Source organism: Balaenoptera ricei, chromosome 13 (genome assembly GCF_028023285.1).
Source record: "Balaenoptera ricei isolate mBalRic1 chromosome 13, mBalRic1.hap2, whole genome shotgun sequence".
Lineage (NCBI taxonomy): Eukaryota > Metazoa > Chordata > Mammalia > Artiodactyla > Balaenopteridae > Balaenoptera > Balaenoptera ricei.
In genome coordinates this window covers 84,387,443-84,625,318 of record NC_082651.1, presented here as the reverse complement: position 1 = coordinate 84,625,318, position 237,876 = coordinate 84,387,443, and the positions used below count along the sequence as shown (strand labels likewise).

General features: G+C 37.2%; 5 protein-coding genes across 7 annotated transcripts; 2 read left to right on the top strand and 3 right to left on the bottom strand.

The window, feature by feature from the left end:
• Positions 1-17,367: 17,367 nt before the first annotated feature.
• Positions 17,368-173,299, bottom strand: ATAD2B (ATPase family AAA domain containing 2B). 2 transcript variants are annotated; one of them, XM_059893536.1, is made up of 28 exons: positions 172,743-173,299; positions 150,701-150,852; positions 144,480-144,529; positions 143,973-144,126; positions 142,616-142,718; positions 140,746-140,854; positions 137,329-137,445; positions 134,063-134,138; positions 125,641-125,739; positions 123,596-123,707; positions 123,078-123,193; positions 121,424-121,598; positions 113,580-113,668; positions 104,775-104,934; positions 99,743-99,833; positions 93,984-94,295; positions 91,527-91,662; positions 83,705-83,891; positions 73,003-73,188; positions 62,908-63,043; positions 60,664-60,860; positions 56,949-57,108; positions 34,697-34,819; positions 31,367-31,504; positions 26,920-27,603; positions 24,207-24,334; positions 23,772-23,900; positions 17,368-20,699 (listed from the first exon to the last, which is right to left on the bottom strand). In XM_059893536.1, exons 1-28 carry the CDS (start codon positions 172,956-172,958, stop codon positions 20,658-20,660), a joined length of 4,377 nt encoding a protein of 1,458 aa, XP_059749519.1. In that variant the 5' UTR covers positions 172,959-173,299; the 3' UTR covers positions 17,368-20,657. The 2 variants fall into 2 exon arrangements, with proteins under 2 accessions (XP_059749519.1, XP_059749520.1); XM_059893537.1 differs by having other exon boundaries at positions 60,679-60,860.
• Positions 107,303-107,984, bottom strand: LOC132377063 (28 kDa heat- and acid-stable phosphoprotein-like). Its single transcript, XM_059943032.1, has one exon. It carries the CDS (start codon positions 107,945-107,947, stop codon positions 107,672-107,674), a length of 276 nt encoding a protein of 91 aa, XP_059799015.1. The 5' UTR covers positions 107,948-107,984; the 3' UTR covers positions 107,303-107,671.
• A 4,760-nt stretch (positions 173,300-178,059) lies between the features above and the next one.
• LOC132377062 (phosphatidylinositol 5-phosphate 4-kinase type-2 gamma-like) lies at positions 178,060-179,767 on the bottom strand. Its single transcript, XM_059943031.1, has 2 exons — positions 178,460-179,767; positions 178,060-178,178 (listed from the first exon to the last, which is right to left on the bottom strand). Exon 1 carries the CDS (start codon positions 179,765-179,767, stop codon positions 178,793-178,795), a length of 975 nt encoding a protein of 324 aa, XP_059799014.1. The 3' UTR covers positions 178,060-178,178; positions 178,460-178,792.
• A 9,631-nt stretch (positions 179,768-189,398) lies between these two features.
• Positions 189,399-190,408, top strand: LOC132347123 (signal recognition particle 14 kDa protein). The gene has a single exon (XM_059893535.1). It carries the CDS (start codon positions 189,456-189,458, stop codon positions 189,786-189,788), a length of 333 nt encoding a protein of 110 aa, XP_059749518.1. The 5' UTR covers positions 189,399-189,455; the 3' UTR covers positions 189,789-190,408.
• Positions 190,409-192,712: 2,304 nt separating this feature from the next.
• Positions 192,713-237,632, top strand: UBXN2A (UBX domain protein 2A). Of its 2 annotated transcripts, none has more exons than XM_059893532.1 (7): positions 192,713-192,938; positions 211,163-211,217; positions 219,103-219,241; positions 224,759-224,865; positions 229,576-229,713; positions 230,888-231,046; positions 236,162-237,632. In XM_059893532.1, exons 2-7 carry the CDS (start codon positions 211,177-211,179, stop codon positions 236,352-236,354), a joined length of 777 nt encoding a protein of 258 aa, XP_059749515.1. In that variant the 5' UTR covers positions 192,713-192,938; positions 211,163-211,176; the 3' UTR covers positions 236,355-237,632. The 2 variants fall into 2 exon arrangements, with proteins under 2 accessions (XP_059749515.1, XP_059749516.1); XM_059893533.1 differs by lacking the exon at positions 192,713-192,938 and adding an exon at positions 193,070-193,138.
• Positions 237,633-237,876: the final 244 nt, after the last annotated feature.

Here is a 237,876-nt window from a genome sequence, read left to right as displayed (position 1 = left end):
CCATCATTTGTCCCATCAATATTTAAAATTCAAAACTTTCACATTAATTCCAATATTCTCATTAAAATATATTAAAACATAAAAATTTTCTATCTAATATCTAATATCTGTTTAGATTAACATTTGTGTTAATAGTGAGACAAAGTTTCATCCAATTCCAGCTATAAAATCTTGAGCATGTCTCAGAAACAAAGAGCTCTTTGATGATCTTTTGCTTTTTTGTTTCTGTGGATATATGTTCAGTTCAAACAATGTGGAAATTAAGTGTAAAAAAAACATTCCAAAGATGTCAAACTGATTTTTTACAGTGTGATAGGCAATTACTCCTTTCTTTGCTACAAACTCCATTTAAAACAATCTTATTAAAGAAATTTCTTTATTAAACCATGGTAAACTACACAACTGACAGCTTACTGATGTTTCCTTTAAATATGTGAAGTAATTTGAGACTTCCCACCACAAATAACTTTTTCAGTAACATTTTAAGTATAATGTTACTTGTGGATTGTCACATTTCTTTTTAAAAGGACATTCTGTTTGCAAAGGCTTGTTAAAATACTTTGCACTTATTAAAATGCTAAAATAGAAATTTGTAATTATTTCCAACACTTTCCCAAGGAAATTTAAGATATAAGCAAAGTAACTCTACACAATGTTTAGAAATAATGCTATCTCATATCAAAATTAATTTTGCTTTTTTGCCATAATGAGACATTAGAAAAGCTCTGTACTCTACATAGACAGCCATAGACATATGACTCAGGCTATTCATGTGTTTTTTTAATTAATAGCACCAAAGTTTCTTAAACCTGTGGTTTTACTGATGGCTCTTCAGCTACTGTGACAACATAGGATTTTGGAATAATGCTTACTGAGTTACCATTTGTTGAGAAACTGGAAATTTGAGAGCATTTAATAACTTACTAGGGATCAAACATATTAAACTGCACCTGACACTAGACCTTTTTTTAAAAAAACCTGTTCTACCTAAGAAATCTTAAACTCTGTGCTCTGACGAAAGTCTCCATCCAATACATTCATGACTCCTCCCACTGTATTTGCTCTTTAGTTTCATTTCAGACATTCAGTCCTTAGATCCTTTCCATTGTCTCCCAATTTAGTAACCTCACTTTGGTTTCATTTCCATTCTTAGCCAGGAACGAAATTCCTTTCCCAAAGTTACCTCATCCCCCTAACGTTCTGGTCCTTCAGTTGGACCAACAAGCCTAATTATAGTCCTAATCCAATCATCAGCCTCCTCTGAGACTTCATTCGGGGTGACACCTACAAGGGGGGAAAACCCACATTCACATAGGCTGGCACCACTGCTAATACATGGCGCCCACACTCACCTGTGCCCTCACCTTATTCTCATCTGTTCCTGGAGAACTCCCTTCCCTCTTTCCATCACTGACTTCTAAACCTTCACTTCTCCCCCTTAAATTTCTTACTTAGAACCCTTCACTCTTATCAGAAGAGCACAACGTTACATCAAAATAACTAATGCGGAGGATGATGGCAAGTGACAATACAGTTTTTAAAATCTTCCTGAATTGACCATTAAAAACAGAGAAACCGGGGCTTCCCTGGTGGCGCAGTGGTTGAGAATCCGCCTGCCAATGGAGGGGACACGGGTTCGATCCCTGATCCGGGAAGATTCCACATGCCGTGGAGCAACTAAGCCCGTGTGCCACAACTACTGAGCCTGTGCTTTAGAGCCCATGCACCACAACTACTGAGCCCATGCACCACAACTACTGAGCCCACGTGCCACAACTACTGAAGCCTGCGCGCCTAGAGCCTGTGCTCCACAACAAGAGAAGCCACCGCAGTGAGAAGCCCGCGCACTGCAACGAAGAGTAGCCCCTGCTCGCAGCAACTAGAGAAAGCCCGCGCGCAGCTGCAAAGACCCAACGCAGCCAAAAATAAATAAATAAACAAACAAACAGAGAAACCAGGGTAAAACATTCAAAGACTCGTGGATAGCATCTAAAACAAAACTAAGTAACAAGGAATCTCCAGAGCTCCAAATCCCAAGTGAGTGGGGTCAAACCGCTGACACCTACGAGACTGTGGTACATGTGTGAGCACAAAAGCAGAGGAGAGGCACTGGCATCTTAGGAAAGTAAGAACCTGCACAGGTACTCAGGCGGGGAGTGAGGGGGGCACTGACGAGAGCACCTGACATTGAGAGTAGTTTGTACCCTCTAGTTCTCAGGTGAGGGTAAGTGTTCTGTGGGAACTACTAGCCTTGTGAAAATTCTCAAAACGAATCAGCCAAAGCCCCGTTTCAGGCCCAAACCCCATACTAAGACAAAACTACTAGGGATAGAATCTAAATTGAACAGCACAGGGACAAGAGAGAAATCCAGATAAAATAGGGGAGGGGAACAAAGCAAGCAGATTTCACAGAAATAACGGAAGAGAGAGCTCTAGAGCCATAAAATTCAGGCTTCCTTGTAAAAGTTCAAGGAAAGTAATTTCATATAAAAAATGAGGAACTTTTGTGTGGATTGAGGGAAAATCCCACATAAATATATTACAAGAAAAAAGTTTAAAAGGAGAAAGCTACCCCTACAGGCAATAAAGGCCCTCCAGAGAAATGTGCCTACAAAATACATGAAAACTATAACCTACTATTTCAAAACAAGCAAAAGAACAAAAAAAAAATAGAAGAATGAAAGAACAATGTAAACCAAAATTAGAAAAACTTACAAAGGATGTGAAATAACTCAGAAGAAAAATCATGTTAGAAATGTACACTAAAGTAGAAAGAACATAAGAGTCAATTTTTTAAAAAAATAGATAATGCCTTAAGACAAACAGAACGGAAGAAAAGGCAGGAAATTTTTTTTTTTAATAAATTTATTTATTTTTGGTGCGTTGGGTCTTCATTGTTGCATGCCGGCTTTTCTCTAGTTGTGGCGAGCAGAGGCTACTCTTCGTTGCGGTGCGCAGGCTTCTCATTGCAGTGGCTTCTCTTGTAGCGGAGCACAGGCTCTAGGCGCGCGGGCTTCAGTATTTGTAGCTCGCGGGCTCTAGTGCGCAAGCTCAGTAGTTGTGGCTCACGGGCTTAGTTGCTCTGCGGCATGTGGGATCTTCCCGGACCAGGGATCGAACCCGTGTCCCCTGAATTGGCAGGCAGATTCTCAACCACTGCGCCACCAGGGAAGCCCAGGAAATTTTTTTAAAGTAACAAAGAAATGAAGACATTCCTGGTTCTGGTTAAGACTGAGTAAGCATACTCCACTGTATCTCTCCCACTGTTTACAACTAAAAGTCCACATAAAACAATATAATTAATTGCTAAGGGCTCTGAAAAATAAAGCATGTGAACTCAGTGGGAAATTCAAAACTCAAACAATGACCCACATAGTAGTGAGTTCCCTGGTTTGCCTTTCATCACCTATATCCCTCAGCTTACACTAGGGAAGCCAGAATCTCAGAAGAAAAATGGTCTCTCTACATCCTCCAGACCCAAACCCAGGTGAGCCTCAGTAATGAATCAGCCTCATGGCAGCAGTGACGGTGATATTTTTTCTCTTTCTATCCAGATAAGCAGAAAAGGGGGCTTTGGGGAACCTGACAGTGAGGGAGAAGATCACAAAGAGTAGGGAATGGAGAATGAGGCCCTTTAAATTACTGTCTGAGATCCTGAGTTGCACATGCATAGAACTGACCAGGATCAGTGGAGCAAAGGCTGTGAGATCCAAACTACAGCAGAGACCACCCCCACGTCCTGCTAGTCTGGCCCCTGCATGGTGCACGTAGGGAGCTGTATTAGTTTCCTATTGCTGCTATAAAAAATTACTACAGGTTAGTGGCTTAGGACAACACAAATCTATTATTTTATGGTTCTGGAGGTCAGAAGTCTAAATGGGTCTTATGAGCCAAAATTAAGGTGTCAACAGATCTGTGTTCCTTCCTGGAGCTCTAGAAAAAAATCTTTTTTCCTTCCCTTTTTCGGCTTCTAGAGGCTGCCTGCATTCCTTGGCTCAGGGCTCCTTCCTCCATCTTCAAAGCATATCACTCCAAATACCAGTGGTTGTCTGGGCAGAGAGCAGGGAATGAAAGGTGGAGCACAAGAGACTTTTAGGGCAGTGAAGTTAGTCTTAATGATACTGCAGTGATGGATACGTGTCGTTATACATCTGTCAAAACTCATAGAAAGTACAATACAAAGAGTGAGCCCTAATGTAAACTAAGGGCTTTAGTTAATAATAATGTATCTGTATTTGCTCATAAATTGTAACAAATGTACCACAGTAATGCAAGATGTTAATAATGGGAAAATGGGGGTGGTAGGTAAGGGGATATAAGGGAACTCTGTACTTTACACTCAATTTTTCTCTAAACCTAAAACTGCACACACACAAAAGTCTATTGTTTCTTTTAAAAAAGCAATGTGCAAAGGAATATCTATAACAACTCCCTTCTGTGTAAGAATAAAGGGGGTAAGAAAATATACATGCAACTTTATTTTAGCAAAAGAAACAGCAGGCAGATAAAGAGAAACTAATGAGGTTGTTTACCTTCCATAGTGGAAGGGATAGGAGCAGTGATACTTCTCTGGATCTAACTATTTTGCACAGTCATGACTTTTGTAAATATGTTAATGTTTTACATACTAAAACACATAAACAACAAGAATAAGAAGGACATTAAAACTGAACACACACAAAAAACCAAAAGAACCTAACTATATTTCAAAGAATAACACAACCAGAGTAGATGGGCATAGAGGAGATTAACCGAAGTAACTTTTGAACCCAGTATTTAGACTATATGCCCTCAGGCTAAAGACAAAAAGCACTATAAACAGAATTTGAACTCTACTTAGTAGTTTGAGGTTTTTTTGGTAGTATGGGCTAACTTATCTAACTACCTTTTATGTAATTAAGAATTTAGAAAATAAATACATATATTCAGGATAAAGGAGCTATCTTTCTTGTTGGAGAAGGAAGTTACATATATGGAAAGATGACAGGCCAGGGCAAAGGAAAGTAAAATGATGGGAAAAGACGTACCATAAAAACACTAATTTAAAAAAAACGGAAGTAGCCATATTAATAACAGACAAAGAAGACTCTGAACAAGGATAATTACAAGGGATAAAGAGGAATATTACATAATGATAAGCAGTTCAATTCACCAAGAAGACATGACAATTTTAAATGTGTATACAACTAACAATAGAGGGTCAAGCTATAAGAAGCAAAAACTGACAGAACTGAAAGGAGAAATAGACAAATCTACAGTTATGGCTGGGGAGTTCAACACTCCTCTCTTAGTAATTAATACAAGTAGACAGAAAATCAACAAGGATACAGAAGATCTAAACAACATGAGCAACCAATGTTATCTAACTAAAATTTATAGAACCCTCCATCCAACGACGACAGAATACACATTTTTTTTCAGGTCGACATAAAACACTAATGAAGGCAGATCAAATTTTAAACAAACCAGAATAAACTTAAAAGAATTAAAATCATACTGACTATGTTGACTGCACCAGAATTAAATGAGAAGTCATTAACACAAAATCTGGGAAATTCCAAATATTTGCAAACTAAACAATACACATTTAAATAATCCAGGAGTCAAGAGGAAATTTCAAGGTAAAATATAAAATATTTTGAAATGAATGAAAAGGAAAATACAACATTTCAGAAATGTGTGGGATGCAGCTAAAGAAGTGCTTATAAATTTTTAACATTAAGTGATTACATTAGAAAAGAAAAGAAGTCTCAAACCAATAATCTAAACTTTCAGTTTAAGAAACTAAACACAAAAGAAGAAGAAGGAAGGAAATAAACTTAAGGGCAGAAATCAGAAAAATGAAAGAGAAAATGGAAAAAATAGGAAAAATCCATGAAACCTAAAACTAGTTTTTTGAAAAGATGAATAAAAACAGACTGACTGAGCAAGGGAAAAAAAAAGAGAGCAAGAGAGAAAAGACATGAATTGCCAATATCAGGAACAAAAGAGGAGATAGTGCTACAGACACAACAGAGATCAAAAGCTAACAAAGACTAATACAATAGGGTTGTGTCCAGAGGACTCAGGAACCAACTTGAAAAGGTTCCCACAGGCCAGAGATTGGACCATTTTAGCAGGAATAAGCATAATAATGGCAGTGCATTGAAATATATTAAATAGGCTTAAATCTATGAATTCATAATGATACCAAGAAAACAAATTCTTCACCTGTGGATGGGGACATCATTCATTTTTTTAAAATTAATTAATTTAATTGTTTTCATTTTTGGCTGTGTTGGGTCTTCGTCGCTCTGCGCGGGCTTTCTCTAGTTGCAGTGAGTGGGGGCTACTCTTCATTGTGGTGCACGGGCTTCTAATTGTCGTGGCTTCTCTTGTTGCAGAGCACAGGCTCTAGGCGTGTGGGCTTCAGTAGTTGTGGCTCATAGGCTCTAGAGTGCAAGCTCAGTAGTTCTGGTACACGGGCTTAGTTGCTCCGCGGCATGTGGGATCTTCCCGGACCAGAGATCGAACCTGTGTCCCCTGCATTGGCAGGCGGATTCTTAACCCCTGCACCATCAGGGAAGCCCCCATCATTCATCCTTAAAACTGGTTAATAAAGGTAAAGAATCAAACTTGGGACTTCCCTGGTGGTGCAGTGGATAAGAATCCGTGCTCCCAATGCAGGGGGCCCGGGTTCAATCCCTGGTCAGGGAACTAGATCCCACATGCACGCCGCAGCTAGATCACATGCCACAACTAAGGAGCCCACCTGCCACAACTAAGGAGCCCACCTGCCACAACTAAGGAGCCAGCGAGCTGCAACTAAGGACCCCACCTGCCGCAACTAAGACCTGGTGAAACCAGATAAATATAAAATGTAAAAAAAGAATCAAACAATAATCCTACCTTTCCTATATGATTTGCACTACTGAATAACCGGATAATAGACAAGGCAATAATAAATTAGTAAGGAGTGATTTCATTAGAACTCACCATTTGCAAACTCTAATGAATTAAGGTATCTAGGCGTTGAGTATCGATTACTGCTAACATCACAAAAAGAACGACAACCAGGTACTATGTGCCTCCAAGCAGAAGAACACACTCATTATCACTTATAAAGTAGTCCCGCACAAAATAATAAAATAAAACCAGAATCTGATTAGGCCTCTAGATTAGTGCTATCCAATAGAAACACAGTGCAAGCCACATGTTTTGTTTGTTTGTTTTGGCTGCGCCATGTGGTATGCAGGATCCTAATTCCCCAGCCGGGGATTGAACCCACACCTCCTGCAGTGGAAGCACGGAGTCCCAACCACTGGACCACCAGGAAAGTCCCACACGTGTGTTTTCAAATAACCACATCACAAGAGAAAAAAGAACTAGATAGAAAGTATGTTTTAATACATTTAATATATCCAAGGTACTATCATTAAAATACACAATCAATATAAAAACAATGATATTTTCATATTATTTTTGAAATTAGTCTTTAAAATAGGTGTGCATTTTACACTTATAGCATATCTCAGTTTGGACTAGCCACATTTCAAGCGCCCAATAGCCACATGTGGCTAGCGGCTACCATATCGGACAGCACAGCTCTAGATCCAAGCACCAATTTATGGGAAATACAGAGGACAAACAAACATGTTAGCTTCACCAAAGGGATTCAATCAGCAAAATCCAAACTCTGGGAAATTCAACAGGTCAAAACTGGTTTCTTCAACAAACTAATGACAAGGAAAAAAGAGAAGGAGGAGGAGTCTGTAGATTAAGATATTTTAAAGACAAAAGGAAAAAAAAGGCAGGAAAAACTTAAATGTAGATTAAGATATTTTAAAGACGAAAGGGAAAAAAAAGGCAGGAAAAACTTAAATGTCTAGAAATACACACAGGTGATAAAACTATAAGAAAGGCAAAAACATATCGTCATAAATGTTAGAATAGTGGTTACATTTGGGGAGAAAAAGAGGGTTTTAATTGGAATGGAGCACATGGAAAGCTTCTGGCTTGGCTGACAAAGTGTTATTTTCTTTACCTGGGTGGTGGTTACATCTTATAACAGTTTATGATAAACTACACATTTGTTTTAAGCAATTTTCCATATCTGTTATGTTTTATAATAAAAAGGTATAAATTCAATACATACATAAATATTTGATAGGAAAAGTTTGACACAATCAGGTATTAATTTCCTAAGCTTCACAATATCCTATCCAGTCCCCAAACTTACCACGTCCATCTGTACCCCCAGTTTCTGGTATTCAAGAATAAAAAATCCTTACTCTTATTCAAGACCAACACTGCCACCTATGTTTCTGATTTTATCCCCCCCCATCTTTTCTGAAATCTCGATCCATTAATTATCACCTCTTCCAAATCTTCGACCTCCACCTTTCTATTGAGGCAATACAGGATAATGGTAAGTAACTGCGCTATTGTGTCAGAATCCCAGGGTTCAAATTCTTTCTGCTCTTTACTAGCTGTCAGTCATGTATCAGTAATAATCTCTGTGATTAACTCTCCTCATCAGTGAAATGAGGAAAACAGTATCTATTTCATAGGGTTGATGTGAAGAGTAAATGAGTTAACAGGTGTAATGCCCTCAGAAGAGGACCCGGAATCCAGCACCTTTTCAATAAATGTTAGCTACCTCCACCACTGCTACCATCATCTCCATTCCTTCAGTGTATAACATGCTCAGTCTTTTTCACTTTTATCAAAATCCTTTCCTCAACCCTGTGTACCTCTCTAGTTATGCTCTCACTCCTTCCCTTTTTCCTGAAAACAACAAAGATTACCAAACTGTCATATCTACTGGCAATGTTTTAGTATATATTTCATTGGTCTCCACTGGAGCATTTGATACTGTTGTCCATTTTAAATATAAAATTTTCTCCTCGAGTTTGGTGACACCACTCTGCTGGTAGTGCTGCTTTTGAGAAGGTATGATCGGTCTCCTTTGTAAGAGACATCCTCTAGTGCTGTTTATACAATTTTGTTCCTCTATGTACCATTTTCATTCTGCTTTGAAGCACCACCTAAGTGGTCTGATTCACACTCACAGTTTGAATAACACTTATGGCAGCTAACCCCAAAAGTCTCCAGCTCTGAACTCTCCCAAGCTTCAGACGTATTTATCTAAATGTCTGCTGGACCTGGATGTCGAAATGTCCAATACTGCGTTCACCCCAGATTTGCTATTCTCTCCTGTTCATTCTCAGCTAACGGCATTACTTATCTATCTGCTTCCCCAGGCCGAAACATAAGAGCAATTCCAGGCTCCTCATTTATCCTCATCCCCAAAATACAATCACTCTACATTTTCTGCAAACTGTCCCTTTCTCAACTTCCCAAGTTCAGGCCTGCAGCATCCCTTACCTGGGATGAAAGGCATATAAAGTCCTTGTTAACCTCTAATACTAATACTATTTTTTTCTTTACTTTGCTTTAGAAAGAGCAAACTAGAAGTGCCCATAGTTGCCTGAACTTAACATGTTTGCCTCTGTCTCTATACCTTTGTTATACTGTTCCCTCTTCCTGGAATGTTCTCCCCCAGTTTTTTACCGCATATATTCCTTCACTTTTTGAGATGCTGTTAAAATATCATATCCACCTGAAGAACCTCCTATGAATTCCTAGGTGAGTTGAGTTCCCTTCCTCTATGCTCCAATGGCACCTAAGCTAAACCATTATCACTGCACTTACCTAATTTAAAACATTTTTTTCTCTTACTATGTCATCTTCTACTGAATATTTATTTCCAAGGGCAGGGACTGTTTTACCTAGCTTTTTAACTCCCGTGTCTAGCATTTACTTGGCATATGACAGGCAGTCAACATATCTTAAAGAAAGAAATTTTCTATTTTGTATGTATCTGGCAAATTAATATTTCTAAAGTTCCATTTTCAACATGCCACGGTGTTGTTCAAAAATTTTCAAGGATTGTCACATGATAAAGTACAAATTTCTTAAGCCTAGTCCTCCATAACAAGACCCCAAACTACACACACAGCTTTATCTTCCACTATACTTCCATATATATATATATATATATATATATATATATATATATATATATATATATATATATATATATATAGCTTTAATTCTAAACAAGTCTACTCACAGTCTTCCAAACTGCCTTTTTGACCCTTACCTCCCAAAACCAGTACAACCCAAAAAAATGTTGGCCTATTAAATTCAAAACTTTGTTAGCAACTCACTAGTGATTAATCCACAATGCTGTGTGATATTAAACACACTGCTGTAATGGATACCTGCATGGGATCGTCACATCCTAACTTCCTTATCTCCAGTAAATGGCTAGTGGGGGAAAGGCCAAGATAAATTTTTGTTTAACTTGTAAAAGACATCACATATGTAAGAAAAACACTAAACGTTTTTCTGCTTTACTCACCTTTTTTTCTCCAGTCCAGTCTTCTTTCATCTTTCTTGGCTTGAAACTCATCAGGGATGAGGAGGAGAGGATTAGCTAACATGGGACTTCTTTCCCTGAAGCTATGCTTCTTCTGTTAATCAAAACACTGACCCGAAAGAGTTCTAGATAGCCAGCATTTCAGAAAGAAATAAAAATTCCAGTAAGAAAATCAGGGTGTCATGACTTTTAGTGTTTGACCTTTCAGACCTGCCACATTAGTCATTCATCAAATGGTAGGACTATTAGCCCAAATGGTCCTACACAGACCAATCATTTCTGATTCTGGAACAAGAGGTGCTGTCAGGTAAACAGTTGGCGTTAATAAAAGTCAAAGAAAAGGAGAAAGCCTGACTCCATCACCTCCAAGCACTCACTTTGAAGATAACTGTTGTTCCTGAAGGAGGGAAAAGCCCCCAGTGCAAAATCTTCCATAGAACACTTTAATTCCCTCTGATTTCTTCTAGCTAATACACTGGCCTAATGAAAGGAAAATGAGGTTAGGAGGGCAAAGATGGGAGCAAACAAAAGGAGTACAAATGATTATTCAAAAATCTCAAAATGATTTGTAAAAATAATCTAAAAATGAAGGCATTCCTTCTAAGAGACTTCTGTTGGGATAACCAACAAAACCACAGTTTCAGGGTCAGTTCTTGAAAGAATAGAGAATATTAAAGTAGCCTACATTTATCCAACTTTGTATTTATTATTTCCAATCCATACAACTCTGGCAGGTGCTCTGGCTAGATGGTTTCATAAAGGATCCCCAAATGTTATTATCTTTAGCTTTTTTCCTGTTGGGCTGATGGTATTTCCCAGAGAAGGCTGTTCCACTCCTATCTGGAGAGACTTTCCCTATGTTCTGAAAGTGGCTTTTTAGTCTCCCACTCTTAAATAGGAGCAGATGACAAAGAATTACCAAACATTTGAAAAAAGACTGTAATACTAAACAGGGGCTAAAACAAAGAAGAAAAGCAACTTGGAGGAAAGAGTCTATGCAGGTAGAAGAAAAACTAAGGAAGAAAAAGTAGTTATTAATATCCTCAGAGAGATGAGCTGATTTTGCATCCATGAAACAATAACAAAACGATACTTTAAAAAAGTCAAGGGAACAAAATAGTTTTAAAAAAAATTAAATATAGAAATAAAAACCTGAAAGGCAATTACAGAATTTAGAGAACAGTCTAGGCAGGCCAATATCTGAGTAACAGTAGTTCTAGAAATGGAGAACAAAGAAAACAAAGCTGAGCAAATTATAAAGAAATAACTCGGGAAAATTTCTCAGAACATGAGGACATGAGTTTGCGGAGTAGAGAAGCCCACAGATTTCTAGCCCACAGACACCTACCCAGACATGTCTGTGAAATTCCAGAACATTAGGGAAAGAGTGAAGATTCTAAAAGCTTTGGCAAAGGAAAACAGTATCAGGAAAATGAGTCAAGGATCAGAATAACATTGGACTTCTCAACAGCAACACAGGATACAAATGACAGTAAGAAGAGAGAGGCAAAGGATGGTAGTGAATAAGGTCCCAAGAAAATGGCTATGCAAGACCTTGGTACATGCCAATGCAAATTTGGAAAAGGTTAGAATGCTCCAGGAGACATTTTCTCAAGAAGATGAAACACTAGCATACCTTATTTGTTTGAAGATACCAAAAAGAGAGTTGGACTACTGGGGATGAATTTGCGGACCAGTTGTGGTTAATACATAGAAAACTAGGCAAATAATAACAAAGACTTATTAACCAAAAAGTGTACAGGAAAGGAAAATAATATACTAAATAGCTCAGCTGTCAATAGTTTTTACATAGTTACAATAATGTAAATACTGAATAATGATCTAATGAAAATGATAACCAGTTGGGAGGATAGGAAAACAAGAAGTGTGGATGTATGCCGGTGGCAGGTGTGACTGTCCCCTTCCAGGGTGGGAAATCAAAAGATAACAGCAAAAACTGGAAAATAAAAAAGCAGCCATATAAGAATATTATGTAGAAATACAGAGACGCATACCAAATAATTAGTTTCAGGTGCTGAAAACAATTGGCTCTGGGGAGACTTTCTCTTTGTGGGAAGGAGGGGAAATCAGGGGATTGCTGGTTTGTATAACAAGGCTTCTAGACCTACTTTATCCTTTAAACTACATATCTGCATTTCCAATTTAAAAATAAATTTTAAAGCAAGATGTAAAATAATTCCATTTACATACATTTTTTAAAAACCAAAACCATTTTTATGGGTACATACAAATATAATATTTGTATAATCAGAGCAGTAATGACTAAGAATTATTGAACATTTACTATGTGCCTGGTACTGTTCCAAGTGCTTTACATATGTTGACTCAAATACATAATCCTCACAATAACCATCGTGGGCTTAGTGCTATCATTATCCTCCATGTTACAAATAGACTGACGTGCAGACAGGTGAAATAACTTGCAGAATGTCACAGAGCCAAAGATGGACATACCTAGGATTCAAACTCAGTCTGGCTTCAGCACCCATACTATTACCTTCTCAAATAATAAATTAAAAACACAGACAAGAAAGATGTTCATCAAAGGCATCAAAGTGGCTCCCTCTGGGCAAAAAAGAAAAGGAATGGGACTGGGGAGGAGTAGAAAGGGAATTTCAACCTTATCCAGAATTTTTTTTTTCTTTAAAAAAAGAACAAAATCAATTATGACAAACTGTTAGCATTTAATTCTGGATGGTGGGAATATGCAGACTATATTATTCTCTGTAGTATTTTGTAGTTTAAAAAATGTTTATTAATAAGGGAGAAAAACTTGAATAAGGGCAAGTGAATTTCTCTTTCACCTTAATGATAGATAAGAATCCAAGCTCTGAAGCGACACAAGACAGAACCCCAGCTAACACTCATTAGCTGTGTAACCTCGGGCAAGTTGCTTAACCAACTCCTTATTTCAGTTTCCCCTTCTGTTAAGCGGAACCAATGACAGTTCTTACCTCATATAATTGCTGTGATAATTAAATGGTTAATTCTTAAAATAGTACCTAACACGCAGATGTTTGCTATTACTACTACAGGGTGATGCCAGTAGACATACTGTCACCCAGGCATTGGCCACTACTAGATAACATCTTGTTTACTCTTTGCCCACTGAACTGTAAGCTCCAAGAGAAGCAGGACCTTGTTGTCCTGTCCTCAGCTGTAACTCTAATGCCAAGAACTGTGCTTGGCAAGTGGCAGTTGCTCAAATTAATTTGTTAAATAAATTTTGACCTGTAGTGACACGGAACTGCTTGTACTTTCCCTTGCAGCTGTCATGCTATTTCACTTCTCAATCTGTGCTTCTGTTGTTCCTTCTGCCTGGAAGGCCTTTGCTATCCTGATGCCTCAGCTCAGGCATCAGGTTTCTCAGGAAGGCTTCTTGGAGGTTGGGCTACATGCTCTTCCTCTGTACACCTACAGTGCCTTATGCAGAACTCAACTGTCACACATGCCATGTTACACTGAAATGACGTTTGTGTGTCCGTCTACCCATACAAGAAGTCAAGCATAGTGATTAAGAGCATCAACTCTGGAGCCAGACTGCCTGCCTTTGAATTCTGGCTGTGTGACCTTGGGCAAATTACTTTATGTCTCAGTTTCCTGGCCTGTAAAATGAGGATAATAATAACTTATCTCATAAGGTTCTCATAGGATTAAAGTGTCTATCTGTATTTGTAAAATACTCAGAACAGTCCCTGGCACCTAGTAAATGTGATATAAGTATGTTATAACAATCTCATTGAAGATAGACATGTCTTGACCATGTTTACTTTCCCTCAAATTGATGACTTTTACGCTAGTCCAAACTAAAGGATTAGTGCCCAAACTAAGTCAGCTGCAATGAAGATGGAGAAGGGGTGATGGATATTTGACAAGCTTAGAGGGAGAAAAAAATCAACAGAACATGCTGCATGATTAGAATGAGATGCACCATAAAGAGGATAAAATTTAGGATGACAGGATTTGGATACTTGATGGACATGGTTTTATTCATAAGATGGAAAATGTAAGAAACGCAAAAAGGAAAAAGAGTTCTTGGCAAATTTTTAACAAAAGTGCTTCATGAAATGCTTAAAGAAAGAACACTTTAAAAAAATAGTTTGAACCCTGATCAACCATGACAGAAATCTGGCACATTACATCTAAAAGAACTTAAGCTCCATGAAGACAGGGACTTTTTCTGGGGTTTTTTTGGCTGCTTTATTTCCAACTCCTGCAACGGTGCCTGGCATACAGTAGGCACTTACTGTGTATTTGTTGAATCTATGAAAGGATGATTTAGATGTTTCAGCTTTCTATGTCAATTAAACCAAAAAGAATTAGGCATTTTCTATGCGTCCAGCATTGTTTTAAATTCCTGCAAGGAATATAAAATATAATACTTCTTTTGTATCCCCTTTCCCACGTGAATAAATTACTAAGATTTACATAACACTAGTAATTTACTATGTTACACAGTACAAAATACAGCTAAGTTCTGAGGATGAATGATACCGTACGGGAGATTTATTGGTGTAGAATCTAGGCCCACTCCTGAAATATGAGCAAGATTTCAACACATAAAGATACTCCAGGTGGTGAAAGTGATACGATATAATATGAAGGGTCACAAGCAACTAAGAAAAAGTTTTGGTAAAGTGGGACTAGACTGTAGAAAAGCCAGGTAGAGGCAAAGGGCAAATAAAATGCCAGCTCCCTCAGAAGGCTTCCCTCATTGCCTCCATTCCTAAACAGAATTAATTGGTTCCCTTCTTAGAACTCTGAACAACACTGTGTTCCTTCTATTACAGCCCTTAACCCACTGAATCATTACTACTAGTATTTGTACCAACCGCCCCTAGCAGACTATAAGCTCCTTAAGGATAGAGAATATGTCACCTGTGTATCACATATGTCTAGCATAGTGCCTAGGACATAACAGACATATGACTGTGTGGGTAAGAGAGGGAATTTGTATTTTAGAAAATAGCCAAGAGGTAAATTTTCAGGTGTTTGGGCATAGGGATAAAATGAAGTAGGTACTTAAAGATTAGTCTCTCGGGCTTCCCTGGTGGCACAGTGGTTGAGAGTCCGCCTGCCAATGTAGGGGACACGGGTTCGAGCCCTGGTCTGGGAGGATCCCGCATGCCGCGGAGCAACTAGGCCCGTGAGCAACTACTGAACCTGCGCGTCTGGAGCCTGTGCTCCACAACAAGAGAGGCCACGGTGGTGGGAGGCCGGCGCACCGCGATGAAGAGTGGCCCCCGCTTGCCGCAACTGGAGAAAGCCCTCGCACAGAAACGAAGACCCAACACAGCCAAAAATAAATTAATTAATTAATTAAAAAAAAAAATTAGTCTCTCACTTTACTGTAGCTTTGAGTCCAATGGAAACTAAAACTGGATACATAAACCCAGCTTCATCCTTGGAGCCCTCAAAACTTGACTGAGACTCAAATGCAATTATAAACTCTCTAAGCATTCAGATAAAGCTTTATTTTTTTAAAATAAATTTATTTATTTATGTATGTATTTTTGGCTGCGTTGGGTCTTTGTTGCTGCACACAGGCTTTTTCTAGTTGCAGCGAGCAGGGGCCACTCTTTGCTGTGCTGCGTGGGCTTCTCATTGCAGTGGCTTCTCTTGTTGTGGAGCATGGGCTCTAGGTGCGCAGGCTTCAGTAGTTGTGGCATGCGGGCTCAGTAGTTGTGGCTCACGGGCTCTAGAGCACAGGCTCAGTAGTTGTGGCGCACGGGCCTAGTTGCTCCGCAGCATGTGGGATCTTCCCGGACCAGGGCTCGAACCTGTGTCCCCTGCATTGGCAGGCGGATTCTTAACCACTGCGCCACCAGGAGCCCAGATAAAGGTTTAAAAAAATCTGTTTCCCAGGTTAATCATTACCAGTCTTTTGATATAGACAATCAAAAGTAAAAATTAGGGACTTCCCTGGTGGTCCAGTGGTTGAGAGTCCACCTTCCAATGCAGGGGATGTGGGTTTCATCCCTGGTCGGGGAACTGGGATCCCACATGCTGCGGGGCAAGCCAGGCCTGTGTGCCACAACTACTGAGCCCACATGCCACAATTACAGAGCCCACGTGCTCTGGAGCCCATGTACCACAACCAGAGAGAAGTCCGTGTGCTGCAACAAGGGTTCCTGTGTGCCGCTGCTGGGACCCAATGCAGCCAAAAATAGATAGGTAAATGAATGAATATTAAAAAATAAAAAAGTAAAAATTATACAATCTGTAAAACCAAGAAAAACAAAGTCTTACTCAAATTCAAACAGTTCCTTTTTACTGTGAAAAAGAAAAAAAGGAAAAAGAGAAAATTAAAGATTTATATACAGGAAGATTAGTATACTAATCTTGGGACATGAAAAGGTGTCTCATGGCAGACAGCAGAAACATGGGCAATCTAAAGCCAAGAACGTTCTATTTGCTTAAAGCAACAAGCCCCTCAAAATTCTGGTATGAAATCTCTCTCCACATTTAAATTCTATGTATTGTTCAAAATACACTGATAACTACCTGATCAAAGAGAAAACAGTATAGAATAAGTGAACCATACTACCTGATCATATATTGTAGCATAGTCTTCCAATTAGAAAAACAAATTTCAGAAGTAATCCATTTGCTTCTATACAACGACTTTTAGACAATCTTCAACTGAAGTTAAAACCACACCTTCTCAACAGAAAAACTTTTAGATAAAAAATACTGAGGGCTACTAAAATCTAAAAGAATCATATAACAAGATTTTTGGCGTGCTTAATAAACATCAATACGCCCTAGCTACAAAATGAGTTCAGCTAGAAAAGTAGCATTGCATTTGCAGCCAACAGTAATCATAATTAAGCTAAAGAAAGACATGTTTTTCTTGTCATCTTTATTCAAGTATTTCACAGCAGTTATATTACAAATTACAGTAAATGTTCAAAATTCCAGAATTCAAAAATTAAATAATTTATTTCAAACTAATGTAAAATGAAGTCAGATGCAAAATATCAACTTAACACAATTCTAAATTAAACTACAAACCCAAAACAGACCATAGTTGATGAAGTCTACTTAATCTGCAAAGTAGACATACATGACTGAAACCAAAGAGGACTCCCAAAGTCTAAATAACCAAATGTACAAAATACAAAAGATGTAGGTACAAGTCCAAATTCAAGCTTACAATGTGATTACAAATAATAATTATAATAACAATGGCATTCAGCTACGGGACCTGACACTGAAGATACCTACCGAATAGCACCATAGCTGAACCAACTTAATCAAAAAATGGGAAGATTTTACCACCCCACTCCCTAAAAATAAAATCCAGTAAACCTACAAATACATTGGCATATGAGAAAAATCAAGTCACGAAAGGACATAAAACAAACAAAAAAAATTAATCACAGGTGAGATTCAAGCTCAAAAACACAATTCCACAGCCATCAGTTTCAACCCTAGTGCGGTTCCATCATCTTCGAAAGGCTCCTATGGTCCCCACAGCTGAGCATTAACTATTGTTGGGCTGTGCCGTGATACATATTTTAGTGATCTGAGAGCAAGGTTTTACACAGGAGCTTATCATTTATAATGCTCACAATAGGAAATAAGAACAGAGGTCAATTTGTACATATTTTTGCCAATGCTATAAGGCAAAAATTAAGAACTTACAGAAAGGTAAACAAAATTGAGTCCACTTGGATAATTTCACAAGCTGCTTTAAACTATAGAACCACCAGATATCTGTAAAATAAGAAAAACTGGTATAGTATGTGGGGGGAAAGGGGCCAGAGGAGTTGGTACAATTTCACCTCATTTTTCTCCCCTTGGCATTAGATTGGCTTTCTCTTTAAGACCTAAACTGTTCAAAGTGGCAGTTCCTATCATACTGAGGTTGCCTCCTATTTCTCCATCTATATCAAGGTTAAAATTAAAAAACTTGATCTTTTGGAAGCATTTTAATGCTAAACAGAAATAAATTTCCCTTGTCAAACTCACTGATGGCTAAGATCTTAATTAACTTGTACAAATTTAGTAAACTACTAAGAACATATGCATTTTTTTTCCATTCACAAGTGCTGCTGTTACTTGAACAGAATGCTTCTGAATTAGAGTAACTGGAATAAATATTTAAAGAAAAATAGTGCAGCAAGAACCTGAGACTTGCAAAAAACCCTTTTACCAGAAACTTGCTACAAAAAATCTGCTACATCTTATTTCATCAAATCTTTAAATTCTGTAACAATTTCCATCAAAATACAAAATGCTAATGTATTAGACTGTAAAATAGCTTGAACTGGTATGATGGTAATAAATACTAAAGTAAGCATGAAAATCCTCCCAATAATCAAATTAGAGGTTTCAAATAACCTCCCCTTTAAAATTGGTTCATCGTTAATCGCACTTGCCCACCTTAAAATACAGTGTGTCTACATGGGTAGTATCTTGAATTATATATGACTAACTGAATATTATGAAAACTTCCTAGGTATAAAGAAAACAAGTGGCATTATTTAAAAATTAAACTAGAATTAGAAGGCATAAAATGTTAATGTAAATGCAAAGAAGCACTTCAGATTACTGCAGTAGCCTTGGCCAAAGTGTGCTTTCTGCGCTGGCGTCCAGCACCCTACAAAGCCAGAGACGAGGAGACAAGTACCTTAGCTTCAGCATGTAAACGGTGGCAAAGTGAATACAGAACTCTGTAGACACTGTTGGTAACTAAAATACAAAAAGCTGAGGTAGCTCAGTATCTCTGCAGTAGTCCAAGACCGTTTGCTCTAATTAAAACCCAAACTACATGTGTTGCATATATTGTAAAGACACACCTGCAGCTAACAGCTATAATGAATGAAGATACCAAGAAAACTTGTCAAAATTTTCTACTTTTTTGTTTAAAAATCATCTGATAAAAAATGTCACTGCACTCCCTTTGTCTCTTTGCAACTGCCTAGACTGTGTCTCTGAATTTGTAGAAAGTTTGTGTAAAACTAGTAACCCATAATTAATTTTAGATAAGTACAAGTCACAGAAATCGCTTAACAAGATGCAAAACGGGTTCCAATCAAAATGAATTAGTTGTGAAGGTAAGCTTATGATAAGGGATTTAAACATTAATACTGTTATTCAAGGACCATACCAGAGCTCACTTGCAACTATGCATATAGAAAATGAATTTTATGGAGCTTCTGACAAATTCCTCTCTTTTCTGTCCATTTGGCAAGTCCTGGCTTTAAACCAAAACTGTAACAATTTAGTATACATGAAAATCATTCTTCTCGGGGAACTCAAACATGAATAACTATTAAACTGCCATTGACAGAAGAAAACAGAATGTCACTCTATTTTCTGACCATCATTGTCATCCATACCAAAAAGGGTGTGTGTTTTTTGATGGCCTGTGAATTTGTTGTTGTTGTTGTTTTATTATATGTTTCTTAAACAGAAACGGACCATACAGGAAAACTTACCATTTTAGTATATTATGTGGCTTAACCACTGTCTTGATCGAGTTTTGAAAACAAGATAGGCATTTTATACCAAAACACTGGTTGCCTCTTAATGATACAGAGTATCAAAACTTATTTTCAGGGTTGTGACCAAAGAAAACATTCTAATTCATTTGCTACAAGTAAGCCCATCCTTGTGTTTAGCCTTATCTTTCTCGAATAAAAAGGCACATTAAAGGCAGTTCTAAAGAGCCTAATCTAATTTTATCCAGTTTCTTCAGTTTCCCACCAGAATATACCATAGCCAACTTTAAAACAGGCTTCAGTCCGTTACCCAGAAGAAAAAATAAAAACAAATATGATAAAAGGGGGGCGGGGGGGGGTACAGGTTGCCCACTGTTTAAACAATTCAACACACTTAGAACTGCCCCATCCAGTTTCCTCGTGTTTGCTGGTCTGCTCCCTAAGAGAGGTCTCCAAAAGAGAGTGCACAAAAAGAGGAGCAGAAGTGAGAGCAGTTTCTGTAGCACCAAAATCTCCAATCTGTGGGGTTGTATTTTTTATTTGTGGAAAATACAACATGTTTCTGAAGTTCTGTTTGGTTCTTGTAGGCTGGTTGGTTTCAGGTACCTGAGACAATAGCACCAAATTCAACAGAGAAAGAATGAGTGAGAGAGCACTTTACACCAAGGCTCTGCACATAATTGGTGCGATTTGAAATTGAATGGCTCAGAAGACTGCTCTGGCAGGAGCAGATTGGAGAGGATAAACCACTCTTCTTGAAAGGTTCATAGGAATGTCTCAAACATATGAACTGTTCTTTCCATCTCCTATAAGGGGGGAAAAAAGTACACGTTATCTATTAAAGGAAAGACAAAAGCATTACAGAAAAATTCACTTCAAATTAACTTTCTAGATAAAGAATTTTAGATACAAAGTTAAGCTTTAAATATATTCCTGATTACAATACCATAGCTACTGTGTAAGGCTATCTGCCCTAGACACTTCCAAATGCCTCCTATTTTACATTTAGGCTAATGAGGATGATGCCAGCAACGGTGAGTACTTACTGTGCCGGATGCGGTACTAAGAAATTGACATGCATAAGCACTCTGCCAGCTAAAAATAGCAGCCAGGATTTGAATACAGGTAGCCTCACTCCAGAGCCTGCACCCTTCCTGACTCATTATATTCAACTGACTCCCAAAGCAAAATGAATGTATTCAGTATAATAAAACTTGTACCCAAAGTAGAACGCACCCTGCTCCCAGTGCTACTGACTTCAATCAGAGCTGAAATTAAAAAAGAAAAAAAAAAAAAAAAAAAAAGCCAGAAAGAGTCGATGCCATCAACACCAGGAATGCCACTCACTGGTGATTCTGCTATAGATTCCTTCTCTCCTAAATGAGACCCCTAGATTACAGGGTTCCAAGACCCATACTGCAAGATGTTTCAACTGCTGAAGAGTATTCAATCCATTCACGCACATCAAATGTCAAGCATGTGAACAAAGAAGTTCTAGAATTTTTAAAAAGTAAAGAACTCTACCCCACACATTACATTCAGATGGGCAAATGTCAAATACATCTAAGGGCTTCCCTGGTGGTGCAGTGGTTGAGAATCCACCTGCCAATGCAGGGGACACGGGTTTGAGCCCTGGTCTGGGAAGATCCCACATGCCGCAGAGCAACTGGGCCCGTGAGCCACAACTACTGAGCCTGCGCGTCTGGAGCCTGTGCTCCGCAACAAGAGAGGTCACGACAGTGAGAGGCCCGTGCACCGCGATGAAGAGTGGCCCCCACTTGCCGCAACTAGAGAAAGCCCTCGCACAGAAACGAAGACCCAACGCAGCCAAAAATAAATAAATTAATTTTAAAAAAAAAACTAAGACATTTGGTTTTCCCTTCCATCTTTAAACACCTCCAAAGAAATTATATCCTACCTCTCTACAGAACAGGCCATACTAACAGATTATCATTTGATCAAAAAGTTCTTATAAATGACCAAAATTACTTCTGCTAAATGTTTCATCATGTTACTGAGTAGGAGAAAAGTTCTGTTATAAAATACAATATCCAATACTATCCCAATTTTTAAATATATATTCACACTTTTATACACATTATGTACATCTAGACATTTTTAAAGGATGGAAGATATTCTAAAAGATTAACGCTGATTAGTTTCCTCTAACTGGTGGGATATGGGTGACGTTTTTATTTCTGTTATTTCTATATATTGTATAAGGTCAGTATAGATTCGTAAAAATGTGACTCATAAAAATGTGATTACAAAGTAACTTTTAAATGCTCTCTTGCTTTGATTCAAGTCCAATACAGGCATACCCCTGAGATGTTACGTTCCAGACGAAAGCAAATAAAGTAAATCATACAAATTATTTAGTTTCCCGGTGCATATAAAAGTTATGTTTACACTATACTGTGTAATGGCATTATGTCTAAAGAACAATGTATATACACCTTAATTTTAAAAATGCTTTAAAAAATTTCTTAAAAAAATGCTAACCATCATCTGGGCCTTCAGCAAGTCGTAATCTTTTTGCAATAACATCAAAGATCACTAATCACAGGGACTTCCCTGGTGGCACAGTGGTTAAGAATCCACCTGCCAATGCAGGGGACATGGGTTCGAGCCCTGGTCCAGGAAGATCCCACATGCCACAGAGCAACTAAGCCCATGCGACACAACTACTGAGCCTACACTCTAGAGCCCGTGAGCCACAACTACTGGAGCCCACGGGCCACAACTACTGAAGCCCGCGCACCTAGAGCCCGTGCTCTGTGACAAGAGAAGCCACTGCAATGAGAAGCCCGCGCACTGCAACGAAGAGTAGCCCCCGCTCGCCGCAGCTAGAGAAAGCCCGCGGGCAGCAACAAAAAACCAACACAGCCATAAATAAGTAAATAAATAAATAAATAAATAAATTTATTTTTAAAAAATCACTAATCACAGATCACCATAACAAATACAATAATGAAAATGTCTGAAATATTGCAAGAATTACCAAAATGTTAACACAGAAGCACGAAGCGAGCAAATGCTGCTGGAAAATGGCGGTGTTGACACAAACCTTCAATTTGCAAAGAACGCAATATCTGCACAGTGCAATAAAGCAAGGTATGCTTATATTCTTTATTACACATGCAAAATAATCACATCCTCTACACACAAATCTTTTACTAGAAATACTTCTTGAGAGCAGAGACTTTTGTCTTATTTTATTTGCTCAGATGACCTCAAAAAGAAGTGTGACTTAATCATGTCAATTATATGAATAGAGATATAAGCTCGTATTTATAAAAAACTTTCTTATGGCCCAGAGTTGTCCAGAAAGCGAATGGTTCACCTCTAAAGTGTCTAAGCGCAAGGACAACCACTCCTTCATGTGGTTATTTCACAGGACTGGATCTGATTAAATGAGATGACTTCTAAGTTCTCTTCCAATCATTAATAGGGTGGCCAGTAAGTCTCATGGCCCATGCCAACTCCTTTTAACCAGCAGTGGCTGCCTAGGGAGCAGTGGTAACACGGACCGTGAGGCCATGCTCACATTCAATAGGCCCAAGTGATATGCTTAATCGGTCACGTCAGTGATAAGTAAGGGAGGGGAGAGCTGTGACATGCTCACCTGTGTATCTGCCAACCATGAATCTCTGTTTTGATAAACAAAGAATCCCAGATTACTTCTGTCCTGAGACAAAATGGTACCGGGAGTATATTTTTGTAACTCTTAATGATTCTTCTAATCTTAAAATCTTCAAACCACTCTTCAGTTACTTGGTGAAAGATTTAGACTAAAATAACTTTTTTTTTCCTCTTTTCTTTGGGACAAGTAAAAGCACATATTTGTTTATTCCACAGATGAACTAATAAGCACTCACCTCTGTAAGTCGTGATTTGTCATAATCTTTACGGTGACGGTAGATGCACTGACTAAGAAGAGAATATAATCTCTCAAGTTGATCAACTGCCAGATTGTTGCTTTTATCTACCAACAAATCAAGCAATTTCTAAGAAAAATTAAAAGAAAAAAGAATAAAATGAAATTTGATTTCATTGTTCAAACTGAAACGGTTCCACTCAAATGCTAGGCAACAGACACCACATGCTATGGTGTAATAGTGACACCTGAGTTTAGAAGATTCCAGGGCTTAGTTTATTACCAAGAACATTCTCATATTTCTAAACCCCTCAAAACACACACAACTCTTTTTCATTAGAAGCCCTAAAGTACTTATATTCCGTTAAAGCAAAAGATTATCAAAACTAGCTTTATTTCCATTCATTTAAAACTGCCTGGGAAGAGCTAAGCTTACCTTCAATCTCTCATGATCAACTATAAGAGGTGGCACAGGCTCAGATGGCTCTTCTGGAACCAGTTCCAGGCTTGTTGTTTTTGCCTGCTCTAAAATTAACTTACGATATTTCTTTACTTTAGAAGCACCTACAATTGAAAAAAAAAAAAAAAAAAAAAAAAGCACTGCAGCAAATAAAAGTTAAGAAAAATCAGACAAACAATTATACATTCTTTTACCCACCACAAATCCTTTTGGAATAAGGGTGTAATTCTTTAAATAATAAATGATTTTTTTGAGGGGGGTAAGACTAAGCATCCCAGATTAAAGAGAACTAGACCACAACTACGAAAGCCGTCATACCAGAATATCATCTTAACAAACATATCCCCTAAAAGGAAGATAAGAGTAATCTTCAGCTCTAAACAGTAACTTATAAACTGTCTTCATTCTCTGTATGATAATCATTTTAAAATTTGGAGCTCTCAGAACTAGAAGAAAGGAAGCAACCTAGAAAAGCAGATACTAACACAAAGTGAGGCCAACCTGCCTCATATTTGCCTCCCAATGCAAAACATTTTCTTCAACATTGCCTGAAATGTCTTACTTTTCTCTGTTATACTGCCTGTGTTACACAAAATTTTCTCTTAAAAATATAAACCCATTAAAAATGCAAAAGGTCTAGTGTCCTTCCCTACTACCTTAGAGTGAATTAGTATAATCTAATTACTTTCCTCTCAACATCTTGCTGAGACCAGCCACACTGAAAAAAACAGAAACTGTGAGGTCGCTGTGTATAACCTGACAGCGCCCGGCACTGTGATGGGTAGGGAGGGCAGGTAAACCATCAAGCCTTGCGCTCCCTAAGCAGTAGCACTCTTAGAGGAGGCCGAGGGGGGAGGAACACAAGGACAAACTTGGACTGTTTCAGAACTTGATACAGGACCTGGTCCATGCTCAGAGCCACTAAGGAGACCCTTCCTCCTCCCTCCTCCCTCCTGCATTAGTCCTCTTAGTCCCAAGTCTTTAAACAATTCCTTTTCCTCAATGCCTGCTATATAGATAAATAATAAAAGAACCAAAATGTTGCCTTCAAAAACATATACCCTGATATACCAGAGAAATTTTATATTTCAGAAAGCCTTTAGAGTGAAAGCCTTTATTTATAGTTCAATTAATATATGCTAGGAGTTTTGTTAAGACCATACGGATCCTCATTATTATATCCATGGACTTCTAGAGGCCCAAGAACCTGAATTAGGAACCACTACACTAGGTTACATTGCCCTGACAGTTACAAATGAAAGCTTCCAGTAAAGCTTTTACACAACAAATATCTTTAAAGCTTTTAGATCACCAGTTGAACATAATATTCATTTAAACCTTTTCTGCAAGCTTACTAAAATCTCATAGTGAACTAGCATTAAAAAGAACTTCTCCTCCCCACCCACTCTGCCTCATAACAGGAATCTCTCCATTTTTCCCACTCTGTCCCATTCATTACTTAACTCTAGCTTCAACACATTTTTTTAAGTTCTGTCTATATGATAGCCCAGGATAAATAATGCTCTTAAAATTGCTTGCTATTATTAAATATTGGAGAAAAAGAAAAATTCTCAACAGGCAGCATTTAAGAACCGTACCTCTCTCTTTATCCATTAAAAGAATTCTAAGACTTTGAATAATACCATCCTACTCTCTAATTCTACTGGAGGGCTCAAAAAACCGGCATTAGAAAACTTTTCTCACATAGCCCAAATCCCAGGCTAACACTATACACTCCACACAATTTAAGAGAGCATGATACAATTTCAAGATAACCTGGTATAAGAAGAGTGCTTATTTGGGAAGGAAATTCAGTACACTGAGCAGAGTAGATCTCTAAATCACCCCATCTCACTATGGGCTAAAGAATAATGATAAACAACAAAGCGGGGCCAGAAACCCTCAACTCCCCCTTTCCGCTGCTTCTTAAAAGAATCATATACCCAAAGCAAGTCAGGAGTGGGCAGAGTGCTCTGACTCTGCGAGAATAAAGTAACCTTGACAGTGAGGATTCTGCTGCTTTCTTCCACCACTGGTCGTATAGATAAGAGTCTCCTAGACGAAACATCCCTCAGATTCAACTAACAGTGACTGCCTGGCATGAAGATACCTTAGTATGTGCCAGGTACCAGGAGAGGCGATTAATATACATGACTTATATAATCCCTGCAGTGACACCATTCTGAAGTTTAATTTAGAAGATAAAGGACACAGGGTTGGAGAATATAAGCAACTAGCTCAGAGTCACATGATTATAATGAACAGGAGTGGTAATTTAATGTGGGTTTATATGACTTTACTATACCATACTGCTACAGTATCCAAGTCTTCTCACCCACCCCCACCCCACCCCAACAATCCTTCTGTTAGAAATCCATCTTCTTAACACTTGTGGATCTACTCAGCTTTTAGTCGTACATCCATTAGGACAGGGGTGATAATCAGGTGGGAGGCAGAAGAGGAAGCAGCCAGGTAAGCAATGCATTCTGGACCACAAACCCTCTGAGACACTCACCAAAATTTATTATGCATGTGTACACTTTTCTAGGGAAAGGGGTGAAAACTGCAACAGAGTCTCAAAGGGGTATAATTATTTATCAACTATTGCTACTGGGGGCCAGATAAAATATGCACTTAATTAACTCTGGAGTTAAAACCTTCAGGAAAAATTTTAAAACATCAGCTCTACCTTCTTTATCCAGTTCTGCATCTTTAACCTCCACATCAGGGCCAGGTTCGAACTTCTCATTATTGCTACATTCCACTGCCTCTAGTTTCTCAGGATCATCTCCATGATTTTCATTTGAAGTTTCTGGTTTTTCTTTTGACTGGTCCTCCAGAAGATTCTTTTGTTCAGAACTACATTTGTCTCCACTACTACAGAAAGAAACTACTTCAGCTTTGCCATTCTGACACTCCAGAAGTGGTATTCCTTCAAAACTGTCAGTGGAGACCTCACCGTTTAGACAGCTTCCTTTAAGGAAAGACTCTTTCCTAGATGTCTGTTCTGGATTTAGAGAACTGCTGCTGTTGACGAGTAGAGACTCATTTGAACTTTCCTCTTCAGTAGATGCAAAGTTCTCTTTTGTGCCCGCTCCGTTGTTAAGCCTCTGCCCCTGGTCCATGTCCATGATGTCACACGATGATTCATCATTGGTCATAGATAAGTCTCCAGTCTCCTCTCCATTTTCTTCATGGCAGTCAGTGCTTACCTCAAACTCTCCATTTTCTAGCAATTTCCTGTCCTCCATATGATTCTCATAGTCAGCAAATTTGGTGTCCTCGTCATCTTTTTTTAAATTATTGACTTTCCTTTTCTTAATAATTCCTTTACCCCACTGTGATCGCCGCCTTGATTTTCTCCGAACTCGAACTATTTTACAAAGAAGGGAAAAAGATATGTAGAACTTGGAATGCAATGCTTGTTTTACAAATGTTTATTAAATAAGACCCAAACAAAAGTAAACCCATACTAGCGTTAACACAGACAAAAACTACTTAGCTCTTAACATCCATGCTGACTAATCCTCACAAACTACAAGTAAAATGGATATGAAGTCAGGGATGAACTCTGAAGAATGAAAGAAATTTAAATTTATTTCCTATATGAGTTTACTCAGCACTCACTTTTTACCACTGCCCTGGATTCTACTTTATAGCTGTTCCTAATTCCTAACATCCAGGGGCCAAGCGTACTATACACACATTTAGGGAATGACCACATTACCAAGCTGCCTGGAAGGTTTGGGGCTATAGCCCTGGACTTCCACCAGGAAGATGAGTGCTTTGCCAGCAAGATCACCCAAAAGCTCCTAAACCATGAAAGAAAATTAAAGTATGATCCACTATATGAAGAGAGAATAGTTACAGGTATCCCTACAAAGCAATCTCTACTGCCTCTCCTTCCAGAAGAAATAGAAGCCCTATGAAGGTTATATAGACAATGTGGTTAGCCAGCTGTTAGCCATCTACCACAAATGGTTCACCTATCAGGATCAATTCCTTGCAAAGTTGTTATTTGAAAATATGTAGAAAAATTAAGCCCTCTGCTATCAAGGCAGCAACAACATTAAGAAACAATGAAAATAAATATTTGGTCAGTTATGTGAAACGGGAGACCTACAAAATTTCTAGGGACTACACTCTTAGATGTTAGAAACTATCATGAGCTTTTATGAGTAGATAGCTGGTACTTCCAGGTAATGATGGACCCAGGAATCATTAATTTCCCATGTATGTATCAAAGGTAGCTGGTTATACAAGTCGATCCCATTGTCCCTTAAATAAAAAGTTAACTTTTATTTTGCAATGTGGGACATTTACACAAAGAAATTTAAATACAAAGTTATTAAAGCAAACTAGTTAAGCTAGAGACCTATCACTTCTGGTGTCGAACACCGAATTCTAAACACTAGTTTGTTGAAAGCCATCAGAGTAAAAATAATTCATTTTTTTCCAAGGCTATAAATGTAATGTCAAATCTGGCTTAATTTTAAAAGAGATAATGTATATTTTTAATATGTCAATGTTGAAAGCTTCCTGGGCAAAGACATTTTAAAAAGAAAATACAAATATGAGACCACTGAGTGTAGATTGTTTAATCCACAGTTTAAAAACTGCTTTTGAGGGCTTCCCTGGTGGCACAGTGGTTGAGAATCTGCCTGACAATGCGGGGGACACGGGTTTGGGCCTGGTCTGGGAAGATCCCACATGCCGCGGAGCAACTAGGCCCGTGAGCCACAATTACTGAGCCTGCGCGTCTGGAGCCTGTGCTCCGCAACAAGAGAGGCCGTGATAGTGAGAGGCCCGCGCACCGCGATGAAGAGTGGCCCCCACTTGCCGCAGCTGGAGAAAGCCCTCGCACAGAAACGAAGACCCAACACAGCCATAAATAAATAAATAAATAAATAAATAAAAATTAAAAAAAAAACAAACAACTGCTTTTGAAAGACAAATAGAGGGGAATCTGGTCTTAAGACAACCCTCACTTCTTTACTCTAGCACTTAATATGAACTTGTGATCTATCAACAGTATATAGTGTGTTTACGTACTTTTCCCATCCTTTCATCTTTAATCCTTACTGAGTCTCTGTAAAGACACCAAGGTATTCACAAGTGTTGACAAATTTTGTCATAACCATCACTCTTCTTTCTCATCTAAGAATAAATCTACTAAAGGTTTCTAAAATCATTTCCAAAATTCAAGTTATTTAGTCACTTGGCTCAAAATTTATTTTGCCTTCAAAACTGTACTATCATTATCATCATCTCTCCATTCCTTTATTCCCTATTAATTTCTATTTTTACAATTTCCAGTTATAGGGTAATTGGAGATGAAATTTCTATATTAGTCTACTTTTAAAAGCACAGGCTATAGTGATAGGCATTCATAAGCATTCTATTACTTACATGAAAAACTAATCCAGCCCACATTAAAAGTATAAGAAAAGTATTCAGCTTGCTCTTTCTCTAAAATGTAGAACTGTTAGGTTTTACTGCCTGACAAGTCACTCCTGACAGTGTGTCCTTGCTTATTCTCCAATAACCAAAGGTACAAGAGGTTCCCTTTTTCTTTCCTCACTACGCCATGGAGCCCTACAGCAAGAGGCTGGACCCTGCTTGATCAGGAGCCGGCTCAATTACTTAAAATGTACTCATACCCTAAGCAAAGGTTAGGAGCCCTTCTGAAGTCAGTTTACTTCTAATGCTTTCATCCCAGCTAAGAAAAAGAAAATGTTCTTATTTGGGGAGAGGTCAAACTAGAGATATTTTCCCCGTCCTTTTATAATCACTTCTAATGCTTAGCATGATTTTGGTAAAGTAAGAGGAACTGGTTATATACATGCCACAAGAATAGGGATTTTTGTTTTAGTCACTGCTCTAGCCCCACAGCACCTGGCATGTGGCAGTATATATTTACAGAACTAATCTTTAATATACCCACTTCCTTTTTCAAGGGTGCTTTGTGTGAAAAGCCCATTTAGAGGCACAATCTTTAAAATCAAGTTTTATAACATCTCTGAGTTTGTTTCCAAAACTAAGACCTTAGAAAAGCAACTCTTCCAAAGGGAGATTTAGACATATGATTTAAGTAACTTAATGTAAAACAGACAAATGATGAGTCACATATGCCATCTACTGGTAAGAGAAGACAGGACTCACATTTGTAGATTACAATAATATTTTAATACTTAAAGGAAATTAAAACTGCTTGAGGCCAATATTCAATGTGTTTTAGTTAGTAAATATTTTTATCAGTTGCAGAGAATGTAGGGATTTCAAGGTTTAAATTAGAGTGCTGTGTTACAGAATCCAGGTCATGATCCAAGGTACAACTAGGATAAATAGATTAATCAGTTTCATGGAACTAAATGCACCATTAAGTCCTTCAAATGTTCTCACACATGAATGCCACTTATCACAAAGAGAACAAGATTAAAAAAAACTGAGTCTGGTTCATTCATTCAAATTCAATGCCACTGGTGAAAGAACTTATTATGGCCATCTTTACTGACAGTTGGAGCAGAATTACCACCTTTATATCAGAAGAACAGCGTATATCTTCCAAAGATGGCTATCTTTAGTGAAACATAAAAAGATTATATTAGGAAGATGCTGTGTTTATTAACATTTGTCTTTTAGAAATTTTACAGATCACCATGAATGAGGAAGAGTGAGGAGAACCCAGAACACTGAATTTTCCCCCTCTAAATACATCTGACTTAAACAAAACCAGTTAAAGAAGGCTACACAGATTTTTCTCAGAAAAATCAACTTCCTGCTGTCAATTCAGTCACTCTCCTAAGCCAGAGTTTCCATTTCCCACCATAACAAGAACATTCACATAACATACAGCAAGGGGTTGGAGGTGGGGTGGATAAAAAAATCTACTGGCTCCACATCTCTATCTAAAAACCAAAGTTTAAAACTGAAGATATTCAAATCTAGTTCAATTACAACAGCAAGCACTGAATGGAAATAGGAGAAAAGCAAATAAGGTTAAAGAAATGTATTCTGATTCAGCATTTTACCCCACAAGCTCTTAGCAGCCCTTTGGTATATGTGCCCAATTCCTAACACATCTGCCTCATTCGCAGTTGTTCCCACTACTGGATAACATGATCTCAAATACTCACATGCACATTTATTTGCAGAGCTGTGCCAGATATCCACTGGATTTCTTTGTTTGTGCCGAAATGCCTCTTCAACTCTAGTTTCCGCCTTTCGAGCTCCAGTACCATGAGGATTTATTTGTTCTGCTGTTACCGATAAGCCTGCAAGCAGAAGATAAGCGATACCTATTTAAATATTCCCAGCTACATAAACCAACAAGGTTAAAAAAAGTCTGAAATACAAAACTGAATTTTAAAGTCATTAATTATACTTGGACAGTTTGTAATTCGGATGAAATAGTATCTTTTGATTTAAGATGGGAAAGAAACTAGATATAAAATCATAAAAATAAAATGGCAGGCCATGCTTATTTACACTTAATCCCCAAAGGGCCCTGTGTTTACTCATTTTACTTTGCAGAGGGATACATTTCACATTTTTATGACTGTGAGACAGTAAGATTATATATAGTCTAAAAGTCATGATTTCTGCCATCTTAGAAAGTATAAGCATATATTGGGCCACTGAATCCCATTCATATGAACTGTTTCCATCTGACATTAGCTGGCTGTCACACCACACTGCATAAGTTTGGTTTTCGTGCACTGATCTTCATAAAAATAACCATTCCATCTCAATTCTCTTTACTAGATTTCTTTCTTCTATGCCATCCTTAAATGTTGCCTTCCTTAAATGTTTCTAAGGGCGGTCTCTGGAATCCCTTTTCTTCTCACTTTAATCTGCACCTTCCACCACAAATATTCATACCTTCAGCTCCTACTGGCATTATATAATTATTCCCAAATTACATCTTTAGTCCAAAACTCTCTTGAGCTTCTGATTCATATCAGTTGCCTACTTGATATCACCAACTGGATATCCTAGAGATAGGTCAAATTAAAGATAACTGGTTTCTCTTTTCCCACCAAAAAAAACCTGTCCTTATATATTCCCTCTCTCTACTGGTGGTATTAGCATCTACTTAAGTCATTAAACCAGTAACATGGCAGCCAATTTTGCCTCTTCCTTTCCTTCACAATGCCCTCCACCCCTGCAGCTGCATCTCTCTCACGTTAATCCTACCTTCATTCCCACTTCACTAAATAAAACTCTGGACTACTCCAACAGCCCTCCCCCCACCAAAAGCTTTACTGAGGTACAATTTACACAACATAAAAATCACTCATTTTAAGCATACGATTCAGTGATTTTTAGTGAATTCACAGAGCTGTGCAATCACCCCAGCAATCCAATCTAGGTAACTGTTCCAGGCAACCACTGGTCCACTTTTTGTCTCTATAGACTTGCCTTTTGTGAGCATTTCATATAAATGGAATCATGCAATATGTGCTCTTTTGTGACTGCCTTCTTTCACTTAGCATAACATTTCTAAAGTTCATCCATGCTGTACCATGTATCAGTACCTTATTCCTTTTTATAGCTGAGCAGTACGTCACTGTACAATATACCCTGTTTTGCTTCCCCATTCATCAGTTGACAGACATTTGGGTTGTTTCTGGTTTTTAATTGTTGTGAATAATACTGCTATGAACATTCACGTACAAGTCTTTATATGGACATATGTTTTCATCTTTCTTGGGTAGACCCCTAGGAGTAGAATCACTGGGTCGTATGGTAAATATTACGCTTAACTTTTTAGAAACTGCCAAAATGTTTTCAAAACTGGCTCCAACAGCTTTTTAACTGGTCTCTCATCCTCCCACCGAGCCACATTGAGACCTTGCTATTTCCTGCTGCCAAAGCAATTTACCAATCCATTCCACTGTTTCAAATACTTCTATGAATCCTACTGACTATGGCAATTGTTCTCAAACTTTAGTGTACATAAAAACCACTTGAGTTTGCTGAAGCGCAGATTTCTCGGCCTTACTACTCTCAGAGAATCTAATTTGCTAGTTCTAAGCTGATGTGGGTAATAAACACAAACACATTTTAAAAAACATAGACCTGGGCTTCCCTGGTGGCGCAGTGGTTGAGAATCTGCCTGCCAATGCAGGGGACACGGGTTCAAGCCCTGGTCTGGGAGGATCCCACATGCCGCGGAGCAACTAGGCCCGTGAGCCACAATTACTGAGCCTGCGCGTCTGGAGCCTGTGCTCCGCAACAAGAGAGGCCCGCGCACCACGATGAAGAGTGGCCCCCACTTGCCGCAACTAGAGAAAGTCCTCGCACAGAAACGAAGACCCAACGTAGCCATAAATAAATAAATAAATAAATAAATAAACCCAAAGTTTAAAAAAAAAAAAAAAAAACATTGACCTACAGGATAAAGTCCAAGCTCCTTAGCATGACATTGATTCATTCAAATATTTATAAATAGCCTGTTGTATACCAGAGATAGTTCTAGGGACTGCAGTAGAGCTATGAATAAGACATTCACAGCACTTATATTCTAAATAAGGAGGAGAGAGACAACAACAGTAACAAAATACCAACTGCTATGGTGACCAGAGCCTAATAAGATTATGTGGCCAGGGAAGGCCTCTCTAAGGCAGTGGAAGAAAAGCGTCTTCACAACTTCAATGTCCTGGACCCAGCTCACCTTCTGAGCTCTGTTTCCCACCATTCTGTACATCTTTAGCAATACCAAACAATTTGCAGTTCTTCCGATACACCACGTTATTTCACGTCTCTGCGCCTGTATACGTAGTGTGCTGTGCTTACAATACCTCCTCCTTCTCCGTCACTGCCTCCCTTCCTCTACTTCACTAGAGACAACACTTCTATATTCATTCCCCAAACTCTGATCAAAATGCTGGGTTTCCTACCAGGAGGCCTCTCCTCTGTGCTATGAACATGCTTCAATCAGTGCATATGCCACACTATACTCGATTTGTTTTACACTTACTCTCTCCTACTAAAGTGTGAGTTCCTCAAGGACAGGATTATATATAGAACGAACAAAACACATCTGCTAATTCTGTGTTTATACTAACAAAATTGCACATAAATTCCAATAGGTTTAAAAAAAAAAGTATTCCTAAAAAAAATTTTTAAGTATCGGTATTAGATATAAACTGATGAAAATAAACCCTCTTCAAATATGAAAGCCTATCTAAATCCTTTAAGAACAGAAATCCATAATTAAAGATATATGCCTGCAAAAGAAATTTCACTAAGAAGTACTTTATTTCTGTAATTTGCACTAAAACTGTTATAGAAAGTAAAATTTTAAAACATCTTTGAGAATTTACATGACACATTTTCATATCAGAAATTAAGGATGGGCCTCAAAATACATTTTCATAATACCAGCAACCGTAAAGAAACACCACTCAATGACATTCAGTGATCTCTTATTCTTCAGTAGCAAGTTCATTTCTATAACTTACCTCTTTTTATTCTTGCTTCCTTAATTTCTTCACAGAGTTTATTAAATTCTGGATCCAATTCAGCTGCAATGATGGCATGCGCAGTGTCCTTCAGGGTACAAGCCCTGTGCCTAATTATTTTATCTGTTAAAAAGTTGGTATACATTTATTATACATACAAGTGAAATAACATGAACAAAGGGCACCTTAAAAAGAAAAGGAACACAAACATTTAAATAAAACTGTGACTGCAACGAGAAGCCTGGGCACCTCAACGAAGAGCAGCCCCCCCGCTTGCCACAACTAGAAAAAGCCCACACACAGCAACACACTCAACACAGCCAACAAAAATTTTTTTAAAAAGACTTTATCAAAATAATTAATTAATTAATTTTAAAAACTGAAAAGCATTTCTAGGCAGGAAGCAAGCTCATTTAAATGATGAGCAAAAAATAAATATAATAAGTTAATCAAGTTGACAATCCTCTGAGAACTATACTTTTAGAACTTCAAAGTACTAAGCCTACTTAACAAATCATTACCTCAAAGATACGGCTTTATTTTATATTTTTCAAAAATGTATGACATTCAATAAAAAATTTTAAAAGATTTACAGGATATTCACCACATGTCCAGCACCAGAGCTACCATACTGAGATTTCAGAAAACCTTACATAATTTTCTCCATGAGACAAAACTGGTCAAAACTATGCTAAAGTAAGGGTTACTGATTAAAAAGTTGTGACAGAAACAGACAAATACAATAAGGCACTCTAAGATAAGAATGCAAGATGACATAAATTGCAGGTAGATCTAGAAGTTCATACTCTGTTCTAGGTAAACTATACCTAAAATTGGTACTAAAAGAAGAGTCTCTGCTTTACATTAACAGGGAAGTCCTCATTAACTAAAAACACGCATAAACAGTGCTCCCTAGAGCTGTGCAACTCCAAGATATTAAAAGTCAAGTTAATATATCAAGGTCACTTAATTTGTAACAATTTAGCACTAGCATCTAAGTCACAAAATAACATCTGCTTTTTCAACTCTAGTAAAGACAAAAAGTATAAAAATGTATTTTATTTATAACTTTTCTTATTAGAAAGTCTAATAGTTCACTGTAGAAATCTTATAAAAACAAACATGCAGCACTCAAAAAGCAACCCACTGGTATATTTCCTTCCAATGTATTTTCTCTAAACTTTCACTCAATAAATATTGTCAACTGTACCAGGAAGTAAGTCAGGTGATGGCTACACAGTAGTGAACAAAACAGACAGGTCTCCACTTTCAAGGAGCTTTTCAGAATAGTATAGCAAAGAGGTATTTTACCAAATAATCTCATATACACATATAAACACCTCCTACCCCTCCCTCACCCCCCAAAAAACCTGTAACAGCTATGATGAAAATCTACAGGATACTGGTGTGGATACCAATTTTGAATGGGCAAGTCAGGAAAGACTCCTCTGAATTAGTGGCATTTAAGCTGAGACTTAAAGCATGCACTGGGGTAGCCACTGACAAAGGGAAAAACCACTGCAGGTTCAGAAAATACCATGTGAGAAAGTTCTGGAGTAAAAAGATCGTGGAGATTTTCAGAAACTGAAAGGTAGCCTATGTGATTAGAACACAATAAGCAAGAGGCAAACGGGAATCTGACCATATTGAAAGGATTTTACATCTTATCCCAAGAGCAATGAAAAGTCATTGAAAAGATCCAAGCAGAGAAATTACATGATTTAAATGCCCATCTTTGAAAGATCTCTCTGGCTGTTCCCTAGAGACTGGATTGAGAGGGTCAGGCATAAAACCAGGGAGTATAATTGGAAGGCTCTTTTTAATGAAAAGAGAAGAGAGAACTGAACCAGGTAATGGTGGTGGTAGTGAAGGAAAGGAAGACTACAGCTTTGAAATGTGTTCTCAATGACACAACTTGGTGGTAAAACAGGGGATGAGATAAGCACCAAGGAAGATTCCCTAGCTTCCTGCATGAAAAATGGGAGGATGGAAGTACCACATACAAAAATAAAAATTAAAAAAAAAAAGGAAAAAAAAATCCTAGAGAATAAAAAGAAAGGAAGTAGGAAAAGAAGTTAGAGATATGTGCTAGTTTAAAGACTTTAGTTTTGACATGACTAAAAAATATCCAAGAGAATCTGAGCCAAGATGGCAGAGTAGAAGGACGTGCTCTCACTCCCTCTTGTGAGAACACCAGAATCACAACTAGCTGCTGGACAATCATCCACAGGAAGACACTGGAACTCGGCAAAAAAGATACCCCACATCCAAAGACAAGGGAGAAGCCACAATGAGACGGTAGGAGCGGTGCAATCACAGTAAACTCAAATCCCATAACTGCTGGGTGGGTGACTCACAGACTGGAGAACACTTATACCACAGAAGTCCACCCACTGGAGTGAAGGTTCTGAGTCCCACGTCAGGTTCCCAAACTGGGGGTCCGGCAACGGGAGGAGGAATTCCTAGAGAATCAGACTTTGAAGGCTAGTGGGATTTGATTGCAGGACTTCGACAGGACTGGGGAAAACAGAGACTCTACCCTTGGAGGGCACACACAAAGTAGTGTGTGCATCAGGACCCACGGGATGGAGCAGTGACCCCATAGGAGACTGAACCAGACCTACCTGCTAGTGTTGGAGGGTCTCCTGCAGAGGCAGGGGGTGGCTGTGTCTCACCGTGGGGACAAGGACACTGGCAGCAGAAGTTCTGGGAACTACTCCTTGGCGTGAGCCCTCCCAGAGTCCGCCATTAGCCCCACCAAAGAGCCCGGGTAGGCTCCAGTGTTGGGTTGCCTCAGGCCAAACAACCAAAAGGGAGGGAACCCAGCCCCACCCATCAGCAGTCAAGGGGTTAAAGTTTTACTGAGCTCTGCGCACCAGAGCAACATTCAGCTCTACCCACCACCAGTCCCTCCCATCAGGAAATTGCACAAGCCTCTTAAATAGCCTCATCCACCAGAGGGCAGACAGCAGAAGCAAGAAGAACTACAATCCTGTAGCCTGTGGAACAAAAAACCACATTCACAGAAAGACAGACAAGATGAAAAGGCAGAGGGCTATGTACCAGATGAAGGAACAAGATAAAACCCCAGAAAAACAACTAAATGAAGTGGAGATAGGCAACCTTCCAGAAAAAGAATTCAGAATAATGATAGTGAAGATGATCCAGGACCTCGGAAAAAGAATGGAGGCAAAGATCGAGAAGATACAAGAAATGTTTAACAAAGACCTAGAAGAATTAAAGAACAAACAGAGATGAACAATACAATAACTGAAATGAAAACTACACTAGAAGGAATCAATAGCATAATAACTGAGGCAGAAGAACAGATAAGTGACCTGGAAGACAGAATGATGGAATTCACTGCTGAGGAACAGAATAAAGAAAAAAGAATGAAAAGAACTGAAGACAGCCTAAGAGAACTCTGGGACAACATTAAACGCAACAACATTCGCATTATAGGGGTCCCAGAAGGAGAAGAGAGAGAGAAAGTTCCCGAGAAAATATCTGAAGAGATTATAGTCGAAAACTTCCCTAACATGGGAAAGGAGATAGCCACCCAACTCCAGGAAGCACAGAGAGTCCCATACAGGATAAACCGAAGGAGAAACATGCCGAGACACATAGTAATCAAACTGACAAAAATTAAAGACAAAGAAAAATTATTGAAAGCAGCAAGGGAAAAACGACAAATAACATACAAGGGAACTCCCGTAAGGTTAACAGCTGATTTCTCAGCAGAAACTCTACAAGCCAGAAGGGAGTGGCATGATATACGTAAAATGATGAAAGGGAAGAACCTACAACCAAGATTACTCTACCCAGCAAGGATCTCATTCAGATTCGATGGAGAAATCAAAAGCTTTACAGACAAGCAAAAGCTAAGAGAATTCAGCACCACCAAACCAGCTCTACAACAAATGCTAAAGGAACTTCTCTAAGGGGGAAACACAAGAGAAGAAAAGGACCTACAAAAACAAACCCAAAACAATTAAGAAAATGGTCATAGGAACATACACATCGATAATTACCTTAAACATGAATGGATTAAATGCTCCAACCAAAAGACACAGGCTTGCTGAATGGATACAAAAACAAGACCCATATATATGCTGTCTACAAGACACCCACTTCAGACCTAGGGACACATACAGACTGAAAGTGAGGGGATGGAAAAAGATATTCCATGCAAATGGAAATCAAAAGAAAGCTGGAGTAGCAATACTCATATCAGATAAATAGACTTTAAAATAAAGAATGTTACAAGAGACAAGGAAGGACACTACATAATGATCAACGGATCAATCCAAGAAGAAGATAACAATTATAAATATATATGCACCCAACATAGGAGCACCTCAATACATAAGGCAACTGCTAACAGCTATAAAGGAGGAAATCGACAGTAACACAATAATAGTGTGGGACTTTAACACCTCACTTACACCAATGGACAGATCACCCAAAATGAAAATAAATAAGGAAACAGAAGCTTTAAATGACACAATAGACCAGATGGATTTAATTGATATTTATAGGACATTCCATCCAAAAACAGCAGATTACACTTTCTTCTCAAGTGTGCACGGAACATTCTCTAGGATAGATCACATTTTGGGTCACAAATCAAGCCTCAGTAAATTTAAGAAAATTGAAATCATATCAAGCGTCTTTTCTGACCACAACGCTATGAGATTAGAAACTAATTACAGGGGAAAAAAAAGTAAAAAACACAAACACATGGAGGCTAAACAATACATTACTAAATAACCAAGAGATCACTGAAGAAATCAAAGAGGAAATCAAAAAATACCTAGAGACAAATTACAATGAAAGCACGACGATCCAAAACCTATGGGATGCAGCAAAAGCAATTCTAAGAGGGAAGGTTATAGGTATACAAGCCTACCTCAAGAAACAAGAAAAATCTCAAACAATCTAACCTTACACCTAAAGGAACTAGAGAAAGAAGAACAAACAAAACCCAAAGTTAGCAGAAGGAAAGAAATCATCAAGATCAGAGCAGAAATAAATGAAATAGAAACAAAGAAAAAAAAAAGCAAAGATCAAGAAAACTAAAAGCTGGTTCTTTGAGAAGATAAACAAAATTGATAAACCATTAGCCAGACTCATCAGGAAAAAGAGGGAGAGGACTCAAATCAATAAACTTAGAAATGAAAAAGGAGAAGTTACAACAGACACAGCAGAAATACAAAGCATCCTAAGAGACTACTACAAGCAACTCTATGCCAATAAAATGGACAACCTGGAAGAAATGGACAAACTTTTAGAAAGGTATAACCTTCCAAGACTGAACCAGGAAGAAACAGAAAATATGAACAGACCAATCACAAGTAATGAAATTGAAACTGTGATTAAAAATCTTCCAACAAACAAAAGTCCAGGACCTGATGGCTTCACAGGTGAATTCTATCAAACATTTACAGAAGAGCTAACACCCATCCTTCTCAAACTCTTCCAAAAAACTGCGGAGGAAGGAACACTCCAAAACTCATTCTGTGAGGCCACCATCACCCTGATACCAAAACCAGACAACGATACTACAAAAAAAGAAAATTACAGACCAATATCACTCATGAATATAGATGCAAAAATCCTCAACAAAGTACTAGTAAACAGAATCCAACAACACATTAAAAGGATCATACACCATGATCAAGTGGGATTTATCCCAGGGATGCAAGGATTCTTCAATATACACAAATCAATCAATGTGATACACCATATTAACAAATTGAAGAATAAAAACCATATGATCATCTCAATAGATGCAGAAAAAGCTTTTGACAAAATTCAACACCCATTTATGATAAAAACTCTCTAGAAAGTGGGCATAAAGGGAACCTACCTCAACATAATAAAGGCCACATACGACAAACCCACAGCAAACATCACTCTCAGTGGTGAAAAACTGAAAGCATTTCCTCTAAGATCAGGAACAAGACAAGGATGTCCACCCTCACCACTATTATTCAACGTAGTTTTGGAAGTCCTAGCCACAGCAATCAGAGAAGAAAAAGAAATAAAAGGAATACAGATTGGAAAAGAAGAAGTAAAACTGTCACTGTTTGCAGATGACATGATACTATACATAGAGAATCCTAAAGATGCCACCAGAAAACTACTAGAGCTAATCAATGAATCTGGTAAAGTTGCAAGATACAAAATTAATGCACAGAAATCTCTTGCATTCTTATATACTAATGATGAAAAATCTGAAAGAGAAATTAAGGAAACACTCCCATTTACCGTTGCAACAAAAAGAGTAAAAATACCTAGGAGTAAACCTACCTGGGGAGACAAAAGACCTGTATGCAGAAAACTGTTAGACACTGATGAAAGAAATTAAAGATGATATCAACAGATGGAGAGATATGCCATGTTCTTGGATTGGAAGAATCAATATTGTGAAAATGACTATACTACCCAAAGCAATCTACAGATTCAATGCAATCCCTATCAAATTACCAATGGCATTTTTTACAGAACTAGAACAAAAAATCTTAAAATTTGTATGGAGACGCAAAAGACCCCGAATAGCCAAAGCAGTCTTGAGGGAAAAAAACGGAGCTGGAGCAATCAGACTCCCTGACTTCAGACTATACTACAAAGCTACAGTAATCAAGACAATATGGTACTGGCACAAAAACAGAAACACAGATCATAGGAACAAGATAGAAAGCCCAGAGATAAACCCACGCACCTATGGTCAACTAATCTATGACAAAGGAGGCAAGGATATACAATGGAGAAAAGACAGTCTCTTCAGTAAATGGTGCTGGGAAAACTGGAAAGCTACATGTAAAAGAATGACATTAGAACACTCCCTAACACCATACACAAAAATAAACTCAAAATGAATTACAGACCTAAATGTAAGACTGGACACTATAAAACTCTTAGAGGAAAACATAGGAAGAACACTCTTTGACATAAATCACAGCAAGATCTTTTTTGATCCACCTCCTAGAGTAATGGAAATAAAAACAAAAATAAACAAATGGGACCTAATGAAACTTCAAAGCTTTTGCACAGCAAAGGAAACCATAAACAAGACAAAAAGACAACCCTCAGAATGGGAGAAAATATTTGCAAACAAATCAATGGACAAAGGATTAATCTCCAAAATATATAAACAGCTCATGCAGCTCAATATTAAGAAAACAAACAACCCAATGCAAAAATGGGCAGAAGACCTAAATAGACATTTCTCCAAAGAAGACATACAGATGGCCAACAAGCACATGAAAAGCTGCTCTACATCACTAATTATTAGAGAAATGCAAATCAAAACTACAATGAGGTATCACCTCACACTAGTTAGAATGGGCATCATCAGAAAATCTACAAACAACAAATGCTGGAGAGGGTGTGGAGAAATGGGAACCCTTCTGCACTGCTGGTGGGAATGTAAATTGATACAGCCACTATGGAGAACAGTATGGAGGTTCCTTAAAAAACTAAAAAATAGAATTACCACATGATCCAGCAATCCCACTACTGGACATATACCCACAGAAAACCATAATTCAAAAAGACACATGCACCCCAATGTTCACTGCAACACTATTTACAACAGCCAGGTCATGGAAGCAACCTAAATGCCCACTGACAGATGAATGGATAAAGATGATGTGGTACATATATATAATTGAATATTACTCAGCCATAAAAAGGAACGAAATTGGGTCATTTGTTGAGGCGTGGATGGATCTAGAGACTGTCATACAGAGTGAAGTAAGTCAGAAAGAGAAAAACAAATATCGTATATTAACGCATATATGTGGAAACTAGAAAAATGGTACGGATGAACCGGTTTGCAGGACAGAAATTGAGACACAGATGTAGAGAACAAACGTATGGACACTAAGGGAGGAAAGCGGCAGGGGGTGGTGGTGGTGGTGTGATGAATTGGGAGATTGGGATTGCCATGTATACACTGATGTGTATGAAACTGATGACTAATAAGAACCTGCTGTATAAAAAAATAAAGTTAAAAGATTAAAAAAAAAAATCCAAGTGTAGATATCATGTAGGCAAATGAATATAGATCTCGACAATTTATGACCAAAAGCCACAATGTGTAATCTGTATTTACTGTTTAAAATTTTGTACTTCCCTAAGCCTTAAAAAAAAGAAAAAGGATTATGGCATAAGAGACATATAATAAACTGCACATATTTAAAGTATACATTGTGATATGCTTTGACATAAGTACAAATCCATAACATCATCATTATATCAAGATAATGAATATATCCACCATCACCAAAAGTCTCCTTGTGCCCCTCTGTCATCCTTCCTTTCACTCTTTCCACAACCCTCCATTCCCAGGGAACCACAGGTCTGTCTACTGGTACCATAGATTACTTCATATTTTCTAGAATTATGTACACTATAATATATATTGAATCGCATATATATTCTCTATATATTAATGTGTATATAATTCTAACATATTTATAAATACATATATAAATGGGGTTATAAAGAATATATTCTTTTGTCTGTATTCTTTTACTTGACATAATTATTTTGACATTAATACCTATTGTTTTATATAATATTGTATAGCAAGTACACTTCAATTAAAAATTTTTAAAAAAATAATAAAAATACCTATTGTATTGTATGCATCAACACTCCATTCCTTTTTATTGCTGAGTAATATTCCACTATTGGATATAACACAATTTATTTATCCATTCACATGTTGATGGACATTAGGGATGGTTCTGGGTTTTGGCAATTATCAACAATGTTACATAAATATTCATGAACAAGTCTTTATATGGACATATGTTTTCATTTCCCTTGAGTTAATATTTAAGAGTGGAATGGCTAGCTCAACAATGGGTGTATGTATGTTTAACAATCTTAAAACTGCCAAGCTTTTTCAAAGTTGTACCATTATATATTCCTACCAGCAGTGCATCACAGTTCCAGTTCCTCCACATCCTTGTCAACACTTGGTATGATCAGTCTTTTTAATTTTAGACATTCTTATAGGTGTTTAGTGGTATCTCATTATGCTTTTGATTTGCATTTTGTTTAAGATTAATGAAGTTGAGTATACCTTCATGTTCTTATTTTCCCTCTGTATATCATCTTTGGTGAAGTGTCTTCAAATCTTATACCTATTATTTTAATTGGGTTGTTTTCTTATTATTAAATTTTTTTAATAAACTTATTTATTTATTTATTTATTTTTGGCTGCGTTGGGTCTTCTTTGCTTCACGTCAGCTTTCTCTAGTTGCGGCAAGCAGGGGCTACTCTTCACTGCGGTGCGTGGGCTTCGCATTGTGGTGGCTTCTCTTGTTGCAGAGCATGGGCTCTAGGCATGCTGGCTTCGGTATTTGTGGCATGCGGGGTCAGTAGTTGTGGCTCCCAGGCTCTGGAGTGCAGGCTCAGTAGTTGTGGTGCTTGGGCTTAGTTGCTCCACAGCATGTGGGATGTTCCCAGACCAGGGCTCGAACCCGTGTACCCTGCATTGGCAGGAAGATTCTTAACTACTGTGCCACCAGGGAAGTCCCTTATTAAATTCTGAGAATTCTTTTAATAGTCTGGATACAAGACAGCTTTTATATTTAAGGTATATTATCCATTGAGATTCTTTATATATATAAGAAGTCTTTTTTTTTGCATACTTATATCCAATTGTTCTAGCACTGTTTGTTGAAAAGACTACTTTCTCCACTGCACTGACTTTGCACCTTTGTCAAAATGCCACTGACTCTATATGTGTGGGTCTCTTTCAGGACTCCATATTATTCCATTGCTCTATTTGTCATTCTTTATGCCAATATTACACTGTCTAGATTACCCTAACTTTATGTCTTGAAATAAGGTGGTATTAAGTCCTCCAACTCTGTTTTTACTTTACAAAGCTGTTTTGACTATTTTAGATCCTTTCCATTTTCATATGAATTTTAGAATCACCTTGTCCATTTCTATAAAATGCCTTCTGGAATTCCGACTGAGGTGGTTCAATTTGAGAACTGACATCTTCACAATGTTGAGTCTCCCAATCCATGAACACAATATATCTCTCAGTCTATTTAGGTTCTCTTTAATTTTTCTCAGCAATGTTTTATAGTTTTCAATGTATAGGTCTTGCCTATCTTTTGTCAGATTTATCAACATCTCATGTTTTTTCATGTTAATGTAAACAGTAATTTAAAATTTCAATTTGCTATTGTTTGGGGCTAGTATTGTAGTTCCATAAATACAACTGAGTGTTTGTATATTGATCTTGTATCCTGCAACCTCACTAAACACACCTGCTAGTTCTAACAGTGTCTTTGCAAATTCCATAGGATTTTCTCTGTAGATATCATGTTGTCTACAAATGAAGATAGTTTTACTTCTTCATTCCCAAACTAGATGCCTCTTATTTCTTTTTCTTACCTTACTGCACTTTCTGGAACCTTCAGTATAATGTTGGGTAGAAGTGGCAAAAGTGGACATCTTTGCCATGTTCTTGATCTTAAGGGGAAGCATTTAGTCTTCAGTCATTAAGTATGATGTGAACTGTAGGCTTTTTGTTCATGTCCTTAATCAGACTGAGGATGGTCCTTTCTACTCCTCGTTTGCTTACACTTTGTACTCAGGAATACCTATTGGATTTGTCAAATGCTTTTGTGCACTAACTGAGATAATCACTTCTTAGTCTGTTAATACAGTGACTTACATCGATTGGTTTTCAAATTTTAAACCAATCTTGCATTCCTTGCATATTCAAGCAGGAATAAACCCTACTTAATCACAAGGTATTATCTTTTTAACATATTGGATATAACTTGCCAAAATTTTATGTTCATGAGGGATACAGGTCTATAGTTTATTTGGTCTTTTTTTTTTCCCCCTTGTAATATCTTTTACAGAGTAATGCTAACTTTATAGACTAGGTTGGAAAGAATTCTCTCCACTTCAATTTTCTGGAAAAGTTTGTGTAGAACTGGTATTATTTTTTTCCCTAAATGTTCAGTAAAATTAACCAGTGAAGGCATCCAGGCCTGAAGTTTTCTTAATGGGAATGTTCTTAACTGTTAGTTCAATTTCTTTAATAGAAAAAGAATTACCTATTCACATTATACATTTCTTCTTTCATGAGCTTTTTTTTTTGTCTTTCAACAAATTTATCCAATTTACTGAAGTTGTCAAATGTATTGGCATAAAGCTGTTCATAAAGTTCCCTTACTGTTCTCTTAATATCTGTAGAATATGTAGTAATGTTACCTCCTTCATTCTTGTTAATGGTAACTTGTGACTTCTCGTTATCCTGACCAGCTCCACTGGAGATTTATCAATTACCGATCTTCTAAAAGAACCAGCTTTGCATTTCCTTGGTTTTCTCAATTTTTTTTCCTGTTTACTATTTTATTGATCTGCTCAGATCTTTATTATTTCCTTCCTTTTGCTTACTTTGGGTTCCATTTGCTCTCTGTTTCCTAGTTTCTCAAGTTGGGAGTTCAGATCAGTTATTTGAGACTTTTCTTCTTTTCTAATGTAAGTATTTAGTGCTATAAATTTCCACCTAAGTAATGCATTAGCTGCACCTCATAAGTTTTTATATTTTCATTTTATCCACTTTAATAATTTTTAAACTTCTCTTTTGATTTCTTCCTTGATCCATGGAGTTATTTAGAAGTGTGGCATTTAGTTTCCAAATATCTTTTCCAAATAACCTTTTGTTATTGATTTCTAATTTAATTCCATTGTGGTCAAAGAACATACTTTGTATGATCTGAATCCTTTTATATTTAATAAGACTCATTCTGTGGCCCAGAATATGTTCTATCTTGGTGAACATTCCAGTACACTTGAAAATAATGTGTATATATGTTGCCATTGGGAAAAGTGTTCTATAAATATCACTTAGATAAAGTTGATGGATAGGGTTGTTCAAGTCTTCTATATCTTTACTGACTTTCTGTGTACTAGCCTTATCTAGTTTTAAGAGAGGGATAATAAAGTCTCCAAGAAATTACAAATTTCTCTATTTTTCCTTGCAGTTCTATCAATTTTTGCTTCATGAATTTTAAAGCTCTGTTATCAGAAGCAATAAATATTTAGAATTATTATGTGTACTTGATAACTGTGAAATAATCTTCTTTAACCCAGGTATCTTTGGCCTGAAATCAACTTTGATATTTATATAATCACTCCAACTTGGTATGATTATGGTATTTCATGCTTTTAATCTATTTGTAGCTTTATATTTAAAGTGGGTTTCTTGTATAAAAAAACAAAATACTAATTCAAAAAGATATGCACCCCAATGTTAATAGCAGCATTATTTACAATAGCCAAGACACAGAAGCAACATAAGTGTCCATCAACAGATGAATGGATAAGGAAGATGATATATATATATACATACATATATATATATACACACACACAGAATATATATATATATATATATATATATATATATATATATATGGACTACTCAGCCATTAAAAAAATATAATTTTGCAATTTATGACAATATGGATAGACCTGTAGGGTATTATGTTTAGTGAAATGAGTCAGAGAAAGACAAATACTGTATGTTATCAGTTATACGTCAAATCTAAAAAATAAAACAAACAAATGAATATAACAAACCAGAAACAGACTCACAGATATAGAGAACTAGTGGTTACCAGTGAAGAGAGGGAAGGGGGAGAGACAAGATAAGGGTAGGGGATTAAGAGGTACAAACTACTATGTACAAAATAAGTATGCTACAGGATATAATGTACAGCAAAGGGAATATAGCCAATATTTTATATAACTTTAAATGGAGTATAATCTCTAAGAATTTTGAATCATTATGTTGTATAATACTATAAATCAGCTATGCCTCAATTTTTAAAAAAGTATATGGGAGGAAAATGAATGAATGAATAAGTTTTTTAAAAAAATAACCTTAAATAAACAAACAAGAAAGTGGGTTTCTTGGAAAGGAACCTCATTAGTGCAGTAGGTAGAGTGTCAGTCTCATCAAGTGGGTTTCTTGTAGGGAGCATATGGTTGGGTCTTGCTTTTTTATCCAAAAGACATTCTCTGCCTTTATTTGTGATGTTCAAAGCCAGGTATCAGCAAGTTTTCCTGTATAAGGCCAGAGAGTAAATATCTTAGGTTTCTCAAGCCATAAGGTCTCTGGCAAGTATTCAAAGCCGCCCCTGTAGCATAAAAGCAGCCCTAGACAACATGTAAACAAAGGGGCATGCCTGTGTTCCAACTATGAAAACTTCATTTACAAAACCAGGCAGTCAGTTTGACTGTAGTTTGTTGATCCCTGGTTTAGCGGATCATTTGGTTTTTATATAATTTATGTGATTATTAATATGCTTGCTATTTACTTTCTACTTGTCCCACATGCTCTTTGTTCCCTTTTTCCTCTTTTTTCTCACTTCTTTTGGATTGTGTACATTTTTATGATTCAGTTTTTCTCCTTGTTGGTTTATCACCTCTAACTATTTGCTACACTACTGCTAGCCCTATATAAACATCAAGGAATATTCCCTCTCTTTCTCCGGCCTCAGGTAGTTTCCTCACACATATGTGCTGATCATTATTCAGCTAGCTAAAGACTGGAGGAGGCTCTTCTGCAGATCTCCAGAGTGCTCTCTCTGTGCAGCTTTCTCCTTCCTGGTACTCTGCCCTGAGAACTTGATCCACTTTGGCCTCCTTACATTCCCAGCAATTCAGGGAGACTTCGAGGCTCCGCCTGGCTTCTTCCTTCCCGTACCACAGTCTGGAAGCTATCCAGGCAACTGTAGTGCTCAACTTGTTAGTTTCCCATCCTTCACAGATCATTTCCATCGTTTCCTGATATCCAATGTCTTCAAAATTGTTTTTTCAAATATTTTGTTCAGTTTTTTTTTTCCATTGTTTCAGACAGAAGGGGAAATTCAGTCCCTTTTAATCCATCTTAGCCAGAATCAGAAGTCTCCTGATATTTTAAAACATTCTTTGAAAACCAAATTTTAATGGTTATGTGACAATCCAAAGAAAGATGAACCTTAATTTTTCAAGATTATTGCTCTACTGTTGGAAGTTTAAAGTTCCTTCAAATTCTAACCACTACAAACAAAAAACTACAATGAACATCCTGAGAAGGAGCTATGCTTTCAAGCTGATATTTGTAGCCCAAGCAACTTTCTGCCACTGGCTTTCCATTTCAGCTTGAAAAAAGCTAAAAAAAAAGGTAAAATTAAATATAAAGGTCATGTATCTAGCACATTATACTCTAAAATAACTCAGTGATCTTTCTTTTCGTTTTTTTTTAAACACATGCTTCCCACCCACATTCCATCCCCAATTAAAGGGGGGAGAAGAATGAATGAATTAATTAATTAAGAAAAGAATTCCATAAAAATTTCCCACTGGTCTGAAGGACAAGGAATTTATTCTAAAGAGCATCTGTGGGGACTTCCCTGGTGGCAAAGTGGTTAAGAATCCGCCTGCCAACGCAGGGGACACAGGGTCGGATCCTGGTCTGGGAAGATCCCACATGTCACGGAGCAACTAAGCCCACGTGCCACAACTTCTGAAGCCCACGCACCTAGAGCCCGTGCTCCACAACAAGAGAGAAGCCACCACAATGAGAAGCCCGCGCACCGCAACGAAGAGTAGCCCCCGCTCGCTGCAACTAGAGAAAACCAGTGCTCAGCAACAAACACCTGACACAGCCAAAAAAAAAACAAAAAACAAAAAATTAATAACAAGAAGTTTTTTTTAAAATAAATAAATAAAAAATAAAGAGCATCTGTAGGAATTCCCTGGCAGTCCAGTGGTTAGGACTCCATGCTTTCACTGCTTAGGGCCCAGGTTCAACCCCTGGTCAGGGAACTGAGGTTCCACAAGCCACACAGAGCAGCCTAAATAAATAAATAAATAAATAAATAAATAGCATCTGCATCTGACAAGGTAATGCTTTTTACATATGCCTATCATTAAAATTCTTTTTAATCATTCTTAGCTTAGAACAGTGTCTAAGTTTATACATAGCATAGAACTGTAAGCTCACAGATTAAAATTAGAAGACATGTCCATATCTTGGATCTTCATCTTTTTTGATGGGTAGGGGAGTCATCCTGGATCTTATAAGCTTGTGATAAAGGTGGAAAAGTATACATGTACACCATTTTGTATGTAGTTGTTCAGAGACCCTCTCATGGCCACCAGACTTAAATTCCTTGCTTTAAAATTATACATGAATAATAGCTACATATTTACCACCAGTTCTTTTATTTTGTCTCATACGTTAACATCTTAAGATTCTCCAAATCCATGAAATTTAAAAGTAATATAAGCATAGCAGAAAAACCCCATACATACTGGCTTTGAAGTTAAGACAGATCACAATCCATTCAGTTGTGCCATATAATATTTGTGGGTTTGTTCACAAATTACATAACCTCTCTGAGACCCAATCTCCTTATATCTATAAAATAAAGATATTACCACCTAGCTTTGCCTTCAGTAAAAAGTAATGGCTATTAGAATAAACTGATAAGTATTAATAAAATTAATACAATCACTACTTTTATGAAGGTAACAATTATTTCAATGTGTCTATGTTTCTTTTGTATTTTGGTGAACAGAAGTATATTAGCTGGGTTTTTTCAACAAAATTATTAAGAAAGATTAATGATATTTTTTTAAAAACTGATTTTTATGGGATGATTTTTCATCTTAAATCATTTCATAAATAAGAAATTTTACTGTATTTACTGGTTCATATCTGCATTATGTTATTATGTCTCCATTTTATAATTTCTATGTACTCTGAGACTCCTTCAGTTAGTATCTAAGAAGAGGACAATTCATAAAATTTACTCACTGGTCACATTTATTAAGAATATGCTCCATACAAGATGTCTATACAGACCCTGTTCTCAATCAGCTTAGAGTCTAAAATACAGGAAAATACAGGATAAGGATATGTAAATAAGTAATCACTCCAGGAAAAAAAAGAAAGGAATAAGTGTCTCAGAAAAGTTACATAGTGTTATGATTCCAAGACGAAGGGATTACTTGTAACTGGACGGAAATCGGAAAAAACTTTCATGAGCATAGCATTTAATATTCCTTGAAGGATAAGTGGGATTTTAAAAGATAAGCATGGTTTTAAAATGATGCACTAGGTTTTCTTGTATATAACTTACATCTCAACAAAATTGATTTAAAAAAAGAATGAAAAAAAGAAAGAAGAAAGAAAGAACGAATGTACACACTCTCAGCAGAGGCAACACATTTAACAAAGGTACTGGAAGCACCAACAGTAAGACTGCGACTTAAATTGAGAATTGCGACCCATATTCCCTTGAGGAGGGGTCCTTCTAGGCTGCCCTCTCTTTTCATTCTGTATACTGCCTATGTGATCTCATTCACCCCTATACACTTATGACTCCAACCAGGTCTCTTACTCAAACTTCTATCTCTGAACCCCCATATACAACTACTACACAATGTCTGCATTTTATCTGGGTGTACCAGAGGTAACTTACATTAACACATCCAAAATTAAACTTAGCATACTGCCCATAAACCTGTTCCTCCATTGGTTTACTTGTCAGATTCCTAACACCCAGACCACAAAAACTCAGATGTCATTCTAGATTTCTGTCGGTCATACATAATTGGTTGGTCACTAAGCCCCCTATGTTCAATCTATGTTGCCATAGCAAGTGAATCTTTTTTTTTTTTGGCCGTGCCACGCAGCTTGTGGGATCTTAGTTCCCTGACCAGGGACTGAACCTGGGCCCCAGCAGTGAACGCGCTGAGTCCTAACCACTGAACTGCCAGGGAATTCCCCGCAAGTGAATCTTAACTGGTCTTCCAACCTCCATCTCATCATTCCCTTGACCTTTAATACTGCCTATAATACTATACTCTTAAATGCAAATCAAATCAAATCACTTTCTGTCTCAAAACCACCCAGTGGCCCCTTATCATCTAGAGAATTAACTCTGAAATCCTTACACAGGATCAAATGAAGATAGGGAACTTACTATGACATTTATTTATCTGCAGGACTCCCCGCTAAGAAGCCTTTAGGCATCTCTCAGGCCAGAGCTGCATATCTCCAGCACTGAACACAATTTACACACAGAAAATATTTCATAAATGGATGCTCAGTAAATGGAGATTCAGTGAGTAGAGAAGTGAATGAACTTCTCACTACTCCTCCACAGACACTCTACTTTCCAGCCATATTCTCTTTTTTTAATACCTTTGTACACTAGTTTTCTCAGCCTAAAATGAATGCCCTTTTTAATCCTGTTCATCTCCAGTGTCTTCTCCTCTGTGCTCTACTCACACTGTACATATATCTAATACACACCTTATGAAACTGCATTACAATCGTCTGCTGCTGCCTCAAGACAAAATTCAAAATCGCCACCTCTATGCTATCTCTACACCTTAATAATCTATTACAATTACCTATAGTTAGATATTTGTCATTCCTATAAAACAGTGAGTTTCTAGATAGGAGGGATTGTGGCTTATTTATTAACTGTTATGGGCTGAACTGTGTTCTTCCCCAAAATTCATATGTTGAGACTATAACCCCCAATATCTCAGAATGTGACTGTATTTGGAGTAGAGACTTTAAAGAAGTAATCAAGGTAAAAGAAAGTCATAAGAGTAGGCTCTAATCTAATCTAATCTGACTTGTGTACTTATAAGGAGAGGAAATTTGGACACACACAAGAGACACCAGGGGTGCATGGACACAAAGAAAAGACCATGTGAGGACACGGCAAGATGGTAGCCTCCGAAAACAAAGGAAAGAGGCTTCAGAGGAAACCAAATCTGCCGACACCTTGATTTTGGACTTTTAGCCTCCAGAACTATGGGTAAATCAATTTCTGTTGTTTAAGCCACGCAGTCTGTGGTATTTTGTTAAGGAAGGCCTAGCAAATTAATACTATAACATAAAGCATAATGTCTGTCACATAGTAATTATTCAATATGTATTACTGATATGAATATCTCCATCTCAAGAGGCAAGGGCTGTCACAGTACTCTAAGCACTCAGCTCAGTAACAGCACATGATACTTACAAATACTAATAGAAAATATGAATGAGTTGGACTGAAGCATAGCCCTAGAGGGCTCCAAAAGCTGGGGTGAATCTGTGAGCTTTATTCCTAAACAACTGGTACAAAACAGAAGATTTTGAGAATACTACAAGACTAGGGCTGAAATTTCATCAAAATTAGCTAAATGAGGGTATGTATGTGAATGCACTTGAGGGCTAGAGGGGGCATGTGGTACAAGACAAAGAATGGGGAACAATTAAACATAAAATATATCACATATTTATAAGATAATAATTAGGATCAAACATCTGATACTAGTCACATTTAGAACCTACAAACTAAAACTCTTCTGGCTAACATATTTAATTTTTGTCCACTTTATCCTCAAGGGAGAATCTGGGTAAACACTTAGGCAACATGTACAGCTTCCAGAATGTTGGCTTTTGTCTTCTATGTACATGCTAGTTTTTTTCCCCAAATGGCCAAGTGTTCTGCAAAACAGAACACTGTAAGCTTTCAAATACTCATGGGAACTTGTAAAAGTAATACAACATTCATGTAATTTCCACTTGCTACACAACAGACCCTGAGGTTATTTTCCTAATACATAACAAGCTGTTCTGTTGCTAAGAAGAAAAAAAGGGCTCTTGACTGAAGATATGAAAAAATCTGAACAGAGCCGAAATCATGCTTTTGAATTATATGACACTTTTTGCATCTAAAACAGTGAAGAAATAAAGTTACAAGTGTATCATGTCAACTCTAACTGTGAGATAGAGCCATATTCTTTGATTATACAACTGCATTCTGTAGTAAAAGGTTATTATACACCAGAAATCATTGCTTCTTTCATAAAAGCAATATTATTTCAATGTGGTTATAATTAAGTTACACGGGGCGGGGTGGGGGGAGAATCTGGATTGACCCTTTCTACTGGCTTTTTCTAACCGCTCAAATTCATTTTTCACTATCAGTCCCTAGATTTGTTCCAAAATAGGATTAAATTTTAAATGTGGTCCAGGGAATATACTAATAAGCACAAAGTACAAAGGGTCATTCTAAAGCAAATATGTAGGTACCCACTAAGGAAACAATTTATAACAAATTAAAGCATAATTTAAATAATAATGATAACAAGAATAAATATATGAATGACTAAACTTTATGGAATACTTCTCACGTCTCAGGCACTATGCTAAGGGCCTAACATATTCAAGTTGAACCACATGAAAATGGCAATTTCATAAGGTTTAACCTAATACATTTTCTCATCTAATCCTTACAACTACCCAGTGACAAGAGTACTATAATTATCCCTATTTGCAGATAAGGGAACTAAAATTTAGAGGACTTAACTTGATCAAGTTAAAGAACTAGGAAATAAAACTGGGACTGAAGCCTAGGTATACGTCCAAAGCCCAGGCTCTCCTTACCTACTGCACAGTTTCAGTAACCTCTATGTCTTGAAAAACTAACAGGATGAGAGTGTAGGCACTCAAGTACTCTCACACACTGCTCAAGGTCACTATATAGACACTTGTGCAACTGTACCTTCACCAAGAACGCAGCAAGGGAATCAAAGGAGACTGACATCCAGCCCATTCTTTACTAGCCAAACTGTGGCCCTGTTGCAGATGCCATCTACACTGAAAAGGAGATTCTCTCAGTCACACAAAACTGCTATATTGGTTAACAAGTGACCCTGATGCTGCTAGAAGAAGATTTTTTAAATTGTGAGAAAATTTTAACAACACAGTTTAAAAGCCTTAAAAGAGATTATTATACAATCTTTGATCCAGAAATTTCACTTTAAGGAATTTATCTTCAGGAAATAATTAAGGATATACATAAAATTTATGCCATATTCATCAGTGTTATAATAGAGAAAAACGCTAAAAAATCTAATATGGCCAACAATAGGGTAGTAGCTACTATAATACATCCATATGATAAAAATTGTTTGGTAAAAATACACTAACTCATAACCTTTTCACAAAATATTACATGAATGAAAATGTTTACAAAAGTTATATTTTCATTTTAGTAAAAATATTATTTATACATGTATTTCATATATAATATCTGTGCATGTGTATGTGTGACAGAGAGAGACAGAGAGAGAGGGAGGGAGGGAGGGAGGGAGGGAAGGAGAAAGAGAGAAAACACTAGATAACAGGATTATAGGTTACTTTAATTTTCTTCATTTTTATCCTCATAAATTTTTCTATATGATATACAATGAAAAGTAAAAAAAAAAAAAAAAACCTAAACAAACAACAACAAGATATAAATGTCCTGATACAAAGCTTAAAAACTGTTAGATACCAAGAGTAGCTATATAAAAGTTTATTCTGCCTCTTAACTTGGAATTAAAGTATGTAATTTACTGTGGTCTAAACTGAGACAAGAAATACTTAACTTCATGTAGAAATGAGAAATCCAGGTCATTCTAACAGGTGGCCTGAGTTAAGAACCACTGCCCATAAATACAGACACAAAGCAGAAACTGTATTCTGAATATCTTTAGATAACTGAAAGTTTGCGTTAATTTTTTAAAAATAAAAAGCATCTTACTTGTATATCATCTGTGAAAGAAACAATTCTCAACAGAGTAAGAAAAAGAGTAATGACCCCTGCCAGCTGGGAAAGGGCCTAGCACTATCGGCCAGGCCTTGGTGTATTCATATGAAACATAAAAACAATTTTAGGGACTTCCCTGGTGGTCCAGGGGCTAAGAATCTGCCTTCCAATGCAGGGGACGCAGGTTCCGTCCCTGGTCGGGGTACTAAGATCCCACATGCCTTAGGGCAACTAATCCCATGCGCCGCAACCGCACGCTCTGGAGCCCACGTGCCACAACTAGCGAGAAGCCCGCAAAACGCAACGAAGATCCTGTGTGCTGCAATTAAGACGCAACACAGCAAAATAAATAAAATAATTTTAAAAAATGAAAAATAAAAAAAAACTTAAACAATTTTACAGAACACCAGTCTGTGACCATGGTGGATCAAGATAAAAACAAGACCACTCCATAATCATGTCTGAACACAGACAAAGTATGAACGCTGTCCTAACCACAAAAATAACCAAATATAATCCTATCTTGGGTAAGATGAATGACTGCTGCTTCTTTACCAATCACAACTTTAGCCTGCTCCATTCTTCTTGCCTTCCAGGTTCTTAAAATACCTAGTCCCCGAATTATTCCCACTTCCTAAGAGCATCTAATCCACTGCAAAGCCCTACTTCCTTAAACCCTCCCCAGAATCACTTAATGCTAGCTCAAATCCTATATGGCTCCCCATGATATACATTCTCCTTTATTACAATGTATCAATAAATTCATCTTGTTTAACTACAGATTATTCCTGGAGGTCTCCCCTGGAGGGCATTAGCAGAGTTGGGACTACAGATTAGAGTACAGGGTGGGATTAGGAGTAAACTAATAAAATTATATAAAAATACATGCAGTCTATAAAACAGATAACATCTATCTACCTAAAGGAGGTCTTTTGATAAGTAAACTTATCCACAATAAGTTTCCACAAATTCGAAATTACCAGTGTTTATCAGCACTGGTGATGTTGACTAAATAAATAAATCTTAAATTCACAACTATTCAGTTTTCCATCTTACCTGAAAAAAACAAGAATCTAAGTATAAAAAGTGAAAGGTAAATCAAGAAACTAAACCCTGAACATAATACTTAGAATAATAAAATCCTCTAATCTAAATATATTATCTAATAATTTAATAAATGAATTAGCAAATATTATATATAGGATGGATAAACAACAAGGTCCTACTGTATAGCACAGGGAACTACACTCAACATCTTGTGATAAACCATAATGGAAAAGAATATGAAAAAGAATATATGTATAACTGAGTCATTTTGCTGTACAGCAGAAATTAAACACAGCATTGTAAATCAACTATACATCAATAAAATTTTTTTAAAAGAATAATAAAATCCTCTAATTTAAATATATCATTTAGTAATTTAACAAATGAATTTAATAATTAAATATTTAAGTATATTATTAGTTCCTCATCAAGAAGTTTCTAAATACAATAATATGTCATTAAGATTAATTTATCTATCTGAAATATAGGCAAGCTTTATTTAAATTTTAAACTATCTTCTCATTGATCACCAAAGTCAACCTTGCCCAGTGCATCCTTACCTCCTGGGTCCTTATCTGGATTGTACTCTAAAGCATTGCTACAGATGAGGTCAATATCTTTCAGGAAATCCTTAGCAGTCAGGTAATTATGCTTATCAATCTTAGTGATTACTGTTGATAAATCCATTGGTTCCTTGATTACTTCAAGATAATCTGAAACCTAAAACAGGATATTTTAATGAAAATTACTTCTGATATTCCATATAATCTACTCATAAAAACATAAAACCATACAGTTATTTTTAAATTAAATCTAGATATCTAGGAAATAATTATAGATAAGGATAAAATTATAGAGCAATTTATGCCACTAAAGATACTATGTCATACTTTCCATGAAAAGCTTCAGTTTCAAGTCACATCTAAATCAACTCTGAAAAGTTTCTCATCTTGAAATATGAAACAAACTGTGTCAGCTGTCTTTTTTTTTTTTTTTTTTTAATCCTTTGGCTACACCTGAGAAGAAAATGTATCGGTAAAAATACCCAATAAGCATCAATAAATGTTACCTCAAGAAAAAAATTTTTTAAGGAAAATAAAAAGAAACACAGATTTTCTTTTCTTATTATTAGAGATGTTCTCAGGTAAATCTCTTTAAAATCTCTAAACAAAAAAATTATCTGTCTTTTTCAGTTTTCCAGGATGAATCGTTTCATGGAAAGAGTTTTCTGCTCCTTTGGATTCATTACAAACATTCTGAGTCAACTATACAACAAAAGTAAGTATTGTTTTCATAACTAGAAAAAATTTACTGGCCTTGTCCCTAAATATAAACAAATCTACAAGCAAAAAATACATTTTGCTCAGTGTGATTTTCTGGGAGATAACCCAAAATAGAGATATTGGTCATGACTGCCCAATAAGTTGTATGTTTTATATCATTTGACTAATAAGAAAGCTCTTCCAACCTATATATCTATAGGTATACATTGTTTTATTGCACTTGCCTTTACTGTGCTTTGCAGATATTGCATTTTTTAAGAAATGGAAGGTTTGTGGCAACCCTGTGTTGTCTGATGATGGTTAGCATTTTTTAGCAATAAAGTATTTTTTAATTAAGGTAGGTACATTTTTTGTAGATGTAATGCCATTGCATACTTAAAGAAGACTACAGTATAGTGTAAACATAACTTTTATATACACTGGGAAACCAAAGAATTCGTGTGACTCACTTTATTGCAATATTCACTTTACTGCAGTGGTCTAGAACTGAACCCACAATATCTCCAAGGTGTGTATGACTGTATTGTCTTCCTTAATACAAATCTCAAATCAAGTAATTAGGTCTGACATAAACACAGTCTTAGAAATGTCTAATTAGTCCGGGACCAAATTCTGGGAATAGGGTAATGTCTGTTCTATGAAACTAAAGGCTAGTTTTCTCCATTGCAGATGGCACTGATGCTTTTTGGGGATTTTTTTTTTTTTTTTGGCCTCGGCATGTGGGATCTTCCCCAGCCAGGGATCAAACTCATGCCCCCTGCATTGGGAGCATGGAGTCTTAACCACTGGACTACCAGTGCAGTTCACTGATGCCTTTTTTAAAATTTACATATTGAATATATATTCATATGAATAAATACACATATATGCATATACAAAAACATATGCATATATATACACATACATATTATTTATATGTTTTTAAATTTTTAGGTAGGTGTGTGTGCATGTTTTAATTTATTTTTCATTCTCTAGGAGCTAAAAAGCCAGCCAATCTCCTTATAGGGGAGATAGTGGAGCTATACTCAACAAGGAACAGTTCAGAAGATATTAGTTGGATCCTTGGCTCTGACAATTGACATGTATTGTGTACACATGGAAAACATTTTATAAACTTTTGCACTATAAAAATTTATATTACTAAAGACCATAAAATTTTAGCACCTATGCTTAATTTTAAATTCAACGCTTATTTTCTAAACTTTTGTTTCCTCTGCCATTTGCTTTGGAATTTGATAAAGTTTTTAGACATTTCAAATTCATTATTTTAATACAAGTTTTTGTGTTTTAGGTTATCAAAATGTTATCTTAGTCTCCCCTCTCTATCTGTCCCAGAGACCCCTAAGTTTTCAGCCTTAAAAGTAAACAAAGAAGCAGTAGCAAAATGAACCTGAGAAAGAAAAAAAAAAAAGGAAAAAGAGAAAACATAACCCTAAAATTAAAGTTTTAACTGACCAACATCTTCTATCCCCTTCCACTGCCTTACCATCATTTATAAAACTTTCACTCTATCACAGATGGCATTTGAAATCTGACAATCTCTTCTGGTTAGACAGAAAAAGTTTTCTTGGACAAAGGCAAAACTGGTACACTCCCAGCACAGGAGGCTGACTTGGGGGCAAGTTCTTATCAATTAAGTGTCAGAGTTCCCATACCCAATTTGAAATAAAAATAAACATTTATAACAATCTTTAAAGTGGGCTGATAGTTTTAAGACTTTCTGAAAATACCATGAGGGAAAAAATATGCTTCACAAATATAAAATATGTATTAATTGCAAGAGCAAATAGGCAAGTCCTGTCATTCCAGTAGAAAAAGATGACAGCCATGATATAAAGAATGTGGACTTCGAATTTTAAGAAACATTGAGTGTTGGCTGCGTCACTTGCCAATAAGCCTCAGTTTCTTCAACTGCAACATAATAATGACCTTGTGGGGTTGTTGAAAGGATCAAATGGCTAAAACTATGTATTGTGGATAAACATACAAATAAAATTAAACATAGTCCCTTTATTCCCAAAAGGGGGAGGTGGGGGAATAGATATTTTCAGGTTTTCCAAGGGGAAAAAACATAATGCTAGCTCACAGGCATAGATGAGGTAATGGTTCCAAAGGAATCTGCTCAGATCCAAGAGTACAGATTTCACAATGAGGACACAACATTAAACTCTGCATCACTTCATAATTCAAATTTAAAAAAAGATGAAGAAAAAAATTAAAACTAAAAACACCAAAGCTGTTCAAACATGGAGTCTGAACTATAAGAAGAATGCCAGTAAAGACTGCATTATGTGCATCCACATACTATATTATCCCAGGATAAAACAAAACAAAATAAAATTTATTCTACAGTATTATAGTAGATTCCAAATGGAAAATTTCTTTTCTCATCATCACAAACCATGCTCCCACAAGGACACAAAACAATACACATAAAAAGTGAGAAATTTTCCACTCGGAGCGGAGAAAATTCTTGGAGAGAAAACATTTCTTGGAGAGAAAAATAATAGGCTGTGCTTATAACCTCATACAGCATCTTAGTCACAGACATTTCCAAAATATGAAAGACAAATTTCAGGTTTCTCAGCTACCTCTTTCAGTAAGGTATACACAATTTGGGAAATGCCAATTTTAATTGGTATTGATTGGTTAATACCAATATTCTTTTGGAAAGCAGGATTTATCCTGGAATAAAAATAGTCTAGTATGGACATTTCACTAAAGTAACTTTTAATCCTCTTCTTAAATTGAAGAGTAGGAGATCACAAAGATCAATACTAATCAAGAGGACATATACAAATTGTCATTAATTTCATCCAAAAGTCACCAGATGTTTGCTGATGACATTGGTAGTTATCACATGGATTAAAATTTTACAGGCTAGGGGTAATATTCATCCATGCCTTTGTTTTTTTCCTTCCAAAAAAAGATGTCAACATTTTTTTCTTTTAGCCAGTTCAACTTCACTGTTTGCACACTACTGAAACAAGACCTCTTCAATATCCACCGGTTTGCTGAAGATGTTAAAGCGTTTATCTGTGGCCAGCCTCTTGGTTACATCCCTGAGAAACAACCGCAACTCTCTTAAAGTATTTTCCTCCTGGTCCTCCATCCGAATTTTTTCTGATTCTGATAATTGACGAGGTGGAGAAGGTAGTGCAAGTGGAAGAACTTCCATAGCACAAAGACCTAAAGAAAGTAGAAGAAAATGTTAAGATTCCAACATGGCAGGGTCAGGACCTCAATTACTTTTCTGGCACTCTCTCAAAATGTTTTTTTAAGAAAAGGAGAATTCCAAATACATGTGAACCATGTGAATTCAGCAGGTAAAAATTTGAATGGAAACCAAAAGTACATTAGGGAATAGCTTTACTTTTACAAAATAACTTACAACAGGACGTCTTTAAAGCACAAATGATACAATTTTAAATAATTTGATTCTGAGATATTATTTACATACAACTTTAAGAAAAAGATTTCAAATCAATGTAAGTATCTTCAGGTGAAGTACTTGTATACTGATTTGCTGAAGTCAACCTTATTTAAAGATGTTTCTCAAAATGAGGTTGCCTTATATGCATGAAGTTTAAACGGGCAAGGAATAATTCTTTGATCCTTCCCATTCCCAAAGACTTCTAACTTTAGACAAGTCTCCTACCCTCATATTCTTACTACAACACAGTTGGGATAGTAAATGGCACCTGCAGGGAGTGGAAAAAAAAAATAGTAACTAAAAAAAGAATCCCAAAGACATGAAGAAGATGGAAAACCCAGGCTTAAGTGTTATATATAAAATCTATGGTATTCACTATCTACTGTAAAACAAACAAAACATCTTCTTAGAAGGTAAAGTATTAACTTGCCTAACCATAATGCTCTCTAATTCCTTAAAAGATTTTCCTGATATCACACTGAAGCTCAGGATTAAAATCCTAAGTATTCTCGCCGATTTCTAAATAGCCCCTAAGATGAAAAATGAAAGTCAACAGGAGCAACTCAAAAAGAAAAAGAATTATGTTCAGCCTTAACATAGACAATTCAGATATACGGGACTGAAATATGTCTAGGAACATGCAAGATACTTTATTAAAATGAATCATTTTAATAATGAAATATTTTAAATGCTGTTATTTAGATTAACAGAAGGCAACAACCAATAATCAGAAGGTATAACTTCCATGTTGAATATTCCAAGGTTTCTATGGGGAAAACCCCACAGCTACAGTCATTTGATAGATGTTCATCTCAAAAGCACTGAGAAAATGTGAAAAGGAGCCACTAAAGGACAATAAAATTATTGAAGTATTGGATAATATAGCCACTGAAAAACAAAGTATTGGATAATATAACCACTGGAAAACAAAGAAGTATGAAAAAGCAAGGAGTTGGCAGGGATGGGAAATGTATTTAATATCCTATAAGAACAGCTACGAGAAACATAAAAAGCAGAACGAAAAGAAAGAGGCTTAAAATTTTTTTTAACAAACAGGACTGCTATTTTCTAGAAGAGGATGAAAGATTAGGCAAGGGGATCTTATCTTTTTGCACCTTTAGTTTTAGGAAAAGAAACTCTCGTTTGAATGACTTAGCATGCAGTCCTTACTTAAGTCAGGGGACTGAAAATCTAATTTTGAGGCCCCTCTTAATGCTATTAGGCCCAAATCCAAGAAAACTCTAATGCTTAAAGAAAGCCATGATAGATTTCCAAGTGCCTAGCATAATGTATCTAACATAATAGGTGCTCAATAAATATTTGAAAAATCAATTAATAAATAAAATAAACCAGAAAAGGCAAATGTTCTAACCAGTTCTTGGCCCAACAAAACCACCCTGGCCCAGAAAGCAATCAGCACAACACCTGTTGTTCACAACCTGACAGTTCGAGTCCTTAGTACTTAAAGTGACTAAAACACAGCAGAACCAAAGACCTTTTCTATGACTTTTTGAGCCTCAGAATGTGAAATCTACCCAGAGCATCTGGATTGAAGTGATAAGGAGACTACTTCATAAACAGTCACTCATTAGTAAAGCTTTAACAATGAGGCTGTACTTCCCAATCTCCTCAAGTCAGGTAAACACAATGGCCACTTCCACGTGTGTTCATCTAAAGTTAAACAGAACCTGAAAAACTGTCTTCATTTCCACAAAGAAATGGGTTTTTTAAAAAGATGACTCCAAGATAGGGTATCTCTTAACTCCAACCCACCCATTTTCCTAAAGGCTTTAGGAACTTTACCAGTGTGTTTCCTTCGTGGTGGAGCCATTGAGGCCTGATTGAGAATCAGTTCTTGGAAAAACTTTCTTCTGTCCTCTTCAATAGGCCTTTGAATATACAAGACCTCTTCGTACTGTATTCTAAAGATACATTTAACCTACACACATACACACACACACAAAGACATTAAATATTTAGAGAATTAAAAGCTTACATATTATACCAAATTATAATTTCTTCAACTTCGGTACCATTTTCAATGTTCATTGAACATTCATGCGCGGTTAAGGTTAACCTAGTCTTAGGCTATGCTGTTGAGAGGTTCAACCTCATGGAATAAACAAGAATGAAAGAATGATCCAGTTGCTCAAGTCATTAATAAATTATACTATAATATAAAAAAGGATAGTTGATTGTAATAGTCAGATGGCAACAATCTCAAAGAGCTGTTGCATAAGAGCTGAAAAGTAATTATCTACAACTTATTTACAATAGAGAGCTGAGAGGATGCTAACAGCATTGCCTGATCTTAAGCTGTTTCTGTGTACTTCCTATCCACCAACTTCCCTTCCTGGGCTCTTTCCCTACTAAGTCTATTCTACTGTATCCTCTGGAATCCTGAGTTCACTGCAGAAAAACTATACCTTCGATCTCACCAAAGAATACTCCACAATGACACCACCTTCCATGCAAAACTCCCAAGCAAAATTAAGCCAGTCATGCTCATATCCCTCAACTCCTTCCAGTTAGTGATTGCCACCTCTCCTTTGTTCACCTGCTCTATAAAGACGTTGACCCCAGATGTCCCCCTTGCAAGATATGCTGTTTAAATCCTCTTTACATCATCCACATTTGTCGATACACTTTATTTAATTCATGTTTTCCTAGGTCTGTTTCCTTCTTCAAGATAGTAAACTCCCTGAGAACAGAACTCATCTGTTTTCCTATACCCACCACCATGCCTGGCACCTAGCAATGCTTAATAAGCATATACTGAATGAATAAAGCTTGTGATTTTGTTACCCAGCCCACATCAAATTGAAAACTGCACATAAAAAAGGGGAAAGGTCACTAATATGGAAAGAAGTACCAACCATGACAGTGTGGAAATACTGGATTAAAATTTAAAACATCAGATCCTAGCCCAAATATAGGTACATATTTCTAGTAAACTTTGGATAGTCCATTCAATTTGTTATGTCTAGCCACTTATTGAACTGCAGACTGTGAAATGAAGAATTACTTAAATATTATTTTAATCTATCTTTGTAACAATGAGGTAGATAGGGAGTCCCTCATTTTACAGATGAAAAAACCTAGGCTTGGAAAGGTTTAAGTAACTGGCTTGAGGTCACAAAGTGAATAAATAGAGAAGACTAGATTATATAAGCTCTGAAGGTCTTTTCTAACTCTAAAATCCTAAGACAGAGAAAAGACAATGAAAAGTAGCCACCAGAATTCAATATTTAGATGGGAAATTATTTACGTCAACCCAAAACCAAATCCTTAAAGAGTTTACATAAAATTTCACCTTGTGACCTTCCGATATTTTCTTTGAAGACTACCTTCATGTAAAAACCCCTCCAATTCCTCGATCTATATTTTGCTGGCCTTCCCTTCAAAGTTCTGGCAAGCAAATTTACCACTGAACATCCATCATGTGTCAAATATCATGCCAAACACTGCAGTCAAAAACTTGAAGAAAATAGGCTTACTTCCTGCTGTCAAGTCTCTTCAGTCTCATAAGAAAGCATTATGATACCATGCCAGAAGTGTTATAACAGAGGTAGTGAAACAGAGAAGACCCTGCAAGGGGCATGGGTGAAGAGGCATTAGATAAGATATAGCAGAAAATGCTAACATTAACTGGGTCTTGAAAAATAAACAGAACACAATACCCTAGAAGTACCAGGATTTTGTTCAAGGGTAGTAAAATATTTAGTTTGTTTTAAATATTCTTCCTTCTGATCATTTTTCAACATTGTGTTGAACCTGGTAAATGTAAAAGCATACCAAGAGCAAATCTACAATAATCCCCCTGATATCAGCTTCTCTGATTATTACCAACAGCTTGTTTTTCTGTAAATTCACTCCTATCTTCTGACATTCCCAGCCTCAAACTTCATACTGCAACAAGACAAACCTTATATAATTCCCTCAATGAATCATGTTCTCTTTCACACTGGTTCACAACAGTCTTTATAGATGCTACTCACTCTTTCCTAAACTGTTTTTTTGGTTTTTTTTTTTAACTCTCTACTCAAGCCAGTGCTTTCTGGGTGATGCTTTCTCTGACTTTCCCAGATAAACTTAGACATACCTTCTACTATCTCTCATTAAACTTTTTTTAAGTTCAATAATTTTTAGTAAATTAATTCAGCTGTGCAACCATCACAGGTCAGTTTTAGAATATTTCCATTACCTCCAAAAAGTTCCCTTGTGCCCATTTGCAGTCCATCCACACTTACACTCCCAGCTGACAACCAATGATTTGGTTTCTGTGTCTAGAAATTTGTCTCTTCTAGAAATTGCATATCATAGAATTGGTAGTCTTTTGTGTCTAGTTTCTCTCACTTTTAGCATAATATATTGAGGCTCACCCGCACTGGAAAATGTATCAGTAGTTCACTCCACTTATTGCTGAATAACATTTCACTCTACGTATATATACGACATTTTGTTTTGCCAATCACCAATTAATCAATACTTGGGTTATTTCCACCGTGATGAATAATACTAGTAGGAACACTGGCGTACAAGTTTTTGTGTGAACGTATGTTTATATTTCTCTGGAGTAGTTACCTAGGAGTGGAAATGCTGAGTCATGTTATGAGTTTACGTCTAACACTTTAAGAACTGCCAACTTTTCCAAAGTGGCTATACCATTTTACAATTCCACCAGCAATACACAAGGATTCAAGTTTCCTACATTCTTGTCAACACTTGGTGTTGTCTGTCTTTGTGATTATAGCTATCCTAGTTGCGTGTGCAGTGGTATCTCAATCCTGAATGACTAATGATATTGAGAATCTTTTCTTGTGCTTATTACCCTAAGAATATATATACTCTTTGGTAAAATGCCTATTCAACCCTTTAGCCCATTTTTAAATTGTAGTTTTCTTTTTAAATTTGTGGTAAAATGGTCATAACAAAATTTGCCATTTTAACATTTTTAAGTTGTACAGCCTGTTGCATTAAGTGTATTCACATGGTTGTGCAGTCATCACTACCTATCTACCTTCAAAACTTTTTCATCCTCCCCAACTGAAACTCTACCCATTAAACATTAACTCCCTACACTCTCCCTTTCCCCAGGTCCTGTCAACCACCATTCTACTTTCTATCTCTACGAATCTGACTACTCTAGGAACCCTGTAAAGAGGAATCATACAATATTTGTCCTTTTGCGACTGGCTTATTTCACTTAGTATAATGTCCTAAGATTTACCCATGCTGTAGTTACTCTTGTTGTAGAATGTGTCAAAATTTCCTTCTTTTTTAAAGCTAAATAATGTTACACTGTATGTATATGCCACATTATGTTTATCCATTCATCTGTTGATTTCTACCTTTTGGCTACTGTGAATAATGCTGCTAAGAACATGGGTATACAAACATCTGTTTGAATCCCTGCTTTCACTTCTTTTGGGTATATATCCAGAAGTACAATTGCTGGATCATATGGTAATTTTGTTTAATCCTTTAAGAAATCACCACACCAAACCATTTATTTTCAACGGAGGCTGCACAATTTTATGTTTCCATCAGCAATGCAGAAGGGATCCAATTCCCTCACATCCTAACCAACACTTGTTATTTTCTGTTTTTCTGACAGTAGCCATCCTATTGGGTATAAAGTGGTATCTCATTGTGGCTTTGATTTGTATTTCCATAATGATTAGTGATGTTCAGCATCTTTTCATGTGCTTTATTGCCATTTGAGTATCATCTTTGGAGAAAATCTATTTAAGTACTTTGCCCACTTTTGAACTAGCTGTTTGGGGTTTTCTCTGTTGCTGAGTTGTAGGAGTTCTTTATATACTCTGGGTATCAACCCCTTATCAGATATATGATTTGCAAATATTTTCTCCCATTCAGTGTATTGTCTTTTCAATCTATTAATAGTTTTATTTTTGATTAAGTCCAATTTATCTATTTTTTCTGTTACCTGTACTTTTGGTATCTTATCCAAGAAATCACTGACGAATCCAATGTCATGGAGCTTTTCCCCTATGTTTTTTCCTAAGGGTTTTATAGTTTTAGGTCTTTTTTTTTTTTTTAATTTGTTTATTTATTTATTTATTTTTAATATAAACATTAGTATTTAACATACCTTAAAATAGTAATAATTCATGTTCATTTACTATACCATTTTTAATTTAAAAAAAAATTTGGGAGGATCACCTTCCTCTTAAATTTTAAGAAATAATAAAATTGTTTTACAACCAAAAATTTAATACTAAGATATTTCTCTTGTATACATGATCATTTATCTGAGTTTTCAATGTCCCTACTTGATGTTTCTACTTAAGTTACTGATTTTTACCTCCCAGATCCCACCATAAACTGAGAGACATAAAATGACATGAAATACTGAGAAGACAAAATACTGTATGTAATCTTTACTTTCATCAGTGTAGCTGAGGAGATATTTCTTTAAAATTCACTTCTAATATACTGAATTATACCATTCTGAGCCTGCCCATAATTTAATGCCAAAGTACATACTGTGAATCTCTTCAGAAATTTAAGTGCAATTCCAAAGTCTGCTTTCCTTCCTGCAAATATTTCTACTTTTATCTGCTTCCTTGTTTAAAAGTCTCTTTACTATGCTCAACCTTTGATTCTTTTTTCTAATTCTCCTGAAGAGAAATAACTTGCAATTCTCATATATAGCAATTAAAATTCTCCAAATTCTCAGAAAAGGTCTTCAGGGTCCACAGAAGTAAATTTACTTACACTAGAATTTTGCAAAAAAAAAACAAGACGCATGAGGCTAGGCAGGAGTTACTTAAAGCCTTTGTGATGATTAAACAGTTTCTTTTTTCATGCAACAAACATTTACTAACCAATTCCACTGTGTCAGGAAGCGAAGGGCAGTAAGACAGTCCCCTCCTCTCAAAGAACTTGTGGTCTAGGTCAGAGAGTCTCAAATGTTTTGGTCTCCACACTTTATTAAACTCTTAAAAATTACTCAAGAACCCAAAAGAGCTTTTGCTTATCTGGATTATATCTGTCAATATTTATGTACTAGAAATTAAAACTAAGAACCTTCCAAATTATGTATTCATTTAAAACCTATTACATGTTAACATTAAAAAATATATTCTTCTAATGAACTTATCTACGAAACAGAAACAGAATCATAGACATAGAGAACAGACTTGTGATTACCGAGGGAGAGGGTTGGATTGGGAGTTTGGGATTAGTAGATGCAAACTATTACATATAGAATGTATAGGGCTTCCCTGGTGGCACAGTGATTGAGAGTCCACCTGCCAATGCAGGGGACACGGGTTCGAGCCCTGGTCCAGGAAGACTCCACAGGCTGCAGAGCAACTAAGCCCATGCACCACAACTGCTGAGCCTGCGCTCTAGAGCCCGCGCGCCACAACTACTGAAGCCCACACTCCTGGAGCCCGTGCTCTGCAACAGGAGAGGCCACTGCAATGAGAAGCCTGCGCACTGCAGCGAAGCGTGGCCCCTGCTCGCTGCAACTAGAGAGGGCCCGTGTGCAGCAACGAAGACCCAATGCAGCCAAAAATTAATTAATTAATTAATTAATTAATTTTTTTTAAAAAGAATGTATAAACAACAAGGCCCTACTGTATAGAACAGGGAACTATATTCGATATCCTGTGAAAAGAATATGAAAAAGAACGTATATATGTATAACTGAATCACTTTGCTGTACAGCAGAAATTAACACAACACTAAATCAACTATACTTCAATAAAATAAATGTAAAATATATATATATATTCTTTTGAAAGACATATTTTTCCAAAATATAAAACATTATATATATATTTTAAAAATTTAGTGAGAAAGTGGCACTGTTTTACATTTCTTCAAATCTCTCTTATGTCTGGCTTAATAAAAGACAACTGGATTCTCATTTTCTGCCTCTGCATTCAATCTCTTATAGTAATGTTGCTCTGATTAGTATACATGAAGAAAACCCATATTCAAGAAGATACATAGTTGCAAAAAAGAGGAATGTGACAAACCTCTGAAAGTCTCGTGGGGCCCACAAGGGTCCTTGGGCCACACTTTGATAACAGCTGGTCTAGAACAATGATTTCCAATGGTTTGTTTGTTTTTTTTTGATGAAACACCTAATCAGTAAAAAAATTTGAAAATACTACCTCCAGACTTGACACTTGTGCATATCAAACTCAATAAATGATACTTTAAAAAAAAAAAAAAAAAGGGCTTCCCTGGTGGCGCAGTGGTTGAGAATCTGCCTGCCAATGCAGGGGATGCGGGTTCGAGCCCTGGTCTGGGAGGATCCCACATGCCGCGGAGCAACTTGGCCCGTGAGCCACAATTGCTGAGCCTGCGCGTCTGGAGCCTGTGCTCCGCAACAAGAGAGGCCGCGATAGTGAGAGGCCCGCGCACCGCGATGAGGAGTGGCCCCCGCTTGCCACAACTAGAGAAAAGCCCTCGCACAGAAACGAAGACCCAACACAGCCATACATACATACATACATACATACATACATACATACATTAAAAAAAAAAAAAAAAAAAGAATGTAAGCAGACAAGAATAGCATTAAAAAAAAAAAAAAAGGACTTCCCTGGTAGCACAGTGGTTAAGAATCCGCCTGCCAATGCAGGGGACACGGGTTTGAGCCCTGCTCCAGGAAGATTCCACATGCTGCGGAGCAACTAAGCCTGTGCACCACAACTACTGAAGCCCGCGCGCCTACAGGCCGTGCTCCGCAACAAGAGAAGCCACCGCAATGAGAAGCCCGTGCACCGCAACGAAGAGTAGCCTCCGTTCTCTGCAACTAGAGAAAAGCCGGCGCGCAGCAATGAAGACCCAACGCAGCCAAAAATAAATTAATTAATTAATTAAAAAAAAAATACTCCCTCCAGTATATACATACTTACTTAAATGTACTATTCTACTAATATTACTATTTCTATTATGAAACATACACACACATTTTTAAGATAATATGAAAAATAAAAGTGAATAGAAGTTCTAATGTTTTTCTCAATATCCCAATGCATTGTCTTACTTTGGGATTAGAAAAGGGAGAGCTATACAAAGACACATTTACAAGAGAATTTTAAAAGGGCTCCAAAAGATGAGATTGGCACTCTGTCCCACAAAAAGAAAACATTTTTGTATCCCTAATATTAGTCCCATGATGACTAATTTTTTTTGTTTGGTGTCATTTTTAAAAATTGAGTGGAGAACCTTTTCTTTTCATCTCTGAAAGAGTTTATTTTCTGATGAGAACAGCAGCACTTATTACAGAAGATTTAGAAAACAGATAACAAAAATAACTATAATCTTAAGACCCAGAGATAATTACTATTAACATTTCTATTAATAGTTACATATACATAGTTTTTTATATATGACTATATAACATATAATTATTTCTATATAAACCCAGATAATGCCATATATATTGATTTAATATCTGCAATTATTAGCAATACATTCAAACATCTTTTCATGACATTAAATGTCTTCTACATCAATATTTTTAATGGTCTCATTGTATTTCATGGAAGGAATCCACTAAAATCAATCCCCTACTCTAGGACATTTAGTTTCCAATCGATGAAGAAAGGCTATGATAAATACTCTTGTACTTTTTGTGTTGCCTGTGCTGTATCTTTATGTTTGTCCATGAAGAAAGGCCATGATACTTTGTGTTGTCTGTGTTGTATCTTTTTTATCTATGAAAATCTACTTACCTATAAATGGTATTGCTGAGCTAAAACAAATAGACATATTTAAATCTATTACTATGAACTGTCCTGGAGAGAGTTTATCCAACTCTTTTTTTTTTTTGGCCTATTTGATAGGTTAAAATCTGTATCTTACTGTTATTTTAACTTACCATTGTATTTTCTTAAATACACTATAGTAACTGGCTATTTCTTTCTTTCTTTTAGAATCACTTAGTTTTTGCTACCCACTGTCTACTTCATGTCTTCTTCCATAGATCTGGCACCTTGCTAACCTACAGTTACTCAGTCTGCAACTCTCCATGCTTTTCATTCATTTACCAAATATTTATCAGTACGTGCTAAGTATTATTCACTACTATTTCAGTCTGTGACCTAACCAAAGCAATATACTAATGGCAAAGCTGAAATTAAAATGAAAGCCTCGGGGGCAGAGGAGGCTTTCCTAGGGACAATTAGTATAAAATGTTATGTAATCAGTAGTCTAAGAAAAACCCCATAATCTTCACCCACAATGTGAATATCCATGATAGCTTTAGTAGCTATTTGCTATAATAAGGGCAAAGAATACAGAAGACAAAGGGGGGGGGGGGGCTGAAATTTCAGGATTCAATGTTAGTAAATTTTTAATATTTTAGCTATTAATTAAGGTTATTGGTAAACAAATAATGAAAAAAGCCTACTCACCAGTAGGCTTTTTGAATCCACTAAAAATTATAACAATATTGCAACATTGAAAATATATAGATGCAATGTTAGTTTTTTAAAAAACTAAACCAACAATAAAATCACATATGCAAATAGACAACAAGAATAGGCAAAATTAAAATTGCTGTGTATCAAGAAGATAGGTTCAGTAAGACTTTTATTTACAAATTTTTCAAACAATATAAGGAAACTTCAGGTAAGTATATATTCCTAACTAGAGCCCTTAATTATCCCAATTTTCTTTATTTTTTATAAAGTTATAATAAAACTAGTTGACAGTGAGGATCTAATTTGTAAAAGTGGCTCCTAGTTTATGTCCAGGTTCAGTCCACTCTCCTAAATCAATTTCGAGTGCATTCTTACTTTATAATACTAATATAATACCAAACATATTATAGCTCTGTAGCTTCCAAAATAAACTCACATATATTGTCTCACACCAACAAGCCTGTCTGTTATTATCCACGTTTTATAGGTGAGGAAACTGAAGCTACTCTAGGTTCAAATATTTATCCAAAATCAAAAGACAAGTAAGTCCATACCAAGGTTTTTCTGACTCTTACTACATACACCTTTCCACTAAACTTCATTGCTCCCTGTGATAAAAAATATTTTGATTAATGGTCTCGAAATAATATCAGATTCTGAATAACAAAAAATGAACTAGTCTACATTTAATATAATTCTTACAAGAGTAGTAAGTTGTACAAATCCAGTTTAGCAACAAGACAGATAAGAGCTAAAACAGAACAAAAGAACTTGGTAAAAAAAAAAATCTGAATCATAAAATTCTACATAATCAAGATTTATATTATAGCATTTGAAACATGTAAATTTTTTATAAGAACTGTGTTGCCTGGGCAAAATATTTCTAAGCATTTCGAAAGGAGATTATTTCAAAACCTAGTAAGCTCAGAATGTTAAAATAATTTCTTAAAAATCAATTTCATTCACATGAGTTGATCTACTAATTTTTTTCTGAAACAACTGTGATTTTTATCTTATACTCTACTATTGAGTTGGATTTGAATTCAAACGCTAAATATCAGATTTGAAAAATATGCACAGTCATAATAATCTTCAGCTTAACGTGATGCTACCAATGAAAGAGCTGAAAGGTCAAATCTCACCAAATAATCTAACAGGTGATAAGAACGAGAAGGATAATTATAATGGCATTGATGATGATACAGCTAATATCTTCTTAGTAGGTACTATATATGTCGAGGTCCGGTCTAAGCATGAATTATCTCAAAATTCACATCACCGAGAAATATATCAAAATACATACCAAAAAAAAGAAACTGAAACTTAAAATGTTAACTAACTTAAGTCACATGGCTAATAAGTGGTACAACCAAGGCATGAACCTTGACAGTACTGATTTTATAATAACTAAAATGTGCCAAATTTACAAGGTCATCTATTTTAAAACCATATAATAAGAAAAGATAAATATTTAATGAGTTCTTACCTCTTCAGGCAGTTCACTGTACATGGTTTCAGAGGTAGACAATAAAAATATGGGTGAAAATGACGGTATATCTTGTAGCAAAGTCAGAAAAGTTGCTCTCACAGTTTCACTGACAGCTTCCCACCAATCACCAATGTGAGGCATGTAAACAATACTAGGTACTGTTCTTCGAGCTTCACGAAAAATCTAATTAAGGAAAGAACTGGCATTAAAAATTCAAATAGTTATTATTCTAAAGCCTACACAGTAACCCCCTAATACATTAAATCTGTCAGGCCTGTTACTATAATTACTTTCAGCCCCAGTATTTAAGCTGTTCAAGATATGATGCACAAGCCATACATACAGCTTCTATCTACCCTTACCCCACCTAAGAAAAGGAGTATTTTTTTGTTATTTTATTATTCCTATTCAGTATATATTAATAGTATAAAGGCATCAAATTGTTCCACTTATCTATCATATAAATAAAGCAAAACATCACTATAAAATATGCTGCAAATAAAGAGATAAGCATGTACCTATATGTCACCCACTTAAGAGTGATTATCAGGAAGCACAAAGAAGAAAAAGAGACATAGTTTACATGTTCGTGCACATTGGCTAAAATCACTCAACATATGAATTAAATAAATATTTTAACCAAGATGTACCACCCTAGAGCTTAAAATTAATGAACTACCTGCTGAACCACTTGTTTACCTCCCATTACCTTAATTCAATCTTCTAAAAAATAGTCACAAAATACCCTTAATCTCTAAAGAACAATAAATAAATTAGCTAAAAGCTATGAGATACTCCCACTTCAGAAAATAGAAAATAAAGTTCCCTCAGGTGTTAAAAAGAGTCTTAACCATAGCTTCAGTCACAACCTGCCAACGCATGCCAATAAAGACCAGGTTGGCTATTAATAAGTTGCCAAACAGAACTACTGTCCTTTACATAAAAGTCAACAACAGCTCAACAGCCCATCAACAAATTCTCACAGATTATTATGACATCTCTTAAATGCTTTTAACGAGCGTAAGAATGTTAAAAATGTCTATCTTTCTTCAATTTAATTTGAGAACTCTACTTCTAAAGTTCTCTACTATTTTCTCTTAAACACATTTCAATTAACCTATATAATGTACAAGATACAGAAATAAGAATCAAATAATTTAAATGATTAGGATTATCAGAAACATTCCTAAAATTCAAAAGGATTATTTTTCTTTAATGAGTAAGTCTACCACTTGCATGAATTTTTTTAAATACTATATTTTATATAGCTTTAAATCTCCTGTGTAAAATAAAATGTACTGCCAATTTAATAATAAGCCAGATGAAAGATACTCAAATAAAATTTTCCCCCAAATCGGAAATGTAGATGTTATGATCACTCACATCAAAAGTAACATTTGCTCCTTCCCTTCCTTTAATATTTGCATATCCACCAATCCAGAACAGTTGTACAGTACAACTCCTTCAGGACTCTCAAATTTTGACCTTTTCTGCAAACACGCACCCTCTTATCCTGGATCTTGAAAATCCAAGGATTACTGTTTTCCAAAGTTCATGTAGAAGATTCATAAGAGAAAAACAAGCATAAATATTGGCAAAAGGAAGGAACCACACAGGAGCACAAAGGCAAGAGAGGCATTTGATTCCAAAAAAAAAAAAAAAAAATTTTTTTTTTATTACATGCCACCCAAATCAGGCATGGTATGTGGAAGACAGTGACCAACACCTGTTGCTGATAAAACTAGGGAAAGTCAGCAGGGAGAGAAAGGTGATTATATGAAAAAGACTAACAAACTACACAGCTTACTGAGAAACCTCACAAAACTACCTACCCTAATTCAGCCATGCAAGTTACCACATGCCCAGGGAGAGACGAGACAACATGCCTTTTTTAAAAAATGAAATACTGCCTTGCAGTCTAGTATTTGTAGGTTAGGTTTTCTATATGTGTTGAGAACATCTAGCTGCTAGCAAATATCAAAGAGTATGGGCAAAGCAACAGAAGGTTAAGTGATAATAAATAAAAAACTTTACAAAGCCAGAAGTTAAACAATGCAATACTGTAGGTGTTTTAAACTTATGTGCAAGGCTGAACTAGATACATAAGGTTTTTTTTTTCTTTTTCTTTCCTTTTCTCATCCAAACCTCGCAAAATTAGCAAACTGAACATAATAATGATACTCTAGTAACCTTTTTATTTCCAAAGATTTTAGGAAAGTATCTTTATAAGTAAACTTTTTAAAATTATATTTGAAAACCTAGAGGGGGAAAAAAAAATCAGGAAAAAAGTCTAAGACAAATATAGAAAAATAAAAAGGCTCTGCCTTTCTGGTCCATGAATATATAATTACATGGACTGAGAATTAATCTAACTATATGCAATACCAATAGCCAGGGAATATTTTCGAAATTTTCTCTGAAGCCTTTAAAGGAAAAACATCCTTAATTTCCAGAAAAATTTAAAAATACTACTAAAACAAGTTTCCTTTTTTAATTCCTTACCCCATGTTATCTCAGAATATTAAAATAAACTTTCATATTTTATTTAAATAGCCAAGCTGTCCTAATTCTCCGGTTTTTGAAATGAAATTTCAGAAAGAATAGAGTGTGAGAATAGTATTTAAAAATTCAGAAAAAAGTTTAAACCTATTGTGATTTTTCTATAATGTAAAATCGGCTCCTCAGCAGTTTGCTGGTAATTTTTGAAGTTATGGAATAAGATACACTCTGTGAAATCAATTAACCAGATATCTCATAGTAGAAAAATAAAGCCTAGTTTTAGTGAAGCGGCAACTGTCTTGGGAACAAGTGATGCCATTTGATAACTAGAAAAATACTCACCTACAGGGTGTCTTGGATTGGTGGATGTGCAAGGTGTAGTAGAAAACAGAAAAACTGTTATAGAGAAAAAAAGACAGTAGGCCAAATTACTGAACCAACCGTTTCAAAATACCTCTGACATGACCAGCACTCTTGCACAAATAAAATGAACGTACACCAGTGTATGTGAATGTTCATTTTGATTCTTTAAACAATATATTTCTGGCCTCTTCTTGTCCCAGACATCATACATAGTCCCTTACATAATTTTTTTTAAGTTTCTTTATTTAAAAAATATCAAAAACTACTTTCTCTGAATATTAATGATATGAAAGGCAAAAATCAGGCCACTGAAATTAGAAGTATCCATGCAAGGAAGCACTAACAATATAAACTGCACCTATATTTATAAGCATCCTTATCTCAAAAGCTAAATTTCAAATCAGTACGTTAGATGCCAAATTAAAATGTTCAGTGCGTGAAAATTCACTGTATCTTTAAAAAATGAAGAATATACAGCCCATAACAAGCCATTTTCATTAAAAACTGAAAACTGGAATAATTTTAAATACAGAGGTGCATGAAGCAGAAACCTCCAAGCCAGTACAGCTTTCACTTTCCTAAAAGGGGCTATATGAGAAAAACAACTTTTTGTCATCAATAAATTTCCAGAATTTGTCTTGGTCACGTTACAGTATTAAAATTATAAAACACAGGTAAAAGAAAAATCTTGGGGGCTAAATTTGTTCTCAATTTTTATAAAAATTAAAAAGCACTATTTAAATAAGTTTAATTCCTTAAACCATGCTATCAAAACTGTTAAAATAAATAATGTCTCCATTACTGATAACTTTATTATATTTGTCACTTACTCCATTTATGTTCTATTGACCTAAGATTTACTGAGCATCTCTGTGAAAAGAAGGCACTGTCTGGGATCTGAAGATTCAGGATTCAAGAAATAAAAAGCTCAATTTCTTTACAAGCATATAAAATCAGCCAGTTTTAAAACACAACTATACTAGAGTTTCTGAACAATGAATTTAATACAAATCAACATTTCTTGAAAATTAAAAACACCCAAATTCCTTTTCTGACATTTTCATTGCTAAAAATGTCAATAATTTCAGTAAATGTGATACAATTTGGGCCAGGATAATTTAATTTGCTTACAATTCAAAAAAAAAAAAATGTGCTATGGTAAAACACAGATGTGTACCCACGTGCACAAACACAACAGTATCCAAAGTACACACAGACTGTTATGGAGAAACCCAGAAATCCTTTTTCACAAACCAAGAGCATCCGAAGTATACACATAGGTAAGTATATTAATTCCTTAATGCCACATAACCAAAACACATTTCCCCTGAGAATTTCCAGATACAATTTCTTTCTAGGGAACAAGAAATACTAAAGTTTTCACCCCCCAAAATACCTTACTAACCATGTGAAATTACTCATAACACCATATAGTACCCAAACTCCAAAGCTTTGAACAGACCATATTTAAATTTATCAATTCAATCATATCTCTGTATTAATGAAAAAGATTAAATATAACACACTCATCAATCCCTTTTTTCCTAAACCAGCAGTAGAAATAATACAAGAGGGAAAAAAATACATATGAAAATGTCAGTAAGGGGACTCACAGTTGTTGCTTTTTTTTTTTTTAAGAGTATTAATACAGTAAGTCTTTCACTACAGATACTAACATCTCTGACCTTGTTGTAGGGTTCAATAATTACTTGTGAACTTAAAATTTATGGGACAACCATAAATCTTCCAGGCTACATCAGTTTCCATTCTCCTTCCAGAGCCTTTGGAAGACTATGAAATGCTCAGTAACATACATACACACATGCTCACACACATACACACACAGAGCTACTTTATGAACTCTGGCAACTGTTTCAGTTATAAATGTCGAACTACTGTCCAGTGATCAGCTAAAGTACTATATTTCAAAGTGTGATTTACTGAAAACCTAGAATAGTAACAACTGGGATGCATGTTTGAAGTGCAGATTTCTGGGCTTATCCCAAATTTCATGAATCAGAATCTCTGGGTGTGGAGCCAGGGAATCAGAAATTTTAATAAGCACCCCCAGGAGATTCTCATGCTCATTAAATTTTAAGAAACAATGAGGGACTTCCCTGGTGGTCCAGTGGCTAAGACTCCGTGCTCCCAGTGCAGGGGGCGCGGGTTCAACCCCTGGTCAGGGAACTAGATCCCACATGCCGCAACTTAGAGTTCACATGCCACAACTAAAAGATCCTGCACGCAGCAACAAAGATCCCGCGTGCCACAACTAAAGACCCGGCGCAGTCAAATAAATAAATAAAGATTAAAAAAAAAAAAGAAAGTAAGAAAGAAACAACAAGAAAACCCTACAGCAGTCACTAACTCCTCTACCATTTTTCATGCAACTGATAATATTAATCAATAGCTGGGGCATTCAGAAGAAGAAACAGAAGTTTTGTCATATATCTGCTTGTGTGTGGATGCTTTAAAGAATGGCATAGAATTAAACATGGTCTCCATGGTATAAAGAATATGAAGTAGGGCCCTTCCCCCCTTTCCATCTTATCACACACATAAATACAGATCTTTAAAGGTGATTTAAGACTTCTTTCCTTTAAAACTACCTTTCGTGTTCATGTTACACTATTAAATAACACAACTTAATTCATATTACATATCTTAGAGGCAGGGGAAAAGAAAATCACAGAAGAATAACTTGCCACAGACCAAACCCTTATATTCCACATCTATTTAGAGATGATTCTACCTATAGAAGGACTAGCTACAAAGAGAAGTAAAGCAAAAGGGAAGAAAAGAAAGGGAATATAGAACTGAAGGGTAGAGAGAAGGGGTTTTTTATCTTTCCAGCATTTCAGCACCTGACTTAGGCGCTCTCTTCCCTGGGACTTTTATACCTACTTATACCCAGGCTTGCCAATCTCTACAAATTAAGAAAAAATTCCTCAGTTTCATTATATAATAGCCTCTTTTTGAAGAATTTTCCAGAAAAGACAATATTATGTTATATTATATTATAATAAATAATTTTAAGTATGCACTTAAAATACAAACAATCAGGGATTAACCGTGACAGTTTACATGGTCTCTGGTCAGTGTTCAGGGAAAGTCTGAGCTTCAGCTACCATGACTACAAAATTCTGACTCAGTGCCTCGTTAGATTAGACATCCAGGTGGTGGTCACTCAAGAATAAGCCCTACTTCCAACCTAGAAGCTCATAGGTGAAAGCAGAGAAGATGAGATGTCTTGACATACTAGATGCAATGTAACACAACCAAAACAATAAATGGAGGGTTTTTGTTGCTTCCCACCACCAAGTGACACTTCTCTCCATCCTCCTCACCAACATGACAGAAAAGTAGTAAAAGCCAAGATATGTGAAAGAGACCAAAGAACATGCAGTCAGAATTCAAATTTAGCCCAATGATGCCAAGTAGGATTCAGAGAAAAAAAAAATCCCAGGATTCCAAAAAGATCAACATATAGTTTACTACAGTGCTTCATATTTCCTTACCTAACATTAAGCCAGTATTGTGTTTGTGAATATACACACACATTAGCCATAAGGAACAACTATAGACAGAATGTTCCTCTTTCAAAGTGATTTTATCTTTCAGTTTGTTTGATACTGTCAAGTATACATGTAAAAAGAAACAAAAAATTCTAAACCATAGAGCAGAGTGTAAACTAAAATGACAAAGTTTATCCATTCCCCAAATCCTCCAAATTCCTTCCCCCAAGCCAAAACAACGATTATTAACAGTTTTTTGGGGGTATTCTTGGATAAAATTTCTACTTATATATAAACATTAACATATATTTCTAAGGTTTTTTTTTTACATGAAGAAGATCATACTTAGATTGACTTACAACTTGCTTTTTCACTAATATCTCCTTCACCTTTCCATATCAGCCTATGTAAATCTACCTCATTCTTGTTAACGACTTCCTAGTATTCCTTTGTTACTATACTTTATTTTAGCCAGTCCACCATAAAAAGGACATTTAGTTTGTTTCTTTTTGTCTTATTTTGTTTGGTAATTCTACACACAATGCTTTGATGAATAACCTTGTACATTCAGCAGTGAATACTTATAGCTAATATATCTTCAGGAAATGTTTTTTAATGTAAAATTCCTGGGTCAAAAGATACTTGAGGGGCTTCCCTGGTGGCGCAGTGGTTGAGAGTCTGCCTGCCAACGCGGGGGACACGGGTTCGGGCCCTGGTCTGGGAGGATCCCACATGCCGTGAAGCAACTGGGCCCGTGAGCCACAACTGCTGAGCCTGCGCGTCTGGAGCCTGTGCTCCGCAACGGGAGAGGCCGCGACGGTGAGAGGCCCGCGCACCGCGATGAAGAGTGGCCCCCGCTTGCCGCAACTGGAGAAAGCCCTCGCACAGAATTGAAGGCCCAACACAGCCATTAATTAATTAATTAATTAATTAATTAAAAAAAAAAAGATACTTGAAAGTTTAAAAGATAGTTCCAAACTACACTCCAAAATCAATAAATAAATTTACATTTCCACTAACCAAGTATGAGCACCCATATCTCCAATATTAGGTTTATCAACCTTTTCATTTTTACAAGCCTGATAGTTGTTTTAAAATAGCATCTTTCTGCTTTAATATGCTTTTTTTTTTTTTTTCACTTATAAGTAAGGCAAAGAATCTTCAAATTTTTATTGGTTGCTTTTGCTACTTTTTTCTCCCTATAAATGTCATGCTCCTATTTTGCCAATTCTTTTATTAGGTTGTTATTCTTTCTTCTTCCTGATTTTAATATATCTTTGTATAGTAAGGAAACCTGTCCTTGACATGTGTTGCAAATACAAATTTTTACCAGGTTATGTCTATTAATCTTATTTAAAGAAAGTTTCTTGTCATGTGTAATTTAAAATTTTATAAAGTCCAATTTGTTCTTATCTTTATGTTTCCTGGCTTCCATTCATTGCTTTGAAATTAAATACTTTCTCATGTCCAAGATAATATACTGACCCTGTGAATTATCCTAACACTTTTACAGTTCCACTGACAAGAGAATTTATTTTGGGGCTAAAGAAAAAGGTAGGAAATCCAGTTTTGTTTTTTCTTATTCCCTTCATAGAGCCAGCCAGTTTTCTAAGACTATTTATTAAATAATCCATCTATTCTATGATATCAAATGTCATCATCATCATCATATACTCAACATCATCTGATACTAAATTCTATTTCTACACAGGCCTAAGCACGATTTCTCACATTTGTTCTATTGTTTTGTCTATCCCTGCACAGGTACAAATACTTTATTACCACAGTTCTATTACATGTGTAAACATCTGGTAGGGATTCCTCATTACACTTTTTTCTCTAGAATTCTCCTTGCTATGCTCATATTTATTTTCTAGAGGAAACAAAGAGCCTTTTTTTAATGTCTCCTCTTAAATTTGGAGGGATTATAATTATAATTGCACTTAATTTATAGAGTAATTTAGAAAAGAACTCATAGCTATCCAATGTTGAGTCTTCCCAGCCATTAGCTGTGAAAGGAGCTGCAGCAGTAGTGACAAACATGATGATAGCTGTCGTTGTTGAGTACTGTATGCCAAGACTATTGGATGAGCTTGTTTTAATAATCACAGTAATCTTATGTGGTATCATTATCTTCATTTCATAGACGAGAAAATTAAGGCTCAAATAGGTTAAGCAACTTGTCCAAGGCCACAACCAATACACAAGTAGCTGAGATTTTAATCTGTGCAATATGACTTGAGACTACACTCTGAGTTACAGTAATTAAAAACAAGGTGTGTCTTTCACTTATTCAACTGTCCTCAAGTGACTTTTTAGCATTCTCCTTTTAGAACATGCAAATTAATTGTTTAAGTTAATTCCTAGGTAAACTTAGTTGCTATTTTAAATGGGACCTCTTCTTCCATTACACAGTTGACCCTTGAACAAGGCAGGGGTTAATCTATGTATAATGTATAGTCAGGCCCTCTAGATTTACAGGTTCTCTGCATCCACAGGTTCAACCAACCATGGACCTTGTTGTACTGTATTTACTGCTGAAGAATATCCATGTATAAGTGGACCTGTGCAGTTCAAACCCGCATTGTTCAAGGATCAACCATATTTCTAACTTGTTATTGTTTGTATAAAAGAAAACTATTGATTTTATAACATTAACTTTGAAATTGTCTGCCTTAAAGAATTCTCTTATTGGCCCTAACAGTTTTTCAGTTAATACTACAATCATATCATAGGCAAATATTTATAACTTCAGTGTGTTCATTCCAATATTTATATTTCTCCACATGTAACTGAATCAATTTTGCATGCCTTAGTGATGGTATATTACTCTTTCAATGTGCTACTAGATTCCATTTGTAATATTTACTTTATGACCACTGTCTAAGTGAGATTAGACTACAATTTTCTTTGTATTTCTTTCAAAGGTTTAGCATCACTCTTTTTTTTTGACTTCACATCTTTCCTTCTTTTTCTACGCTTTGGAAAAGTTTAACTGGCATCAAAATAATCTTATCCTTTAAGATTAAAAGAATTCACCTGTGAAACTGTTTGGCTTTAGTGCTTTTTGACATTCAGTTTCTTCTTCCACAACTATTGTCTATTTAGATCCTCTCTCCTCTGAAGTCAACCGTGTTAATTTATATTTTCCTAGTAAACCACTTGGATTTATTTTAAATGGTACCAAGTAATTCTCTTACTTGCATAAAAACTGCAATAATTTTGTCTCACTAAAAAGGAAAAATACGAGCAAACATATAAATCAACATTATTGGAAAACACAGCCAGGATAAATTAAATGTACAAAACTTGGAGAAAATTACTGGTATATAGTTTTTTAGGCAAGCCATGGGTTTTGGGAAAAAACCTTTAAATAGGGCTTTAGAAGTAAGTGAAGTACCGCTAGGATGTTCATACCCAAAGAATTGTAAATAAAAGAGAAATAAAACTGACACTATGAACTGTTTAAAAAAATCTATTGCATGCTACAAGGTACAGAATGGTTTATGGTTTTCAATTAGAAAGTTTATGTATTAAATATTTATGAACTATAACTGAAAAAACAACAAAACTGTGTGCAGTGCTCTTAAGTGTTACTACTCCAGCCATCTAATGTCTAAAAGTAGGTTAAATATCAAAGTAGAAAGTGACATTCAAACACTTAATGAGTACTTACTATGAGCTGTGCACTGTGTCAGAGACACAGAAATGGTGAAGACATGGTCTCTTGGTTCAAAAAACTTATTCCCTTAGCCCCTAGTTCCAACATGACACACTTATAGTAAATTCACAGGTATATATTAAAACGTCAAGAAATATAAACAGCCCCACTAGAATTTTGCTTCACAAGCTAGCAAATATAAAGTAGTTAAAAATCAAATATCAAACACACTTGATTATTGATACAAATATATATAATTTTAAAATTGCTATCACTTTTCTATACTAATTTTAAATCCTGGCATTCTCAAACTGGATATCATTTCCCTTACTATGATAAGGCTGTAAGTACAGGAAGAAGTCTAAAGAGGCCCTGAAAAAAGGGTCAGAAAAAGGCAAAAAGAAGCTCCCTTTCTACACTGTTTAATGAAATGAACCTTTAATACAAGAAATAGGATTATTAAAATTTCAGAAAAGAATGAAGTATCACGGGAAAAACAATGAGCTCACTTTAAAAAATCAAAAGGATCCTCTGCCTTAATATTAGAATGTTAATGAATAACCAACAAAAAGTTAATATTCATATTACTGTTTATCTGTAATCACTACCAAGATATAAACAATAAGAAAGTAGGAAGTACTTTGATACAGTACAAACCTACCTGTGCACATGATTCTTCAGGTGTTTTGGCACTAACTGAATAAAGTGCTGGGAGATCTAGTCTGTGCACAGAGAACTTTTCTAGAGTGTGCAAAAGTGCTGGAGCAAGGTGAGAAGTTTGACCTGAGCCTCGTTCTCCAGACAGCAATAGTCTTGGCCTGTAAGAGGTTGGCTGATGATATGGTGACCTGCAATACACATAAGACATAATAATTATTTCAAAACCATACACTCTGAAGACCAAAATAAAATATTAGGAAAATATTTACATAAAAGAATGTAATACCAAATTAATAGAACTTTTTTTTACCTCTCTCATTTTTTTAAGTACAGCAAATCATTTTTTCAATAATTACAGTTTTAAAATATTGATCTCTCTGGCCATATTAATACCAAGACATGAAAGTATAGAAATCCATCCTAAAAGAAAGTTCATCCTATCATACCACACATATTAACTTGGAAAATGCTTCAGACACTAAGTACGACTTAGTTATTAATTATCCCAGGTCAAATGTTAAGAATTCCACTTCTCCAACAAAGAGGTACATCTAAAGATTACTCAAAATGTAGGACTTTTTTTTTTTAATGGTTAAAATGGTAAATTTTATACATATTTTATCACAGTTTTTCTTTCTTTCTTTTTTTTTAACATCTTTATTGGAGTATAATTGCTTACAATGGTGTGTTAGTTTCTGCTTTATAACAAAGTGAATCAGTTATACATATACATATATTCCCATATCTCTTCCCTCTTGTGTCTCCCTCCCTCCCACCCTCCCTATCCCACCCCTCTAGGTGGTCACAAAGCACCGAGCTGATCTTCCCCTGTGCTATGCGGCTGATTCCCACTAGCTATCTATTTTACATTTTACCACAGTTTTTAAAATAGGAAAAAAAAAAAGTAGGACTCTTTCAGTGGCAGCAATTTTGTTTCTAGGCCAAAAAAAAACTAACTGTTCTTATCCTAATATATGATATCTAAAGCCCTACACCAGAGAAGGCAAATTTAGGATAACATATTAAAACAAACTCAATTAGTATTTTCAAGATTCTACAGCACCATTAAAAAGATAAATGAGAAAAGTTTATCTAATATCACTATAGATAATGCAGGAAATTCTAAGCAATGTAATAAGAATAAAGCAAATTTTAAAATGCAACTAACGGAAAGAAATTGAACAAACACTGTTACTTGTAAAGAATATGATTATACACTAGAAAATCCAAGAGAATCAACTAATGACTGCCATAGTCTACCAGCAGAATAACAAGACTGAAGATGGAAATAGAAAAACCAAAAGATTTTCCTAAACACTGTCAATAACCAATATAAAAAAGGAAAGAAGATTCTATTCACAACTGCAAAAATACAAATGATAAACAATATTAAATAATCTTAACGAGAGAGGTATGAAACTAAATAGAATACATCATGAGCCTGAATATAGATGTCAATTCTTCCCATGCATTTATACCTAGCTATAGTTAACTATATACATATGGTTGGTTTATAGAATTTTATTTTATAGATTTTAAAAATGTAAATCAAAATCCCAAAAAAGATTTGAGCGGGGGGGGAGATTTAAAACTTATTTGCAACATTATCTGAAAAAATAATCAAATAAGAATATCAAGGGGACTTCCCTGGTGGTCCAGCGGCTAAGACTCTGCACTCCCAATGCAGGAAGGCTGGGTTCCATCCCTGGTCAGGAACTAGATCCCACATGCTGCAACTAAGAGTTTGCACACCACAACTAAAAGATCTCGCATGCCGCAACTAAAGATCCTGCGTGCCGCAACTAAGACCCAACGCAGCCAAATAAATAAATAAATATTTTTTAAAAAATTAAAGAAAAAGAACATCAAGAAAATTTTGGATAAGTGTGCTAGCTCCAATTTCAGAACATTTAAACCTGTTTTAGTAACTAGCACTTCATACACACTTCTTGTTTAATTTTCTTAACAATTCTATGAAATACGTAAGTTTCCTCTTACTAAATAGATAAAGAACCCAAGGCTAAGAGAGGTTAGGTATAAGATTATACAACTGGGTGTCCATATAACTGCAAAGCCCAGGTTCTAAAACACAAAGTTAAGATGCGCCCTACTTTATACGGATACATATTACAGAACAGAATAATAGAATGAAGAATACACCAAAGAAAAGAAACACAGATCAGTGGAACATAGCAGCCCAGGAAACAAATCATAGTAATTGAAAGAATTTTATATATGATAATAAGCATAAAAATAAATGGAATAGAGATGAATTATAACACAAATATTGTTTTAAAATAGGGAGGGGGCTTCCCTGGTGGCGCAGTGGTTAAGAATCCGCCTGCCAGTGCAGGGGACACGGGTTCGATCCCTGGTCCGGGAAGATCCCACATGCCGTGGAGCAACTAAGCCCGCGCACCACAACTACTGAGCCTGCGCTCTAGAGCCCACGAGCCACAACTACTGAAGCCCGCATGCCAGAACTCCTGAAGCCTGCGTGCCTAGAGCCTGTGCTCCACAACAAGAGAAGCTATCACAATGAGAAGCCCTCGCACCGAAACGAAGAGCAGCCCCCGCTTGCCACAACTAGAGAAAGCCCGCGCACAGCAACGAAGACCCAATGCAGCCAAAAAATAAATTACTTAATTAAATAAATAAATCTATTAAAAAAAATAGGGAGGATTCAGATCCTCATTTCACAAAACAAAATGAATTCTAACACAGAAACAAAGAAAAAACAAAAGATTCATGTATTTTTAATTCATAAAAATCTAAAAACTTTTGTTACTCAAAAATTACAATCTGAACCAAACGGCAAACACTCAAATGAGACAAATAATTTGCCATTAACAGGATTGGTTCTTAATGCATAAAGAGCTTATATGACAGTATTTTAACAAAAAATACCTTCTTATACAAAGAATGTAGACAATTCAAAAAGAAAATAGAAATAAATAACTTCTTAAAAAATGTTCATTCATTTAACAATTTTAGAATGCTTCCTACGTTGAATGCCTTGGCCCGTGGTATCCAACAATACCACTGTTACCATAGAGCTCATAACTCAGTGCATTTATTGGAAAAAGGAAGTAAATTACTATAATTCAGTGTGATTAATAAGCAGCACTTTTTAAGTACAGGGTGCTATCAGAGACTCATAAATGGTTTTCCTGAAAAAGTGTTATGAAAGCACAAACCCAACAGATCGAAGGCAGAAAGGATGAATTTCAAGAAACAAAAACAGGATGTACAAAGGAACAGAGGCTAAAAAAACCTCTTGGCCCTTTGGGGTAGAGGATATAGTTCATTACAGCCAGCTTCTTTTAAGGTTTTAGGGTAATGTAAGGGTAAAGATACTGGGGTAAGGGAGGGGAAGGGGGAAGGAGAATCAGACTGTGAAGGGCTATGAAGGGTTCTGTAAACCACGTTAAAAGTTGGAATGGACACTGAAGACAATGAGGAAGCATTAAGATGCTTAAGCAGGGGAAGTGACGTAAGCATACACATGTCTTTGGATGACAACTCTAACTCAGCATGTCAGTATAGGAAAGGGTTTTGAAAGAAGGTGAAACAATAGGAAAGATGACCAGTTAGGAGTCTGCTATAATAACCCAGGCATGAGATGTTAATAATAGTATAGACAAGAACAGTGTCGGGCTTCCCTGGTGGCGCAGTGGTTGAGAATCTGCCTGCCAATGCAGGGGACACGGGTTCGAGCCCTGGTCTGGGAAGATCCCACATGCCACGGAGCAACTGGGCCCGTGAGCCACAATTACTGAGCCTGCGCATCTGGAGCCTGTGCTCCGCAACAAGGGAGGCCGCGATGGTGAGAGGCCCGCGCACCGCGATGAAGAGTGGTCCCCACTTGCCGCAACTAGAGAAAGCCCTCGCACAGAAACGAAGACTCAACACAGTCATAAATAAATAAATAAATAAATAAAAGAACGTGAATTTCTTTAAAAAAAAAAAAAAAAAAGAACAGTGTCAGAGGAGGTAGAAGGAAGAGCTTGGAATTAGACTTACTTAGTAAGAAAAATCCATAGGACTTGGTCATTTACTAGATATAGAAGGGAAGAAAGAGGAAAGAGTTGAGAATGATGTCCAATTCTAGTTGGGACAACTGAATGGATGGTAGCTCATAGTACTCATGGGAAGAGAAGGAAAGACACAAGCTAGCATATACCGAAAGATCTGTGACACAACAAAGGGTGATAGGCAACTGGACAAAGTTTAAAGCTCAAGAGTGATCTAGGCTTGAGAAAGATTTGGTAGTTACTAACAAAGATGAAAAATAATGAAAACAAATGAAAATATTGAGAAACATCATTTATCTGTTAGATTGATAAATATTAGAATACCGTTATTAGCAAATAGATGATGGGAAAATTGGTATTCTCATGAATAGTGAGAATGGAAAAAAGTATAATTTTCTGAAATTAAATTTGGCAAGTATGCCAAATATATGCCAAAATGTATATCCAAGGATATTCTGCAATTCATCCCACTCCCAAAGATTCCCTTACTTCTTAGTGTTCTCTACATTTCTTCCCATAGTACTTATCTTCTAACATTTCATCTATCACACTGATTGTTTTATAGTCTGCCTCCATCTAAAATGTAAGCTGAATAAGGGCAGGGATCCTAGTATATTTGGTTCACTGACATATTCCAATTACCTAGGACAACATCTGGCACATGATGGGCACTTTGACAAAATATCTGTATGAGTGAATGAATATATGAAAGTGCAAACGATTCAAATAAATAAGAAGATATTATTTTCATCTATCTAGTTGGCAAAGATTTTAAAAGACAAACAGTGCTCAGAAATGACAAGGGAATAGAAAAAATAACCCTCTCATACATTAGTGATGAAATGTAAATTGGTACAACCTTTCTGTAAGGCAATTTAACAATCTCTATCAGGTTTTGAAGTGTATATACACTTCGACACAGCAATCAGTTTTTAAAATCTATCTTAAGGTCTGAATCAGAAAATGTTATAAAGATGTATACTTAGAAAGATGTCTATCACAGCACTGTTTATAAACAGTGTTTATAAACTGTTTATAAACATTTATAAACATTTATAAATGTTTCCAGGAAAACTGGAAATTTCAATTTTTATCAATAAGGTTATATAAATTATGAAACATCCAAAAAAAATACTATGCTGCTATTTTAAAAGAATGACATTAAATATATACTGACATGAAATAACATTCCCAACATAGTGGGGGTGAAAGCAAGTTACATTAACAACCTTACAGGAGAATATAATTTATGTAAGATAATATATGGGTCTGTCTACATGGATAGAGAGAATATGGAAGTGTGGTCACCAAAATGTTAACACATACTACCTTCAGGTGCTTGGGCTTTAATTTTTACTTTCTTCTTTATGCTCTTCTTTTTTACTTGAATTTTCTAAAGAGTGTATCATCTTTCTAATCAGAAAAAAACAAAGCTATTTTCATTTGGAAAACCTTAAAAAGTTCTGTTTCTAATCCCCTTATGGTAATATACAATAAGAAAGAAAACTTATTTCCATCATAAGGGTTCTCTACCAGATTGATAGGCCTTAAATAGCTTGACTTCAATTTCATCTTAAATCTAAAGAAAAGGTTGCAACACTGTTTTAGGAAACTATTCCCAGAAAAAGAAACCCATCATCAATGCCGGAGCTAGTGTTACTGACACCAGCATTAAAGTCATGCTTTCTACTTGTCTAGAATCTTTTTTGTATTAATCTGGCATGCTAACACATGTTGCTCGAACAAAAAAGCCAAACCAAACCAAATCAACAACAACAAAATACACGTGTAGTCTTTATTAAAGGCTTATGGTCTAAAGTAAATGCTTCTTGGAAAGCGTGAAAAATCATATCATCCAACCTACCCTAAAAAACCCTATCTACATATTAAGCTCAGAAATCAATTTGGAAACCACATAGTACAAGAGAAAGAATATGATCCCAAGAAACAAACAGTACCAAGTCTGCCCCCTACTAGCAGCACGATCATGGGCAATTTACTTAACTTCTTTGTATCTCAGTTTCCTCATCTATAAAATGATGATACCACAAATGCTAATGACTGTTGAGAGGCCTATATGTATTACTACATACGAAGCCCCAGCTTTATATACCTACCACATGTCTACTTTGTAATGAGCAACAAATGCTAACTCCTATACCTTCATACTCAAAAGGACAGCAAATGCCACCATTTTTTCTGTGAAGCATTCCTGGACTTCCCTGTGGAAGCTTCTTAGTTCTGCTTTCATAACACTTTAGCCATATCACAATGTTTGTCACCCCAAAGAACAAGAACTCTTCCAGAGTAAGAACTATGTTATATCTTATTCATGCTTCAAGCACCTAGTACAATGCCTGGCACAGGGTAAAAAAAAAAAAAGGCAGAATGAGTGAATAAATAAATAAAGTAATTTATCAAAACATCTTTAAAAAACAGCTCATTCTAGGATATAGCTGTCTCACTATTAAATCAAAGTCAAAGCAATGAACTAGAAAAGCATATGTAAAAGAGGTTAAAATTAAACCAATTCCTTGAGAAAGGCTAAGCCAACCAAAATAAGCCATACCACTGATATACATTAAATCAGTAACAGAATGTTCTTAATGTAAAATTGAAAAATTGATAGTTTCTTAGCTCCTACTATGTATTTCAATTCAAATAACTAAAATTGTCAAAACAAACAGCACACACATGGCACACAGGCTAGCCAGGTGAAAGTCAGAAAAAAATGATTATTTGGTTTTCCCTTAGCCATCAATAAACAGATCTGTAAAATTACTGAAACAGTTTAAGAAAACTTCCCGGAGGGCATAAAAGAAAGGCTCTGGAGTGAAGAAAAAAGTTTCTAATAGAAGAGCTTGCTGTTAAAGAGTAAATTAAAGTAATTTAGTCTCATTTTAAAAACTAAAAAACAAGGAAGGGTTATCAATGCAAATAATCAAATTAACATTTCACCAAAATCTACATGGGAAAAACTTCGATTAAAGTTAAAGACTTAAATTTGTTCAAAATATCTCTAAAGAAAAATTACTTAAAAGTATACACAATCCAGTGTGTTCTAATAAAAGTCCTATTAGACCTACTTGACTGGAGCATTATGGTTCTTTAACTATCATGATAATTATGTAAATGCAAGTGATGATGCTGTTAGTATTTGAAAACTATTTAGTCTCAATTTAAAATTACATTAGCACTAAAATTGTTTACCCATTGAAGTGCACAGCAAAAGCTGCTTTAGCATAGACAAAGGTAAATGTAAATAGAAAAAACATAAAATCTAAATTAGGAAAGTGTAAACTAATGAGGTTTTGGAGAATCAGAAAGTTATTTGTTTAGTTACTGAGCAATTTCTAATTCAAAACCTCTTTAGTACCCTTAGAGTCCTAAATTATCATATGAAACTTATTACAATCAAAATATTCTAGATTATGGTAAATATTTCATTTCTGTCCACTTTAGTTCAAATAAAAAGCAATAAAATTGGGGACATGGGTTTACTTTCTGAAGGCAACCCTTCCTTCTACCCTACTTTAAAAAAAAAATAAAATCCCACAATCATTTTAGGAAAAAATATCTTGAGTTGACCAATAAACTAATTTATTACCACACAAAAACACAGACACAGTAAAGTTTTCCAGAATTGTGTCCAAACAACAGAAAAACAAAGTCCTCCAGGTTACAACCAAAAGTAAAAATATACTGTAGTTCTAACTATAAAGTAGTAAAAATCACTCTAAATTGAAAGAAATTTCAATTTAATTGAAATCAGTGATATAAATTGCTTACATTGTAAAATGAAGGTAAGGTTTATGTACAGCAGCAGCTGATGACTGTTTCTTTGGTGATCCTGAGTGACAATTGGTCTCGAAAATTGATAAAGCATTCTCATCTTCACTATCATCTAAAATCAGAGTTTCTATATCTGTTTTAAAAAAAAAAAATCACAAAGATTATGAAGCTTAAAAAGTCATTTAATATTAGTGCCCTACCAAAGCTAAGAAAAATTGGTTTAAAAATCAAGTGGCAAAAACTAATAAGTTATCCATCAAATAACACAGATTGTCCAGGGAAACTGACAAACTACAGTATTCTGAATAATTTATAAATGGAACCAATGTAATTTTTTCACCTTTACGGACTACTTAAGTGTTATGAGATGCATTTTGGGAGACTACAAGCACAGTGGAAAAGAAATGGCACTCTCATAAAATACTCACCTACTTACTAAAAATTTCTAAGTTAATTTTGACCAAAACCAGTACATTTAATATAAATAAGATGGTTTAATTAATAGAGTAATTGAGGTAGCCCAGTTCTTACAAAAGCAACAAGGAACAAACTGACCTTTATTTTTTCACATGGCACACACACACATATTTCAAGGAAAATCTAGTCTTAGTTAAGAAGGGACTCGGGAATTCAGTGGGGAAAAAACCAATCTTAAAAAATGTACTCATTCAAGTAACATTGGGTCTTAAGTTATTGTTCGATGGACTAACGGGAACTAAAATTCCTATTGAAAGTGCCATACTTAAAAATTTATCTGGACTACAACCTAAAGTATTAATAGCTGTAATTCATACATACCTAACAAAAGCATCAATTCATTCAATAAAAAGCAATGCTACATGTGTAGGAGAAATGGGAGGAAATTAAGATTGACAGAAATCATACCCTTCCCCAAAAAAACAAAGAAAAAAAAGAGGCATGCTTTCTAAAATGAGATACTGAATTGTGCTGGCAGACACAGATTTCAATGGCTTTTAAAAGCCAAGTATTTAATACAACTAATATTGTAAAAGTTAATCAGAAAATAATTGAGTACCATGTGATTGATAATTTCATATATAAGGAAAGGATACTTGTCTAAGAAAAATATTAAAGACCAAAACAATCCAGAATAATATATCTAAATAACTAAAAAACAATTATTAATAATCAAAGAAAATTTGGTTTCTTTCCTCCACTGGTATGTGAACAAAAAAAATGAAACTAAAGCATACTTTATACTTATGGGGAAAAAATGGTAAGAAAACACAGATAATAATGCCATAAAAAAATTCTCAAATGCAAGTAAAGAAGTTACAGTCTCTCAGAAGAGAAGGTAAGATTTTTATGACCTTCTAAAGGTGACATAGTCTTTTAAAAATTAAAAAAAACTTGGGAAAAGATACATATCCTCAGTTTTGAAAATCAGATAAGAAATGTACAATGCATGGCAGAGTAGCTGGCTCATACATAATATTTGTTCTCCTCCTCATGTGACAAATTTAAGAAATCAAGTAATCGATGTGATATTTCATGAGACTCTACCCTAAAAAAAAGTTTCTGAAAAATATATATATGACAAGCAAAATTCATTGAATATCGATGACTTTTACTATACATAACAGTTTTACCATTATAATTCATTGGACAATTTTTTATACAGTGCAGACTACATGTTAAACAAAGAAAATGAGGATAATTTTTTTAAATTACTGTCTCTTCTAAGTTCACGGGCTTTTACTTTGATTAGCACAGGAACCTAGAGTTTTCCTGTATATGAGTAACATTTTTAAAAGTAGCTTTCTGTTTTTATCTCAAATCCAAACTACAATCTTGAGGCCAGAACTCAAGACCTTCTATAATCAGGTTCTAATTTACTGCCCTACTAGTAATTTACACTCCATTAGCGCAGCACACTGCAGAGTGCTGTGCCAATAACAACAGTATGATGAGTTGAATCCAGAAGGACATTAGAGCAACATGGTTAAGAGCATGGGCTCTGGAGTCAGGCTCCCTGGGTTTGAGCAAGACCTAGAACTTACTGAGTGACCCTTTATATAAGTGAACATCTTCATTTTTGATAGAGTAAGAGTACCTGCTCCCAGGATTGTTATGAGGATTAATAAATGACAATTTATGTAAGGGCTTTATAATAATAAAAGAAATGTAAGCCAATACTATCATAGCCAACTTTTCTAAAGATGGTAACACTCCCACATTAAGATAGTCAGAATGTCCCAAGAGTGAACAAACATCCATTCATTCTTTTTACGGACACTGATTAGGCAACTACTGTGTGCTAGACAACAGGCTAGGCCTAGAATATACAGTGGCCAAGGAAATGGATACATTTCCTATATTCGTGGCAAATACAAAAGAGGAACACATAAATAACCTTAGAAGAAAACTCAGAATTTATTTACTTATCCCTGCACTTGTTTCATTTTAACAATATGAAAAGGTAATTTACACTACCTTCTTTCTTGTCACTCTGGCTAATTTCAGCATGAGGAAACACTTTTTGCAAGACTGCTAGGATGTTGCTGAAGCTTCTTTCCAGCAGCGGTCTTATGATGGGGGATAGTGCATGTCCCGAAGACATGACAGCACGCTGGGAAGCAGGCACAATATTCTGCATTGCATGGTAAAAATCCTGGGCGTGGAGCACTATTGAGGAAACATCTAGCTGCAGTTTATGACTGCTAGCATAGATCTGGGGGTAACGCCTCCGCAGGGCAATCAGGGCAGCTTCAGTGCACAGGGCCTTGATATCAGCTCCGCAATAGCCTAATGCACAAAAGGAAAAGGATAACAAAGGTAAGTCCATTTTTCCAAGTATCAACTCTATTCTGCAAATATGCACATCTTCATCTAAAATAAAATACTAAATCAATCATGTGCAATTTCACTAGCAAAATGAAAAATGACCATTTAAAGTCACCTAATAAAACTGTTTACTCATTAAGACTAAAAATGTTTTGAATATTTTAATTAACAAACACATGAACTAATGATATTAAAAGAAAACAAGTCATATATTTTGTGCCAAAACCACTGATTATAATGTACATCTTTCTTCAGGAAAGGTTTTAAAAAATATAGTTTTATATCAATCCTTCATCAATATTTCCAATCATTAGTTTAGTCCTCATGACATTACAGTTTTCTATAAATTTTCCTAATATTACTAATTTCCAAACACATATAATGGAGCAGTACAAAGTAGTATACATAAGCGGAAACTTCAAAATCAGAGCTATTCTACTACTAACTCTGAGTGCAACCCACAAGCAGGTTAATATCTTATTACCCCCAAAACTATACTTTAAAGTTATGATCATCTCTGATAGTTCCAAAGGTATTACAGGGAATGAGAATCCATTACATTTCTATATTATCTTCCTTTTTATATATATATTTAGTTTAAAATGATTGATAATCTAGTTCACAGGGCTACAGAGATATGAGGTATCATCCATTACCCATATTTAACTGATCATGTAGTTAAACAACAGATCAAGCCACCAGTGCTCTGAAATCATTTCATTCATTTGAGCGACAAATACATAGAAAAACATATGAACTGTTAGGTCTTTACCACAAATGGGAAGAAAACCTCAAACTAGTCATGGTGTTTTTTTATATCACCAATTAAACCTGCATTTGGCCACCTTTATCAGTTATGCCAGCAGGGGGAACCACTCGAACTAGTTACAGAACATTAGTCCCTCAGCTCTTCAAAGAGTGGTATCAGGTTTATTTATCTTTTTATATATCACAATGACCTTGTAGAACACTTAAATACTGAAATTAAAATGGTGATTAGATAGGAAAACTATGAGCAGAGAAGAAATAGTACCAGACTAACTGGTAGAAAAAGAACATTAAGGAACAAAACCATATAAATCAAACTGACTCACACATTATAATAAATTCTATCCCTATATCCCTCAGTAGGGCAAATGATCACGTTAATCAAGTCCTACACATAACAGAAAACTCCTCACCCTGCTCTCCTTTTTCCCCAGCACTTACCACCTTATCATTTACCTATTATGTTTACTGTCTGCCTTCCCCAACTAGAATGTGGCCTCTGTAAGAATAGGGGTATTTGTTTGTTTTGTTCGCTAAATGTATCTCAACTACCAAGAACAATGCCTGGCCTGGCATTCAGTAGATATCCAAAAAATATTTCTTGAGTGAAAGAATGAATGAAAAAAGAAAAGAGTAACTCCAAGGTTATAGTTTGGAAACGTAAAACTATTAGGTTACCATGTATTACAAAAAAGAGGGGGATGAATCATATCTATTAGGCTTTTCTTTTTCTAAGAAATCTAAATTCTTTTATTATTAAACCAACTTACTCACTGTAACTAAAAATTTCAATGAAAATTATGAAGTACTATATTCATAAACATTTATTCAGAGGTAGGGGAAAACTTAATATGACCTATGAGAATTTAATTCAGAAAACTATAAGCAGATTAAGCATTAACACTGCCCCATGACAGCAATCAATCTCCCAAATGATTCTTCAGAATAACCAAGTTTACCATGTCTCTCATTTTATTTTCTATTTCTCAATGAATGAACCTGACAAAAAGTATCTTTTCCTGTTCCATACATATCTGTTACATTAGTTCAACAAAATAACTGTAGAACACCAGCTCAGTTATAAACAGTTAACTAAATAATCCATTTCAGAGGAAGTAAAGAATAAACTACTGTCTTCAAAAAAATATAAACCACATTTCTTTTTCTTCTTTAAAAGTATATATACTTAGTGAACATACTATATGACCCTATTTTTAAGTGCAAAAACTTAAATTAAAAAGGAAAAAACGTTCAAAAACAATGCAGAACAGAAAAAAGCCACTAAAAGGTATTTTATGTAGTAAATGTTGCCCATAATATTTATGTTTGACATAATAATATAAATAGCAATGTATTGTTCACTCTTTCTTAATTTATTAAAGATAATTTTAAAGCTTATCAACACTAATAGATTCCATTTAAAGAAGTAAATTTTCTTCACTGAGTTAAATAGATGTTTTGTATATTGACACATTTTATTAACCATATCAAAAAATCACATTTGTTAATATCATCACCAATCTCATCGCTAAAATCTTTTAAGTGCTGGCAAGCTGTCAGCTCACAATGACAAATATAAGTCATAGAACGCCCTTTGAGAACTGCTGTGTAGCTTATAATCCCTTTTTTGGTTTTAAAAAAATCCTAATTTTTGCTTGCAAGTTTGAATTTCATCATTAGTTATAAACTAATCCTTGAAAAAAATAAAGAAGTAAATTTTCTCATGGATTATCATAACCAACAGACTATAAATGATAGGAATTACCTTCTTTACATTTGTTTGTGAATGAGAATTACTAGTTTATATCTGTGGTTGTCAACCTTGACTAGTCATCCGAATAAACAATGAAAATGAGTCAAAAGTAGATTCCCAACAAACTTAGTGAATCAGAATCACTAAGTGGTGGTTTAATATCATAAATATGTATTTTGAGAACACTTTACAAGTGATTCTGATATACAAAAAATTTGAGAACTACTGAATTAATAATAATACACTTTCCTTACTAGACTCTAAAACAGAATTAAAGGTACATCATAACCATGGCTAAATAGGTTATATTAAGGGTGACCATATGTCCTGGTTTAGGCCATTTGCCTTGTCATAATTAACAGCGTATTTTTTCACTCTCAAAAGGGTCCTGCTTTAGAAAAATAGACGATATGACTATTCCAGAAATACTGAAATACAGCCTTTAGAGAGTCAAAAGCTGATGTTAAATATCAATATCCCTTCCATAAGAATTCCATAACTATACTAGTTCTACCATTACAACTCTAATAGTCTGATGAACACACATAGCTAGATACCAAAGAAAACGCATTCCTGAATACTGCTATTAAGATGGAAATTTGTCTGAAAGAATGAAAATACAAGCTACTCAAAGAGGTTATAAACTAGAGAAAGGTAATAAAATTTTATGAAGTTACTTTTTAAATAAAATACCAAACAATGAAGGTCCACAAGCTAAGATGCCACATTGACAGATACCCTTTCATTGTTTTGGCCCTCTTAGTGAAAATGAATAGAGAAATATGATTAGATTGAAGTTCTTCATTAAGCTTAAGCTCCTACTATTTGTGCACATGTTCTGGATACCAAATTATTTGAAGACTACTAAAAATCACACCTATTATGCATGCAAACCTCCAAGTACTTGGGAATTCATTTCAAGGTAAAAGTTACCAAATCCATAACCTCTAACAAGAGGTCAACTATCTTTGCAGTCGTTCATTAAGACTGCATACTCTTTTGTTAGGCATAAATTTCATTCAACTGAACCCATACATGTTAAAACATCTTTGGGATACGTAAGTGCTAAGCTCATAATGAATTAAAAATTTATTGCTATTTCGTTCCTGTTTGAAGACCTGCATTTTCTTTTTTCTTTTTTTTTTAATGTGAACTGGTTTCTTAAATGAAATAAATGTCACAATCAAAATCAGAAGTCAGTTAATTATAATGGATTTTTATGTCACTCTCCAGGAAGAAAACAGAGTATATATAAGCAGATTCTAAACCAGCAACGCCACCCCCAAAAAAGGCAAGAGAAGTTTTTCAGTCCTATAAAAAAGTATGTCTTAAAATTTTTTTAACTTAAGAAACTGACTAAAAGCTAAAATAAATAACTTGGTAAAATGAGAAGGAGTGGCCTTTCGAAATGAAAAAGGAAACTGAGAGTCTAATATTTAGGATGAAGAATTAGAGTATATAATATTTCAGATGGTAGATAGGGTAAAAAAGTAATTTTAAAATTACTCTTAGGGAATTTCCAAAATTATTTGAAGACTTCTGCATATTTCAGTTAAGGATCATTCTGTGACAAATTCACAGACGAATCTACAAATATTTCCCATTCTGATCTGTACTCTAACACAATAATATCATAAAAGTAACAGGAAATAAAAGGGGTCAGATTTCAAAAAGGGCAAAGACTGGATTTTGTACCAAATACCACCCTCTCCCATAAAGCAGCACAGGCTTTGCAAAGGTCAAGCCAAATTTACATGAAATGGGTTTGGCGCATGCTCTCTTATACCAGGCAAAGCTTAAACTGGAGTAGTGCTGGAGAGATTTACGTTTTCTCCTCACCAGAAGATGTCGAGGTCTTTGTGGTTCAAAAGCTGAGGTATGCTGCTTCGGAGATGGAGGTCCCTGTGGATGAAGAGGATAATTCGGATGTAGCTAACTGAATGGACTAATGTTCTATTTAAGTTTTAATTATTTGATGGTGGACCACAATGATTTTTTAACTAAGTTGTTCTTTTTGGTTTTGGTAACTTTAAAGTTTTCCCAAGTAGACTGCTGATTGTTAGTGGACTTATTAGGGAGATTTCTTCATAATGCTTAAAAAAATGTCATGGAGAGATTTTTTAATTTATATTTTTGAGAGAATGAGAGGAAAATAGACAAAAGACAGAAAAAGAATGAAGGAAAAATACCTGTGTGTATATTCAGTTGCTTAATACCACATTCATTTTTATTTCAGACCTAATAGAGCCAAAACCCTGAATTCTAAAACCTCTGAATTCCGTCTCCTATGTATGATCATGTATGTACATAAAACACTCTCACCGTATCCTTTTAGGACAGTAGTGTTCGTTCACTCTGTAGGAGATCTACTTTGTGCATAACTTAACATTAACTTGGAGAATTTTACATTTGGGGAAATACTAGCAGATGTCATTAAGTATTTTCTTTGAAGACTCCTCTCACTCAACTTCTTTCTAAACCACCGGCATGAGGATGAGTCCATGATGTAATCTGTGAAGTAAAAGACTACAGTCCTGCGCTATACATGGACCTTCACCTCTTGTTTAAGCTTATTTTTCTTAGTAAAACTTCTGAAAGGGAACAATTCCTAAAAGGAGACACTGTAGTAATACTGGAAATCCAGCACTCAATGAAAGGCATATGACCACTGAGCTTTGATAATCAAAACACCTAATGGCAGCTAAAATTCTAATTTAGAAGTGTTCAAACTTCAAGTGAAATGTTTAAAATAATATTTACATTTAAAGGCAAAGCCATCTATTGCACAAAAACACAACTATACTCATTCACATTCCAAACATAAGGGGAAAGGGAGGCTGATCAGAACAAACAATGACAATCAAAAGATTCAAACAGTAGCACTCACCAACACATTTTTCAGCCAATTCACCTAAAAAAGCATCTGACAATTTTGGATTCCAGTCCCTGGTATGGATCTGTAAAATGTGTTTTCTTGCCTAAGAAGAAAAGTACAGATAAATAAAATCTTGCCTAAGGAAAAAAGTACAAATAAATAAAATATCATCAACCCCAAAATGTATTAGATGGAACAAATTTATCAAACTAACCATATCCCAGAAAAGCAACTGTTTATTTTAAAAGAAACATAAACAGCTTGGCATCCACATCAACTCTGATTCCCATAATAACCCTGTGAGCTATGTAGCAGAGATCTTTGTTTCACAAACTAAGATAATTAACATCCTGAGAGGTAAAGGAACTTGACTAGCGGCACATATGACTACGTGACTGATATAGGACTAGAACTCAAAACTAAATTTCACTTTCCTCCACGTCATTTTAAGCATTTGAAAACATGTAAACAAAAAAACTTTAATGTGTTATAATAATCATAACTTTTAAACAAACCTTATATTTAGATTTCACAGGCCTTTTGGTTCTCATATGCATAAAGTGTCATTAAAGTTTTAAGTTGAAGAAGTTTTCAATTAAGTAAAGAAATATAATAAACATTATCATCTTGTAAGTTAGTTAATGTTTTCACATTTAATATATAACAAGGTAATCTCCATAAATATTAATTGAATTCACTGTAAAACAAAGGTCTAAACAATTTTACCTTGATTTTTTTCTTTCAAAATAGCATTCTTTACCTTAAATCTAACTGTATAGCACAATCAAAATTTTAACATCTTGGTTCCAAATTAAATGAAATTTCTTTTTCTCCCACAGTAAAAAAGAAACACTGAAGTATGAGTCCATAATCACCTGAAAAGTCACATCAGAATTTTTTTTTCACATTTGCCTTCTTTCAGGGGAAAAACAATGCTTTCTAAAATTGAGTATACTTGTTTCCTCAACACTGCTACTTGAGTTTCTTGAGACTATGAAAAAGCAAATTATAACCAAGATGATAATATTATTGCCTTGGTGAGGAATTTGGGGTCTAGCACCAAAACAAAAAGAACTTGAAAGTTGTCAAGATAAACCTTGCTCAAAAAGTTGACAAAATCTAGAATCAATAGCTATTGCTTCAATTCCAAGTTCTAAGTTAGGCGTTCAGCTACCAAAAATAAATCAATGATGTAACAAATATTTTCTTTCGACTTGAAATATCTGCCTGAACAGATACTAAAAAAATATAAAATCAAGGCCCCCAAAAGATATCATTCTGAGATCTTATATAGTCTAGAAGATGACATTAAGAATCTATATAGACTTCATTAGCAGAAGGGGCGCCACTCATTCAAGACCCTTAGAGAATCAGAAACACGGCAAAAAAAAAAAAAAAAAAACCTAAGCTGGAAGATATCTCAAAAAAGATCTATCTGTATCCCTTCATTTTACAAAATAAGTAAAGATTTAGAGGAAATGAAATTAATTACCTAAAGTCAAGTTATTGTCAGGTCTCTGAGACATGTAAGTGTCTTTCTCTTTTTCTATATAAAGAGTCTCCTTTCTTTGTCATAAAAACAAGAAATAGAAGAAATTATTTAAATCAAGAAATGTTTCATTATGCTTTACTCTATATGGCATATAGAAGAGTAAATCATATGGTTTCTCCTAATAGAAAGTAGCTTCCTCTATTATTAAGAGTCAAAGGCAAACTCAGGTCACTCATTCTTTAGGATTCATGAATATACACATAACATTTATAACAATAATCATACTGCTGCTGATGATAAACAAAAGAAATTAAGCATTACTGCATAAAGAAGGTACGTGCTATTTTATGGTAATAAAGAGTTAACAAAATTATTAAAATCTGGCACCAAGACTTACTTTTACTTTTTTTGTTGTTTGTTTTTTACTTTCACTTGCTCAAATAGCAAGAGTCATGATATTCCACTTCTCAAACTGCATGCTAATATTAGACACTGACTGGTATCAATTTAAATGAACGACCCAAATGGAGCCTTATGACTGCCCTTAACCCTTCTCTATTCTATTCATGAGGCTATCTTCCAGCAGACTAGTTCATAGCTTCTCTGTCTTCATGCTCAGCCTCTCGTTCAGAACTTGCTTCCTAATCCACTGAGAAAACTGAAGCAATCAGAAGAAAACTTCCAAAGATACTCCATACCAACTGTGTCCACCTGTCAGCATGTGTACCCGCAATATTCTGTCTTCTCCCTATTATAACAGATGAACTATCAAATTCCTATCTATAGTCATTCTCGGGACTTCCCTGGTGGTCCAGTGTCTAAGACTCCACGCCCCCAGGGCAGGGGGCCCTGGTTTGATCCCTGGTCAGGGAACTAGATCCCACATGCCACAACTAAGACCCAGCACAGAAAAATAAATAAATAAATTTTTTTTAAATTAAAAATAGTCATTCTCATCACTCATATATTAAATCCAATCCCCCTTCTCGCCTATCAAGGCAAGAAGATAATTCTCCTTTCTCAATTTCACCACCAAAATTTCCTTCCCTACTGGATATTTCTCCCATCTTAAAAATAACAAAACACCTTCTCTTGTCCCCAATTTGCTCAACATCTCACCTCAATCCTTTGCTTCTTATTACAGCAAAACACTTTGAAAAATTTATCTCCATTCACTGTCTCCAATTCCTCCCCTCCCATTCTCTTAAACTAACCATATTCGAGTCAAGTTTTTTGCACCCACCACTAATTGAAATTGTTCCCATCAGGTTTCAGCAATGACCTACATAACGCTAAATACGATCGCCAATCTTCTGTCATGTGATTTAATTTAGCAACATCTGACACAGTTAATTATACCTTCCCCATTGATATAGTTTCTTCACTTGGCTTCCAGAATCCCACTCTCCTAGTTTTCCTCTTACCTTACTGACTGCTTCTTAAGACAGAGGAATTATATCATCTAGTCTCATGACCTTAAATATTACCTAAGGAAAAAAAGGTGAACAGCCAGTCTAGGCTTTTTCCACAGACCCAGGCCAAGAAAAATGATCTTAGGTTTAGGTCTCAAGCACCGTTTTCTTGAAACTTAGAAAGTTAAAATTAACATGGAAAACTATGCTCAAGATCCATACTTATACAATATAGTAAGCCACAGAACATTTCCATCGTCACAGAAAATTCAACTGGACAGTACTGTTCTAGACCTCGTTTACTGTTAAATCTCTGATTTGTGTGGACTATACCTGAATTGTGAGGACTATGGTTGGCATATGGACTTTGAGGCCTACATGACTAGGACAATATAGAAGAGAATTGGAAAATCAAGGTAATGGCTTTCCTGTGCCAAAATGAACACTGGCTGTGCCCCTTAGAGCTAATAAGCACAGTCCCCATCTATTGGTAGAGCCTAAAAGATGTGCTTGAACTGTTGTAAGATGTCCCTAATGAGATAGCTGATGCTTCCCCATGCTGCAGTAGACTACTTCAGTCCTGTCTCCTATAACTAAGCGTACCTCTATGCACTGGTACAGCCCTAGAAGCTCACTTGGGTAACAAAAATGATGCTGTATACACTATGTTTCCTATCCTGACAAAGCTAAATAAACTTGGTGCCCAAAAAAAGCCTGTAAGTTGGATCGTCAATCCAAAACTGAGACAGATATAGTGGCTGTTCAGACTGTCGAACTGAGGTAGAGACTGCTCTACACAGACTGCTCTACACAGCAGAGCCATTGCCTTCATTTCCCTATAGTCTACTGTACTGTACTAATCACTAAGCTTCTCACATCTATGTACATAAATGAGGCATTTTACAGAGATCCAAAATCAAAGCCACATAACAGCAAGTGCTCGTGTGTGTGTGTGTGTGTGTGTGTGTGTGTATAAATATATATATTCATATGTAGTATCTTCTCTCCTCTCTTTTGGTTATATTTATATAGGTATGTGTTATAAAGGTTCTAATTAGGCTTGATATGTTTAATACATGCAAAGCATTGTCAAATACAGAATCTTCTCTGAATATGTCCCTCCCTCTCAAATATAAATGTGCAGTGAAGATGACAGTCAATGATTAAACTGGTCAAAGACTAACCAAAAAATTGCCAAGTAAAAATAAGAAAAAAGAACTTTGTATAACATATTAAATAACATTTTACATAGTCAATGACTACACATTGCCCTGTTTTAATTATGTTTTTTTTTTATTATGTTCTTTTTAAAACTACACTATAGGGCTTCCCTGGTGGCGCAGTGGTTAAGAATCCGCCTGCCAGTTCAGGGGACACGGGTTCAAGCCCTGGTCCGGGAAGATCCCACATGCCGTGGAGCAACTAAGCCCATGCGCCGCAACTACTGAGCCTGCGCTCTAGAGCCCACAAGGCACAGCTACTGAGCCTGCGTGCCACACCTACTGAAGCCCGCGTGCCTAGAGCCCGTGCTCCGCAACAAGAGAAGCCACCGCAATGAGAAGCCCGCGCACTGCAACACAGAGTAGCCCCCACTTGCGACAACTAGAGAAAGCCCGTGCTCGGCAACGAAGACCCAAGGCAGCCAAAAATAAATTAATTAATTTAAAAAAAAAAAACTACACTATAATGAATAGCGTTTGCTGCTTTTAATTAAATAAGATGTTACAGCCACTTCTATGAGAATTTGCATATTGGGCTCTTATTCATAAAGCCACCGTTACTCTAAAAACGTTATTTTTATGGGAACAAAGCTACTTTGGCAAACAAGAGACATATAACCTGTCATACAAGATAATTAATACAATGTGGAGAACTAAAGAAAAGAGTAAGTAAGCATCTACAGTAACCTAAAAATCATACCCTTACTTCCTAAAAATCATAAACTTTCTGATAATTGTTAACAAAAAAGATTAAATTATTCAATAATTACAAGAATTTTTTAAGTAGTAACTAAGATATCCAACAAGCACAAAATTTTGAAAATGACCACTCATAAAATACCACTTTCAAAGTATGTATACATATATATATATTTCATAATTAAGTCACAAATAAATCTTAATATATCAAAAACTCTTACCTTTTGATCAGGAAGGTTGAAAAGAAATTCTCTGTCAAAACGACCAGGTCTCCTGAGAGCAGGATCTATAGAATCAAGTCTATTTGTAGCACCAATAACAACAATTTCGCCCCTATTGTCTAATCCATCCATAAGAGCAAGGAGGGTTGACACTATAGAGCTGTAACAAAATTTTCAGACAAAATTTTAAATTTTAAAAAGAGAAGAAAGAAAAAGTTGCAAAAATTGCTGCTTATACTAACTTTTATCAGTCTTAAAGACTAAAAAAATGTATTTTTATATCCATGTTCACAAGTAAAACTAAGTTCCATTTAACTTTCTCATATTACTCTAAACAGGTTTAAGTCTTCTGCAGATATAACTGACATACAATACACTGAATATATTTAAAGTATACAAATTGCTAAGTTTTGAAGTATGTGAAACTATCACCATAATGAAAAAAAGTAATATCCATCATGCTCTTCTTCATGCCCTTCAAAATCCATTCCCCACTGCTCTTCTTTGACCCAATCCCCTGGCAACCACTGATCTGAGTTCTGTCACTATAGATTAGCTTGCATTACCTAAAATTTTATATACATGGGATCACACAGTAAGTACTTTTTTTTTTCTGGATTCTTTCCCTCAGCATGATTATTTTGAAATTCACCACATTGTTGGTTTAACACTAGTTTATTCCTTTTCATTGCTAAGCAATATTCCATTTTATGGATGGATCCCCATTTGTTGATTCACATGTTGATGGACATTTAGACTGTTTCCAGTTTTTGGCTATTACCAAAAAAGCTGTGAACATTTATACAGGTCATGAAGATGTTCCCATAGGTTTTTTCCTAAAAGTTTTATACTTTTACCTCTTAAGCTTAGGCTTTCATCCTCTTAACCTTTAATGTTTACAGAATCTAAAATAACATCACATTTTGTATTCCTAAATATTGCTTTATCAGTGTCTTTTTTTATCATGGCCAATTATGCAACAGGTTTGTCAATTTTATTTTTTTCAAAGAAGCGACTTTCTAATTTCCTGATTTCTGCATATCTCTGTTTACAGTTCATATATAATTAGCTATAATTTTTTATTTTACTAATACCATAGATTAGAGTTAGAACAATAGTTCTTGATAAAAAACAAAATTCTCTGCTTATCTTTTTGTCATTTCTTTTTCTTTTTATAAATTTATTTATTTATTTATTTTTATTTTTTATTTTTTGGCTGTGTTGGGTCTTCGTTTCTGTGCGAGGGCTTTCTCTAGTTGTGGCAAGTGGGGGCCACTCTTCATTGCGGTGCGCGGGCCTCTCATTATCACGGCCTCTCTTGTTGTGGAACACAGGCTCCAGACACGCAGGCTCAGCAGTTGTGGCTCACGGGACCAGCTGCTCCGCGGCATGTGGGATCTTCCCAGACCAGGGCTCAAACCTGCGTCCCCTGCACTGGCAGGCAGACTCTCAACCACTGCGCCACCAGGGAAGCCCTGTCATTTGTTTCTTATATTTTGCATATTACTAAACTTTGGAAATTAGTTGTGATTTGAGGCACAATGTATGGCCAATTTTTATAAATGCGGTGTTTGTTTGAAAACAGTGTTCATTCTATATTTGCCTTAGATAAGTATACCCATAAGATCAGATTCATATAATATAGTTGTTCAAATAATCTGTAGAGAATTTATTTTATGCTCATTTGGTCTATTAATTACTGAGAGGTACATGATATCTCTCACAATGATTATCAATTTGACTCTGCAGTTCTGTCAATTTTTGTTTTATACAGTTTGAAATGTAGTAATTAGGGAATTATAAATTTTAAACTATTACATCTTTCAATAAATTGAAGATTTTATTATTGTAAATTGATCCTCTTTTTATGTATAATAATGCTTTCTGTCTTAGTCTCTTTTGTCTAATATAGCAATAGTAGCTTTGTGATTTTTTTTTTTTTTTTTTTTTTTTTTACAATAATGTCAAGTTTAATTTGCCAAATATACAAGTTGGACTTGTGGAGCATGTTTTGCCTGGGTGCTACACAGTAAACAGGTTTCTTGAAATGATCCATGGGCAGGGTTAAGAATGGGCCCGGGGCCTGGCCAGAGTTGGAGGTAGGGAGTAGGGTGAGAAGGTCAGGGGGGAAGCCTCAGTCAGAGGGGACTGGCCGGGGATGAGCCATGACCCTCAGAGACCCAGGGCCCTGGCTCCCAGGCGACAGCCCCCCTGATCGGGCACCCGGGCAACACAGACAGGGGGCCGTCCATCCCAAACTTGTCAGCAGCTACTGTGGCTCAACTGCCCCCTGCCCCGCAATCTACCAGACAAATGGAAGCTCTTCTTACCCCACCTCCCAGGCACCCCCCAACAAGGGTTCTGAATTCTAAAAACAGCCAAAACATTCAAACGGTTACATATGAAATGCTGTCCTGCATCTTTCTGTCTCAAAGATAGCAGCTGCCCCCTCCCCCCACCCACCATCCCCCCAAACGATTTCTGTGCCAAGATGAAGAGGAGCCGTGGGGGTCTCCTCGCCGCGAGGGGCTGCTGCAGTGGCGCCGGGGCACAGAGCCGGTGAGACACGGCAGAGGTCCTGGCAGCACAGCCCAGTTCCCTGCTATCTCCTCCCACAGGCCGTGCTACTTATTCAGGGAGAGCGACTGCATTCGTTATCCCGACAAAGCTGCATCATCTTTTGCTTTCCTCTCTTCTTCTTTCTTCCTGGCAGCCTCCTCCCGCTGTTTCCGGATGATCGCCAGCCGGGCAAGGTCGGCCTTGGCTTGCTCCGTCTTCTCCGCTAAATGCATTTTCATGTAACGCTCTTTTGCCTTCTGCTTCTCGATTTCTTCTCTTTCTCTCCTTGAAAGTTCCTTGGGCCCGTCCAGGTCCAGCTGTGTGACCTTTTTGGTTGTCTATGCCACCCGGTTGGGGTTCTCAATGTCGATGAGCCCTTCTACACCTTTGCGCTTTTGCTGGTAATCATCTTCTTCATCCTCGCTCTCATCTGAGTCTAGGGACTTTTTCTCCTTTTTGGGGTCACCTGCAGCCCCATCTCCACCTTCTTCTCCTTGTTCCTCTTCTTCCCTGGCCTTCTGCTTTTCAGCCTGGAGCTGTGCGCCGATCTCCTCAGGGGTCGTGTACTGCCTAGCCCGGCCTTTGTGGCCTCCCTTTCTCCCTCCTTTAGGCATCGCGGCTCTGGCGGCTGCGGCGGCGGCGCCTCAAACTGACACCGGAACCGGAAATACCTCCGCTTTCTGTTAGTATTTACTTGACACACTTTTATACCATTTTATGAATTTCACTATTTTGGGCATTTTACATAAATGAAACAGTACAATATGTTATCTTTTGTGTCTGGCTTTGTTTCAACTAGCGTAAAGTATGTGAGGTTCACCAATGTTACATGTGTAAGATAAACACATGTAGCATGTGTCAGAATTTTATTCCTTTTGGAGGCTGAATGATATTCTACCATGTGGATATACCACATTTTATTTAACCATTCATCAGCTAATGGACATTTGGGTTATTTCCATGTTATGGCTATTATGAATAACACTGCTGTGAATATCTGTGACTAAGCTTTTGCATCCCTTTTTCCCACCATTTGGAACCTTTCTTATATGTATCCTTATATGTATTGATAGTTACAGTTTCACAAGTAAATACATATGTTAAAATTACCAAGTGTACTCTTTAAGTATATCAATGAGTATATATAGTATTCTGTATCAATTATACCTCAATAAAAGAGCTTTAAAAAAATCAGTAGTAGGGCTTCCCTGGTGGTGCAGTGGGTTAAGAATCTGCCGGCCAATGCAGGGGACACAGGTCCGATCCCTGGTCTGGGAAGATCCCACATGCCATGGAGCAGCTAAGCCCATGCACCACAACTACTGAGCCTGTGCTCTAGACCCCGCAAGCCACAACTACTGAAGCCCGCACGCCTAGCCGTGCTCCACAACGAGAGAAGCCACCGCAACAAGAAGCCCGTGCACCGCAACGAAGAGTATCCCCCACTCGCCACAACTAGAGAAAGCCTGCATGCAGCAACGAAGACCCAACGCAGCCAAAAATAAAAATAAATTAATTTAAAAATTTTTTTAAAAATCAGTAGTAAAATAAAAAGGAGATTCTAAAATATCTCCAAATATTCTCTTTAGAAAAGCAAGAAATGAAAAGCATAAACAGAAAACAAACATGAAATGGTATTCCCCAAATCATTTGTGTCAATGATTACATAAACATTAATGGATTAAACTTTCAAATTAAAATGAAGAGATTGTCCAGTTAGGAAAGCAAGACCCAACTATATATTATCCACAAAAGTAATACTCTAAATATTAAGACACTGAAAGGTAGGTAGTAAGTTAATGGAAAAAAAAATGTACCAAGCAAAAAACATCAGAAGTATAGATTAGCTTAATCATTATCTAATCATTAGATAATCATTTCATTAGATTCTAATGAAAATAGATTTCAAAATAAAAAGTATTAACAAAGATAAAGAGGGGCATTTCATAAGAAGGCAACTTCAAAATAAAGACATCCAGAATAATAAATGTGTTTGCACCCAAAACAAAACTTCAAAATAAATGAAACAAAAACTGGCAGAATTAAAGAGACAATTCTACAATCATAGTTGGACATTTTACCACATCTCTCTAATGTTCATAAAATAACTAGACAAAAAAAATCAGTAGGGGTTTCCCTGGTGGCGCAGTGGTTGAGAATCTGCCTGCCAATGCAGGGGACACGGGTTCGAGCCCTGGTCTGGGAGGATCCCACATGCCGCGGAGCGACTGGGCCCGTGAGCCGCGGCTGCTGAGCCTGCGCGTCTGGAGCCTGTGCCTTGAAACAGGGGAGGCCGTGACGGTGAGGGGCCCGCGCACCGCGATGAAGAGTGGCCCCCGCTCGCCGCAGCTGGAGGGAGCCCTCGCACAGAAACGAAGACCCAACACAGCCAAAAATAAATAAATAAATAAAATAAAATAAAAAATAAAATTCATAAAAAAGAAAAATGTTTAAAAAAAAAAAATCAGTAAAAACACAAAAGATCCTGCATAACATTATTATAACCCTGCCTTACTTGATATATATAGAGAATATTATACCACAAATAGCAGAATACAAATTCACAAGACAGACAATACCTGGGACATAAAGAAAACTGCAGTGAATTTAAAATGACTTTAAGAGTTATTGTTTCTGACCACAATAAAATTAAATTAGAGAAACTAATATAGTGTTTTATGTTAATTATACTTCAATTAAAAAATTAAATTAGAAACAGTAAGATAAAAAACACAACTTGTAAACTAAACAACACACTTCTAAATATTCATTGTGTCAAAGAAGAAATGACAAGAGGAATTGGAAATTATTTTGAACTATAGGACACTGATTATATAAGAGGTCAAAAACTGGGATGCAGCTAAAGCAGTGCTTAAAAAGAAATTTATAGCTTTCAATGCTTATATTAGAAAAGAAAGTTTCAAAGTCTAAAATTCCATCTGAATAATCTAGAAAAAGAGAAAACTAAACCTAAAGCAAACAAAAAACAAACAAACAAAAAGCTAAGAAAAGTCATAATGCATATTGCTAAATGAAAGAAGCTAACCTGAAAGATTACATGCTGGGTGATTACAACTACATAGCATTATGGAAAGGGCAAGGGTAGATAGTAAAAAAAAATCATTAGTGCCAGGGACTGAGGGGGTGGGGTGGGGAGGGAAAGGAGGGATGAGTTGGTAGAGCACAGAGGATTTTTAGGACAATGAAAATACTCTGTATGATACTATAATGACATATGCATGTTATTATACATTTGTCCAAACTCATAAAATGCAAAACACCCAGAGTGACTACAGACTTTGTGTGCTTATGATGTGTCAATGTAGGTTCCTCAATTGTAACAAATGTACCCTCTCTGATGAAAGATGTTGATAATGAGGGAGGCTGTGCATCAGTGCGGGCACAGAGTAAATGGAATAATCTCTGTACCTTCCTCTCAATTATGCGCCGTAAACCTAAAACTGCCCTTTAAAAAAGATTTTTTTTTAAATTACAAAGAACAAGGTTGGGGACTTATACTAATAAGACTCTATAAATCTCTCAAGTAATTAAGTCAATGATATAATGATAAACCTAAAGATCAACGGAACCAACAACATTGTAAAGCAATTATACTCCAATAAAGATGTTAAAAAAAAAAAAAGGAGTTTGGGATTAGCAGATACAAACTACTATATATAAAATAGATAAACAACAAGGTCCTACTGCATAGCACAGGGAACTAGAGTCAATATCTTATAATAAACTATAATGGAAAAGAATATGAAAAAGAATATATATATGTATAACTGAATCACTTTGCTATATACCAGAAACTAACACAACATTGTAAATTAACTATACTTCAATAAAAAATATAAAAATTATTTTAAAAATTTGTCAGAAAAAAAACAAAAAAAAATCATGAATACGAGCAGGGATGTAGACATAAGGCTATTCATTGCAGCAAAGCCTAAAGACTGAAAAATAGAAACAATCTACATATCTAACATTAGAATATTATTTAAAGGTTTATTCTTCCATAAAATGGCATAGAATATAGTCAATCAATTTATTGTAGATTAATGCTTAATAACATGACAATTGTTTACAATAATTATTACAAATACAGTATGTTACAAAGCAGAATTCACAGTTTGATCTAATTTTGATTAAAGAGTAATGTAACACAATGTTAAGAGTGATTATTTCTGTGTGCTAATTTTACTTAATTTTCCATATTGTCTTACTTTGCTTATTTTTTAAAATGTTCAACTTATGAGGTGATTTAACTTAATAATGAGAAAATATTTCTAAAACCAACATAGCAAGTTAATTTTTTATCTGCTTGCTAACAATTGCTTACAATTATACCTGAAATTTAATGAACACATAAATAAATTCTGATGACTCACTGAAAAAAAAATTACAAAGAACAAGGTTGGGGGCTTATACTAATAAAACTCAATAGAAATCTACCAAGTAATCAAGTCAGTGATACAAGGATAAACCTAAAGATCAATGGAACCAAGTATCAAGTCTAGGAATAGACAACTTGATGGTCAATTTCTGACAAAGATGCCAAGTAATTCAATGGAGACAATGTAACCTTTTCAATAAATGGTCCTGGAACAACTGGAAAAAAAATATGGAAAAAGTAAACTTCAGTCCATACCTTGCACTAGCTATAAAAATTAACTCAGGGGCTTTCCTGGTGGCGCAGTGGTTGAGAATCTGCCTGCCAATGCAGGGGACACGGGTTCGAGCCCTGGTCTGGGAAGATCCCACATGCCGCGGAGCGACTAGGCCCGTGAGCCACAATTACTGAGCCTGCGCGTCTGGAGCCTGTGCTCCGCAACAGGAGAAGCCGCGATAGTGAGAGGCCCGCGCACCGCGATGAAGAGTGGCCCCCGCTTGCCGCAACTGGAGAAAGCCCTCGCACAGAAACGAAGACCCAACACAACCATAAATAAATAAATAAATATTAAAAAAAAAAAAAAAATTAACTCAAACCCTTACCTTATACTGACATGAATGTTAACTTTAAAACGAATCATTGACCAAAATTTAAGGGCTAAAACTACTAATATTTTAGAAGAAAATATAGAATTGTTGACAAATTGGTTTAGGCAATTATTCTCAAGACACAAAAATATATACCAAAAAAATTTACATAATGGGCTTCATCAAGACTAAAACCTTTTGATTTTCAAAAAGTCATATTTAAGAAAAAGGCAAGCCAGACTAGTAGAAAACTTTTCAAAACATAGATCTGACAAAGGGCTTGTTTTAAGAGCACATAAAAAAAATCTTACACTACAATGAGACATTCAATATGATTTCTCTTTTTTTTAAAGGGTAAAATATTATAACAGACATTTCACAAAAGAAAATATGTAAATGAGCAATATGTGCGTGCAAAGATGCTCAATATTATTAGTCATCAGAAAAATGAAAATTAATCCACTACTACACACTCATTAGAATAGCAACAGTTAAAGAGAGTAAAAATATGAAATGCTGGCAAGAATGAGAAGCAACCCAAATCCTCATACATTACAGTTAAAAACATAAAATGGTAAACCACTTTGGAAAGTAGTATCAATTTAAACAAACATTTACCATAGAATTCAGCCATTTCTCTCTAAGCTATTTACCCAACAGAAATGAAAACATATGGTCCCATGAAAATGTGTATGCAAATGTTCACAGCAGCATTATCATAATAGCCAAAAATAGAAGCAAACCAAATCTCTATCAGATGAATTAAACAAATTGTGGTACACATACAGACATACACATACACACAGAGACACACATGTTGCCCAAGGACTACTACTCAGAAATTAAAAGGAACAAAATATTAGTGTATGTGACATGGATACATTTCAAAAACATTATGCTAAATCAGGATTAAGCATCTTTTTCTGTAAAGGGTCAGAAAGCAAATGTGTTAAGGCTTTGCAAGTCATATGATCTTTCTCTCACAACCCCTCGCTCAGCTCTGCTCTTGTAGTGCAAAAGGAGATATATATAATGCAAAAAGCAATGAATATGGCTGTGTTCCAATAAAACTTCATTTACAAAAACAGGGAGAAGATTTGGCTCATGGGTCGTGGTCTGTTGACCCCTGTGCTAATGAAAGAAGTCTTCCCCAAGGACAGAGGTCACACCTTATAAGCCTCATAGCACTTATCCAAGGGCTAAATCTAAATACGATGTCAACAAATGAAAAGAATTCAACATAATCAGATTAGGAAAAATTACCTGTGGATCTGATCTTGCCTGCTAGAGCGAACTGGAGCTAATCCATCTATTTCGTCAAAAAATATTATAGAAGGTCTCATCAAATATGCCTAGTATAAAAAGAAAACAAACATTATTTATTGTATTAGTTTTCATTTTTAATTTAATTACTGTATTTTCTTAATAGGTAATATAAGGAAATGGTACAACATGCAGCAGGTAAGAAAGATTATACAGGAAAAAGGAAAGCTCCTTATCACCCCAGACTCTAACCACAAGGTCTCCACCCAGTAGACAACTACTGTTTTCAGTTTGTTTATCCTTCCATACATGTCATTTATACACATAACACAAACATGTATTTTTAAACACACAATTTTTAAACACATTTAAACACACTATACATATTGCTTTTATTGTATAACACAGCCTATTTTATGTTATTGATATATTTTAATTAGCTTACATGTAAGTACATAAAGATCTGCTGCATCCTTTTTTAACAGCTACAAAATGCCCCACTGTATGGATGTACCGTAATTAAACGAGTTCCCTACTCATGGACATTTAAGCTGTTTTCAATCTTTTCCTATTATCAATAATGCTTGAACAAATATCTGTGTACATTTAACATTTCACATGAATATAAACATATCAATATAAAAAATTATAAAAGTGGAACTAATGGTTCAAAAGGCATGTGTCATTCCTAATTTAGATACTTGCAAATTACCTTCCATTGATGTATCAATTTACCCTTCTCACCAGAAATATTTAAGACTGCTCACCAACAATTTATTATCAAACTTCTTGTTCTTGACTAACTTTTTAAGATAAAAGATGTTACCTCATTTTCATTCTAATTTTTATTTCTATTATCAAGGAAGATGAGCATTTTTCATGTCTTAAAAGAGCCATTAATATTACTTTTTCTACACAAGTTCTGTTCATATCCTTTGCCAATTTTTCTATTGGATCATTGGTCTTCTGCTTACTGATTTCTAGGAGCTGTATTTACTTAAAAATTAGACTCTCTCTATGAAGGGAAATGAAAATATTTTTCTACAAAGGGTATCATCTTTTGGTTTTGCTTCCCATATTCTGTTGCCACGCAGAATGTAAAAAAAAGATTTTATATAGTGGATTCTTTTCTTCCATAGTTAGACTTTCCCTACTCTGAGATTAGAAACAAAATTCTCCTGAGTTTTCTTCTGGTACTTTCACAGTGTCATTTTTCTCACTAAATCTCAGATCTATGTAGGAACTTGATTTAAGGTAAATAAATATTAGATTACAAATGAAAACTGTTATATAATTTACTCAAATTAATATAGTTTATTTTCATTTCAAAATTACTTAAAGCAAATTCTTAGTTCACAGGAAGGTCAGCTTATTAAAGAATGGATACAAATTTTTCATCTCTCCCTTACTGATAACAATATTCATTAAACTTCCAGTGTTCTCTAATAATTTTATTTTTTTTTAATTTATTTATTTATTTATTTATTTTTGGCTGCATTGGGTCTTTGTTGCTGCGCGTGGGCTTTCTCTAGTTGTGGCGAGCAGGGGCTATTCTTCATTGTGGTGCACGGGCTTCTCACTGCAGTGGCTTCTTTTGTTGTGGACAGAGCATGGGCTCTAGGCAAGCAGGCTTCAGCAGTTGTGGCACATGGGCTCAGTAGTTGTGGCTCACGGGCTCTAGAGCACAGGCTCAGTAGGTGTGGTGCACAGGCTCAGTTGCTCCGCGGCATGTGGGATCTTCCCGGACCATGGCTCAAACCCATGTCCCCTGCATTGGCAGATGGATTCTTAGCCACTGTGCCACCAGGGAAGTCCCTCTAATAACTTTAAATGAAAGACAGTTCAACCACAAAACTTCGGTTTTTTTGAAAAAAAAACTTTATGAGGCTAGAATTACGTAATAAGAGAAGAAGAGTAAAGATTTAATCATTACTTTTACATATATGAAACACAGCTCTTTTTTAGAACTATGGCCTCACACAATTGCAAAAAGGAAGTACAGTGTATTTAACACCAGTTATTGTGATAAGCACTTTACAGTTGACCTTTGTATACATGGATTTTTTTCAATAAATATATTGAAAATATTTTGGGGGAGATTTATGACAATTTGAAAAAACTCACAGATGAACTGGGTAGCCTAGAAATAGTGAAGAAATTAAGAACAAAGTATGTCATGGGTGTATAAAATATACGTAGATACTAGTCTATTTTATCATTTACTACCATAAAATATACACAAATCTATTATAAAAAGTTAAAATTTATCAAAACTTACATGAATAAACACTGTACCTGCTCCATTTACAGTCGAAATGTAAACAAAGATGCAGTATTAAATCATAACTGCATAAAATTAACTGTGGTACATACTGTACTACTGTAATAATTTCATAGCCACCTCCTGTTGCTATTGCGCTGAACTCAAGTGTTGCGAGTATCCGCTTAAAATGCCGTGTGATGCTAATCTTCTCCTCGTGAGCAGTTCCTCTCTCCAGTAAATTACATATCACAGTAAAAAGTGATCTCTCTTTACTTAAAGTGATGTTGCAAATTTTTCTTTGTGTTTACTGCAATATGGTAAACTTTAAATAACACCATGGGACCTATACAAAGTGCCACTACTGATGCTGGAAGTGCCCCCAAGAAGCAAAGAAAAGGCATGACATTACAAGAAAAAGTTGAATTGCTTGATATGTACTGTAGATTTAGGTCTGCAGCTGCAGTTGCGGCCATTTCAAGATAAATGAATCCAGCGTAAGGGGTATTTAAAAAAAAAGAAGAAGAAAAGGAAATCCCTGAAGCTCTTGTTGCAGCTACACCAACAGGTGTGAAACCTTGAACTTCTTGCAAAATACCTTTTTATCTCATATTGAAAATGCAGCTTTTATGTGGATGCAGGATATAAGAAAAGCATTCTTGTAGACTCTAATATAACTCAAGAAAAAGCAAGGTCATTCTATGAAAACTTAAAGCAAAAGGAAGATGAAAAATCTAAACCTGTAGAAATTAATGCCAGCAAATAATTTTAGATAGAGGTATGTGCATAGGATAGGGAGGATGAATTACAAGGATTTATGGAGCTGGATCATATTACCAGGAACACAGGAGCGAATTCCTGCCCCAACCAAAAGGCATTCATGCGGATTTTTTTGTATTCAAGTTAACTGGCTATTCCAAAGTTGTTTTTTTTTTTCCTATTTTTGACGATTGGAGCCCTTCAGATGCATGATGGAACTGTGTTTTGCATTTTTTGGTAAAAGGAGCAAAGCGAGGACCTGGAGATATACGCTGGAGCAATCTCCTTGGAAGGATTCAGCATAAGTAGATGGTAAACATTTACAGGGAAAAGGGAGGGTTTGTTTGTTTTTAAACATTTATTTATTATTTATTTATTTTATTTTTGGCTGCATCGGGTCTTAGTTGCGGCACACGGGATCTTCGTTGAGGCATGAGGGACCTTTTGTTGCGGCACGGGGGCTCTTCATTGCAGGGCACGGACTTCTCTCTAGTTGCAGCATGCAGGTTTTTCTCTCTCTAGCTGTGGCGCATAGGCTCCAGGGCTCATGGGCTCTGTAGTTGTGGTGCACAGGTTCCAGAGCGCATGGGTTCTGTAGTTTGCGGCATGCAGGCTCTCTAGCTGAGGCACAGGAGCTCTGGCAGGGGCTTAGTGGCCCATGACATGTGGGATCTTAATTCCCTGACCAGGGATCAAACCTGTGTCCCCTGAACTGTAAGGCGGATTCTTTACCACTGGACCACCAGGGAAGTGCTGGGGTTTGTTTAAAATAGTAAATCAGTAAGTCACTTCTAAATTTAAAGAAAACAAAATTGAAGTTGAAGAATAAGTAGGTTTCCAATTGGCTATTGCTATTTTTCTTTGAAAAAAATAAACATTTTTTTAAAAATTAAAAAAAAAAAAAAGTCAAGGTAACAGAAGCACCGTCTGCTGACCAAGAGGCAGCAAACAAGTTTCCAGACACAATTAAGAAAACCATTGATGAGAAAGGGTATCTATCTGCCTGAACAGGTTTTTAATGCAGACAATAGTGCCCTATTCACATTTATTCGTAAAGAAGAGAAATGAGCACCAGGATCTAAGGCTGGAAGGGATAAGTTAACTCTACTGTTTTGGGCAAATGCAGTCGGGTTTACGATCAGGACTGCCTTTATCTATAAAGCTGCTAACCCCCGAGTCTTGAAGGGAAAAGATAAACACCAGCTGCCAATCTTTTGGTTGTACAACCAAGCCTGGACAATGAGAACTCTTTTTCTGGATTGGTTCCATCTATGCTTCATCCCTGAAGTGAGGAAGCATCCTTCCAGTAAGAGACCCACTTTTAAAGTTCTTTTGATATTGGACAATGCCCCTGGCCACCCAGAACTCGATGAGTTCAATACCAAAGATGTCGAAGTGGTCTACTTGTCCCCAAACATAACAACTCTAATTCAGCCTCTAGATCAGGGGTTCATAAGGACTTTTAAGCCTCATTACAGACAGGACACTATGGAAAGGATTGTCAACACTATGGAAGAGAGCCCCAATAGAGAGAACATCATGAATGTCTGGAAGGGTTACACCATTTCTCTCCATTATTGTTAGAAAAAGTCATGAAAGCCACCAAGCCCAAAACAATAAATTCCTGCTGGAGAAAACTGTGTCCAGATACTGCGGATGACTTCACAAGATTTATGACAGAGCCAATTAAGTAAATCACAAAAGAGATTGTAGATATGGCAAAAAAAAGGTGGGGCATGAAGGGCCTCAAGATATGAATCTTGGAGAAACTCAAGAGCTAACAGACATAACACCGGAGGCACTCACAGAAGACGAAATATCCAGAAGATGGATATGAGTGCTTCTGAACTAGTGCCAGGCAATGAGAAAGAAGATGTAGAAGAAGCAGTGCCAGAAAACAAATTGACCTTAGACAATCTGGCAGAAAGGTTCCAATTACTCAAAACTGCTTTTGACTGCTTTTACCACATGGACCCGTCTATGATATGGGCACTGAGACTAGAGCAAACAGTGGAAGAAGGATTGGTACCATACAGAAACATTTTTAGAGAAATGAAAAAGCAAAAAAGTCAAGCAGAAATTATGATGTATTTTCATAAAGTTACACCAAGTGTGCCTGTCTCTCCTGCCGCCCCTTGCATCTCCTCCACCTCTTGCACCTCTGCCACCCCTGAGACAGCAAGTCCAACCCCTCCTCTTCCTCCTCCGCCTCAGCCTGCTCAACATGAAAGTGACAAAGATGAAGATCTTTATGATAATCCACTTCCATTTAATGAATAGTAAACAATCATCATTCTGTACAGTTAATAAACTTTCTATTATGTATGTGTGCCAGTGTCTTCATGTGAAAATCTAGTAACTGTACAGCAAGAACTGTATGAGACATTTTTGTCATAATTACCACTTAAAGTATTCATTGTGTAGACTATCGTGTGCAAGACTTGTACTGAAATGGCCAGCATATCCTTACATAGGTATAAGGTGAGTGATATTTAATAAAAAATTAATAATGTGTTCATTTTCTTATAGCTTTATACCTTTGCTTTCAGAGAACTATATTACTATACAGCATGCCCTTCTCTCGTAATTGGAGAAGCTGCATATCAGCCAATCATCACAGGTAAGAGTTTTTTTCCTAATATAACATTTCCATTACTGTATTATGAATATGACTGTAATTTGTGTATGCCATAAAAATTCTATAACAATTCATTCACTAGTGTATAGGCTAGGCTACCATGAAACAATCATACTGCTGCTTCTTTGTTATCAATGCATGAATCATTATACCTGTAATAAATATGAATTTCTTTTTCATATTATCTTTTCATTCTTGATGTCTAGTGTTAGTAATATGTATAACATCTACAGTGTTTTGTATCATATAAGACAATATTGATGTAGGTTGAGAGAGAGAATTCATCTTGTATTCAGGCAACGTAAAATTTTGGTTGTGATAAATATAGTACAGTACTGTAAATCTTTTATGATTTTCTTAATAACATTTTCTTCTCTCTAGCTTACTTTATTGTAAGAATACAGTATATAGTACATAATACAAAACATACTTGCTGTGCATATTATTGGTAAGGCTTCCTATCAACAGTAGGCTATTAGTAGTTAAGTTTGCGGGGAGTCAAAAGTTATACACAGATTTTCAAATGCACAGAGATTAGTGCCCCTAACCCCTGTATTGTTCAAGGGTCAACTGTATACACTTCCTTTCGGTGAAAACTCACAGTAGTCCAGTTAGATAGGTATTATTTCCCCCATTTTATAGAGGAGGCAAATAAGGATCAGATGCTTTCATTTACTTAAAGTTACATACTTAATAGTAAAGCTAGATATAAACTAACACTTTTCTGACACCAAAGGCCTAACTCTTAGCCAATATACTGTACAGTCATCCCTCAGTATCCATGGGAGACTGGTTCCACGACTCCCCGCAGATACCAAAATACGAGAATGCTCAAGTCCCCTATATAAAATAGCATAGCACAGTCAGCCCTACATACCCATGGATTCCACACTTGTGGATTCAACCAACCGGAGACGAAATTGTTGCCTGAATCCGTGGATGTGGAACCAGCAGATATGGAAGGCCGACTGTACCTCCTTCATTTCATTTAGTGAATAGATCATATACTTAATTTAGGAATGTAGACTCTTTACATTTAAAAAGACAAAAATGACTATGAGCAGTTTTTTTAAAAAGAAAGCAAACATTTCAAATACTCTTACCCACAAAGAAAACTATGAAACAAATAAAGTAAATATAGATTTAAAAAACAGATTTATGCTATGGTTTTGAATGAAACCAAGAGACATTCCTATCCCAGTAGGAAGTGGCAAAAGGAATAACTCTGTCAAAAATTTAAAATTAAGTCATGGACAATTTGCCAGCATTCCCAAGCTAACTCTTCCCTAATCCACCGATGTTATTTTATATTATTTTCCAATTATTATTAAATTCTCTTGAAACATGAAGACTGCATATGTTTGACTTCCCAATAGACATTGAGCACCTTGAGGCTAAGAATTTTACTTTATTCCTCTTTCTAGAGCCCCCATTACCTAGAACACAGCAGTTTTTAATACTAATATAACTAAAAATAATATTTGAAGTGCTTTACCAATTACAAAGGACTTTGATACACATCAACTCAGTAATGGGTCTTCAACAAACGCTTGCTGAAAGCATTTTTTTAAATGTCATGTGAATTTCCTTAGACATAACAAAATATAAGTTGCATTACCAAGTATGACTGACTTCCTTCAGTAGCTCAAACAATTAAAAGTAAATTTATAACAGGACTAATTTTTATAAGTATTAGGAAATGATATTTTTAAAGTTACAGCCTACATGATATTATTCACTTACCTCACTCTGCCTTTTAAAAGCATTCACTTAATACTGAGTTCTTCCAGTACCATATTTACAACTCATGAAAATAAATAATATACGGCTTGCTGAGATTTCTTGCACAGATATTTAACTTTCTATGCTTGTTCTACTTCCTCAGTTAGATTATAATCTAGTGATATACATGTTATATCCAGGGTTCTCAAAAGCACTTAACATGGTATTATATGCCTAGTAGCCACCTCAGTAAATATTTTGTGAATCATCTTAAATTAGTACTAGTGAAACTGCTATTAAGTACCTCTAAGGCATACAAATTCATATTACTGATCCTAAATTTAACATTGGAAATTGACTGGAATTGATTGGAAAATATGACCCGTCATGAACAGTTTGTATTTATAGACCAAACGTGTGAAGTATTCTAAAGAAGATATTCTCATATTACCTGACTTCACTTACCTGATCAAAAAGAAGCCTAAGTTGCCGCTCAGATTCGCCAACCCACTTACTTAGACAGTCTGCTCCTTTTCGCATAAAAAAAGCCACCTTTTTGTCTCCTTGACTGCACTCATTAGCTAACGCTCTGGCAACCAAGGTTTTACCTGTGCCAGGAGGGCCATAAAACAAACAGCCCCTAGAGGAATAAAGAATCAATAAAAGTAGATAAATGTTACCACCAGCACTAATAACCAATACAAAAGCATGCACCTCCCACATAATTTTGTACTAATGTATATTTTTTTATTATTAGACACTGATATAGCTTTTTGTAGTATACAGACAAAAGTTTCACTTTGTTGAGAGTCCTCAAGGATGTTCTCAAAGAACCAAGCTTTGGTACACAAGAAATAGTTCAATCAGAGTAGAGAGTAATTTGGCAAGCTACATCAAAATTTTAAAGGTACTTTCCCTATGACCCAGAAATTTCACATTTTAGATTATATCATGTAGAAATAATCAAAAGAAAGTGATAAAGATAGATTTTTTTAAAAACCTAAATGCTATCTACTAACAAGGGACAGATAAATACACCACTACATCTGTAATTTAAACACTAGTATGATGTCAAAAAGAATAATACATTATTTATTGATATGGAAAGGTGTCTATAATACATTGTAAAGTGAAAAATAAAGTTACATAAGGGTATTATTGAATAATCTCATTTATATTAAATGTTTAAATGTGCATAATACAGGCAAAATATAAACTTAATATATGCATACATATATAAAAGAAAGCTGTTCATCCCTAAGGAGTAGGATTACTTTCTGCTTATAATACTTTTCGTTTATCACTCCATTTTTTAAAGTTTCTCCCAAGGCTATACTACTTTAATGGCTTTGAAAAAAATAACAATTATTTTTAAAATTCAAGTTATATCATATAAGAAGTAAATAAATTGCTACTATGATTTCTAAAAGCCACTGCAGAATTACAGGCCAACTCTTAACCCACTCAAATAGAAGATGACTCTTTAACAAGATTTTCTACATCCTTAAACACATGAATAATAAATTAGAAACACATGAATAAGAAATTAGATATAAAAAGGGATATTTCGCAGTTTAAGTCTATATGCACATCTTCAAAGTATTTTATTCTGCCCAATTTCCTTTGACATAATTTCTCAGCCTCTCCTAATAGTTAACTAGCTAACCACCTCATGATCAAACACAATTAATCTGATCATAAAAATAAACTATCAAGCTTACCATTTCAAAAATACCACATCAATGAGTCAAAGAAACACTTAGCTGAAACTGTGCTTTCAAAGACTAACCACTATACCGTATCAAACTGAACGCTATTAGGAGACCAAATTAAGGAAAATCCACTTAGGCAATCCACTTGTAAATTCAAGGCCTGCGTAAAGAATCTCATTCTGTGTCTGACTCTTAAATGCTGAAATATAAACTTCAAGAACACACTTAGTACCACAGCTTTTGAGCCCTAAATAATAAAATTTCATTCCTAATTCTCATTGCTATAACACATCAAATAAATACATATGAAATATTTATAAATAATATTTAGATTTATAATCACCTACTAATTGAAATTTGATAAATTAACAGTAATAAAAATAATATACATCTAGGACATTACTCACCTTGGAGGCTGAATTTTAAATTTTTCAAAAATTTCTGGATATAAAAGTGGAAATACTACCATTTCCTTTAGTGCATGAATATGATGGCTCAATCCACCTATGCTATCAAACCGCACCTTGGAAAGAAGTGGAAAAGTTTATTACAAAATAATTTTAATCGTATATAGATTTATTTTTAATTTATGAGATAATCTTATGATTCCAAAATACATGCCTGCAGCAGGAACTGAAGCTTAAACATAAAGTTCATATATAAAGTTAAACAGAGTTCAAAAAACTATACTTTGGGGAATTCCCTGGAGGTCCAGTGGTTAGGACTCTGCACTTCCACTGCAGGGGGCACGGGTTCAATCCCTGGTTGGGGAACTAAGATCTCGCTTGCGGCGCGACTAAAGAACAAAAAAAAAAACCCCACTAACAATGGTGATCTTCTACTTCTATTGTGTGTTGCGTTAGAAACAAGTAATGACCTTTAAAAAAAAAAAAACTATTTATAGAAAAACATTTACAAAACTTACTGATTTATCAATGTTCATTGGATCAACATCAGCCAAGCTTGCACCCACTTTGACACGTTCTCGGAGAATACCACTAGCTAAATCTTCTGCTCTTAAGTTCATAGGCAAACATCTGAAATTCATAAACATTCAAGTAGACAGCATTAAAAGTTTCATATTCTTAATGTCATAAGCAAGTTTAAATCTTTGTTGACACATTTTCATCTTCCTCCCTTTTCTCATAACCCAGAAAATGCCAAGAGATTTCATATTTTAAAACAATTTTTCCTAAATTCTTTTCAACAGGACAGAAATAAATTTATTCACTAGAGAAAGCAAATAAGATCATGAATCTCTTTGTCCAAAAAGCCCAATCTAGTCTAAATTAGAAAACTTAACAAACCTGATATTCCACATTATATAAGCATAAAATAAAAAGACCTACTATAAATACTAAAATACATGGCATTAAATGAACTCAAGCTTTATTATAACATTTAAATTTATCCTCAGATATTATGTGGGTATGTCTACTCAGTTTACATGATTGAAGAAATAAATTTCCCTCCCTTTTATTCAAGGGAAACCAATTTGAGACTCTATTTTGAAAACTAAGCATTATCTTTTGTGTGACTACCTTAAAATACATTTTTAGCTACTTAAAATCCTATACGATATTAATGTAATTACCCCTAAGAAAATATAATCTACTTCCTGTTTTAACACTGCGTAAACACCAAAAGATGACATAAATAGCCTAAAAAAAGTATAGCTTCTACAATGAATGTACTTTCACTGACATTTCTGAATCCTAACTTACTTTCAAAATCTATTTCCAAAGCAGGTAACAGAATAGTTCAGATTAAAGAGGCATTAAATTCTTTTATATAAACTTAGATTTTTCTCTTACATTTTCTTTCCATCATCCACATGTGGAACTCTTTTTAGCATACAATCTACACCAACCCAAACCCCAAACTTGTTTCCAAGACCAGCTAACTGAAAACTTGGTATTTCTACAATAGATATATAATGCCAAATTATAGAAATGCTTTCCTAAACGTAAAATTTCTAAATAAAATGTACCGCTAGTATTATAAATATAAGCTAGAAAATTAACTTAAATTTTAAAGAATAAATTATAATTTGATGCTTTAATAACTTACTAGACAAAATACTGATTTTCTCCCCCACTGAAAACTCTCAAGATTTTAGTGAGCCATGTAGCAATGAGTCATTGACTCTAGTTAAGCAAAGACCACCAGAAGCACTCATTAAACCAAAGCTAAAACAAGTTTTCCAACAAAACCCAAGGGCTCCTGAAGTAATTCCATTAAAAACAAAATCTTACTCTTGAGTGCTATAATCATTATAAGCATCTAAAATCAACCTCATTAAATGGATTTGGATTAGAGGAGATGTACTGAAGAAGAGACTGTCCAAGAGGCTGGCCTCTTCCCCTGGCTCTTTCTTTACCTTCCCACACACTATTGTATTGAGTACTTACAAAGTAAGTATTTATGGGAAGTTTCCCAAGGTTAGATTTCTACTCTAAAAATTACTAAGTAAATACCAAGTCAGTGTATTACTCTAGACTAAAATATGTGTTAAGTATCACTGTTAGCAAAATGGTAGTACAGGTAAGAATCACATTCAAAAAGTTTAGGGCTTCCCTGGTGGCGCAGTGGTTAAGAATTCGCCTGCCAATGCAGGGGACACAGGTTCAAGTCCTGGTCCGGGAAGATCCCACATGCCGTGGAACAACTAAGTCAGTGCTCCACAACTACTGAGCCTGCGCTCTAGAGCCCATGAGCCACAACTACTGAAGCCCGCATGCCTAGAGCCCGTGCTCCGCAACAAGAGAAGCCACTGCAATGAGAAGCCCGCGCACCACAACGAAGAGTAGCCCCCGCTCGCCACAACTAGAGAAAGCCCGCGCACAGCAACAAAGACCCAATGCAGCCAAAAATAAATAAATAAAATAAATAAATTAAAAAAAAAAAAAAAAAGTTTAAACTGCTATTCCTTTTTTCTATCATGGAAATAATAATTAAAACTTTACTAACCTATTTCTTGCTCTTGCCATGCTCTTTGATTTCCTTCTTTCAAAGCGTTCTTCATCAGAAGAAGTTGTGTCACTACTATGAATGGCATGCTTCTTTCTCCTATTTAAAGAGTAAAATCCTTTAAATCATTACAGCAGCAAAGGGCTTTTAAAAACACATTCTGAGCATCATATCTACTATTAGCTCAGTAAAAAATATACACAGTCACTCATTCATTTGGCAAATATTTATTAAGATCCCTATACTCATGCAATTTACATCTGATGAAGTAAAAATATGTTAAGTTCTACAGAGAAAAAAGAAAAACAGGAGGAGGAGGAGAGGGAGGCTATAATTTTTTAAATAGGGTAGTTCATAAAGGCATCAAGCAACAAATTGAATTTGCATCCAAATTTAGGGAATGTCTATCACTGATTGATAAATACCATCAAACTCTTATTAGAAAAGAAAGTTTATCTTTTTCTCTTCTTATTTTCCCTTTCCCAAATAATCAGAAAACAGTCCAGACACTAAAGAAAATAATATATTGGTTTACAGAGAGACAAGGGTTTCCTCTTTCCACTTAAGACTTACATCCTGTTTGAATTTCTTACAAAATGTATAAAGTATTTTTGATGAAATAAACAAAGAAATAGTTTACAAACAATCAGAACTACTATGGAATGAGTAGATAATGTATCAAGCTAAAATCATCCTCGAGGAAAAATAATACTTAATAAATGCTTCATTATTAATATACTTGATGACATCTCTATGATACCTATGGTAATCATACAAAATGGAATCATTGTAAATTAATTTACTTCAAATTCAAATTGTCTTTCAAGGATGGTCCACAGCCTGTGTATCCCTATTTTACTGCAATTCCCACCAACCACAATAGCAAACCCAGATTTTCCCCAACTCTCATTAAGATCTTTAACCTGTCTAATATTCCTTCTCCTGATTAATAGAAGTCCCTTCATTTCATCCTGCATCAGTTTTTAATGTCTCCCAAAACTTCAGGCAGACTGTTGCAATAACTACCTACTCAACCCTCTCTCCTGCTTCTTTCTCTCCATCAGGAAAATGCCTGTTTCCAAGTTTCTTATTTACCCTGTGTGTGTGTGTGTGTGTGTGTGTGTGTGTGTGTGGTGAGCCTAATATATAAAAATGTAATATATCTGAAAATAGCACAAATGAGGTAGGCAGTAGCAACAGTGTAAGTATTGGGCTAAAGAAATGATTCCAGATGATAACTCAAATGCACAAGAACAAATAAAGAGAACCAGAATAATAAAATAAAAGTTACTATCCAAAAGCTATAAGCATGCACTTGATTGACTTTCTTCTCTCAACTTTTTTAAATAACAGAGAATTATATAAATAACTTTAATAATGTATTGCTAGGTTTGTAAAATGTATAAACGTAACATGTATAACAATACCACAAAAAGCTGAGTGGACCTTAAAAGGGAAGGGTCCACACCATATACAAAAGTAAGTCAAAATGGATCAAAGACCTAAACACAGAGCTAAAACTATAAACTCTTAGAAGAAAACACAGTAGTAAATCTTCATGACGGCAGATATGGCAATGGATTCTTAGATATGACATGAAAAACACGAACAACAACAAAAAAGATAAACTGAACCTCATCAAAATTAAAGTCTTTTGTGCTTCAAAGAACACCATCAAGAAAGTAACACAGTGTGTGTGTGTGTGAAAAAAAAAAAAAAAAAAAAAAAGAAAGTAACAACTCACAAAATACGATACAATATTTGCAAATCATATATCTGATAAGGAATTTGAATCTAGAATATATAAAGAGCTCTTAAAAGTCAATGATAAAAAGACAACCCAATTTTTACATAGGCACTGGACACAAAAAGACAGTTCTCAAAGGAAAATTTTAAAATGGCTAATAAGCACATGAAAAGATGCCTCATATCATTAGTAATCAGGGAAATGCTATTCAAAAACCACAATGAGATACATTTCATACTCGTCAGGATAGCCAGAATCAAAAAGTCAGACAATATTAAGCGCTGGGGAGGATGTGAAAAACTGGAAGTCCCATACATTGCTGGAGAGAATGTAAAATGGTGTAGTCACTTTGGAAAACATTCAAGCAGTTCTTAAATGATTAAGCATAAAGTAATCACATGACCCAATAATTCTACCCTGAGGTATATAGTCAAGAGAAATACAAAAATATATCCGGGAATTCCCTGGCAGTAGAGTGGTTAAGACTCCATGCTTTCACTACCAAGGATGCAGGTTCGATCCCTGGTTGGGGAACTAAGATCCCACAAGCCACGCAGCGCGGCCAAAAAAAAAAACAAAACACATATATCCACATAAAAACTTGTAGATGAATTTTTATAGCACCATTATTCATAAAAGCCAAAAGCTGGAAACAACTCAAATGTCCATCAACCAATGAGTAGATGGACAAAATGTGACATATTCCTACCTTGGAACATTATTTGACAATAAAAAGGAAGGAAGTACTGATAAATGCTTCAACATGTATGAACCTAGAAAACATGTAAACTGAAAGAAGCCAGTCACAAAGACCACATATTATATTCTCATTTTTACAAAATGCCAGAATAGGCAAACCTATGAAGAAAGAAAGTAGATCAGTTGTTGCTTAGGACTTAGAGGATAGGGGTAGTGGTAGGAAGGTTAGAGTTAAAGAGAACAGGTTTCTTGCTAAGCAGATGAAACAGTATTTAAAATTGTCTGTGGCAACAGTTCCATAGTTTTCTGTGAATATACCAAAAAAAAAAAAAAAAGCTGAATTATATGATGTGGATCTTCATAAAGCTTTTTTTTAAAAAAAAACCTAGGTGAGACATCAGTGATGCTATTCCAGTCCTTCGTGGCTAGAGCATAGTTTTTACTAGATAAGAAACTGTCTTTTGGATATGTAACTATTTGCGAGCTAATTATGTTTTTTATTTTATTATGTGTTTTCACAACAAATGTTTACCAAAAATATCATGGAAGAGACTCAAGATAATACGAAATAAAAACAGAATGCTATGAAAAACCAGAGAACAAGAAAGCTATTCAAAAATTTTTTTTAATGTTTGCCTAAATAAAATTGCAAGGATGGAAGATAAAAAGAATAAAATCTCTCAGGAAAAAAAAAGGGGGGGGCTTCCCTGGTGGCGCAGTGGTTGACAATCTGCCTGCCAATGCAGGGGACACGGGTTCAAGCCCTGGTCTGGGAAGATCCCACATGCCACGGAGCGACTAGGCCCGTGAGCCACAATTACTGAGCCTGCGCGTCTGGAGCCTGTGCTCCACAACAAGAGAGGCCGCGATAGTGAGAGGCCCGTGCACCGCGATGAAGAGTGGCCCCCGCTTGCTGCAACTAGAGAAAGCCCTCACACAGAAACGAAGACCCAATACAGCCATAAATAAATAAATAAATAAATAAATTAATTAATTAATTAATTTAAAGAAGGGGGGGGGAGCGCAAAAAAGACAAAGAAAAATGAGAGAAAAGGCAAGTGCCACAGAGGACCAATGTCCAATGTTGGACTAACATAAGAGTAGTTATTAAGCAGATGAGGAAAAAAATGAAGAGAAGAAACCTAACAAAAAATAATACAAGAAAATATCCCAGAGTTGAAAAAAGAAAATCTCCAAACCAATAGGGCCTAGAGCAAAAGGCTCAAAAAAAATGAACAAACGAACAAAAGAAATATATATACACACATATATATATATTTATGTGCATCTACAAAGAAACAAGATATTAAACCAGACTGAATTCTCAACAGCAACAATATGTCATGGAGTACGGTGAAGCAAGAACTTTAAAGGTTTAGAGGAAACCTATTTGGATCTAGAATTCTCTTAACTCACGAAACTACTGGGAACTATGAAAATAAAAGACATTTTCAAAGATGCAAAGATGCAAAATTGACTTCCACACATTCTTTCCGAGTAAATTACTTGAGATTATATTCCTGCAAAATGAAACAGTAAAGCAAAAAGCAGAAAGACATCAGATCCAGTAAGTGGTGGATCCAAACAATGAAAGCAATCTTAAGTCCTACAGCAGTCACTTTGCAGCAGGTCTAAAAAAATATCCCCCCAAAGTGGAACAGAAAGATGACATTAGGAGAGATGTCATCTGACAAAAAAAATATGAATGTTTTGGTATGTTCAGAAGCTTGGAAAACTTGAGACTATTGAATGTTAAAAAAAGGAGAATTCTTGGGACTTCCCTGGTGGTCCACTGGTTAAGACTCCGAATTCCCAATGCAGAGGGCCGGAATTCTGGTCAGGGAACTAGATCCTACATGCCGCAACTACGATCCCGCATGCTGCAACTAAAGATCCCACATGCCTCAATTAAGACCCAGCGCAGCTAAATAAATAAATAAATTTAAAAAAAAAAAAAAAAAAAAGAAGAAGAACTCTTGAAATTATCACCTTTACTGAGACTATCAGGAGATCTCATTGGGTCCTTTTTCTCCATTTACGTGAATCACTTCAAGAAGCCCCACACATTCCTGTCCCTGCAGGAATATGTAGGCTGTGCAGAAGGTGATACAATCGCCCCCATTCCTATATCCCTTTGAACTCTATGTTCCCCTTCAACCCACTATCTTTTTCCAAGCATTTGTCACCATCTGACACACTATGTTTATGTATCCATTAGTTTATCTCCCTCTAGCAGAATGTAAGCTCCGAGAGGACAGGGATTTTTACCTTTTTAACTTCTGAATATCCAATGCCTTGAATGATATTTGGTGCGTACAGAAGATATACAACATACATTTGTTGAATGAAAGAATAAACTTAATTCCAGGAGCATTTCCCATTGAGTGGCCAGAGGTAGTAACAAAATCCACAGAGGATATTTAACTCTAGCACTCTACATAGCTCTATGATGAAAAACACTGTCATTACTCATAGAAATGTAAAAACTATTCATTGGTTTTCAACTCTTAGAATTAACCTAGAAATCAATCAAGTAAGGCTTAATAACTGTCCCAGAACAAACTATAAGTGTTATCAGTCTTGGCAATATAAAAATGTAGAAGGAGTGAAGTGGAGAGAGTGGATATTAAGGTCCTAATCTTAAAAGTGAGGAGTCAAAAGATACTGTCTACAGTTAATGAAACAAAAATGGAGATTCAAGTATAATGATTCAAATTTCCTGTGACCAAAGAAGAACTGAGGTTAGTGTTACAACTGTATAAGGCTGAGGAAGAAATCAAAAGACAAGAAATAGAATGTCATTTATATAGTATATGGAAATAGCTATCAAAATAACCAAAAGCAGAAATGTTTAAATTGATTGCTAAATGACAAGATTGAAGGTGAGGAAAAGTGGGTTGGGGAATATTACTTTTATTAAACCTAGTCTACTAGCTATTTGAACCAAGTCTATGTATTACTTTGATAGGAAAAATTAAGTACAGAAAAAAGATCATCAGAAGCTAAGATTCAACACTGAAGTAAAAATGGCCCATGGGCTTCCCTGGTGGCGCAGTGGCTGAGAGTCTGCCTGCCAATGCAGGGGACACGGGTTCGAGCCCTGGTCTGGGAAGATCCCACATGCCGCGGAGCAACTGGGCCCGTGAGCCACAATTACTGAGCCTGCGCATCTGGAGCCTGTGCTCTGCAACAAGAGAGACCACGACAGTGAGGGGCCCGCGCACCGCGATGAAGAGTGGCCCCCGCTTGCCACAACTGGAGAAAGCCCTCGCACAGAAACGAAGACCCAACACAGCCAAAAATAAAATAAATAAATAAATAATTTAAAAATATTTAAAAAAAAAAAAAAAAATGGCCCAAAAGCTGGTTGAGGTACAAAATCCTTAATCGGAACAGAAACCCTAGGAATTCCCTGGCGGTCCAGTGGCTAGGACTCTGCACTTTCACTGAGGAGGGCCCGGGTTCAAACATGGTCGGGAACTATAATAAAATCCCACAAGCAGCACGGTGTGGCCAAAAAAAAAACAACCAAAAAATCCTATTAGCCCCAATGGCAAGATTATTAACAACCACGAACCCTCAAAGATATAATACCATTACCACAAAATATATTTCTTAATCATCAATCTTAATGGGGACATGCTAGAGGCATTCCCAGTAAAGAAGTGGGGTACAAAATTAATATACAGAAATTAACTGTTCTCACATATAGAAATAACCACCTGAGAAAAAATATAAGAATGAAGAATGGAATAACGGGGGAAAAAAAAGGACAGGGGCATCTTTTATGTAATATAATATTTATACATTATATATAATTTGATAATAAATGTGGCAACTGGTATCAATGGAGAAGTTATAGACTCATTCAATAAATGAGGTTGGGACAACTCATTTTCCACCTGGGAAAAAAGTTGGATCCATACTACAAATCTCACACAAGGATGAAATTCAAATGGATCAAAATTAAAGAGTAAAAAATGAAACATTAAAAATAAACAAAGGTTGGGCTTCCCTGGTGACACAGTGGTTAAGAATCCGCCTGCCAATGCAGGAGACACGGGTTCGAGCCCTGGTCTGGGAAGATCCCACATGCCGTGGAGCAACTAAGCCCGTGAGCCACAATCACTGAAGCCCATCCACCCTAGAGCCCATGCTCCGCAACAAGAGAAGCCACCACAATGAGAAGCCTGCGCACCACAATGAAGAGTAGCCCCCGCTTGCCGCAACTAGAGAAAGCCCACACACAGCAACGAAGACCCAACGCAGCCAAAAATAAATAAACAAAATAAAATAAATAAATAAATAAATTTTAAAAAAATAAAAAATAAAAATAAACAAAGGTTGTATATGCATAACTGATTCACTTTGCTGTATACCTGAAACTAACACAACATTGTAAATCAACTATACTCCAATAAAAATTAAATTAAAAAACAATCAGTATACTAAATGGGAAAAAAATAAAATAAAAATAAACAAAGGTGAACTTCCTTACAACTCTGGATTTGGGAAGGCTTTTCTAACTATGATTCAAAATCTAAAAGCCTTAGTAAGGCTGATAAATTTTACGATATAAAAATAAAAATTTTCTGGTAAAGACAACCAAAGGCAAAGTTAAAAGACAAACTCAGACCTGAGGAAAAAGACTGGCAATTTGTGACAAACGACTGATCTCTCTACTATATAAAGAAAGAACTACTAAAAATAGATTAAAAAGCAAGAACCTTCACATGGTCATATATTTTTGTAAAATTAGCAATAGTTATTAAACAAAAAAAAGAGAGCAAGAACCTATTAAAAAATAGGCAAACTTTACAAACAGACATTTCAGAAAAAAAGTAAATGTCTTTTAAACATATGAAAAATTACTCTCATGAGAGATATAAAAATAAACCTAGATTTCATTTTCAATTCTCAGACTGGCAAAAATCCAAAAGTTTGAAAATATGTTTTGCCGGCAGAAATATGGAAAAATTGGCACTTTGATACATTGCTGGGTGGACTGCAAACTGATTCAATACCATTGAAGGTCATCAAAATTACAATTTCATATTCCCTTTAACTCAGAGATTCCACTTCTATGAAATTATCCTACAAATATACTTGCACACATGTAAGATGATGATTATGCAAGGGTATTCATTATATTGTATTTTATAATAGCAAAAGACTGAAAAGCAACCTGACTCTCAATAAAAAACTAATTTAAAAATTACAGTATATCTATATTATACATAGTAATGTTACACAACTATAAACATAAATGTGAAATTTCACTAAAATGAAAAGACAGTTTAAAAAAATCAAGTGAAAAATACAAGGTGTGGACAATGTGCACAGTATATTTTGTGTAAAAAGAAGGGATAACAATCAATATATGTATTAGCACATATATACATACATATACATGAACATATTCTTTAAGGATATACAAACCAATAAAAATGTTTCTGTGGGATAGTGAGAGGCTACTGAGGAGGCTAGAAAAAAGCTTTTCATGTTTATTTTTTTAATTTTATTTTTGAGCCATGGGGAATATATTACCTTTTCAGAAAACATAATAGACAAAATAATATTTCAAACTCAAAAAGCCTCCTTTGTATACCTAAAAGAAAGGGCAAAAGGAAACTAAAAGTAGCAAAGACTAATTGAATCAATGCACCCAATGAAAGCAATGTGAGTCTCTTAGATTCAACTCTACTAAGAGACCAGACAGCTGTATAGCTTTAGGGAACATAACTGTTAAAACAAAAACCACTTTGGGCAAACTGAAACAGGAAGATAATAGTCACATATAGGGTAAAAACTATTAGTCACTAAAGAAAGATGCTATTTACTTCTTCATTGGCGTTGCCATTAACACCATCAATACCTATATTCTAACTGTAAGGCATTATACTATGTATTACTTAAAGGAGGTATCTAAATGATAGATGGAAATATTTCCTCCTTTCAAAAACTAACAAAACATACCTGATATGACTTCTTCTTGCTGGAGATCTGTGAATATCAAACAGCGTATTTTCCCTCTTTTTTTGATGAGCTGGTACTGAAAGAAAAAAAGAAAAAAAAAGACAACATAGAAATAACTGATAATAAATTGATAAACTGATGTATTAAAGAAGAAGAAATTAGTTCTGTTAACTTTCTGAACAGAAGCCAGTCATATGTCTTCAAGTCCTAAATGCTACCTAGAAGAAGCACAACAAAAATTAAAACTTTGTGATAAATACTGTAAGTTTCAAATAAACATTCTAAGAAAGAATGTGAAGCTAAATCTTTGTGACTTTGGGTTAAACAAAGATTTCTTTGACACATCACCAAAGCACAACCCATTAAAAAATTTTTGAGAGCGACTTCCCTGGTGGCACAGTGGTTAAGAACCCACCTGCCAATGCAGGGAACACGGGTTCAATCCCTGGTCTGGGAAGATCCCACATGGCTTGGAGCAACTAAGCCTCTGCGCCACAACTACTGAGCCTTCACTCTAGAGCCCGCGAGCCACAACTACTGAGCCCATGTGCCACAACTACTGAAGCCCAGGTGCCTAGAGCCTGTGCTCTGCAACAAGAGAAGCCACCGCAATGAGAAGCCCACGCACCGCAATGAAGAGTAGCCCCCACTCTCCGCAGCTAACTAGAGAAAGCCTGTGCGCAGCAACGAAGACCCAAAGCAGCCAAAAATAAATAAATAAATAAATTTATAAAAAATAAATTTTTTCATAAACTGAAATTCATCAAAATTACAAATTCTTCTCTCTGAAAGACACTATTAAGAGAATTTTTTTTAATAGTAATCTTTTATTTATTTATTTATTATATTTATTTTTGGCTGTGTTGGGTCTTCGTTTCTGTGCGAGGGCTTCCTCTAGTTGCGGCAAGCGGGGGCCACTCTTCATCGCGGTGCGCGGGCCTCTTCACTATCGTGGCCTCGCTTGTTGCGGAGCACAGGCTCCAGATGCGCAGGATCAGAAGTTGTGGCTCACGGGCCTAGTTGCTCCGTGGCATGTGGGATCCTCCCAGACCAGGGCTCAAACCCGTGTCCCCTGCATTAGCAGGCAGATTCTAAACCACTGCACCATCAGGGAAGCCCAAGAGAACTGTTTTTAAAAGCTACAGACTGAGAAACTATTTACAAATCACAAGGACTGATATCTGAAGTACATAAGGAACTCTCAAAACTTCAACAATAAACAAACAAAGAGCTGAATTGAAAAAATGGGCAAGAGATTTGAATATTTCACCAGAGATAATGTTGGCAAATCAGCACGTAAAAATATGCTCAACATCATTAGTAATTAGAGAAATGAAAATTAAAACTACAATAAATATGTACTAAAATTAATTTGAAAAAATGACCACACCAAATGTTGGCAAGAATATGGAGCAACTGAAACTCTCATACACTCTTAGTGAGAATGTAAGCAGTATAATCACCTTGGAAAAGAGTTTGGTAATTTCTTAGAAACTTAAACATACACATAATCATAAAACGCAGCCATTCCACTCCTAGGTGTTTATAAGAAAAATGAAAATATATGTCCAAAGTCTTGCAAACATATGTTCATAACAACTTTATTTATAATAGCCAGACACCAGAAATGTCAACAATCCAAATGTCCATCAACAAATGAATGGATAAACAAATTGTGATATACCCATACAATGGAATGCTACTCAGCAATAAAAAGAAAAACACTACTGTTATAGTCGACAACATGTTATTATTATTATATTGAGTGAAAGAAGTCAGACAAAAAAAAGAGTATATACTGTATATAATATTAAAGAAAATGTAAACTTATCTATGGTGACAGAAAGCAGATGAGATCTGTCACTGCCTGAGGGTTAGGAGTGGGGAGGCAAAAAGAAAAGTTAGGAGTAGATTATAAACAGGCAGAACGAAATTTGGGGGAGTTGATGAACATGTTCATTACCTTGAGTGCGGTGACAGTTTCATAGGTATATCCCTCAGTTCAAACTTGCCAAATTGTACACATGAAATATTATATATGCAATGGCAGTGAACTACATATAAATTATACCTCTTTAATAACGCTTTAAAAAGAAAAAACCTAGAAAAATGGCTCACAATCTTTTTTCTGTCCCAACATACCTCCCCCATTATTAACAGGGCTATCTTTGACAGTGATTCCTAACTGGAGTAGAGAAATGTCTACATACTTGGGCAAGCTTCTCGTGAAGTAACTCTAATAATTCCAGAGAATCAATCACTGCTTCAGAGCGTTAAGAATTTGAATAAAATGATCCAGGTTCTTCCTTGAAAACATTATGCTAAGTGAAAGAAGCTAGACACAAAAGGTCACATATAGGCAAATCTATCGAGACAGAAAGTATCAATACATTAGTGATTGCTAAGGGCTGTGGGGATGGAAATGTCCTGGAATGAGATAGTGGTGATGACTGCTCACCCTTGTGAATATACTAAAAAGCAATAAATTGTACAGATTAAAAATCAGCAAAACGTAGCAAAAATGGTGAATTTCATGATATGTGAATTTTATTTCAATTTTTTAAGAATTGGAGGATGGGCTTCCCTGGTGGCGCAGTGGCTAAGAATCCACCTGCCAATGCAGGGGACACGGGTTCGATCCCTGGTCCGGGAAAATCCCACATGCCGCAGAGCAACTAAGCCCGTGCACCACAACTACTGAGCCTGCGCTCTAGAGCCCGCAAGCTACAGCTACTGAGCCCATGTGCCACAACTACTGAAGCCTGAGCGCCTAGAGCCCGTGCTCTGCAAAGAGAAGCCACCACAATTAGAAGCCCGTGCACTGCAATGGAGAGAAGTCCACGCACAGCAACGAAGACCCAACACAGCCAAAAATAAATTAAAAAAAAAAAAAAAAAAAAAAAAAAAAGAATTGGAGGAAATCAATAGTGATGGAATTTCCCAACAGCTGGGAAGAAAGTCAATAAAACAGTACCTGTGGAACTGATTACCTGTCATTAGATTTAAGAGCATTAAGATAAACTTTTTCCTTCTCAAAAAAAAAAAAACAAAAACAAAACACAAACAGGTTACTGGCCAAGTTGCCCTTTTCTGACTTTAGCTAAATTATCAATACTTAACCACTTGGAACACAGAGAAACTTGCCCTAAAGAACTGCTATAAGAGATTTCATTCTTTTAAATTCAGCAACAGTGATTTTTTTAAGGGGTGGAGTAGAATAAGCTACTCCACTACAAAAAGGAAAGAAGTTACTTAGAGTCTCTTACCTATTGGAGGTGCTTGGTATCGATCCACTGTTTTTCTTTGTCTCAAATTATATGGCCTGTCGTTTTCTTCTCCTTCTGCCTCTTCAACCTCAATATCTCCATCTTCCTCTTGAGATTCTAGTTTCACACACACACACACACACACACAAAAATACTGTTTTAATCCACAAGGATTGGTCCACTCTAGAACTGAATATTTATATTTTAATTTTATTCTTTCTGCACAAGTGAGCTTTAAAAGTGTCAACATTGTATGATACAGCATAAATCAATACAATTAAAAATGAACCCTGATGGGGACTTCCCTGGTGGCGCAGTGGTTAAGAATCCACCTGCCAATGGAGGGGACACGGGTTCAATCCCTGGTCCGGGAAGAGACCCCACATGCCGCAGAGCAACTAAGCCCTTGTGCCACAACTACTGAGCCTGCACTCTAGAGCCCGCGAGCCACAACTACTGAGCCCTCGAACCACAACTACTGAAGCCCACACGCCTAGAGCCCAGAGTCCATGCTCCGCAACAAGAGAAGCCACCTCAATGAGAAGCCCGTGCACCACAACGAAGAGTAGCCCCCGCTCACCGCAACTAGAGAAAGCCCGCGTGCAGCAACAAAGACCCAGCGCAGCCCAAATTAAATACATTAATTAAAAAAAAAAAACGACAGATGTAAAAGAAAATGCCTTTCTTACAAATATTAGTTCTCTGCTAAATATATCAATATGATCATATTTGAGCTCTTGATTTACCTATGACCTTTCAATCTTTCTGTATTACCTTTTTGGTCATACAAAGCAATAATAGAATATGATTCAAAACTTTATTACAGCACACTTCATTCAATGCCCAATTAACCACTGAATAAGGTCAGTATTCACATACTACTTGATAGTTCAAAAAAAAAATTCTTAAAAGATAATTACTAATCTTACAGCAAGAGCAATTTTTGTTGGGCTTCCCTGGTGGCGCAGTGGTTGAGAATATGCCTGCTAATGCAGGGGACACGGGTTCCAGCCCTGGTCTGGGAAGATCCCACATGCCACAGAGCAACTAGGCCCGTGAGCCACAACTACTGAGCCTGCGCGACTGGAGCCTGTGCTCCGCAACAAGAGAGGCCACGATAATGAGAGGCCCGCGCACCGCGATGAAGAGTGGACCCCACTTGCCGCAACTAGAGAAAGCCCTCCCACAGAAACGAAGACCCAACACAGCCATAAATAAATAAATAAATAAATAAATAGAATACCATGGCCAAAAATTAGTAAAAATAAAAAAAAATAAAGCAATTTTTGTTGGCAGTATAATGGTTTGTTAGGCCTGTTGACAACAGGTAAACACAGATTAGTCATTTTGGTAGAAAAATTCAGGCAGGGATTGGGAGAGAGCATAAAGCAGATTTCTGGGGTATTGGTAATAGTTTATGCCTTGACATGAGTGATCGCTTTATGATAATTCACCTAGCTATACATTTAAAAAATAAATTACGGGACTTCCCTGGTGGTGCAGTGGTAAAGAATACACCTGCCAGGGCAGGGACGCAGGTTCGATCTCTGGTCCGGGAAGATCCCACATGCCGTGGAGCAACTGAGCCCGTGCGCCACAACTACTGAGCCTGCGCTCTAGAGCCCGCGAGCCACAACTACTGAAGCCAGCGTGCCTAGAGCCCGTGCTCCACAACAGGAGAAGCCACCACAATGAGAAGCCTATGCACCACAACAAAGAGTAGCCCCCCGCTCACCACAACTAGAGAAAGCCCGCACGCAGCAAAGAAGACCCAATGCAGCCAAAAATAAATTTTAAAATAAATAAATAAATAAATAAAAAGTAAATTATAATGTACATAAATTCTAAAAGTTTATTTTTAAAACGTGGTTTGGGGGACTTCCCTGGCAGTCTAGTGGTTAAGACGCTGTGCTTCCAATGCAGGGGGCACGGCTTCAATCCCTGGTGGGGGAACTAAGATTCCACATGCTGCCCGGCGTGGCCAAAAAAAATAAATTAAAAAAAAAAAAAAAAAAGCACTTTGGCTATAGCTATAATGTGACATCTATTTATAGTTTAAAATAAAAGTCTCGTGAAACTTTATAAGCTTATGGTCCTCAAATGCAATGAACTTTATGATTAACTTTTTAACCACAGGAATTGTCACTATAACACAATCACATTAAGACATTGGAAAAATTTTAAAACTGTCAGCCATGCTCAGTGAAATAAGAAACTAAAAATGCAAAGGACTTTACAATTTACTCATGACATCTGAAAGCTTCCTGTAAGTTTTTTCAAATGTTTATTATTAAGTTATAGAGAAAATCAGCAAATACAGTATTACTTAACTAAGTAACACTAAAAATCACTTGCACCCAAATAAGTTTCCTTAAACCTTCAAAAAAAATTACTTTTTGAAAAAAAACCTTGCATTATTTATTATGGGAAGAAATTCTATACATGGCAAATCTACTCTGGGAAATCTACAAAGATGTTCAGTTAAAGATAAGGCAAAAATCACATTATAAATCTGTCTCACCTATACTGATTTTCTCCAAAGGAAGCAATACAGAGGTTCTAGCTGTAACAACAATAATATCTGCTCAATAAAATACCTTTATAAGAAATATCACCTCTTCAAAACTTGCTAATAATATGTTAATTACAGAATTTGAGAAATAAACCCATTCTTCTCCATCTAAGCTACACAAATAGCAGAACTAATAAGATTCCCTGGTGAAATACAACTACCTTGCATTTACAGTACACCAAATCTTCTGAAAATCCATTTTAATAAAGAAGGTTAACACCTACAGAATTAAATCCTATGGATGCACTGGTCATCAATTTATAATCCTTGGGGCAAACGTGCTTTCATCTGTTCCCAGCTCCAGCCCGACAAATCCAGTCAGGATTCGTCAATTCAAAACCCAGACAGGCCTCAGAAAAGAGCAATACAACTCCCTCCACTAGTACTGGCTGTCTCTCTTTCTCTTAACTGTACCATTTACTACTCCTCTGTCCATAACTAAATTTGAGACCCAAATAATCCGAGATTTAGAGGCTATGGAAAGAAGGTGGCTATGGACACAGACTTCTAGTTAGAACATAGCTAAATACAAGAGGCCTCACCTAACAAGCAAATCAGCCCATGGCAAATGCTACACCAGATTAGGTCACTTAAGGACTACCAATAGCTACTAATAAGATATATTACATAACAATGCATAGTGTACAGCAAAGGCATTTTTCCAAATGAAGAAAATGAATACTCAGAAATGCCAATGGAATAAAAATTATTCCAAATTATGTAACATAGACCTCTAAAGCCAAAAATCACCCATCCTGCAATATTACACATATATTACTTGTACATATTTTCTTCCCTCCCACCTGAACTTTGTAGAATTTATTTCATAAGGTGCTTTTACAAACCTTCTTCTTCACCCTCAGTAGAGACTTCATGATGATTTTGTATCCCGTAACTATTTCTTCTCAGTGACTTTCTTCGCCTTTTCACTCTTGAATACATATCCATGTTTTCCTTTTAAAGAGAGAAATCTGTCAAATATTAACATGAATTTTATTCCCAGCTATAAATATCATTAACCCAATGGGACGTGCCCATTCAATAAAATTTATTGAGGACCTATTTGCAAGGCAAAGATTCATGAAAATGGACCTTACTGAATTCATTACATGTAAGAAACAAGAGGAGAAACAAATAAAACTTATACAATATTTGAAAATGTAAAACTACAATGCCATGGACATACTTTCTCCCTTAAGCAAATTACAGCCTAATAGGATAAAACAAGTCAAGTAACAGGTAACTATAAAAGAAAGTAGAGGGCTTCCCTGGGGGCGCAGTGGTTAAGAATCCGCCTGCCAGTGCAGGAGACACGGGGTCGAGCCCTGGTCTGGGAAGATCACACATGCCACGGAGCAACCAAGCCTGCGCACCACAACTACTGAGCCTGTGCTCTAGACCCCGCGAGCCACGACTGCTGAGCCCACGTGCCACAACTACTGAAGCCCGCGTGCCTAAAGCCCATGCTCCGCAACAAGAGAAGCCACCACAATGAGAAGCCCGCGCGCTGCAACAAAGACTCAACACAGCCGAAAATAAATAAATAAATAAATAAAATTTATAAAAAGTAATAATAATAAAATAAAATAAAGTAGAACAAGTTTAATGCCATAAAGAAAGATACATGGGCGTTCACTGGTGGCCTAGTGGTTAGGATTCTGGGCTTTCACTGCTGTGCCCTGGGTTCAATCCCTGGTCAGGGAACTGAGATCCCACAAGCAAAAGGTACAGAGTAGTCTAGAATTCAAAAAGATTAATCCACCCCCGCCGGCCGTGTTTGGGGGAGGAGGGGAGGAAGCATCTGAAATGAGCCTTGAAACAAAGGTAGAATTGCACCAGTCCTTAACCAGAAGTATTAACAGGAGTAAAAGATAGGAGAATAAGAATGATTCGTTTACATTTGGGCAATGGTATGTGAGAAGATAAAGTTGAAACCAGATTATGAAGGTCAAGGTGTTTTTAATTAATTCAGTACACATTAAAAAACCATTAAAGGGGGCTTCCCTGGTGGCGCAGTGGTTGAGAATCTGCCTGCTAATTCAGGGGACACGGGTTCGAGCCCTGGTCTGGGAAGATCCCACATGCCGCAGAGCAACTAGGCCCGTGAGCCACAACTGCTGAGCCTGCGCGTCTGGAGCCTGTGCTTCGCAACAAGAGAAGCCATGATAGTGAGAGGCCCGCGCACCGTGATGAAGAGGGGCCCCCGCTTGCCGCAACTAAAGGAAGCCCTCGCACAGAAACGAAGACCCAACACAGCCAAATAAATAAATAAATAATAAAATCATTTAAACATAGGTTTAAAAAAAAAAAAACCATTAAAGGGACTTCCCTGTTGGTCCAGTGGTTAGGACTCTGCCCTCCCAATGCAGAGGGCACAGGTTCAATCCCTGGTCAGGGAACTAAGATCCTACGTGCCGCACAGTGCCGAAAAAAAAAAAAAAAAGACCATTAAAGGTTCCGATGAGAAAAGTGACAGAATCAGAGGTGGACTTTAAGATGACCCTCTGCAGAAGTGCAGAGGGTCTTTTGGGGAAGCTTGTGGCAAGCGGAGTAAGGATAAAAGAAGAAAGAAAACAATAAAATCCCAGATTAAACTGGAAACGAAGAAGGAACAATTCTGTTAATTCAAGAAAATCCAAATGCTGCTCTCTCTCTCTCAATTCCTCAGTCCAAATAAAAAATACGTGCAAAGATTGTTAAAGTTAATATACTCACAAATTCTGTATCTGTCCACATTCGAAGCCGTTCTACTTCTCCTGATCGACGATTCCTTCTAATGTTTATGTTGTCCATTTCCTGTAGTACAGCTTCAGCAGTACTACAATTATATAATAAAACTAGGGTTTAGACAACCGTGGAATCAAACACTGTGTCATACATGGAAAAGAGCTCTTCGTCAACGCATAATTAAATCATCTCTGATATGTAACTGTACCTAACATCCCAATTAATATCTGTTTCTGAACTGGCATCCACCAGAAGATAATGCCTCAAAAACAGATGGAAACAGGGAATTCTCAGGTGGTCCAGTGGGTATGACTCAGCACTTTCACTGCTGGGGCCCAGGTTCGATCCCTGGATGGGGAACTAAGATCCCAAAAGCCATGCAGCACAGCCAAAAAAAAAAAAAAAGATGGAATCAGAACATCTTCTACCTTAATATAATAAAACTTACAAATATTAAGACCTTTGTTTATAAGTCTCCAAATATTTAAATTCATAATGCTACTACAAATAACTGACTACCAGACCAAAGGCACTGAAAAAAAAAAATAATTCAAATCTTTTTATTTGAAGATGGTATTAAAAATTGTATAGAAGAAGGATTTGTAAAAAGTTTAAAGCTAATATAAGGTTAACTGAATAGATACTTTTAGAAATTAGAGGACACGGACATCCACAAAATATATGGTAACGTTGGCATATTTTATGTTTTAAACACACACATAGCCCAGATACTGATCTAAGTACTTAACGAATAATAACTAATACTCAAATTTGACACTACCACTATAGAATATAATTTCTTCTCCTTTCAAATAGCAATTACACTGACCTCACTTCTCCAGGATATGGCAGTGATTAAGGAGGATGATTTATTACCTGAGAAGAATAAAGTTTCATTGCATGTAGACACTGAGCAGTCAGCTAGGCTACATCCAACATGTGCAGCCTCAAAAGACTTTCAATTCAGAATCTTGACTAAGTAAAACTATGCCTACTATATATCAATAATGAAACTTAATGCTGCTTGAAAATTGTCAAAAACACAAATGTTAAATGAGCAAATATTAAAGGACTATAGTAGTGAAGTCAAAATAAAATTATTTTTATATTATCTATGCACAAGAGCTTTATAAAGTATGAGAAAAAATGAGCTATCACATAAATTGTATTAAATCTAATAAAGTAACTAGAAACTGACAATCATTGCTAACCATGGTTAATTCAAATTAAGTTTTTAAATAATTGTATTGATTGCTAAGTCAGTGCTTAAGTTACTTTTTAAAACATAACTGGCTTAAAAAAACCAACAGTTACATGAAACTGCTGACTGCAAAAGCATTCATACCTATTTACTAGTTGATCAAATAACAAACTCTGGTTCACGCTTTCAAATCTGTTTTTCCTGGAACGACAACTTTTTCTGACTTCCATGTCACCATTTATACAAGAAAGGTCCCCATCTCCCTTCTTTTCGCCTCGAAGGGGATGGCTTCGAAGGGCTACAAGAAGAGAGAAATTTCCATTTCAAAGTAGAGAGTATAAAAAGAAAGAAAAAAAATCAAAAATTACTTTTAAAAGACTATAAAAATCTTACTATAACCTCTTAAATGGCTTTAATATCCAAAATCTAAAATTTCTATAACTGTTTACAATCTGCCATAATAATTTAAATTATTTCAGTTGTACTGATTTCTCAGTGTTTAACAATTACATATTTACCATGACTGAAATCCAGTCACTTCCAACAGTATACTTAGCATACTAGTTAATTACGCTATTTTACCCCACTTTAATACTCTTAACAACATTATAAGAATTTCAATACTAACCAGTTTCATAACAGAATACTCACATAAGCTACTATGTCCGTTTGGTAATGTAGCACCAGGCTGAGAAGTTAACCTAGAACACAATTATATTTAATATGCAAACACATCAACATTCATTTAAAGAAGCAAGAAATGCAAATACTGGTGGAATCATTTTAATCTTTAAAATGTCAGTAATGTAATATTACTTTTTTAAGAGTAAAGACATTTTTTTACCCTACGACTGATAATATACCAATTAATAAAACATACGAGCTAAGAGTCGTTTCATTACTTCAAGAAAAGTTTTAATAACAGATTATAAACTGAACTTACTGTCTTCAACTCTATAAATTAAAATCCAATGAAAAGGCTTAAGCTTGATATGTATCATAAAGTTAACTGATGCCATAAGTAACAATGGTCACAGACATTTACTATTGGTTTTTGTTGACAACATAAAATTCAAACAATGACAAAGTTATTCAAATGATAAACTGTAAGATGAAAAAAGTATTTGAACACCAACACCATTTAATAATTTCCCCAAAGTATTATATCACACATTCTAAACTAATAAATGAAAACTTAGCTAATTTCTCAAAATCCATTGTACAACTCTCCCTTTTGGTGGAGGAACAGAAATGTTAAGTCACTAGAAAGATACTTAAAGGGTCATTAAAACATGAAGACTTATGAAAAAAGTCACAGTACACCTTACTATAATTAGAAATTCAAAACCAAAAACTAAATTGTTACATAGTAAAAGAGCTATCAATTTAAACTTACTAGGGTATTTTTTGAAATATCCAACAATTATCATTTTCAAAGATTAAAAAAGGGGGGAGAGAGGACATTCAAAAAACAGTACACATGACTGTCATCTGCTTATCTATGTGGTTTGCACAACATTTTTTAACTAAAATATTCTAACATTTTTGGTTATTCCAGCATGCTTCATGTAAAATTATAAATGTTAAATGTTATAAATATTAATTATAAATGCCCCTGTCTAATAAAGCTCACAGATAGGATGACTAAAGGTATGAACAAAAACTATTCTGTGCCTTCAGACTATCAAAAACACAAAATAAAAAACTCCATCCCTCCTTTCCCCATAAAAACAACACAACCATCTTGTTCTAATATACTACCTCTTAGAAAGTATTTCATCTTTAAGCACCTTTATATACAAATACACAATCCTCCTGGTATATGAGTTTGACTATAAAGTAATAGAACTGATGTGTTAACAGGTCATTCCTTAGAAGATTATACATGTGGAATTCCCTAGAAACACTCTTAAAATCCACTTAAAACCACATAGAAAAATAATAAATATAGTCTGGCTTTGGACCCAATACAACATTAACTCAGTTTAATCACTTAATTCACAAGTCTGGGCTCCATATGAATTTTAGCTGTATGTAAGACCAAATGGTTGGAATTTTACACACCTAAATTATTCAAAAGAATAAGATGCTAACCCTAAAATCATTCTACAAAAGAAGTCTAAAACCTTTCTGAACAATAGTAACATCACTGGGATAAAAGCAATAATAATAAAATAAAATAATAATTTTTGTCCCTCTAAAGAAGACAGTGCTTACTTGGCTTTTATTTCATTGCTAATAAAAGATCTATTTTAAGGTGGGGGGAGAAAAAAAAACTTGTTCTTCAATCAATCCAATTACCAATTATAGTTTATTGTCATCATTTTACAATTATCATTTCTCTTTATAAAAAGGAGATAGAATATGAAATACTTAGGTATAAAAATAGAGACTATTGGGGTTTTAAGGGTTGGTCTGACTATACAATAATAAAGGTGCCTAAAAAGTCTCTTAAATCAATGTTGCCAAAAATTAATCACTTAAAATGTAACCAGGTGGGTTCAATGCTTAAATTAATCCTCTAATAAATCCTTTATGATTATGAAGTCTCCTTTATTTTTAAAAGGGGCTGTGACAAAAATAAACTCAAAATGGATTAAAGGCCTAAATGTAAGGCCAGACACTATAAAACTCTTAGAGGAAAACATAGGCAGAACACTCTGTGACATAAACCACAGCAAGATCCTTTTTGACCCACCTCCTAGAGGAATGGAAATAAAAACAAAAATAAACAAATGGGACCTAACGAAACTTAAAAGCTTTTGCACAGCAAAGGAAACCATAAACAAGATGAAAAGACAACCCTCAGAATGGGAGAAAATATTTGCAAACGAATCAACAGACAAAGGATTAATCTCCAAAATATACAAGCAGCTCATGCAACTCCATATCAAAAAAAACAAACAACCCAATCCAAAAATGGGCAGAAGACCTAAATAGACATTTCTCCAAAGAAGGTATACAGTTTGCCAACAAACACATGAAAGAATGCTCAACATCACTAATCATTAGAGAAATGCAAATCAAAACTACAATGAGGTATCACCTCACACCGGTCAGAATGGCCATCAACAAAAAATCTACAAACAATAAATGCCGGAGAGGGTGTGGAGAAAACGGAACCCTCTTGCACTGTTGGTGGGAATGTAAATTGATACAGCCACTACGGAGAACAGTATGGAAGTTCCTTAAAAAACTAAAAATAGAACTACCATACGACCCAGCAATCCCACTACTGGGCATATACCCTGAGAAAACCATAATTCATAAAGAGTCATGTACCACAATGTTCACTGCATCTCCGTTTACAATAGCCAGGACATGGAAGCAACCTGTGTCCATCGACAGATGAATGGATAAAGAAGATGTGGCACATATATACAATGGAATATTACTCAGCCATAAGAAGAAATGAAACTGAGTTATTTGTAGTGAGGTGGATGGACCTAGAGACTGTCATACAGAGTGAAGTAAGTCAGAAAGAGAAAAACAAATACCGTATCCTAACACATATATATGGAATCTAAAAAAAAAAAAAAAAAGTCATGAAGAACCCAGGGGCAGGATGGAAATAAAGACGCAGACCTACTAGAGAATGGACCTGAGGACAGGGGGAAGGGGAAGGGGAAGCTGGGACAAAGTGAGAGAGTGGCACGGACATACATACACGACCAAATGTAAAATTGATAGCTAGTGGGAAGCAGCCGCATAGCACAGAGAGATCAGCTTGGTGCTTTGTGACCACCTAGAGGGGTGAGATAGGGAGGGTGGGAGGGAGGGAGATGCAAGAGGGAGGAGACATGGGGATATATGTATATGTATAGCTGATTCACTTTGTTATAAAGCAGAAACGAACACACCATTGTAAAGCAATTATACTCCAATAAAGACGTTAAAAAAAAAAGGGGGTGTGAGTGGGGGATATTTCCCTATATCTCTGTATCCTAAATTTTTTAAATGGAGACAGTATCACTCTGCATTAGATAATTATTACATTAAAAGTTTCTACACCTTTAATTATGTGAAGCACACTACAAATGCAATATCAGACTCAAAAATCATTATTCTCCCTTTCCCACATAAACCCAAGGCATTCAATGATTTATGAGAATTTTAAACCTCAATTCAGCAAAAGCAATCATTTGGAAAGACTTTAACCACTACCAGCCTTCATTCTCATGAGCCCCAGCAGTGGTGATTACATTTCTGCCTCACCTCACTACTCCCTCATCATCTGACTACAAAACAAAATTTTCGGGACTTCCCTGGTAGCACAGTGGTTAAGAATCCGCCTGCCGATGCAGGGGACACGGTTCGAGCCCTGGTCCAGGAAGAACCCACATGCCGTGAAGCAACTAAGCCCGTGCACCACAACTACTGAGACTGCGCTCCAGAGCCCGCAAGCCACAACTACTGAGCCTGCGTGCCACAACTACTGAGCCCGCGCACCTAGAGCCCATGCTCCGCAACAAGAGAAGCCACCGCAATGAGAAGCCCACACACTGCAACGAAGAGTGGCCCCCGGTTGCCACAACTAGACAAAGCCCACGCACAGCAACAAAGACCAAATGCAGCCAAAAATAAATTAATAAAAAATTTTTTTAAAAAAAATAAGTAAGTTATTTCACCAATCAACAGTAGTTTCTTTAAAGAATTTAGTGGTTGTTGGGCTTCCGTGGTGGCGCAGTGATTAAGAATCCAATGCAGGGGACACAGGTTTGAGCCCAGGTCCAGGAAGATCCCACATGCCACGGAGCAACTAAGCCCGTGCGCCACAACTACTGAGCCTGCACTCTAGAGCCCGCGAGCCACAACTACTGAGTCTGTGTGCCACAACTAGTGAAGCCCATGTGCCACTACTAGTGAAGCCCGTGCACCTAGAGCCCGTGCTCCACAACAAGAGAAGCCACCACAATGAGAAACCTGCGCACCGCAATGAAGAGTAGCCCCCGCTCGCTGCAACTAGAGAAAGCCCACACGCAGTAACAAAGACCCAACGCAGCCGTAAATAAATCAACAAAATAAACAAATAAATAACTTGTTTAAAAAAAAAATATAGTGGTTGTTAACAAAGTTCTTTAGGATTCATTATTTTCCATAGCTAATACTAATTCTTATCTATATTCAATTTTCCTCCAATGAATTGTATTTTAACAAATTATTTTTGTGAAAGTCATTTTACCTTAGATGCTCCTAAGACTTTAGAGTACCAAAATAAAGGAATTAGGATTCTTAGGTTCATAACATAAAAATTAATACAAGCCTTCAAATAAATCCTGATTTTTGTATTTATACTATCTCAAAATCTAAAATATCTTTAACTACAAGTTTCCCTAAAATTCAATTCTGTTGAATCTGATAGGTCAAATGGCATTTTCTTTTCAGGTCATCTGAAACACTAAAAGAGTCTAATTCTAACAGTGTAGCACTTAATCACATCCCTTGATGAAAGTTTAACTCAAAAAACTTTTAAAATTGTGTGAACTGCTAAACATTATTCTCCTGACAAAAAAAAAAAAAACAGTAAATTTTATTAGTATTCATTATTTCTTAAGTTTTTTTTATTCAAAATGTACTTAATATTTTTTTAAAGGAATATCAAACTCTAAGGTATCTAAAATGGAAGCAAAGCTCTCTCCCCTCAAAAAAATTTTAAGCCTTTTTACATGAAAGACATGATCAAGATTAATTTACATAAAAGATTTGAGTGGATAAGATGTGGGAAATCTATGGTATCAGAGACTTACACCTGAATTAAACTGTTAAAATTATCTTACAATTAAAGGTCAAACTTTTAACACTACAAGAACACTTTTTAGAACATTTACTAGAAAAAGAAGCTTGATTCACTCATTTAATAAATACAGGATACAGATTATAACAGGTAGATCAAGTGTAGAAGTGTAATTAAAGGGCTGTACTTATTTTAAGTAACATCATTATAGTTATCTGGATCTGTTTCATCTCACAGATGAAGGAGTATGGTAAAGTTAAAAAAAAAAAAATCAATAGACTATGATTCACATAATCTTCTACTTAACTCCCAGAAAATGCAAAATTAAAAATTTTAAATACATATTAAAATAGGTAAAGACTCTTTAGAGACTAGTAAATGTACAATGCCTGTTAAAATCTATATAACTGCAAAGATTATTTTCATTAAAGCCTAAGAGTATCCCGAATTTACCTACACACATAAAATCAAAATACTGTCAAAAAGGAATTCCCTTTTACTTCTGGTTTGCAGTTGGCACATCATTAGCACTTCTACATCAAACACTGGAAAAAAGAGAAGCTAAAGACTCTAAGCTCAAAATTTCAATCTTTTCTGAGTGTGTGTACACCTATCCTATCTACATTAAATTAGTACCACTTACTTTGGTTAAGTGAGTAAAATTGTTTTCTAATACATATCGAAACAGACACAAAGCAAATTTAAGTTGAAAACAACCAGATAGATGAAAAGATTTCTTTAAAAATTAATTTAGATTTTATTACATTTTAGTATACCAATTCAAGTGGAATACTTAATAATTTTAGGAAGGGGAGATTTTATCTTATTTTCAAGTAAAAAATATAATTTTAACCATATGTTTTTATTTAAATTTTCAGGACTATAAACATGTATGCACATTCAAGACCTATCAAAATTCTTATTGTTTTAGTAATATTAGTTTCTATTACATACTACATATATTTTTGGCATATTTATAGAAAATAAAATTACATACAGAAATTATAAAATAAGCTTAATACAATTTATAAGTATCTCTAGCCAGGTGGCTTTACAATTTAAGAAAATTAGCAATTATCAGCCCTGAATCACATCAAATAATTCATGAAAAAACAATGGAGGAGTTCTCCATTCTCACCTGGCCTGTCCAGTTGATATGTTCCATTCCTCTCGCTGACCAGTACTTCGTGATTTTGATTTGTCTTTGCAAACAGAATCAGGTTGTTTCAAAGTGCGTTTAGCTGGAGGAGACACATGGCTATCACTTAAACTACCATCAACTTCAGCTTTCTGAAAGACAAAGTTTAAAATGTATTTATTATCCTATTAAAATTCACAGAATTCTTAAATTCTTGGATAAAGTACAGTGCTTATTCAACCAATAAACATTTACTGAAGGAATCTCTCTACAAGTGTAGCAAAATGTAATAATCTGTAAACACAGAAACAAAAAAGTTAGAAGGATAAATTTATCCTCAGAAAAGTATGTTTAGTTTGTTTTTATTTTAAAATAGTTTCAAGCCTACAGAATATGTGTAGATACAACTTTTTATGACATGATTCATCATTCCTCTCCTAAATACTCCAGTGTGTAACTCCCAAAATAAGAACACTCTGCTATACTAGCATTATTCAACCCTCCCAATTAGGAAATCATCATTGATATAACACAGAGCCAGTCCATGGACACATTCAAATTTTATCAAATGTCCCAGCAAGGTCTCTCTTTCCTTTCTGGTTCAGGATCCTACCCAGGAACATATATTGTATGTACTTATCAGATCTCCTTTGTCTCCTTCTATCTGGAACAATCCTTTAATCTTTCCCCATTTTCATGCCCTTGACTGTAAAGAACATAGGCTTTTTATTTTCCAGGATGACTATCAGTCTGGGTCTATCTGATGTTCCTCGTAACCCAATTCAGGCCATAACATTCATAGAAAGAATATACAGACATGATATTATGCATACTATACCTACCCATCATTAGGTATAACCTTGATCACCTAGTCAAGTTGGTGTCTGCCAGGTTTCTCCACCATAAAGTCACTATTTTTCCCTTTGTATTTGATTAGTTTATGTGAAATCATTCTCATAATTCACAAATATCCTGTTCCTCATCAAACCTCCACCCACTAGCCACAGCATTCATTGACTACTCTTGCCTTTATCCAATACCATCATGGTGGTAATTATCTAATCGTATCACTCCTATATGTTTTAGTTGGCATCCTACTTTAAAGAATTTTCCTGGGATTTCCCTGGTGGTCCAGTGGTTAAGAATCTGTCTTGCAATGCAGGGGACACCGGTTCAATCCCTGGTCAGGGAACTAGGATCCCACAGGCCACGGGGCAACTAAGCCCTCGCACTCTGAAGCCCACACACCGCAACTAATGAGCCCGCGCGCCACAACTAGAGAGAAGCCTGTACACCGCAACAAAAGATCCTGAGTGCCACAACTAAAACCCGACGCAACCAAAAACTAAATAAAAAGAATTTTCCCTCCCCAACCCTCCTTACTCAATTCATTCACTCATTTATTTATATCAGTATGGATTCATGGATTCTTACTTTATTCTGTGGGTTTTAATCCATTACTCTATTTCTTTGCTCAAATTATACAAGATTTGGTCATCAGGAGCCCTTTCAAAGTGGTTCCAATATTCTTTTGACATGTCCCCATCATTGTGAGTACGTCCTTACTTTCTGGCAGAAAAGAAATCTGTAGGCTCATCTTGTACTCTCCCTTCCTGACCCTAGAAATTAAGCTCAGGTTCCTTTTAGTCAAGGATAGTATTCAGAAATCAAGATCTGGGCACTTAGGTGTGCTCAATGTTACTGGGGTTTCACTACTACTGAGTCCTCTCAGCAGAGAAAGCTAGGAAATATATTAATTTATATAGATACATAGAAATACAGACATCTATACCTATTTCTTTATCTGTGCATAAACAATAATTTAAAAAATGTGTGTACACCAATGCTTTCAACTAATTCCATACCTTAAGTTTCTTTCTAGACTCTCCCTTTTTATGTTTGTAAGTCCTTTCCAATGAGAAACACAGCTTCCATTATCTTCAAATACATTTATTCATTTGTTCTTTCAATTAATTAATTTGTTTAATGTAACCAATCTCTCAACCCGAGACCTCCATCCATCACACTTCCGCTAATCCCTCCCTAGCTTCATGTCTTCAAACTAGGGGAGTCACTGTCTCTGAGGAGCAGCTTTCCTCTTCGCCACCCAATTCCTTGGATGCTGGACAGGTGGGGAAGAGAGTGGAGGAAAGGGTTACCTTTTCTTTAGAGAAGATTTAATTCATATGCTAATACTTTATCACTTAAGATTATAGATCAGTATTTCAAAAGCATGTATGATCATTTTCAGTATACTACCATTTAAACATTTTTGAGTTATTTCCCTTTATGCTACAAGTTTCTTTTAAGAAAAATATATAGGGACTTCCCTGGTGGCGTAGTGGTTAAGAATCCACCTGCCAATGCAGGGGACACAGGTTCAAGCCCTGGTCCGGGAAGATCCCACATGCTGCGGAGCAACTAAGCCCGTGCGCCACAACTACTGAGACTGCGCTCTAGAGCCCACGAGCCACAACTGAGCCCACGCGCCACAACTACTGAAGCCCGCTTGCCTAGAGCCCGGGCTGCACAACAAGAGAAGCCGTCGCAACAAGAAGCCTGCGCACCGCAACAAAGAGCAGCCCCCTCTCGCCGCAACTAGAGAAAGCCCGCATGCAGCAACAAATACCCAATGCAGCCAAAAATAAATAAATTTATTAAAAAAAAGAAAAAAATATAAAAACTATCCATTTCATAAATGTCATTTCTGTATCATATGTTCCCAAAGCAACACAACTACATTACACAAATAGTCAAAATGTAGCCACTGGCAAACATGAGAACTACTTGCAATATATGTTTAAAGGATCCAAGTATAACCTATAGAATTAATATCCACTTACTAAAATGTTTTTCACAAAAAGACCAATTTTTTATTTTGTGCTGTAATACAATTTACCATGAACTAGTTTTAAAGCCACAAGACCACATTCGTACTAAAAGGCACAAAGGAAAAAACAATCAGAAATTCAAACATCAAACTGTCCATAAGTAAGGATAATAAACATGTTAGTTGTGTAACATACACCTCCGCTTATTAGTTTAAGTTCCCCAGAAAAACTAGCTACTTCCAAACCATCCCACATAGAGGTGGGAAAAACCATTTAAGATGCAATTTAATCATGTAATAGTATTTAACAGTAAACATGCTTAATGTGCTTAAGAAATGGATGTTTCTTTTTCTTTTTTACTTTATTTATTTATTTATTTATTTTTGGCTACGTTGGGTCTCAGTTGCGGTGCACGGGATCCTTCACTGCAGCGCACGGGCTCTTCGTTGAGGCATGCGGGCTTCTCTCTAGTTGTGGCGGTGCGGGCTCCAGAGCACGTGGGCTCGGTAGTTGCAGCTCGCGGGCTTAGCTGCCCCATGGCATGTGGGATCTTAGTTCCCCGACCAGGGATCGAACCTGCGTCCCCTGCATTGGAAGGCAGATTCTTAACCACTGGACCACCAGGGAGGTCACAGAAATGGGTTTTTAAAAATTGTATTATTTCACTTCCTCAGGCCCTTGCCTTCTCCAACCCCACCCTTTAACAGAGTAAACAGAGAAGCTCAGACATAAGTTAACTAACTCTAGCCCAAGGTCATATGGCTAACAAATGACTGACAGAACTTGAGAAAAAAAAAAAAACCTAGAATTTAGGTCCTTCCATTCCTAATATTGTTCTCTGTCTACTACCTCAGACACTCCACCCTAGAATATTTATAAAATACCAAGGTTAAAGTGTGCCTCAAAGGTCATCTTACTCAACTACTGATCCAAGACTTGATCAGCCTCTACATTTGTCACTTCAAATGTGCTGCACCCCTGACCCATCCAATCAGAAACCATTTTTGACAAGATTCCCCAGATAATTCTTCTACACATTCGTTTGAAAAGCATTACTATATAACATATTCAACAAATAAGTCACTGAGGAAGCACTGTCATATGTTCTAAGCTAAGACATATTTGTGAATAAAGAAACTGATACCTGTAAACTACTTTACCAATTTAGATAGTCCAAGCCAGCATTACTCCTAATCAAATCCCACCACACATCCTTCAAGACCCATCTGTCCCTCAAAATCTTACCTGAAGAATCTAACCTAAATTGACCTTTTTCCCTCTGTAGCTGCAACTCTACATTTTGGCACTTAATTATATTCAATTTAGCATTATGTATTTACCATCTTTAAAGTGTCACATCCAAGTCTTAACATTCGAGCAACATTTTAAGTTCTTTAATTATAAAAAATACTCTACTTCTTTTTAATTCCACACAATACCAAGAAAAAAAAGGCAAGACTTTCCCAAGTTTGTTCTGTAAATTAATAGAAATCATTAGGAGAAACAAAGGAAGGCTCATGGACAAATAAATTTGAGAAACAATGAGGTCCAAGGTTTTTTGCTTCAGGACTTGTAATAGTCTTTAATATGTTAATATGCAGGGATTTCCCTGGCAGTCCAGTGGTTAAGACTCCAGGCTTCCAATGCAAGGGGCTTGGGTTCAATCCCTGGTCAGGGAACTAAGATCCCACATGCTGCGAGGTGCCGCCAAAAAAAAAAAAAGTTAATATGCAGTATAGCTCTAAGTATGGAAGACAGTATGTAACATTTCACAAGCTTATTTGATCAAGCTCCTTTTTCATGGAGCATCTGTAGGTATTGAAGTTTCACAAACACACTCTGAGAATAAGTACTATGTACCTACTGAATTAAAGACAAAATAGTAAAATATTTGAAGTCTAGCCATTTTTTAAATAATGTGAGTTATTATATAACTCTTTGACTATCCATTTAAATGAGTTTGTGTTTATTTATTACTCATTCTCTCATGTTCTACTGGCTTTTTACAGTTGCATTCAGGAGTGTCTCTCAAAGTGTTGTCCACATACTAACTGAATCATAAAGCACCTGACTTCTCATTAAACAAACATAACCTGCTAAACTAGAGCTCTGGAGGTGGGATATTTTAAATGAGGGCCTCTGAATGATTCTTAGTACACGAAAGTCTGAGGACCTCTGGCATATAAAACAGTTCAAGTATAATACGACGCACATCATCCTAACTGCTGCACTGCACTACTGTACCACTCTTACAATGAAAGGGTTTCAATCGTGACTTGGCTCAGTGCCAGAGACCTCAGAATAAATAGCATTACAAAAGACTCCTTCCCTCCAAAGAAATATAGGGATTTAAATAAAGCAAATAACCAAAATGTAAATTCTACAAAATAATTACTTCAACTCCATTTAATTAACTTCAAGCTTCGGGAAAGTTTTTACCTACAAACCTGATACTAACAGTTCACCTTTAATAGGATGATCATAATGCTCAACTTTAACTTCTTCAAAGCATTTTACTAGTTAATTATAACCTAACCCTTTGAGGGAAGGCGTTGCCAGTTTCAGGACAAAAATATTTAAGAGAGATTATGCAACCTACCCACAGTCATTTAGCAATATGTGTCAGAGTGATTACAATCCACAAGCAGGAAAGGCATCTCAAACTCAGGGAATAATTTCATTTAACAAACATTTGTTGAGGACCTACTGGGTACATAAGACATGGGGGTTGGGGGGGGGGGATGGTAAAAAAAGATTAAGACCTACTTACAACCCAATACACAATCTGTTGAGTTCACAAACAGTCACAGTAATGATATACGGCATATTATAGTAAGTACTATAATAGAAATACACAATTCTCTGAAAGCAAAAAATGATAATTGCTAACAGAGATGAAGGAAGACATCATAAATCACATGGACTTTATTTTGTAACAGTAATGTAACACATAGAATGGTCAGAGGAACATGATTCAAGGATGAGATAACTTCCAAGAGAAGTATAAGAGTAATAGTGTCAAATCCTACAGAAAGTAAAAGTACAATGAAAAGTTAAGTCATCCCCACCTAACTGACTTTTTCTCTTAAACTCTAACCTTCTAAAATCAGGCAGAAAATTTTTCCAATTTACAGAAATGATTTTCTCCTTGAGTCTTAAGAGTTTCTTAAACCATACTCATCAGCTACCACAAATACTGAACACTACTGTACCATAAATCTTGTAAAAATAGGTAAAAGAAGTTGAAAATAATAAAACAGAGAAGAATTTACGCTGCCCTGGTTTTCAGGGAAGGCTTCCTGACCAGATCACAATTTGTCAGAAATCCAGAACCTGTACTTTAATGTAAAGACAAAAAGAATGTACCCAAGTACAGCATTAAAAAATGAAAAGTTCAAGGAAATAAGTGAATTAGCAGACCAATAGATTAATTCAAGTCTTGATGATGGCCTCATATAGAATTGTAAAAGTAGAAAATAAGAAATTGATTACAGAAAGCTGAAAAACTAAAGTATTAGTAATACCAGTATTCAAAATAAAGACTGGGCAGGTGTAAAAAGTGGTTTTTGTGTTTTAGGAGCTATGGAGGAAGGTGAGGGGACGGGAGGCATATGTTGATGGGAGAAATGTAACAGTGAATTCCAATTTTGAAAATAAGGTTTAGAATTCTAGCCAGAAATCTAGGGAGATGTCTATCAGACTGTCGGAAATGCAGTTCTGCGATAGAGTGATGTGAGGACTAGAGATAGATATGAAATTGTAATAAAAGCGTCACAAGTAATAATATATAGAATAAAAAACAAGAGGGCAAAAGTTAAAACCTTTAAAAAATGCCTACATTAAAGGGATAAGCAGGCTTCCCTGGTGGCGCAGTGGTTGAGAATCTGCCTGCCAATGCAGGGGACACGGGTTCGAGCCCTGGTCTGGGAAGATTCCACGTGCCACGGAGCAACTAAGCCCGTGAGCCACAACTACTGAGCCTGCGCGTCTGGAGCCTGTGCTCCGCAACAAGAGAGGCCGCGATAGTGAGAGGCCCGCGCACTGCGATGAAGAGTGGTCCCCACTTGCCCCAACTAGAGAAAGCCCTTGCACAGAAACGAAGACCCAACACAGCCAAAACTAAATTAATTAATTAATTATCTTTTTTAAAAAAAAAGGGATAAGCAGAAAGGATCTCATATAAACTAAAGAAAAATACAGTGTCTCACTCAAACAGGGGGAGTGGAAGTTGGTTCCAAAAAGACTAAACAATGGGGCTTCCCTGGTGGTGCAGTGGTTAAGAATCCGCCTGCCAATGCAAGGGACACAGGTTCGAGCCCTGGTCCGGGAAGACCCCACATTCCACGGAGCAGCTAGGCCTGTGTGCCACAACTACTGAGCCCACGTGCTGCAACTACTGAAGCCCATGAGCCCTAGAGCCTGTGCTGTGCAACAAGAGAAGCCACCGCAATGAGAAACCCGCACACCGCAAGGAAGAGTAGACCCCGCTCACAGCAACTACAGAAAGCCCGGAAGATCCAACACAGCCAAAAGTGAATAAATTAAATTAATTAATTAAATTAAAAAAACAAAAAGACTAAACAGGATGAAAGCTGATAAACATGTGGATTGGTAATTAGGAGGTCACTGTAACTTCTTTTTTTTTTTAATTAATAGACTTTAACTTTTTTTTTTTAAGTGTTTATTTATTTATTTACGGCTGTGTTGGGTCTTCGTTTCTGTGCGAGGGCTTTCTCTAGTTGCGGCAAGCGGGGACCACTCTTAATCGCGGTGCGCGGGCCTCTCACTATCGCGGCCTCTCTTGTTGTGGAGCACAGGCTTCAGACGCGCAGGCTCAGTAATTGTGGCTCACGGGCCCAGCTGCTCCGCGGCACGTGGGATCTTCCCAGACCAGGGCTCGAACCCGTGTCCCTTACATTGGCAGGCAGACTCTCAACCACTGCGCCACCAGTGAAGCCCAACACTGTAACTTCTGATAGGGCAATTTCTGCAAAATGCTGAGGTGGAAATCACTAAGTGAAGAACCCAGTGAGCGGTAAGAATGTACAGCTGATAAACTACAGAGCTACTCTTATGTGTCAGAATTAAGAAGAATAAGATAATAGGCTTAAAGAGGTTACAAAGTCAAAGAGGGCAGTGAAGGATTTTCTTTTTTAAAAAGAAGACCTGTATTCTTGTAAACAGAAGAAAAGGAACCACAGAAGAGAATAAAATACAATAAAATTTTAAAGAGGGTAATTCCCTGGCGGTCCATGGGTTAGAACTTGGCGCTCTCAATGCCGGGTTCGATCCCTGGTTGGGGAACTAAGATCCTACAAGCTACACAGCAAGGCCGGAAAAAAAAAAAGAGCAAGATAACTGATGAGAAAAAGATCCTCAAGAGACAAGAAAAAACAGAATAGGAACTGCCAACAGGTTAGATCACAAAGTATATGGGTGCAATCAATATTTTCCAATTTCCTTTATAAGACAGACTTTTTTCTACCTTTCTTAAAAATAGGTACTCCTGTTTTCATGAGAGAGCTTAGAAGTTCAATTTCTTTTTCTTTCATTTGTAAAAAGAATTCACAGAGGCAGCAGTTACCATGACTTCAGGAAACAAAACTCACACTGCTGTTTATTTTCTTAGAGCCAGTACTATTCTACAAAGTCCTAAAACTTCAGGCACACAAAATGTCCTAAAATTTCCTCAAATATCCCAAGAGCAATGGCTTACTAGTTTAATATTTCTAAACAATCATCATGAAAGAATACAGAAAGGGAAAAAAATATATAGAAGTGAGCTGAGGAGTTGTAAAAAGATAAAAATAGCCTATTGTAGTTTAAACTGCATTTTTCTTCCTGGAAGATAGTTCTTTCACCTGAAAATATTATATTACTTAAAATGACAAAGAGGGACTTCCCCGTGGCGCAGTGGTTAAGAATCCTCCTGGCAATGCAAGGGACATGGGTTCGAGCCCTGGTCAGGGAAGATCCCACATGCCACGGAGCAGCTAGGCCCGTGCACCACAACTACTGAGCTCACGTGCCGCAACTAATGAAGCCCGTGCGCCCTAGAGCCCGTGCTCCACAACAAGAGAAGTCACAGCAATGAGAAGCCCGTGCACCACAACAAAGAGTAGCCCCCACTCGCCGCAACTAGAGAAAGCCCGCGTGCAGCAACGAAGACCCAAAGCAGCCAAAAATAAATAATAAAAAAAAATTTTTTTTAATGCCAAAGAGACAATGGGCATACTGAAAAATGCCACAGACTTAAAAGTTAGACAGAACCAGTCTTATATTGCAGCACTACCATTGTAATTCAAAAACTACTATTTACCTCATAAGATTGTTAGAACCAGGTGAAGAAGTATAAGTAACAAATATTACACCTGAAGCCTGACAGTGGATAAAGTCTCAAGTAAGGATACTTGTTTGGCTTTGTAGTATTAACATAATTTCATAAGCTTATTAATTATCTTCAGGGATCCATTCCTTCCACAAACAAAATTTATTAACACCTGTTACTGTGTTAGATACTAAACATACTTGATGATTAAACACTCTGCCCTTCAAGAAACTTAAATCTTAACTCCTTAAATCGGCCAGTAAAAGGTATATAAAAACTTAACAGTGCTAAAAAAAAAAAAAAAAACTTAACAGTGCTGAGAGTATTGGGGAGTGGGGTGCATATTGATTTAGCCTATTTATAGAACAATTTGGCAAAACCTATAAAAATTTAAAGTACAGTATACCTTTGACTCAGTATTTATTTCCACTTTGCCTAAAAGAGAAAGGTCATTTTATGTGACGCTATAATATTAAAAACATGGAGACAACGTAACTGTGTACCAATAGGGAAAAGTTAAAGTGATGGTGTAATGATACAACAAAATGTTAAAAAGCCAGCAAGAAGGACAGATATGAAAGAATGTACATGATACATAGTTAAGTAGAAAAATTAACTATCATAAATAGTATATAAGGTATGATTCTATTTCTGTTAAAAGTATAAACATATAGGGAATTCCCTGGCAGTCCAGTGGTTAGGGCTCCATGCTTCCACTGCAGGGGCCAAGGGTTCGATCCCTGGTCGGGGAACTAAGATCCTGAAAGTTGAGTGGTGCAGTCAAAAAAGATAATAGGGGCTTCCCTGGTGGCGCAGTGGTTGAGAATCTGCCTGCCAATGCAGGGGACACGGGTTTGAGCCCTGGTCTGGGAAGATCCCACGTGCCGCGGAGCAACTAGGCCCGTGAGGCACAACTAGTGAGTCTGCATGTCTGAAGCCTGTGCTCCACAACAAGAGAGGCCGCGATAGTGAGAGGCCCGCGCATCGCGATTAAGAGTGGCCCCCATTTGCCGCAACTAGACAGAAAGCCCTCGCACAGAAACAAAGACCCAACACAGCCAAAAATAAATAAATTAATTAATTAATTTAAAAAATTATTATTATTATATATATATGCATACACACACATACACATATAAATAACCCATACATACATGTGCAATGGTCTGGAAAGACGTACACCAGCTTTAACAGTGATTATCCCTAGGAAGAATGAGCTAGAGGAATTAGGGGAGATGGGGAAAGTCCTTTTTTTTTCTGTGCACTTCCATATTATTTGAAATACTGATTTCATAATTTTTAAATAAAAATATTTTGCCAAAGAGCTGAGGTTAAGAGTCTTGTGTACTCCTTTATCTTCAGTGTCTGGAACATCGAGTCACTCAACAGATATTAAAGAATTAAAGAAAGACACTTCCATTTCCAGTTGAACTGTTGCCTTTAAAATCATATGGTCTTGGGCAACTAGCATTTCTCCTCAATTTTCCCATCTAATAAACTTGGAGACTTAAATAGTAGAGTAATAACGAAAAAATGAAAACTAAATTAAAATTTTAAATTAATTTAAAATACTTTCAAAATTTTAACATAGAAACCACCCCGCACTAGTTTCTCTCCTGTTTGCACACATCTCTCAAAGAAGTTTCTCCTACTGTCTCTATATACACATTTTAAATTATTATAATGTGTCATTGATTAAGGAGGTATAGCTCCGCACCAGGGCTTAGTTTTGTTTTTTAAAAGTAGATTCCCTTAACTTGCACAATCAAGTACACAACTGGAACACTCACCTTAAGTGTGAGCACTGAAGTATGTTTTAGATAAAGGATGCAAGTTGTAAAGCAAATGAACTTTCATCAAGCAACCTCAAGGCTTTATCCCCTGACAAGTGGGCCACTTGACACACGGGTACCAAATAGTCAACAGAGGTCTGCAACAAGAAGCACCAAGTCTTGTTTACTCAAATAACTGTCAGTAAAGTTCTCCAGCATGCCATCAAAAGTGCTTTAAAAGGTTTGCTTTATTATCGGTTTAGAGACAAAATTTTTCTAGGTGCCAACATCTGAATAAAATGAGTTCCAGAAGGAATGAAAAAGAGAGAGAATAGTTGAAGAAGTAATAATAATTTTAGATTACCATTAAGAAATAAATTTACCACAATCAAATAGATGAAAAACCGCCGACTAAAAGATCTAAGATTGCCAAACAAGAGAGTGATGGAAAAACCCACGCCTAAAATACAGTAAAATTTATGGAAAAAAAGACCAAAAAATTCTACGAAGTTTCAAAAGAGAAAGAATACCTACAAAAGAATCCGACAAACATCAAACTTCAAGAGTAACACTGGATACAAGATGACAATAAAGTAATATTCTTATAAAGTACTGGACCTAGAATTTTGTATCAAGCCAAGTTTTCATTTAAATTAAATGAATTAAATTAAATTCATTTAAATTAAATTAAAGAACATAATGAAAATATTCTCAGGCATGTAATGCCTCAGAAAGTTTGTCACAGAAAGTCCCAGACTGAAAATATTCTTGGAGGGAGCATTCACAAAGAAGAGAAATAAATACAGAATAATAATGCAAGACATAAAAAGTAAGATAAACTGGTACCTTAGTGAAATTTATTGTTGTTGGAAAAAACTCCAACAAAAAGAAAAAGACAAAGTACTTATACCCATAAAAAAGTCAGAACAAAAATTCTAAACAATATAGGACAAGAAGGGAGGTGGAACATTACAAGAGTATGTTAAAAAGTATGTGGTTAGAGGAAATATAATTTTTTTAAGAAAAGAAAAGAGTTAATAAACAGACATTTAGGTCTTAAGAGCAATCACACACACACACAAAAAGGCAAATACTTAACTTTAAAACCAGAAGATGCACAAACATGGTCTAGTGGACATATCTATAACACTGTACCGCCGATGGCAGAATTCACATTCTTTTCAAGTGTATGTAGAACAATTACCAAAACTAACCATAAACAGGGTGACAAAAATAAGTCAGAACAATTTCAAAAGATCAAAATCATATGGAAAACACAACACTGTAAATTAATTATACTCCAATACAAATTTTTAAAAAATAAAATAAATCATATGGAATATGTTCTCTGAGCACAGGAGTATTAAACTGGAAGTAAATACCAAAAAGGTAATTAGAAAATAAACCCCCAACAATTTGGAAAAATAAACAATATACTTTTAGATAAACAATAGATCAAAAAATAAAGCAAGAAGAAAATTAGAGGGACTTCCCTGGTGGTCCAGTGGTAAAGAATCCACCTTGCAATGTAGAGGACACGGGTTCAATCCTTGGTCAGGGAACTAAGATCCCACATGCCATGGGGCAACTAAGCCTGCGCGCCACAACCACTGAGCTCGCGCGCCTCAACTACAGAGCCTGCGTGCCGCAAACTACAGAGCCCACCCGCCCAGTCTGCATGCCACGACTAGAGAAGAGAAAACCCGCAAGCCCCAACTAGAGAGAAGCCTGCGAGCCAAAACAAAAGATCCTGCATGCCTCAACGAAGATCCCACGTGCCACAACTAAGACCTGACACAGCCAAAAATAAATAAATAATAAATCTTTTTTAAAAAGGAAGAAAATTACAAACTATTCTAAAATTAAAAGTTTATGTAAAAAAAAATATATGTATATGTATACCAGAAGAATCTGAACAATAAAAAAAATTAGGTAGAATCTTTTTTTTTTTTTCCAGCCACACCCCACAGCTTGCAGGATTTCAGTTCCCCGACTAGGGAATGAACCCAGGCCATGGCAGTGAAAGCCCAGAGTCCTAACCACTAGGACACCAGGGGAACTCCCTAGATAGAATCTTAATAAGGGACAAAATTGGATATTTGAGTATCTGAACAATCAATAAATTCACACTGTAATATTTTTCCATCTCAATGTTTTCCATCATATATGTATACTTATATATACATATTTACATTTTTCTACATCTAATAGAATATATACATTTTTGCCAAGCACACAAAGAATGTTTACTGAAACTGACAATATATTAGGTCACCAAAAAAAGCATCAAATTCCACAAGAAAAATATGCAAACTATGCTATGTGAGAGCTGTTCCTTGCTCATGGACAACTTAATATGAAAGTGTCGATTCTCTGTAAATTAATCTAGGAATTCAAAAACATTCCCAATCAAAATTCTAGTTGGGGGAATTCCCTGGTGCTTCAGGGGTTAGGACTCCATATTTTCACTGCCGAGGGCCCGGGTTCAATCCCTAGTGGGAGAACAAAGATCCCACAAGCCACACAGAGCGGCCAAAATAAATAAACAAAATAAAAAATTAAATTAAATTTTTAAAATTTCTAAATCAAAATTCTATGGGACTTCCCCAATGGTCCAGTGGTAAAGAATCCGCCTTCCAATGCAGGGGACGCAGGTTCGATCCCTGGTCAGGGAACTAAGATCCCACATGCTGCAGGGCAGCTAAGCCCACGCACCACAACTACTGAGCTCCCGCGCCTCACTGAGAGAGCCTGCGTGCCGCAAACTACAGAGCCCATGCACCCTGGAGCCCACGCACCACAACTAGAGGGAAGCTCACACACAACAACTAGGGAGAAGCCCGCACGCTATAACAAAGAGCCCGCGTGCCGCGACTAAGACCGGAGGAAGGAAGGAAGGAAGGAAGGAAGGAAGGAGGGAGGGAGTGAGCGAGAGAAGAAACAAAGAAAGAAAGAAAGGAAGGACGAAGGAAGGGAGGGAGGGAGGGAGGAAAATAAATAAAATAAGTAAATATTTTTTTTAAAAAGTCAAAATTCTAGTTGGATCTTTAAAGGAAGTCCATAATCTTAACTGGAAATATATACCAAAATCTTTGACTATCTAAGTCAACTTTGAAAAATAACAAAGAGGAAGAACTTGCCTTTTAGGATATTAAGACATACCTCAAAACCACAGTCACAGAAACAGTATGATACTGCCGTAAGAATAAATAAACCAACAAAAAAGAATAGAGAGATCAAAGCAGAATATATATGGGAACTAGGTACATTATAAAGTGGCGCTACAAAGGATAGGTTGTCTAGTAGAATGAATAAAATAAATCAAAGACCTAAACAGGAAAAGTAAAACTGCATGTGTGTACAGCATCACAACGTAAAAAGTATCCCTTACTATGGGACAAAAAAGGTTAAAAGCCACTGATCTATAATACTCTTGGAAAACATGACAAAGATAGCAACTCCAGCAGAAAACAAAAATATTAACAAGCATTTTAAAGATGAAGAAGTTTTTTTAAAAATTACTATAGACAGGGATTTCCCTGGTGGCACAATGGTTAAGAATCCGCCTTCCAATGCATGGGACTCGGGTTCGATCCCTGGTCAGGGAACTAGATCCCACATGCATGCTGCAACTAAGAGTTCGCATGCCACAACTAAGGAGCCCGCCGGCCGCAACTAAGGAGCCCACATGCTGCAACTAAGGAGCCTGCCGGCCGCAACTAAGACCCAACACAGCCAAAATAAAATAAATTAAAAAAAAAAACTACTAGGACATAAAGAGTTGCCCATTCTCATTGATAATCAAAGAAAAGCAATTAAAAAGCTAGATATTGACAAATACTGGCAGGGGTGTAGGGATATAGGAACTCCTATGCACTACTCCAAAAATGGAGACCAGAACAACAAATCTAGAGATAATATTTAAGTACACGTATACTCTATTCCACTTCTGGGTACTGAATTGCAGTATGTAACATACAAGGAGTGCACTGCACAATTCCAGGGGGAGCCAGTAACACAGACTATAGTGTGAATGGTGCCTCCTTGACTTTTGCAACATGGCAGCTCTATAACAATGAACCAAAGAGACAAAATGTTTGTCCACATGGCACTTAACACTTTAACGTAGTAGCTGGTTGATAAATATTTATTGATTGAATGAAAGAACAAAGGAATAAGCAAGTCTCACTACCAAAAGTTAAACTTAACGACTTCCAAGTTCCTACCTGGCAAGATTAGAGAACATTTCATTCTAAGGGTATCTGAAGCACCACTGTTTCAGAGATCCCAATTTGGGTCCTAGAATACAGATAGAAACTAATAACGCTAAACATGTTTAATCAATAGTATGTATCATCATATATAAATATACCGTATAATGTCTTTTCAACAGGTTTAAAGTATGAAACATTTTTTACAAATGGAAAACACTTATCTACCCCAGAGATAAACAGATTCCTAGACCATAAAATAAATGTACACACTGATAAATCAGTATCACCAAGTAGAGGGAAAGATGGCAGCACAAGTACACTGGAGATCACAAGGCCTCAGACTTAGTTTTTTTATAGGGATTTTTTTCCCAAGCCATCTTTAAAATACTGGGAAGCAAAAATATTGCCAAAGAGTGGTCTCTACGTGATATGCCTGCTCCTCTCCCTACACGCACCCCCTGAAATCAGGCAGCAAGCAATTACTGAAAAATCACTGTCCTATATTTCATATCCCTATAGGCTACTACTGTTCATACTTCCAGTCTCAAGACTAGACACCACAACTCCAGATATTCTAGTAAAAATCTGTCTATACACAGTGCGTACAGTATTTTCTGACTGTACAATGGCATCCTTCTTCACTTTTTCAGATATTTTTGAAAAACTGAATGAACAGTGTCAAAGAGTAGTGATAAATACAGATGAGACAATAAGATAAACACATGGAAAAGACAGAACTAGATTTAAATATTACCCTACTACTTATGCCTATTTGGCCTTCTACAGGCCACTTAACCTCTTCAGCAATTCAATTTCCTCAGCTGTAAAATGGGGATACCATCACCTGCCTCATGGGGTTGTTGCAGGGATTAAATGAGACAGCATTAAACACCTGGTACGAGATGCTAAATAAACCTTAGTTTACGCCTCTCCTCCTTATTAGGCTACCACCAAATGGGCCAAATTGTTGGGCAAGTTGCAACATGTAAATATAGCAAAAGTGAAGACTGCCAATATGAAAATAATTTCAAATGAGGCTACTTTCCATTCATTCACTCAAAAACTATTTATTGGGAATCCCTGGTGGTCCAGTGGTTAGGACTTGGCGCTTTCACTACAGTGGGCCAGCTTCAATCCCTGGTCGGGCAACTAAGATCCCACAAGCCGAGTGGCACAGGCGTTGGGGGGGACTATTTATTGGGCACTATGTCTGGAAGGCACTGTTGCAGAAACTTAGGATATAGCTGTAAACATGACAATCCCTATCCTTAAAGTACATCAAAGAATTCCACTCAAAACAGTGAGTAGGGCTTCCCTGGTGGTGCAGTGGTTGAGAATCTGCCTGCCAATGCAGGGGACATGGGTTCGAGCCCTGGTCTGGGAAGATCCCACGTGCCGCGGAGCAACTAGGCCCGTGAGCCACAACTACTGAGCCTGCGCGTCTGGAGCTTGTGCTCCGCAACAAGAGAGGCCACGATAGTGAGAGGCCCGCGCACCGCAATGAAGAGTGGCCCCCACTCGCCGCAACTAGAGAAAGCCCTCACACAGAAACGAAGACCCAACACAGCCAAAAATAAATTAATTAGTTAATTAATTTAAAAAAAAAAAAAGTGAGTAAAGGATTAGAACTCTTATCGCACTGAGTATCCATGTCATCTGGCCCCTATCTTGAACTGATTTATCCTGTTAATAATTTCTCATGTGTATAACGTGTGCATACTTAGAGCTCTGAAGGTAGGGGCTATGGTTTATTTACCCTCTATTCTCAGAGTCCAATCAACACAATTTTCACATACTACATCGGCTCCTTAATATGCTATTCATTCATTTAACAAGTATCAATATTTATTAAGCATCTTCTATATGCCAGATGATGCACTAGGCCCTGGGAATGCAGCAGTCGGGAAGAAAATAAGATATAGTGCCTCGTCCCAGGGAGCTTACAGCCTACTCTAATAGAAGAGTCTAGGAGAGAAAGACTTTAACCTAAGGTATATATTCTACCTCCAGATAAAACTACAGTAACAATCTAAAAATGAAAAAAAAAATCTTATACCAAAATACAGTTCAAAAGCATCTGAAGTTCAGAATCTTACAGCATATACTCAAAGTATCTAAAAGCTAATACAAATCACAGCGTATTAATTTTAACAGATAACTTTTCTATCGTTTGATATAAGCCACACACAATACTTACCTCTCTAAAAACTGTCTAGCTCATACTTAAATAAAGTTAACACATTTTACATATGGTTTTTTCCCCCTAACTCTGTACTTCCATAGAACTTTTTATCCAAAATTCCATCTGCTTTTTACTCATTTTTCACAAAATCCTCCCCCAGCACAGAGACATAACAGAAATATAAAATATTCCTAGTACAAGATCAAAAATCCAAATATCAAGAAATTAAACTTCATTATGTATGTCCAAGAAGAAATACCAAATACATAATTCAAAGTAATGCAGCACTTTTCTGAAGTGGAACCTTAAAGAGACAGGATCACTCCCCATTCAGGTGCAGACACTGGTTGGGCTCCTTAGTTCTCATACCAAGTGTTAATCCTACCACCTGTCCACCTAGCTTTCAGAGGTTACAGGTTTATCTATAATTAGGTAGTTAGAAGACATGCAATCAAGGATGTATCCAAGGAGGGTTAAAAAGATTATTTGCCAGGGAAAATGATTTAAGGAATTAATATGCATTCACTTCTACAAGTGTAAATTTCATCCTTGACCTAAAAAACTGCAAGTTTGTATATCTGGACTACAGAAATGGCCAAAAACTGAATTTTTTTTTTCACATTTCCTTTTTTTTTTTGACATTTTAATTTTTTTTTATTTTATCTTTTTTTAACATTTTTATTGGAGTATAATTACTTTACAGTGTTGTGTTAGTTTCTGCTGTATAACAAAGTGAATCAGCTATGAATTTTTTAAAGTTGCATTTTCAGTTGGATACCGGAGATAATCCTATGAACTCTATAGCTGCTTTGGTTCAAAATTGTGACAGGGAAATTGTTTTACCACATTACTCAATATCACCTATACGGTGCTCCATATGAATTTTTTTTTTTTGAAGGTAAGATTTTTTTTTTTTATAAATTTATTTTATTTTTGGCCGCGTTGGGTCTTCGTTGCTGCACGCAAGCTTTCTCTAGTGGGGCGAGCGGAGGCTACTCTTCGCTGCGGTGCGCGGGCTTCTCACTGCGATGGCTTGTCTTGTGGAGCACGGGCTCTAGGCGCGCGGGCTTCAGTTGTTGTGGCTCACGGGCTTAGATGCTTCGCGGCATGTGGGATCTTCCTGGACCAGGGCTCGAAACCGTGTCCCCTGCATTGGCAGGCAGATTCTTAACCACTGTGCCACCAGGGAAGCCCCATATATGAATTTGATATAAGGAAAAACTTGCTCTACTCTGAGGAACTTGTATTTTTCCCTACTCATCTGAGAGTTATATACATGGTTACATTTCCCTCTCAGACTTCTTTTCCATGTTTAACCCTCAATTTCCACCACTCTGCTTCTGTTACATTGGCAAACGAATGAATGCTGGAAAAGAATAAGTACAGAATGATAAAAGAGCATATTAAAGAAAGATTGAGAGGTTATTTTCTAAAAATAAAATCAAACAAATTGGGCTTCCCTGGTGGCGCAGTGGTTGAGAGTCTGCCTGCCGATGCAGGGGACACGGGTTCGAGCCCTGGTCTGGGAAGATCCCACATGCCGCAGAGCCACAAACTACTGAGCCTGCGCGTCTGGAGCCGTGCTTCGCAACGAGAGGCCGCGACAGTGAGAGGCCCGCGCACCGCGATGAAGAGTGGTCCCCGCTCGCCGCCACTAGAGAAAGCCCTCGCACAGAAACGAAGACCCAACACAGCCAAAAATAAATAAATAAATAAAATTAAAAAAAAAAAAATCCAACAAATTTACCTATAAAGTTACTTAAAATATGTATTTTGATTCTCTCAACTAAGATGTGGATTCAAAAATCTCAAAAAACACAAAAAGCTAGTGACAAGCCAAAAGTACCAACAAACAGGCCTAAAAGAGGTAGGAAAAGAGTTGAAATATTTTCAGACTGCTTTCCAATTCTGTGGCTACAGTATTAGTTTGCTGAGAGTGACTCTTAGGTGTGGCAAATAAATGCTAATTACTGACGTTTAGATTAACCTAAAAGAGGTTAAGTTTTATACATGTTAAACAAAAACGCCAAGTATCAATATATAGCAGTAATTATTATACAACTAACTACAGAGCACAAGTCAACTTGACATTAAAGAAGTACAGGCGCAAAAAAATCATTCCAATAACCTACAGAATGTATCATGTGTGTATTTCCCCACCCTATTTTCCCTTTTGGGGGAAAAGCAAAGCTATGACAGATCGTGCTCCTAAGGCTTTTTAGAGCAAATAAAATGTCTCTAGACACAGTGGGTGAAATAGCCTAAAAAGAGTCAGGGCCGAGGGGGGCTGTGGAAATCAGCATCAACTGTAAAGTGAAGAATATCACACAAAAATTGAAAAAGGGGAACCTCTTCAATTTATATCGTATCAAGAGGAATACATTTCTTCCTACAAAAATAAGTCTCCTAAAGCAACGGCATGAGCAACCCCATTTTCCACCAAGTAAGTCTTTGCAGATGACAGCAAATTTCTAAGACACCACAGACCCAGAGGGTGCCTTTAAGTACACCAGAAAGGGTGAACCAGGAGGGCTAAATTCTTGTAACATAAAACAAACTTGAAAGGAAGAGCTTACCAAACTCAAATCAACCCATTTCAGAAATATACAACAAGGAAATACACAGCCGGCTTCATAAATATACATCAACTTAAATTCAGAATTGTAACTTATCTTCTTCTAAAGGACCAATCACAACATAGGGATTAGTAAATTTCTCGGAGAAAGCAATTAGATCATTCCATCATCTACTAGGGTCAGAACACAAACCTTCTTAAAACTGAAAAACACATGTTTCAAAGTAAATTTCCACTGGCCTGTTGTTCATGGTCTTTCAATACATTTTAAAAAGATCTTTGAAACAAAGTTTCATTAGTATCCTTCCAGAAAGAGCTCTAATATCTTTCATTCTTCTAGCAATTGAAAAGCTACCGCATGTTCATTTCTACATTAGATTATTGATTCCTTGCCTTTTAACATCTCCATAACAGCTGCTTGACAAATTACCTCACCTTATTCCTCAGGGGGTAAGGACAGCATAATATCCATGAATTCAAAAATGGGACCACAAAATGATCAGTGACGGATGAGCTAATTGATTCACATAAACGAGACACTGCTGTAAGCCTGCTACGCATTCATAGCATTATACAACTAAATGCTTACACTCTAAATATTTTATTTGTCCTTAAGGATACAGGACAAACCTTTCTTAAATTACTTTTATTTTAAAATATATGTTAGCTTCAGGAAGTCAGTAAGCTTGTACATGTTTGCAATAATTTCTACAGAAAGTCTAGTTTTCAGAATAATTATTCTGAATAGTTTGCACAACTTTCAGATTTAGCTTTCTTATTTCAACCTAAGAGAGCTATAAGCTCCAAGGTAAGTCTACTCATAAAGCAATTTTTAAAATATTTTCCAGATTTTTAGCAAAATAAAGGCCAATTATATTTTCAAAGATACAACATATTTCAGAGAAGTACAGTAAAATGTCTCTTGTATTTGCCTTGGTTCATTCTGATTAGTGTCAGAACAGTATGAGATACAGAGAAAAAAATACACGCAAACATAATCTTGTAGACCCCTACAGAAAATGAAATATTGCTTTCCTCCCCTAAGAATAACAAAATGGTGTGGATTTAAAGGAGTATGTTAAATGAAAAATTTCCAGTCAAATTATTCTTAGAAAATTAGCCTCTCTCTAGACAGAAGCAACACTCTCTTTTCTGAATTCATAACCAATCTCGTAACACAACCTTATCAATTCCTTTAAAGTGATAAAACATACGTGCTAGCTTAGAGCCTTACCCTGTAATAAATTTCAAGATCTACCACTTTAAAAAAAAAAAATACTAAATCATCACCGGTCTTCTTCAAATGTCACTTTCGCAGTAGTGGGACGATGGTGTTAAGTCACCTTTTATAAACTATTCCCAAAGCAAAAATGGAGACATCCAAGACACCAAACAATTTGGAGATGATAGTGCCTACTATCAATAATATTCGACACGTTTCTTTCGACGTGCCGCTTTTGTGACCTGAAAGCTCTACTAGAAAGCTCTACCGAGTCCCTACTAGAATCCTGGTTATCTGACTGGCTGATTCTCCAGCTAAACATCACTTTTGATCGCTCCTGCCTGGAGAGGCGATAGTGTTGATTTTGTTTTTAAAGTTGGTGTCAGAGCAGCTCCAAACTTTTTTCACCATCCCTGCCTGGCTGCCAACTGGAGCTCTCCGTTCACTTCCTCACAAACTTGAACCACCCCCAAACAGTTTGAGAGTAAGCTGGAGTTAGACACCGGCAGGAGCTCACACACTTACAGGAAGGGTTTGACACCGCATAAAACTTTCACTTCTCCTCTCCAACCCTTCCACCCGGGAACTCTGGCCCTTCGCTCTTGCTCCCCTAGAATTCCCCTCTCAGGCACGACAAGGACACGGAAAGCAGGCTGTTCTAATGTCCCCGAAAAGACACCCCCCCCCCCATAGCCCTCTCCCCTGGACTCAAGTCCTGTTCTTTACACAAAAGAGCGGGGCCAGCAAAGCTGTCGTGGCCCTACCTAGCCGGCTGCCATCCTCCAACGCACCCGCAGACCCGGTCTCCGGCCGCCCGAGCGGTCTCCACTGGAGGCTTGTTGCCCCAACCCGGCCAGACAAAGCCCCAGCGGCCGGGCCGACTCGCAAGCCTCCGGACTCGGGCTGCCGCGCTCTTACCCGGGCCTCATCCAGAGCGACGCCGGCGCCGCCGCTTCCCCCGGCCTTGGCGGCGGGGCAGCTGGCAGCGCGGGTCTTGGAGGAGCGGGTCCGAGAGGAGATGAAATGGCTGCTGCCTCCGGTCGCCCCAGGCTCTACTCCGGCCCCAGGCCCAGGCCCGGGCCCAGGCGACTTAGATCCGAGAAGGCGCAGAGAGCTCTTCCGGGTGTTCACCATGGTCCAGCCAGGAGGACGGGGTCCACGCCGCGCTCGCGGCGCCTGCCGCGCCGGGGAGAGCCGAGGAAGGCCGGCCCGCCGGCCGGGCAGTCAGGGCTAGTGGAGCCGGGCCGGGAAAGACAAGACGACCCGGACTCTGCGCAGCGCAGACGAGGACAGGCGAGGGTAGGGCAGAGGAAGGGAAGTCGGCGTGCGAAGGCAGGTAGCGGGAGACGGGAGCGATGCTCCAGGCCGAAAGCTCAGACCCTCCGCCGGCTTCAACCTACTCAGCGGGAGCCGAGCGGAGCCGCCATTTCTGCCCCTTTCTCTCCCGTTCTCGCTCTCGAGCTCCGTGCGTCAGGGCTCCAGCGCCGCAGGGCCGACGAGACCTCTTCCGACTTGGCCGCTGCGGGGCGCTGCAAGGCCGGCCAGCCCTTCCCTTGCCGGCTCTCCCTCCTCTTCCCCCGCCCCTCAGTAGGCCCCGCCCAACGGCGCGCCGTCAGCGCTCGGCGGCCACGGAAGGGACGCTCTGGGCTGTTTCAGCTCTATGGTTTCCAGGTCTGGTGCCTCCTAGAAGTGGGGGGACGGGAAAAAGCAGAATGCGCGCGGTACTAGCTAGCGAGCTGGAGTCGGTGGTGGAGTATTCGTAGCCTGCCAGGCCTGACTACCCCCGCACCCCCAGCATCATCCCAGGTGGCCTCGATGGAGCGAGGAACGACCCGAAAAGGCAGGGGATGGAGGGGGACCGGTGAAGACGAGGGCGCGGTGACCTGAGTTGGAATCCCAGGGATACCCAAGGCAAAACACTGAACTTGAGTTGTACTTTTAACGGCTGTAAAAATGTGAATAACTGAGATAAAATATATCTGTGCCGTATCTGGCACACGATAAGCTTAAGAAAGAGCAAACGCTAGAACCCTGCCTCTTTAAACAAAGCAAGGCACTGCCGATTTCTATAACCTTAGCCAGACCTAAGGCGTAGTCACGAAGAGTGAATTCTTCGTACTAAAGCCTCCTTTTAGTACTGCTGCCCCGCCCGCGCAAGCATTAAGAATACAAAAAGCTGAATACAAAGATATAAAATGTGTGATTTAACTTTCAAAGAAAAAGATTAAGGGACGCAATTAATATGAAAAGCTATGATGTAAGTAGAATTATGTTCATTTCCAAAAATTGCCTAAGAACAGTTGAAGACTCAAGAAAAGTCCTGTAAAAATAAACAAGCTGCATCAAAATTAGAAATTCCAGCCATCCAAGCTCCCAGTTGGTCAACAAAACTGCATAATGCAATGGGAATGGAAATAGTTTTTCTCTTGGGGAATCAGAATAGATTCCAGGAAAGCGGACAAGTCCCTCTTACACTAATTTGCATACCACACCCTCCCCAGAACACTTCACCCACAATTTAAAACCGGCCTCTTTGGGTGTGGAGAACTCATAATGGAAGACCTGAGTTTTCCTGTGTCAATTACCTATGAGATCATTGAACAGGATAAACAATTTCATTTCCTGCAGAAAGAGGCTGGCTTTAAGTAATATTTGAAGTGTCCTGAAGAGGTGTATGCTATGCAAATTAGCACACAAAGGACTTGTGTGCTTTCTTCCTTTGTTTCTGTGTTTGTATTTGTAGTCCTAAATTGAGAAAGCCAGATTGTTATTCAGGTTATGATAACCTATACCATTTACTAACACCAAATGTTTATTCTAACCCCAATTGCTGTTAGATACTCTGTCAGGCCAGGAAATGGAGATTTTTTGAAAACAACATAGTTCTGGCCCTCAAAGAGGTCACAGACAAGGAGGGAATGGAGACAGGCAAAGAACCAGTAAGCTGCAGAACAATGTGATTAGAAAGAATAAGCCAGAGGGACTTCCCTGGCCGTCCAGTGGCTAAGACTCCCAGCCCCCAATGCAGGGGGCACAGGTTCAATCCCTGGTTGGGGAACTAATATTCCCACATGCTGTGCCAGCCAAACAAAAGAAAGAAAGAGAGGGAAGGAGGAAGGAAGGAAGGAAAGAAAGAATGAGGCAGAGACCTCTAATTCAAGCAGGGAGCTTCTGAGAGGTGATGACTCCTGAGATGCATCTTGAACCACGAAATGGAGAAAGGAAACATGGACAAAAGAAAGGAAAGCTTGAAAAAGATACAAAAGAGTTGCTTGTTTTACACAGTATGACCTGAAGAAAATAACTGAAAAAATCAATTAAAATCGTTTTTAAACTTTACTTAAACTATATGAGGGGGCTTCCCTGGTGGCGCAGTGGTTGAGAGTCTGCCTGCCGGTGCAGTGGACGCGGGTTCGAGCCCTGGTCTGGGAGGATCCCACATGCCGCGGAGCAACTGGGCCCGTGAGCCACAACTACTGAGCCTGCGCGTCTGGAGCCTGTGCTCCGCAACAAAGAGAGGCCTCGATAGTGAGAGGCCCGCGCACCGCGATGAAGAGTGGCCCCCGCTCGCCAGAACTAGAGAAAGTCCTCGCACAGAAACGAAGACCCAACACAGCTAAAAATAAATAAATAAATAAATAAATAAATAAAAAGTTTAAAAAAAAAAAAAAAACACTATATGAGAGCTTCCCTGGTGGCGCAGTGGTTAAGAATCCGCCTACAATGCAGGGGACATGGGTTCGAACCCTGGTCCGAGAAGAACCCACATGCCGCAGAGCAGCTAAGCCCATGAGCCACAGCTACTGAGTCCGTGTGCCACAACTACTGAAGCCCGTGCACCTAGAGCTCTTGCTCCACAACAAGAGAAGCAACCCCAGTGAGAAGCCCGCGCACTGCAACGAAGAGTAGCCCCTGCTCACCGCGACTAGAGAAAGCCCACGCACAGCCACGAAGGCCCAACGCAGCCAAAAGTAAATAAAATAAATAAATTTTTTTTAAAAACTGTATGAGCTGGCAAGATACTAAGAAATACTTAGACCAAAAACTAAGTCACGGCAGGAACCCAGAAAAGCAAGCAAAGCTCTAAAGACAGCTTTCACTTTCAGTACATTTGCTCAACTCCAGTGAATTTGATCTTCTATTTCCTCTGCCTACAGGAGATAGGAAAGACAGAAGACAAAGTCCAGAACCTGCTCAAGTTACAGAGTCTAATGTAATAACCCTGCAAAATCCTGGTACAAAAAGGATACACCTAAATATAAGGGTGAATTAGAAATCAACCAACTGGGACTTCCCTGGTGGCACAGTGGTAAAGAATCCGCCTGCCATTGCAGGGGACATGGGTTCGAGCCCTAGTCCGGGAAGACCCCACGTGCCGCAGAGCAACTAAGCCCATGCACCACAACTACTAAGCCTGAGCTCTAGAGCCCATGCACCACAACTATTGAGCCCACGTGCCACAACTACTGAAGCCCATGCGCCTAGAGCCCGTGCTCCGTGACAAGAGAAGCCACCACAGTAAGAAGCCCGCGCACTGCAACAAAGAGTAGCCCCTGCTCGCTGCAACTAGAGAAAGTCCACGTGCAGCAACAAAGACCCAATGCAGCCAAAAATAAATATAAAGTTATAAAAAAAAAAAAAAAAAAGAAATCAACCAACCAACCTTCCCATCACTAATCTCCAGGAAGCTGCAAGGAGAACTGCCTTTCCCAACATTTACACTAAGAATGAGAGGAGAAAAAACATATCCCATAAGAATTCAAAACAACAAACGGATCCTCAGATTTACAGCCTAAAGTCACCAAATCTGATATGTATGAAAAACCTCAGGACGATAATTTATTTATTTATTTATTTATTTATTTATTTATTTATTTTTGATTCAATAATTTATTTTCTATACAGTGACAGCAATGGGAGTAAATACACAAGATCTTTTTTATTAATTAATAAAACAAAAAAGATGAAAAAAAACAGAAGCAACAAATGAAGAAGACCATAATGCTTATGATACATCAGCCACATGGTCAGAAAACCCATTTCTAAAGAACAACAGTTGCTGGTGTCATGGAGTTTTATTGCGTTCAACAGGGGAAAGGTAGATGGTTGGAGTGAAAAAGATCCATCAGCCTCCTGACAGGAACATATTATAAGGACTCTAATCCCTAACTAGGGACTCCTCTTGTCACTTCCTTTGGAGCAGAAGATGCAGGGGCAGGAGGAATTCTCCTTTATGACCTCATGACTTCTTGTGAGACAGATCAGTCCAGGCAGATACAGAGCAAGAGTCTTTGTACCCCACAGGCCACTTGCTGGTGCCCATCTTTATGTTTTAGAGAAGTGCAGAAGCCTCAGGGGGGATGTAGGATCACAAGAAGAACGGCTGCCTGAGCCCCAAGGGCCTTGCGGGGAAGGGAGTACACTATCTCAGCTCATCAGGGTCTGCTACATTCTGAGAATATCACATATTAACTCACCTATCTTTGGAGGGGGCCGGGTTATGGCTCTGACTCCTCTCTGGGGGTGGAGAGTGAAGATGACAAAGGCAGCCATCTGTCCCCTGAGAGACACAGTAGCAGTATAAGACGAACAGAATAACAAATCCAACTGGAAAAAGGGTTTGAGAAGGACAGGGGAAGGAAGTATGCTAGGGGCACACTTCCAGGAAGCAGAGGAGGTTCCCACACGTGAGACTTCCATTCTCTTGAAATAACCAGGGTTAACCCAGGTAGAGATATTCCCTTCTGCTGGGTCTAAAACCTTAGGGGTGGCTAGACATGAAGAAAGGAAATTTAACATGGGGAGTGAACCTTATACCCCTGGCTCATCCTCCCAGCCTCCAGAACTGGCCATACCCCCACTGAAGGGTTCCAGCTCCAGGAGGGATGTGAGGTCCTGGTGAAGAACAGCAACAGTGAAACACCTTCACCCAGGATTCAACACTGTGGCCATCTCTGGTGGGGGTGAACGTGGAGCGAGGGAAGAGACTGGAGAGTAGTCAACCCTCACCAGAGACCTCCAATTCCCTGCATAATCACAAGAGTCCTCATAGGTCCCACCTCCATGAGCTGCCAGCCGGCCCACCATTCTCCACCCCACCCGCATAAGATTGGCCATATCCCATCGTATGTGTGCATGCCTGCACCCACATCTGTAGTATTTTGAAAATCTTCCATCCCAGGGCCTACCGGGAAGGAAGTGTGCCACAGTGAGCTCTATAAAGTTATCAGCAAAATTCAGACACTCTTGGTTCATCCCACACAGCAAGGTGCATCCAGAGCAGCAGCTTGAGCCAGGTCCATCTGTCCAGTCAGGTCCTGAAGATGGCAAACAACACCCTTCCCCCAGCTCCTCCTATGTTATGGGAACAACAGGACATTTTACAAAGATCAAGGCACTTGGGAGAGAGTCAACAGTAACACTCTAATGAAGCAAGCAGACTTGTTGGAGGGGAAGGGAGAAGGAAAGGAAGAGGAGAGAGGACAATGTATTTCTGAGGGCCAGGAAGAGCCTACTCAACAAGACTGACTTATTTGGATGGAAGGAGCCTGCAGCCTGAAGTTAGCAAAAGAGAAAGAGCAGAAGTAGTGGCCAGAATATCCACAATTCCCCCAAGCCTCTCAGAACCCCACCACCTGCAACACAGAGCAGCAGTCACCATGGAGTCGGGCAGTCTCTCAGGCAAAGACGTTGGTAATAAAATCCAGGAATCGCTTAGCACACTGCTCAGGATGGACAGTAGAAATCTCTGCCCCCGCCCCATGCTTGACAGTTTTGGCTGCGTGAGCTGCTTTCTTCTTGGCATCATACTGTGTCAGGATGTCAATGAGGCCCATGAAATACACCTCCTTCTGAGGGGCCCCCTCAGCACTCCGGATGGCATAGACATCAATGAAGGATTCAAACTCTCCAGGGCCCAGGGGCCGGGGGGAATGGATGTAGCTGCCGATACCCTCAGGGGAAGTGCCCTAGGAGCCCACCAGAGCAGGAGGTCCGGTCAGGGCACAGTCCCCACCCCCCTCTGACTCCTCCTCCCGCACAGGCCCCTCCTCCTCCGGTTCAGAGCCGCGAATGACGTCGTGGATGGCCAGCAGAAGGCTGTAGTCCATGATCTTCAGCTGCACTAGGAACTCCACATCTCTCTTTAGCTTCTCTAGAAAGACTTTCTTCTCCTCTGCAGCAATATAAACTTTCTGGTTCTGGTGGAGAAAGTCCATATCCTTAAGGGTGGGCAATTCTTTAACCTTCTCCTTATCGCTGGCTTCCCTGGACACCAGGGAGCCCTTGAGGTCATACTTCCTGTGCACAGGGAGACGGTGGCTAAACATGTTGCGCATCACAAGCATGTAGCTGTCTTCGTTGTCCACGCTAACCCGGTACATCCCCAGGAACTGGGGCAGCAGTGTGTTGCCATGGCACTTCGCAATGTACTGATGGTAGTTGGAGAGGTTGCTATGCATGTCAGCAGTGTCCTCACTGGATACTTCTTTGATGACCAGAGTCCGATCATAGGAGATAAGGAAGCGACCATCACTGCCTTCACTTTCACTCGGGGGACTTCGGGTAAGGGACACCAAGTAATCCTGGTCATCAATACCAAATCGATCACGCAGGTTCCTGAAGACCTGGGGACAATACTCCTTGAACTTGAAATGACTGGGCAGATTTTCCCTGCGGAAAAGGTGATTGTTGACCTTGATCTTGGAGCTGGCCTTAAAGTCATCTGGCAGCAGCATCACCGGGGGAGGCACCTGGCTGAGCTCATTGATCGAGTGGGCTACGCCCCACAGGAAAACGCTCCTCAGCGGGTCGGCCGCCCGGAACACCTTCACCTTCTGCTGCACGAAATGCTCCTTCTTGGTTTTGGAAGCGAAGCCGAAACCTGTGCCTGAAGCCGCTGTCGGCGCCGGTACAGTGGCCGGCAGGACCGAGGAGGACGCCATAGTCTCCCGCGCACCCAACCGAGTGCAGGACGATAATTTAAAGGCTTAAGTCAAAAGTGATCCTAAGCACAAAGCAAAGGCAAATGTAAATTATCTCCAAAAGAATGCAGCTTCAACAAGGTATGCAAAAACTCATGAATATGACTCAGTTAAAAAAAAATCATCAAAAATAGCCAACACATACACACACAAAAAGCCAGCCAGCACAAAAGAATAGACAACAGAATGAGACCCACAATTTTATATTCAGATATGTAATATACGTCAAAGATTAGAAAATATTAATAATAAGCAAAAAATGACAGTAAATTTTAAAGGAATGAGATAGAACTTATAAAAATTAAAAGATTAGAGTTAGAGGTGAAGCATGACCTAAACAAGAAAAAAACCAATAACTTGGACCTCATCAAATTTAAGACTTTTGCTCTGTGAATGACCCTGTAAAGATTATAAAAACCACACAACAGACAGGAAGAAAATGTTTACAAACCACATATCTCACAAAGGACTCATTTAAATATAAAAAGAACTCTCAAAATTCAGCATTAAAAAAAAATCCATTAGAAAATGAGGAAAAGATCAGAAGTTATTTCACGTAAGAGGATATATAGATGGAAAATAAGCATATTGAAAGTTTTCAGGGGACTTCACTGGTGGCACAGTGGTTAAGACCCCATGCTCCCAATGCAGGGGGCCTGGGTTCAACCCCTGGTCAGGGAACTAGATCCCACGTGCATGCCACAACTAAGAGTTCGCATGCCACAACTAAGGAGCCCGCGTGCCGCAACTAAGACCCAGCACAACCAACTTAAATAAATAAATAAATAAAATATTTGAAAAAAAGAAAGATTTCAACATCATTACCAATAGTGAAATGCAAATTGAGACCATGATGAGTTATTATTACACACCTGTTAGAAAAACTAAAAAAAATAGTAACAATACCAAATGCTGGTGAAGAGGCAAAGAAACTGGATCATTCATTCATTGCTGGTGAGAATGCAAAATGGTACAGCAAATCCCAATCTGAAAAGCAGTTTGATGGTTTCTTAAAAATCTAAATATACACTTAACAATACCATCCAGCTATTGCAACCCTGTGTATTTATTCCAAAGAAAGGAAAATTACATCCACATAAAAACCTGTAGACCATAGTTCATTGCAGCTTTATTTGTAATAGCCAAAAAAAAGCCACTCATAGGTCAAAGGTTAAACAAACTTTGGTACATCCAACACGGAATACTACTCAACAATAAAAAGGAATTAACTAGTGATATATACAAAAACGTATGAATCTCAAAGGCATTATGCTTAAGCAGAAGGAAGGAAATCATATATATGACAGCATAAAACAAAATAGAAAGCAAATAATAGAGAAATTAAAAATCAAAAGTTGATTCCTGGGAGTTCCCTGGTGGTCTATTGGTTCAGATTTGTCACTTTTACTGCGGAGGCCCGGGTTCAATCCCTGGTTGGGGGACTGAGATCCCGCAAGCTGCGTGCCATGCCCAAAATAAAATCAAAAATCAAAAAAGTTCATTCCTGTAAAAAGGAAAAAAAAGAGAGAGAAAGAGAGAAAGGAAAGATAATCCACTAGCCAGACCAGTCAAAGGGGGAAAAAAAGCAAGCAGACCCAAATTACAAATTTCAAGAATGAAGTATAAACATCACTCAAGATTTTAGACTTCAAGTAGCAAACTATTTTCTTGTTATAAATGGCCGGTTTGTAAATATCTCAGGCTTTGCAGGCCACCCATGGTGTATTTCACATACTCTTTGTTTTGATTTGGTTTTTGGTTTTTTGTTTGTTTTTTAACAATCCTTTAAAACTGTAAAAACCATTCTTAGTTCACAAATGTACATAAATAGGCCACAGACTAGATTTGGCCCACAAGCTGCTAATTGCCAACCTCTACTATAAATTTTAAAGGGACAACTAATAAATAATAAGGAACAACTTAACTTTATGCCAGTAAGTTCCAAAACATGGGTAAAGCAGACAAATTACCTGAAATAAAACTAATTACTAAAGTTCACTTATAAAGAAATAGATAACCTGAATACTCATATTATTAATTAAAGGAATTAAATATGTAATTAAATACTATCCCACAAATGTTACACCAGTCCCAGATGACTTCACTGGTGAATTCTATCCAATATGTAAGGAAAAACAATACCAGTTTTACCCTAACCCTAACCCTGATTCTTTTGGAATATACAAGAAGAAATATTTCTCAATTCACTTATAAAGTCAGCATAACCCTTATATTAAAACCAATAGCATAAAAAAAAACACAAACTAATTATTATACATATATAGAGAGAGACAAAAAAATTCCTTAACAAAATATTACCAAATCAAATCCATGAATATATAAAAAGAATGATAAATCATGGCCAAGTGGGATTTACCCCAGGAACACAAGATTGGTTAAACATTTGAAACTGAAATAATCAGTGTAATTCATCATATCAACATAATAAAGAAGAAAAATCATAAGGTCATCTGAGCAGATCTAAAAAAACATTTAACAAATTCAACATCCATTTGTGACTTTAGCAAACTCAATAAAGTAGGAATAGAAGGTAACTTCCTCAGCCTTATAAAGAGCACCACAGGGACTTCCCTGGTGGTCCAGTGGTAAAGAATCCTCCTTACAATGCAGGGGACGTGGGTTTGGTCCCTGGTCAGGGAACTAAGACCCCACATGCTGCAGGGCAATCAAGGCCGCGCGCCACAACTACTGAGCTCGCACACCTCAACTAGAGAGCCTGCGTGCCACAAACTACAGAGCCCACGCACCCTGGAGCCTGTGTGCCACAACTAGAGAAGGGAAAAAACCCACATGCCACAACTAGAGAGAAACCCGCATGCCGCAATGAAAAATCCCGCATGCCTCAACGAAGGTCCTGCGTGCTACAACTAAGACCCAACACGGCCAAAAATAAATAATAATTAAAAAAAAAATCCTATATCCAGCATCATAATAAATGGTGAAAAGTGATTTCTTTCCCCCTAATTTCAGGAACAAGGCAAGGATGTCTGCTCTAATCATTTCTATTCAACACTGGACTGAAAGTCCTAGGCAATGCAATGTAAAGAAAAGTAAATAAAAGGTATATAATTTGGAAATGAAGAAGGAACTATTATGTCCTATGATAATCTCATGAGAAATCTTAAAAACAATAATAATCATAAATAAATAAATAAACTAGTAGGTCTAATATGTGATAAAATTTAGCAAAGTCACAAGACAGATCAATTTATAAAAAATTTATTTCTGTACAGTTGTAATAAACAATATATAATCTATATATTGAAAACTAAAAAACACTGCTAAGGAAAAAAAGGAAGATCTAAATAAGTGGAGAGATTTACCAGATGACTTAATATTGTTAGGATGAAAATTATTATCCCCAAATTGATCAACAGATCCAAGCCAATCCCAGTCAAAATCCCAGCAGACATTTTGTAGAAATTGAGAAACTGAATCATCACCTAAACAATCAAGAAAAGACAAAAATAGAGAACTTAACACTACTTCATTTTAAGTCTTACTACAAAGGTATAATAATATAGTGTAGATATATAATCAAATAGCTCAATGGAAAAGAATAGAGTCCAGAAAGAAACTCACATATATGGTTAACTGATTTTTGCAACGAGGACAAGGTAATTAATAGAGAAAAGATAGCCTTTTCAATTAATGATTCTACAACAGAACAACTGTATATCCCTGTGGCAGGGGAAGGGGGGAAGCCTTGACCATTACCTCATTCTATGTAGAAAGAATAACTTCAAATTGATCACATACTTAAACACAAGGCCAAAACTATAAATTTTTTACAATAAAACCTACCGTGGGGTAGGCAAAGTCTTATTACAAAGGACACAAAAATGGGACTTCCCTGGCGGTCCAGTGGTTAAGACTCCATGCTTCCGTTGCAGGGGGCACTTGTTTGATACCTGGTCAGGGAACTGAAATCCTGCATGCCACAGGGCGTGGCCAAAAAAGAAAAAAAAGGACACCAAAACATAAACTATTAAGGAAAAAGTTGATAGATTGGGACTTCACTTTGAAAAACACTTTTAAGAAAATTAAAAGGCAAGCCATGGGGAATTCCCTGGCAGTCCAGTGGTTAAAACTTGGCACTTTCACTGCTGTGGTAAGCCACAGACTGGGAGAAAGTATTGATAAAAATAAGAACAGAAAATAATGATAATAGAATATAAAGACTTAACTGAAAGGATAAGCAAGGACAAAATTAGTTGGTTTTTTTGTTTTTTTGCTTTACTTCTGATGATGTTAAGGTAGACACTGTAACTCTATAAGGAGGTCCTTAGAGAAGAGTTGGTACTGATTCCATAAGTATAAGATGAGTTCCAAGAGACGGTATTTCTAAGAAGCATGACACATTTTATGAACACTGAATCATGAGACAAAATCAGAATTGGTGACATTAGTATTTTATACTCTCCAATATGATAACTACCACATATGGCTATTTAAATCTAAATTTAAGGGGCTTCCCTGGTGGCACAGTGGTTAAGACTCCACCTGCCAATGCAGGGAACACAGGTTTGAGCCCTGATCTGGGAAGATCCCACATGCCACAGAGCAACTAAGCCCGTGCACCACAACTACTGAGCCTGCACTCTAGAGCCTGTGAGCCACAACTACTGAGCCCGCGTGCCACAACTACTGAAGCCCGCACACCTAGAGCCCGTGCTCCACAACAAGAGAAGCCACCGCAATGAGAAGCCCACACACCACAGCGAAGAGTAGCCCCCGCTTGCTGCTACTAGAGAAAGCCTGTGCACAGCAACAAAGACCCAACGCAGCCAAAAATAAATAAATAAATAAACAAACAAATAAATAAAAAATGGATCGAACACCTAATGTAAGAGCAAAAACTATAGAATGCTTAGAAAAGAACATAGAGGAAAATCTTCATGACATTTGATTTGGCAATAGTTTCTGCCAAAAGCACAAGGGGAAAAAAAGAAAAAACAGATAAACTGAACTTTATCAAAATTAAAAACCTGTGTATCAGGGACTTCCCTGCAGTCCAGTGATTAAGATGTCACCTTCCGGGCTTCCCTGGTGGCACAGTGGTTAAGAATCCGCCTGCCAATACAGGGGATACAGGTTCGAGCCCTGGTCTGGGAAGATCCCACATGCCACGGAGCAACTAAGCCCATGTGCTACAACTACTGAGCCTGCGCTCTAGAGCCCACAATCCACAACTACTGAGCCCGAGTGCCACAACTACTGAAGCCCGCTTGCCTAGAGCCTGCGCTCTGCAATAAGAGAAGCCACCACAATGAGAAGCCCGCGCACCACAACGAAGAGTAGCCCCCACTCACCGCAAGTAGAGAAAGCCCGCACACAGCAATGAAGAGCCAATGCAGCCAAAAATAAAATAAATAAAATAAATAAATTTATTTAAAAAAAAAAAAGATGTCACCTTCCAATACAGGGGGTGTGTGTTTGATTCCCAGTGGGGGAGCTAAGATCTCACATGCCTTGTGGCCAAAAAAACAAAACATAAAACAGAAGCAATATTATAACAAATTCAATAAAAGACTTTAAAAATGGTCCACATCAAAAAAAAATCTTAAAAAAAACCCCAAAACCTTGTGTATCAAAGTTCACTATCAAGAGAGTGAAAAGACAACCCACAGAATAGGAGAAATATTTGCAAATCACATACCTGATAAGGTATTAAAGTCTAGAATACATAAAAATCTCCTACAACTCAACAATAAAAAACAACCCTACTTAAAAATGGGTAAAGGGGCTTCCCTGGTGGCGCAGTGGTTGAGAATCTGCCTGCTAATGCAGGGTACACGGGTTCGAGCCCTGGTCTGGGAAGATCCCACATGCCACGGAGCAGCTGGGCCCGTGAGCCACAACTACTGAGCCTGCGCGTCTGGAGCCTGTTCCCCGCAACGGGAGGGGCCGCGATAGTGAAAGGCCCGCGCACCGCGATGAAGAGCGGTCCCCGCACCGCGATGAAGAGTGGCCCCCGCTTGCCGCAACTAGAGAAAGCCCTCGCACGAACCGAAGACCCAACACAGCCAAAAATAAATAATAAAATAAATAAATAAAGTAGCTATAAAAAAAAATTAAAAAAAAAAAAATGGGTAAAGGACTTGATTAGACATTTCTCCAAAGAAGATATACAAAAGTTAATAGCCGCATGAAATGATGTTCAACATCGTTAGTCACTAGGGAAATACAAATCAAAACTGTAATGAGATACAACTTCACACCCATTAAGATGGCTATTTTATAAAAAAACAAACAAAAACAGAAAATAACAAGTGTGTTGAGGATATGGAGAAATTGAAACCCTTGTGCATTGTTGACTGGAACGTAAAATGCTGCACTTATTTTACACCTTGGCAGTTCCTCAAAAAATTAAACATAGAAATACCATATGGGGACTTCCCTGGTGGTCCAGTGAGTAAGACTCTGTGCTCCTAACGCAGGGAGCCCAGGTTTGATCCCTGGTTGCGGAACTGGATCCCGCATGCATGCCACAACTACGAGTTTGCATGCCGCAGCTAAGAAGTCCTCATGCTGCAACTAAAGATCACGCATGCTGCAACTAAAGATCATGCATGCTACAACTAGGACCTGGCGCAGCCTAAATAAATAAATAAATAATTTTAAAAAAGAAAAGAAATACCATATGATGCATTAATCCCACATCTAGGTATACCCAAAAGAACTGAAAGTAGAGACTTAATTGGATACTTGTACACCAATGTTCACAGCAGCATTATTCACAATAGTCAAGAGGTAGAAACAATCCAAATGTCCATCCACAGATGACTGAATAAACAGAATGTGATATATATTGAATACATACAATGGAATATTATTTAACATAAAAAGGAATGAAATTCTGATATCATACAACATGATGAACTTGTAAAACATTATACTAAGTGAAATAAACCAGACACAAAAGGACAAATATTATATGATTCCACTTATAAGAGGTACCTAGAATAGGGCAACTTCATAGAGATAGAAAGAGATTATCAGAGGCTGGAGGAATGGGGGAGTGGATTGAGGAGTTATTGTTTAAATGGATACAGAGTTTCTGTTTGGGTGATGAAAAAGTCTTGGAAGTGGATAGTGGTGAATTGCACAAGATTGTGAAAGTACTTAATGCTACTTAAAAATGGTAAAGAAAAAAAAAAAAGGACTTCCCTGGTGGCACAGTGGTTAAGAATCCACCTGCCAATTCAGGGGACATGGGTTCGAGCCCTGGTCCGGGAAGATCCCACATGCTGCAGAGCAACTAAGCCCATGGGCCACAACTACTGAGCCTGTGCTCTAGAACCTGTGAGCCACAACTACTGAAGCCCACACACCTAGAGGCCATGCTCCGCAACAAGAGAAGCCACCGCAATGAGAAGCCTGTGTACCACAATGAAGAGTAGCCCCTGCTTGCCACAACTAGAGAAAGCCCACGCACAGCAATGAAGACCCAACATGGCCAAAAATAAAATAAACAATAAAATTAAAAAAAAGCAACTGAGCTTATTAAAAAAAAGATCATATTAAAAAAAATGGTAAAAAAACCAAACCAAACCAAAACAATAACAAACACCCTACAGTATTTTGATTATTGTTCTATTGTTACAGAAGTCAAAAAATAGATCAGCAGAACAGAACACAGACCCAGAATACAGGGCCCAGAAACAGTCCTCAGCATTGATAGGGATTTGGTATATAAGGTAGCATTACAAATTTGTAAGAAAAAAGGGACTGTTTGATAAATGGTCTTGGGACCATGAGCTCTATCTATTAGATACTACACCAGATAAGTATACCTAGATCTAAGTCCAAGATGTCAACCTGTTCTTTAATAAGCAAGATGGAAGGGCATTAAAATAGATCATTCACTGAACATAGTTAAGCAGATTAAAATAGAAAGTTAACTACAGATGTACTAATACCCCCTTCCCAGATGCCCAACTAAAAGATTAATAGGAAACCAATAAACAGATTTGCACTGAAAAAAATCAATCAGTGTAATACACTAAATTAATAGAATGAAGGAAAAAAAAAACACACGATCATCTCAATTGACACAGAAAAGTATTTGACAAAATCCAAGAAACTTTCATGATAAAAACACTCAACAAACTATGACTAGAAGGGAGTTTCTTCAACATGAAAAAGGGCAATCATACTCAATGGTGAAAGGTTAAAAGCTTTCCCCTTAAGATTACGAATAAGACAAGGAAGCCTACTTTTGCCATTTCTATTCAAAATTATATGGGAAGTTCTAGCCAGAATAATTAGGCAAAAATTTTAAATAAATAAATAAATGCCATCCAAATTAGAAAGGAAGAAGTAAAACTATCTCTATTCACAGATGATGTGATCTTGTATGTATAAAATACTACAGAATCTATTTTAAATTTTTTTATTTTTATTTGTTTTATTTTTTGGCCATGCTGCACAGCTTGCAGGATCTTATTAGTTCACTGACCAGGGATTGAACCCGGGCCCCAGGCAGTGAAAACGTGGAGTCCTAATCACTGGACTGCCAGGGAATTCCCAAGAATCTATTTTTTAAAACCCACACAACTATCAGAGCTAATAAATGAATTCAGCAAAGATACTGTATACAAGATCAACACACAAAAATCAGTGGTATACACTAATGATGAAAAATCCCAAAGGAAATTAAGAAAGCAATTCCTTTCACAACAGCATCAATAAAAATAAAATACTTGGGAATAAATTTAACCAAGGAGGTACAAGACTTGTACACTGAAAACTACAAAACAAAGAAGACATAAGTAAATGGAAAGATGTCCATATTCATGGTTTGAAAAAACTTAACACTGTTAAGATATCAATACTCGAATTGATCTACCAATTCAAAGCAATTCCTATCAAATTTTTTTTTTTTTTTTTTTTTTTAACAGAAAAGGAAGAGCTGGTCTTAAATTGCAAGGGACCTGGAAAAACCAAAACAATTTTTAAAAAGAACAAAGTTGGAGGACTCACACTTCCTGATTTAAAAACCTACTACAAAGCTGCAGTAATTAAAACATTATGGTACTGTAAGCAGCTCTTTGCAGGAGATCAACCTCAGCAGAAAACCGCCTTTCTTGTCATTTTAGCAAAGCTATACTATAACTAATTTTTAACCCCCATGCTCTACTCATCTCTGGCCCACACACACCTTTCAAATCTTTTAATCACACAATACTTTGCCTAACTTGTCGGTTCTTTCCATAGATCAAAGAAGTCAAAATGAAGAATAAGTAATTAACAGATGACCAAATCTCTTCCCTACCTTCCCCTTCAGTAATCTCCTGAACAAACTGTGTGACCAAACTGTGTGAACCAAACTGTATGATAACATCTAGAGGAAGATCACAAGAAGTCAATGAGCCTGCAGGCAGGTGGGGGATGGTAACGACTCTGACCCCATATCTCAATGATTAACTGAGATTACTTCCCTCCTTCCCTTTAAAACTTTCATGGCTGAGCAGAATTTTCGGGGGTGGTTTTTGGAGGACCTTGAGTCCACCATCACCCCAGATTGCCAGCATTCTGATTTTTGTTTTAATAAATTCATTTAGTGAAACTTCCGGCTCTAACGGCTTGGGGCTTATGCTGACGGAGCGGAGGCAGCAGGGTCAGGATGGTGCTGCTGGAGAGTGAGCAGTTCCTGACGGAGCTGACCAGGCTCTTCCAGAAGTGCCGGTTGTCGGGCAGCGTGTTCATCACCCTGAAGAAGTATGATGGTCGAACTAAACCCATTCCAAGGAAGGGTTCTGTGGAGGGCTTTGAGCCCTCAGACAACAAGTGTCTGTTAAGAGCTACTGACGGGAAAAAGAAGATCAGCACTGTGGTGAGCTCCAAAGAAGTGAATAAGTTTCAGATGGCTTATTCAAACCTACTGAGAGCTAACATGGATGGGCTGAAGAAGAGGGACAAAAAGAGCAAGAGTAAGAAGAGCAAAGCAGCGCAGTGAAGGGCACCAGATTCCCGCCTTCACCAGCTAACCACTGAATTGCTATTTTTCCTTTGGTTTTTACTTTTGGCCACAAAGCTGGGTTTCTCATTCCCCTACAATAACTGTTTTCATGTGAGATTAGGGTCAGTTTTGGATGGAAGAAGGGCTGCAGTGTTTACAGGGTAGTTACAAGAAGCCAGTTTATTTTATATCTGGCTAAGTGGTCTGTGTTGTGTGGTTGTATGTTTCTGGATAATAGTTTACAGTCTCTGTAGCCGTCTGTGAAGAGCACTGTATCATTAAACCTGTATTTATCAGTACTGACCATCTTTTATTCCTTTTCCCATCCCATAGAAAGTTTCTGGCAATAGCTCCTCATTCTGGAATGACTGATTATGAATAGGCTTTAGGCCCTGTCTTATGAGTTACTGGAATTGAAACCTGACAATTTTATAAAAAGTTGTGTTATTTCATGGGTATTTTTCCCAACTTGGCTGTGTAATTTTATCATCATAGTTCCTTTAGCAAATTTGAATGAGTTCTCATAGCGAAATGAGAGTCTGCTTAACCAACTAAGGATAAGCCTATTACAAAATCATCAAGAATAAAGATTCCAAGTTAATGATGAAAAAAAAAAATTCATTTATTATTTATTTATTTTATTGTTGGTTGCATTGGGTCTTCATTGTTGCACGCAGGCTTTCTCTAGTTGCAGTGAGTGGGGGCTACTCTTTGTTGTGGTGCGTGGGCTTCTCATTGCAGTGGCTTCTCTTGTTGAGGAGCACGGGCTCTAGGCACACAGGCTTCAGTAGTTGTGGCATGTGTGCTCAGTAGTTGTGGCTCACGGGCTCTAGAGCACAGGCTCAGTAGTTGTGGCGCTCGGGCTTAGTTGCTCCATAGCATGTGGAATCTGCCCGGACCAGGGCTCAAACCCGTGTCCCCTGAATTGGCAGGTGGATTCTTAACCACTGCGCCACCAGGGAAGTCCCCGGCATTCTGATTAGAGGCACCTTTGCTACCAACATTTGTGAGTATGTAACTGACTTTGTAAGCGGCAAGCAACAGAACCCCCATTGGATAACAGCACTGGTGTAAGGACAGATATATAGATAAATGGAACAGAATTTTGAGTCCAGAAATAAACCAACATATCTAGGGTCAGTTGATTTTTGACCAGGGAAGAGTCCTCTCTTTATCAAATGGTGCTGGGACAAAAAAGAAGAACAGGAAAAAGAAGAGGCCTCACATAAAGGCCATCCATAGAAAAGTCTCTTTGCCCTAAGGAATCAAAGTAACTCCTTACCAGTGGCTTCAACAGACAAGATTTCTGGAGAACTGGTTTGAAAGTTGAACTCACCACGGGATCCCAGAATTGCTCTCCTGAAGAAGAGTTCAAACGACTCACAGGGTGCCTTTACCTGTGTGGGGATAGCAGGGGTCTGTAGGTGAGGCCCAGTATCAATCTGAATCCCAGCACTAAAAACTATCAAGTAAAAGGGAGATGGCCTCTGTGCGATGACCTAGAGGGGTGGGATAGGGAGGCTGGAAGGGAAGCGATATGGGGACACGTGCATGCATATGGATGATTTCCTTTGTTGTGCAACAGAAACTAACACAGTATTGTGAAGCAATTATACTCCAAGATCTATTTAAAAAAAAAAAAAGGAAAAAAGGAAGAAAAAGATAGAGAGGGAGAGAGATAGAAAGGGAGAGAGAGAGACAGAGACAGAAAGAAATAGGAAGGAAGGGAGGGAGGGAGGAACAAAGGAACAAAGGATGCACCTTTCACTGAACTGCCTGACCCAGTAGAATATTCCTGCTGTAACAAATGTCCCTTAGTTTAAAATAATAAATGTTTTGTCCAAGTATTTATGTAAAAAAAAAAAAAAAAAAACTGTCACGTAAAAACAAATAGGGAAATAGAGATTATATTTGAAAGGATTATTGGGGGGAGGGGGAAGACTACTGAAATAAGGCTGGAGGACAATTACAATGCGGAGAATGTTCAATTGTGAAAAACAAAATCCTGGATTTAGATAAAGAGAGACTTTATTGGAAAGGCTTATTCCAAGAAGAGGAAAAGGAACTACTGCAATGGGGTTTGGGGGATGAGGCAACAACCATCGCTACAGGGGAACGCTATGACCGTGAAGTCTGCAACTGTCTCCAAGGTCAGACAGAAAATGGCCCTTCTTGTATAGGGAGGAGCGAACAAAGGTTACAAAGAACTGGGTGTGGGGCACAGTGGAATGGGTGGGTGGAGGTGGCAGTGATCGCGTGGCAGATCAGAGTGGTTTACATGGAGGTCAGCCTATTTTTCAGGAGTGATGGTGAAGGAGGGCTTGTACGCTGGATCAGGATGAGGGTGGGTCAAAGTTTAGGAGCCCGGAGGAAGGAGAGAAGCTTAAGTTTGGTCAAAACAAGGTAGCTGGTATTTTGTCCAGATTGGTCAGTGAGAACAATCAGTAAAGCTAATCATTTATGAGGCAAAAAAAAAAGGGAATTTGGAGGGTCTATGTCTGACCTTGTCATAGGTAAACAAGGGGGCATCCCTGAGTCTTATCTAAACCACGTGGGGAAGGGTGGTTTCTTCCTTGCTGTCAGCCCTTTCAGGGGCACGAAAGGATGGGAGGATTTTTTTTAACCGTCGCTTTCCAGAATCACAGGTCTCAGGTGAAGTTCAACATGGTCAGAATGCAGGTAAATCTCTCCACGGATTCAATCAGCGGCTGACGACCTACGGAGGTAAGTTGATGCTGGGTTCTCAGGTGGGTAGCTCTCTGCATTTTCCGCGTCGGGTGAAGAGGCAAGGAGTAGCAGTGCCCACGGGAAGAAAGAGGCGGCCGCCATTAGCGCGGGTAACGCTGCGGCCCGAGGCGGCCGGCGCCGCCAGCCCCGCCCCCGCGCGCCCTCGCGCGCCCCCCGCGGCCCCGCGCGCGCTCTCGGGTCTGCGCAGAGCCGTCCTCGGCGCGTCCTCGGCGCCGGGCGGCAGTGACCGAGGGGGTGCGCAGGGTCGCAGCCGCGCGGCAGTCGAGCTTGAGAGGGTCTGGGGACAGCAGTGCTCCCAGTCTGAGGGGCGGCGGCGGCGCCCGCGGCCCCTGAGCGAATTGAGGACGAGGCCGCTAGGCGACGGCGTGGCGGGGCCCCCTCCAGCGGCCGCGTCCGGAGGTGAGTTTCCTGGGGCCGCGCCGCGCTCGGCTGGGCCGGCCGCCGGGGGTGGGCAGGCGTTTCCCGGGCGGGGCGGTGGCGGTCGTTGGGTCGGGCCGAGTCGCCGCACCCTGTCTTTGTCTCGGTTTCGGTGCTCGCGTCTGCGACCTCGAAAGGGCACAGTCGCGCGACGGCCGGGGCGGGACTCCTGGTCAGCGCAGGTGAGGCGCGGCTCTGGGCCCGCTGACTGCGCTGCTTTCCCGAGCGGCGGACTCCGGGAAAGCGCCGCGGTGGTTTTCTCTTTCTGCGAGCGCTCGGAAACTTCGAGTTCTCTATTCTCCAAATGCAGAAGTGCAGTACAGAAATCCAGAGCATGTCTTGTTTGGGGTGGACATTTCTTCGGTAACTTCATTAGCTGGCTCCCGCAACTCACTTTTATTTTGTAGGCTTGATGGTCTCTGTTTTCATATTTAATTTCTTTTTTTCTCTGTGTCCGTTTTTATTTGCAGTTTGTTATTTGTTAGCAATGACGAACGTTAGTGTGGCATCCAGCGTTGCTTCCTTCGTACTTATTCGAGATCATTGAAAGACAGGTGGGACTTCCCTGGCGGTCCAGTGGTTAAGATTCCGCGCTTCCCTTGCAGGGGGCGCGGGTTCCACCCCTGGTCGGGGGAACTAACATCCCGCATGCCGAGCGGCGACCAAAAAAATAAATTTAAAAGAAGTAATAGTAAAGATAGGAAATTGACAGTCTGTGTTTATGTCAATGTGGAATTGTAAAGTGTGACAGATTGTATAAGCGACGTGAAAACCAGCTTCTTTACTTCATAGTCGTAGCTCAAGTGTGCTTTTGAACTGTTTATAACGTTTTTAATTATATTGATACTTTAGTTTTAATGGGAAACTCTTTAGAAGTTGATGTTGTGTCTTCTATGTAAATATGCTGCAAGTCATATTGATTTAAAAAGCAGTTAAATCCAGTCAATGTTGAGCACGTATGTGTAACACTGAAGTTAGAGCGAGGCACTGATCTAATCCAAAAATGAATAAGAATTGTGTGCAGGATGGAGGGAGTGATTAAGCACACAAACAATGATGCAAGGCAAAAACTACAACGCGTTGAGCACTGACTCTTAGCCCTGTGTGTCGTAAATACTTTACATGCATACTTTAATTACTTAATATTTAATGCTAATTGCCTAGTTTATCAGCCGAGTGTTTTTAGTACCTGTTGTGTGCTGAGTACTAACGATATGATTGATGGTGACCATTATAGGTTTTTGGCTTTAAAGACTTTACATTGTCATTGGAGGACACAAGTAACCACACAAGTGAATGCCAGTCTACCTAGAGAGAAGCTAAAAAGGAAGAATGTAGGGTGTTGTGAGAGCGTGTAACCGGGATACATATCCCAGCTGAAGAAATCAGTTAAGGTTTCCCTAGGAAAGTAATCTTTGCACTCAAGTTATTACGGGTAAATAGGAATTAGGTGAAGGTGACTCCCAAAGGAGGGAAGAAAGGTCCAGGTAAAGGAAATCAGTTGCACAGAGTCTTCGGAAGGTTTTGGGAACTGAAGGTCAGAGCAGTTGGAAAGTGTGTGGAAAGCGAAAGGGGGCTGTGGTTAGGGCCCCAGAGATGATGTGGGGCCTTTTAAACAATGTTAAGGATTTAGGACCAGCTTTTTCTTTTCTTTTTTTAAACTTTTATAGGAGAGTTTTCAAACCACTCAAATGTAGTGAGAGAACATTGCAGTGAACTCCCCTGTCATGTTATCCAAAGGATTTAGACCTTATTTGAACAGTAGTGGGAGGTCCCTGAAGGATTTTAAGCAAGGAAGTCCCACAATCAAATTTGTATCTTAATCAAAAAGGTCACCCTGACTCCTGCGTAGACACTGAATTGAATGCGGACAAGAATGGATGTGGGGAAACCACCCAGAGATGGTCGTTGGGACTAGGTTTGTGGCTGTGATGGTAGGGCAAATTCTAATGTAACAGGGAAGAGCCAAATTGGACTCCATGTTGGATCTGTTTCTTTAACCTTTGCTTTCTGCTGCTTTTGTTCACTAAAAGAATAGTGTGTATACATAATGCCCTGCCTGGGGGAACCCTGCCCCTCTGCCTGAAGGTTAAACCAAAGTGCCTTTGTTCAGGGAAACATCTGGACCCTGTCCCACCTGTGGATGGCCACAAGAAAGAAGAAATTAACACATCCCCTCCTCGAGGCTGGCCATCCCAGGGGATATTTGCAAAACTTATGGCCTTTTTACTTTACTTCCTCATCTCCTCCCCCTCTCTGTGCTATAAAAGAAACTGACATCCACACCCCTGGAAGATGGTTTTTCAGAGACACTTGTCTGCGATCTTCTCGGTCTTCTGGCTTTCCGAATAAAGTCGTGTTCCTTGCCTCAGCACCTTGTCTCCGATTGATTGGCCAGTTGTGTGGCAAGCAGAGCGAGCTTGGACTCGGTAACACCGAGTACATAATTGATCTCTCCTTGCTGTGTTAGTAATTCTATATTCATGCCTTTTGGAAGAATTATGGAAGGTTTTCTTAAGATTGTATTTGAGATGGGTTTTGCAAGGTAAATAACATTTCAGTATGGAGTCCATTCTGAAATGAGAACATCTTGGTGTCAAGAGGATGGCTGACTCAGCAACCTTAACAGTTTCTGCAGAAGTTTCACCTTTCTCCTAGGATTTTCTCATTTAAATTACTTTTGTCACTATCACTTTGGCCTTTGGGAGCATATAACTTCCCTTATTAACAATTTTTTCTAGAAGACAACAAAAATGTATTTTCTTCATTACTGCAATTACAGCTAAGATAAGCTGAAACTTCCCAAAAGATTTCATTTTATTGTTGAATACGTAATAGTTAATAAACTAGAATTCACAAATATACAAATAAACTGTCTTTTAAAGTGTTTAATCTGATGCTCCCATAGTTTGCTCTTGGAAGCCTAATCCTATTCCATAGAAGATGTAACTGAAAGGTGATCCAATGGTTTCTTTAAAGAGAAACTTCAGCTTCTACATAGCAGGCCTAGTGGCATAAATCTTGATGTAAATCCATAATCTTAAAGACAATAGCCCGTAGTATATGTTTATAAAAATAAGTAAAATTTGTACTATGCAAATTTTTCTTTCAAATTCTAATGTATACATTTAAAAGACTACATTTCTTAGTAGTCTAAATCTATTTTGACTGAATTTTCCTTTTAGTCGATATGTTCCAAGAAGCTCAGTCTACTCTGGCTCCTGACTGATTTTATTACTGCAGTTGTTGGGAGTAAGTGAGATAATATTTGAGAAGGTGTTGAGTAAACTGTGATATACAATACAAATGTAAGATGGTAGTGGTACTAATTAGGAGTAAACTGAAACAAAATGAAGGAAATTCTGTTCATCTGTCCATTCTGATGCCCAGCCTCATACTGGTAACTAAGATATTGGTCAGATGGCTTTTTTATTCTCTACATACTGTACACAACGACTTAGGTTCATTCGTGTCACATGACTGATGATTGTAGATGCTCAATAGATATAAATTTTACATGGTCCATTTCCGTATTACTAATTTATGGTAGGAAATACCTAAAATAATGGTGACTTTATGTCCATTATAGAATGAGTTTTTACTTCATAATTCTATGCCAAGGAAAAACATTCAGTATGTTTTTCCTTGTTAGTCTGTAAACTCCCTGGTGATAGATACTGTGTCTGTCCTATTGACTCTCCTATCATTAGTTCTAAACCAGTGCTTTACACAAAGTGGTGGGAGGTTCAATAAATATACAGATGTTGTTTAATTAGTGAAATCAAAAGTAAAATTTCATAGCCATGCCAAAATTAGAACTTTTTAAAAATCATTATTAAAAAAATTTTTTTTAGTTTTTTTTTTTGAGTTTTTATTTATTTTATTTATTTTCCTTAATTTTTTTTTGGCTGCATCAGGTCTTAGTTGTGGCACATGGGATCTTTGTTGAGGCATGCAGGATCCTTTTCGTTACAGCGCAGGTCTGCTCAGGTTTCTCTCTAGTTGCAGCGCACAGGCTTCTCTCCAGTTGTGGCGTGCAGGTTTTCTCTCTCTAGTTGTGGTGCACAGGCTCCAGGGCATGTGGACTCTGTAGTTTGTGGCACGTGGGCTCTGTAGTTTGTGGCACGCGGGCTCTCTCATTGAGACACACGAACACAATAGTTGTGGCACGTGGGCTTAGTTGCCTCGCAGCATGTGGGATCTTAGTTCCCTGACAAGGGATTGAACCCACGTCCCCTGCATTGGAAGGCGGACTCTTTACCACTGGACCACCAGGGAAGTCCCCAAATTAAAACTTTTGAGACTTAAGTCTGAAGGTGTTTTCTTACCATAAGTCCTTGTAACAGAGGTTATGATTGTGGGCTGGGAAAAGAGAAGGGAGCATAACATTATTGTATTCTCATTATTGTATTTCTTTTGTTCTCAAAACAACCTTCTTAGGAGGATAATTATTTCCAAGTTACAAGTTAGGCAACTAGGACTTAGAGAAGTTAAATAACAACACTTAAGCTCAAAAATGATGTAGCCAGTATTCCAGTACAGGATACTTTGAATCCAGAGTCTGTTCTTCATTCTCTTTTGCTGTCATACAACAAGTAAAAACAATTATCAGTAGCTTATAACTACGAAATGATGAAAAATATTAGTAATTTGCTAGAGAACAGTAACCTATTAACAGGAAACATAGTGAGATACTTTAAGGATGGCTACTCCTTGCTTTGCGCTTGCTAAGCACTACAGAAGAAACAGGAAATGTGTAAGTTGTGATACCTGTCTTCAAGGATCTTGGATCTAGGAGAGCTAAAAGAAACAATAGTAAGTAATATCAGACAATATGATTTAAATGACAAAGATCTAAATGCTTTAGGAGAGGATTATTAATAAGGGTTTACTATTTCACCTTTACAGTAGGAGTAGATCTTGAGCTGGGACTTGAAGGATAATTTAGATTTGAATGCCTAGAAGTGAGGCAGGAGATAGATGGGCTCCAGGCTAGGCATTTACAACTGGCCTCCTGTTCACACCTCCTGGGGTGAGAAGAAGATGGGCTCCAAGCTGGACATTCATTACCAGCCCCCTGTTTACACTTCCTGAAGCAAGAGACAAACGGGCTCCGGGACTACATATTATGACCGGACTTCTGTCTGTATTTCGAGATCTGCACCTCGTTATAAAAACCAGCAACAGGAATAGGGTAAATAACCAGACATTGGGCATTTTTATGGCAGGGACAGAGTGGGACTAAACCCTATTAAAGGATCAAGAGGTCATACACTTCCCATCATTGGGACAAGGGAGACATTACGCATGCGCAAAAGCCTTCATGGGCTCAAAAAGGCAGGGAATGCCAGACCATAGTTAAGTGTTGCTATCTCCTCCCAGAGGCCTTCGCGGTGGGATCCACCTTAACTTAGGGGTGCGTGCGCACCCAGGGGAGGGTCCAGAAGCAAATTAGCCATGGGGTCAAAACACTACTATTGGCCAAAAGAAGACAAAGACCTGGAAGACTGCCCTCTTATAAAGGATTTAAACTTCCCAAGGGCACTACTCTCTCTGAGTTCCTCCGTGCGTGTCCTTCAGCATGTACTTTGTTTTCCCAGTAAACTTTTTTTTTTTTTTTTTAAAGCCTTATTCTTTTAAATTTTATTTATTTATTTATTTATGGCTGTGTTGGGTCTTCGTTTCTGTGCAAGGGCTTTCTCCAGTTGTGGCAAGTGGGGGCCACTCTTCATCGCAGTGCGCGGGCCTCTCACTATCGCGGCCTCTCTTGCCGCGGAGCACAGACTCCAGACGCGCAGGCTCAGTAATTGTGGCTCACGGGCCCAGCTGCTCTGCGGCATGTGGGATCTTCCCAGACCAGGGCTCGAACCCGTGTCCCCTGCATTGGCAGGCAGACTCCCAACCACTGCGCCACCAGGGAAGCCCTCCAGTAAACTTTTTGCTTTTCTCTTTACCTTCTGCCTCCTTGCCTGAATTCTCTCCTGACAAGGCAGGTAAGAAACAGGGACCCAGGCCCTAGCTGCTGGCCCCTGTGGTCCAGTGGTTAGGACTCCCTGTCCCGGAACTAAGATCTTGCTTCCTGCTACTGCTTGCTGCTGCTTGCTGCAAGCTGCCGCTTACTGCTGCCTGTGTCCAAAATCAGAAGGATGGTTACAATGTGAACAAAGAAGTGGAATGAACATGTTATGTTTATGACACAGTCAGGATCATATCTAAACTAAAGGATTATTTTAGAGTAGTTGAAAATAATGTTGGAAAACTGTCAACTGAAAAGCAAACAGCACCACCAGAATGTAATGTCCACAGGGGCTGGGATCTGTCTGTTTTGTTCATTATGTATCCCAAGCACCTAGAATCATGCCTGGTATATAGTAGGAGCTGAATAAATATACATTTTTAATATTTTAAACAACTTTATTTAGGTATAATTAATACGCAGTAAGATGCACATATTTAACATACCATGTAATATTTAAAAATGAAGTAGTATTTATCTATTACTGGTTCTTAAATAAAAAAGAAGCAAATAAGTCAAAATATAAACTTCTGAAATCTGGGACTTCCCTGGAGATCCAGTGGTTAAGACTCTGAGTTCCCAATGCAGGGGGCACAGGCTCCATGCCTGGTCTGGGAAATAAGATCCCACATGCAGCGAGGTGCAACCTTTAAAAAAAAAAAAAAAAAAAAGCTTTTGAAATCTGAATAGTTGGGATGGGTGTTTATATTTTTCTATTCTTTTGTGTATGTTTGAAAGGGAAGTAATTTATTTTTTATTTTTATTTTTTTGGCCGCACCGTGCGGCTTGTGGGATCTGAGTTCCCCCACCAGGGATTGAACCTGGGCCCACGTCAGTGAAAGTGCTGAGTCCTAACCACTGGACTGCCAGGGAATTCCCAAAAAGGAAGTAATTCTTAAAGTGAAGCAATTAAATAGTTTTAGAAATATGAGATTTGAAGGACAAGGTCTTAGGAGAAAACCATGAAATTCTGGCTTTCTGAATATATTTTCAGTTGGTTTTTAAATTTTTTTTAAATCAAAACAATATATAGTTTAAAAGGCAAATATGTAGAGTCAGAAGACTTAAAAGTGCTCCCACTCCATTTCCCTAAAGACAACTGCTTTGAACTCATAGCTGTTTCTTATGTAGTTTACAGCCGTATTTCTGAACAGTATGTGTTTTGCGTTATTAATTTTGAACATTGCGTTTTGTATTGCTGTTAGGATAGATAACTGTTTTAGCTCGATTATGCTGTCAACTACAAATTGGCATTTTCCATTGGCACTTGCCATCTACCTCTACAAGGATTAAATCATGTGCTGCTACAGCTGCTGATTTTCAACACCCCCTGAAAGGAGTTCAGGGTGCAGAGCAGAAATGAGGCACTCTGTGCTCTGGGAAAAACTGGCAGAACAGGTCTGCAGATAGGTATTTTCAGGAGCTGATTTTATGAGCCCAATTCTTGTATCTCCTAATATCTAGAAAAACACTAAAATCCTTCATGGTGACATCTACTCCTCGTGACTAGCAGAAACCTTCTGCAAAAAAGTCTGTGCTGGATTGCATGTACTCCCCCTTCACCAAAATCACATATATACTGACCTTCCCCCCTACCTCTTTGGAGCAGTTTCTCAGAGCTACCTGGGATGCTGTCTCCTGGGCTGCAGTCCTTATTTTGCCCCAAATAAAACTTAACTCAAAACTCTCACATTGTGCATTTTTTTAAGTCGACAATGCTTATCCCCTTTTCCTTTTCACATTCTTTTAATGGCTTTAGCTAAGTTTTTTCCATACCATAAACAAATATATACACTACTTTTTTTCCCTTTGGACCTCAGATTTATCCTTGGCCCAGAGATGACATAATTATATTTATCTAATAAATGTAATAAGCACTTGCAAACTCAAGAGGACATTGACAGTGCTGTATCTTATATTTAACAATCATCTTTAATGGTTGCATTTTTAAAGCATACAGTTTATTTAATTGTGTAATCCATTTAAGATGTTATACATTTTTGATATTTAAAAAAATATCTCCCCCCTTCTCTGATTTATTATTGATACTTTGTAAATCTAAAGCTTAATCCAGTGCCTTACATTTAATAAATATTGAGTAAAATTCTTTGGATGAAATAATAGTCTGTTTTCATTTTTTAAGTCTAGGGAATAATTTTGAAGAGCAGTACAGGAGGGATTAAGAAGTCTTTAGAAATACGAAATACCCACTTGAGACAATAAAGACATCCAATTTGCCTTGATTGTTGGATGCCATCTTCTCTGATGTGGCTCTAGTAACTCCTACCCAAAAGCTAGCTGAAAGGCTAAAAGGCAGCCTGTGAAGTTCTTGTTGAGGGTGCTGCTGAAGGTGCCCTCCCCCACCTTATGTTGGGTACTGACTCCTCTGCCTCATTGCATTTCCTCATTTTTCCTTCCTTTCAGTTTCTCCCTGTCTTTCAGAATTGCTCACAATTTTGTTACAAAAAGGCTAAGAAATAAATTGACTAACAGTTTGTGTTCAATTCGTAATGAAAACAATAGAAGCATTTAAAACAGTTTTCAATGATATTTTCCAGAGCAGACTCTACTATCCTACTTTCATTCCTAGCAAAACAGATGCTAAGTGGGAATTAGTGCTCCAGCCAAATTGGCTGTGGTTATGAGCCCAGTTCCACTAGCAGCAGGAAACTGGAATGGAAGTCAGGACCTAAGATCATTCAGACTGATGTTATCTGGTGAAAGGCTGCTGCTGGATCCTCAGTTACCCAGATTAAATCCACCTGCAGATACTTCGGAGACTTAAGTGGGAGCAGTATGCTACTACTTCTAGTGGCCATTTTCTGTTTCTCATTGCTTTGAAATGGGTCTGGTGGATCTTCAGTGGCTATTACTGAGCAGGTCTGCCCTTTGTTTAAATATGCTTAATACTTACATTTTTTAATACTTATATTTTTAAATAGAGGTATTTGCTTTTTTTTTTTTTTTCTTTCTGTTTATTTTTGGCTGTGTTGGGTCTTCGTTTCTGTGCGAGGGCTTTCTTTAGTTGCGGCGAGCGGGGGCCACTCACTGTCGCGGCCTCTCTTGTTGCGGAGCACAGGCTCCAGACGCGCAGGCTCAGCAGTTGTGGCTCACAGGCCCAGTTGCTCCGCGGCATGTGGGATCCTCCCAGACGAGGGCTCGAACCCGTGTCCCCTGCATTAGCAGGCAGATTCTCAACCACTGCGCCACCAGGGAAGCCCCTGCTTTTTTATATACATATTCTCCAGAGAGAATTTAAGAAACATATTTGATATATTCTGTTTGAGAGTTGAAATATTTTTAATGCTTTCTGGAGCTGTCTAGCTTGATTATATCTTCTTTTTGGTAAAGTGTTTTTCTTTATTTCTCTTTTCTTTTCTTTTGGCCGCACCGCGCGGCATGTGGGATTTTAGTTCCCTGACCAGGGATCGGACCTGCTCCCCCTGCATTGGAAGCGTGGAGTCATAACCACTGGACTGCCAGGGAGGTCCAAAAGTGTTTTTCTTTAGTTTTTTTTTTTTTGTTGTTGTTGTTGTTGTTTTTGTTTTGTTTTGTTTTTCTTTAGTTTTAAATCTGTAGAGTAACATTCTCTTAAGGGTTTGTTTTAAGCACATATAAAAAGTAACTGTAATCTTGTTTGGGTGACTTTTAATTAAAAGTCTAGTTACAAATTATAACTATATAGGTTTACTAAAGCATTGTACTTTTCTCTCCATAATCAGTTTGGTTGTGTTTTCCTTTAATAACCAAACATTCCAGGTTACATAGAACAGATCTGATTTTTTCCTACCTTGAATGTTGGCAAGTGATAACTTTAATTGTGCAATAGGCAGTTTATAACTATTGTCTGTGTTTGACTTCACATTGCACATCCGTGTGCTGCTAAAATTTCTCTCTGTGCCCACATTGCCTTCAAGCCGTGAGTCAACCAAATGTCTTATGAAGCTCTTTGGTTGTCTTATAACAGATGTATCTTTATCCTAAACATGATCAATCTATTTCTCATGTTCATCACTTTAAATATGAGTTCATAGTACTTTTCCCCACTTCACATTTCTAATTTGGGGAGTTAGATTCACATACATTATTTCTCACTGAGGATGCAGATCTTTGGAACTACTGCCATTCTTGGATTATTGAGTCATTTACTGATAGAGCAAAAGTACTGCCTTTTAAGAAGCTAATGAAATGACATTGTACAACTCTACATGCATATATTTTTAAGATAGTTCTTTTATCCCAATTTTTATTAAGAAAATTTCAAACATATATAAAAATGTGGAGAATAGTAAACTCCCACGTATACTCATTACCCAGCTTCACTAATTATCAAGTCATAGCCATTTTGGTTTCAGTTATACTCTCTCCACTCCTCACTCCACTTGATTATTTTGAAGGAAATTCTAGTTATTGGATTTCATCTAGATATTTCAGTATGTAGCTAAAACAAGTACTTTATTTATTTATTTTTGGCCTCACCACACAGCATTCAGGATCTTAGTTCCCTGACCAGGGATCGAACCCATGCCTCCTGCAGTGGAAGCACGGAGTCTTAACCACTTGACCGCCAGGGAAGTCCCTAAAACAAGTACTTTAAAAAGCTACAATCCCATTGTCACACCTTTAAAATTAACAATTGCTCCACATATCATCAAATATCCATACAGTGTTCAGAAGTTCCTGATTCATAGCTTTTTTCCATTTAGTTTCTTTAAATAATAACATAAATATGGTCCATATGTTGTAATTAGTTGATATATCTCTTAAATATTTAAAAAGATTATTTCTACTTCTTTTTTCTCTCTGGTAATATATATATTGAAGAAAATGGATCATTTCTCCTGAAGAATTTCCCGAGTTCTGGATTTTGTTGATTGCGTCCCTGTGATGTCATCTGATCATGTTCCTCTGTGCCCTATATTTCCTGTAATTTGATGTTTAGACCTAGAGGCTTGAATGAATTCAGTTTCATTTTTAGAAAGAAGTCTTCACACGTGGTGGTTTGAGCTTTCACACTGAGGCATATATTTATGTTTGTTTTCTTTGTGTGATGTTAGCAGCCATTGATATCATTGCCTAGGTCTGTTTGCATTAGGGGTTGCAAATTGGAGATACTCTAATTCTATAAACCTTCATTTAGCTGAATTCATTTATAAAGGAAACTTCTTTTATTAACTCTTTGATTACTCTGAGTTAGTTCATACAGGAAAGGCAGGATGAATACTTGATTCTTTCCCTTATGTGCCAGTTTTCAAAATAAATTGGTACCCTACTGTTCTGGAAAGATGACCAGTGAATAGTTTCTGTGTTTTAATGAGTATCAGTATGAACTTGCATTTGATGTGTTTCAATTCATGTAGCTGTTTTTCAGTCCCATCTTTCACTAATGGTAGCCTTTTCAAACTGACTTCTGAATCCTTTTTTTCATTTTGTTTTGTTTTTTTTGGCTGTGCCTTGCGGCCTGGGAGATCCTAGTTCCCTGACCAGGGATCGAACCCAGGCCCCCGCAGTGAAAGCATCGAGTCCTAACCTCTGGACCGCCAGGGAATTCCCAACTTCTGATTCCTTTTGACATTAATCCAAGATGTCAATACAAGGCATAAAGTGCATATTTCTTGCCCCAGACCTGGAGACAGCCATTTCTCTAAGAAACTGATTCCTTTTGGTGGGAAATAGTATTTGGAGACCACAAATCTGGGCGGTAGGTGTGCTGTGCTCATTGTTGTCTGATTGCTTATTGCTTTTTGGCCTTTTCAGTGGACAGAGCTACTATGTATTTTCTCAAGAGAAAATACAGCCTAAGTTCATAATGATGTTTCTGATTTAAAATATAGGATTACAGGATTTTTGCTTGGCTTCTTTGATTTTTATATTTCTATCTCTTTACTCTTACTCTGAAAAAAAATCTTGGTTTTTAGGGACAGATCATAATTACTTCTTTGCTTTATCTCAGTGTCTCTCAACTTCAACACTATTAACATTTTGGGCAGTACTTTCTTGTGGGGGCTGTCTTGTGCATTGTAGGATTTTCAGCAGCATCCCTAACCTCATCTACTAGATGCCAATAGCGCCCTCCACCCCAGTTGTTGTGACAGCCCAAAAATGCCTCCGGCCAATGCCAGATATCTTCTTAGGGGCACTATTGCCTCCTGGTTGAGACCCACTGCTTTATCTTTATACCATACTTTTCATATAAACAATACTAATATATTATTGCTAATAATATGACTACTAGAAACTTCATTTTTCCTCTTTGGGTTCATCCCACTAGGATATATGGTAAAATTACCATGTTTTAAATTTACTTGAAATAATTCCTCTCTGTCAGTTCAGTTAATTCGTTTCATTTTTACTTTCAGTTTATAGGGATTGCTTTTTTAAAATTTAACTTTGTTTTATAAGTGCATAAAATATTTGCATGGGTCCAAAGTTGATCTAAAAAACAAGATACATTCAGAGAAATCCAGCTTCTGCCCTTACTCCCTTCACCCAGTGCACTCTCTCCCACTTTATAAGTAACCTTATTATTTATTTTTTGGTTTACTTTTTCATTTTTTCCTAATGTAAACAAATATACGTTTATTCATGTCCACCTCTTTGTTAGATAAACAGTACCATATCATACATATTTTTCTCCATTTTGCTTTTTTCACTTAACAGTACATCCCACTGTGTGGATTTACCATAGTTTATTCAAGAAGTCCCTATTAATGGACAAGCTGAGGTTTTTTACAGGCTTTGCTGTTACAATCAATGCTGTAAATAATTCTACAGTGAATAGTCTAGTGTATTCACCTTTTTATATTTTTGCTAAAGTATCATTGGGATGGATTTTTAGATAATGGGATTTCTAGATATACGTGTCAAAGAAAAAACAGAGCTGGACAGTAGTTAAAGCAGTAAAACCAGATTCTGTTCAGGAACTATTGTGATAGGGGAAAAGAGACCTCAGTGTGGAACTGGACTCGATTCTGAATATAACATGGACAGGGGCTTCCCTGGTGGCACAGTGGTTAAGAATCCACCTGCCAATGCAGGGGACACGGGTTCGAGCCCGGATCCGGGAAGATCCCACATGCCACGGAGCAGCTAAGCCCGTGTGCCACAACTACTGAGCCTGCGTTCTAGAGTCTGTGAGCCACAACTGTTGAAGCCCGCGTGCCACAACTACTGAAGCCTGTGCGCCTAGAGCCTGTGCTCCGCAACAAGAGAAGCCACCACAATGAGAAGCCTGCGCACCGCAACGAAGAGTAGCCCCCGCTCGCTGCAACTAGAGAAAGCCCATGTGCAGCAATGAAGACCCAACGCAGCCAAAAAATAAATAAATAAAGAAAATAATTTTTAAAAAAGATGGACAAGTGGGGATTTATAGTCAAAGAGCAAGGTAGGGGTCAGTGGATGGAAAATTACTAAGAGAAACCTCAAAGGTAAGGGGGGATTCTTGCTAAACTGAACTACAATATTCTTGCTGAAGGCAGGCCAGGGTGATCAGTATCATGGCGGGGTTGGCGGGGGAGTGCGGAGTGAGGAGTTTGATCAGGTATCAAGGGTGGAAGGATTCTGGGTAAAGCTGCTTAATAGGATTCTTGCTAAAATTGGGCTCTACGGGAACAGAAATGGAAGCCCAAGGTCAGACCTCCTTGAGAAGATGCCTCAGAGGAGCCTAACTACAGTTTGGTCAAGGAGAGATTCTTTGTCATATGCATAGGTGACTAGGTAATGCCACATTCCCTTCCCCGGATATGTGCCGTTTTGCATTCCCACCGAAAATGTTTGAGGCTGTTTCCCCACACTCTCAGCAACAAAATGTGTTGCAAGACTTGTAAGTTTTTGCCAGTCTGATTGGTGAGAAATGGTATCATAATATAGTTTCAATTGCATTTATTTCATTATAAGTGAAACTGACATCTTTTCACATATTTTAGGGCCATTTGCTTCTCTCTTTCTGAGACGTCTCTGTTCATATTTGTTGCCTTTTGATTGTTGGCCTTTTTCTTCTCTGTATCAGTTCTTTATATATTAACCTTTTAGTTGTAATGCCAGTTCCCTTTGTTTATTTGTTTGTTTTTGTTTGTCATCTGTGTTTTTACTTTGTAGAAATTTTAAAAAATTTTTTTATTCTTACATAGTTAAATGTATCAGTCTTTTCCCTTATTGCTTCTGGATTTGAGTTATAGGAAAGTTGTCTTCTCTTCCAGGTTATAGGGAACTTTACCATGTTTTCTTTAATAATTAAAAAGTGCCTTTTTTAAAGTTTTTTTTTATTGTGGTAAAATACATACACATATAACATAAAATTTGCCATCTTAACCAATTTTAAGTGTACAATTCAGCAGCATTAATAATATTCACAGTGGTGTGTAACCATTACCACTGTCCATTTCCAAGACTTCTTCATGGTCCCAAACGGAAACTCTGTGCCTGTTATGTAGTAATTCCACATTCCTCTCTTCTCCCAGTCCCTAAAAACCTCTATTTTACTCTCTATCTCTATGAATTTGCCTTGTATGAAATATCAATGTAACTAGAATCATGCAATATTTGTCCTTTCGTATTTGGCTTAATTCACTTAATATTTTCAAGGTTTATCCGTGTTGTAGTATGTATCAAAACTTCATTCCTTTTTATGGCTAATTAATATTCCATTGTATGTATATACCACATTTTGTTCAGACATTCATCTGTTGATGGACATCTGGATTATTTCCACCTCTTGGCTATTGTGAATAATGCCTCAACCACCAAATGCTTTTCTACAGCAGCTGTACCGTTTTACATTTCCACCAGCAATATTCCGGTGTTCTAATTTCTCCACATCCCTGTCAACACTTATTATTTTTGTTTTATTAAATAATAGCTATTCTTTTTTTTTTTTTTTTTTTTTATGTTTGGCTGCATTGGGTCTTCGTTGCTGCGTGCAGGCTTTCTCTAGTTGCGGCGAGCAGGGGCTACTCTTCGTTGCGGTGCACGGGCTTCTCATTGCAGTGGCTTCTCTTGTTGCGGAGCATGGGCTCTAGGCGCACAGGCTTCAGTAGTTGCAGCGTGCAGGCTCAGTAGTTGTGACTTGCGGGCTCTAGAGCCCTGGCTCAGTAGTTGTGCTGCCCGGGCATAGTTGCTCTGCGGCATGTGGGATCTTCCTGGACCAGGGCTCAAACCCGTGTCCTCTGCATTGGCAGGTGGATTTTTAACCACTGCGCCACCAGAGAGGTCCCAATAATAGCTATTCTGATGTGTATAAAGTGGTATCTCATTGTGACTAGTGATGTTGAGCATCTTTTTCATGTGCTTATTGTCTACTCAATATTTCTTCTTTGGAGAAATGTCTGTTCACATCCTTTGCCCAGTTTTGAATTGGTTTGTTTTCCCTGTTTTTAAGTTGTATTTTTCTTGATTCATCATTTGCTTGATAGCTGTAAACCTTTGACTGCTTTCCAGAGTTCTAAGTTGGTCCTAATAGTTTCTGCTTGTTTTTCAATGTTTCTGTGGGGACAGGAGCTTGGAGCTGCCTATTCTTTCATTTTGCTGACATCACCCTCAGGTTCAATTTTTAAATTTTAGATCTTGGATATATCTGGAATTTATCTTGCTAATGGTGATTCCATATGACTGTTGAATTTATTTAAAAGTCCATCTTTTCCTGATTTTTTAAGACCTAATAGTATGGACTCCTCATGGGTTTTTGTTTTATTCAGTGAGTTATAATCCATTAGTATCATTATTTACTTTGATGTTCCATTTCCCAGACTTGTCCAGTGGGAAGCCCTTCAGGTGGCTTCAGTGTCCTTTTGATATGTCCTCATCATTCACTGAGCACCATCTTACTTTCTGGTGCAAGATATTTCGGGCTCATTTGTTCTTTCTCTGTCCCAGCCCTGGAATCAGCCTTTTCTCCAAGGAGCCATGATTCCTTTTCTTGGAAAACTGTATTTAGAAGCCAAGATGTAGGCTTTTGGTATGCTTATTGCTTCTAGTCTGTCATTGCTTCCAGGACCTCTCAAAGGGCAGATGGCTTGGACTCTTTTAAACATTGATTTGTTTCCTTATTTCTTATATTATTTTTGTTGTAAGGGCAAAAGAGTATTGCAGAAAGTTTGGGAAAGAGAGAAAATAATCCACAATTTTTTACCCCCCCAACAATAACTAACTAATAACACTCTTGCTTCTCTCCATTTTTAAAAAAATTGATTAATTTATTTTTGGCTGCATTGGGTCTTTGTTGCTGTGCGTGGGCTTTTTCTAGTTGCGGGGAGTGAGGACTACTCTTAGTTGTGGTGCGTGGGCTTCTCATTGAGGTGGCTCCTCTTGTTGCAGAGCACGGGCTCTGGGTGCGCAGGCTTCAGTAGTTGTGGCACATAGGCTCAGTAGTTGTGGCTCACGGGCTCTAGAGCGCAGGCTCAGTAGTTGTGGTGCATGGGCTTAGTTGCTCCGCAGCAGGTGGGATATTCCTGGACCAGGGCTCGAACCCGTGTCCCTTGCATTGGCAGGCGGATTCTTAACCACTGCACCACCAGGGAAGTCCCTCTCCGTTTTTTCATACACATTCAATTTCATTCCTAGTGAATGAATAATTTTTGTTTCTTGTATTTTCACTTATGTGACATCTTTTTCTATTTGGCTACATAAATTGCTTCATAATTATTTTTAAGGGATACGTATTATCCCATCAAGCAGCTATATCATGACCATTTACTTTATTTTCAGTTTTTCCTAACGGATAACAGCTGTGGCAGACATATTTTATGTAGATAGCTTACATTGTTGTTCTTTTAAGTTCCCAGAAATGTGGAAGATCATGGTCAAAATATTTATACAGCATGTAAATACATCTGGTCAGTTTGCTTTCCCCCAGAATTGTAAGAATGAGTTAATATTCCCTATTTTTATTCCCGTCTTGTCCCTAGATTCTTCTGACCAATTTTTTTTCTTTTTTTTTTTTTTAGATTCCATATATATGTGTTAGCATACGACGGTATTTGTTTTTCTCTTTCTGACTTACTTCACTCTGTATGACAGACTCTGCAGACCTACTAGAGAATGGACTTGAGGATACGGGGAGGGGGAAGGGTAAGCTGGGACAAAGTGAGAGAGTGTCATGGACATATATACACTACCAAATGTAAAATAGCTAGCTAGTGGGAAGCAGCTGCAAAGCAGAGCGAGATCAGCTCTGTGCTTTGTGACCACCTAGAGGGGTGGGATAGGGAGGGTGAGAGGGAGGGAGATGCAAGAGGGAAGAGATATGGGTACATATGTATATGTATAACTGAGTCACTTAGTTATAAAGCAGAAACTAACACAACATTGTAAAGCAATTATACTCTAATAAAGATGTTAAAAAAAAGAATATTGACAATAAATATCATCTACATTGGGAAAAAAAGAAAAGAATGAGTTTATATTGATTTGATATTTTGTTAATATTGGAGATTGAGTGAAATGTTTACATTCACTTTTGTTATTAAACCAAAGCATACATTATTATTTTTTTTTTAAAATAATTTTTGGAGAACTGTGTTTTATTTATTTATTTATTCTTGGCTGTGTTGGGTCTTCGTTTCTGTGCGAGGTCTTTCTCTAGTTGCGGCAAGCGGGGGCCACTCTTCATCGCGGTGCGCGGACCTCTCACTGTCGCGGCTTCTCATGTTGCGGAGCACAGGCTCCAGACGCGCAGGCTCAGTAGTTGTGGCTCACGGGCCTAGTTGCTCCGCGGCATGTGGGATCTTCCCAGACCAGAGCCCGAACTCGTGTCCCCCGCATTGGCAGGCAGACTCTCAACCACTGCGCCACCAGGGAAGCCCCCATACATTATTTTTCATTATAAATTTTTTTTTTTTTTTTGGCTGCGAGCACTTGCAGGATCTTAGTTTCCCAACCAGTGATTGAACGTGGGCCCTTGGTAGTAAAAGCACAGAGTCCTAACCACTAGACCTCCACGGAATTCCCCTCATCATAACTTTTATGAAATCTTTCTTTTGTCAGATTATCCGAATCCAAAATTTACTTTTTATTGCTTTACTTTAAGTGAAAGTGACAGCTTTGAGTTAGGTCACTTGTTCTTAAGACCCCTTTAGTGCTACTTTAGGAGTACATAATAACTTAATGGTAAAGAATCTTAATGCATACGTTGGAATGAATTTATTTAAAATACTGTATTAAGAACTTTACCTTATTTTTCTTTTTACTTTTACAGTTAGGCAAAAGAGAATGAAAGAAGTAGATAATCTTGAAAGTATAAAGGAAGAATGGTGAGTTAATTTATGCATTGTTTTTGTTATTAATGCCTTTGTTACTGTCTTTCTCTATTTTTACATTTCACTGACTTAGTAAGTTTTCATTATGATTATCTGTTAAATACCTAATAGTAATGTACTTCAAAGTTTTTTTTTCCATAGCTGCATTAAATGGATTTTAGTGAAGTTATAAATCTTTCTGTAATTAATATTTTTGTGTTAAATTTCTCTCTGCCCACATATTATTTCTTTTATTTAAGAGGGAAATTAAAGTAACTATTTATTACTTCATTAGCCTCTTGTGTTATACTATCTTGAAGTCATAGTGTAAATATAGTGGCTTTGGAATCAGATAAACCTAGGTTTGAATCCCATCTCTGTCTTATACTACTTCTCTGGCATTTGAGCAACTTAGGTAGATTCTTTGAGTTTCAGTATCTCATCTAAAAAGGAGGAGGTGTACATAGGTACCTGAAAGGTTTTTGTAAGAATTAGATAGCCAATTTAAAGCACTGAGCATCGTATTAGCATATAGCAGGCACCCAATAAATGGTAGGTGCAAAGTCTCTCGTTCTTATTAATACAAAATTCTTTATTCTCACTTCTCTGAAGTGGAATATTTATTTTTGTATTATGTTCTTTGTTTTAAATATTTGAAAAGGTAAATATCTTTCATTCATAGTCCATTTAAGGAGACAGGTAAGTATTTACAAATACTTTGTGAACACTTTCTATACCGAACAAATATTATTTATTATTTTTTCACTAGAGTACTTACTGTTTTATATAGATATCTGATACTAACTATATAATTGTGAGGTTATGTCAGGAGCCCCTAAGACTGCCTCCATATGTGATGATTTGATTAGAGGATTCACAGGATTCAGCTTATAGTCATACTAATGACTAAGCTTTATTGCAATGAAAAGATACTTTGCAAGGGGGTGAAGTCCAGGGGAAACCAGGCATAAGCTTCCAAGAGTCCTTGCCCAGTGGAGCCACCAGGACACACACTTAATTCCTCCAGTAATAAGTTATACAGCACGTGTGAGATGTTGTCTACCAGGGAAGTTCATTGGAAATGAGCCTTAGGGTTTATACTGGGGACTAGGCACATATTAAAATTCCATACTCTCATGAGAAAAGTAAAAAGGATAGCAACAGTTAGACCTGCTATGTTAACTCTTTTCTACACAGAAATAAGTTGAGTGGCTGATTGATTGATTGATGGATTGATTTTTGCCACACCTTGTGGCTTGTGGAACTTCCCCAACCAGTGATCCAACCCGTGCCCCCTGCAGTGGAAGCGCGGAGTCTTAACCACTGGACCACCACGGAAGCCCCAGTTGAATGACTAATTTTTTTTTTTTAATTTTTATTTATTAATTTTTGGCTGTGTTGGGTCTTCATTGCTGCACGTGGGCTTTCTCTAGTTGCGGTGAGCAGGGGCTACTCGTTGTTGCGGTGTGCAGGCGTCTCATTGCGGTGGCTTCTCTTATTGCGGAGCACGGGCTCTACGTTTGCGGGCTTCAGTAGTTGTGGCTCACAGGCTCTAGAGCGCAGGCTCAGTAGTTGGGGCGCACGGGCTTAGTTGCTCCACAGCATATGGGATCTTCCCAGACCAGGGCTCGAACCTGTGTCTTCTGCATTGGCAGGCAGATTCTTAACCACTGTGCCACCAGGGAAGCCCTGAATGACTGATTTTAAAGAGTAAAATTAACTTAGGACTGCTAACAGTTTTGTGGAGACGTAATTCACATACCATATAACTCATCCATTTAAAGTGTACAATTCAGGGACTTCCCTGGTGGCACAGTGGTTAAGAATCCACCTGCCAATGCAAGGGGACACGGGTTTGATCCCTGGTCCGGGAAGATCCCACGTGCCGCAGAACAACTAAGCCCGTGTGCCACAACTACTGAGCCTGCACTCTAGTGCCTGTGCCCGTGCTCTGCAGCAAGAGAAGCCCGTGCACTGCAACGCAGAGTAACCCCCACTTGCAGCAACGAAGACCCAGTGCAGCCAAAAAAAAAAAAAAAGTATACAATTAAGTGGTTGTTAGTACATTCATAGAGTTGTGAAACCATTACCACAGTCAGTTTTATAACATTTACATCACCCAAAGAGAAACCCCATACCTGTTAGCAGTCACACCCCATTCTCCTGTGCCCTATGCCTGACAACCACTGATATGCTCTCTGTCTCTATAGATTTGCTTATTCTGGGCACTTCATATATATGGAATCATAGAATATGGGGTCTTTTGTGACTGGCTTCTTTCATTTAGCATAATGTTTTCAAGCTTTATAATGTTATAACATGTATCAATACTTTGAATTTAAATAATTAGTAAGGGGCTTCCCTGGTGGTACAGGGGTTAAGAATTCGCCTGCCAGTGCAGGGGACACGGGTTCAAGCCCTGGTCCGGGAAGATCCCACATGCCACAGAGCAGCTAAGCCTGTGCACCACAACTACTGAGCCTGCGCTCTAGAGCCCGTGAGCCACAGCTACTGAGCCCAAGCACCACAGCTACTGAAGCCCACGTGCCTAGAGCTTGTGCTCCGCAACGAGAAGCCACCTCAGTGAGAAGCCTGTGCACCGCAACAAAGAGTAGCACCCACTCGCTGCAACTAGAGAAAGCCCGCATGCAACAACAAAGACCCAGTGCAGCCAAAAATAAAATAAATAAATTTTAAAAATAATAATAGGGGCTTCGCTGGTGGCACAGTGGTTAAGAATCTGCCTGCCAATGCAGGGGACACGGGTTTGAGCTCGGGTCTGGGAAGATTCCACATGCCGCGGAGAAACTAAGCCTGTGCGCCACAACTACTGAGCCTACGCTCGAGCTCGTGAGCCACAACTGCTGAGCCTGCGTGCCACAACTACTGAAGCCCGTGCACCTAGAGCCCATGCTCCACAATGAGAGAAGCCACCACAACGAGAAGCCCACACACCGAAACGAACAGTAGCCCCTGCTCGCCACAACTAGAGAAAGCCCACGTGCAGCAATGAAGACCCAATGCAGCCAAAAATAAATATTTATTTAAAAAAAATAATAATAATAAATAAATAGTAAGATGTCTATACAAGAATATTAGTAATAGAGTTTATAATTTTCTTGGTAACAAAAATAGATTTTGTTAGAAACAGCAGTCCAGTAAAAAATGAAAAGAAGACTGATTCCCTAAGTGTATCAGTTGCTCAAAGATTATAAATGGTGAAGATCCATATTTACCATATGTGCTTCCAAAGCATAAACAGATGCAAATCTTTCACCTGTTTGAACAACAGCTAGCTGATAACCTTATTTATGCAAAACACAGTAGTGAATGAGAAAGTGAGCAAAAGAGGCTTTTCTGAGCCAGGATAGATGTTTCCTATTACCTTTCCTGAAGTTTTTGTACTTTTTATTATTAGAGAAACCCCTAGGACTTCAAGACTATTTACTTAATGTAACCCCTTTGATAATCTGGTTTCAGAGTTCTAAAGAAGAGTATTGATATTTGCATCACAAAATGATAATAACAAGTAAAGAAAAGGATGACAGAGTAGAAAACAATGATGAAATAATAAAGTTGTATATATTTAGTATTGATACACTATTTTTAACTAGAGTTTACATTTGGGTCTGTTCTTTGGAGTTCTGTGGAGTTTGACAAATGGCGCTAATGTGTGTAATGTTGCACTTTTAATTCCATATACCAATTGTTAATTGCTGGTATACAGGAAAGCACTGGCTTTTGTATATTAATCTTGTGTCCTGCAACTTTGCTATAAATGTGTATTAGTCCCAAGAGTTTTACATTGTTGTTGATTCTTTTGGATTTTCTATGTAAACAGTCTTGTTACCTGCGAAAAGACAATTTTTCTTCCATCTTGACCTGTATTTTTTTTTTTATTTCCTTTTCTTGTCTTACTGGTTTAGCTAAGATTTCCAGTATGGCATTGAAGAGGAGTGGTGAGAAGCGGCATCCTTGTTTTGTTCCTTCTCTTAGGGGAAAAGCATCTAGTTTCTCATCATTAAGTATGACATTAGCTTGAGGGGGTTCCTCTCTATTCCTAATTTGCTGAGAGTTCTTTTTTTTTTTTTTTAATTTATTTATTTATTTATTTATGGCTGTGTTGGGTCTTCGTTTCTGTGTGAGGACTTTCTCTAGTTGTGGCAAGCGGGGGCCGCTCTTCATCGTGGTGCGCGGGCCTCTCACTATCGCGGCCTCTCTTGTTGGCGAGCACAGGCTCCAGACGCACAGGCTCAGTAATTGTGGCTCACGGGCCCAGCCGCTCTGCAGCATGTGGGATCTTCCCAGACCAGGGCTCGAACCCATGTCCCCTGCATTAGCAGGCAGATTCTCAACCACTGCGCCACCAGGGAAGCCCTGCTGAGAGTTCTTATTGTGAATAGGTGTTAGATATTGTCAGATGCTTTTTCTACATCTGTTGATATGATCATATGATTTTTCTTCTTTAGTGTGTTGATGTGGTGGGTTACATTGATTGATTTTCTCATGTTGAACCAGTCTTACATACCTGGAATAAATCCTACTTCGTTGTGGTGTATAATTTTTTTTATATATTGCAGGATTCAAAATATTAGTATTTTGTTGAGGATTTTGCATTTAAAAAAGAAAATTATTTATTTATTTGGCAGTGCCAGGTCTTAGTTGCGGCTCAGGGAATCTTCATTGCCGTGTGTGGGATCCTCGCTACGCATGCAGGATCTTTAGTTGTGGCAAGCGGGAGGCATGCGGGATCTAGTTCCCTGACCAGGGATCGAACCCAGGCCCCCTGTATTGAGAGCACAGAGTCTTAACCATTGGACCACCAGGGAGGTCCCAAGGATTTTGCACTTAGGTTCATGAGAGTTTTGTCTGTAGTTTTCCTTTCTTGTAATGTCTTTATCTGGTTTTGGTATTTGGGTAATGCTGTCCACATAGAATGAGTTAGAAGTATTCCCTTCCACTTTTATTTTCTGAAAGAGATTATAGAGAATTGGTATCAATTCGTTCTTAAATGTTTGATAGAATTCACCAGTGAAATCATCTGTGCCTGGTGCTTTCTGTTTTGGCAGATTATCAATTATTGATTCAGTTTCTTTAATAAATGTAAGCCTATTCATATTGTCTATTCCTCCTCATGTGAGTTTGGGTAGATTGTGCTTTTCAAGGAATTGGTCCAGTTTATCTAAGTTAATCAAATTTGTGGGCATCCATCTCCAACACACTGTACTCTGAACCTCTTAAAAGCCTAGACTATTTCTTATTCATCTTTGTGTCTTCCCCACCTAACATATAGTAGGTACTCAAATATTTGGATGACTTGTGTTAGCATAATAAGGTTTAGTAGAATTTATATACCAAATATGTATGATAAAGGACTAAAACTTCAGCTACTCTGGATGCTCAGCTTTATTGGCTTTGTACTTAGTACTTAGTAATTAAGTATAAATTGCTTTCTGAACAGAAGAAACAAATACCAGAAAGCACAAAGTGGTTGTAATGACATTATCATCTAATATTTAAGAATTTACCACGTGCCAGCATGTGTACTGGTACATACAGTATACCAGGTATAAATAGGCCTTTATGTGTATTCACATTTAATCTTAACAACAACCATGTGAGATAAGTGGTAATACTAAGACATAATATGGATTGTCTTAAGAGTATATATAGAGAGAATTACCTAGAAGAGTAAAAAGAATATACCTAAATTAAAAAATTGCCCTGCTATCAGCATTTTTATTTTTTTAGTTAATTATTATTTTGGCTGTGCTGGGTCTTAGTTGTGGCACATGGGATCTTCTTTGCGGTATGCAAAATCTTTAGTTCTGGTATGTGGGATCTAGTTCCCTGACCAGGGATCGAACCTGGGCCCCCTGCATTGGGAGCACTGAGTCTTAGCCTCTGGACCACCAGGGAAGTCCCTGCTATCAGCATTTTATTAACAATATAATAGTGACTATTTTGAGAGACAGTCTAGCACAGTGATTAAGAGTAGAGGCATACGGGCATTAGGACTTCCCTGGTGACGCAGTGGTTAAGAATCTGCCTGCCAATGCAGAGTACATGGGTTCGAGTCCTGGTCCAGGAAGATCCCACATGCCGAGGAGCAACTAAGCCCGTGCGCCACAAATACTGAGTCTGTGCTCTAGAGCCCGCGAGCCACAGCTACTGAGCCCGCGTGCCGCAGCCACTGAAGCCCGCGTGCCTAGAGCCCATGCTCCACAGCAAGAGAAGCCACCTCAATGAGAAGCCTGCGCACCACAACGAAGAGTAGCCCCCACTCGCCGCAACTAGAGAAAGCCCATGCTCAGCAACAAAGACCCAACACAGCCAAAAATAAATAATAAATAAATAAATAAATTGAAAAAGAGTAGGGGCATTAGAAGCCTGAGTTCAGTTTCCAGCTCTGCCTCCCAATAGCTTTGTGATCTTGGGCAAATTGCTTAAGCTTTTTCTTTACCTAGTAAATGAGGATAAAAACAATATGTGCCTTTTAGGTCACTGTGAAGATTGAAAGAGTAAACACATGTAAAGCGCTTAGAAAAGTTCCTAACATGTATTAATAAATGCTTAGTAAATATTAGCTATTAAGAGAGGCTTTATAATGTATCATGGCTAGGAGCATAGACTTGGAAGACAGATTAACAGCGTTTGAATTCTGTTTCTGCCACTTACTAGCTGTGTAATCTCTAACATGTAACTTAACCTCTTTGTGACTCATTTTCCTTATCTATAAATTGTGGATAAAAATATCTGCCTTGCAGATCCTGGCACAGTGTAAGAACTATAAAAGTGTTGATTATTATCTGAGAAATCTGAGAAATTATCTCTCAGTACATTTATGAATTTTCTATGTGACTTTAGAAAAGATCAACCAGAAACCATCCTTTTATCAAACAAAATCTTAGGTAATATTTCTTTTATGACAAAATATAAACACACATACACATACAAAAATAGTAGATGGGGTGGGCAAAATGGAGGAAGGTGGTCAAGAGGTACAAACTTCCAGTTATAAAATAAATAAGTCATGGGATATAATGTACATCATGGAGACTTTAGTTAATAACACTGTACTGTATATCTGAAAGTTGCCAAGAGAGTAAATGGTGATTGATGTTAACAATTAACAATTAACTAGACATTGTGGTGATTATTTTGCAGTACGTACAAGCATTGAATTATGTTGTATACCTGAAACTAAAATAATGTTGTATGTCAGTTGTACCTCAATTTAAAAAGAAAGAAAGAAAAAAAAAAACCCGGTAGAGTATTAAACCACTACAGATGAAAGTCTTGAGTGGGAAATTTCATTCTGAAGTGTGCAAAGGAGCATAACTATGATTATGACTGTTCCTCACACCTTACCACCTTTAGTTTCAAGAGTGCTTTGTGTTACCAAAAAGTACATAGCAACCCCTCTTAAAGCCATTTTGAGAGCTTTACAAAGATCACGTGTTTTTACTCTGGACCGGTGGTTTTCAACCTGGTGAAGTTTTGCCCATCCCACCTCCAGAGGCCATCTGGCATTGTCTAAAGATGTTTTTTATTATTATAACACTGGGGGGTTGGGGGATGTCCATGCTACTGGCGTCTAGTGGTTTAACGGCCACAGATGCTGCTAAACTTCCTACAGTGTACAGGACAGCCTGCCCAACAAAGAATTAACCCTCCCCAAATATCAATGGACTGAAGTTGAGAAAACCCTGCTCTGGACCATAAGTGTTAATGACTTCCCGAGGCCACATATCTACTATGTTAATTCAGAAGAGAGTCTCAACTGCAGGCATGGAGGTAGCGTGTCAGTTCTAGATCCTTTAACTAGAACAATTTGTGTAAATTTTTAGAGAATTAGTGGTTAATAGTGCTTATTTTTCTTTTTTGTGTGTGTGTATAGGGTTTGTGAAACAGGATCTGACCACCAACCTCTTAGTGATAATCAGCAAACAAATTGTGAATATTTTGTTGACAGCCTTTTTGAGGAAGCTCAGAAGGTTGGTGCCAAATGTGTGTCTCCCACTGAACAAAAGAAACAGGTAAGTGTCCATAAATTTTTTCTTTCCCAGTGCTTCTCAAAATATGGCCCTTTAGAGGTCAAAACTGTTTTCATAATAATAGTAAGATATTATTTACTTTTTTCACTGTGTTGAGTTTGCACTGATACTGCAAAAGCAATGGTAGGCAAAACTGGCACCTTAGGAGGAATTGAGGCAGTGATACCACTCTGAACCAGTAACTACTGTATTCTTTCCTTGAACTTGCAGGGGGACAAAACACTCGTTTCAATTAAAAATTTCCTTGATGAAGCAGTAAAATTTACACATTTCATTAAATCCCAACTCTTTAATACATGTCTTACAAATATTCTATGTGATAAAATATGAAGTGTATGTAAAACATTTCTACAATATACAGAAGTATCTTAAGGAAAAGTACCATTGCTTGAGATACAAGCTGGACACTCTGCTTTTTCATGGTGTACTGTTTTTACATGAAAGTGATTTACAGACAACTAGTTATTCAGTCTTGGATATTCTGCAGACATTTTCTCAAAATGTATGAAGTAAGTCTGACACTTCAAGGGAAACAACTTACAGTATTTGTTGCAAATGATAAGATATGATTTTATCAACTTTTTTAAGTGAAGGTAAGAATTTTGATAAACTGCCATCATGCACTTGACAGCTTCTCAAAACTTAAAAGATATTTCTGATAGGATTATTGTCATATTAATAAATATACCTTTAAGTTTCAGATTCCATGTTCAGATTCTCAACTAACTTTTTTTTTTGAATAAATTTTTTTATTTTTCATTTACTTATTTTTGGCTGCGTTGGGTCTTTGTTTTTGCACGTGGGCTTTCTCTAGTTGCGGCGAGCGGGGGCTACTCTTCGTTGCAGTGCGCATGCTTCTCATTGCGATGGCTTCTCGTTGCAGAGCACAGGCTCTAGGCGCGCAGGCTTCAGTAGTTGTGGCACGTGGGCTCAGTAGCTGTGGCTCGCAGGCTCTAGAGCACAGGTTCTGTAGTTGTGGCACACGGGCTTAGTTGCTCCGCAGCATGTGGGATCTTCCTAGACCAGGGATCGAGCCTGTGTCCCCTGCATTGGCAGGCAGATTCTTAACCACTGTGCCACCAGGGAAGTCCCTCAACTTTTTTTTTTTTAAATTGAAGTACAGTTGATTTAAAATGTTGTGTTAGGAAATTCCCTGGCTGTCCAGTGGTTAGGACTCTGAGCTTTCCCTGCTGAGGGCACAGGTTCAGTCCCTCGCTGGGGAGCTAAGATCCCACAAGCCACGTGGCGTGGCCAAAAAAAGAAAAAAGTTGTGTTAGTTTCAGATGTACAGCAAAGTGATTCAGTTTTTTATATATATATATATTATATATATATATATAATATATAAAATATATATAATATATATAATGTATATAAAATATATATGATATATATAATATATGTAAAATATATGTAATATATATATTCTTTTTCAAATTCTTTTTCATTATAGGTTATTACAAGATAGTGAATATAAGTTCCCTGTGCTATGCAGGAGGCCCTTGTTGTTTATCTATTTTATATGTAGTAGTGTTTATCTGTTAATCCCAAACTCTTAATTTATCCCTCACCCCACCTTTCCCCTTTGGTAGCCATAAGTTTGTTTTCTATATCTATGAGTCTGTTTCTGTTTTGTAAATATATTCACTTGTATCATTTTTTTAGATTCTACATATGTGTTATCATGTGATATTTTCAACTAACTTTTGAGATACTACCACTTACTACATTTTGATGTAGTATCTTGGAAAAGCTATTAAAATGCTTCTCTTTGCAACTACATATCTGTTTGAGGCTTGATTTTTTTTTTTTTTTTAATGTACTTCAATCAAAATGCCATATCACAGCAGACTGAAGGCAGCAGCAATTATGAGAATCTAGCTGACTTTTCGAAGTCAAACAGACATTAAAGAGATCCCTTTACTCTAATTTGCCTTTAAAATTTTTTTTTTAATGTATTTTTTATTTATTTATTTTATTTGGTTGCACTGGGTCTTAGTTGCGGCAGGCGGGCTCCTTAGTTGTGGCATGCAAACTGTTAGTTGCGACACGCATGTGAGGTCTAGTTCCCTGACCAGTGATCGAATCCGGACCCCCTGCATTGAGAGCTCGGAGAGAGTTCTTTAGTTCTTCAGACTGAAGTCTGAAGGACTTAGGTTGAAAAATAGCAGCCCGGTTCCTCCATGGCCGTGATATCTACTTCCCAGAGGTAATCACTACCCAGAGGTAGTCTTAACTGTTTCTTCTTGTATAAAGACTATATTTCTAATAATATACTAATAATGATAGTTCTTGATTTTTTAGTTTTTTCGAATTATGTATTGACTTTTTAAAAATAGAAAATGAGAATTTAGCTCTTATTCTTCCTTCCCCTCATCCCCAAACCACCTCCTCTCATTTGACTAACATAATTATATCATAATTTGGGATTAAATCAATTATCATTGTTTATATCTTTATGACTTTGTAAATACTGTACAGCATCACTGAGTCATATAGTGTGTTATATTTCTTTTCCTGACTGCCTTTTAAATTTTCATTAGAATTAATAGTTTTTTCCCTTCCATATTGCCTTTATTTCTTTGTGCGTGTCATTTATTCATCCCCGAACTCTGATAGCAGGCTGTATCTTTTTCCGGTATGTTTGAACATATTAGATAATTTTACCAGTTTAATTTTTTCTGCAGGACAACTGTGGTGAAGGCCTTCTTTCTCCGATGTCCTCTAGGGGAGTTACACTGCTGCTGCCCTGGAATCTATGATCCTGAGCACTTTATTTATCTCTCCTCTCACTTCTGGTGCACTGAATTCTGTGCCTCTCCCAACCCCTACCCTGTATGTTTCCATTTTTATGAAGCCAGTCTTGAGGTGTTTTATGCAGAAAGTGCGTGTAAAAAGAGTGCATGGGAAATGGATGGCTTAAAACCTTGCGCACCTGAATTTGCCTTTATTCTGCCTTCACACATGATTGATAGATTGCTGTTTTGGCATCTGAGCCTGTGTGTGTGGCATGTTTTTGCTCCCTGCAACCTATTAGCATCTTTTCTTTAATCTCCTCATGTTCTGATGGGCCTTGGTATAGATTCTTTTTCATTCATTCAGTACAGAAACTTGTATATTACTCTTTTAGGACATTTTCTCATGTTGCTTCTCGATATTTTGCTCCCCTCTGTTGTCTGTCTCTCTATAATATTTTTACTTAGATAATGGATCTCTTGGACTGAGTCTCTTATTATTTCTCCTGTTTTCCACCTCTTTGTTGTTTTGTTCTATTTTAATTGTAATATTTCTTCAACCTTATATTCAGTCCTTTTATTTAATTTCCATTTTAAGTTTCTAAGAGCTCTTTTGCTCCCTGAATATTCCCTCCTACTCCCTTTCAGACATCCTCTCTTATATAAGTGTATTAATTATCATTTTTGGATTTTTGTTTTTAAGTTTCTTCTGTTTTCCTCAGTGTCTTTTTTTTTTTTTTTTTTTTTGGCCGTGCCATGCAGCTTGTGGGATAGTTCCCTGACCAAGGATTGAACCCCGGGCCCTCAGCAGTGAAAGTACCGGTCCTAACCACTGGACTGCTAGGGAATTCCCCTCCTCAGTGTCTTTATGTGCTCTTTTCCTATTTGTTTTGTTCTCATTCTTTTCTTTTTTTTAAAATTAATTTTTATTGGAGTATAGTTGATTTACAATGTTGTATTAGTTTCTGCTGTACAGCGAAGTGAATCAGTTACACATATACATATATCCAGTCTTTTCTAGATTCTTTTCCTGTATAGGTCATTACAGAGTATTTGAGTAGGATTCCCTGTGCTATACAGTAGGTCCTTATTAGTTGTCTGTTTTATATATGTGTTAATCCGAATCTTCCAATTTATCCCTCCCTGCCACTTTCCCCGTTGGTAACCATAAGTTTGTTTTCTACATCTGTGACTCTATTTCTGTTCTGTAAGTAAGTTCATTTGTACAATTTTTTTATTTCTTATTCTTTTCTGTGAGTACCATGAGAGCAGAGTCTTGGCAGTTTGGTTACAGGTAAAAAAAAGAGGTAATATAGTATAGTGGTTGATAGTATGGATTCCAACCCCAGCTCCACCCTTACTGACTATGTAATATTGGGCAATTTAATTAATCTTCTGTGTTTCTATTTTCCCATCTATAAAAAGGACAATAATAATAATACCCACCTTGTGTGGATTTTAGGAGGATTAAATAAATTTATGTAGGGAAAGTACTTTAAACAGTGTTTGGTACATATAAGTGTACACACAAGTGCTCTCTCAGATAGGTACGTAGACAGACAGATAGATAGGCAGGCAGGCTAATAATATATGCTATCATTATTGTGATTGTTTTCCCTAACATCTTAATGGAGTGTCTGTTACATATTAGTCACTCAGTAAACATATGCTGAATGAATAAATGCTAGAGACAAGGGAAGACCTCTAATAGTCTATTTTCTTAAATGGTTTTTAATCAGTCCTTCTGTGTTCAGCCTGAAGCATCCCTGCATTCTACTGTATTTCTGAACCTTTCTATATTTCTACAGTGACTTCTTTGATTGAATGAGTGAATAAATAATGTTCTTAGGAGATGATCAACAAGATGTTGAGAGATGAAATATTGATAACAGTAACACTGATAGTTTATATTTGAAGGAATAGCCATTAATTACTCAATAGTTTTTTTTTTCCCCCTTTATTATTATTAATGTTCAAAGTCTAATGTTCAAGTCATTTCAAAGTCCTTCTCTAACTGTTGAGAAGTCTGTTCTGGCCAGAAAGCTTTAGTGTCCTCTAAGACAGGACTCAGAATATTTTTGCAAATGAGCTCTCTTAAACAAAATTATTAATGAATTATTTTTAAATATTATTCATTATGAACCATATTTTATGTGTACATTATAATTTTTGATATTTTACATTTGAAGCTTGCTGTTAAGAATGGTATATTTAAAAAATGTGTAGGGCTTCCCTGGTGGCGCAGTGGTTGAGGACAGTGCAGGGGACACGGGTTCGAGCCCTGGTCTGGGAAGATCCCACATGCCGCGGAGCGACTAGGCCCGTGAGCCACAATTGCTGAGCCTGAGCGTCTGGAGCCTGTGCTCCGCAACAAGAGAGGCCGCGATAGTGAGAGGCCCACACACCGCGATGAAGAGTGGCCCCCACTTGCCGCAACTGGAGAGGGCCCTCGCACAGAAACGAAGACCCAACATAGCCATAAATAAATAAATAAATAAAAATTAAAAAAAAAATTTGTAGCTGTGTGTGGTAATGGATGTTAACTACACTTATTCTTTAATCATTTTACAATAGATATATATATCAAACCATTATGTTGTATACCTAAGACTAATACAATGTTATATGTCAGGTATATCTCAATTTTAAAGAAAAGATTGATACATAAAATATACGCCGATAGAAGAAAGTTTCAAGGGACTTTTAGTTTATTAGTACATTTCATTTATTAACATGATGCATTTTTTTTCTTACTGCTTTGCAGGCAGATATAAGTATAAAATTATGGAAAAATGGATTCACAGTCAATGATGATTTCAGAAGTTATTCTGATGGTGCAAGTCAGCAGTTTCTGAACTCCATCAAAAAAGGGTAAGCAATCTTTGTAAATAGAAGGATATTTTATTTATTTATTTATTTTAAATTAATTTATTTATTTTTGGCTGTGTTGGGTCTTCATTGCTGCTCGCGGACTTTCTGTAGTTGTGGAGAGCGGGGGCTACTCTTCGTTGTGGTGCGCGGGCTTCTCATTGCGGTGGCTTCTCTTGTTGTGGAGCACAGGCTCTAGGCGTGTGGGCTTCAGTAGTTGTGGCACGTGGGCTCAGTAGTTGTGGCTCGAGGCCTCTAGAGCGCAGGCTCAGTAGTTGTGGCACAAGGGGTTAGTTGCTCCACGGCATGTGGGATCTTCCTGGACCAGGGCTTGAACCCGTGTCCCCTGCATTGGGAGGCGGATTCTTAACCACTGCACCACCAGGGAAGTCCAAGAAGGATATTTTAGATATATTTCATTTAGAAGATTCCTTTTAATGTTGTTCACATGTTCCTATGCATTCAAAGACACTTTTTCTTTTATAAATTCAGATTTTTTTCATAAGATGAGTTTTCTTAAAAGAACCACAGCTGTAATTTTGAAGGGTCAGGAATTTGAACTCTGACCAACCAAAATCTGACTTAAATTAATTCACTTTGCCAATTGTTACTTAATACCACATAACATCCTACGTGTCTTTTTTTGGTTTTTGTTTTTTTTTTTTTTAGCTGCATTGGGTCTTCCTTGCTGTGCGCAGGCTTTCTCTAGTTGCGGCAAGTGGGGGTTACTCTTCGTTGTGATGCGCAGGCTTCTCATTGCGGTGGCTTCTCTTGTTGCGGAGCACAAGCTCTAGGCACGTGGGCTTCAGTAGTTGTGGCACGCGGGCTTTAGTAGTTTTGGCACACGGGCTCAGTAGTTGTGGCTCGCGGGTTCTAGAGCTCAGGTTCAGTAGTTGTGGCACGCGGGCTCAGTAGTTGTGGCACACGGGCTCTAGAGCGCAGGCTCAGTAGTTGTGGCACACAGGCTTAGTTGCTCCACGGCATGTGGGATCTTCCCAGACCAGGGCTCGAACCCGTGTCCCCTGCATTGGCAGGCAGATTCCTAACCACTGTGCCACCAGGGAAGTCCCAATATAATATACATATATATATATTATTTTAATTTTGACTGTCTTGGGACTTACCTCGTCATGCAGTGGTTAAGAATCTGCCTGTCAGGGCTTCCCTTTTGGCACGGTGGTTAAGAAACCGCCTGCCAATGCAGGGGACATGAGTTCAAGCCCTGGTCTGGGAAGATCCCACATGCCTTGGAGCAACTAAGCCTATGCGCCACAACTACTGAGCTTACGTGCCACAACTACTGAGGCCCATGCGCCTAGAGCCTGTGCTCCGCAACAAGAGAAGCCACCACAATGAGAAGCCTGCGAACCACGACGAAGAGTAGCCCCCACTAGCCACAACCAGGGAAAAGCCCACATGCAGCAACAAAGACCCACTGCAGCCAGAAATAGATAAATAAATAAATAACTTTATTTTTAAAAATAATAATATTGTTAAAAAAATTTTTTGACTATCTTGAAATACTTGACTATATCTGCATATTGTTTTGTTACAATGATGACCCATAATTTTTATATATATGCTTAGTTGTTGATAATATGATTATTTCATATGTCTCCCACTATCAAAAAATATCTGTTGACTATCCTTGTATTTAATTTTTTTAAAAATAATAACTTTATTTTTTAAATTACCACTTTATTGAGATATAATTAGCCTACCATAGAATTTACCCTTTTAAAGTATACAATTCATTATTTTTTAATATATTCACAGAGTTATGCAACTATCAGCACTGTTCATTCAGGAACATTTCTTCACCCTAAAAGGAAACCCCATACTAGTAATCACTCTCCATTTGCCCCTCCTCACAGCCCTGCGCAACCACAATCTACTTTCTACTTTTATGGATTTGCCTAGTTTGAACATTGCATATAATGGAATCATTTTATGTCTGATTTCTTTCACTCAGCATAATGTTCTCAAAGTTCATTCATGTTGTAGCTTTTAACAGTTCTTCATTCCTCTTTATTGCCAGATAGTGTTGCATTGTATGGGTATACCACATTTAGTTTATCCATTTATCAGTGGATAGATATTCGGGCTATTTCCACATCTTAGTTATTACGAATAATGCTTCTACGAACATTGTGTACAAGTTTTTGTGTGGACATATGTTTTCAATTCTCTTAGGTCTAGGAGTGGAATTGTTGTTAACTCTGTTTATGAAGAACTGCCAAACTGTATTCCAAAGTTACTGCACCATTTTATATTTCCACCAACAGTGTATGATAGTTCCAGTTTTTCCATATCCTTGCCAACACGTTAGTGTCTCGTTTTTTAAATTATAACTATCCAAGTGAATAAGAACTGGTGTCTTGTTGTGGTTTTGATTTGCATTTCTCTAATGACCGGTAATACTGAGCATCTTTTCATGTACTTATGGACCACATGTGTATCTTCTTTGAAGAAATGTCTATACAAATCCTTTGTCCATTTTTTTTTTCCCTTGCCTATTTTTAAAATTGGGTTATTTGCCTTGCTGTTGAGTTGTAAGAGTTCATGATGTATTTTGGAGACAATATTCTCTCCCATTCTTTGTGTTGTCTTTTCATTTTTTGATGATGTCCTTTGAGGCATAAAAGTTTTAAATTTGATGAGGTCTGATTTATCGATTTTTTTTTTTTTTTTTTGTCACTTTTGGCTCTGGTGTTATATCTAAGAAACCATCGCCTAATTCAGGGCCTTGAAGATTTTACTCCTTTGTTTTCTTTTTTTTGTTTTTTAATATTTATTTATTTTATTTATTTGGCTGCGCCAGGTCTTAGTTGCAGCATGTGGAATCTTTTAGTTGTGGCATGTGGGATCTAGTTCCCTGACCAGGGATCGAACCTGTGCCCCCTGCATTGGGAGCACAGAGTCTTAACTGCTGGACCACCAGGGAAGTCCCTTACTCCTATGTTTTCTTATAATTGTGCTTAAAGTTCGAACTGAACCTCCGATTACTCTTTCATGATAGATTGATAGAAAGAAAATTAATGAATAAAAAGCATGAACATTCTTTCAGCAATTGATGCTCATATTCATGCTTCTGCTTTCCTAAAAAGATATACAAAATTAAATATCTGTCCTATGACACTGTCCTTAGCACATGATTTTATGTGTAACATCAATTTAGTTGTGCAATGTACTTATTTTGGTCAGTTTTTATTTCAGAAGGGTTGATAGTATTCTACATCTAACCAATTTTCAATATATACATACACATATACAGGTCTGTATATATGTATATGTACAATGTATATACAGATTTTAAATGTCTCTATATTATATAATATAATTAATTTGGAATCTTTTTCAAACTAATACAGAAGTTGCAAGTGTGGTACAAAGAACTTTTCTAAAAGCATTTGAGAGTAAGTTGCTAAAGTGATGCCTCATCATCCTGAATACTTTAGTTTGTATTTTTATTAAAAAGGAAATATATTTTCCTATGTAACCACAATACAACCATCTATTGATGTATAATATTATTACCAATTATTCCTCAGAATGTATTCAGGTTTTACTTTTTATCTTAATATTATCCTTTATAGCAAAAGCATCCAATTCAGAATTACACATTGCTTTTAAATGTCATGTCTCTTTAGTCTCCTTCAAGAGGGAACAGTTTCTCAGTTTTTGTTTTTGTCTTTTTTTAATGACCTTGACACTTGAAGATTATGGGCCCAAATTATGTAGAATGTCTCTCAATTCAGATTTATCTGATTTCATCCTCATGATAAGATTAAATTACACATTACTTGTAGCAATATCACAGAAGTAATGCTATCCTTAGTAGTAAGTTGTTCTTTGCTTTTCTTTATAATTTTTTCATTTTATGTTTTTTTGAACTCTATGTAAATGCAATATGTTTATTTTTTGTGTCTACTCAGCTTATTTCTTTGGGATGTTCATCCATGTTGTTGCATATAGTTATAGTTGGCATGAATCCCAGAAGCAATATAAGAAAGATAAATTTGATTATGTAAAATCAAATGCCAAACTGGGAATACTTTTTTCACATATATCCTGTAAATGGAATATATACATATTTCTTACAAATCAGTAAGAAAAAGATGAAAAGAGTATTTTATATGTTTGTACCATTTGATCTACTTTATAACAGAATAACAGTGTGCATGTGGTAAAAATGAATGACATATATCCATATACTAACATGAGAAGATTTCTGTGGTATATTGGTTTTTTTTTTTAAAGCAGTTTGCAAAATACAGAATAATGTACATAGAATGATAATACCATCTTTGGAAAAAATATAATTATTATGTGGAATTTTACTATATAGAGAGAGAAAATTTAGGAGATACACCCCAAAGTTTTTTATTAGAGTGAGAGTGGAATTATAAGGGCTGTCACTTTTGGGGGAGGTGGGCTGTCATTTTCTTTCTTAAATCTATATGTGTTTACATTTTTTTATGTCTTGTTTTTCTAGAACCAGCATGTAGCTATATTTTCATTTTAAAGAATGAAATAAGAGCTTGATTTTTCTCTAACTGTACTATTTTAAATACATTTAGTTTTTATTGTATAGAATATATATGCCTCTTAATTTCTGTATATTTTTCTATTCTTTTTACATGCACAGTATGTTTTTCAGAGAAAGAAAAAACATATTAGGGGCTTTATCACTTTCTTTCTTTACTTTCCAAGGGAATTACCTTTAGAATTACAGGGAGTTTTTGATAAAGAGGAGGTCGATGTTAAAGTTGAAGATAAGAAAAATGAAGTATGTATGTCAACGAAGCCTGTGTTCCAGCCCTTCTCAGGACAGGGTCACAGACTGGGAAGGTGAGTAGGCTCATGATCTGTAATTTCCATAAGCAGAGGTTTGACTAATATTCAGCCTGTCATTATTTTACTACGTAGACCACATATATAGAGTTATCATTTCTCCCATTGGAAATGAGATTTTTCATGTTAACTTTTATGAGAACTTCTAAGTCATATTCACCTTAGTGTAAATTAACATATGCTGGCACTACACTAAAAAGTCATGGTGGCTTTTTTGGTTTTATCTGATCAAAAGTGCCTGGCTTAATGAGGACGTTGGGCAAAATTGGGTGGATAAATCATTTTTTCTCCCTTGCACCCACCACTTGAGCTTTGCCATTAATGTCAGAGTGCATAGGCTAGCGTTTGGACATAGGGTTCTGTATTATAGTTACCAATGCCTTCAGCATTGTGTTCTCTGATCATTATCTGAATTTTGAGGTAATAAAAGTGAAACAATGCCTGATAAAGTTAGTATCAGTATCAGAGCCTTTAATTATTGGGTTGGCCAAGAAGTTCGTTCGGGTTTTTCATAAGCTCTTCCGAAAAACCCGAATGAACTTTTTGACCAGCCCAATATTTTCAAACTTTGCAGTATTCATCTTATCTAATTATGCCTATGGCAGAATATGCAAAGAGGTTAAATATAGGATTGCTTTCATTTTTATGAATTCTCATATATTAATTATCAAGATTGGTACGGTATATAAATGCATATTCATCCACACATGTAAAAATATCCCAATGTGACTTTCAGAGTGATGAGGAAATACTTTGTTTCCTTTCATTTCCTTTATAACCCAAGGACTGTTCTCTACAGAGAACTTATAATTTCTTTTAGAAATTTTAACCTGGGGGGTAGGTAAAGGTAAAGCCCATAGATCTGTCAGCACTATAAAATTGTTCCCTAAGGCACTATTCAAATACATAAGTATACTCTTCAAGTATACTTACGTAACAGTCCACAAGCTTACAAATTACTTAGATGTGCATAATTTTGTTAGATTCCTATAATCATCATGTATGATGGATATAACTGATATTAATATCTTTATGTGTTAGGGAACAGCTGTGACTAGGTAAAATCTTCCTAAAAGCTATACTTACTGTAAAGTTTTTATAGTAATTGTTTAATGATAAAGTTCTGCTTAATGAAAAACATGCATCTGACTTGTTGTCTGCATTTTCTTAGTGCTACACCAAAAATTGTTTCTAAAGCGAAGACTATTGAAGTTGAGAATAAAAATAAGTTGTCTACTGTCCCACTAAACAGTCTGGAACCCATCACTAATATACAGATCTGGTTAGCCAATGGGAAAAGGATTGTCCAGAAATTTAACATTTCTCATAGGTGAGTCTTCCATTTCATTATTTGTCTGATTTGTTCCCTAAGTTTTAATTGTATTTCTTCTTTTCAGGTCAGTCAACAGCTATTTTAAAGAACTAAGGATCTTAATAAATAGTTCTCTAAATATAATGTTTCATGACAATGGAAATTCTTGGACATTAATGAAGTATTTTCAGTCTGTTTTATGGATTATCATTTCATTAGTTTTCCTGCTTACCTAGATACATAATTTTTTTAAAAATATTTTTCATTGTTTATCTGAAATGCAAATTGAAGTGGGCATCCTGTATCTTTTTTTTTTTTTTCATTTATTTATTTTTGGCTGTGTTGGGTCTTTGTTTCTGTGTGAGGACTTTCTCTAGTTGTGGCAAGCGGGGGCCACTCTTCATCGCGGTGCGCGGGCCTCTCACTATCGTGGCCTCTCTTGTTGTGGAGCACAGACTCCAGAAGCGCAGGCTCAGTTGTGGCTCACGGGCCTAGCTGCTCCGCGGCATGTGGGATCTTCCCAGACCAGAGCTCGAGCCTGTGTCCCCTGCATTAGCAGGCAGATTCTCAACCACTGCGCCACCAGGGAAGCCCTAGATACATAATTTTAAAAGAATTATTTTTAATATGTTTTTAAGTTGATCATTAGCATTATGTGTGTATTTTTCTGTTAATTGTAGAAAAGGAATGATAACACAGGAAAGTACTGAAAGAAATTGAAATCAAGTTAAATTCCATCACCCAGAGATAATCACTACTACTAGTTTGATGGATTTTTCCAGTCTTTTATCTCATCTTAAAATGTTTTTTCATTTTAATTAAAGTAGGAACATATTGTATATAGGTTTCCAAGTCCCTGGGACCTCCTTTAAACTTTTTACATCTTCCCATCATTCTTTGAGCATTTTCTTGTTTATTGGCACAAAATTTTTTTTCAGGTTCGTTCTGTACGTTTTCTAAGAAGCCCTGGTTCTTTTTAGTGGCCAAGGGTATTGAGGATCTGGTTACTAGGTATACTTATTGCCACCATTCCCAGGCCCTCTGAGTGGAAAGAGCTACAGGTGTCTATACATACATACACATATGCATATATATACACACACATTTACATCTGTATTTCTATATCTTTGCATAGCGAAAACCATTAGTTCACATAGATACCTCTAATTTCAATTCACCACCACAGGGTTTATTCTAGTTTTCCCCTTTCCGTATTTGTAACTACTTCACTTTCTTCAGTTTAACTTTCTTCAGTGAGAAACTTGGCTCCAGTTATTCTCAATATATTTATTTATTTATTTATTTATTAAATATTTATTTATTGGTTGCCCTGGGTCTTAGTTGCGGCAGGCGGGCTCCTTAGTTGTGGCATGTGAACTCTTAGTTGCGGTATGCATGTGTGATCTAGTTCCCTGACCAGGAATTGAACCCGGGCCCCCTTCATTGGGAGCACAGAGTCTTAACCTCTGCACCACCAGGAAAGCCCCCAATATATTTATTTATTGATCAGTTATCCTACATGTAACCAGTCCCCTTCTTCTACTGCTGCCTCCTCCCCAGCCTGGAAGCCTTCCTCTTCCTGCTGGGTCTCTTGACACATCACATCATGCCAGTGACCTGTTTGCCCTCCTGGGCTCTGGCAGTCAGTGCTGCTTTTCCTCCCCCATGAGTGGTCACTCTCCACCTCTTTCTGGTTCTGACACACTGCAGTTGGCCCCTCCTCTGTATGGATGCTCTTTTTATTCTGCTTGAGACAGCCTGTTGTGCACCACCTCTCCTATATTCCTAACCCAACTTGGCTTCTGACACTCTGCACTGAACACCTCTTCTGTGTGGACACACTCCTAACCCTGCTCGTACTGCAACCGTCCCCACCTGCCTCCCTCTACATGGGCGCCCTCCTCGTGCTGGTCAGACTCTGACACCAGGAAGATGGGCCGCTTTCCTGTGCAGACGTCCTCTTCACCCAACCTGGACTTGGATTCCCTGATCTGGGCCACCACAACTCCCTCTCATATCTGGCCTGTATGCCAGTAGGTTCTCATTATTATCTATTTTATACATAGTAGTGTATATATGTCAATCCCACTCTCCCAGTTCGTCTCACCCTACCCTTCCCCTCTTGGTAACCATAAGTTTGTTGTCTACAACTCAGGTTTGTTTCTTTTTAGGGAAATAAAATATTTTAATCCCAACTTCTTTGTCTAGAAAAATACTTCTGGCATTTTCAGTAACAAATAGTCATCTACCATTTTTTTCCCTGACTGACTTGAAGCATTTAAAAACCTTTGACTGGCCAACGGTATTTAATTAAGTGATAATGAACCAAGCTTTGTTTTTTTTTTTTTTTTAATTATTTATTTATTTATTTATTTATTTATTTATGGCTGTGTTGGGTCTTCGTTTCTGTGCGAGGGCTTTCTCCAGTTGCGGCAAGTGGGGGCCACTCTTCATCGCGGTGCGCGGGCCTCTCACTATTGCGGCCTCTCTTGTCGCGGAGCACAGGCTCCAGACGCGCAGGCTCAGCAATTGTGGCTCACGGGCCTAGTTGCTCTGCGGCATGTGGGATCTTCCCAGACCAGGGCTTGAACCCGTGTCCCCTGCATTGGCAGGCAGATTCTCAAGCACTGCACCACCAGGGAAGCCCCAAGCTTTGTTTTCTAACTGGAATGTTTAGTCCAGTTTTTATAATGTTTTATAATATCCTGAACTAGTTAGGTTTAAGGCTACCATCTTGCTCTTTGTTTTCTCTTTACCCCATGTCTTTTTATTCTTCGCTCCTCCTTTCTTGCCTCTTTTTGAGCTTAATGAGTATTATTTTTTATCCTCTCTTAGCTTTTTAGATTGGCATTTCTTTATTCTCATAGTAGTATTGTAGAGATCACAGTACCCATTTTTAATTTTTACTGCACGGTTCCTTTAATCTTTAGTGGGGTTTTTTGTACTTACATTCTTTTCCATAAGCTTTAGCCTTTCGTTATCCAATTTTTGGTACCCAAATAAATACAAGTGACCATTTTCTTGATTTTTTTGGTAACCTGCACAGGTTAACAGAGTGGCAATTGGTGAATTTGATTGAATGGGAAAATTCTGTCTTTGGTGATGCCATATTTCATTAATTCTTTTTTTTAAAATTTTATTTATTTATTTGTTTGTTTGTTTATTTATTTATTTTTGGCTGTGTTGGGTCTTCGTTTCTGTGCGAGGGCTTTCTCTACTTGCGGCGAGCGGGGGCCACTCTTCATCGCGGTGCACGGGCCTCTCACTGTCATGGCCTCTCTTGTTGCGGAGCACAAGCTCCAGACACGCAGGCTTAGTAGTTGTTGCTTACGGGCCTAGTTGCTCCACGGCATGTGGGATTTTCCCAGACCAGGGCTCGAACCCGTGTCCCCTGCATTGGCAGGCAGATTCTCAACCACTGCGCCACCGGGGAAGCCGCATTAATTCTTGTTTGCACATTTTTTCACATTTTAGCATCTCTGAAATGGGGATGCATCCTTATAATTTCTTGTTGGCCATATGGCAGTCATGACACAATTGTCTTTGCCTTGGCATCTGCCTCAAAGCATGCAGAACAAGTGTCAGCTCAATGAAAGATCATCCCAGAGACAGTAGTGGAGCACTTTTCAAAGTACTGCTGTATCATCAACACACCCGATGATACAGAAGGGAGTATTATATGGAAAAACATGTACATCAATGACTGAATCAGAAGTGACTTGAAGGATCTGAGTCTGAATAACGTTCAACTGTTAGGAATGACTTAACCATTTTATTCTAATCTTATTTTGGAAGTAAGTAATTTGATGAATGTTTGTGTGAAAATTAGTTAAAAGTGCTCTTTCAATAAATATAAAAATTCTAAGTGTTTAAGAAATTATTTTGTCATAATCTGGATTTTTTAAAATTTTAGTAGTATATAAAATGGCAAGTCTTAGAATCAGTGGCATCTCAGGGGTTTTTTTTTGGCCGTGCCGCCTGGCTTGCAGGATCTCAGTTCCCCGACCAGGGATTGAGCCCAGGCCACGACAGTGAAAGTCCAGGATCCTAACCACTAGGCCACCAGGGAACTCCCAGTGGCATCTTAATTTCGATCAACTGTATACGTACTTTCCCTTTCTATATACACACGCATATACTTACATGAACATAACTTTGAGCTACCTTCAAGATTGCAGTGATTGGGAGGACTTCCCTGGTGGCGCAATGGTTAAGAATCCGCCTGCCAATGCAGGGGACACGGGTTCGAGCCCTGGTCCGGGAAGATCCCACATGCCACGGAGCAACGAAGCCCATGTGCCACAACTACTGAGCCTGCACTCTAGAGGCTGTGAGCCACAACTACTGAGCCCATGTGCCACAACTACTGAAGCCCACACGCCTAGAGCCCATGCTCCGTAACAAAGACAAGCCACCGCAATGAGAAGCACGTGCACTGCAACGAAGAGTAGACCCCGCTTGCCACAACTAAAGAAAGCCCGCGTGCAGCAATGAAGACCCAAATGCAGCCAAAAGTAAATAAAATAAATAAATTTTTAAAAATCACTGTTATTAAAAAAAAAAGATTGCAGTGATTATATTACATTATAGTGTTCATTATACTAACTGAAAATCTACCTGCACTGGGTTAAGAATTTTCTTGACTAGATTTGAAGCACAGCCTGACGTCGTATTGAAGAGATACGGCCTGTGTCTGTGTAGGATTACTGGTTGGACCATTTCTGATCCATTCAGAGCAAGATACGTAGATTTTTCTGTTATAGAAACTTTCAGGCATATGCAAAAGCAAAGAGATGATATAGTGATCCATCATCACTCAGTTCCCACTGAACTATGTTAATAAGCAAATCCCAGACTTCATATAGTTTCATATGTAGATATGTCAGAATGTGTTTCTAAAAAATAGAGACTCAAAATGTAACTATAATACCCTTGTCACATCTAAGATAAGGAATAGTGATTCCTGACTATCATCAGGGGTGAACCTTTGAAAGATAGCCCAAGTGAGTAGTTATATCATCATAATTTGATTATTCTGTATTAACATAGCCAGGTATCATCACAAGTTATTACCGTAAATTAGCTAATTCAGGTTTTCATAAAATTATATTAATAGTTTGTACTATTTTGCAGGGTAAGCCACATCAAAGACTTCATCGAAAAATACCAAGGATCTCAAAGAAGTCCTCCCTTTTCCCTGGCAACAGCTCTGCCTTTCCTCACATTGCTAGATGAAACACTCACACTGGAAGAAGCCAATTTACAGAATGCTGTAATCATTCAGAGACTCAAAAAAACCGCTGAACCTTTTAAAGAACTTTCATAACATTGATTTTTGATACACTAAGTGGAAAGTTTCCAGAAAAATGATGGTCATAAGTGGACATGTACACCAAAATGGGGAGGAAGTCAGATTTGCTGGGCTTTGCACTATTTAACTCCCTCCTGATGAGAAGATTTTAAAATAAGTACAAGTAAGGAAAGTAAACTATGACTGGAAACTATATTCAATGAACTTTTCCCAGAAGGCTACTTAGAAAGAAAAATAGACTTATTTTCAAATACCAGTTATTTAACGTAAGATATATTAAATAACTATATCATTTAAAATCTTAATACAGTATAAATTAGCGAATATGTTCATAGCATCTTTCATTCAAACATCATTCCCAAACAGCAGTGGTTTGTTTAAATGTTAGCTGTCTCAGATTTTTTTAAATAGCAATACATTAAAAAATTATACATGGCAGGTTAAAAACATCAATGCAATTTTTTTATATCTATCTGAAATACAATCAAAAGGCTGGAAGGAACTGCTTTCACCACAGCTATGCCTAAACCTCAGAAGTGTTCCCAATTTGCATTGTCCAATGGCAAGATACACTCAAATATTAACTTGGCAACAGTATCTGGGATGTATTTTCATTTAAGAATAAAATTGTGTAGCTTAGTATAATGTCAGTATCAATCTGCTGACATACATTTCAACATTTTCAAAACGTATAAATTTAAAAGAATTCTTTTTTCTCTAGGAACCGCAGTTTATTCCTTACTTTATTTTCTTTCAAAAATTAGGGGTTCTTAGTTAACATTTGGAGTGGGCCATTTGTTTGCCACCACTCACGTAGAATCTAATGCTAGTGTTGTCACGTTACTAATTGACATTTTTTAAATGCGTCGTGTAAAGTATGGTTTTCTATTTCATACATCACACAGCCCATTTATATATCAAAGGATTATTTATTACATTCTGATGTCACTAAGGAAAACATGCTAGATTTTTAACTAAAACTGGTTACACTTCAGTATTTCCCTGTCAGGTTAAATCCCCTTGCCTGACAATAAGTTTAAGAAGCTTTTTGCAGACGATCTACTGAATCATATTTAAAGTGAAATATACATTGAATGTGCCAAGGAACTAAGTGGCCATGCCTAACAGCAGTAATGTTCATAGGGTGCTGGATGTCTGCTGGAAAGAGCAGTTCTCAAACTTTTTGGTCTCAAGACCTTTTGTTTTTGTGGGTTATAAATACTAATATCATATTTAAAATAAAAAGTTATAAAATATTCATTAAAAATAATAAACGTGTTAATATAAAGAACATATTTATGAAAAATGTCTATTTTCCAAAATTTAAAAAGATTTAGTGAGAAACGTGGCATTGTATGTCATTTTTTGCAAATATCTTTACTGTCTGATTTAAAGAAGACAGATGGAATCTCATCTGCTTCTATATGTCTGTTGCAGTATCACACATCATGTAGCCTATAGTAAATGCTACTGTACATTCATGAGAAAGTGAAAAAAAGCAAATAACATCTTAGTATAATTATGAAAATAGTTTTGA

Coding starts and splice junctions, on each gene's coding strand:
- LOC132377063 (XM_059943032.1), bottom strand. CDS start 107,947: ATGCCTAAAGGAGGGAGAAAGGGAGGCCACAAAGGCCGGGCTAGGCAG.
- ATAD2B (XM_059893536.1), bottom strand. CDS start 172,958: ATGGTGAACACCCGGAAGAGCTCTCTGCGCCTTCTCGGATCTAAGTCG. Junction 83,892..91,526: donor CCTTACCTTCATTTTACAAT/GTAAGCAATTTA, acceptor TGTGTATTGCAG/GTCACCATATCATCAGCCAA. Junction 60,861..62,907: donor ACCACGAAGGAAACACACTG/GTAAAGTTCCTA, acceptor TACTTTCTTTAG/GTCTTTGTGCTATGGAAGTT.
- LOC132377062 (XM_059943031.1), bottom strand. CDS start 179,767: ATGGCGTCCTCCTCGGTCCTGCCGGCCACTGTACCGGCGCCGACAGCG.
- LOC132347123 (XM_059893535.1), top strand. CDS start 189,456: ATGGTGCTGCTGGAGAGTGAGCAGTTCCTGACGGAGCTGACCAGGCTC.
- UBXN2A (XM_059893532.1), top strand. CDS start 211,177: ATGAAAGAAGTAGATAATCTTGAAAGTATAAAGGAAGAATG. Junction 211,218..219,102: donor GAAAGTATAAAGGAAGAATG/GTGAGTTAATTT, acceptor GTGTGTGTATAG/GGTTTGTGAAACAGGATCTG. Junction 229,714..230,887: donor CAGGGTCACAGACTGGGAAG/GTGAGTAGGCTC, acceptor GCATTTTCTTAG/TGCTACACCAAAAATTGTTT.